Source organism: Chiroxiphia lanceolata, chromosome 15 (genome assembly GCF_009829145.1).
Source record: "Chiroxiphia lanceolata isolate bChiLan1 chromosome 15, bChiLan1.pri, whole genome shotgun sequence".
Lineage (NCBI taxonomy): Eukaryota > Metazoa > Chordata > Aves > Passeriformes > Pipridae > Chiroxiphia > Chiroxiphia lanceolata.
The window spans coordinates 3,441,845-3,663,541 of NC_045651.1; the positions used below are offsets into that span (position 1 = coordinate 3,441,845).

General features: G+C 50.4%; 2 protein-coding genes and 1 long non-coding RNA gene across 7 annotated transcripts; 1 reads left to right on the forward strand and 2 right to left on the reverse strand.

Moving 5' to 3' along the window:
* Window positions 1-19,743: 19,743 nt before the first annotated feature.
* On the reverse strand, window positions 19,744-39,386 carry LOC116794228. Of its 2 annotated transcripts, none has more exons than XR_004359730.1 (5): window positions 39,278-39,386; window positions 22,928-22,993; window positions 22,638-22,839; window positions 21,511-21,802; window positions 19,744-20,306 (listed from the first exon to the last, which is right to left on the reverse strand). It is a non-coding gene; the product is annotated as an uncharacterized LOC116794228 (long non-coding RNA). The 2 variants fall into 2 exon arrangements; XR_004359731.1 differs by lacking the exon at window positions 39,278-39,386 and adding an exon at window positions 23,735-23,904.
* A 115-nt stretch (window positions 39,387-39,501) lies between these two features.
* On the reverse strand, window positions 39,502-40,482 carry PURA (purine rich element binding protein A). The gene has a single exon (XM_032702914.1). It carries the CDS (start codon window positions 40,465-40,467, stop codon window positions 39,517-39,519), a length of 951 nt encoding a protein of 316 aa, XP_032558805.1. The 5' UTR covers window positions 40,468-40,482; the 3' UTR covers window positions 39,502-39,516.
* A 17,375-nt stretch (window positions 40,483-57,857) lies between these two features.
* NRG2 (neuregulin 2) lies at window positions 57,858-218,216 on the forward strand. 4 transcript variants are annotated; one of them, XM_032702849.1, is made up of 12 exons: window positions 57,858-58,296; window positions 158,897-159,068; window positions 171,157-171,275; window positions 174,830-174,895; window positions 185,428-185,548; window positions 195,248-195,306; window positions 204,927-204,950; window positions 209,038-209,140; window positions 210,047-210,170; window positions 211,413-211,540; window positions 214,019-214,243; window positions 215,629-218,216. In XM_032702849.1, the coding sequence occupies exons 1-12, from the start codon at window positions 57,873-57,875 to the stop codon at window positions 216,284-216,286; spliced, it is 2,223 nt and encodes a 740-aa protein (XP_032558740.1). In that variant the 5' UTR covers window positions 57,858-57,872; the 3' UTR covers window positions 216,287-218,216. The 4 variants fall into 4 exon arrangements, with proteins under 4 accessions (XP_032558740.1, XP_032558741.1, XP_032558738.1 ...); XM_032702850.1 differs by lacking the exon at window positions 174,830-174,895; XM_032702847.1 differs by lacking the exons at window positions 195,248-195,306; window positions 204,927-204,950 and adding an exon at window positions 194,918-194,994 and having other exon boundaries at window positions 57,863-58,296.
* The last annotated feature ends 3,481 nt before the right edge of the window (window positions 218,217-221,697 follow it).

The window sequence follows — 221,697 nt, forward strand, 5'->3', positions numbered from 1 at the left end:
CTCAAGCAATCCCAAACTTCACGGGAGACCCACAGGATCTGCCTATGGCTCTTCTGTCAGCACTGCCCCACGAGACCTGCTGAAATTGGACCCTCATGGAATTGTACCTGACTGCTGGCAGGGCCCTTCCCTTGCACTTGCAAATCCCATTTGCATGCTGTATATCCCATGGGACAGCATGTAGGCATCACTCCCCATCAGTCAAGGGCTATGCCAGCCCCTTCTCAGCCAGGCCCCCTATTCCTCCCTATTCCTGTGGACTGACCTCACTTCCAGGTGCCTCAGCAGCAATTTAGCAGCTCGAGGGCACAGGAAAAGCTCATGTCTGTCTTTGTGTGTGTTCAGGATTGCTTCCAGCACTGGCTTTCCACCTCCCAGCAGTGGGACCCAGGTCATTTCAGCCTCTTCTGTGCTGGAGGGACATGGCACAGCAGCTTCTGTGCTCGAATTCCCCTTTTCTGGTGGGAACAGCATCATGGCCATGTTGCCACACAGCTCCAGCAGGGAAAACCTCCTGCTGCTTAAAACTTGGGCACAGAAAGGTGATGGAGGGAGGGAGGTGAAGGCTGAAATCACTCTGGGATGTACTGTGAGTAGCAGCTGAGCCTGGGGAAACTCTCTGTTGTAGGAAAGGCTCCATCTGAACGACCTTCACTGCCAGCTGAGCCTGCTTAGGTGTGGAAGAGCTGGCCTGGGCTCTGGGAGCCTGTTCCAGAGGGATCAGCAGCTTCCTGAGAAAACACTCCACTGAGCCCAGTTGCATGGCCAGGCTGCCTGGCCTCCCCTCTCCAAATAGCAGATTGGGAATGGACCTACAGTGGGAGTTCCTCTCCCTGCTCGTGGCTCCCCCTGGGTGGGACCCCGTGGTTCCCAGGCCTCTCAGGGTGCCCAGTCCCGCAGCTGACACAGGACTGGGAGCTTTCCTGCCTGGGAAAGCTGGCTTATGCAGCTCTGTTCCCTCTTCTTACACCTGTGTTTTTCTCTGCTGGGATGCTTTAGCCCTCCCAGAGCTCTCCTGTTGTATATCCACTTGGATCAATGGGACGACTATTGAGTCCTTGAGCTTGTGCAGGGACAGAGGGTCCATGAACTGGAGTCAAAAACAGCAGCTGAGATCTCTGCTTTATGCTGAAGGATTGTCCCCTCCAGCAAAAGGTCCTGGGGTGGTGATTTGCACTGCAGTCCCTCCAAGGTGCTGCAGTTCAGTTAGTGGAGACAGGGACAAAATTTTCCATTTTGGTGGCCCGCAGGAGGCTTTCCAGGTGTTGGAGTCATGGTCACAGACTTCCATGGACTGGCACAACCAGGCTGGCCCCAGGATCCCCAACCCTGGCCTGAGTGCCCCTCACTACCTCACACAGCACACCAAGCCCTCCAGCTCATCAGAATAAGTTTTGGAGTCCTTGGATTGTTCTTTCAGGGGTTTTAGTGCAGATTTGTGTCTGCTGGGAGCTCTGGAGTCGCCTCCCAATGGCATCCTGATATTAAAGCACCTTCACAAAGAAAGCAAACTCTGGCTCCTCTGTTGTGGGACATGTGTTTGTGATGTCCTGGAGCCCCTAGCACAAGCAGAGCTTGGGTTAAGCCTTTTGGTTGGTTTGTGGGGCTCACCCAGCTGGCAATGCCATGAGAGAGCTTGGGGAGGGCTGCAGGGTTGGGCCAGCTGGTTTTAGCTGCTCTCTGCCCTGCTGGGTGGGACAATGGAGGGTGTCTGAGCATGGATGAGGCTGAGCAACCTCTACAAGAGGCACTGGAGCCACTGCCACAGCTCCACTTGGTGCACAGCCCTGTAGAATCCTTGTGTTGTACTGAGTTCCCCTCACAGACACCCTTTGCATCTGCTGCTCCCCTCCTGTGGCTCCACACCCGGGTGGGCTCTGGCATTTGAACTTCCCAAGAAGGAATTTAGATCTACATCCTGCAGCCCAGGACCCCTCCTGGGGCAGGTGAGGGGACAGGCCTGTTGTGCAGCAATGCACTGGCACCCTCTAATGACACAGTTATGAATATCCGTGGGGGCCTGGGTGGCTCCTGCAGCCCTTCCTGCCGTGCTGCTGCTGCACTCACTGCTCACAGGTATTTTGGAGGCTTGGGTGAGCAGAGCCACAAGCTGGGCTCCCCCTTCTCCACCCTGCTCTGCTCCAAATCCTCACCTCAGCTCCCCTTTGGTGCTGCAGTTTCCCAGGGTGCAAACAGGGGCTGTGTGAGGGAGCAGGGAGGGTTTGTGTCTGTGCACTGCTCAGCCAGGTGAGCTGCCAGCGAGGGCTCTGCTCCCACCCCTCACCCCAGGAGCAAATCCAGCTGCCCCTGCCCCTGCACCACTGCAACAGGAGGGCTGCTGAGCCTGTGGCTGGGTCCTGTAACACCACTTTTGGCCACATTTCCCAGCCTGGCTCAGGAAGCCCCTTTGCTCCCACTAGTCCTGCTCCAGAGATACTGGCACAGTTTGCCAGCTTGGTCCTCCTTTCCAGCATGCTCTGTGACAAAGCCAGGGAATGTGTTGCTGAAATGAGATCATAGAATCGTGGAATGTTTCGGGTTGGAAGGAACCTTAAAGCTCATCTCATTCCAACCCCCTGCCATGGGCAGGGACACCTTCCACTAGCCCAGGTTGCTCCAAGCCCCGTCCAACCTGGCCTTGGACACTTCCAGGGATGGGGCAGCCACAGCTTCTCTGGGCAACCTGTGCCAGGGCCTTCCCACCCTCACAGGGAGGAATTTTTTCCTAGTACCTCATCTAAACCTCTCCTCTTTTAGTTTAAAACCATTCCCCCTTGTCCTGTCACTATGTGTCTGTGTAAAAAGTTACTCTCCCTCTTTTTTATAAGCCCTTTTAAGTACTGGAAGGTGATAGTGAGTCCTCAACTGGCTCAGATTTATCCCAACGAATGCTGAACCTGATGAGAACCTGAGCTGCACTATGTTCATCTTGGTAACATCATGCTGTGTCAACAGTGTGAGTGGCCAGTGTGGGCTTTGGAGATGCACAGCAGCTCCCTGTGTCCCTCACAGCAGCTCAGGGCAGGTTGGGCTCCTCTCCAGCTGCCCATCCCCACCAAGCCCCTGTTGCCTGGCTCTGGAAGCCCATTGGAATTCAGTTTATTGCAGCAGAGGTTGGCCTTGCTCAGCAAGGTTGGTCCAGCCACGCTCAGCCAGGTGCCAGGAGCTGGTGGCAGAGCCTGTCAGCTCTCTAGGCACGGGGTAGACAAACACGGTCAGCTCTTCCCTGGAGGTTGTGTTGGTTGACAAAAGGCTTTGGTGCCCTGGAATTGAGTTTGGACATCTGGAGTAGCAGGGCGTGTCCCAGTGCTGTCCTGCCAGTTCATGGCCAAAGTCAGAATCTTTCCACCTCGACTGGGAGAGAGGGAGAAGAGCTGGGGAATGGTCCTGGCAAAACCAGGATTGTGTATCCTTGTACAAACAGTCCAGCAGGACCTTGAACAGTGAATCAGCAGCATGGGCAGGGACAGGGCTGAGTGCTCCAAGAAGTGCCTTTGGCCCCTGTGACAGACACAGGCATGAAGGGGAGTGAGCTCCAGTCCATGTCCCAGGGCATCCCTCCAACTGCTCCTGCAGGAACTGCCCATCCTGCCAGGAGATGTCCCCAGAAACCTCTCCCTGAGGAGTGGGTGGTTGTGGGGAGGTTGGGGAAGGCTTTGGGGACCTGTACAAACAGGAGGATAGGGGTAGGATGGGGAGGGAATGGAGATGGGTATGGATATGAATATAGGAATGGGTATGGGATGGGGATAGGGATAGGGATAGGGATAGGGATAGGGATAGGGATAGGGATAGGGATAGGGATAGGGATAGGGATAGGGATAGGGATAGAGATGAGGATGTGAATGGGGTGGGGATGACATGGGTGGGATGGGGATAGAGGTGGGGTTTATTAAATGGGATGGGGAAGGGGATGAACTAAGATAGGGAGTGGGATAAAGATGAGGATTAAAGGGGAAGGGAGTGGGATAGAGGTGGGGAGGGGAAGGAATAGGGCGGAGATAGAGCCTATATGGCTTGATAGGGCTGAGGAATGGGGCTGAGATAGAGCTGGAGAGAGGAAGAGGATGGGATAGGGGAGAGGAGGAGTCAGCTCTTGTTCAAAGAGCACATGTTCAGGCAGCAGCTCAGCCACATTGGGCACAGCAGCCTTGGAGAGCACTGAATGCCTTTCTCTTCTGCTGCTGTCCCGAGGGGCTGTGCTGCTCCACCAGCCAACAGTACCAGCAGGTTTTTATTTTACATTTATTTTCCTAATGGCTTGGGTGGCCTTAAAACTTGAGCAGTGAATTGTGACTGCTCAAGATTGGGTAAAAATCCACACAATGGTTGTGCACTGCAGTGTGGCACCAGGGATGAGTCACCGAAATTGCAATTAGGAAAGAAAATAACAGTGGGTTTTCCAGCTCCTTTCCAGGAGCGTTGCGTTTCTCCGGAATTACGGTGGCTCCTTAGGCTGGATTGTGAGACATTGCTCCATGGCAGAAAACACATGGAAATGGAAGAAGTGGCAGCTGATGCAAAAACAGCTTAACAATGAAAGGAGGAAGGAAAAGCAGCATTGATTTTTACGGTGACAGTGTGGGTGCTTTGGGAGGGACACGTGGGGAGAGCAGAGGAAACCACAGGAAAACCTGGGGATGTGGGACAGTGGAGTTGGGCCCTGGCATGGAACCCAAGTGCTGCAGGTAGCCTGGGCAGAAAGGGCACACAGGGAAGGAGGCCCTGGCAGTGACAGGGGTCCCATGAATGTCCCCTCCTCAGCTATCCCACCCTCAGCACCTTGCTGGAGAGAACCTCAGCTGAGCGTAGCAACCAAGGAAGGTGCATCACCCTTGGATTGCTGGAGCCCTGGAAAGCAAAAGTCAATCTTTTGGTTGTCGTCCATTAGCTTTATTTTGTCTTTCCAGAAAGGCACATGCTGTTTTGCAGGAGTGTAAAGCACTGAGCAAAGGAGCTCCGTGGGGAACGAGCACATATATAATGTTTATGGCCTCACAAGAACATCAGGTATCAGCAAGTCTGGTGGGAGACTGATTGCAGCTCTCCAGTCCACATGGTGCCACGGAGATTTCTGACTTCTGTCCCCTCTTTCTGAAGCTGCTCCAGCACCGGGAGGAAAGGCCAGCAGCTCCCAGGGGGCTCGGCAGGGCTCGGGCACGGGGACTCCGAGTGCATCCGTCGAGCTTGGCTTCACTCCCAGCTCAGCAACTGCACAAGAAGCTCTGCAAAACCAGAGCCCTGGAGATTCAAATCCTCTTCTCCACCCCAGTGCAGAGACACAGCTGTGCCACCCACCCCTGGGACCAGGGCAGAGGAAAGCTGCTCCTCACCCTCCCCAGCCAGCAGCAGGTATCAGCCAGCTCTCGCCTGTGGGCTCTGAACAACCCTCTTCTGCTTGGATTTATGTGTTTTTAATTATTTTAATTGAACACAGAGATGTTCCAAGGTGGAGACCAGACAGATGCTGCTGCTGCTGCTGTTGGGAAGCAGAACCCTGTTTGTTGTGACCACTCTCCTGCACTGTCACTGTCCCCAAAGCAACAGGACGCAACACTAGGAGGGAGCCAACAGCACAAGTGTCATTTTCCTGTGCCCTAATGCTCCTGGGCAGCCATCAGGCTTCACTACTGCCAGTCAAAGGTGTTATTAGTCCTTTCTGTCCCAGGACTCCCAGGTGTGCTAGACCTGAGCCCTTGTGGCAGCCTGGCTTGTATCTCCATCATTAAGACCACATGAAGGAGCAGATGCTGATCAGTCCCCTCTGTCACCAGAGACACTGTGCTGGTGGTGGCATCACAGCAGCTTTAACCCCAGTGGAGAAAGTCCCTCAGTACTAGTTAATATGCAGCATGGCTCTTCCCAAATACCTTAACTCATCCCTTGGAAAGGTCACATCACCAGAGAGGCCAGTGACCAGAGCGCTCTGGCTTCTGGGGGATGGTGACAGTCTCCTGTCCCTTAATGCCAGCTGCTGCCTGGTGGGACTGTCCCCAGTCACTGTGTGGTGACAGTCATGCCCCACAGGGACAGCCACCAGTGGTCTGCACCCCTGCAGTGCTGGGGGCAGTGGCTCTGGGCAGGGATGGGAACAGCCACACCAGTCTGAGGCCACAGCTTGACTCAGGGCCCTGGGAACCCGGGAGCTTCCCCAGACGTGGCTGTTGGAGCCTTGGGAATGTCCTTTGAAGGAGGTTGCTGAGCTTTGGTGCTTGCCAGGAATTGTAGGGTCGAAGAGCAATTACACACCTGACACCCTTTACGAGGGGATTGCACCCTCTCAAACAGGGTTTGTGTCCTTGTCCCCAGAGAAGGGCCTGTCCCAGAGCGGCAGAACTGCTGGGAAGGCTGTGAGATGGGCAGTGCACTGCTGCACCCCAGTGTGCAAATTCTGGCTAATCAGACTGATCCCAGTCTGCCTCATGACATCCTGAGATCCCAAGGATGTGCTCCACAAGGGCTCTTCACAGCTTTGGCTGCAGGGCAACACCAACCCGATGCTTTTAGGGGCACCCCCCGTTTGTGAGCAGCTCGGTGGTGTCCACTTTGGATCATGCCCTTCTGCAGAGCCAGAGCCAAGCTGGGCAGTGGCAGACACTGCAGCAGGACACAGTGGAGGGAGAAGCAGGGTGGAGATGCTCAGTCTCTTCTGCTTATTTGACACAAGGGAAGACTCAGTCCTGGTCAGCACGGGGTGAGATATCTGAAAACAGCTGCTGTTTGGCTCCAGGAGGAGAAAACATGGAGGGTCCACAGCTGGTTAGACAGGTTTGGGATAAAAACATCCTGTCTGGCTGCTGAGTACCAGTGGAGACTGGAGCCTCAGGTGCCTCATCCTGAAGGTCGAGATAGGGTGAGGCAGGGACTGTAGGCTTCAGGATCCTGAAGGGGAGGAAGAGGATGAAAAGCAAGAGCACAGCTCTGGACTTCGGGAGAGCAGACTTTGGCCTCTTCATCGGCCTGCTTGGAAGAGTGCCATGGGATAAAACCCTGGAGAGAAGACAGGCACAGGAGAGCTGGTGGATGTTCAAGGATCACCTCCTCCAACCTCCAGAGTGCTCTGTCCTGACAAGCAGGAAATCAGTAGCAAATGCCAGGAGGCCTGTGTGGGTGAACAAGGAGCTCCTGGCCAAACTCAAACACAGAAAGGAAACACACAGAAAGTGAAAACAAGGATGGATAGACCTGGAGGAATACAGGGATACTGTCCAAGTATGGAATGAGGTTAGGCAAGGTAAAGACAACTGGAATTGACTCTGCTATGGGATGTGAAAAGTGGCTGAAAGGGCTTCTGTAGCTGTGTAGGTGACAGAGTGAAGGCCGGGGAAAATACAGGCCCATGGCTGAAGGAAAGGGGGGCCTGGTTATACAGGACATGGTTACAGGGGCTGAATTACTGAATGCATTCATCACCTTCACCTTTACTGGCATGACTGACCTTTAGGAGTGCCAGGTCCCAGAGACCAAGGGGAAAATCTGGAGCAAGGCAGACATAGGCTTGGTGGAAGAGGATCAGTCAGGTCAGGGAATAAACATATGTAAGTCCATGAGCCCTGATGGGATGCACCCATGGGTGCTGAGAGAGCTGGAAAGTGCCTTTTCAAGGCCACTCTTCGTAATCTTTGATCCATTATGGCAACTGGGAGAAGTACCCAAAGTCTGAAAAAAAGCAAATGTCACTCCTATCTTTAAGAAGAGCAAGAAGAAAGATCCAGAGAACTACAGGCTGGTCAGCCTCACTTCCATCCCTGGAACGGGAGCAGCTAATCCTGGAAACCATGTCCAGGCACAGGAAGAGTCAGAAAATCATCAGGAAGAGTCAGTCAGTGTGGCTTCCCCATGTGGAAGGCCACACCTGGAGTTGTGTGTCTGCTGCTGGGCTTCCCAGCACAAAGAGAGACATGGACATACTGGAGAGAGGCCAGTGAAGAGCCACAGAGAGCCTGAAGGGACTGGAGCACCTCTCATAAGGAAAGGCTGAGACCTGGGACTGTCCAGCCTGAAGAAGGGAAGGCTCAGGGGGACCTTATCCATGTGTATAAATACCTGAAGGGAGGGTGGAAAGAGGAAGGATCCAGGCTCTCTCCAGTGGTGCCCAGTGACATGACAAGAGATAATGGGTACAAATGGAAACGTGGGAGGGTCCCTCTGAACACAAGGAAAAATTTTTCCCTGTGGAGGAGAGTGAGAACTGGCACAGGTTGCCCAGGGAGTTGTGGAATCTCCATTCTCGGAGGTTTTCAAGATCACCTGGACAAAATCATGACCAATGGGCTCTGGCTGAGTGGGGTCAGCCCAGGTGACCTGCAGAGGTCCCTGTTAACCCAACCAGCAGGTGTGTGATTCCATGACTTGGCACAGAAATGCCAGGGTGAGCTTTGGGGCTGGCAGGACAAGGTGGGCTGGAGCAGGAGCTGCCAGCTGTGGACAGAGAACCTACAGAGGTCCCCAACTGTCCCTGGAGGTGGGACAGTCACAGAGTTGCTCAGTTTGATGGGTTTAGTGCTAGAACAGGACACACATGTGCATTTCTTCTGTCACACTATGAGCATTCACCATATGGGCACAGGTGTGTCCTGTCTCCTGACACTTGGACAAGAACACAGGGACTGAGCCCACCCAGTGAAGAGCAAGGTAAGTACAGGACAGTTTGCAGGATAAGCAGATTTATTGTATGGGCCAGGAGAAATGATAAGCACTTAAATATCTGCTTTAGCCTATATTTAAACAGCTACACAGCTCCTTTGAATTTTCAGAGCTGCTGTGAGCTGAGCTGCTCCTGTGGGACACAGACTGTTTGTCGAGCTGCCTGAAAGACAAATTAAAGAGGTCAGCTCTGAGCTCTTTATTTCACAGCCCTGGACTGGTGCTTCACACACACACATCTCATGTGAGCATCTCATCTGAGTGCCAGGAGCAGTGCACAGAGAAATAAAGCATTGTCAGCCTTGCCCCTAATTTATGAGGCTTTCAGGTGGCCAAGTCCTCCCTGCAGAATGAAAGCTCCTGGCAGAGCAGAGCCAGATGGGAAGGGTCACTCCTCCTTTTGCTGTCAAACCAACCCACAGCTAAGTGTGACCCAGAGGTGACAGCTCTGTCCCTTCCTGAGCAGTGGCTTAAGTGACCCCTGGTGTGGGGGAACATTTCCTGTAGGGATTGGTGTGAGAGAGCAGGGGTGCACACAAGGGCTTGGATCATGGGGTTCAAATGTGGGCAGCCCACACGTGGTGGTGAGTGCAGGGGCTGGTGGGTTGCTGTATGTGGCTCCCTGGGGCAGTAGGGACCCCCTGGGATGCTACATCCCACCAGCACACCTCCAACATCTGTCCAGGGTCCGTGAGATCCCAGACCTGGGGCGTGTTCCCCCTTAGATTCACATTTACTTTGCAGCTCCTGTTTCTGTCCCTCTTACAGAGAAGAGTAGAAAGGTCCAGTGTAGACATGTCCCTTGACAGGGAAGCTGGCTGGTTAAATATGCCTAAATATTTAATCTTGTCATTAAATATGCCTATTTCATGCTTTAGGAAGTGGCCAGGCTGGATTTTGATCCAGCTGTGGGCATGGCACATGTTTTCTGTCATATCCCACTTGTCCCCCCTTCCCGTGGTCGAAGCTGCTGTGCAGGAATCTCAGATGCTTTTTCTCCTAAAGAAAACATAACTGCACTGTAAGGTATTTTACAGCAATTAAGTAGAGCAGTGAGTTGCAGAAGGAGTTTCAGGAGAAGCAGTGTTATAAAACCTGGTTTCCTGTGGTGTCTCTGAGGGCTCGTACCGTGGCTGAACTGTCACTGCAGCCCTTCCACGCTGGGGGAGCAGCTTGAGGGGTCGTTCTGCTGCCTGGCCCCCACTTTTCATGCAGCACGGGGGGAACCGAATCGTCCTGATACCTCACACATCCCAGTTTCTACTAAAATTGGCTGAAATACAAACGTTGGTGGGGAAGGACGGGGGCTGTGAGAGATCCCACTCGGAGCATCCTCAGCCGAGGCGGCTCTGCTGCTGGATGGGGCCGGGGAGGACGGATGAGCTGACACGTGGGCAGCAAACTAGGCCAAGTGCTCAGCTCCAGGGCTGTCCTGGCCTGCAGCGCGGATGGAATCAGGGACACGCTGAGGGTTCTGCTGCAGAACCTGGCAGTGAAGCGGGATGGGAAGCGCCCGGGAGCGCGGGGGGGAGGGTCTGGCGGAGCGGGGACCGTCCTGCCGCCGGCACAGATGCCCCAGCGAAGATCCCAGGCGGATGTTGGACAGAAGGGAGAAGGGGGAAATCCCAACAACAGCACAGGGAACTACCACCAGAGGGCACTTAAATATTGCTCTTGCCGAACAAATGGTTCCTAGCGAGGCCAGCTCTGGATTGCCTGACAATGCACATCCAAGCCTGAGTCATTGCTGGCACAGAGAGCAAAGGAAAGCACTCAAAAGGCGTTTGAGAAGTCATGCATGAAGGGGAGTTTACGAGCAGGACACAGAGGATTGAACTCCCCAGGCTTCTGAGGGTCTCCACCCTGCCTAGTCCAGCGAGGTGAGCAGAGCATCACCAGACCCTGGCCTGTGTGGTACCCACAGGTCTTGGCACAGGGGACAGGACACTGCTCACACCCCAGCCTGCTCACTGTGGGTATGTCCTGTCTGCTCCTCATCGTGAACGCTGAGACAAGAGTTACAGCCCTGGCAGGGATCCTGGCCCAGCACCTGCTGTGCTGCTCCCCTGGTGCATCCATGCCCTGCTTCATAATCCAGAGCTGGGCAGGGATAGAAATATTATGTCTTCTGGGAGAAATTGCATGGAATGGGTAAGGAAGGAGCTGTGCAGGATCTGAGTGCCAAGTAAAGCCTGTGGATGGAGGCTGCCATGGACTGAGGGCGTGAGGGCAGCCACGGACTGCAGGTGGAGAATCAGGTTACGAGGATGGAAGGGAAGAACTTCCATCCTGGTGTTGAGAGCAAGCTCAGGGTAGGTTGTTGGAGGTAGTGGCTTCTCCAGAGTCACAGTGCAGCTGCAGGTCTTGGTGCCACCCTTGGAGATCTGCTCTGAACACAAAGAGCTTCATGAGCATCCTGGGGCCTAAGCAGGCAAAGGCGGCAGTGCTGCAGGTGTAGGGGATGGAGAACTGAAGGAGGGTGGTCTGTAGAGAGGAAAAGCTGATTGCAGACAATCAGCTTTGTTGGCAATGCTATTGGCTCCTGCAAATATCTAAAGAAAATGGGTTTAACCCCACTGGGAGAAGAGGGGCCCCAAGGCCTCACAGGAGCAGTCTGAGAATCTCACCTGGGTTGGCCCAGGGTGCTGGGAGGACAGGATCAAGGCTTGCTTTGCCATGTGACATCTTCCAGTATGTCCTAGGATCATCTCCCCAGTGATTCTCCAGCCTTCAGGGCAGCCAGTGGCCCATCCCAGGCTTTGCAGCAGAAGATGTGTGACATGAACCCTTCTGTCCTTGGGAATTGCTTCCAGGGGACATGGGAGAGCAGCTTGTGAGGAGTCACATGCCTGCTGCAGCACCTGGGCACTTCTGTCTGGGTGGGATATGGGAAGAGGGGAGGCAATGGGGTCCCCATCCATGGGGTTCTCCCACCATGACCTGCCAAGCACATTCCCACCTCACTCCAGCCAGAGCTATCTGCTGTGCCAGGACTGGGTTCCTTCATGCTCTTAGGTTTGGCTGATTACTTGCAATTACCACTAATTAGTGTCTCTTTTGACAGTGCCTTGTCTCTGCTTCCTCGTGCCTTGCCCTTGCTGAGTGCTGGGCCCATTTCGTCCTGAGGCACCTCCACCAGTCTTGGCAGCAAAGCCAGAGGGTGATTTTGGGAGCCTCTTTGACCACTGCTGGCAGGGTGGGACTATGGGAGCACTGCTGGGCAGCTCTGCCCTTTTCCAGCCCCCTGGAGCCATCCCAAGACTTGCCAGGGGGCTGAAGCCACAGAGGCAGGTTGGTGGGCACAGGGTGGCTGTCACTGCCTGCCCCTGCTTCTGGCTCCCTGGGAGAGCCCCATGCAGGTCCTCAGGACATTAAACATGCTGGAAATTGGTGCAAACAATATTCCATAGAATCACAGAATCACAGAATATCCTGTGTTGGAAGGGACCCATAAGGATCATCGAGTCCAACTCCTGGCCCTAAATAGGACAACCCCAAAATCCCACTGTGTGCCTGAGAGCATTCTCCAAACACTCTCTGAGCTCTGGCAGCCTTGGGGCCATGACCACTGGACTCCCTGGGGAGCCTGTTCCAGTATCCAACCACCCTTTGGGGGAAGAACCTTTCCCTAATATCCAAGGTAAACCTCCCCTGGCACAACTTCATGCCATTCCCCTGGGCCCTGCCACTGGTCCCCAGAGAGCAGAGATCAAATACATAGAACATTGACTATGCTCAAATTTTTGGAGAAGGGGAATATAAGAAGCCCTTGAGTGATGCCCCAGATGGAACTGAACAGGGAAAGCTGATTCACAGAGGAATGTGAATCCTATATTTTCCCAAAAGCTCCTGTATCAGACTGCCAGGAGCAAGAGGGACTGAACCCAGGATTTTTGTGAATGCCAATGCAACCACTAGAGAATTGTCTGCTAAACCCACAGTATTTTATAGCTGATTAATCTAAAAGGCTGCACAGGAAAGTATTATCACCTCCATATCCCCAGGCTTGAAGCCTGATTCCATCGAACATAAATCTTGTGAATGGATTTGTACTTTTCACTGGGATTTATTTAAATAAATGAGACCTTTATTCAATCTCACAACCACTCAATGTGTCAGGGTGAGGTGGGAGATGTGGACAGAAATAAAGTGCATCACATTTGAGCCAGGGCCACGTTGGTGGGGGAGTGAGGGCTGAAGCCTTTGCACCTTGTGTGGTCTTCAAGCACCAGTGAGAAACCTCTGTGCCAGCCAAAAATCTCTTGGGAAGCAAAAGGGAAGCCCCATTCCTGTCAGGAGGTGTTGGGAAACCAGCTGCAGTGAGGAAGTTTCATTTGGATGTTGTTGGGTTTGGACACAACTTGGGTGGATCCTTGCACATGATTTTGTACATCCAGTTGGAAGAAGAGCTCAGGACTGCCCAGGAACTGCTGAAATCCCCAAATCCTTTGTGCTTGGCTGGATTAGAGCCCTGAAAGGCTCTGATATGTATTTTTTTCAATACTCACAACAGTGTGGTTTGGTGCTTAGCAAATAGCTGTTTGACAGCAGAACTCACAGGGGTTGGCTTCGCTCGTCCTTTAGAGATGCTGAAATTGGAGAAAAAGATTTAATAGGCAGAAAAAAGAAAAGGATTTTAAAAAAAGCTGAAAGGAGACAGAGTCAGAAAAGACACAGGCACCTCAGGAGAGCCAAATCCAGCAGGGCAGGGAAGGCTGCAAGTTGTCAGGGGTCAGAGAGCAGGATGTGCTGGTCATGTCTTCCCATCTCCGAAGTCTGGGAGCACCAAAACCCTGGGTCGCCTCCATCTCCTCTTACCAGGCTGAGCACCTTGCAGGTCTCCTTTCCTTTCCTCTCCACATCTGCCTGGGACACCCCATGGCTGGGGTTAGGAATGCTGGCCTTACACATGGCTTGCTCAGGACTAACTACTAAAGCGAGTGGAAAACCAGCTTTTAACCTCATTTTGAAGCTATTTAAGCCAAATGATCCTGTGGGGACACTAGATGAGAATCACTACACTGTTTTGGGTAGGAAATCAGGTTTTCTAGAGTAGAGAGAGAAGCATTTTGTAGCCAAGCTTCTTGGTCAGATGCTGGGAAAATGGGCTGCACCCTGGGAAAATGGGTTTCTTGCAGCTTGGTGGAGGGACAGTCCCTGAGCCCTGGGACAGCCCTGGAGACCTCTCAGGTGAAGGAAAGATGCTGAGCAAAGGTTTGGCATAGCTGTGGCTGGTGAAAGTGGAGGGATAGGGCAGAGGCAGAGCCTGCTGCTCCAGGTTGACACCTTTGGGTGCCCTCTCCCAGCACTGGCTGCCCGTGGAGAGTCTGTAAATAATTACTATTAATATTCTACTCGAGCTCAAAGCCCACGTGCTGGCCATGCACAGGAAGCAATGAGTTATTCCCTTCAAAATAGGCATGTCATTAGAAAAACCCTGCAGTGAACTCTGCTTTTCCCAGAGGAGCAGGTCTGCCGAGGGCTCACGTGTGAAGGATCCGAGCGGTGTCTGCCGTGACGCTGCTCCACAGATGGTTTGCATTTTTCTGAATCACTGATTCCCATTTTGTGTCAGGGATCTGTCTGGGCAGAAAGACCTCAGGGGGAACAACTGAAAGGCAAAAAAAAAAAAAAAAAAAAAAAAGCCCAAAAGCCAGTTCTACTCTGAGTAAAGTGGGAGCCCTGGACCAGCTCTGCACCACTGCACTGCCTTCCTCACCCTCCTCTTCCTCAGGTACCACCCTCCAAAGAGGCTGAGAGGTGCATCCACTCAGTAGTGGTGATCCAGGTCCTCTCACTCACCTCCAGCAATCCCAGATCCTGAGCAGTGCCTGCCTGCCTGTCTGCCCATCACCAGGGCTCAGGCTGCACCTTTTCCAACTCCCTGCAAGGGGGAGTTTGGGATTCACCCCCTCTGCTCCCCCTGAGCTGTGGTACAGCCTGACATTTGCTGCTGGGTGTGGGGTTGATCATTTGGCAAGGACCTGACCCCCACGTGTTCCTGCCATGACTGGGCTGAGGCTTAGAGGTGACCTGGGATGCTGGCCAGGGACACTTGGAACCCCAGGGAGTCCATGAGAAGCCTCACTGGGAACATTTGAAATTTATCCTTCACCTGGTTTCCTGAGCCATCCCTGGGAGACAGATTTCTCCTTCAGTAGGGGCTGAATGACTGGGAGGCTCAGAGGTCACTGGTTCCCCAGTCCAAGGTTCATCTCCTCCTTAGAGGAGTTTGGGCAGCATGTGGGATCTCCCAAGAGGCTCATCAGCATCCCACATCCAAAAACAGGGCAGAAGACCATGTTGTAGGGAGTCAGCCTGCACAAAGGCCAGCAGGGCTCAGGAGACCCTGCCCAGCCCATTCCCAGTCCAAAGGCACTGGAGGCAGGCCATGAGCTGGAGCTGAGAAAGTCTTTCCTGCCTGTTCCTTGTGGCGTCTCCTGCTGGGGCCAAGGGTGGTGCCAGCTTTGTGCCAGCACCAGGTTTGGTGGCCTTAAGACTGACACAAATGTCCTGGGATGGGCAGTGGTGGTGGCCAGATGTTCCCACAAGCAGTCCCACATCTGATGGCCATGTGCCCACAGCTGGTTTGGGGGGTGGACTGGGTAATCCCTCCCGCTTCCCAAAAAGCCATGGCTGGGCTGCTTTTCCAGCCAGGGGCTGCACAGTCTATGCCAGGGATCCTTGTGTCTTAGCACTTGGATAGGGACATCATGGCTCTGGGAGGCTGGGACACCAGCAGGACTCAGGATCCTTCACTCACTGAGAGACTTCCCAGTGCTGCTCCTTCCCAAGTGCTTTGCTATTGCCCAAATCTTGGCGCTCCAGAAGCTCCTTTAGGTTCATGAACGTTTGGCCCTGGGTAAAACCAGGGATTTTTAAAATCTAAAGGTCATTTCTAGGTCACTGAATAATTACTTGCTATTGCTGTACCCACTGTCACTAATTCCATCACAGAAAAGTAGCAGCTTGCTGAGAAATCCTCGAGCTGCAGGCTGAACACCAACTAATGGAAATTCACCACAGAAAATGCAAGATTAGGGGCATTAGTGCCCCTAACTGGGAGGAGAAGCAGGGCCAGAGGACACCAAAGCTGGGCACAGGAATTCTCTACATCCCTGCTGCTCCCCATGCTTGGACTCAGCTCATCCTGCACACGACGTTACTGTCAGTGTGCTCAGACACAGGGTTGGGCTGAACAGGCCCCTGCAGCCCCTTTGTGCTGTATCTCCACCCCAGGTCTGGGTTGTGGGGTTTTGGGTGCACAGGAGGAGATGTGATGGGGACAGCCCTGGGCTGGGAGGTCCCTGGATGCTCCTGGATGTTGGATCTAACACTGTGCAGCCCCAGGCTCAGCCACTCCTGCCGGGCACTGGCAGGACTCAGCCCAAACACAGCCCCTCCCAAAGAGCAGTGGGGGCTCCTCTGTCCCCAGCACTCCCTGCTTCACCCTCCATGAAACCCTCAAGTTCCCTTCCTGCTGGTCGAGGCAATGTTGATCACAAAGTCTTTGGGGACATCTGCTGTGAGTCAGGGCAAACCCTCACGGGGCACGGGGAACCACCAGCCAGAGGGAAAGCTGTTGCTATTAATGGAATCATGGAATGTTTGGGTTGGATGGAACCTTAAAGGTCACCCAGTTCCACCCCCCTGCCACGGGCAGGGACACCTTCCACTAGACCAGGTTTCTCCAAGCCCCCTCCAGGCAGGCCTAGAACACTTCCAGGGATGGGGCAGCCACAGCTTCTCTGTTCCTACTAGAGGGGATTTTTGTCAAAGAGTGACATGATCTTCCAGCTGCACGGGATTATCTCGGGATGGATTCACTGATGGGCAGAGTGGTGGGGGCAGATCTGACCTCCCTCACTCAGAAGAGCTTTGAGGACCCCCTAAGGGCAGGCACTGTCAGTGCTCACTCACGGAGTGCTCCTGAGCTCACGGGAGCCCAGCAGCCACACCAGGCCACCACCTGCCCTCGTGCCTGTCGGGAGGCCATCCCACCCCTCTGCCAGTGCAGCCTGCAGAGCATGGCAAGGTGCTTTTCCATGACCATTCCTGGCAGGGACACTGTGGGTTCGTTCCCATGGCCAAGGTGAACAACCTCAGCTGGGAATCCTTGTGGGCTGTGAGCTGTGGTGGAGGACACAGCCATCATCACTGTCTGTCTCACCCAGCAGGGCAGGGAGAGGCACTTCGGGCACCTCCTGCTTCTGATTTTAGTACAGCTCAGTCCTTCTGGTCAATCCTCTGGCTGTGACAGAAGCAGGCTGGCCCAGGGAGACACTTCTGAGAGGGAGAGCAAAAGGAGGTGCAGGAAAGCCTGTTGTAGGGACAGCAGGACTAAGCTGGGCTTTGCTGTTCAAACCCAGTCCCTTCCTCTTCCTCTCTGTGTTTAATGCTCTCCCGGGGCACCCTTGTCGGGGTCAAGCTCTTGTGGGCATCCCCTGGCACTGAGTGCCCAGTGTAAGTGCTAACAGGGCTTGGCTGCACTGCCCCATGGATACAGATCCCTCAGCAGTCTCTGCCTGACAAGGATCTGCCCCTGAATGCCCCAGCCAAGCTCCAGAGCAGCTGGAGACATCTGTGTCCCAGATTGCCTGGGGGGTGCAGAGCAATGGCTCCCCAAGAGTCACACTGCCATCCTCCTTGCCTGGCAGCAGGAATCACCCTCTGACCTTGCCATGGCTTTTGAGTCCCAGGCCAACTTGAATGCTGCGTAAGTTATAAAATAATTTAAAAAAATACATATAAAATGCAGAAGGAGACCAGCCTCTCCCAGCCTTCCTGTGGGTGGGTACAACCAATGATCAGGCTGGCTTCCCACTCAAACCACTATTTGATGTTACCATCAGTATTTTTGTTCCCTTTTAAGCTCCTCTCTTTCCCCACTTCCCATATTTTAGACTTGGAGAAACGAATCTGGGGTGAAATAAATCAAGTATTGCCTTTACAGCTCCCATGCTCTGCTGAGCTGAAAGGGAAGCTCTTAGGAGATGGATCAAGTTCATGCCTATGCCTCCTCATTGCAATTAAGCATTCCTGCAAATCCAGAGCAGTCTCTACTCCCAGCACCTGCATGGCAGGACTGGGCAGTTACAGTTGGCTTTCGAGTCCCCTCTCCATGTGAGCAGCAGTGGTGGTGGCAGCAAAAGTACCTGCTCTGGTTTCCTAGGTCAGGAATGCCACCCTGGGGCATTTCCTTTTATCTTGAATAACCTACTTTAGCCAGAAAAGCCATCAGGTCCTCTGCAATGCCAAGCAAGCCAGCGTGGAAGGAATTGCTTTGGTTGGGAGCCATCGTGTGAAGCAAGGCCAGCTCAGGATGCTCCATATCTGAGTTACTGGAGCATCCCTTACAAACAAACACGGGCAATTACTAAAAACACAAGCTTGTGACCAGTGTTTTTGCCCCATGTCTCAGTCTGGTTTTTGTTTTAAGCATTAAAATGAGGAGAGGAGACACCAGAGGCAGTGGGATCAAAGCTGTGGGTCACTCCCATGCGCTATAGAGTGGGTGGGAAATTAAGCTAAAGAGAAAGTATTTTCTTCCAGAATAAGGGCCATGCATGGATTGGCAAAGTGCAGAGCAGCTGTTTCCAGCTTCTTCTGAAGCACCAACCATTAGCCAGGGCTGGGGGGTATCAACTTGGAGAAGCATCTGGCCCAGATAGGTTTGCTGATGTTACTCAGACAAATGGAGCCATTTTACCCTTGTGCTCGATTTCCCCCAAACCAGAAAGCAAATTTCTGGGAATGTACTGCTGATGAACATGGGCCAGCTCACACGGGAGAAAGAGACCTGTGTAAATATGCTGTGCAGAGGAATAAGTGAGAGCTGAATGATTTCCAGTGGAACAGTGTGGTGTGATGGGCGAGCTCCTGGGGTGGGAGGCTTGGGGAGACCTGGGGCTGTGCCACAGGGCCCAGGGATGGACATCTCGGACCTGTCCAAACCATCAGGGGTGGGAGGAGTGGGAAAGGGAGGCTGGAGGACTCGCTGTCCATGTGTGTGGAGCAGGGTCTGGGCTCGCCCCTCCCCAGCCGGCGGAGCGAGGGCGGGGCGGGACGGGAATCCTGCCCTGAACATGAAGCGTGAAATCCATGTCCAACAAAAATTTCTGCTAGTGCATAATGCAAGCCTTGGATGCGTCTGTAGCCAGGGCTCTGGCGCTGGGAGCACTGAATTAAGCATGGGGTGACTCAGCGCGTGTGCGAGCCAGGCTGGGAACGGGGAATGCGGGGACAGGTGCATTATTGATAGTTTCGTTTTCCCCATCCCGAACGCCTGACAGGGAAAGCTGCGTGTGCGGCGCTTGGAGGGGGACACGGTGTGGCCAGACTCGGCATTTGCAACGCCTGCCTGCTCTTCCTGCTGCTCCTGGTACAGGGATTTCTGCATCCAGCCTCTCGCTCCCGTCGCTCTCCAGCCGCAGCCCGTCCGCCCCGGGCATTCCCTACCCCAGCCTCCAGCCCCGGAGCACCAGGGAGCTGTGGGGGCTGCACAGCTCTCACCTCAGAGAGCAGCTCTTGGGGCTTGGAAGGGCTGGAAGCCCCCGAATTTGCCTTTGGCCTTGCTGATGATCCAAAGGCCTAATCTGCTTTAGCCTCTCTGGATCTATGGGCCTTGAGCAGGGGAACGGGGACGGGAGCACAGGGTGTTCCTGGAGCCTTGGGACAGCAGAAAGCAGGACCGAGCCCTGCTGGAACTGAGTTCAGGAACTCGTTACCTTGCAGGATGATGTTTTACTTCTATCCCAATGCTTTCTGCTAAAACAATTCCTCTCTCTCCATGCACCAGGACTCAGCCTGGAAAGAACCACAGGTGAGCAGCAGGGCTTGGGGCTCAGAGCATCCTGCTCCACCTCAGCTGTGTGGGATGTGAAGGGGCAGCCTCCTGGAAGGGGTTGGAAAACATGAGCTAGCACTCCTGTCAGGCTCTGCCTCTTCCTCAGAACCTAACTGGAACCACAAGGATGCAGTGAAAAAAAACCAAACAACCAAACCTGCTTTGGAAGATTTTAAAGAACAGCACGAACTAAAAAAGCAGCTGCCAAAATGAATTTCCATTATTAAAAATCAGCACTGATGAGAGCCATCTTAGATCAAATAATTTATTTAGTAATTCCATGTAAACACTTCAGATTTACTAGCAAATACAATGCTTGCTGTTCTTTTAAATAGATCATTCAAAAAATAAGAATCTATTATTAATGGCAGGTTGACTAGAGATCTCCATACTACTGTACAATAAGGAATTGGTTTTCTAATGGATTTAACATCTCGATTTTTCTCGTTCTGCGTTTGCTTTACACAAAGCCCAAAGGACACAGGTTTGAACTGCTCCCTGACGATGCCACTGCGGGCCCGGGGTGTTTTTGGGGAAGGTCCGCTGGCAACTCCTCCCATCCTGGCATTGGTGTGAGCTGATGTGAGGGTGGGATGGCAGAGCTCGCGTGAACACTGTTCACAAACACGCCTTTTCGGTCAGAAAACAGACAGGGAACGGTGGAGAACTTCTCTTTGGGATGTATAAAAGCAACGAACTCCATCGTTGGTTTTTACTTATCAACACAGCAGTACACATACACGTATCCACAGTCTGGAAAAGCATCCTATGAGCTGGAGAAAGCAGTGGTTCTGAGCCTTGGTACACCAGTGCACTAAAACCAAAAGAATGATACCTTCTTACATAGTCAAATGAAAAATAAATATCTTTATTTTCTGCCTACTTTATTTCAGTTTTCAAATAAATTTCTTTTTAAATAAATCTGTACAAAGTATACTGTTACAGTATATATTCGTAAGTGAACTGAAATGCCTAAGTGTAACAACACTACAGGAAAGCAGTATAGATTGGCACATCTCTAATCAAGATTAACTTTTACACTCCAAAAAAATACCAACGCCTGTGAAAACCCTCGAGATGTTTTTTGGTATTTTTAGGCAAGTTGCGTTGCAAACGCACGACAGACCAATTCTCCCCTGCCTTGGAAAGCAAATCACTTCTCATGGTTCTCAGAGAACATCTTTATGATGCTAAAGGGACACCATCAGGAGAAAAGAGAGAGAGAGACTTAAAATTTCAAAAAAAAAAAGGAAAAACTTTGGTCAAAATCTGTCAGGTTTTAGTCTTTGTGCAGTTTTGCCCGAGTTCCGACAGTGGCCGGTGCCGGGAACGGCGGGACTGCGGGAACACCGGGACTGCGGAGACCCCTCGGAGCGGCCGGAGCTCCACCCCTGCCCGGCCGCAGGGATGAAGGATGCGGCATTCCCAGCGGCGGGAATGCTCCGGCCGGGGACCCAAAGCCTCAGGAGAGGAGCTGTTCCCCTTGTGATCCAAAAGGAATTAACACACACACACTGGGGCTGCGTTTTGCTTCCCCCCCCCAAAAAAAAACCCCCACAACAACCCAAGAATCTAAAATTGATCTGACAGTGTCCCTTTGCTCAAAATAAAGACTTCCGTGCCATAGAGAGCAGGTACTGAAGTGAACTTGTTCACAGGGTGGAAGAGCCAAGTACATCTCAAAATTCAAGTTTTCAAATCCAACTGCAGTTTTTAGGTTCATGAGCTCTCAAAACCTCCTAATATTTCATGAAATAATTCCCAACCGGGAACTGGGGATAAATATTACAGATTAAGAGCGAGAGTTTTCTCTGTTAATCTTTCCAATGATATATTCACTCAATGTTTACATGCTGAAAGTTAATCTTACATTAGAATGTAATTGGCTGCAACATAAACCTATAAATAAATCAACTACCATAGATTAAACTCTGTTAAATATTTCTAAGTTAATAAAATATTGACAGTATTATAAAATTACAGTATTTACAATAAGAAAAATCTAGACTAATATATACCTTTAACAGATCTCTTCTCCAATTTGGGATTGCAACGGAATTATGAATATATGAACAATTTATTAGAAAGTTGCATTGCAATTATCATGTTTTCCATTAGAGCTAGAGAGGGTGAGCTATCACTGCCTTTGGAAAAAAACAAAAAGTGACTTCTGATGGTGGGGTGTAGCTTTTGAGTACCAAACTGGTAACAGGAGTCCTCCGCAAGACGTCTGAAGATAAGGTAGGACCAGCCTCAACTGCTCAGATTAAGGTTGTATTACAGAACTGCCAGCAATCAGAACCACCCAGGCTGCAAAAGGGGAGGAAAGGTAGTTTTCAGCTCAAAGTGCACAGCTGGAAGGGCTCCCCTCATTCTGGACTCCAACTAAGGCTGCAGGAGCTTCAGGAACGGCACAACCCTCAGCTTGGGCTTCGTGAGGAGGAAACGAGCCACGGTGCTCCTTAAAGGGACATGGTTGGGCTGCAGCTATGCCAAAAACACCCCTGACAACCACACACTATAAAACCTGGATGTTTGAGACCCTCTTTCACTTGCTTTTTTGGGAGGTTACCTTTTTGTGGGGTCAGGGATGGGTTTGGTTTGTTTTTTTTTTTTCATTTTGTTTGCCTGGGAGAAAAAAAATTGGCTGGGACCATGCAGTCAATTCATTTTCTATCCCTCACCAGCTTCTCTGTTTCTGGTGTATTAGCAAAATGCTGCTGTGTTGGGGTGGCAAACACTTGTGGGGAAAGAGGCTTCAATACTCACTCCCAAGTCTATTTGTCTTGGGATAAACCAAAAGTGATTCCCACCCTTACAAATCACCAGCTGCTTTTGGGGTCCCAGATACCCAGCAATGTCCTTTTAAGGATCAGAACTTTCACCTGCCCTTTCTCCCAGCCTTGGAGGAAGAGTTTCCAATGAGTTTAGGAAGGGCCATGTTCACATCCTTTCCCTCCTCCCCGTGTCACGTTTGCTTTCCAGAAAAAAAAAGGGGGGGGGAAAATAATTTCCAAACTCCTTTCCCGCCCTTCCCTCCCCCAGTCCTGCTCACTGTAAACCAGAAATGGCAGTTTTTAGTGTACATTTTGGGATCAAATTATTTTCTCAGCCCCAAGCCTGAAGATGCTTGTGAGAGACCTACCCGCAGGCTTCGGAGAGGAGGAGCAATTTGGGCATTTGCAGGGGTTTCTACCACTTCCCGTGGTGGGCAGGAGGGAACACCTCTGTCCTTAAAAGCAGGATTTAAAATGGTAAAAGAATAATTTGTAAACTCGGGTCTACGTTACCAACAGAAGGCTCTAGGTCCTGCGGGCTCCAGTTCCCAGAGATGCAGAGCAGGAAAACTAGAAAGAGAACTCGGTACCTTTCAATCACCTGCTGGGTTGTACTGGGGGAGGAGTGGGGAACGAGAGAGACAAAATGCCAACTGACCTTATAAACAAAGGTATGTTTAGGGCTTCTGGTTTCAGGAATAAACCGATATTTACTGGTAAAAGTCTGCCAAAAAACAAAAACAGAAACACAGGATTACTGGTAAATATTGGTTTATATGGAGAAGTTCTTTTTTAAAAAAAAATAAAAAAAATAAAAAAATAAAAAAGATGTCATCGTGCTCCTGATCTCCACGTGCTCCCAGGCAGGAGCCCAGAACCGCCCCATGGCATCCCTGGCACCCGGACACCTCAAACCAGAAGCCTTGTGTTGAGGGGAAAGTCCTGTTTCTTTCCTTACTCCCCTTAAATTACGTGTTTCTGGATTCCCCCCTCCCTCCTCCGCAAGGCTGGTCCTACGGGGGTTTGGCTCAGGAGATGGGAAGTCTTCTTCCAAAAGCACTTGGAAGTGAATTTGTACATAATATGGTATCTCAGCACTAAGGCTGCTGGGGCCTGAGCCTGCGCTGCTCCCTGAGATACCATAAAATATACAAGACTGAGTGTATATTTTAAATAAAGCATTTTCTTGTAAGTGGCATAAACCCATTCATTTTATTTACATGCTTATTTATTTCCAAAAATAGAGTTGGTCCACATTGGACAAGAGAAATCAAGAAGCCATACAGTAGAAGAGTTAAAAGTCCAACATTTAACCAAAGTACAATGAAATTCCAGAAGTCTGTGGCTGACTTGAACCACAGACACATACACATGAGCCACACAGACATTTGTACATAGAGCATTATATTACCAATAATATTTGCAAACATGAGGTCAAGATGGCTAAAAACCCAGCAGGACTGACCCGAGGGTCCTGACTGAACAGAAGCGGGTGCTGAGGGGCCGTCGCTGCTGTGGGGAAACACAACTCTCCAGAGATTTTGTTTCACTTTTGGCTTTTTCTTTAACTGAGAAAGTCCTAATTTTTCTGCCCTGGGGATCCAAATTGAGGACACGGTGAAAGCCAACCCCATGGAGCTCCCTAAATGCCCAGCTTGGTGCCAGGGGCTTGGACCTGTGGAACCCCGGCTGTGCCGGGGCTGAGCCCCGCCGGGAGGGCAAACCCCTGCCCTCTGCTACTTGGCCTGAAAGATCACCTGGAAAAGAAAAAAATTGGGATTTATACCCTTGTGGTGTGCTGAGGGGTGTCTGAAAAAGGCCTGGATAGGGTTTTGCCTTGAAAACAAGGATTTCCCTCCCTTGCCGTGGGCAATTTTTTGGCATTAGTTATTCCAGTCCTGTCTACCTTTTCTGGAAGACCACAAATATCCTAGAGGATGTTGCACTGGACAGATGAGAGAATAACTGTTTTACATTTAAAAAAAAAAAAAAAAGGTTGGAGAATGGACAGCAGAAGAAAAAAAAAAAAAACAAATGGAAAAGATGCCTTATCTCTGCATGATGGCCCAGTTTGTCTGGGTATTTCCATGGACCTCACCATGATAATATCTCAGTGCCTCCAAAGAATGGAAAAATAGATTTAAATCTGTATTTTCTCCTGCAGAGAATCACAGCAAGTAAAAGGGGGAAGACAGTTGTAGCACTGCTGGTATTTCTACAAACCACCTGCTACATGGGGTAGAACCACAAGGAAAGGGTATAAATTAAGTTTTCCTTTTTCAAGTCATCTTTGACACTCACGATATTAAGCCTAGTCCAACGTGAATGCTAGTACAGAGCTAATGTACAGAATACCAACAGATAATTATTGGTGCCTAACAGGATTTAAAGGCGAGTATACTCAGTACATTTAGGAGGAAACACTGTCACCAAAACGCCAGAGCTCTGACAGCAGTTACACAAAGCAGCCGTGCAGGTCTCTACGAGGACGGAGCCTTTAGCACGAGTCACTATGATCATCTGAGCCTGTGACAACTTGATCTTCTGGTTTGTTTTCTAATCTCAGATGTGAAATAACACTTTAAAACAGAGATGGGCCCAACCCTGTGCAGATGGGCACGTACAACACTCCCCACTGAAAACTCAAAGCCCAAATTCCTAAAGAGAGAGCACGAGAAATTGTTTTCTTACATCAAATAACTATCATGCAAGCGATACCACGACAGTTTTATATTGAGTACTTCAAAGTCAGCTGGTATAATTTAACTAGAAGTGAGCAACCTAAGGAATTTCTAGAGAGTAGGGACAAAGGTTGTGCCGGTGACAACCACCCGAGATGACCAGGGAGAACAGCACAGGGACACCGTGGGGGTGTAATGAGATGTGGTACAGGCTCAGCTCAGCAGCCTCACAGACCTGGGATAGGCAGGATTCCTGTGGCAGGCTACACACCTTCACTTCATTTGCTCTGCTAACAGAGTGTGATATTCTTCAATTTTGCAGCTCACTTACAGCCTAGCAATACCGGTGGAACATTAAAAATTGCTTTCCCCCCCCCCCTTGCCTGCTGCCTCACATTTCCCAGGATCAGCCCCACTGCTGTATGCTCACAGCACAGCCAGACATTATCATGCTCTTCTTAATTTTCCAGCCATGGCCAGGCTGGAGTCACTTTTCCAATATAACCCAACCACTCTGCTCCATCAGCTGCTAATTGTTGTCTTTAAACATGAACTCTGACCAAAAGCCTCATGGTACCTGCAGTAAACCTGCTCCTGTTGCAAACTCCAACAACTTATCAAAGCACTCACTCTCTGATCTACTGGAGACAGGGAAGATGGGAGAAGCCAGAGTATTTGTCATAGCTTCTAGACTTTTAAGAAGCCTAAAATTAAGCCAGAGCAGCAAAAGATGGCTCTGGCTGAGACCAGCTACCTGTGGGTCCTCTGGAGTCTCTTGGGAAGGGAGGCAACACAGGTCTGCATGAGAACACACACCAACAACTCACCCGCAAGGAAAAGACCTGGAAGATGCTGTCCAGGCCTCTCTCCCTGCTCCTTCCCTTTCTGCCCATCATCACAACCAAAACCTTTTAGGATTTTTCTTGGTCATAACAGAACTAAACAGAACTTATCCACAACATCAACTGCTGAGGCACGCTCTGGGATCTGGCAGACCTGCAAGTCCAGCTCAGGGCAGGAATTTGAACTGGGGGTGTTGCATTACAGGACAAATCCAGATCCCATGCTACCCGGTATTCTGGGTTTGTTTCTCCCCTTTGCCCAACCAGACATTGCAGCCTGGACCTAGTTGTGTCCACCAGAAAAGTTTAATGAAAATCAACCCTCCACCACTCAGCAACTTTGGGTTTAATGAAACCATGGAAGGAAACTCATTTGCTCAGAGGCTGAAGATGCAGACTTGGAGGCCTTTGATCACCTTCTCCAACCAGACTAGACAACTGATCAACATCAACTGCAACCAAAGAAGGACTCTGTGATATTTCTCTTCTCATTAGAAGCACATTTTTTAATGCCTTCTTGGAAGCACTTGATAAAAACCTTTTAAAATGCTCAAATAAAGATCAGTTCATTCTTCACCTCCTGCTATTTGTCAACGCGTCCAAAGATTCTGGTAGATGGCCCAGAAAACAAGATCGATCACAGAATCAAAGAATGGTTTGGTTGGAAGGGACCCTCAAAGACCACCTGGTCCAACTTTGCAGAAAGTATGTTCCTTTCCACCTCTCACTCACTGAAGAGTTACAGCGTTTCAGCTTCTCCTTCTCAAACCAGAGTTCAGGGGTCCTGATCTGTAATTCCCAGTGCCCCACTAATACTTTAATTAAAAAAAAAATAATAAGCCAACATTAGAATGTTATCTAGTCATGGAGAATACTAAGCTGTTTTTTAACAGCCCTATTTTTGCTAGTACCTTTGGTGTTTCATTCCCAAGCTCTTTTAAAACCTGTTGCTCTTCCACTTGAATTTCCTACTTTGCTCCAGCATCTCTACCTCAAACACCTGAGTTTCAGAGGGAGGCTCCTTATCTTTACTACCCAAAGGGACTGGGTGAGGGCAGGCTCTCAAACTTGCTCCTGAATGACATGGGGAAGTCACTTCAGCAGCACGAACTAGTGCAGGAAATGAACTGTCTTCAGTCCTGCACACCCAGATTTTCTCCCCAGCCCTCTCTCTGATGTCCTTCAGACAGGATTCACTCCTCCAGGTCCCTGGCTCTGCAGAGCCCCTTCAAAACTGCTTTATTTCCAGATCATGGTTACCTGCCCTACTCCATGGCTCTTACAGTCTGTTCCTCAAGACCTGGACTCCTGTCCTTAGTCCCTTTCTTATAAATATTTTTAACAACTGTTTTACTTTGCTCCTTCACTACAGAGTTCTGTCTCACCTGGATGCCTGTGACCTTTGCAGGTATCTACAGGGCTGCCTTGACAAGTCTAAGGATGTTATTTTCTGATTTTCTCCCCTGTGATATTTTGTAACACAAGTAATTTTTTTTAGTCCACTGCCTTCTACTCCTGAGGATACTGAACCTGTGCTGTGGTCCCTGCTACTTAACAACTCAACAGTAATTGTATCTTGAACCAGTTCTTATGTCTTAGTCCTAAAGCAAGGCTTACTCTAGACCAGGCTGTTACAAGACATGATCCTTTAAGTAAATTGAGATGTTTGCTCACCCAAACGTTAGCCAGCTCCTTCCCAAACAATCTGTGACAGCATGGTCATAATGGAATTTACTTTTTCTTACAGGTTTATGAAGATGCATGAGCCTTAGTTTTCTTCCAAGCCCCATGAAATCCACAACTTCCTTCTTGTCTGGAATAGAAAACTTCCTAATACCTCCGTGTCATTAAAATATAGAATTTATATCCAATATACATGTGGCTGTTTGGTCGTCACTACTCCAATTTCCTCTCAGATTTTACAGCAAATTTTAGATCTAGTGTTCCTCCCTTATGGCCCAGCACACCTGCTCAGTACAGTGTGATGGCAGGTAATGCAGTATCTTATTGATTTTCATCACCCCCACCATGTTTCAATCAGACCAGCTGTGCCAAGATCTTTTTTCCCCACCGAGCAGTCTACAACAACTATTCTTGTCTCGTGTTTCCACACAGACGTGCCCATCCCTTAGTCCAGCCCACAGCCTGGCAGCTGGTTGTCCCTCCTGTGCACACAACTCTGCCCTCAACCTCCACGTACCCCACACTGAACAGCCCCGACAGCCTCAGCCTCCCACCAGCGCTGTGTTCAGTCCATCCTCCCAAAACCCTGCCCACTTCCCATGCCACCAGTCAAGGGACACCTTGGCTGAAGTGAAAACCAGCACATGCTGTGAAGTTGTGGCTCTTCACTTCACCTGCTTGTCACATCCTTTTCCCAGGCACGCCCTAAGACTTCAGGAAGAGGTACCGCCGTGTCCAAAATTCTACCTTCTTCCCAGGCTCCCAAATTTAGCTTGGTAACTCAGGTAACTCAGCTTCAGGAATGACAGCCCCAGGCTTGCCCCAAGCACTCTGACACCTTCCAGGACCTACTTGTCCCACTCAAGAGGCAAATGAGCAGATGGATCTCCTCATCATCAGGAGCCTGCATGTCCCACCACCAAATCCTCTGCCATTCAAACCTCCCACAGCTGCTTCCCCAGCTTCTGGAGGCATCTCCAGAACACAAATTAACTTCTCAACCAAGCCTTTAGTTATAAATCGCCCCTTTAATCCTATCCAGTTCCAAGCCTCCACAAATACAGGGCAAGGCAGCCAGTGCCATGGTGGGAATGGACCCTGACCATCTGCAGAGGATTTGATGCCATCTCCTCCCCACCAGCTCAGCCAGCTCAGCAGTTCTGGCCTCAGGATGCTTTCTGGAGCCTGGAGTGTCTCCACTTGTTGCTCTGTGTAGTATTTTATCAGCAGATAATCACTGGTAAAGCATGTCCTCTCTGCACTCTTGTGTGCAGTTCCTAGTGCAATTAAGCCAATGTATTTCAATTCCCATAATTAAGCAAAGAATTTTGCTTTATGACCATATAAAGTCCAACCTTTAAACTAAAAATAGACTGACCGTTAACGGATTCTTTTTTTTTAATTACTTTAAACCACCAATTAGAGACTTTCATTGGACAAGATAAGTTACATACGGCCTTGGAAAAGCCTGCCAGGACTCATTTTCCAGGACTTTTATTGACAGGTGCAGCTCAGAAGCCAATTTTTTTTTTTTTTAAAAGATGGAATGAGCCTCTGAACACAGCAGACCTATCCACAAACCAAACTGTTTGCATGCATGAAAGCAGAGACGACTTTTGCATGAATTTGCAGTGCTTAGTTCAGAGTTATTAATGAGAGAAAATAATTCAAAGCCTCTAGTCCCTACTTTGCTCAGACCTGCCTGGTTGCCCTTCAGCAGCCCCTGGCAACGGTGATCCTACTGTCATTTATTATTTAAATAAAACAATCTTTTTAATAAAAAGAAATTCTGACCCCATTTAAACTCTGTACCTGACCAGACACTGGCTTCTTTCCTTCACCTCTGCTGCTGCTCACACAACATTATTCTTAAGCTGACCTGCCCACACAGCTCCTGATAAGCCAATGTTACGTTGCCAGCTCTCCTCAGCATCACTCGAGTGGGAGGTTTAAATACCAGATTTCACAAAATCCTTTCTCCATGATTCCTAGCCCTGGCATTTCTTGAAATATTGACAGATCAGCTCGCCCAAAAGTGAGACAGGTGGACCTGCTTCTGCTGGACTGACACAGAGAGAGGAGCTGGTCCCTGAAATCCCAGTGCTCACCTCTTGACCCTCACATTAGTTCTGAGGAGCCTGGATGGGCTGATGCTGATGTGCCAGTGCAGACTCACCCCCCAGGAGCTGCTGGTCTCAGCTCCTCTGCCCATAAGGAACCCGAGCAAAGGCAAGCGCAGGCAGGTCCCAAATCTCAGGAGACTGTGGGTAATAAAGCCATCAGCCTGCACTGCACTGCTGTGCAGCTGGGATGGAGCACGGAGAAATAAAACATATTCCCCAGGGAGACACCAGAGCAAGCCCAGCCCAGGGGAGAGAGACACCCTTAAATGGCAGTGCTGCTCCCCAATGTCCTAACAGACAGGTCCTGCCTGATGCACAACCACTGTCCTGCCTTTCTACCCAGAGTGAGAGCAAAACCTGCCAAACCCCTAATATCCCAGCTGGAGGGCACTGCAGACACGATGGACAGCCAGCGGTTTGGGCCCGAGTTGCACATCCAAGACATTCACCAGCAATGGAAAACCCACCCCTGCTCATTTACTGACCCTCAGCTCCCAGCAACAGAAACTACCCAGGCACGTATGATACAGATCCTCCTCTCAGCACTGGCCACATCAGCACAGTGGTGCCACAGAGGAGCTCAAACCATGCCCATGGGGGTCACCCCACAGCAGAGCCCCTGCAGCGCCCTGTGCCACTGCTGGGCCCTGCATCGGTCCAGGGGGATGATGATGATGATGTCTGAGAGCCCAGGCTTGGCTCGGCTCCCAGATCTTCCTGCAAGAATGACAGTGCCACCTCTGCACCCTGAGGTGCATCAGTGACACGTGATCTCTTGCACCAGGATGTTCACTCACTGGGGCAGTCGCACAGTCTCTGCACCATGTCCAGTATCAAATCCAAACCCACTGGGGTCAACATGGTCGTGGGGCTTCAGATGCAACATGCAAGCCACCTTTACAAGCAACTCTCTATAGAAATCAACATCATGCCTGGGATGACTTTTCAACATAAGGAGGTTTTTCCCAGAAAAGCTGTCTAAGTCTCTCCAAGACACGCACTTGCCATCCCAGTGGCACGCAGAGGACAGGTCCCACAACAGCCACCTCCCTCCAAGGTCTTGCTAGTCATCCTTTCTCACTGCAGAAGTAAATCCACACCTCTCACCTCTCAGATCTCTGACAGAAAGAATGAAGCTTTTTTTTTCTTGGCCTCCTGCATATTTCAAGGTAGTGTTTCAAGAAAAAAACGCTTCAGCACCACAGCCCGGGAGGCTCAGCACAAACTCCCACAGCTGGTGTTGCAGCCAGTCCTCTTTGCACTTCAGTCTGCTACGTGGCCTAAGACTCAGAAAGGGCTAAGATGTTTATTTTTGCAAAGCTAACATCAGGATGGACAGCAAACCAACCGATGACCAGCAAAGCCAAGGAATCATCTGAGCTAAGACAGAATTCCCTGCTGGGGAGATCCAGCAGATTCCCACTCAAACCAAGCGCTCTCCCAGCTGATGGCTAATGCAGAAAGGATCATGTCATGAACCTAAAGCTCAAGATAAGGTGCAGAAGTGGCCAGGCCATCCACCAGGCAGTCTCCTGTTTTACCTGGGGCCATGTCTTCAGAGCCATCAGCATAGCCAGAGCCACGCTGGACAACAAAGCAGTCCCTGCTTAGCACTGGACAGTCACATTATCTGTGTTTTGGATGTTTTAATCTCTAGCTTGGTCTGATGAATTTACACCCACTGGTTGGTAGATCTTCTCTTTTGTCTCAGTTAAACCCAAACCAGATCAGGTCCAGTGCTCCATGACAAACCCAAGCTATGTCTCACAGAAACAGAACTTTGCTGCAGAACCCCCTGCCCAACATGGGCTGCAGAGCTACTGCAGACACTGCCATGGCCCTGAGGATGTCCAGCACAGAGTCCTGGTCACCCAAAACGAGACAACACCCACACACAGGCAAAATCTACAGGGCTCCATCTTGGCTGGCCATGGTGCCACCCAGAGCAAAAGGCTCAGGACCAGGTCCCCTCTCCAGGAGAAGGAGCACCAGCAGTATTGATCTGCAGAGGGACAGTGAAACATTGTTTGGGGATATCCAGCCATTCACTCTGTCTTGTTTTAATCAGTCAACATTCAAAAGACAGATAGCGGGGCCAGAAATCCTGTATCTTTATCTTTTCTCACTTAATCTCCAGCTGACGTTTTTCCATGAAAGCATGTCTCATTCCTCGCTATGTGACTTCTACTCTCTCTCTTCTGTAGCCTCAAACGGGCTACAGAGCTGGTTACTACTTTTATAGAGACAGGAGTGGCATGCTCCAACTTTCCCAAAACACACGACTGCTCAGCTGGCTTCAGACACAGAACTGCAGAGGTGGGACCAGCAGAGCTACCCCAGCTACCCTGTGATCCCCTGGCACCAGCTGCCTGACACCCCTCAACTCCCTGTGGCAAAGGCTCTGCCAGAGGCTCTGCCATTGGGATCTTATGGGCTTCTCCAAGTGCCACCCCCACTCCCAGCACTCGTGCAGATGCTGAGACACTCAAACAGCAGCACAGGTGCACCTTGGCCGTCCACCTCTGCCAGCCCCAACCTTCCCGCCTTGCTCCAAAAGCCTTTTCCCGCCCTCCATACAGACAACTCCTCATCTGCTGTGACTGCTGGGAGCTTCCCCCCTCGGACAAAATCTTTTCACCTGTCTTGGTGGCTGCCCTGAGTCTGCTGGCTCAGGAAATGCCTTTGTTAATGACAAAGCAACACACCTGCCCAAAGCAAACCCACTCATCCTTTCCCTTCCAGTGCACTCCTCCAGCAGCAACTTCTACACCATCCAAATTGCAGCAAAATATCCAGAATGCCTTTGGAGATGTAACGCTCTGAACCTCTAAAAATGGATGATTTGGCCTTTACTCCTCTCAGTTACCTGCAGCTGCTCTGCACTAACAACAACCAACACACCACCAGTAAAGCCTTGTGGCCCACTTGTATTTCACAAGGAGCAGGTTGCATTTTGGACTCCTGTGTGAGCTGCCCTTCCCCCAGACTGCAGTGCTGCTAAAACACAGTCTCGTCAGGAACTGAAATGCTTTGGAAAGATAAGAAGTGAAAAAGAAGGATAGGCAGGCTAAGAGGAACTCCCAGAGCGGACCTGGGACCATCTGGCACGAGCGGTGCGGGAGGAGGGAAGCAGCCTATCTGATGGGAGCAGGGCAGGCAGCCCAACTCCAGCAGCAGAGCTTCCAGAGCTGCCGCATGAGAGGAGCATCCTTGAGAGGAGCATCCTTCCTGAACCATCGGCCTGTCACCCTCAGCCATCCCAACACAGAGAGATTCCACTTCACACACAAAAAAAAAAGCCATGAACTTCAGGCCCAACAATTAGGCTCTGGGTAAAACAGGCTTTTAACAAAGGTTATAATTTTGGAAGTCCATTTAAATTAACCTTAACTAGCTTTAAACTCTATATACGTATCTCCTTGCCACGCTCACAACCCACGCACATTTCGCGGTGCCAACGAGCTAAATCATGTGCAAGCGAGCAGAGTAAAAGGAACCACAGGCTTGAAAAAAGCTCTGGGCTGAAACTCTTCTTTCATTGTTGCAAGCAGCACAGGAGATGGCAACAGCAGAAGGAATCAGGAATAAAAATGGAACTTCGCTTGTTTACCTCGTCGGTTTTGTCAAAACATTGTGACAACACTCTGCGTGCAGCCCTCTCTGTTCTGCCACCAAAAATTAAGAGCCCTTCACCTGTCTTCACGCATTACAGGAGAAAACCAAGAAGAGTAAAACTTTTACGGAGAGAAACGAGTGTGCAAAAAGTACAAAACCCAGCACGAGAACTTCAAACTACACTGGGCTCCTCTTCCAGACAGTCCAAACACCACCACGCACAGCGACCCTCCAGCTACACAGGCTGAGTTAACAAGGAGCAGGCGGCCTAACGAAGGAGGGGAGGAAGAAAATAAAAGGAAAGTTTGGGTAAGCCCAGCAAAAAGCAAAGGAAAAAAAAAAGAAAAGTTAAAAAAAAAAAGAAAGGAAACAAAATATGTAAATCGGGATTTCAAAAGTCCTTGACAGTGTGATTTTAACAGAGAAACTCCCAGCGCTCCAGGCAGAGCCCTTCCTCTCCAAAAGCCATTCAATCCAGTAAGAAGCAGCAGGTTTTTGAAGGAGCAAATTGCACAGCTGTGGAAGAATTTGCCTTCCCTGCCTTCTTTCCAACTCACCTAAGAGAAACTCGCTTTCTACCCGTCGGATTAGCAAGACCGAGGAAATTGGTTGGTTCTAGTTACACTTTGAGTTTTCGTGTTTGACGAGAGCCCCCTGAAATGTAAACCTGTTTTAGCATTCTTGTACATTAATGTCATTGTTCTCCCTGCTGGCTCCCACAACTTCTGTCACAGACAAGTCAATCAGATTTGGTATATGCCCGGGGGGATGGGGAAGGGGAGGGCTGGGTTTAAAGCAAACAAGCAACCAAAAAAGTAATTATGTCAGTGCTCTGCAAGGTGTTGGATCCAAACTCGGTGGATCTGCTGAAGTCTTCGATCCAAAACACTTGGCAATTTTACTTAAAAAAAAAAACCAAACAACCAAACAACGAAAAAACACCCAAAAAAGTATGACCTGTTAAACTTAGAGAAAAGCAAGTGGCAGACCTTTGAGGAAGGGAGACAACATGTGCGGGTGCAAAAACGTCACGTGCCGTAGTTCACCGCCTTAGAGGAAATCAGAGTTTTGCTTTGCTTGGTTTTGCTTTTTTTCTGAAGTGCCAGCCAAAGGCACTTCCCAAAGGGGGGGGGGGGGGCTTTACAGAGTTTACGGGTGCCAAGGTGGAAGCATGAAGTGCAGACATGCCAAAAACGTCAGGTTTGCATAAACCCTCGTGGAAAAAGTGCACCGTGGTTTGTTTTTTTTTTTTAAGGAAAAATGCATATCTACCAAATCTCCACTGACCAGGGGCCACTTGCCCACGCAAAGTCGCATCAATTGGCAGCATCAACGCTGACATTTTTTGCCTTCTCCTTCCAACCCCCCTCCCCAATTTTTTTTTTTTCCTTGGGAGACATTCAGCGCCACTGCATTAGAACGTACAAGAAATGAAAACAGTGAGTACGACTGATATAGATCCATTGACTTTTTATTACAAATGTACTTGATCACTTGGCTTCAAAAAAGTTTAAATCAACCCCTATTTTCTGTACGCCAGTACAAAGTAAAATCTATTTTACAAATTAAATACCTAAAAATTTGACAAAAATATTAAAGTTTGATGGAAAAAACAGTTATAAAAATCTTAAATCCCCTTTTAAGAAGAGATAACATTCCCTCCCAACCCCCACAGTCCTGTTATACAATATTAATAGTCATTTTTTTTAGAATAGGTAGGTATGTTATATCTTGCTGTTAGCATACAAGTCACTCTAATAGCTTTATCTGTATATACTCCAGTTAGTGCATGAATGTCATCTGATTGAATATAGTCAACTATCTTTAACTGATCCCTAATTTACATTTCATAGCTTGCATAGTTTGAAGGGACAAAGGTTACACTACAGCTAATCATAAAAAAAGGTGGTTACAGTGCTATTTTTAAAGGCAACAAAGTAATTGCTCCCAAAAAAAACCAAACCCAACCCAAACCAAACCAAAAAAAAAAAAAAGAAGTTATCGGTCGGCTCTGAGCAGGGGTTAAATCCCCGGCAGCAGCTCTGCCTGGCTCTCAGGGTGGGCTCTGCATCCACCCACTGCCCGTCGGGCAGCCCCTCTGCGCTTCCCACATCCCGGGACAGGCTGGGAGCCGCTCTCCCGGCAGCGCTACCCCCAGCACATTTCAACCCCTGCGCGGGATACGCACAAAAAAAGGTGACACTGTCAAGTATTTGTTTCCTTTTTTTTTTGGTTGGTTTGTTTGTTTGTTTTTCAGTTAAATTTTCCAATTTAAAAAAAAAAAAAAAAAAGGCGCTCCGCCGCGCCCGGCGGGAAGCTCGGGGCGCTCCCGACATCCCGCGGCCGGGCTCCTGCATCGGCTCCGCGCATCCCGCCCGGCCCGAGCCTCGGAGGGGACCCCCGGAGGGGTCGGGCCACAGTCCCCCCGGCTCCCGGGACCGCAAAGAAGAGGCAGGAATCAACAGCGACTCGCGCTGTTTCTTTCTTTTCTTTTTTTTTTTTTTGTTTGTTTTAATTTAAATTCTCAAAGGCAGAGCAATTTAACTTTTTTTTTTTTTCTCTTTTAACAAAAAAAATAAATAGAATTTGAATTCGGAGGACGTTTCTCCGTTACCATTAAACCACTTAAAGGGTGGTTGTTTCAATGGTAAATTACTTGACAGTGTCCCTTTAACTTAAAAATAAAATAATGTCAGTATTGCAATGAATTTCAAGTTTTCTTGCACGTAGTCATTATAAAGTAGCTTTTATCATGCTCTTGGACCTATTCTACAAGACATTTAAAAGCATATCATCAAGGAAAATATAAGGCATACTTCTCAGGAATTAGGTATCTTGGCACATTTGAGCATACTGTCTTTTTTTAAAACAACACATATGGTCAAATATACCTTTCTTCTTCTAACATTAAACAGGGTTTTCTGTACTTTGTTTTAAATACTGAGATATTAGAGCCTTGGTAAAGTACCGAGCACCGCCGGGAAAATAAAAATTAAAACAAAAAAAAGCAGAAAAAAAAAAAAGAAAATAAAAAATGAAAACTAAAACAACCAGGAGCAAAATCCCACGAATCTTTACAGTCATTTTAGTCTTTCGTTATCATTCATCAAGTCCTTGAACATACAGAACGTGCGTTAAAAGAAGGAAAAAAACCAAACCAAACCAAAAAAAAAAACCAAAAACAAAAACCCAACGAAACACGCAGAAGAAACTCCAAAAAAAAAAAAACAAAAAAAAAAACAACGAGACAAAAAACTGACCACAAGTTCTCGGACACTGTTCACAGAACCGCCCGCGGGCTGTCCCAGGCTGTACTGGTTTGACTGGAACCGCGCGGCCCGTGCGCTCCTCGGGTCAGCAGCCGGATCCTGGGCAGGATCCGGGCGGCGCGGGCGAGGACGACCACGGGAGCAGCCTGCCTCGCTTAGCGGTGCTCCCGGGAGCCGGGAGGGACGGAAGGACACTCCGCCGGGCTCGCCTCGCCTGCCGCTACTTATTGCCGGGAACGCGCCGTGGAACTACGGGGCGCCGGGGCGCGTCCGTCGGCAGCGCGACAACTTTGGGGAGGGCGGTGAACAGCAGGACCGAGACAATCAAATCAAGTAGCAAAAACCAAAGCAATTAAATTCCTAACTACGTCTAGCAGCATGGAGAGTGCAGTCCCGACACATCACAGTTGAAGTACAATAATCGCTGGAACTGCCCATCCAGAGCCTCCGAATCAGAAGCAGGTTATCAGACACATGTTTACATGCAATTGAGAACCATTTCAAATGTCACATTACGCACTCCGAAAAAAGCTTATTTCACTACTGGGAAATAGGAAAAGTGCACATTAAAGCAATTTTAAACATTTCCAGTGATTGTTTAAAAAGAAACAGAAACACCTCGCTACCAGCGTCTCGTGTTTAACTTTCTGTGAACACTAACAGCAAACTTCTTTCAAGGGCAATAATGCATGGTACAATGGAAACAGCTTGTTTTGACACTTACAGTACATCTCAAAAAAAAAAAAAAAAACCAACAAGAAAAAGGGAATTATAATTTCAGCTGGGAATAAAATGACAGCAGGAAATCAAATTCTTTAAAACAAGCTTTTTTTTTTTTTGTTTTTTGTTTTCTCCCCACCCTTCCAAAACTCCATCCTTGCCCCTCGGTAAAGAAGCGCCGGCAGCTCCTGCTCGCACAGGAGCAGCTCGGCTCTACCTGGCCCCTAACTCTGCCAAGACCATTCAGCAAAATGATTGCATCCCCCAAAAACTTCCGAGTGGAACAAGATCCTAGTTTCTCTGAAATGCTCTCCTACTGAATTCCAGCCAAGAAAAGAAAAGAAAAGAAAAAAACAAACAAACAAAAAAATAATAAAACTTTTGTTTTCACTGTTTAAGGCATCTTCTTTTTTTTTTTTATAACATTTTCTCTTCACTCGCAATGATGATAGTCATGCAGCAGTTTAATGATAAAAATATATTAATATTTTACTATACAGCAGCAAGAAGTTAGTCAATTAAAAGCACACCAACTTTCTTTTTTTTTTTTTTTTAAAGAAAAAAAAACAAAACCAAAACATAACCGGAAAACAACACAGACAACCTGCAAAAGTCTATTATTATTCTCATTATATTATTACAAACAATTTCAATTTGGAGAACACACCTGGACACATTTTAGTGTTCTGACAAATCTGCGTCTCCCTAGCCTAGGCTTGGAGCAGAGCTGGGACGGGGAGGGCAGGGCACGGCCAGGTATGTAGCCAGTAATAACTAGCACCACAGCTACATGGAAATCCGTTACGGACACACACCGGCTTGGCTTTCACTGTCCAACCAAACTCCGACCCCCATGGCTCAGTGGGATCACACTGCTTCCTAACAGGCCTACGGGAGTTTAACAGGGATCAAAGCACCGCTCCGGACCTCTCCCGAGCTCAGGATAGTGCTAGTGCCAGTGGCGACACACGGAAAGACTTGCTACCTGCTGTCCAAAAAAAAACAAAAAAAACCAAAAACAGGTGCACTGGAAACCGCTGCACGTCAGGTTAAAGTACTTTTAAGTACACAGAATAAAAAAAATATATTATGAACAATACAAGTACATCTCATATACACAATAATGACAATACGCCTACTCAGTTGTAAACCAAACAGGTGCAGAAAAAAAATATTACGGGAGGAAATTCATTTACTTTTCGTTTTTTTCTCTTTCTCTCTCTCTCTCTCTTTTTTTTTTTTCTTTTCCTCTTTTCTTTTTTTTTTTTTTTTTACTATTTGAATAACTTTGGTTCAAACGTAAAAATCACAAGTTAGCAAATTTCATTTAAATGCCTTTTTTAATAATTTTTCTTCATGTTCACAGAAGTTTCACTGACCATTTTATATGTTTAAGGTCCAGATGCAATGCATATTGTATAAAAGAGAGCACTTATTGTTTACCTTGCATGAATTAAACCTACGTACCTTTTAACTCTACAAACTTCTGCATAACATTTAGACAAAGCTCAGACACACAGCATGCCTAGCCCTCATATATATATACACATCTCTAATCACAGGTATATAGGGTGTCAAATATACTATAGTAACCTCCATGTAAGGTTCGAAATTTGGTAACAAAATGAGAAGAAAAAACTAAAAATATTATTTTACGTGTTCTAAAATATCTCTTTTCTTTTTTTTTTTTTTTGTGCTAAAGTCAAATGTTAGCTCAACATGAAAAGGACTTTTTTTTTTTATATAATTCAGCAATATTATAATCTTGACCATTTTTGCAAACACTTTTAATAATAATAGCTTAAACGTGTACAAAAGTTCTCGGTTAATTAGGGAAATAAACACTCAGTTCTTTATATTTTTAATCAAGTAGGAAACACAGTTCATATATAATGTTATTACTTTTTTTTTTGACTCTCTTTTTTTTTTTTGTGTTTTGCTTTTTTGGTTTTTTTTTTCGCTTTTTTTTTTTCGTTTGTTTTCGTTTTGTTTGTTTTTTTTTTTTTTGGGTTTTTTTGTTTGTTTGTTTTTTTTTGTTTTGTTTTGTTTTTTTTTTTTTTTTAGCAGCTGCTTACTGTTTGATACGGTGGGTAAAGTGGAGGAACATCCAGCGATGGGTGGCGGGTCTGAGGCGCTGCTGCTGCTGCTGTTGCCGGGCGGCGGGGGGGGCGCCGGGCGGGCGGCGCGGCCGGGGGGGCTCCGGGCCGGGGGTTTGCGGGGAGGGGGCTCCGGGCCGCCGCCCCCGCGCCCCGCCGCCGCCCGCCCGCCCCTCCCGCCGGCGGCGGGGCCAGTCCGCGTCCCGGGGGGCGGGCGGTCAGTCCTCCTCGGGCTCCTCGGCCTGCAGCAGCGCGCCGGGCGGCCCGGCGGCGGCCGCCTCGGCCTCGGGGGGCGGCTCGGCGCCCGCGGCGGGGGCGGAGGCGGCGGCGGCGGCGCGCTTGTCCCGCTGCTTCTCCTGGATCTTCTTCATCTCGTCCGAGTACTTGCAGAAGGTGTGGCCGAACTTGGCCCAGACCTTGTAAGGGACGGTGATGGAGTTGCGGTAGGTGGGCTTCACCTCGCTCACCCGCATGAACACGCCGTACTTGTTGGAGCCCACGTCGAAGAAGAAGCGCTTGTTGTCCACAGTCAAGGAGGTGCCCTCGGGCAGCTCGGCCGGCTCCTCCTCCACGCCGTAGTCGTCGATGAGCTTGGCCAGGGCGTCGCGGAACTCGATGAGGCCCTGCGCGGGCAGCGCGATGGTCTGGCCCTGCGTGGAGCCCAGCCCCGGGCCGCGGTTCACGGTCTGGCGGACGCGCAGGAAGCGCCCGCGCTGGTTCTCCTTCAGATCCATGTAGTACTTGCGGTTCTCCCGCACCAGGAACTCGCTCTTCAGCGCCCGCCGGGGCTCGTCGGCCGCCTGCGCCAGCTCGGGGGGCTGGCTGGGCCCCAGCTGCGCGTAGTGCTCGATGAAGTCGCCCAGGTAGTCGCGGAACTCGACGGCCACCGACATGGAGAGGGTCAGGCGGCTCTTGTTGCCGCCCGCGCCCACCTCGGCGATCTTGAGGAAGCGGCCCTTGGCGTTCTGCTTCACGTCCAGGTAGAAGCGCTTGTTCTGGATGTCCACCCGCTTGGAGGCCAGCTCCTGCGTCTCGTGCTGCAGCCCGCCGCCCGGGCCCCCTCCGCCGCCGCCGCCGCCCGGGCCGCCGCCGCCCGCGCCCGGCCCCCCGGCGCCCGCCGCGCCCCCGCCGCCGCCGCCCTGCTCGCTGCCGCTGTCTCTGTCCGCCATGATGCCGCCGCCGCTCCGCCGCCGCCGCCGCTCGGGCCTCGCCCGCCGCTGCTCGCCCCGGCGCGGCCGCCCCCCGCCGCCGCCGCCGCCTCCTGCCGCCGCCGCCGCCTCGGCCGCCCCCGGCCGCCGCCGCCGCCGCCGCCTCCTCCTCCTCCTCCTCCCGCCGCCGCCGCCGCCGCCGCCGCTGCTGCAACAGCCCCCGCGGCCACCAGCCGGCCGCGCTCTCGCGAGATCTGCCGGAGCGAGGAGAGGGCGCGGGAAGGCGGCAGAGAGCGGCCCCCGCCGCCGGCCGCCCCGGTGAGCGCCGGCAGCGCCCAGCGCCGCCGCGCGGCCGCCGCGGGTACTGCAGCTGCCGCGCCGCTCTGCCCCGATCCCGCGGCAGCGCCGCTTCCCGATCCCACCGCCGCCTTCCCGATCCCACCGCCGCTTCCCGACCCCACCGCCGCTTCCCGACCCCACCGCCGCTTCCCGATCCCACCGCCGCTTCCCGACCCCACCGCCGCCTTCCCGACCCCGATCCCGCGGCACCGCCGCCTTCTCGACCCCGATCCCGAGGCACCGCCGCTTCCCGACCCCACCGGCAGCGGCCCCCGGGTCGTGCTCCTCGGAGGGGACCGTCCAGCCCTCCGCCCCGGTGGGATTACCGGGCTCCGCGGGTGGGATGTGTGTTTGTTCGGGGAGTTGGTGATGGAGTTAATTAATAGGGCTCCGGAGCGCAGCGGGGTAAAGGGAGTCCCCCCGGAGCGCAGCGGGGATGGGGACTGGGGGGGGACGGGCACACACGCCGAGCATTCCCTCCATCCCCGATTCGGAGGTGGGTTTTGGAGGTTTGAAGGTGGGTTTTGGAAGTCTGGTGGTGGGTTTTTGAGGTTTGGAGGTGGACTTTGGAGGTCTGGAAGTAGGTTTTGGAGGTGGGTTTTGGAGGTTTGAGGGTGGGTTTTGGGGGTGGGCTTTGGAGGTTTGAGGGTGGGTTTTGGAGATTTGGAGGTGGGGTTTAGAGGTAGGTTTTGGAGGTGGGTTTTGGGGGTTTGGAGATGGGTTTCCAAACCCCCATCCCAAGACAGCTCTAGCCCAAGTAAGCACATTTTCTCCTGGTGCTGCATGTCAGGAAGCAGTGGCGGGATTGCTTTGGGTAAAAGTCACTTCCCTGCCTGCTGCTTCCAGGACCCCTGCCCTCTGTGGAGGGCATTGATCTGCCTCAAGCATCCTAAACGGCCTCCAAGTGTTACACAACGAATGAGGTGAATTTTGAGGTGGCCCACAGGATGTGTTTGGCACTCCTATGCCTTATTGAGGAGACAGGGATTGAACTGAGGCTTAGAGGATGCTCGGATATCATGGGAGGAACCCCCAGCCCTGTCCCATGGCTGTGATTAAAGCCTTGGTGCCAGCGACTCTTTGGATAATTAAAAAAATAAATAGGGAAGCAGTTTCCTTTTACCAAAGAAAGAATATTTCAGAACTGGCTGAGCTGTTGGCTGCAGGAAAGCCTTGAGTGCTTGGGATGCACAGATGCTGCCTTTGATTTTCAGCCCACCCAAACTCTCTTGAGGTGTCTTTGATGTAGGAACTGCATGTCCAGGCTGGAATCACCTCACTGCATCCATGGCAGGCTGTGGGCTGGAGCTCTGGCAACCCCTTTGTCTTGATGTACTCTTTTTATCCTGAAGGCAAACGGCGTTAAACAGACTTAACTGAGGCCTATCTTGCTAATGCCACCAGGTGTCCTTATGGATAAACCACTGCTTTATCCATGTGGTAGAGTTGGGAAATGCATAACTGCTAAGGAATTGTGTTTGGTGAAAGCCCTGGAAGCACGTGGCTGGTCTGTCTGACTGGGGTGGGGTGGTGCTGACGATGCTGGCCAGCAGCAGAGGTTATTTTTTAATCCCAGCACAGGCCAGTGTTACTGTTTCGAGGGCAGATGTGCTCCAGGTGGACACCAGCAATCCCGGGAAGAAGACATTTGTGCTTTAGTAGGACCATTCTGCGTTGGAAGTCACAGCAACTACCTGATACTCTGGTTTTGAGACTGAGTTTGGCCAGAATACAGCATTTGGCTATTTAAGTAAAGAAAACAAAGCAAAAAAGGTGGGTTTTTCCCCTCAATTTCAATGGGAGCTCTTCCACAGCAGTCCATCCTGGGCATCTGGCCATGGCAGTGCCACAGGGACCCTCGTCAGTCTGCCCAGTGCTCAAAACAAGATCGTGTGGCCGAGGCAAGCCTGGGATGGCTGCTGGGTGAGGTGAGGAGCCAAACAGGACAGACCAAGGCGATGGATAAGTGCGGGAGCCAGGGGAGTCTCTTCATGCCTTGTCCCGGTGCTGATGGCCAAAGGCTGGATGGGATCTTGCAGCGAGCTCCTGTGTCACACACTGCCCTCCCTGCCTGTTGCAGTCATATCAGTGTCTCCCATGTGGTTATCAGGCTGCACCCTGGGCTGCTTCTGTGGCTTCTGCTGAAACCCATCCCAGACCTCTGCTCTGAAAATCAGAAATCTTTTCGTCCCCAGTCACACAACTCTCGGCTTGGGGATTTCACAAGATTTTCTCATGTTTTCTCCCCTTCCACGTGTCTCTCAGTAGCAATTATATCCCCTTCAGCCCTTTCTGACAGCCTAAATTAGATCAACTTTTGGTAGTTTCCTCTCATGAGATAAATCCTCCTTTCTTTGACAGTGGTAGTCGTAGTTTATCGCGCCAGTTTCAGTTCCTCAGAAAGACAAGGGAAAATGTTTTTCAGAGTTGTGGCTGGGATTTCAGGCTTAAGATCAATGGGCCTTTTGTTTTGAAATCCAATTCACTGGGCTTTTAAGAACATATCTGATCATTACAGCGAGCATCTCCAACTTTGGAGCCCAAGCCTGTTATTCAGCTACGAAACAACAACTCTGCTGACTCCAAGAACTTGTACAAACATTTATAATCAACAGGAGGGAAGCTAAGAGCCATTCAAACAACAGATAAGATTAGTAACTGAAGTGGCTGGGCTGCAATTGTTATTGTGCAAGTCAAAGAAAAGGCTGTCACACATGGAGGATGTTGCCAAGAAACATTCATTCGAGTCGCCGAGTCATTCTTCTGTCCGAATTCTCCTGCAGTCTTCCCAGATCTATTCAGGCTGAGTTGGGTGATTTGCTGGGTTAGAAGGTGACTGAGTTTAGCCTTTTTGCTGCATTGTGTCAGATATTTGCCTCGGTCCCGTCCTCGTCCAGCGCTCCCACCATGGAAAAGGGAGCGTATTCTGATCCAGAGAACTTCCTGCACCGTGATGGGACTTGGAGCACGAAAGCACTCAAAGCAAAGTCTCTGTTGCCATCATTCAGAGCCAGAGCAAAGTTACAGCTGTGGGGGGATGTCTGAAGCTGTGCAAAGGCTTAGACCAGCCCCTGAGCCGGAGCGTGTAACAGGATGGTGAAAGCTTCCTTTGCTTTCCATGTGGGTCCCCCTCAGAGCCGTGCCTTTGGAGTGAGGAGTTCAGCACGGCTCACCCACTGTCGTGAGGGGTTGGTTACCCCGTGAACAAGCCCCGTCGTGTGCAGGGAACAAGAAACCAGCACACAACATGTGTAAGTCATTTAGGAAGACGGGAATGATGAGCGGCGCACACAATAGAGCTGCTATTAGGATCTGTCGATCCTAATTAAAAAAATACTTCTCAATGAAAATTATTTATAAAAAGAAATCACAGTGACCCTAAATCAAATTATTTGTGAATGGTTTTTAGTCTCCCAGATCAGTTAAAACTCCTGTGTTAGTCACTGGACGTCATCCAAGCTACATGCTGAATGAATAACATCTCTGCCAAATTTCATTTTTTTTTCACCCTCACCCAGTTTGGCACAGGACAGTTAAAGTCATTTTTCTAAATATCTTTCAGAACATCAAGCAACTGTAAAATAACAATGGGAAAGCTTGGCCACGGATAACTGCAGCCCTCCAGTTGGAACCGCTTCTCTCCAAAAAAACAACTCTGGTTCCTTTGATGGTCTGTTTTGGGTGAGCACCGAGGCAGGGATTCCTCTACAGGGATCCTGGAGGGTCAGTGCCCGAGGGGTCACCCTGCCAGGGAGCCTGGATTCCAGCTGTTCCAGAGTGGGGCACAGCTGGATCCAGACTGACCCTGGGTGCAGGGTTGGTGTCTTTCTGGCCACCTGCTAGAGAGTGACACCCCGAGGACACACCAGCCATTCCTTGTCCACAGCAGCAGTTTCCATGGTGAGCTGTAAAGATGCCTCTTTTGCTCACTCTTAAAAAAAAAAAAAAAAAGAGAAAAAAATGGAATTGGTGACTGCACAATGGCAGAACAAGTTCTTGCTTCTTGTGTCTGCAAAGATAAAGTGGCAATTCTTCTAAGCACTACGTGAAGTCCCATCCAAGGGAATTAAGTTTGGGATTGTTTTCATGATGACTTGTCCCAATTCCAGCGTGCTTTCTCTTCTCCCTTGACTGGCCTGCAAGTCTCCCCATTACTCTTTTCTCAGCAAAATGTCTTTCCCCTCATTCTTTCTCCTTCCGACCATGGAGGACTCTGCAGTGCCATCACCTGCAGAGAGGGAGGATCCTCCCCAGTTCTTGGTTCCCAGTGAAGTTAGAGGGAAGCATGGTTCTCCAGCTCCCTACCTGATCCAGTAAGTGCTGGCTGCTGTTCTGTTGAAAACTAGCAATCAGTGGCCACCCAGTTCTAACCTTGCTGGTTTTCAGTGAGAAGAATTTATAAAACCAGGGCTTTTCACTCTTTGCCTCCTAGGAGTAGAGCCCAGCATTATGTGCAGCAGTTAGCAAAGGCTGTGTCACCCCTGGGTGTGACTGCCTGTCTCCCAGTACCCAGCTGGCTTCTTTGCCTCTGGTCAAAGTGGTGTGATGCCTGGCTGGGCCTCTTGCTTCTTTTCCTTCTTCCCATGCCCCACCCGTGCTCCATCCCCATGGGTGTCCAGGAAGATGGGCACAGCTGGCTCAGTGGGACAGCTGCTCTGGTTCCTGGTGACCAGCTGGCTCGTCCTTTTATGAGGATGGCAGCACTCCTGCCTTTTTGCTGTTTGATTCCTGTTGTTTTCATGCTGCCTTGCTGGAGTCTCCAGAGCTGTGTCCTGATGGTCCTGTGGTGATGTTCTTACAGCCATGACCCCAGATCCTTGACTGGTACAGCAAGGCAGCTCACATCCTTTCTGGTCTTGCTTTTCTTTCTGGGCTTATGGACGTGCTGGGGTTTGTGGGCTGTGAATCCATCCCCCCAAAGCATGTTTTTGGGAAGTGTGCTTTATAAAGCACTGGCAGGCATTGTCTGCAGCCTTCTGGGATTCCCAGCCCTGTCTGATAGAGGTGCGTCCCACTCCTGTGCCAGAATACCTCATTTATCCTGCCATTAATTTGCAAAAGCTGTTGGGTCACACCAGGTGGGGTCACTGACATGTCCAAGAGCAGTCCAGCCAGTGCAGGCTCCCAGAGGAGAATGGGATGGGAGAAGGCAGTGCTCTCCACACCGTGTGGAGAGGAGTCTTGGCACTAGAGACTCCCAGGTATGAGTGTGCCTTGGGACAGACAAACTTCCATACGTCTTCCAGCCAGGGGAGCTTTCTGGCCATTTGTAACTTCTATTTTTGAGGTTAAGACTCCAGTCCCTCCTTGATGCAGCTTCTTGAAGACTGTGATTCTTTCCCAGAATACTTTAAACTCCCCTTCCTTAAAAATCGCGTGAGGATGTTGGCAAGTCTCAGCTCATGGAGTAGATCTTTTATAATCTTTGGAAATGTCCTTCATATGTCCCTGTGTCCAAATAGCCTTCTGCAGCATTCAGACAACCTACTGAGAGCCATGCAAACCCATCCTCTCACCCTCCTTTCTCCCTGTGAACTCAGGATGGTACCCAGGTGTCAGCCCAAAGCACTTTGTGCCTCATGGGTTACCTGTGGCCAAGCTCCACAAGCTCATCCACCAGGTATACTGAGATGGTGACATTTGTCCTGTTGGCTCTCCATGGCTCTCCATCAAATGTTTCAGGCACCATCGCTGCAGTGAGTCTTTCTAGCACTTCCCAGCCCTTCCGCTTTGTTCCAAGTGGTGGGATGTTTCCTGGTCAGGAGTCTCTTCCTGCTGTCTCCACACGCTGCTTCCCATCTCCCTGCTGAGGAACTGCATCTCCCAGCTCCTATCCAGCATGTTCCCAGTGCAATGCCACACTCCAGCTGGTGGAGAAGTAGAGATCAGAGCCCCTGGGGGTCCAAAGCTGAGGCAGGGCAGCCTCCCAACTTCCATCCCTCCTTGCTTTTCAAAGGTGTGCTCATACACACAGCAAGCTGTAGAAGAAACCTGCCAATAAAACCCTTATCTGGGGTCCCAGTGTTGGTGGCATTGTCCAGATCTGCTGCTAGAGACATGCCTTCTCAGCATCCCTCACCTGATGTCTTTCTTCTCCAAGTACCAGCCAAAATACTCCCTTTGGGCAACTGGGATTTTTCAGGGTACTGCAGGAGGCAGAGCTGGGCAGTAACTGTCTGTCCTGGCCTTCTTGAGTCCCTCAATGAACCCAACCCCCTCCACAGGGAGCAAGGTTGCTCACAGAGCTGGGGTGAAATGGGCTGACTGCTCCCACCTTGGGCCAAAAACCCCCCAGACACGTGCGAGGATGAGAAGGGAGATACAGAACAAACTGCAGTTTGGAAATGAGATTTAGAACGAATCACAGTTTTGCATCCAAGAAAAGGATGCCTTGGCTTTTGTTTTTTCCCCCCAAAAGAGAAGTTTCTCCCTCAAGATGCTAACCTGACTGTTGCCACTCTGAGAGGACGTGGTGAGTCCTCAGCTGGGTGGGCTGGCTGGGGCCAGCATGGCACGGTGCTGGTTTAACCCAGAGGGCAGCTCAGCACCACCAGCTGCTCATTCACTCCCCTCTGATGGGATGGGGGAGAAAACTGCAAGGGTAAAAGTGAGAAAAAGCAGGGGCTGAGAGAAAGGCAGTTTAATATGGAAAGCAAAAGCTGCACACACACAAGTAAAGTAAACCAAGGAATCCATTCCCCACTTGCCGTGAGCAGGCAGATGTTCAGCCATCCAGCTGGGCACAGCAGGGCTCCATCGTGTGTTACAGTGACTTGGGAAGACAAATATCATCACCCCAAATGTTCCCCGCTTTATATGCTGAGCACGACACTGGTCTGGGATATCCCTTGGGTTTTTTGGGGTCAGTTGTCCTGGCTGTGTCCCCTTCCAGCTCCTTGTGCACCCCCAACCTGCTCGCTGAAGCAGAGAAGCAGAAAAGGCCTTGGCTCTGTGTGAGCCCTGCTCAGCAATAACAAAAACATCTCTATATTATCACCCATGTTTTCAGCACAAACCTAAAGCACAGCCCCATCCCAGCTACTGTGAAGAAAATTAACTCTATCCCAGCCACAACCAGCACACCCAGTCCTGGCTCCCTATCCCCATCCTCTGTGGGATTAAGCTCTGAAAGGAAAACTCCCCTGAAACTCACACAACAAAGATTCAACTCCAGCTGTGCAGATTGGGCCGTGCAGAACAGACAAGAGCTCAGATCCATTACTGGGTTGTGAGGAGCTGATGTCCCTGTGGTGGAACCTCTTGCTGCATCCAGATGATGGTCCCCCTGCACCCTGCACCCACCCAGTGATGTTACTGGTAAAGGTTTTGAATTCTTTATCCCTGTGATGGTAAACTGCAGCCACAAGGCTAATGGATGTATTCAAGGCTTGTTCTAGCAGTGTAAGCTCACTGCAGAAGCTCAGGACCTGCCTTTTGGATCCTGGGGGCATCTGTGTGTGTGAGTGAATGCAGCCCTGCAGGCACAGCTGATACCCAAAGCAGTAATTTAAAAGGATGCCACATAAACCCAGGAATAGAAAAATACCTACCTGGAGGAGAGCAGAGGCACTGGAGCTTAATTTAAACACTTCCAACTCCCCTCCTTCCCAGTTCTAAAATAAATGGACAAAATCATGCCCTGGAAGCTCCTGTAGAGCCCAGCCAGAGATGAGCCTCTCGTGTCATTTCCTCTGCCCCTTGGTAAGGGTCTGCACGCCTTGGGGTGAGGACCAGGGACCGAGGAGGGCCAGGGGGAACCTTCTGCCTTCCTCAGGTCCCACCCCACACTGGGAACCCAAGTGGTTTTCCCGGGGGCAGGTTGAAGGGCCGAGCTGTTTGAGCACCAAATTGGCTGCAAGGAAAAGGGGGAAGAGCAGTTGTCTATTTTCCTGGAGCTGCAGGGAGCAGCGACTGGAAGCACCCGGATACCTGGTGTGGCAATTTGGGCACTGTCAGAGGGGAGCCAGGGGGCTGTGTGGCAGCTCTGGCTGAGGAGCACAGCCGTGGGTGGCTGCTGGGTGCCTTTGGACCAGTGCAGTGCCGGGCACTTGGGTGCAGAGAGGAGCTGAGAAGCTTGGAGGTGATGCTGGCAGGAGGGAGCTCATCTCTCTTGCCTTGGGGAGTAGGATCTCCTCCTGTCTCCCAGGCTTGTTACCTCAAAACACCGAAGAAAGTTACTCTCTCTCTCCTTTTCCTGGTGTTCCCTTTCCAGAGAGGGGAACCACCAGCTTCCTGCCTTGTCAGATCAGGCAGACAATCCTAGCTTGGAGTGTGGACCAGCCTCTGAGCACCAGTGAGTTCCCCCTTGCAGGGCACATGACAGCTGCTGCCTCTCTCCCTGCTTGCTTTGCCAGAGGCTTCCTCAGGTCACATTTGCCCATATGAACAGTGCCCTGTGGCCAGGCTGTTCCATGGATCCATCAGGGTGCTTTAAGCCTCTCACAGTGTGCCTAGACAGAGAGGCTGGTTTGAGGATATTGCTTACAGGAATATTTCGGGAACTCATTAAACAGAGAATTATAGACTGGCCCTGGTGTGATTGAGATAGCATGGTTTGTAAACGTGCAGGAAACACGAACATCCTCTCAATAATTAAATTCAATTAATTGTTTTACAGCTGCTCAGCGAATACCATGTGGGGAAACACAGTGCTCGGATTCCTCAAGGTCTGGATGGAGCAGGAAAGAGACTGTGGCACGTGGAGCGCCCAGGCTGTGTTAGGGAAAGAAAACTATTTACAAAACAGGACCATTAGGAAACTGGCTTTGCCAGGGAGTTGTGGGACAGTCTTGCAGCCAGAACAGCAGCTACAGACCCCTGTTCTGCTGAAAGCAGTGCTGGGGGCTGGGAAAGGGCTCCGACATGTACGAGGCAATTCTTGTTCCACGCCTGAGAGGGGTGGTGTGAGAGAGGGGGTTTGTTCTGCATCTCAGTAGGAAAGGCCTGATAGCAATGGCATAATAAAACAGCTGCTTTAATAAGATAGAATAAAAGGAAGGATATATAAGAGCTCGAGGGACCAAAAGGGAAGAACTTCTTTCCAGGTAGAGGAATATGTGTGGCACTGGGGGAAAATCCATCCTGGGTCCATCTGATGCTGTAGGAACACAGGGTGTCCTGCATCTGAAGGAGCATAAGACTTACTGCATTTGATATTTCCCTTTTTACTCTGCTTTACTAAAACAGCTATTTCATCAAGCCTTTTGCTGTCAGGCATTTCCCACTGAAACTGGAGAGACCCCCCCACACCACCTCCTCTCTCACCCTGCCCAGGGAGTGTCCCCAAGGAACAGGCTTGGCAGGGCACTTGGAGAGACTGCTCTTCCCCAAGTCAGAGCCACGGCTCCTGCTGGCTCTCTGGCCATCCCCAGCCTGGGGAAGCAGGAGAGGTGTGGAGGATCCCTTCTCTGAAGTGGCTGTGGGACCCTCACTCTCGTCCCCACTGCTTCCTTGCATGAAGAAGTGGTGACTCCTGGAGGGGAAAGGGGTTAAGTGCTCTATGTTGAGTCACAGGAAGCCAGCATTTTCCCCCTAATTGGGGGCTCAGAAACAGCCATGCCAGACTGGTTAGAGCTCATATATCCCAGAGTCTCAGGATTCTAGAAGGGGTAGTGGGATGGGAGCCCTGAGATGGTCCTGGCCAGTACTTGCACCATGACTGTTATCAGCACTAGGTCAGGATGACCACAGCCTCACTGGGCTTAGCCTCACTGAAGCCCAACAATGAAGCCCCTTCTCCCATGGTGTGTGCTCTCCTAGGGATACACCACCTCCCAGGAAAGGTAACATCATCTGGATGCCCACCCTCAGCATCCCAAGCTGCACTACAGCGCTGCTACCCTGTGTTATGCACCACCAAGAAGACTTTGGCTCTGCTGCCTTTGTACCTGCCCTCCAGGTAATTTTTGGCCACCATTAACTCAGACCTAAACTGACCTCAAAGTGACTAAATGAGACCACCTCCCATGATCCCTCCTCTCATTCCCTAAACCAAATGAGCATGTATGTGTGATCCCAGCACTTCAGGAGGGGACAGAGAGGCAGGGACAGCATCCCCTGGGGCAGGTAAGTGGTGGTGATGTCTGTGCCCCACCACTCCCGTAGCAAGCAGAGCCTCCCACTGAAGCCTCTGCCTTGGCAGAGCTGGCCTGGCAGCCTTCCCAGGCCATGAATTCTGGATGAGGAAATACAAATCGTTGTCCCCGGCTCTGCAGGGTTAATCTCAGTGCAGATGCACGTGGTGCCGCCTGTGCCCTCAGCTCCAGCCAGGACGTGCACAGCAAAGGGCTGAGGAGGGAGCTGCAGACCGGGAAAGACGCGGGGCCACCACTCCATGGATACGCTGGGATAGTCTTGGAGTGCCTGCGGAGGGAGGATCCGGCACACGCACGTGCGTGCCCACGGATCACACGAGCGAGATGCAGCAGATGAGCTGCCTTGCTCTATTTGTAACCTCCCACTGCTGTTGCACAGACTTTGCAAGGAGGAGAGGGAACTGAAAATGGAGCTGAAAATTGAAACTTGAGGCTCAGATGCTTGGAGGGGCTCAGAAGCCCGATTGGACCCATCACTCCCCAGGGTAGCAGGAGCTTCTGTGCCTCCTGGGCCCTGCATCTTGCTCTCATGCTCAGCACTGAGTGAGACTTTCATGCTCCACCTTGGAGCAAAAATCATTTCCATTAACTCATTGAGAATAGGAGACATAAAGACACAATTTATTTGCAAAGCACAGGATTACAGTGTGATATGAAGCGAGGAAAGAGAGAGGGAAGAGAAAGAAAAACAATTTGGTCTTTGTTCTTTTAATTTGCATCCCTTTAGCTGGCTGAAGCAGAGCTGGGTGAGGACATGGCAGTGCCACAGTGTGCCCTGGTGGGTAGGATCCAGCCTCCTTTCCTGGACACTGCAGCAGGGATGCTGCATTCAGGACCTTGCTACCTGAAAACTGGTTTGGACAGTCCCAGGTGGCTCCAGCCTGGTTTCCAGCAGGCAGAGAAAGAGGGACTGGTGTGCAGGGAACTGGCACCTGTTCTGTGGATTTCCTGCCAGGATTCAGCACTTGCTGCCCTGGGTGTTGTCTTTGGGATGTTCCTGACAAAGTCCATGCTGATGGGGAGTCATGAGGGGAACAAATAGGGCTCCTCTCCAGCCTGGGATAGCCCACCTCTCTCCTGATCCCAACTCTCCTTGCAAAGGGTAAGGTAACAGTGTGAGGGATGAGGCTCCAGCACCCCTTCAGTCCCTCTGGCTCCTTGCTGAAACTGCTAATTAAAAAGTGCATTTCATCAAGTGATTTTTCTGATGTGAAAACTTTTCCATAAGGAACTGGTCCCGAATCCACCAACTCATTTCAATTTATTTTAAATCTAAGCTTTATATTGTGTAGTTTCCTCCAGGGCTTGATTATCTTCTCAGTAAAAGTTCCATTGTTCTGGTTTGTGAGACCTATATTTAGCCTTGCCCTAAGGTCTCTGCACCTCTCAGTACATGGCTCAGATGCTGCCACATGAGCTCCTGGGCTTTCCTATTTATTTGAGTCCATTAAACAAGTTACCACTTCTGTAATATCAAGGGCATTTCCCAGCCATGGGCTGCCTGCAAGCAGTAGCTTGTTGCTGCAGAAATGGTCTCCTGGATCTCAGAAGTCATTTGGAGAAGGTCCCTTATCTGAACAGTGGCAGATCACATTTAAATAGGGAATCAAGGGCAAAGCCAGACAAGGAGCCCTGTCCCTCTCTGTTGTGGTGCAACCTGAAGTCCTCCTTCCCTGTGTTTCCTACACATGTAATAAGTTACACACCCACTCAGCGTATTTTTACATCAAAATACACAAACCGGGCAAAAATGGGAGGGGACTTTCTCTACGGAGGGAATTCGGAGGTGCACAGACATACCTGCAATAGTTCTTTAATACACAGGGGGGTGTAAGGAGGTTGTGTGGAGAGAAGGGAAGAGAGAGAGAAACATCAGAGTGGCTGGCAGAGAAACCCAGTCCTGGGGAGAGTCTCTGGGATGGAGGGGTCTCGGGGTGCTGAAGTGCTGGAGTGCTCGGGAGCTGAAGGCGCATTGCCCCTGCTGGTGCCATTTTGCACCCATGTGTCACCTTCCTGGTGACACATCACAGTGCCTGGCCAAGACAGTCCTTCTGGGGGACAAGAAGTGCTGCCCTGCTGATCACCAGCTCTCTGCCGGTGTCCACCTCTGCCAGTCTCACCAGAGGAATCTTCCGGCCCCAGGCAGGCTGGGCAGTGGTGCCCTGCAGAACCAGGCTCCCCCTGTCTCCTCCACCCCGAGTGGTGTGAAACCTTCCCAAAGCTGGAGCTGCTGCTGAATGTGTTGGATGCAGCTGCCTGTATCCAAGGAACGGAGCGTGTGAGCGGCACGGCGAGCCAGGGATCCACAGGCACACGACCGGAATGAGCAACGGACAAAATTCGGGTGCTAAGGCATGGACTGAAACGTCTGATTGGAAGGCTGGGAGGGAAAAGGGAAGGCTGAATTGTTTGTGGTTTGTTTTCATTCATCATTCCTGCTTGTGTGGGTGGACAAGGAGTGAATGAGTTTCTCGGGGAGGGCAGCAAATAAAAGAGGCACACATTTCCTTGAAGGATGAGTGGCTTTTTTTCCTTCCTGGAGCCTGGGCGAATATGTCACAAAGGGACTGGAGGGAACCCTAATAGCTTCTCTGCCAGGCCAATGAAACCACATGCTCTCGATTTTTCTTCCCTTTGGTCACCATGTGCCAAGAGATAAAAGAATTTTTGGGATGAGTTTCATCCATCTTGTAAAGTACTGGTTTGTCTCCCAACAGCAAATGTGCCCAACTATTCTTTGGGCTGCTGAGCACCTCCCAGAATGACAGTGGGCCAATGCTCTCCCAGCTCGGGGAAGGAGGGGTAGCTGGATCAGGTCTCCATGCCGTGATGGTTTCTTTCTGGAAAGGCAGCCTATGGCTACATCCCTGAGTTCTGCCTTCCCCTGCTGGCAGAGGTCTGGCAAGGGCCATTGCCAGGCAGGAGATATGGGAACACAGGAGGAAGCTGCAGTCATGCTATGACAGCATTGCTGGTGGAGGACTTCTGAGATGGGTCTTGGTTTCCTTTGGTGCAGTCACTGCTCATTGGAGGCTTGGATGGACCAGTGGAATAGGTGATTTTGGAGGTCACTCTCCATCCCAGTCCTTATCTACCTGGAAGGACTGCCAAGATATGGCTTATTTGACCATGATCCTCTCAATGGTCTGGTGTAGTGCAAGGTGTCCCTGCCCATGGCAGTGGGGCTTGGAATTAGATGACATTTCAGGTATCTTCCAACCCAAACCATTCCATGATTCTGTAGTTAATCAGTGTCCAGGTTGGAGTCTCAAATTGAGTGCTGGGCTTTGATATTTCCATATAATTTCTGTGTTCATCATTTATCATCCGCCTTTCTCATTTCACCTGAGGCTGTGGGGGTGTCCCCCGCAGTGCCAGGAGTCTGGTGTGTCCTGGAGAAGGGCTGGATACTGCCCTGCAGGTACTGATGTTCTCCATGGGCTGCACACCCCCTGTTGCTGCACAGCCCCAAGATGAACAAGCTGAATCCTTGCAGAGAAGACATTGAGGTGGGGGAAAAACGTCTGCAGTGGATTTGCTGGTGTTTGGGATTTTGTAAAACACCTGACTGTCAGAGAGAAGAAATGTCCCATGGGGAAGGAAAACTGTGTTGCCTTGGCTGGGGTATGAGGGGGGGGTCTGCTGAGTCAACCATCTTCACACCAGCAGGGCTTGAGGGTCCCTGCAGGGTACCAGGATAGATCTGGTGCAGGGGAGGCCTGGAGGAGGTGGAGGGACACACTTGGAATGCACACAGGGTTCTGAGGATAGCCCCAGCACAACCCCACGCTGGATAATACCAGAGGATGGAATGAGGCTCTGTCAGAGGGGGGTAGGTTAGATATTAGGAAAAGGTTCTTCCCCCAGAGGGTGGTCGGGCACTAGAACAGGCTCCCCAGAGCAGTGGTCGTGGCCCCAAATCTGTCAGAACTTTTGGACAATACTCTCAGGCACAGGGTGGGATTGTTGGGATGTCCTGCCAGGAGGGCCAGGAGTTGGACTCAGTGATCCTCGTGGGTCCCTTCCAGCTCAGGGTATTCTGTGGTTCTGTGCTGTGTTCCCCGTTATACCAAAAGCCCCACATTGGATCTGCAGGAGCACGTCTTCGACCAGTATGGAGGAGGCTGAGGGTCTGCAACATGTGGAGGATGCTGAAGAAGTGCAGCTCGCCTGCCTGTGCTGTTGGGGGTCAACATCTCTCCTTGCAGAAGAGCTGCAGTGTTCCCTGAGGTGGGGAGGGGCACTGGGACACTGCCCTGTGTGGCATCAATCACCAGGAAGGGCTCTGTGCCAGGAGCTCCCTTGGCAGAGGGAAATAGAGACCTGAGAGGTGCTTTGTTTTGTAGGCATCCCTGGGAAATATCAGGAGGAAAATTAAAGGGGGTAAATGAAAAACCAGCCCTCACAGCATTTGCCTGAGGGATGAAAACCTCTGATGGTGCTGCTGAATGCTTGGGGTCTTCCAGGCAGGGTGGAATCTGGGCTGAGTTCAGATGCCCTTTTCAAGATGGCAAATATGGGTTTTCACAGCTGAAAGGTAGGGGAGATTGGATAAATGAAAGGAGATCATAGACCTCCTGAGTTATCTTGTTAGTCTGTGAACAAGGGTCGAGTCTTTGCAAGGCAATTGAAGTTAGATATTTTTAAAGTGTGTTATTTAGGCTCCATTCTCTCAAAGCCACTGTTCAGGTTGGTCTGGTGACTGCACCCAGGGCTTTGCCTTATTCATTTAGTATGTCAAAATGCCCAAGAACCTACAGAAAAGAATGATTTCACATTTATATGGGAAAAGCAGCATGGAAGGGGGGAAGGGATTTAGTCCTAAACCATTTCCCAAATGATAAGAGAAATGCAAGTATCTCTGGTGATGAAGATCAGCTCACTTCACAAGAGTTAGGCTGAACAGCAGGAAAAATACTGCTAAAAGGAGATGTCACCAGTGCCCTTTTTTGAATATAAGTGTTCTGGACTCCAAAATGCCCCAGAGACAGAGGAAAACCTCACTTTTCAAAGTTGCTCCAGAGGCCTCACGGGTATCTTGCACTGAGTTTCTCTCAGTGGTGGAACCACCGTGTCCCACTGGGATTTCAACCTGCAAAAGAAGATAAGGATTAGCAGCTCAACTGCCTGGGTATGAAACTGTCCTTTCTGGTGAGGGGCAGGGCAGAGCAGCGAGCTCCAGATCAAGTTATGCTATCAGATATCTCCTTCCTTCTCAGGCTGAACCTCTTTTGCTGTCTGAGCAAAATACTGGGGAAAGGGGAATTTCTCAGAGATTTGTGTAAAAACCAGAGAAAAGTCAGGTGGTTTCCCTGCTCCTCTAAGCAGCTTCCTGAATCAAAAATACTGTTCTTCCCTCCTCTGCTGTGGGAAGCACTTCTGGTCCCTTCTGCCTCCACCTGCATTCCTCTGCAGTTTTGCACGGTCACCAGTCAGGGGAAAAGAGAAGGCTTTCTGAAAACACAAAGCCACGGAGAATCACAGTTAGCAAGAGAAAATGTGCACAAGACGAAGTAAACGCTCCCCGAGCCCCGCCGTGATCCCACTGCGGGGCTCCCGCTGCACCGCGGCCCTGAAACAGCAGCGCTGCTCGGAGAGCTGCCGGCATTCCCGGAGAGGGGCAAGAGCAGTGGCCCCGGCTCGCAGCGCGGAGCCACGGCCACCCACGGCTGCAGAGCCCTGGGGGTGTGTGCTGGGGCTGTGCCCTCGTGTGCCAGCGGTGGGACAGCGCTGGCTCCCGCCCTGAGCCAGGGAAACACGAGGAGAGGCTGTGCCCCGCGCCTGTGCCGGGCTGGGCACAGAGGTTCGGCTCCCTTCCCGGTTTTCTTGATGATTCTGGCTGTGCTATGTTAAATGGAGAGTAAATCCTGAACCTGACATCTGTGCCCCTCTGCTCTCGCTGATGGATTCAAAGACCCAGCTCATGCCACCTCTTGGGCTGGAAAGGTCCTTGGGCCAGGGCTGTGTCTCCATTGCAGTCTGTGCCCAAAGCCATCGCCTCGGAGCAGGCTGAGCCCAGCCCTCCTGCCGCCAGGTCACCTCCGTGGGATGGGACTATGGCCGCTCCCCTTCAATGCAGAATCTAGTGCAACAACAACCATGAAATCCCCTGCTGCTAATTGAGCATCTCGGATCCCTTCCGCACTGTCTGGGCAGCGAGGCTTCGGGAGTGCAGATGCTTCAGGATCAGCTTTGAAAATAAACCCAAACAAGCACCTTTTGGAGCTTAAAGCGACTCCTCCTGGAAGCCACTGCAGGGTAAAGCACTTGTTTATTAACAAGAGGCAGCAGGAGCAGGGCATGAAAGGCGGCTTTGTCTCCCCGGCCAGTGCTGTGCACCGTTTGTCTCTATGTTAATGTCTTTCCTTCAAGTGTGCAGGGAATCTCAAGCACAAATATCCCAGCTCCATAAAACCATCGGGCAAAGAGGAATCCCCGGCTCCTGGTCCCTGCGCATCGCGGAACCCCCGTGTCACCTGCAGCCGCCCCCAAATGAACGTATCTTTAGTGGCCTCTGCAGGGGAAGGGGGGGTGGGTGTTTTGCGAACGCCTGGGGGCCCCTCGAGGGGCTGTCTCCATGGCTAGAGGGAGGTAACGCGGTCTGCCTCCATCCCCGGGGACCCCCAGGGATACGGGGATCCCCCTCCGCAGCGGGCATCCCCGGGGACGGGGAGTCCCCGGGCAGGGAATCACCTTTCCGGGGGGCGCGGGGGGTCGGCATCCCTGGGGCAGGGGCTGCTGGGGGAGCATCCCGCCTCCTCCCCGCGCCGCGCCGCGCCGTGCCAGTGCCGGTGCCGTGCCGTGCCGCGCCGGTGGCGTGCCCTGCCGTGCGGCTCCGTGCCGGTGCCGTGCCGTGCCGTGCCGCCCCGTGCCGCCCCGCGTCGCGCCGCTCCGCTCCGCCCCGCCGCGCCCGCCGCGCCGCAGCCCCGCAGCCCGGCCCCGCAGCCCGGCCGCCGCCGCAGGGCCGGCGGGCAGCGAGCGGCAGCCGGCGGCATGAGGCGCGACCCGGCGCCCGGCTTCTCCATGCTGCTCTTCGGCGTCTCCCTCGCCTGCTACTCGCCCAGCCTCAAGTCGGTGCAGGACCAGGCGTACACGGCGGCGGTGGTGCTGGAGGGCAAGGTGCAGTCCGTGGGCCCCCCCGCCGGCGGCAATGACAGCCGCGGCGCCGGGCCCGCCGGGGGGGTCCTGGTCAAGGTGCTCGACCTGTGGCCCCTCAACAGCGGGGGGCTGCAGCGGGAGCAGCTCATCAGCGTGGGCTCCAAGGCGCCCTGCTTCAAAGTGAAGCGCAACCACCGCTACATCTTCTTCCTCGAGCCCACCGAGGAGCCGCTCGTCTACCGCACCGCCTTCGCGCCGCTCGACACCAGCGGCAAGAACCTCAAGCGGGACGTGGCGCGGATCCTCTGCGCTGACTGCGGTACGGGCCGCGCCGCGGCGGCGGGGGGCGGCGGGGGGCGATGGCGGAGCGGCGGCGGGGGGCGATGGCGGAGCGGCGGCGGGGAGCGCTGGCCCCGCGTCCCGGGCGGCCGCGGGGCGACAGGTCCGTACCCGCCCGGAGCTTTTGGAAAGGGGAGCTGGGCCGGCGATCGATCCCCCGCCCCCCCACCTCTCTCCCGGTGGGCCCCGGGAGCCTCGCCTGCACCGGGGGGAGATGCGATGAGATGCGATACGATGCGATGCGATGTGATGCGATGCGCTCCGCTGGGCCCGGCCGCCGCAGCCGCGCTGCCCCCCATCCCCCTGCCCAGGATCTCCCCGCTCGCTCGGCTCAAGGTCCCGCAGCCCCGGCCCTGCCCCGCGCCAGCAGCGCAGCCCCGAGCCCGGTGCGGGGAGCGCCCGCAGCCCGCGGCCGCCCGGCGGTACCGCACGGGAGCCCCCGGTGTCTCGGCGCGGTCCCAGCGCCCCGGTGCCGCTCTCCTCTCCTCCTCGGGGCCCTCGGCCGTGGCAGCCCCGGCCGGGAGAGCCGCCGGCCTGTGGGGCTCCACTAACTCCGGTCGCGACCCCCGCCCCTGATGCGGAGGGGGCCGGGCCCGGGATGCGGGGCTGGGGCAGGGGCAGCGCTCCAGGTGTGCCCTAAGAGCCGGGAAGTTTTGCCTCTTCCCAAATAACGGCCTCGCGAGGGGAAGCTGGGTTTTCTTTTGTTCGTTCCGCGCATTTCGGTGTCTCCGGTCGCGGCTCTCGCGCGGTGGCTTGTGCTGTTCCTCCAGCACCTCTGGAAACGCGGTTATGAAATGACTTCAACGGGAAGCGCCCGCCGGAGCGTCCCTGCTTTTGTGCCTGAATTTTCCTTGCTGTCCTCTGGCAGGTGAACACCTGCGATGGGCTGGGCGGCGGGGACCGGGCGAGCACAATGCCTGCATTTTCTCAGGGTTCGGATCTGAGCTGACAAAAATGCACGCCTGGCCCTCCATCCAGCCTGAATGCTGGATACTGTGTCACAAAATCCGGGGAAGGCCGGCGTTAACCCGGAGAGCTCCGAGTGCCGCGCCATGCCCTCAGCAATGGATTGAATCCCTCGTATTTGATGTGTTACGAGGACATACAAGGTGTATCTCCGGGGAATCCAGGCTCCCCACTCAATGGCAGCAGGACACATCCTCATCAGGCTAATTGGCCTTTTGCCTCATTAAAAGCATGTACTTTGTCAAGTTATACTTAGCTCTGTAATGACCATATGTGTACTGCTTTGTGGTGGTTGTTGTTGTGTCATTAACTGGATGTTTCTGGGGCAAGTGCTCTGCCATTCAGGGCTGATGACCCTGGATTGTCAAAGCCAGACCTGTCTCTTTTTTTAGTTATCCAAAAGATAAATTTAGAAGCTTGCGTTTCCTGGGAGAAAGGTGGAACCATAATATGTTGTTGAGGAAAATGGGCTAGGACTGCATGCGAGAAAACTAATTTGGGAGGCACTAATTTCATGTGCAACTGTATGTGGGCCATCGTGGAAAGAGAGGATTTAGTGAAAGAGCTGTGGCAGAGTTAAGAGGAAGGTAAATGGGGGAATTTCTCGGGACCGTGGTCTCATTGTCAGGGGAAAACACATCAAAAGGTATGTGGTTCTTTTTTTCTTCTTTTTAAATCAAAAAGGATTCCAAACTTGCGCATCTCTGAGCAGCAGGGTTCGACTTTAAGGGGAACGGAGGCTTCTCCGTGGCATCCTGGCTCAGGCCCAAAGCGTTAATGTGTGGGCTGATGTAACAACAAGTTAAGAGTTGTCATTCTGCCGTGACACCTTCTTGGAGCTGATGCTTTTGTTTCTGTGTGGCTCTGATGGGCTGACTCGGCTCCCTGGCTGAGGGATGCTGCAGGTTGGTGGGAGCGTTGTCTCAGCAGAGCTTTATGGCAGATTCCAAAGGAAAAATAAAAGCTGGTGGTTGGGAACTGTCATAGCTGTGGTTTGGGTCTGTGATGAAGATGAAACGGGAGCCTAATCTTGCTGAATTGGTGGTTCCCCGAGCACTTCATGCTCAGGGTTCAGCTGGGAGGTTACTTCTGAAGGTGACTTTCCTGGCGGGATCTTCTGATTTGTAGCACCTGAGCTGCTGGAAAGGTGTGTGAACTGGGAAACAAGGCCGTGGTCTGCCTTCCTGCTCTGTGGTTTGTGCTGGGAGGGCAGATCTGGAGGGGTGCAGCGGTATTTCCCGTTCTTGCTGCAGATGGGAGCTGTGACAGCTCCAGAGCTGGCAGGGGGTGAATGTCCAGGCACAGCATGTGCTCCGAGGGACAGCTGGGCTGCAGCTGAGTGAGGGATGTTACAGAGCTGGGGGACAGATGTTGGGGTCACTTCTGAGCTGGAGGGGGGGACCCTGTGGCTCTGATCACTCCAATCCTCCCGCTCCCAAAGATGGAGGCCTCGCAGGACCATCTTCTCCCTGCTCTGGCTCTGTGCCTGGGTCTGTTTTCCAGTGATTCATCCCCTTCTCACTGGCTAAGATGCTGTGTGTCTCCTGCTCTTGCTGCTTGCCGGGGTCCGGGATGCGATGTAGGATTAGACCTGTCGTTGGAGAATCCGTGTCTCTCTCCAAAGAAGAGTCTTTGCTGTTTGCACAGCTCACTTGGAGGACAGAAAGTGGGTGCTGAGGCTCTGCAAGGGACCCAGGCCCTCGTTGGGCAGAGCCAGGAGGGCTGGAGGTGAGGGAAGGGTGGCATGGGGTGCAGGAGGCAGAACAGGAGTGCTGGTCTGTTCAGCTGGTGTGCGTGGGGGTCTGGCCTGGGCTGTTTTGTGTGTGCCCCTTGAGCAGAGATCCAGGGAGGGGTATCCTTGCTTTGGCCATCCCACTGCTGGGCAGGCTCTGGAGCCTGGAACTTCCCCACCTGCAAACCCCAGAGGTGTGCAGCCTCTGCAGCTCTGGGTTTGCATGGGTTTGCATCTCCCTGGCACACAGGGAGCAGCTGGTCCCTGGGCCTGGCATCCTGTGGGTCTCACCACCCACTTGCCCATCTTAAAACCTCTTCTGCACTGGGAGTATTATTGTTTTTTTCATACTGTTATATAACGATTCCTGTTATTGCCTCTCCTCCTGTCTCTTTTCTTCATATCTTTTAGCTCCTTAATTTTGGATGGTCTCATATCTGCTTTGTGCCTACATGCACAGATCAAGGAGGAGGAAATAGGTGCAAGACACAATGCTGGCTCTCACTGGTGTGGGAACTGGAGGCATTATCCCCTCTGGGACCACTCCTGAATCCAGAGAGGGGATTGAGGTCCTGACCCTCCTTGTCTTTAAGGGTAGCTTGTGTCAGCGCCTGCTTCCTAATCTGGATGAATCCATGCTTTCTGTGCAAAAGGTATATGTGCAGATATTTTGTACATGGGAGAGTGAGGATTTAACCTGTCTGGGCTCTTGATTTCTGCTTTCACTGAGGAACAAACATGTTCCTGCCTCCATATGCAGGGAGTTGCAAAGTAGCTTTAATTAGAGCTTGTATGTCTCCTGAAGCACCTCACCGAAAACGCTGCCGAGCTCCAGGATGAGGTCTGTGACTCGCCTGTAGGATTAGCTAGCTTAGCCTGGGCAGGTAATCTGGTGGTGGCAGATCCCTGGGAGGATTTGCAGGCAGAGGACCTGTTGTTGCAGCAGGTACTTCTGGTGAGATGAGTTATTTTTTTTTTTTCCAGTCCAAAGGTGCATTGGTCCCAATTGGAATCAGGAAAGTGCTGGGGCTGTGGCATCGGCCTCAGTGGCCACATGACACCGGGAGCTGTTTATCTGCTGATCCTGGAGCCAGGTTGGTTGGAGCTGGCCTGCAAAGGGAGGAGGGAGCCCGGGTTTTGAAGTGCCCGCTGGAAAATACAGCCCTCTGGATTACAGTGTAGGTGTTGCTGCCTGAAATAGCACTGGCAACTTTGGGCCAGCAGCTCATGCAAAAATATCCCTCTCTACTGTCCTGCAGATCATCGGGCTCACTCCAAGCCAGGCAGGTGCAGGGGAGGGGTGTGGGTGGGCTCCAGCTGCTGGTGACGGTGCTCTCCCTCCATCCCAGGACAGCTGTGGTGCAGGGAGCAGCAAAGCTGGATCTTCTCACGCACCACCTTGCTAATTAGAGCTGTCTGAAACTATTTCTCACCACCTTCAGAAAATCACACTTCCTTGGGTTCGCAGAAGAGTGAAAACTTGTTTCCTTCTTGCCTTGGGTTTCTGCAGATGGGGAGCGGTCACTGTGCTGCAGAGAGCTTTGACCCCGTGCAAGGACAGCACATTTCTGGGAGCTCTTTCAAATCCTCTCATGCAGGATTTGGTCTGGAGTGGACCTGGGATGGCTGGGTCCTTGTGGCCAGGTCAGCTCCTCGTCTCCCAGATGAGTCAGCCAGGATCTGGCAGCTGGAACTTTGCTTGGCTGGTGCTGCAGCTCCAAGTGATTTTAGTGGTACCTGACACAAGGGAGGTTGTCCCCTCCCATGCACGTGTTGTGTGCAGAGCAAAGCCTGGCTGTTTTCTCAGTCCCCCTTTCAGAAATGTTTGACTAAATAAAGCATCTCCCCGAGGATCTCTGTGAGTAAGAGGAAACTTAAACGGCTCCTGAGTAATCCCAGCAGTGCTGAATTCTCTATGTAGAGTTGCTCCATGCCCAGGCCCTGGTCCCAGCTGCTGCTTGGTGGCCCTTTGTGCTCTGCCAGCTGACAGCCCTTAGATATGGGCCCTGAGGCAGAACGCCCTTTCTAAATCATGGGCGACACCTTGGCTTGGGTTTGGATCTGGATCAGAAACTGGTGCATGCCTGGAAGCACAGAGGCAATAAACTCCATCACTGGGCAAGAAGGAGCCATGCTCTGCTGCATCTGAGCTCCCTGCTTCATTTGGGCTGCGTAAGGCAAAACACACCTTGGTCACCAGGGCCTTGAGCCTTCAAGCACTTGGCACACCCCAAAATCTGCTGCAAAGTGCCGCAAGGGATCAGTTCTGGTGTTGTGCTGCTGGGCTGAGGGTGCCTCTCCCAGCAGACTGGAGGGGTAGCCAGTTCCTGGGCACATGTGACATGGCTCCTACGAGGAGTGGCTGCTCCTTTGCCAGGTTTAGGGTACTGGGTGCTGGTGCTCAAGTTGCCTCATGTCCATTCCCCTCCTGAGTCACTGCGTGACACCACTGAGCATAGAGGAGAGCTGTGTTGCCCTGGCATGGGCTTTGGGCTTCCCCAGGTGAGCTGTGCAGGTGTTCACGAGGACACAGTGGGAAAGGTGGAGCTGAGCAGTGCACTTGGCAGGGAGGAGCTCCAGGAGACGGATCCGTGGTGGGCAGGAGGTTTGCGAGGCTGAGAGCCCCTGGGCGACTCTGGTCGTCTGAGGAATTCTCGCTGCAGAGGAGCAAAGAAAGTGCTGGGAGGTGATGAAGTGCCTCCACTGAGCCGGGAGGTGCCGGGGCTGCCTGGCAGCTCCTGTCAGTGCTCCCCGTGCCTGCTCCGTGCTCGTGGTGCCGGCCCGCTGGGAGCCGGGCTGGGGGTAGCAGAGATGTCAGTACAACCTTCCCTCTCTGCTCACTGGAGGCTTCCAGGGCGTGAGCACACCCCCTCCCCGACTGCTGCTCCTCTCTGTCATGCCCAAGCGGTGCTGTTCGAGGGAGAAGGCTCTGCCCCGCTCCCCGGTGGGCTGTTCTTTGCGCTGCGAGCCGCTCTGTCCGGTGCAGATGGCGGAGGACGCCTGTCCTCGGCGGGGGCTCGGCGGACGCGTGCGGCGAGGGGAGGCTCTGGAGGAAGCTCATCTCCTTGGCAACTTTGGCAGCCAGGCGTCTGCTCGCCTACTGAATGGGGTGTGGAGCAGGAGAACTCCTGAAGGGTGCCAGCACCTCTCAGCACTTACCTTCTCTGGTCTGGGGGGGGAGGTGGAGATGTCTGCCAACCGCCCCAAATTTTGGGGGCAGAGTACTGAGCCTGCAAGGGTAGGCTAAAGATCAAAGGGAAGATGAATCACTGTGCTGCTCTTTCTCTGCTGAATGACCGTGCTCCCAGAGCTTGGCTGCTGCAGCTCAGGGCTGGTCTGTGCTGCAAAGCCTGGGCTGAAGGGCCAGTAAAACTGCTGTCATTGTATCCCCACGGTCCAGCTCCAACCTGGATAAGACGCTGACGGGTCTGGAGGATGGAAAATATGAGGTTGCCCAGAAGATGAGGTGCTAGAGGGGAGCAGGTGATTTGCAGCTTGAATGAAAATAATACGTAGAACTCCAGGTAGAGAAAGCTCAGATGTGGTCAGGCAGGGGGAGGATCACCTCTGTGCTGGAGAAGTTTATATGGAAGTCACAGCAAACAGCACTGAAGCTGTTCGGGGAGGGGAGAGTTAGAATTAGGGAAGAAAAAGCAAATGAGAAAAGAAGAGGAGCAGTGGGTTGGAGGAGGATTGGAGCTGCTGCCTTGGAGACCCAGGGCACTGCTCTTCCAGGATTTGTAGCTGTGCTTGGCATTGCTGGATGATTTCCTGTGTCAGGGAGTCCTCTCTGGTCTTCTTGCTTTTCCTGTCTTGGGGTGTTCCCTCAAGCAATTGCTCCATTAAGGCACCTCTGCAGTCCAAACCATGGCCGAGGGTGACCTTCTAGAAGTGCTCCCTGCTATGAATCAAGGGTTGGAACTGGGCTGGGACTCATAGTGGAGGCATGGGCTGAGCATGGCCTCAGCTGGTATGGTGCTTGAAGGTGGAGCAGGGTGGGCTGATGGGCTGATGTGTGTAGAAAAGAGATCAGAAGATGACAACGGTCCTGAAAAGGCTGTGGGAAGTGCAAACCAGAGGTATCTGCCATCCCCTTGTCCCTGGTGACCTGGTCTGGAGCTGGGTGAGAGCTGCCAGCAGAGAGTTTTGGCAGTAGGTTGGACAGACACCCATCAGGAATGACCCTGGCATGGGTGACCACCTTGCAGGCAGGCAGGAGAGCCTGCTCAGAGGGTCTGAGACCAGGGACTTGGTGGGTCCATTCTGTTGTCTGGTGTTGTAGCTCAGGGACCAGGAGCTTCTGCTCACAGCATCTCTCCCTGGCTTGGGCAGTCCTTTGAGTTCCCTTGGATGGAGTTTACGGCCACAGTGGTTCTCTGTGGTCCTCACACCTGCCCCTTACCCATTGCCTGCAGCAGGACAGTGCCATCCTTTCCTGTATTCCTGCCATTTACTGTTTGCTGGCTAGTGGAGGGCAGCTGAGTTCACCCTTGCAGGCTGGAGCTTGTGCCCTGGTTTTGCAGAAATACCTCATCATTGGTGGCCTCCTGCAGCAGAGCTGGCTGCTGCTGTCTCTGGACACAGCATCTCTCTGGCGTGGGACATATGTGCCTGTTTTGTAGGGACATGCCACTCTTGTGACAGAGCACCCACTTCCCACCCTGCTGACCCCCACTCTCTCCCTGTCCTGGAGTGAGGGGACTGTCCTTTGCCCTCTAAATGAAGGTGAGGACTCTGGGAAAGCCTTCCCAAAGGGTTTGGATGCTGGATATGAGCCTGCGGAATCTGTGGGTGGGAGCAGGGCCTCAGGGCTAATGGAGAGCAGATTTTGGATGTGATGGTTTTCTAGGGCAGGTCTAGATGGGCAGTGCTGTGCCTGATGGCTTTTGGAAAAGCTGAGGAGGATGGGAATGCTTTGCAGAGCCTGTGGAAGGACACACTGTACTATTTATTGAGAGAGCTCGTCAGGTCCTGCCAATTTGGGGTCGGAAGGCAGGTATTTGCATTCATTATAATCAATCACTGCTCGTCTACTTTCCATAATGGGTCGGTAATGATGAAACGCTGTTCAGGATCCTCTCGGTGGTCTCAGGGCAGGCAGATGGCTTGGCAGGAGGGAGGGGACTGCAATTAGGTCTGCTTTCTGGGCTGCCTCAAAGTTGGCAGCAATGCACCAGCCCTGGCTGCTGCCCTGGCCAGAGTCTGTCCCCGCCGGACCTCGGATCCCTGCGGCCACTTCTGCTGCTCGGCGTGGGCTGCCCTGGGACAAACCAAGGGGGGGGGTCAGCATCAGGCATGGCCTCTGCCAGTGTGATGTGGCCTTTCCCATCATGCAGAGGCGTGTGGGTGTGTGGAGGACGATTATCAACACATTCATTAGCCTCGGGGGCATGACAGGGAGCATGAGCTGCCAGGGTGCTTTGCTTGGGGGTTGGATCTTCCACATGGGTCCATGGGATGGTAGTAACAGCAGTGATGGGAGTGGGTGCCTCTGGTCCTTGTCTTGTTCCGCTGTTCTGGGTGTTCCCTCCTTTCCCCTCCACCTCTCTGTTCTTCTTCAACTGCCTTCTGTGTGTCTTGCTGCAGAGGAGAGGAGTTGGGGATGTGAGTGGCTGGGTCTCCCATGGCTCTCTCAGTGAGGCTGACAGGGGCTGCTGGGAGTCCAGCTGAAGTCACCAGCATCCTTGGGATGATCCACTGCCATGTAGGGTCTCAGCCACCTTCTCCCTATATCCTTGTCTTCCCACCCTGGTTGCCAGGTTGGCTCAGCCTGGCATTCCGTGGGAAGCCGCCTTCTGAGGCTGGTGGGATCTAGGAAACATCAGAGCCTCTTCTCATGTGTCCATGGGACACTGCTGCCTGCCCAGGCTGGAATGAAGCAGAGCTTCCTGTCCTGGGGGGGCCTGGCACGGTGGGTTGCCACCTGCCAGCTTTGAGGAGACCTGGAGACCCTTTCTTAAGGGCTGGAGAGCCTGAGTCCTACAGATACCTCCCCAAATCCGCAGAGCTGAGGCAGCAGGAAGGAGCTGAAGGAGTGTCCCTGCCAGGTCCTTCCTGCAGCTCCTGACTTGGCTTGGCACTCTCTGTGCAGGAGGAGGCAGTGCCCATTCCAGCATCCACACACTCAGCCCTGTTGATGGGGCACACATCAAACGCATGTTCCATCACCCGGTGCTGCCATGACCTTGAACACTCCCAGAAAGATGCCTTGGTGTCAGGAAATGGGGCTGCAGCCGGGGTGGAGGTCTGGGATACACCGGGATCGCTCTTCTCTGGCACTTTCTGCCTTGGCTGGTGATTCAAGCTGGACCTCCTGGCACTGGGAACACAAGAGGCTGGGTGGCTGTTGGTCTGTAGGGTGGCTGTTGGTCTGTAGGGTGGCTGTTGTTCCTTCTTGGATGTTCAGGCACAACAGCAACAGCGAGCTCTGGCAAAGGCTGTAGGATCCCCAGACCAGACGATGCCCAAATGGGGTCACAGGCAAGGAGGGGAAAACCTAGAAGGGGCAAGGTATTCTGGTGGATTTGTGAGGCTCAGGTGCAGCTGAGATCCTGGGAAAGGCTCTGAGAGTTTTGGGCACTGGGTAGGACATAGCAATAGATGCAGGATGGTTTGGATGGAAATTAGGAATTATTCTATACCTACAAGAACTGGGGTGGTGGGAGGCAGCAGACATGGGGTCACCCAAAGGAGCTTCTTCCTTACACACTCACTGCAGGGTGCTGCTGGGACAAAGGCAGGAAGGATCAGGGGTGCTCTTCAAGGCCATGTCTGTGTGCACAGCACAACTACTGATTCTGCAGATCCCCAAATACCTCGGTGCCAGAAGGGATGGGATGCAGTGGGAGAGGCACAGCATGGGCTGAGGCAGTGCTGGGCTCTAGCCCCAGGACGGGGGCAGTGACACCCCCCTCCATTTAGTGATCAGTAATTCCTATGTGGAGCCTGATCTCCATCACCCAGACTACGCTCTAGAGAAGAAGCTTTGGGGAATATCCAACCCCTTTCCAGTGTGTGGACATTCTGTGCTGGGCACACTCTGCAGACAGGGGTGTTTGTGTGGCTTTGTGCTCTGGAGGGAACTGATGCAGGCACAGGGGTTGTGCTTGGATACTTGGTTCAGGTCCCATCTGTGCCACTGGTCACAGGAAAGCTTCTTAGCATCCCCACGCTGTGATTCCCTGCCTGGTAAGCAGGAAGGATGCTGCTTTTGCTGCTTTGCCTGCTCTGCTCAGGAAACTGGTCGTGTGCTGGGTTCCCATCAGTGTATCAGCACCAGAAATCTCCAGAAATGGAAATGAAACCCTGCCCTCCCTCCAGTGCCTGTCACTGGTGGGCCTCAGAACAGTCCCTGCCCTGGGCGCAGGGCTGTCCCCCTGCCAGCTGGCCCTCCCTGGGGGTGGCTATAAAGGAGGCAGATCCTGCAGGGCTCTATGCAGCTGGGGGGGATCTGAGTGGCTGTTGGGGAGTGGAGGGCACCTGGCTTGTTCCTGGAAAGGATCTGCAAGGGACTTGCCTGGTATCAGCCAGCAGAGTGTTGTCTCTCCTTGGCCATCTCGCTCCGAGTGTTTCCCCACCAAGCTCAGCTCCCAGCAGTTTCAGATCCACAAGGGCAGGAACTTGTGTTCCCCAAACCTGCCTCTGATCCGCAGCAGCACTCTCCATCTGTGTGGGGGAGCTGTGACGTGTGAGGAGATGATTTCTGTCAGTCCACTGCTGGTGACATGCAGGCTTCTGGCATCCAGGCTGTTTTCCTGGTGCTCAGCACTAGCTGGGAGTACTGGCGGCAAGCACGGATCCCCGAGGGCACTTGATGCTGCATGATGGTGTGCAGAGAGGATTTCCCAAGCTGTTAGAGGGCTGAGCAGCTCTGTGGTGCATCTCTGAAGGATGCTCGGGTGAGGCAGGAGGAGTGGCTGCTCTGCTGATGCTTGCAAACTTCTGTAGCTGCTGCACTGAGCTGAGAGGTGAGGGTTGTGTCCTGTGGCTTGAAATGATCCTTAGAGCCGCAATCAGGACCCGTTCCCCAAGTCCTCTGGGATGCCACCTGCCAGCAAGTGTCACTGGGAGGTGATCCAAGTCCATCCAGGCAGGGGTTTGTGGGCATGTTTACTTCTGCAGGCTCTTCCCAGTGAGAGGACAGACAATTGCACCGTCTGCCTGTGCTGAGCCAGCGAATCCAGGAGCCCTCCTGCCTCAGGTTGCAGACGGCTCCAGGCCTCTCCTTCCTTCCCAAGCACTGCAGGCTGGATCACCTTCTGCTCCGTGTCGTCAGGGCAAAAGCAGGGAGCCCAGAGCTGTCACACCAGGACAGTGCAGGCGCAGGGAAGTGGAGGGAATCCTGCCTGCAGTGTGATACACCTGTCGGGAAAACGGCTGAACTTGCCAAGGATGCACGTGCCATCACTGTGACCAGGCAGGTAACTGGGAATTAAACCATGGCCCTTGCAGAAAGGAGGCTCTGGATGTTTCTTTGAGCGAGGAGCAAAAATACCTTCCTGTGGTGAACCGTGGCTCTGGCTGACAGCTGATGGGACGAGCAAACCTCATATTTAGAGGTTAAAGCATTCAGGAGAGGAGCTGGTAACTCCCAAATCATAAATACTTGGAGAGGGTTCTGGCTTCAGGAGGGCAGATGGGCACATTGGAAAGTGCATTAGGAAGCTGTGACCTTCCTAAACCTTCCTGCTGGGACAATGGCTGTGGTTTTCCTGCACATCAGCCTGATTTTGGCTGATGCCAACAGCTCTGGGCAGCTGCAGGACCACAGCTGCCTTTTGTCCATGTTGGATGTTGTCTGGCTGCATGGGATGAAGGGTTGCTGGTGCCAGCAGGAGCTCCTGGGGCTGGAGGTGGCTCCTCAAGTCATGGTGTCAGACAGCTCTGCAGCAGGATAAAGGGGGCTCTTGCTGCCCTCTGCTCTGGATGCTGGGGAGACTGTGCTGTGTGTGGCCTGGTGTGGGTCAGCACCTCTGAGAGAGGTCACTTAGTCCCTGCCCTAGCACAGATGCCTGCAGGGCTTGTGTCTGGGAAGAGGGATGCTGAGGCCTTATGGATAGGGCTGATCTCCATCTGGGATGTTTCCTTATGTTGCAGAAGATTTACTGAAAGCGTGGTGTGGACCTGCTCTGGGGAGTGCATTGCTGAATGCCCTTTCCCATCATCTCTTTTGTAACTGAGTGCCCTTTCCCATCACTACACCTTCAGGGAATTTCCCACCCCTCAGGCTGTGTCCCAGAGCCAGGAGAGCAGCACTAGCCCTTTCCTTCTCCGGGTGGGCAACAAAGTCCTTGATGCTTCACCTCCTGTGTTTGTGGGGTGTCAAGTTAGACCCAACCTGGAGCACAGCTGAGCTCTGCCAAGGCTCCGATTCTGACCCAAAGAGGCTGCAGAGCTCAAGTTGTCTCATCCCCAGTATTTGTTAAGTTGGTCAGTCCAGGGGCCTTTCCAGAGATCCCAGCAGTGTGGTCAGAGCTGGCAGTGGAGCTGCTGCTGTGCCTCCTTTGGGCTGAGGGTATGAGGAGCAGGGTCAGCGATGCCCCCCTGGGCAGTGGCCCTGCCAGCTCTGCTCCCTGCTGTCACCAGAGGTGAAATCTCGAGCCGTGACACAGATCCCCAGGCATGGCACACCTGCAGCCAGGTGGGAGGAGGGAAGAGTGGTCGTGGTGGTGGGCAGTGCCTGCGTGGGAGGACCACAGGCCGTGCATCTCCTGTTGGGAACTGCTGTACCAGGCACACGATGTTCCCAGGAGAGTTATCGGATCAGTGTGGAGCCTCTGGAAAACACATCCGTGTCCTTGGGGCAGAAACCTGCCCAGCAGTGAGGCTTGGAGGTTTGGAGGTGTTTGTTGCAGCAGTCACACACCGTCCAGCAAGCGAGGCTGGCGACAGGATTTTGTCTGGAGCAGTTTTATGCTGGGCTAAGCTCATCTACTCTTGGAGGGTGGGGGAATGGCAGACAGGGGGGTCATCTCCTGGCTGCAGCACCTGGGGGGAAACCCCTCTCCTGGAAGTCTTACTTTCATGGCTGATGTTCTTCAAAATAATGTGGATTTTTTTTTTTCCTCCCTGTCTTTGTAACGGGTGACATGGGAAACCCTTCTACAAGGAAGTAAATTCTGCCTGTCACAGTGGCTTTCACTTGGCAGTGTTGAATTTCCTTCCATGCTGCTGTTGTCTTTCTCTTTTCCCCCTTCTCTCCCTCCCACACACGCTCTTCTCCATCGCACATCCTCAGCTTTCAGAATGATAATTGCAGCTGAGCGAGGAAAACCTTAACATGTTTTGAAGGGTGGCTTTGCTGCCTTTTTCTGCAGCATTCTCTGAGTCTGCACCCTGTTTGAAAATGTGAAGGTGTTTCCATGACCCTTTTTTTTTTTCCATTTAGACCTATTTTTTTGAGGAAATTTCCTGCAAGTTCCTGGAAAGCTCTTTCTTTTCTGAAAGTAGTTGAGGGAGCTGGGGGGGCTCAGCCCGGAGAAAAGGAGGCTCGAGGGAACCTTCTCACTTTCTAGAGCTCCCTGATGGGAAGGTGCAGCCAGATGGGGGTTGGTTTCTTCTCCCTGGGAACAGGTGGCCTCAAGCTGTTCCAGGGGAAGTTTAAATTGGATATTAGAGAAAATCTCTTCACTGAAAGGGTGATCAAGCATTGAAACAGACTGTCCAGGGCAGTGGAGGAGTCACCATCCCTTGAAGTGTTCAAAAAATGTGTAGAAGTGGCATTTAAGGACATGGTTTCATGGTGAACAGGGCAGTGCTGGGTAAAGGGTTGAACTTAGAGCTCTTTTCCAACCTTAATGATTCTGTGATTCTACTTGTGGTGGGACTGTGAGCACAGTGATGCTTCTGCCAGTGCACTGTGCCCAGTGCAAGCAGGAGAGCCCTGCCTGGGCTTTCTGGTCCAGCCTAAAGCTGCTGCTCAGACCAAGGAGGTTTCTGCAGATGGGCTGTGCCTGCCCCAGCCCTGCTGACCTCTACTGCCAACTTGTGAGCTGCTTTCCCAGATGCTCCTCTGGCCCAAGTGCTGGGCTGTGGGTTATCTGTGCCCCACGCTTTGTCCTGACCAGAGCAGCCCCTTTGCAGCCCAGCATACTGGGTGTGCTTTGGAGAGCTGCCAGACCAGCAAACCCACCCTGGCCACGGCCATCCCACACTCACCAGCTGAGTCTGGCTTGGCAAAAGGAGCAGGGTGGTTTGGAGAGGAGCTGGACAGGGAGCAGTGGGAGGAAAGAAGTCATGCCAAGCAGGTGGCTGTGGTGTCTCAATATATGAGGGCTACCCATCACCTGCCACTGATTCTTCTGTGCCTTGGCTGATGCAATGTGTACTTCTTGGGCCTGCTGGCAGTGGCAGTGCCGTGGCTGCTGCTGTGGCTTCTCATCCCTCCTGGGGGAGGTTGGTCAGAGTCCTTGGAGAAGCCTTCAGAGCCACATCAGTGTCACTGTCCTGGTGGCTGAGAGGGCTCAGTGCTCAAAGGCAAAGATACCCTGGAGGCAACCTGGGAAACAGAACCCACCGTCAGCCAGAGCTGGGTACATGTTGGGTGACCTTTTTTCTCCCTTGAGCAGCCTTTCCCAGAGGGAAGTGGCACACCCTCGATGCTGAGGTGCTGCACTGAGACACTCAGCAGCGTGTTCTGTGTGTCAGAAGCCTCCTGCAGAGCAGGGGTGTTTACATGGCAGGCGAACTGAGGCGGTCCCAAACCACTCCTAGTTCCACCTGGCTGCTTAACCAGCCGGCAGAGCCGAGGGAACCGTGCCTCCTGCCCGTGGATGTGGGGATGTTTCCCTCCCCTCCCCCTGCAATCAGATGCTTGCAGAGCAGAGCTTGCAGCAAGCCAGGCATCGCTCGCACTCCATCAGACGTGGGTGTCTATAAAAAGCCTCCCTGGGGTTGCGATTGGGTGGGTTGGCTGTGCCACGTGGCCTCTCGTAAGGCCCGTGTTGCTGAGCAAGTGGCATTCCACTTATTTTTGGCATTAATAGTCTTTAGTTAATACATAAATTCAGCTTAAATTCTGGATGGAAAATAAATCCCAAGTGGAGGCTCTGCTAATAAGATGACAGACGCTTCGGGGAGCTCGGGACGCCTGTCAGCAGAGCTGAGATGGGAGAGCAGCAACACGCACGGGCACGAGGTCCTGAGGAGTTACCACGAGTTGTCCTGCTGAATTACAGAAGGATTAGGCAGGTGGCCAAGGTGAGCTCTAACTTTAACTGCTGGAGCTGAACTCCTTACAGCAAGTGCCCTGGCGAGATCCCCTGTCCCACCTGGTATGTGGAGAAAAGGGAGTCAAAGCATCAGTTTAGGTTTGACCACTGCAGGACATCCTTGTCTGTGGCTGTCTGCTGACAGGCAAGGCTAGCCAGAGGTCCTCTGCTGAGCTTTGTTCTTGCTGATCCACTACCAGTCCCCTGAGGTTGCTTCCCCACATCCTGGTTCATCCAGGGAGCTTTCATGCCAGACCTGTATGTGTTGAGGACTGCATCCTTCCAGTGTCTGTATCCTTCCAGTGGCACACATCCCTCTGAGAACCTGGCTGCGAAAACCTCGGAGATCTGACCTCAAGCTTTGCTCCATGGCTTGGTGCTGTCACCTGAAGGAGGGTCTGGCTGGGTGAGCCGATCCCAGCAGGCTGTCTGAGGGTTTTGTGGCAGTGTGCTCCCCAGCGCTGTGCCATGGGCTCTGGGAGCCTGGCAGGATGGAAGTTCACCATGCCCATGATGGCTTTGAGGGTTGAGGTTGAAGCTGACTCATGTCCCTGTCCCAGTAAGCCCCAATACCTGGGGGTTTCCTCACCTTAGTGCTGCCCACCCACCTACACAGAGGTCTGCCCATGGCTGTGGAGTCCAGCAATGAGACAAACCCTGACACATGTCCTTCCCATGACCATGCTGGAGCTATTTTGTGCCTGTGTGGCAGACTGACAGGGTGAGAGAGATGTGCTCATTCCCATCTCCAACTGCTTCCTGAGCTCCTCCCTGCTTTAATTGGGCTGCCGTGAGGTAAAGTCCAGAATATGTTGGATGTTTTTTGAGGAATGCCCTGTACTTGTGGAAAAGCAGCTTTCCAGGGACCTTTCCAAGGGGGGTGCTGTGTTGGTGGTCTGCCAGCATGCCCCACTCTGACCCTTCCCTTGGAGCTGGGATGCAGGGTGTGTGCCTTGCAAAAGGGGAGGTGTCCTGGTGACCAGACCACAAACCACGAGGCTAAGGGACTGCTCAGGCCCTGCTCACCACCTCCTGACAGGGTCCTCAGAGTTGAAAAGGGATTGGAGGTTATCCAGGGTTTAGAAGAACAGCAGTTCATCCCAGTCTCTCCTGCCTCACCTTGCACACAGGGCCAGCCCCTGCACACTCAACACGTGAACCCCTTGCCAGCCAGCAGCAGGACTTTGAGGTCACTCAGGCCTCAAATCAATCTTTCTGGCGAGCTTCAGATCTCAGTTGCAGCCAGGACCAATGTTCTAGCACTGGTTATGAACTGAGGAAAGTCTGAGGAAATTCCTTTCCCCACATTCCTTGCTGTGGATTTCCACCCTACCCTGCTTCTTTCCTCTGCACTGAAAGAGTGACAAGGAAAGGCTCAATTGTCCTGTTTTTGTGGACAAGGGTTTGCAGTCGCATTGTTTGCCCACGTTCTCGGTGCAGGGAAGGTGGGGCTCATCCTGGAGCCTGTTGGGGCTGTATGTGCTGCACTTGGGAAAGCCCTGGCTAGTGGGACCAGCGACAACCCCTGATTCACAACATGAGGGGGTGAAGTCCCAGCTACAGCCCCTGGGCAAGGTGTAACGACCTGGAGACTTTGTGCAGGAGCTGTAGGTGGATGCAGCGATTCCTCTCCTCTCTTCCCCCACATCTGTGTTCCCATCTGGGACCTGCCTTGGGGACGCATCACGCTGCAGAGGGAACTGCAGCATGAGATGATGCGGGGGCGGCCCCGGGATGCTCCTCTCCTGGAGCAGGAGCCTCGGGGAAGTAAGTCTGTGTGTGTCCCTGTGCTTGTGCCAGAGGCTTCCTTTGGAGCCAGAAATGCTCAGTGCTGGAGGCTGGGGGGTGGGGAAGAGGAATCCCAGGAATCTTCCTACCCAGTAGCCAGCAAAGAGCCTCTTGGGATTGGCCGTTGCTAAGCAGAGGTCTGGCCAATGAGGGCAGAGTGGTCCAGGCACGGCCGGGACATCCTGGCTGGGACTGGTGCCTGTGTCCCGAGAGGACAAACCATGGCAAGGGACAGCAATGCACAGGAAGGAGCACTTGGCATGTGGGGGGAGTCCTGGCTGCCTGAGCAGAGCTGTGGTTTTGTGTCCTTTGGTTTCTTGCCTCCCAGCCTGTCCCTTCCTTGCTGCCCTTTTAATCCAAGTACCTCCATCCACTGCCCTGTGCACCCTGAGCCCTAGGGAAGCTGAGTGTCCTCCCTGCCCCTCTGTTCTGCCCCAGGCTGTTCTCACCTGGAAAGGCCCAACAACAACTCTCCCAATAAACCAGCACTTTGAACAAGGCAGAACAAGGAGTGTATCTAGTGAGTAAATCTCACATCCCTCCAGATGCAGGGCACCAGCGTTTGTGCAGCATCCCACAGACCCTGGACAGATTTCTCCCATGTCTCATAGCAGATCCCAGCCATGGAGTGAAGCTCTCCCATTTGGTCAGTCATTACATAATTTTCTTCCAAGAAAACAACTCTCAAGGATGTTTTCACAAGGACTTCTTGCTGCACTGTTAGAAAAGGGCAAGGCCATGCAGGTGGCTCAACTGCTGGGCTTGAGTGGGAGCTGCCGTGGGCTGCAGGGAGCTGCTGAGTTTTTCCCATGGCCAAAGGATGTGTGTATGGCACAGCCCAGCCTGGAATGTGCTTGGTATGTCCAGCACAGCCCAGCACAGCCCAGGCATGGGTGTACTCAGGTTATAGGTGCATCACTAACTCTTCAATGCACTGTGGTCTCCTGCTCATGATCAATACACTGCTGCTGCTGAAGCACTCCTGAAATGCAGGATGCATTCCTCCAAATGCTGGAGAGGGACTTTGGACAAGGGCATAGGGTGATAGGACAAGGGGGAAAGGCTTCAAACTAAAAGAGGACAGAGTTCGATTGAATATCAGGGAGAAATTGTTCCCTGTGAGGATGGTGAGGCCCTGGCACAGGTTGCCCTGAGAAGCTGTGGCTGCCTCATCCCTGTAAGTGTTCAAAGCCTGGCTGGCTGGGACTTGGAGCAACCTGGGATAGTGGAAGGTGTCCCTGCCCAAGGCAGGGGTGTGGAACTTGATGGTCTTTAAGGTCCCTTCCAACCCAAACTGTTCTGTGAACTGTCCCTGGTCAGCTGGTTGGTGCAGCTGGGTGCTCCAGGCTCCAAACCTGAGATTCCCCACATAGCTCAGGCTCAGCCTGTGCTCTGCTTCCAAAGCCCTTGAGGTTCCAAACTTTTCCATGCTAGTGAGTGAGAAAGGGAACTAGTCTGGCATCTTACCTGTTCCCAGGTAAGGTTCAGTGACTGCTGTCACTGAAACCTGGGCTGTGTCTGTGAATCTCCACCTCCTGGAGTCTCAGGTCTGCAAGGGACAACTGCAAGTGCCACTCTGCATTTCAGGCTGTTCTCTGCTGCTGTTCCCCTGTGCAGAAGGTGTGCTCTCATGTCCTGCCAGAGACAGCGAGGGGGGAGGCTACAGCTGCAGTCTGCAGGAGGGAGTGATTTGGAGGTGGATGAAGGATTTCTGTGTAAGGAAATGGTTAGAGAAGAGGGGGTTGGAGCTGTCCCTCTTTGCCTCATGGATAAACAATATCAGGTCTCCATGGTGGAGCAGCCTCTCTTGCTGTTTGCTTCCTTTCCCCCTTTGGAAAGCAGGAGCCCCTGGATCTGTGTTCAGGTATGTGGAAGCCCCAAGACCACTGAGTTGCTTTCAGTGTCCTGGGGAAGATGCAGTGGAGGACTGGGAGAATTTGGGTGCTTGGCATGTGGGTCAAGAAGATGCCAAGAGAAGCAATTCTGGCTCTCAAAGTAGGGGAGTGTGGTCAGATGGAGTAGAAGGCAAGCAAAGAGATGGGAAAAGAGCTGATATTGTTGGGAGAGAGCAGAGCAGGCTGATGCCATGGCAGCCTCTGTGGTGGCCCTGCTCCCAGCTTTAATGGGTTTGGATTAGCCCTGAAATCAGGGCAGGGGCACAGCGATGCAGAGAGAGGTCTGTGCATAGGCAGGGCCAGCCAGTCCTGCTCTGCCTGTGCTCTGTCCCTGCTCCGTGGGGCTGCACTAATCCCTGCCAGGAAAAGCAGGGAGGGAGCTGCACTTTGATGGAGACAAGGAACGGTTTAGAGGGAATTAGAAGGGATTTATGTTGGTGGAAGAAAACACAGTAAGCGTGGCTGGCCTGGCCCGGGTCAGGGCACTGGGCTGTGCAGAGGGGCTGAGCAGGTCCCCGAGGAGTTCCCTCAAGGGTTTACCTTAAAACCCCAGCTCTCAGAGCTGTGGGACTGCATGTGAATCTTGCTTTCCCAGTAGAAGTTTTATGGTGACTGGGAGAAGCCTGAGAATACGAACAAACAAGGCTCATCCCACCAGGAAACAAGTGAAAATGTCCCAGCATTTATTAAGTATCTTTTCTATGTGCTTGAAATTCACCTCACAGCTTGAGGTTGTCTAGCTCTCAGTTCTGCACTGTTTTGGGTTAGCAACAAGGAGAACCCAAAAAAACATCTCTGTTTACAGGTCTCACTCAAGGTTTCTCCCAGTTCAAGCTTAGTTCCAGCTGTTAGACTGTGGAATGGTTGCTTTGGGTACCAGCATCTCTCAGAGTCTGTTGTTCCAGGGCTCCGCTGTTCAGTATTGTCCTTCCCGGCTGGCTGAGTGGGATGAGGCAGGATGTGGGATGGACAGGGTGCAATCCACCATTCTGGGAACCTCCAGGGGCTCACAGGCATCATCTGTTCCTCTTGACTTGCCTGGACAGGAGGCCAAGGTTGACAGGCCGAGGTGGTGCTGATCCCGACCACTCTGGTTGCTAATGGATATGGAAAACATCCTGCTGGGCCGGCGGGTCCTGGCTGTCATCGCCAGCTGTGTCTCTGCACCAGCAGCTGGGGGTGAGTTGTTGGAGCAGCTTCGCTTCACAGCTCTGAGAATGCCAGGACGTGGCAGCGTCTGGAAAAACACAGGCAGGCTCCTCCGAAGGATCCAGGGAGCTGTCGGGTGGGCGGGAGGCTGACAGCATCTCCAGCTGCCCTCAGCCTGCTGCACAGACCACTGTCACCTCCCAGGGCAGCAAACTCCCAGCCTGTCAGCGAGACGTGTCTGAGCTCCCCGTGGTGTCTGGCAGGACCGGCTCCCTCAGAAATCACAGGGCTTGGTATTGGCAGGCAGGGATTTGGGATGCGGCCGGACTGTCCTCAGGGCTCACACCCATTATGTGATGCAGGGCCAGGAGCCCCAGGACCACTGGGGATGGGTGTTGCCTCTCCCAGCTCCTGGGCAGGGCTGCACTGCGTGGTTTTCCTGGTGCAGAGGAAGGGATAAAGAGGGGAAGGGCAGAAACCTGCCATCAGGGGGGAGACATGCAGTTCCCAGGGGGGTCTGCAGAGAAAGCTCTGGCGAGGTCCTTAGTGCCTGGAGGTGGTCCTGTGCTCTGAGCACTGGAAATGTCTCTGCTTTGCTTCCTGCTGCTCTTCAGGAAGGGTCTTTGGGAGATGGCAGGACAGGAGGGAAGAGGATAAGGGCAGCACGTGTGAGGAAGCAGCAGAGAGAGAGGGGTGCAGGAAAGCTGGTGGAGATGTGGTGGGAGAAGACATGGGAACCCTATGATTATTTCATTTATGATAATGATTTCCCCTGATTCCACAGAAGAGTCAGCCAGGTAGTCTGAGTCTCAGTGTGGCTCCCCTCAAGGTCATGAAGGCTTCCTTGGAGGAAGGGCTGGAACCAGTGCTCTCCTGGGCATCTTTAGCTGAGGCCGGTGCAGAGGGGCCTTTGCGTCCCTGTGCAGCCTCCTCTGAAGACTCGTGTCCAGCTCTGACAGAGCTCCAAGGTGACAGAGCAATTTGTCAGTGGCTCTGTCAGATGCTGAGGCCTCATTGCACTGAGAAAGGATTTTAGGCTGTGACATGCACTCAGATACCCATTTAGCTGCCAGCTCCAGCCGGCTGCTGTTTTCCTGCTGTTGGAGAACAGGGTGAGGGATGGACTGACCTGTGTTTTATTGGATCTGCCTAATTTTTTTAGTGCTTTATTTGCTGGAGATAAAACAAGCTGGGGCTGGAACTGGGCTGCTCAGATGGGCAGTTCTTGTTTCTCTTGCAAACTGGCCCCCTTGGGGTTCTCAGTACTGCAGGATGATGGGGAAAACTTGGCTCTCCTGTGCCACTGGGTGCTGGGCATCTCTTGGTGTGGCTTATCTCAGAATCCCTCAGCTGCATTGCTGTGGGATTGTTCTCTTGCACAGAGAACACACAGCCTATGCCCATGCTATGGAACAGAACCACTGCAACAGGGTTACCTGCAGAGAAGGGTTCTTACTCCTGTCAGCTCTTGAACTGTGACCAGGAGTTATTTTGTCCCAGATAAAATAGTGTCAAGGAGTCTGCAACACTAGGAGAGTGTAGAGGCTTATTCCCATGCAGCTTAGTTTTGCTGGTTTAGCTGTGTCTTGGTGTCTGGCTTTCAAGAGATCACAGTTAATGGCAGCGGCGGGACTGCCATGGGAAACGGTGGGTGCTGGGAAGGAGCAACAGCCTCTCCCAGAACTATCTTCTGGGCTTCCACAGAATCCTTCTGTGGGAAGGCTGTGGAAACCTCAGACTGGGTCTTCTCTCTGCCCTCATGGCACAGGACTACAGGAGAGCCTGAAGCCGTGGTAGGTGAAGGTGCATGGAAGAGTTTTCATGGGATGGCTTCTCCATGATGAGACCTTCAGAGTCCTTCCCTTCCAGAGGGTGTGGAGGAGGGAAAGCATCCCTGGGAGGGACCAAACTCCGCCAACAGGCTCCACAGAAGGAGTAGTTTGCTGTGGCCAAGACAGAGCAGGAGCCCAGAGCTGAGTTTGGAGGTGCTGTGAGGTGCCCCCAAGGAGGAGCTGGTTCTCCACCGTGTTCAACGTGCTCTGAGGAGCTCACAGCTGGAACACACTGTCCTAGAAAACAGAGCGTGTTAGTCCCAGAGTCTCCAAGGCCCTCACTCCCGTGTAGTGACATCCAGTCACAGTAAACGGGGACAGGAGAGACCTGGTGACAGCTCTGATGTGGTGCCAGCTCGGCTGGGAGGAAATGACGGGGTCTGCCAGCTCCTGTGTGCTGCTGGTCTGAGCCTGACGTGGCTTTTCCCCAGGGACCCGGGAAACCAAGGTAGAGAGGATGAAGGCCAGGATCTCAAGCTGGGCCAAATGGTTTATTTTTCTATGCTTAAAAATTTTTCAGGTTCTAATTGAGGGCCAATTAAGTGATTAGTGTCACTGTGTCTTAATTAAGGTTAAGTAGGCAGCACCTATAACTAATGGTGGGCCGTGATGGTCTTCTAAAGTGGTCTGTATCAGTTCTAACTTGCTTGGGGTGGAGCCACAGTGTTGTGGAGAAACAGTCTGCCTGAGAAGGGATGTTCATCTGCCACACAACTGCCACTTGCTCTGGGAAGGGACTCTTGGATTAAAACCATACCTGGCAATAATGACATGTTCCTTTGCATTTGGTTTGAATAGCTCAGCTGATGTGGTGAAATCAGGGGACATGGAGAAATCAAGTGACTTGTCCTTGTTCTTATCCCATCATGTGGTAGTCCCTCATCTTCCCTGTCTGGTCTTGGGTGCAGGAGCACCCTGGGAACAGGTCTCCCAGGCTTGTTTTCTTCTTCTATGTCCTGCTCTTATTCTACAAGCTGAAACCACGAGGATGTATTTCAGTTGGGGTAAAAATTTACATCCCTAACACTTGATTATTAAAGGGCTGTTTGAGTTTTATGGATATGTGGGAAATGGAAGGAGCCCTTCTGTGATTTGGATGGGTGTTTGTGCCTAGAACTGTTCATTCCAACACTTTTAGCCCAACTCTCCACCAAGAATCCAATGCTGGTTTTTGGTTTGCCACAGGAAATGGCTGGACATGGGACACACAGCTGCTCTGTGGTCATCCTGTGCAGACCCCATAAGTGTATATATATATTAATTATCATAAGCAATGCCTTCAGGGAACCCTGCTGACACTTTCCCTTCTAAAACAACATTTTCTGCCATTTGTGTGAAAGGATTTTCCATGGGATTTTTTTCCAGGGGAGAGAAAGACAACGATGGGCAGAGCTTGTTGCAATGCCCAGCTGATTTCCTGTGCCCGTGCTGTACAAAGGAGCCTTTGCTTCTCTTGATCTCCAGAGGTATCCCATGCAGGGATGCTGAGGAGTGCCTCAATGAAAGACAGTGCTCAAATACATTGTCTGGAGGCTCAAATACACTGTCTGGAGGCTTGGAAGGGCCCTGCCGTGGCAGAGCAGTGCTGCAGCCCTCCTGATCCCCACTTTCACCCAGATACATGGAGGCTCCTTAGGCTTTAAGCTGCTACAAGATGAGGAACCCTGTTCAAAGCCAGCTGTATCCTCTTACACGAACACCAGTGCAGGGGAATTGCAAGAGATCATGAAGGATTCAGAGTGGGCAGCTGAGGGAAATGACGAACTGGGACAGGGACTTGCAGGGACAAGGTGCTGAAGGGACCTGGAAAGGCAGTGTCTGTCACAAGGGACTGCCCCATACCTCCCTGGAAGCAGGTGCTGGGAGAGTTTGGATGGAATTCAAGAACACCATGCCTGGAAGTGTTCAAAAGGCATGTGGATGTGGCACTTGGAGACATGGTTTAGTGGTGAACACAATGGTGTTGGGATAACAGTTAGATTCCATGGTCTTAGAGGTCTTTTCCGACCTTAATGACTCTATGATTCCATATCCTAGCAGGCAAGAGGCTGCTCCTTAACTCATGTTCAGTGGGGAAACAATCTGCAAAATAGGTGTGGAAGGGATCTGGAGGGCTCCAACCTCCCCCCACAGGTGCCTGGTGCAAGGAGCAGCATCAGCTGTAACTCAGGAGACATTCAGGTGAGGAGATTGGCATTGGCAGGCACAGCTGTATGTTTGTGCAAAGCCACCTGTACGACCTGAGGATTTGGCCTGATAAGTCAGGGGAGACTTGGGCATGGAGTACCAGCAAGTTCTGATCTGAGTGAAGCTCTTTCCAGATGCAAGCTGAGCTCTGGGATCAGAACCCAAAGGTGGGGAAGCTGCCAGGGACGCTGGAAGTGTCTTGAGGTGTGGGGTGGTGATGGTGCTAGTGAGGCTGTTGCCTGGGATACCCTTTATCCCTTACTATAACGGAAGAGGGTTTGGGGATATGTGTGGCTGGGGGCCTGCAAGCCTAATTTCTGCATGTCAGCAGCATCTCTAACACCCAAGCTGGAATAAGTTTGCAGAACCCCTGAAAGGTCAATGGGAAGACAACACTGCTTAGCTCCAGCATCCTGACAGGATGTAAATCCAGGGCCTTACCAGACTTTCCCACTTTGGAGGCACAATCCCTCACCAGTGCCTCCTGTAAGGCATCTGCTGAGCCTTTCACAGAGGTCTTGAAGGAGCTGGATCGAAAGGTCTCTAACTGTTTTGATCCAGATGCCCTGTTCCAGCCCTGTCCTGGTGAACTGGCTCCATCCACCCTCCTTTCCCTTCCCTGCTGGCAGTGCCTCCCGGTCAGCGTCCCCCTGCTCTGGCTGCTCAGGAATTGCCTGGACGTGGCAGCCATCCCTGTCCTTTGCCTGCCTGCAGTTGCCAGACACGGAGCAGATGGTTTCATCCACACCCAGACAAGGCTCCCTCTACGGGGCTGTCATGGGAGACAGGAGGGATGTGTGAACAGCTACACACTCCCTCTGTTGCTGCCTGCTTTCCCACTACTGTGCTGCGGCCAGGTGGGACCTCTGAGGGATAAAGTGAGGGGGCAATCTGTGGGGTGGCTGAGCACACGGACCACCCTGGTCCCAGCCCAGGTCTGTGGAGGCCAGTTACTGGCAGGGGCAGAGGAGGACTCAGTGGTTGTGTATAACAGGGAGTGTTTTTGCAGGGGTTGCCGGTCACACACTGACCGTGGTGTTCTCCAGCTCCCCAGGGAGGGAGCAATCTGTGTCATCTCGCAGCGGGCTCCCTTAAATCTCGGCCTGATTAAGCGATGGCAATATGGGCCTGATATGAAAGAGCCTCCCCTGAAAAGGGCCGATTGTGAGTGCAGGAATAGCCTGTTAATTGTTCACAGGGCCCTGCAGTTGGAGGCACATGAAACCACCGGATCCTGACTTCAGTTGAGTAGGAATCTGGAGATGAATAGTGTCCATCAGCCGCCGGCGCTGCTTTGGGTACAGACCGACCCTGTTGGCCACTCACCTGGGGAAGCTGCATTTGAACACTCTGGGTTTTGTTTTCAACCTCAGGATGTCTGAGGGATTTGGGGAATATCCACTCAGCTTTTGACCTCTTGTCTGTCCTTGAAAAAGCAGTGTGTGGCTTTCCATGGTGAGCTATGGGCTGAAACACCTGTGGGGGCACAGGGAGGTGCTGGGGCCTGTGGGGTGACACTGCTGGAGGAAGAGGAGGTGATGTGGTGGGTCTTTGGAGCGGTTCCTCCTGCATTCCTGTGCTAGATTCTAGACCTATTTGTGAACGTGGCCGGTGGTTTTCCATCGGCACATTTGCTGAGAGCTGAGTCAGTGCAGGTCTGGAAAGGGTTTGATACTGAGACATCTGATGAAAAATTGCTGTGTGTAGTTACGTCAGAGTTATTTATTCATTGCATAGAGATAAAAGCTTTTTTGATGGAGTGCAGTCATCTTAGCTTGTGGCTGTTGTTTTTCTTAGTTTCTTGTGTATTTTAGGGATCTAATTAATTATAGGGAGTGATTGATGCTCAGAAAAAAATACAGTTCAAGCTGAGCTGCAGTTTTATTCGTGATTTCTTTGACTTCATATCCAGAAAGCAGTGAGCCAGGGCCTACCTTGGCAGCAGGTCTCCAGTATTCAGCAGGCAAGAATAAAATACTGTCAACTGCATGTTCTCTGAGGTGGTGGGTTTGTGCTGAATTACAGAGGTGTTGAGACAGTGTAAAGGCCAGCATTCATCCTCCTTACCTGGTGGTCACTTTGTAGAAGACAAATTAAGAGTAATCTGCTGTGATCCCCTGGGGATGTGACAAGTTTGTGGCACGTGGACATCAGGAAGGGGGCTGAGGAGCAGTAGTTGGCAGGCAGGTGGGAAGGTCCTGTCAGTGGTGGGACCACCCTGTACTCACCTGGTTCATTACCCAGGCCTGTCACTGCTGGGGAAGAGCACTGGCCTTGGCAGGCTGCTGCTCTGACCCGGTGCAACTCGTACCGTGGGCCAGCTGCAGGTGCCTGAGGTTCCTCCAGGGCTGGGAGCAGAGCTCCAGCATCCACTGCCCAGGGAGTTTGTTCCACGAGCAGCCCCTGACTCCCATGCCACATGATGAAGGCTGGTTTGAGTCCATGTGCTTGGGGGTGACCCACACTGTGTGATCTTTGGCCCAGGGCTCTTCTGGGCCCCTCATAGAGCTCATGGGCTCTGACCCTCAGGAATTTCTGGGGTTTCAGCAGTTCCCAATGTCTATGATCTCAAAGAGGTCTGTCAGCCCAAGCATGATCCATCATGTGCAGTGACCTGTCACCTTGGAGAGGCCGAGCTGATCCCCCCAAAACACAGCCCATGTGCAAAGAGCTGTACCCACAGTACAGTCAGGGACAGACCTGGGAGCAAGAGAGGGAGCAAAGCTGTTGGGTAGTGCAGGCATACCCAGAGAAAGCCCAGCAATGCCTCAGGACCCTCCAGAGGTGGTTGTTTGAGCCCTTCTTAGCTATTCCTCTGGTGACCATTGCCCTGGGCTGCTTGGGCATGTAGGTCTGAGGAGACCTCAGTCCCCATGGAGGGGTCTGGTTTGAGACCCCAAACCTATTTTGATGTAGGGTCTAGGATCTAGAGCCACTGTCTGGCAGGGGGGAAACTCCTTCTCCTCTCATGTTTGGGTCACCTGTTTCCTTCCCCAAGACATTTAGAGCCTCTCTAGAGCCAGATGGCAGATGTTAATACCTTTCTTGGGATTTAGATGTGTCGTGCTGAGGGATGCTTTCCCATGCAGGTGCCACCTGTCACATTCAGGCATGATGGGACCAGCCCTTTGGGCTTTTACTGAGGAAGCAGGGCTTGCCTGTGTGCAGCACTGGAGGCCAGCTGGTCTGTGTGCCCTGGAGGGGCTGTAAAGCCACTCTGGCCTCACGTGTTTCTCATCATTCTCTCTGTCCTGGAAACAGGCTGTGCACCAGCAGGGCTTGATTGTTGTGATCATTTGGACTGCTCAGAATCTGCTGGATGTCACTATCCCTGAACTCTTTTAGGAGTTTATAATCCCACCCCAAACACACCTTTCTTAGCCCTGTGATGTTCATGTCTTCCCAGTCTCCCACCTCCTCTCTTCCCCACATGTACTGAGCCCAGCTGCCCTCACTGCCTGCCCAAATCTCTCTGCAGCTCATCACCACCAGCATCTCCTGACAAGTTGGCAAAATCTGCAAAAGGAAAATGTCTTCTAGAACATTTTTCAGTTTTGCCACCAAATTTTGACAGAGCCAAGAGCCCCGAGCTGCTCCTGCTGCCCTGTGTGTGCTCGGTGACCTGGAGGGGACTTAGCCAAGTCTCTCCTTAGCAGTTCCCAAGAGATTCTTTCTCTCATGTAAGTGCTTTTAAAATAATGACCTGGTCCTGAGCAGCTGAAGGAGTTCAGCTTTGAGACTGATGTTTACCACCATCCCTCTCCTTTCTTTCAGACTGTGCTGCTCTGGGAGGAGAGGGCAGCTCTTGGAGGACACCAGTCCTGAGGAAGCCTGTTGGATAACAGCAGCTCACTTGACAATCCCCATCCCAAATTCTGCTGCTATTAAAATAGGCAGCAGGCTGGCAGCTGGGATGTGTGAGGGAGGAGATGAGTTCTTGGGAGAAGGACAGACAGCACTTCAAGGACCTGGGGACCAGCTGATGTTTCTTGGGGACCCTGTGGGGTTTTGCTGTAGGTGAGAAGGAGGTTCCCCAGGGAGCAGGGGCTCAGGAGGGTGTGACCCTTGAGGATGTCATTTGCCTTTCTGGACACACCTGAGTTGCTCATCTGATGTCTCAGCTTTGCATTGGGTTCATGTTTAGAGAGATGTGCCCAACCTGTGAGCTTGGACTTATAGCCTTAATGACAGGAGATTTTGGCAGCCCCTCCCCTCTTGGTGCCCTAAACTCAATGCCCATCACTTTTTGAATTTATTTCCTCTCTCTCCATTTCTAGACTTGTCTCAGTGTAACTGCAGGAGTGTTTGGGATTCAGCCTAGTTGAGATTGTCACCATGATGGCCCTTTGCCTTGATTTCAGGATGGATAACAGAGCATCCAGAATCTCATTTAATTTTTGCAGGGATTTGAGTTCCCTGGAAAAACTCCCTGGAGTGATGCTCAGCTTAATCATGATTAAGGCCAACAAAAATCTGGTGGCTGATCCTCTGAGCAAAGAGGGGCTGTGTTTGATCAGTAGGTGAACCTGGGACGTCTACTGGAAAGTGATAGTTTTTGGGGGCCTTACTTGGTCTGCTTTCACCATCTGGGCTGTCCTACACTGGGAGACCTGCTGGGTGACACACCACTGTTCATGAGGCTGCTTTGATCTGGAGAAGGCTCCATCTGTTCCACAAGGTGTCATGGTTTTCTCTTTAATATCCTAGGGATTGTTTTCAGGCTGAGGATGTGCGAGGAAGGAAGAGCCTGAGGATGCAGATGGAATGGAAGAAAATCTAAGTGATTAAACGGCTGTAGATGAGTGGAGATATGGCTTAAGAGATTGACAGTCGCCCGCTGGGTGGAGAGATGGAAGCAAAAGATTGGATTCACGTGCACCAGGATTGCAAATCTACCCCCCTCCCCGTCATGTTAAATCAAGTAACATCATTTGTTACTTGTTTTTAGCCTTCCCCTGTGTAGACTTCTACACAGCTCTGCACTGCACCTTTATGGCCCCATCTGTTATGTCCACCTCCCAGACCCTCTGGTCTGTTTTTGGGGGAAAAACCTATAAAACAAACCCTGTGCAGCCACACGAGCTGTTTGCTGTGCCGGTGTTTGCTTTGGCTGACGTGGACGTGACGTGTCCTGGTATGTGCATGACTTCGTGTGTCAGTTAATGTGCACAGGGGAGGGAGAATTGGCAGGTAAAAAAATGCATCAAGGACCAGTGTTTGCCCCAGGAGATGTAATACTTTTGGGGGTCTTTCTTGGCTTTTTTCCAAGAGTGGCTCTAATGCTTTGTGGAGGCTGCAGCTCACGGCAGAGCTGTGGGTCTCTGACCAGGTCTCTCTGTGCTCACCCTGCGTGGGATGAACACCCAGTGACTCGACAGGATTGGACTTGATGTGATTAAGGAGCTGTACCTGGAGTAAATTCCTCTGTCCCTGCCTTGGTGGTGCTTTACACAATCTCTGGGGATGAGTGAGCGTGGGAGGGGAGCTGGCAGGACATACCAGGCTGCTGCAGAGACAGTGTGGGATGGGGGCTGTGGAAGCAGGGGAGTGCTGGGAGACCCTGGCCAGGCTGGGGAGCTCTGTGCCCCAGCAGCACCCAGGTCTGGGGACAAGTGGCCCTCGAGCACTTGCTGTCCCCCACTAGATGGCACTGGGAGCCCTGCTATGGTGTCCCTGTCCCCCAGAACAGCCTGGCTTCCCCTGCCCCCCTCCACTGCCAGGGCAGTGCCCATGGCTCTCCTGGACAGGAGCAGGACACAGGGGCACCTGTGCATTGCACTCCATCCTGTTCCCTCTGGGGGCCGAGTGTCATCTGGGAGGTGGGGTGGCACAGTGCCAGTCACCCTAGGAATGAGTGCTTCACACATGTCCTATGCCTCACACACTGACCTGGCCACTCCAGGAGTCTTTGCAGTGCGTGTTTCTCCCCAGAAACTGGTGCCCTGGTGGACCTGGTGGGAGTCAGAGCATGGTATGTGTCCTGCCAAGAGCCAGGACATCACTGGTAGCTGGTGTGTCATGTAAGCCACTATGGGAACCACTGCACTGCTCATCTGCTGCTGGGAGTCACTGCATCCCCAGTGTCCAGCTGGGATCTGGAATGTCATGTGTACTGCACTGGGAATCACTGCATCCCCAGTGTCCTGCTGGAAGCTGGAGTGTCACTGGCAGGTCTGGTCCTGCTGGGATCTGGTGCATTATCTGTGTCCTGATGGGACACCACACACCCTCTGCTTGGTCTGTGTGTCCCACCCTGGCTCTGCCTTGCTGGGGTCAGTGTGTTTTGCACATGTTCTGCTGGCAGCTGGCACCTTGCCCACCGGTTCTGCCCTGCCAGGAGTTGTTGTGTTGCCTGTGTCCCACTGAGAGTGTTGGCACTGCATGGATCCTGCTGGGAATCAGCCTCGTGTCTTACTGGGAGCTGGTGCATCTTATGGGGCTCAGCCCAAGGGGAGCTGGTGCATCACCAGGGTCCTGCTGGTGGTCAGTTCATCACATCATCCCGCTGGCAGTCAGGGCATCAGCTGGGAGCTGGTTCCTGACACATTGGCCCTGTCTAGCTGGGAGTCAGCATTTCACATGCTGGCCCTGTCACTACAGCAGCCAGTGACAGTGGCAACGTCACTACAGTGCATGCAGTGTCCCCTCCATTCTGCACCAGGGTGTCATGCAGGAGCCCATGTCCCCAGTTTGTCCTCCTCCTACCCAGCCAGCAGATCCCCTGCTCCCATGATGAGGACCAGGAACACCTGGCCACAGCCTGCTCTGCTGAAGGCTTCCTGTCTGCAGTGGGCACTGTGATTATTTTAATTAATTTATTTTAAATATCTGTAGTGCTGGAGAATGAAATGGCATTAAATAAGCACACCCCCCATCCCCCCCATCCTCTGCTGCCGTTCCCAGGAGCAGCATCAGGTGACAGATGTCTCTCCATGCCTGTCTCAGTGCCAGTGCCTGCCTGTGTCTCTCCCACCCACTGTGTCCTGTCTTTGGGACCTTCCCTGACAGCTTTGCTGGCTCGGCACTGCCTCCACATCCTGGAGCTTCCCCAGCCTTCAGGGATCCTCTTTTTTTCCAGGGAACTGAGGGTGAGTGTGTTTTCCATGCAGGGAAAAGTTAGTTTCATGCTCCAGGTTGGTGTTTGCAAGGATGGGACCTCGTGCTGGTGAAAGGGGCTGGCAAGATGTGCAGGCAGTTCAGTGGTACATGTGTGTGCTCTAGACAGCCCTGGAAGGGGCTGCCAGGCTTTACTGCTCCACATGTGGCTGAGCTCCTGGGCCAGGGGAGCTTGGTGCCTTGGCAGGTTATTTGTTTGCAATGGGACAGACAGGGAACTGGGTGCTGTGGTCTCACCCTGGTGGGCAGCTCAACACTGCCAGATGCTGCATGACCCCCCCAGTGGGATGGGAGAGAGAATTGAAGGTAAAAGTGTGATAACTTGAGGGCTGAGCTAAAGAAAGTGCAATAGGCAAAGCATAAGCTATGCATGCAAGCAAAGCAAAATAAGGAATTCATTCCCTGCTTCCCACTGCTGGCAGGTGTTCAGCCATCCCCAGGAGAGCAGGGCTCCATCACGACTAACAGTGGCTTGAGAAGACAAATGTTCTAAGAGTGAACATCACCCTCTTCCTTCTTCTTCCCCCTGCTTGCCACACTGAGCGTGAGGCTGCACGGTCTGGGATATCCCTTGTGTCATTTGGGATCAGCTGTCCCCTCCCATCTTCCTGTGCACCCCCAACCTGCTCATTGGTGGGGTGGGATGAGAAACAGAAAATGCCTCGACACTGTGCCAGTGCTGCTCAGCAGAAACTAAACCAGCCCTGTGAGGTCAACTCTGCTTCCAGCACAAATCCAAAGCACAGCCCCATACCAGCTACTGTGAAGAAAATTACCTCTACCCCAGCCAAAACCAGCACAGTGGGGAATATCAAGAAGTAAATGACCCCCCTTCTCCTCATAGATCTATTTATATTTCTTCTTGAGTGGAAAACAAGCATGAAGGCCTGTGCAGAGCTGTTATCCACCAAGGTCTGTAGGTGCAAGGTGGTTGCAGTCTCTCAGTTCAGCTGGAGCCCTGGGTTACCTGATGGCCTAGGATGACTGGAAAGGTGATGGTTATATCAGCTTCAACCTTCCTTTTGTTGTTTTCTTTGCCCAGCTCAGTTTGCTTTTTTTCCCGTGAAGCTGTACTACCCATTTTTGTTTCTAACTTATGGTGACTAGACCTGAGTGTAACAATCTTCTGCTGTCCCTGGAATGAATGTGGGAGCTGGAATGCTGGTTTGAGCTCAGTTTTCTGTTGCGTAGCTGTTTTCAGTTCTCCAATGTGCTTTTATTTGATCAACGAGTGCCAGCTGCAGAGTGCACACATGATGACCCTGCTCAGGTGACCGTGGTGCTTTTACCTTGAGGTCACTCTCAGCTCAGACTAGATTTTCAGTGGAGACTGGGGAAGCTCTGCAGATCCTATTAGCAGCCTCTTGAGCTCGGTGAGACCTGTGCGTGCAGAGCAGCAGCCTCTGAGAGAGCAACTCAGGTAGGTTCAGATATGCCAAAGGCATGAGAGGAAGACCAAGATGCCAGAGAGCGGATCCTGTGTAAAAATATTGCCTTTTGTGCCTAAAAACGGCTCTTGCAGGGATGCTGTGAGTCATGGCCAGATTGCTTGAACGTGCTCAGGTTGTCACTAGAGGGAGCAGCATGGGATTTTTCCTAAATCTTGAAGAAATGACAGGATGCAGAGACCCAGCTGGTGGAGCGGTTTGGCAGGAGGGATGTAGGAGAGATGCTGCAGTGTCTTTGGCTTGGCAAACATGTGTTTCTCTGCTGCAAGGGGATCTCTTGTCCTGCTCAGCCAGCAAAGTCTGGGGGGAGAGGCAGGAGCAAAGCACCTCCAAAAGGTCGGTTTGCTAAGCGGGAATCACTTCTGGACTCTCCTTTTGGCTCTTGGAAGTGCCAAGTTTTGAAGGTGGACAGGGCCCTGGCAAGTAAGTGCAGGCTCTGCAGGGGAGAGGGCTGGGGTGGCAGGGGTGTGGGATTCGGTTGGCTTTGCTGCTCTTGCGAGTTAAATGGGTTTACTGTGTCTGTGAGGGGTCTGGTTTGACGCAAAGAGCTGCTGGAGGTCTCCTTCCCAAGCTCTATTCCCCAGATCCTGATAGCGCTGCCACTGCACGGCTGTTCTGAGCAGGGCTGAGCTGTGTCTCTGTGCTGTGCTGTGGTGCCACTCAGAGGTACCCCCCAGGCCTAGGATCTAAATACAAGATGAGGAGCAAGGGATTAAGAGACAATGCAAGGAAACAAAGAGCCCATAATGGTATCCTGCCTTGCCTTGAATTGGACAATTCCCCTAAGACTAGTTGGTGGGCAGTGGATTACTCAGTGGGAGGAAAGGGGTCTGGAGTCAGTCCTGTGGCCTTCGTTCCCTCATTTGTAAAATGATGTTGCTAACATCTGGCTCACACATGGAGCGTGACACTTGGCTCACAGAGGCATATAAATGCTTTCAGATCCTTGAGTGGCTGTTGCTGAAATGCGAAGGATCATCGTTAATGAAGTCTGCAATAACACTGACGGAGCGTTTGTGTTTGCTGCAATTTGTAACCATGTTCTAACACTTGTTAACGAATCCTATTGTGGGTTGCAATGAGACCAAGGAACACTTGAGGATAAACATGACTGAGTGGTTGTTCCTGGTTTGTGCTACCATTTATCACTGCAGGTGTTGAAACATGTCATGTTGTGCAGCAAGGCTTTAAATGGGTGAGTAGGATGAGAGGGGAGACTCGGCTACTGCGACTGCCTTTGTGGTTTTTCCAGCTACTCCACTTACAGAGCTCACAGAGCCAAATACCACCATTGCCTGATATAAGAAGAGTGGTGGGGAGCTGAATATCCGTATGACATCAGGAAAATCCAGCTGGTGGCTGGAAGTTGGTTTTAGACTATATGGCTTGGAGTAGCCACATGCTTAGGCACGTGGTGGAATTGTTGCAGTTGTCCTGTGCAGGGCCAGGAGTTGGACTTGATGATCCTTGTGAGTCCCTTTCAGCTCAGGATATGCTCTGATTTTACATAGCTACTCTCCAGGTGACTTAGGTGAGGACCTGAAGAAGCAGCAAATGTTGAAGGGATAGAACTGAGATTAATCAAACAAATGCCTGCATGGTTGAGCTCAGACATTTAAAGGAGGCATGCAAGAGGTGCAAGCAGAGTCAGGGGGTCTAGGGGACTATAGAGCTGCCGTGTGATCTTGCAGGGATAGACAGCAAGAGTTGAATCTGGTGAGGAGTGTGGAGGGTGACAGAAATAATTCTGCACGTATGTAAACAGCAAAGGGGAGACTGGAGGTCACGTGGACCTGCTGCTGAACAGTGCCAGGGACCTGGTGACAGCAAACATGGAAAAAGCTGAGGTACTTGTTGCCTTTTGTGCTTTAACCTTTACTGGTAAGACCAGACTTCAGCAATCCCAAACCCCTGAGACCAGGGGAAAAGTCTGGAGCAAAGGAGGCCTATCCCCAGCTGGGGACCACTTAAAAAAACCGGACTTGTAAGTGCTCAAGAGACTGGAGCATCTCTCATGTAAGGAAAGGCTGAGAAGCTGGGGCTGTTCAGCCTGGAGGAGAAGGCTCAGGGACACCTTGTCTGTGTCTATAAATGGGAAAGAATGAAGAAGAGGGGGTTGGACTCTTCTCAGCAGTGTCCAGTGACAGGACCAAAGGCAATGGACACACAGGAGGTTCCATCTGAACTGAAAGAAACCCTTTTCTACTGCGAGAGTGATCAAACACCAACACAGCTTCCCCAGAGAGGATGTGGAGTCTCTGTCTCCGGGGGTATTCAAAACCCATGGGACTCACAGCCCTTCCCTTCCATGTCCATCTGTGGGCACAGACTTTTGTGAAGGCTGTGACCCTCAACACCTTCTAGATCCTTCTCTGCCCCTTCTCTGCCTGTGGGGCTGACTGCCCTGCTGAGGGCTGGCATTCTGTATTCACACTGACTTAGTTGTTCCTTATTTCTTCTCCCAAATCCTTCAGATTTGTTTGAATGAACCCAGTGCCTGTCCTGGGATACACTGGCAGTTTCTTCTCTGCTGGTATCATCTGTGTGGTGAAACAACCTGCTTCCTTTTCTGCTATCTGGATGTAAGGAAGAAGCCTAATTAGGATTGACCCAAACCCCACTCTGTGAACCCTCACTTGATGCATCTTCCATCAGACAGCAATCCACTTATGGCTACTCTTTGAACATGTCTTTTCTAGATGTTTTCCCATCATATGGCCACTGAAGCTTCCCTTAGCTTAGGAAGTGATAAATGCTGGTTGTCTTCATCTGCAAAGTCTTTTACCTGTCCAGGGAAACTGGGTTGTTTGAGGAGGCTGTGTTTGTTCTTTGCTTGCCTCTAGTTCTTTTGGTAATGAAAGCTGATCTAACGGGTCTGTAATTGCATAGATTCTCTCCTCTTCCACTTCATTTGCCCTCTCTGCAACCTTCTAAGGCTACTTAGTTTTCTACGGAGCCCAAACCCCAGAAACCTTCATCAGTGCCTGGAGATAGGTTGGTCAGGCACATCTCACTGGAAACCCTTCACACAGCAGAGCACTCCTTACTCTGCTCTTGCCGTATCTGGAGGTTAAATCTTGTTTTCCTGTAGAGGACAGTGGCTGTGCTGCACCAGCTGCTGCTGTGCTCCCCCAGTGGTCTTTGTCACCTTCATGGTGTATCCAAGGCAGCTGATCTGAGATTTCCAGCTTGGAGGGGTGGATGTACCATGTCTCCCTCTCTCAGCTGATGGACTCAGAACAGTTTTCCACCCTCACTGTTCCTCCAGAGTTAAGTGTCCTGCAGTTTCAGCTTCGTCCTTTTGTGCTTGTGAGCAATGCTTTGAGCTCAAAGCAATGCTTTGAGCCATTGCCTGTTGTAATCTAACCTGGTGTTGGTTCCTCCTTCTGCACTCCACAAGGATCTCATGATTCATCTTTATTGGTCCCTTCCTTTTTCTCCTACTTTGCCCTGGCAGCCACAGAACTTGTTCAAAGCCCTTTTCTTTGACAAACTAGCAGATTTGTCACTGCTCTTTGTTTCTGTTTTTCAGCCTTCCAAGACATTCATACCAAAGCTCAGAGTTTATGGTGGTTTGCTTTTTGTGAAATCAGCATTTTAGCTTTCTTGATACCATTCTGAAGGTTCCCCAATCCTTTTGTCTCAATCACCCTCACCCATGTTGCCTTCCATGTCCTCCACACTGAGTCACTCTGAGAGCCTGTCACTCACCTGCACTGTTCCTGTCCCACCAGATCCTCCTCAGGGTGTTCCAGTTTGTCCCTTTGTCCCCAGAGCTGCTTCTCTGCACTCCTGGGACTCCCTGTAGGAGTGAGTTTTCTGCTGTCCCTGCAGCCTGTGCCTCTGTCCTCACAAACAGCATCCCCTGTCCTTCTGGAACAGGCTGATACTTTCCTGGGTTCAGTTTGAGTTCTCCCAGACAATCTGTTCCCCTTAGTAAACAATAATTCTGATCACTTACAAAACCTTCCTGTTTATTTTAAGTTGGCATCTCCAGGGCATTTGGCAAACTGATGTAAAGTTCCTTGTGCTCCTCCTATGGCAACTGGGGTTCCTCTATCAGCCTTTTCCTGTTGTCTGGACCTGTTGTTCTTCTGCTACACTCACCTCTGCAAAGTTCCCAGGCTGTTTTTCAGAAAAAAACCTCTTCAACTCCTTTTTTTTTTTTTAATTATTGATTTTTTTTTGTTTTCTATTATCATTTGAATGTGGAATGCCTGAAAGTTCTCCCCTTCCTGGTTTTTTACCCTGTGGTATTTGGTGGTTGCTCTGCAGCTGACACACATCACAGAGCAAAGATGACCTTGCAACTGTTGTTCCATATTGCAGAAGCAACCAAACCATGGTCCTACCACTGTGCTGACCAGACAACCTGAAGGGTAATTAGGTTCTTCATATGTATCTTCTTCCTGCCCAAGAGGATGTTGACATCTGGCTTGTGGCACTGAAGGCTGCTCAAGGTCCCTCTAATGAGCTGGGGGATTGCTGGACACTGGACATGGAGCTGTCTGGATCATGTAGCACAAGTAACTCTGGCCCCTGGCTGGCGTGGGAGGGCTGTGGTGAAACCCTTTAGCCAAAAAACCCATTCAAAGCCAACTAGAAGGTTTTTTTTTCTTGCATCAGTGCTCTTGTTTTTCATTCAGTGCAATGGATATCAGGCTGGAACGAGGTGGTGTTCAGCTGTATGGGATTAGCAAAGACATGAGATACTCTGCTGGTGTCAGTGGATCAGAAAGACTGCTTTATTGTATGTGGAGTGAGTGGAGATCATCAAAACCCTTCTCTTTTTTCTGTCTTTATCATTTTCTTTGAAAACCTGCTGGGCCAGGCCAGGATACCCTGTGAGAGGATATCCAGGCCAGCATCCTAGACAGTGATGATTATTGGGCATCCAGTAATTTGCATCTTGGATACAGTAGAGACTGAAATATTGGTGGGGACCCTTGTGCTACCAGGACCCTGCCAGGTGCTGTTCTTGTGTGCCAGCAGCTGGGTTTGCAGTCCAAGAGCAAAAGACCCACAAGAGATGGAGCTGTCTGTCCCAAGGATGTCCACCTTCCCACCACTACCTTGCTTTTGCCAGAAGGCTTTCCTTCCCTTGAAGTCATTCACAGACCTTGTCTGCTTGCTCTGAGTTTCCTCTTATTTCGTGATCACTCCATACATTCTCCTTTCCGGTATGCCAAGCAAATTTAAAGTGTGCCCAATTAAGCTTGCTGGGATGACTCAATCCAATAGATTGTCTCTTATTCCATTAGACCATTTCTCCCTCTGCCATTTTCCTTGATTGAAAGGTTCTGAACTGTTCTTGCAGTTTTCAGTCCATCACTTGCTTCATCTCTTGTGACATCCTGTTCTCTGTGAAGGTGCTAAGCATCCCCAGGAGAGCACTAGGAATGCCATACTTCAGGTCCATATGCTATGGGTTGGTGAATCTGACCTTGACCTAACTCCAGCATAAGGAGAATTCCTGCCCTTTTATTGCTTGCTCTTCCTCTAAGGGACTCAGTTACTTTCAGTTCCACTTTGGCTGCATGCACCACTGAGTTCCTGGGTCTGAGATCACTTAATGGTGACAATAAATGTGTGAAACAGGGCTGGTATTTTAGTGTAGGTGTAAGCAGTGAGCATTAGTTTGGCTCTCAAGGCTGTTAGGTAGGAGATGTGGCTTGTGTTCTACCACAGGTCAGAGAAGTCTAGAGAAACCACTGCCCAGGGCCAGAGAGAAGGATGGAGCTGCACAGGAGACTCTGGGATGAAAAGAGACCACAGGGCTCTGTCACAACCAGGTTGGAATAGGGATAGAACAGGCACTTCCCAACGTGCCCACAGCTCCTCACTGTGCACTTCAGGGCTGATGCTCTTTGCAGCTTGAGCTGGGGGGGTTAACACGATAACGTGAGCTACCCTAGAGCACTGTGAGTGATAATACAGTTCTCCTGACACCCATAACCACAGACCTGAGATCGGGGCACCTTCCCTTCAGTCAGACCCAGGGATTGCTGGTACCAGCCACAGGTTATAAACCAATTCTGGCAGTTGGCCATAAAACTCCTCCTTCCAGTGAGACACGGAGGCGTCTGGTGTCAGCCTGACACAAACCATTTGACCAGGGAAAGGCCCCTCTCCTGGTGGGATTGCAGAAGGGCCGATGCTGTTAGTGAAGGTAGAAGTGTAGAGAAAGGGGCTCATAACCCTGCACTAATAAATATTAAATGCCTGTTATCAGGCCTGGCGTTTGCTTTGTGGCTCCAGCTTTTTCTCCTGCTTTGGTGGTTATCCACTGAAGGCAACAGGTTTATCAGCAAGTTCAAGCATGTTTGGACTGCAAGGTCTCTCCTGGTGTCTGGCACGTGAAATTATCCTAATCTGCTTTTAATATCCCAGCCTGTACTCTGGGTGCTGTGACACACAATCTCTGCCCTGCACCTCTGGTTTGGGTTACTGGCTGCTCACAAAGGGCTTTAATCCCCTCTCCATCTCTGTAAAAAGGGCAGTGTGCTTATTTCCCCACATCAGTGCAGGACTGTGGCAGGATACCAGAGCCTGTGGGCTCACATGGCAGCAGAGACTGAGGGGCTGCTCTGGGGAGCAGGGTGGGCTGTGCTTTTAGGATGCATGACAGCCCAGAAGGCAGCACAGTGGTTGTTCATCCCTACACTGCCTCAGCGCTGGTGGCAGAGACAGGAGGATCTGTGTCCTTCCAGCCTGAAGGCTCCTTCCCCAGGAGGGTGGGATGTGCATCAGCAGGGTCCCCAGGGAGGTGGGGGATCTCCATCATTGCAGGAGGTGCAACAAAGCTGCTGCAATGGGGAGGAATCTGAAATTCAATGTACAGTTGTTGTAGTAATCCTCTCTGGAATGGCCTCTCCTGGTCCCTGAATCACCTCGAGCTTGTGGACAGCCATGGCAGTTTTGCAAGGGTAGAAAATGAAGGACCAACCTCCTTCTGAGCTCTTGGCTGTCAGAAGATGAGCAGCACTCTGCTCAGACAGTTCATTTACCTGTGTGCTCCCAGCTTCACTTCCCATATCCAAACCAGGGACTGAGACCAGGGTGGTGGTTGCTGTTGGTCCACCTTGTTTTAGCAGCTCTAAAAAGGTAAATCAGGGGAGGAAAGATCATATTTTTGATAAGGTTTTGTTGCTGGTTTTTGTTTTTGTGGTTTTTTTTTTCCCCTGGTACAAGGAAGCCAAAACAAACCAGTTTGGAGAGAGGTGAGGTGACTTATTACAACCCAAAACAAGTTGCAGAACCCCACCAAAGCTAACAGGTCGCTGAGGCAGCTTCCTGTCTGAACGTGACTGTGCTTGTCTGTGGTAGGGCACCTGGAAAGTATTTTCATAGTTTTCCCTTCTTCATGCTGTCAAGGAAGATGGTATTCTTGTTTCTCTCCATGTCAGGGTGTGAAGCTCTAGGAATGCTTGGGAGAGCTGTGGTTCTGAGTGGTTGTTTCCATCTCAGCCCAGAGCTGCTGAACGTGGTCTGTTGAGAGGATCACTGGCTCCTAGGGCAGCCCACCAGGAGAAAATACTCCCAGGTAGGGTCAACAGCCCACTGGGAACAGACAGAGCCAGTTCAGAAATGGTTCTGTGCTCTGCCAGAAGAGTTCAGTTGGGATAATTGCAGCAGGTCGTTAGAGAACAATAGGAGTGGAAAGCACTGATTAAGCCACTGCTATTTCTACTGTGTATGTGTCATGCAAGGAAGGGAGATAACAGTGTTAGGAGGGACTCTGGCAGAAAACACTTTTCAAATTGGCTGTGGGCAGCAGAAGGTTTGGACAGAACTTCTCAGAGGTCCAAACTGGTTTGAGCCCAATAAAGGGCTGCTTGGGGCTGGTGAGGTGGGTGAGGGCTTCAGCCTTTTCTCCCAAGGCTGACACTTTACCATTGCTCTTTATCCCAGAAGGCAAACTTGAGTTGTTTGAAGCATTAGAGATCTGGTTTCTTGGTTGTTTACTAGACATCCCCTCCCTGCCTGATAGAACTGTGTGAGATGTATCCAGCTGGTTGTCCCTGTGCTCTATTTGCTTTTGCCCCTTTCCATGAACTTCTCCACCACGAGATGCTCTGGGATCTACACTGTGTTTGTGAGGAAGGGTTTTGGGTTCTGTGTCTCTCTCTAGGGAAGAACCTTGACAGTGTGGAACAAAGAAGGATGTGGTTGTCTTGAATGGAAAATGGCAGGACCAGCTTTAAGCACTCTGTAGTCCTCCAGCAAGGAAACTTAGATTTATCTCAAGCTAAAGCATAGCTCAGCCATTGAATTATATACAAGACACATAGCCAAGGGCCTGAGGAATATGTTCATATGTGTTTTGATTTGAGGGACAGTGTATTGGTGCTCAAATATGTAGGCTGATGTCCATGTTTCAACCCTACCAGCTCATCCTTCTGCAAGACACATGCCCCTGCAACTGGTGGGAAATACTTGGATTGTTCTTAGTCCCCATTTCCAGGCCTGTCGTTTATTCCTGGCTTTTCCCCCTGTCCCAGATGTAGCAGCTTGGAGCAGAATACATATCCGCTTGCTTTGTGTGCTGTCTCCAGGAGAGATTGGGCTCCTGCCTCCTTGTTAGGCCTCCTGCAACATTGACATGCCCAGTCATCATCTTTTTGTATTGCCTGTTTAGCTCTGTCTGCTGCCCAGGACTTCCTGAGCCCGTGGTGGCATCTCCCGGGGCTGTTGCTGCCAATCCACAGTGTTGCCTCTTCCCATCAGATCTCCCAGGCAGCCTCAGAGACCCGTGCAGAGGATGAGTCTCAGTTCATTCTCAGAGATACAGAGGGAAAGAAAACCACGTGCATGTCATGCTGAGCTGGGAGATGTCTCAGGGGTCTGTCTGTTGCCTCAGATGCTGTGAGATGTGTCTGCTCGTTGGGTACCACATGAGCACACAGTGTGAAGGAGGACAGGGATGAGCAAAGCTGCAAGATGTCTCTTCATTTCACTCCAAAGGGTATGGTGATTTCCAGAAGCTCACAGGGTGTTACAGTGGGGGGGAAACTCTACTCCTGAGGGCTGGATAAATGATTTCTGAATTAGCTCAGCTGAGGAGTCTGTTGCTCAGATTAAAAGAAGATGTTGCTTTTCTGTACAACCAGACCTTGGCCAGTCTCTTGTTTCAAGGCAAATCCAAGAGGCAGCTTTGCAGAGGGAATATCTGTTGATGTGGAATCCACTACAGCACAGAGCACTGAGGCTTGGTTGGCCAGGAAGACGCAGCACAGGGAAAAGCAGGCCCAGCTTTCCAGGGCCAAATTCAATAGGAGAAAGGACACAAACTCATCCCTGTTAACTCCTCAGTCCACATGGCCCTGAGATTTTTAGCTGCTTTCAGCTGGCCTATGAGCACAAAAGTGATATCATAGTAAAGGAATTGCTAAACCAGAACTGCCACCTCATGTGAAGTTATTTAAGCGTATCTTATGATATATTTTTGTGCACTGGTAATTATCATCCATACCCAGATTGCCCTACTTATGCTTTCCTCTGGAGCTGTTACTTGTTCGTGCAAGATTGTTTCCCCCAGAGGGGTGTCATCAAATACACTATAAAAGTAGAAAACACTGAATTGTGTTATATAGAACATTTTGCATTTTTTTTTATAGGTGGCTCGTGTGCAATTAGCGTAAAATCCTTTACAATCAGAAGTTTCCTGGTGGAAGAAATCAAGTGGATTTGAACAGCCCCACTGTCCCAGGTAGAAATTTCACCAGGGGAGATCACACCAAACAGCCCCCTTCTGCACAAACCTGTCTAGGATGGGCGTGGCACAGGTGCCTGGCTCTGAAAAGTGCTCCCTGAGCTGGGTAGAAGATGCAGGTGACAAAAGAGATGCTCCCATTGAGACTAGAACCAGAAAGAAGCAGAAGACACCAGGGGGGAGAAGAATGTCTGCTCTGGGGACTGCAGGTCCTGTAGGATTAAGGAGATGCTGTTACCTGTCCAGCAGGTCCCATGAAGGCTCTCAGGAGGCAGATGTGGTTTGTGGAGAGGTGCTGTGATTCTGTAGGTTTCTGCTCTGTCAGAGGCAGGTCTGGACACCCATTCCCTGGGCCACCAGCTTGGCTGTGGGGAGTCATGAAGTGTGTGTGGACTCTGCAGGGGCCAGTATTGAGGCAAGACACAGCTGTGAGATGCCCTGAGGAGTGGTGGGGTGGGCATTCTCATTTTTTTGCCGTTCTGGACTGACAGGGTTGCACTCACCACCCTGTCATCCCAGCTGTGAGCCCAATCCCACATATCAATGGCATTCTTTGTTCCTGGCCCCAGGTCTGTCTCACGGGAGAGAGACTTTTCAAAAGGGCATGAAGTGACAGGACAAGGGGGGATGGCTTCACACTGTCAGAGGGGAGGGTTAGGTGGGATACTGGGAAGGAATTCCTCCCTGTGAGGGTGGGGAGGCCCTGGCACAGGTTGCCCAGAGAAGCTGTGGCTGCCCCATCCCTGGAAGTGTCCAAGGCCAGGTTGGATGGGGACTGGAGCAATGTGGGGTAGTGGAAGGTGTCTCTGTCTGTAGAGGGGTTTGGAACTTGATGGTCTTCAAGGTCCCTTCCCACCCAAACCCTTCCATGACTCCACAATCTCCCAGATGGCTGCATGGGGCTGCAGTGGTTACACCAACAGCTGGGAGACTGAAAAATTGTTCCACAGGGTTGGGCACAACAGGTTCCTCCTTCAGTGGCTCTGTTGACTTTGGTGTGTTGTGTGGGTGGTGGGTGTGGGAAGAAAGTCACCTAGAAATTTACCCTAGAAGAGACTCTCAGTGAGCGTTGGGGCCAGTGGACCCTGGCTTGCTTCAGGAAGATCTGATCTGGGACAACCATTGCAATTGGTTTCAAGAAAGTTTTCCCTTCCGGTAGACAGTTGCTGTTATGAACTTTCCTGGGCAACAGTGTCACAGGTAACAGCTGCAGCAGCTCCCATCCCTCTACTTTCTCTTGGTCCTCTCCGGGATGCTCCCAGGCTTCTATGTGCTCTCTCTTGCTCTTCCCCCATCTGCTCTCTCCTGACTTGAGCTTGTTCTTCTCTCTCTAACCCTTTTCATGGGAATTAGGCAACTGCTTTTTGGAGGAAAATCAAGGCCTATGGGAATTTCTGCAGAGAGTTTGCATCCTTTGGAGCTCTGTGAAGGCAGCATTCCTTTCTCTTCTGGAACACCCTGGCGCATCCTCCAGGCAGCCACACATTCTCCAGCGAGTAGCAGAGTTGGAGGCTCCCTGGGCACAGGGGAGCCTTTGGGCCTGGCTCTCCACCTCCACAGCCTCTCACCTTGCTGACTTTCTGACTGCCAAAATCGCTGCCCATCTGCTGAAAAGGAGTTGAAATCAGACAGAAGAGTCAGAGGTTTCTGGGAGAAGAAATGCAGACTCATGCAGAGCCCAGGCAGTGTAATTAGACTGGTTCCTTAGGTGAAAGGGGTTAAATGTTTTTTTCTGGTTTGTAGAAGTGGAAAGATCTTCCTTGCTGGATTGTGGGTGCAACCACCAAAGCTGCTGTTCACCAGCATGGGGCAGTTGTGCCAGGCTTGAATGGAACTGAAGGAAGGGTTGGGAGGGATTGGAAAAGACCTACAAAAGTGCCCTGATGAAGGCACTGCTCTGTTGTTGGTCTGTGTGGTGTAAGTGTGCCAACCTGGCTACCGTGGGCAGCGCCTCTTGGATCCTGGCCCACGTGGGGCTGCACGTGTTGGTTTTGTTTCCACACTCAGAGTCTTGCAGCTTCCCCAACCTGTGATTTGGGAGCTTCACATCCAATTGTCTGTGGCAACAAACCTGAGTAAGGGTTTAATTTCCCGGCCGCTTCCCTTCGAGGACGTGCTTTGGGTAGAGTTTGGCCCCAGAAAGTGTTGGTGGATCCTTGCTCACCCTGTTGGTAACTGGAGTCACATCAACCCTTTCCCACTGCAGGGGTGACATTGAAACCCTGTCAGGGCAGGTTTAGGTTGGATCTCAGGAAAAGGTTCTTCCCCCAGAAGGTGGTTGGGCACTGAACAGGCTCCCCAGGGTTTGGTCACATCCCCAAGGCTGCCAGAGCTCCAGGAGCTCGTTTGGACAATGCCCTCAGGGACAGGGTGGGATTGTTGGGATGTCCTGTGCAGGGCCACGGGTTGGACTCGATGATCCTTGTGGGTGCCTTCCAGCTCAGCATATTCTGTGATTCCAGGATTCCAGGGGTCTGTGGTAGAGTCATGTGGGTTTAATCTGGATCAGCCTTGCTCCAGCCACTGCCACCAGTGTCCTGTGGGTTCTGCAGGTGAGGGACATCTCTATAAGCTCCTTCTGCATTAGTGAATTCCATGGACTGGATGCAGGGTGTGGGCTCATTTGGGGATGAGAATGGATGTGGGTGTGCCACCTCCAGGGAAAGCCCATCACTAACAGCAGACCCCTGGTTTGACACACACCCTTTGCCTTCAGACCCTCCAGTAAATACCCTGCCACTGGGTGAGCTGGAAAACCTCCTCTGATTGTTTTTTCTTAGTCCTCTTCTCGTGTTAATTACCATAATAATGAGCCTGTTCAAACTCCCAGAAAGGGGAGGAGTATGTTCACCCCTGGCTCTCCTGTAATGGCTTTCTGCTTGCGAGGGGTGTCTGATCTATGTTGGGAGCTCTCACCCATGGGAGGTACAGAGGGAAGAAAACAACACCTTTAGGTTTCCAACACCAGCTTAGGAGGTAAAAGGTGGCAGGAAGGCACTTGCCCAAGCTTCTGAGCAGGTGGGAGGACTGGAGTGGTCCTAGCCCACGCGGGATGGTGACATGCCAGCTCCCCACCCCACAGCACAGGGACCACGTGGGGAGCACATGAAGAGCTGCAGAGGGTGGTGGGACCACAGGCTGGTCCTCTGAGTTGGACTGGCTTGTTAGACACCCCTGTGAGCGACCTCTGGGGGCCCTTAGGAGGGGAAGGTACAAGTGGGAAAAGACAGGGAAGGTGCCAGAATGGGTTCTGGAGTAAATTGGCTGGCACTAAGGGAAGCTCGGGCAGTGGAGAAAGGGATGTGACTGCACTTTTCTCTGGTTTCTGCACAGTAAATGGAGTGAACTGAAGGGGGCAAGCTTAGAGCTTGACTGCACAGTGTGAAGAAATCAAAGTCCTGGTTGTAAAAAAAAGCCTGGGAAAGAGCCTTCTAGGATGAGGGGAAGAAAATTGCCACTGTGAGTTGTGCTGTGGGTGAGAGCCAAAATTTTGAGGAGATTTATCACTCATTTCCCATTTGATAATTCCTTTTTTTTTCTTTTTTTTTCCGAATTTAAATTTTAGATTGTCCACATTTAAGTATCCAGGCCTTGGATACTCTCTTTTCTTAGTTCTTGCAAGCACCAATGATTGTGCTGTTCTCATCAGATCTCCCTTTCACACCACCACTGAAAACTCTGTTTCCCAAATCTCTTGCTGGAGATTCCCAGTTGAGTCTAGAAGGTTTTTGTGCTCTGTCCTAGTGACCAGGAACCTGACCTATGATTTCTATTCATACCTAGTGCCAGCATTCCAAGAAGTCTAACTGTGTAACCATGGCTCTCCTCAGAGCAGATCCACAGCTTGAGGCTCCGGGACCTCAACAGAGATGCTGAGGGTGGATTTTTATCTTTTAAAAGAGCCCACTAAAAAAAGTGAAAAACTACAAACAAGTATTTAATGCTGATGAGCAGATCTTGTAAAACAGGGAAAGGTCTAAGCCAAAGGGTGCGTTCTCCCCTTGACAGAGCAGAATTTTGTACCATCAACCTCTGAAAGTCTAGTACAAGATTCCTAAACCTCCACAAGAGCATCTTGATGGGTAGGTACAGCTGTTCATCCTCTGCACACAATTGCATTGAGATACTTTCACTGGATGATTGGGAAAATCCAGTCCTAAGCCATTTGAGGGTTAGGAAGGGATCATGTTTCTGTGCTCTGTGTGCAGGTAACTGGAGTAAAAAGCAGAGGGACAAAATCCAGTGGGAACCTGGCAGAGGAAAGAGAGGTCTCAGCGTGTGAATGACCAATGAATGTGTCACAGTGCTAAGGATGGATGGTTGTGTCTCATGTCCTTGCACACCTGGAACATGCTTGGAGAGCAGAAAATGTGTCTTGGCAACTTGCTTTTTTTAGCTACAGCGTTCAAAGGTGAGGCTGCTCCTGCCTTTCACTCCTTGTATGTCAGTGTGACTTTGAAGTGACAGATCTCTCCAAGATATGAGAGTGTCAGCATGCCATGAGCAGCAGCCCAAAGTTCAGGTGAAGCTGGGGGTGGTGGTTTTTCTCGGCATGTATTTGTCTGACTGCAGAGAAAGCTCACCCTGCTCAACACATGCTTTTGAAACAAGAGGCTGATCGTGATGCTTTGGGAAACCCCCTCCTCAGACAGACCTCTCCTATGCAGGTAACAGTCTCTGCTCCTTTGTTTTCAAATCTCCTGTGCCAAAGGTCTCCTGTCTTCTACTGTCTCCTAAGAGTGCTGCTTGCAGTTAGGAACCATCAGCTTTGCTATTGCGAGGTTACAAATTCTGTGCTTGGGGGGGGGGGGGGGGTGTCCCGGCAAATGAAGGTGAAGAGGTTTTTAGCCTCCTTGCTTTGGCTGGAGGGGGGAAAGAGCCAGATCTCCCCCAGGTGTGGCTTTTAGGAGGCTTCACCACCCAGGGGCAGGAGCTGATGTTCACCCAGAGCTGTGTTGCAGCGTGGGAGCACAAGGCACACGAGCCGCGCTCCGCCGGCAAGGCAGGCTGGACGGGACATGTGCTTCCAGGCACAAGCTCCTGCTTGCTTCAAGGCACGGGAATGCTGCTCTCCGCGTGGAAATGGCCCTTCTTTGATTTCCCAGCCCTCCCCCTGCCGCTGCCACGCCGGCTGCCAGCTCCTCCCGGCGGGGCTGCTCCGCGGAGCCCGATGGAGGAGGCGGCCCGGGCATCCTGGCACCGCGGCAGCGGGGCTGGCACTGGCTGTGCCAAGTGCTTTTGTCTCCACGGCTTGGGGAGGAGATGTGATTTGCGCTCTCGGTCACTGACAGGTCTCAGCTGACAGCTCCCTCCTCCTTTTTTTTTTGTAAAAATTACTTGCAGAACAGAGCAGCTAGTTTGGACACGACGGAGTTTTGAAAGAGGGAATTTCGTTTCCCACACGGTTTCATGAGAAAGGTCACGGTCCCACCCCCGGTGCCACTCTGGGTGAACTAAACACACACAGCTGTGCTGGATGCACAGAGAGAGCCTGGCAGGGGGTGCAGGGCAGGGGACTCAGGGCAGGGATGGGGTCGGGCTGGCACAAGGGGCCGGGGAGGGTGACTGGGCTGGTGCTGCTGCATGACAGGGTGAGCCTTGCATGGCAGTTCTGGGCAGGACTGTGGCAGCACATCAGCCCTGTGCCCACTGTGCTCCTCTGGAAAGGCTTTGGACTAAATGGCACTAGATTTGCGTGGTGACCTGGCTGTGTGCAGTGAAGACTTCACCTGTATGAGATCTGAGTATCAACAAAGAACCCTGAAGCTTCTCTCACGTGGCTGATTCGACATCATCACCTCCATAAAAGCATACCTGTTTTGAATGGTTGTAAACAGAGAGGGAAGATGGTCTCTGATGGCACTTGGCCCCTGTACCTGGCTCGTTTTCTAATTCTGTACCTGAGCAGATGTCTGTCAGTGCATATCACAAAGTCCCTTCAACTTGCACTTGCAAACAACTCTACTAATGGGGCTACTTGTGGTGCCCCCCATGACTCACAGTGAGCAGATGCTTGTCTTCCATGGCTGAACTGGCACCCAGAGAACGATTTGACATCAATAGTTGCTACTCAGAATGACTCAGTCTGGCATGGAGTGAGTGATGGCCACAGCCCAGGGCTCAGTGGCCGGGGGGAGGATTCCCCTTCACCAGCAGAGGTGATCCCAGCAGCAGGTATCCAAGACTTCTCCCTGGATGCAACAAGGGCATCCACCCAAGTCAGCAGAAAGGCTTTGAACTGAGGTGGTAGCCATTGCTACAGAGATCCTGCCTGAGCAGGGAGGTTGGACCAGGTGACCCACTGTTGTCCACTCCAACCTTCCCCATTCTGTGATTCTGTGATAGTTGTGAAGTCTGTCACCCTCAGGTCTGATAAAGACCTGCTTGCTTTGCTACCCTGCTTAGGGGAGGAGGGGTTTTTGTAGCGAGCCTCTACCTCCATTGTGAACCTGCAGTGGTCACAGTGCTCTGTGCTGGTTTTGAACTTGCTGCTTTTTCTGGTGGTGGCACCAAGAACAACCCCATGAACTCCAAAATAGTTGTAATGTGCCTGTCTGCCAAGCCTCATCCTCTACAAGTCTCTGGGATGGTGTGGGTTTGGGCCCGTGGTGCCTTTGTGTTCATTGTACTCAGAAACATTTATATTCTGTTTGGCTGGAACATGAGGGTAACATCACAGACTCTGCTTGAAAATTTGGTTCAAATGGTGGTTCTTGGATGTTCCTCTGCTCACTGCTGCTGACTCCCTCTTGCTTCCAGTTGCTTTGGTTGCCTTAAAAGGCAGCAGAAAGCTCTCCCTGCTTTCCCAATGGCACATTTTCCAGGTAAGGTGTGCCCAGAGGGCTATTAGCCTTCTGTGAATGAAAGCAAAGGGATCTGCTCCAATAGGAAGCAGATGTTCTGGGAAGTCCCATTGATTCAAGAGAGGCTGATGTGAGACCCAGTCCCTGGGGTGTGTGTGCATGTGTGTGGGTGTGTACATGTGCCCTTTGCATGGTTTACTTTGTTGTTGAGGAGCAGGAGATGAGATAAGATGATGAGATGAGTGGGAAGGCTTCATCACATTGAGCATCAATCATGTTCCACAGCTGGATACTTGGGTGCTGTGGTGAGAAATCTACATCTTGTGTGCCTTGATGATCCCCAGTCAAGTGTATTGATTTGTGTCTTGGTGGTTGATCCCAGCTGAGGTTACCCAAGGTGATCCTGCCTCCTGCCTTTTGGTGCATGCAGTGGCTCAGCTTCCCTTCTGGGGGAATTCTTGTAATGAGGTGAAATGGGAGCAAAGTGTAGTTTGGCTCCTTTGGCAGGACTGGAGTAAAGGGATCTCAGTGCTTGGAGTGTTGGTGAGTGCAAAGGGGATGTGGGTGAATCAGAGAGCTCTGCCCCGGATGTCAGGATTAGAAGTGAGTTTTATGCAAAGGAGAGGATGACTCAGGTATATTTGAATGATCAGTTAAAAATTGTTTTTTCTTCCTTATCGAGCACTATAGTTAAAACATAGCGGGACTTTAATGCTGTCACCCATTTGGGAGCTGTCCAAGCATGCAACCCATACTACTTTTTGTATCCTTCTCGCTGGAAAAAGCTCTCAGTTCGTGTGTTCTTAGGAGCCAAGGTTGTTAAAACTCAAATGAAGTCTGAGACCAACATCAATTTCCTTCAGGAGGAAAAGGCTTTGTTAAGGCTTCTGACCAGGCAGACACCTCCCAGCATGAAGAGCCTGCCCAGAAGCTCTTCTGGGCATCCCACACTTGTGAAGCTGCCCTTGTCATTGTCAAATGAGTTCAAAACCTGTGCAACTAACTCCATGCATCCCCTTTTCTCACTGAAACTCAGATGTTGAGGAAAGCAAAGAGCCTTAGAAAGGGTGTCTGCTTTGGATGGTGGAAAAGAGATAAAACCATAGAACCATGGAGTCATAAAATCACAGACTGGTTTGGGTTGGAAGAGACCTTAAAGATCATCTCATTGCAACCATGGGCAGGAACACCTTCCACTGTCCCAGGCTGCTCCAAGACCTGTCCAACCTGGCCTTGGACACTTCCAGGGATGGGGCAGCCACAGCTTCTCTGGGCAACCTGTGCCAGGGTTTCACCACTCTCACAGTCAGGAATTTCTTCTTAAAATCTAACCTTTGTTAGATTTGTCTTTGTTCAGCTGGCTGTGCTGAAGGATCCAGCTGAGCTCTGCAGGGCTGTGCCAGGAGGAGCTGAAGGAGTGATGGCCACTGGAAAGGAGCAGGGCTTGGCACTGGGAGCTGCCTGTCCTACTGGGCACCCCTTCCAGCACCAACCTGGGCACAGAGGCAACAGCCTGTTGGCCACTGCCAGCCAAGCAGGAGCAGGATGGGAGGTGGCTGTGCAGAGCTGTGGGCATTGTCACTCAGGTGTAACATTACAAGAATTGTGTGGGCATCCTCACATCCCGCTGGGCATGTTTAGGCAGATGGAAAATTCAACCAAAGACAAATGAAATTCCATAAGAACATGTAAATCTCAGCATGATCCTCATAAAATGAGCTCAGCAGCACCAGTCAGGACTGCCCTGAACCCGGCTGTGGCACCGCTGGTTATGTCTGGAGTTTGTGTTGGGAGCCTTGCAGAAGATATTGTCTTGGAGGAGTCAGTGATCTTGAACACGCCATGTATGCTCTGCTGCACCTCGTAGTTAGGGCTCGGGAAACCTGTATGTTATTAACATAATCTGTAACTTATCATTCCCTTGGACAGGAAAGCCGTATGTGGCACAAGGGGTGAACGCAGTGATCCTGAGCGGGAGCCACTGTGCGTGGGGGAGCCAGTGATCCACGTCAGAGTGACCCTGAGCACTGTGGGCCTGTGCTGGGCTCTGTGGGGTGGCCAGCGTGGCCTTGGGCTGGGCTGGGCTCAGCACAGACCCTGTGGCTGCAGGACAGACCCAGCCAGTCCATGGTAACAGAGGAGCCCGTGGGCAGCTCCCACTGGGAACCTGTGATAACACCACCAGGGAGGCCCTTTCTGAGCAGAGAGAAGTTCTCACGTGAACATCCCTTCTGTTTGATAGCACACATGGTGAACAGTTTTCTTGTAAGAAAACAGCAGCTCAGATGACTGAAAAGGAGACTCTCTCCAGGGGCAGGATCTTGTAGGAACATTCACCTGCGCTCTGTCCAGTGCTGCAGGAATTCAGGGCTCCCAGCATCTGAAGGGATGTTAGATTTACTCACTATCAATATTTATCTTTAATTCTACCTTATTAAAGCAACTGTTTAATTAAGGGGTTTGCTATTGGGCTTTTCTCATTGAGCTCAAGACAACACCCTGCTTCAGTTCTCTGTCTCTCACCTCACCTGGTGCAGAACAGGTTTTATAAAGCCCTAAAAAGAAACCTATTTCTCTATTTTTCACTGTGATTTTCTATCAAGCCTAGAGGGTCAGCAGGCACAGAGAGCTTGGGGGTGGTTCAGCCCTGGCTCTGCAAAGTATGTGATAAGGGCCCTGGCTTTTCAGGGGATCTGGCCCTGCAAATAGTGGAAAGGAAAATGAGGTGAGTTTGAGTGAATCTGGGCCTGGCATTGCACTTTGCACGGGTTGAATATCATCTGGATGGAGGAGACACCAGGGAGCCTGTTAGGACCTGGTCTTGGGCCTCTTGCTGTGGTATCCAGCATTTCCACTGCCACTTCAGCTGTGCCCTGCTTTGGTGGGCTGGGCTGGGATTTCCCTCTCAGTCATTGGAACAGCTGAGAGCTCCAGGTGAGGGTTCTGGGAGAGGTCTGGTCACCAAACTGTCTCCAGCTGCTCTTTGCTCTATGTCACTCACACATTGCCTCCCCTCTGTGTGTCTGGGGAAATAAGGCCACAAATGACTCATGCCCAGAGAAGACATTTAAAAAAATCACCAGGCATGTGACAGCCACACATCCAACTCATGACATGAATAAGAGAGCTTCAAACTGGCATCCTCTAGAGAAATCAGCCTATAGGACCACTCAAGCCAGCATTGCCAACTCAGCTCGTACTTAGCTGGAGAACTATGAACTTTTCCTTGTTGAAAAAGGCCTTGGTCATGCCCCAGCTGCCTGGGTAATGTGCTTTTGGCAGTGTAGAGCTGAGGCTGAAAACATCCTGGGGCTGCTGGTGTGAGCATCCATCCAGTGCTGCTGTTGCTCGTTAACTGCAGTTTGACTGGCTGGCTGCTCTCAGAGCGACTCTCCTGTTCTTTGGTGATTCCAACTCTGTGGTGGTTGGGCTTCTGCTTGGTGTTTGTAGGCTGCCCTGCAGGGAGAAGCTGCTGGCAGCACTGTAAGTCAAGCTTGATTTGATTTACACAATGTTCTGTGTTGGATCTGTAGATGATGGGGACTGAAAATGGGTTGTGTTTCCCTCATGTACTAAAGACAATCCCTCTCAGCCAGACTTTCTAACTCCTCCTGCCCTTGGACACCCTCTGCCTTCACTGTGTGCTCTGAGTCTGGGATGTGGATGCTTGACTCCCAGAAGATCTAGGGAGCACTTGCACTGTCAGGCCAGCATGACCTGCTTCCATTCCTCCCCTCCAGCACATAGAATCCCAGGATGGTCTGGACTGGAAGGGAACTAGAGCTCATCTTCTTCTAACCCCTGCCATGGGCAGGGACACCATCCACTATCCCAGGTTGCTCCAAGCCCTGTCCAACCTGGCCTTGGACACTTCCAGAGATGGGGCAGTCACAGCTTCTCTGGGCAACATGTGCCAGGGCCTCCCCACCCTCACAGTCAGGAATTTCTTCCTAATATCCAGTTTAAAAGTCCTTCTTTTACCTGCCTTGTCTGTTTGTGGTGTAAGCACGTTGGATCTACACAACCCCACCTGAATTCAGAGCTGTCCTTGGAGCTGCGAGATGTTCTCAGAATAAACTAGTCCTCTAGAAACAGCACAGCTCTCCCCAGAAACTACTGCTGTTTCTCCAAGCTCTTTCCAGCAGGTGTATCTCCAATCCCAGTGATCAGCTGACAGGAATCTTTCTTAAGGGCAGTTATCTGAGTTGTCTTGTGCTGTAGTAAAATGGAAGTCCAGGAGAGATACTCTGGTACCTACACAGGTGATCAACCACTATGTCAACAGAGACCTAGGGCAGATAAAAGGGTTTTTTGACTGTCGTGCTCTCAGTGGATGCAGCCCTGAAAATCTGACCCCCTGTGCCTCTTCCAGAATAAATTATTAAAATTACCCTGGCAATTGGTTTACCCACTGTCATAAAAGAGGGTTTGATGAGGGGGAGCTTTGCAATGGCTTGTAGGATCTGAGATTTATTAGAAGGCTTCACTTTTTTTGGGTTATGAAATGACCTTGATAGCAAGGTGCTCCAGAAGAGGCAAAATCCTTAAAACTTAGGAGCATTGTTGTTTCGGGGTTTTCCCAGGGTTTTCAGAGAGCTGAAAACCCTTCAGGATTAAGGAATTGACTGTCAAATTCCCAGTGCCACTCAAAAATTGAGCCATTCAAACATTCTTTCCACCCTTTGCCTGGCAGTGCCAAGTGCTCCAGGGGCTCTGCAACCCTGGGCTTTGTGGAGGGTGGTGAAAGGGTGGCAGAAAGGCTCTCCCTTTTTAGTTGGGGCTTAACTAATAAATTCCAGCGTGTTTCCCACCCTTTGCCCAAGTAAATTCATGCTCAGAGAACAAGTGCAGAAGTGCATAACCTCTAGGAAGATGCTTTGGAAGATGCTGCTGTTCAGGGTTGGCCTGCACTGGGGAACAGTTAGACACGCTCTTTATTGGTCCTTATTTCACAACCTTCCCTGGATGACTAGTTTTTCAGTCTGGTTCTTTTTGCATCCTGCAGCTGGTGTTGCAGCAAAGGATTGTGGTGTGACTGGCAAGTATCACTTTTTCTCATGGTTTTTCCCTGCTCCTGGGGCTGATGAGTTTGTGGAAAGATGGAGCTTAAGATCCCCATCCCCAGTGAATCTCAGTGATTCCCAAAGTGCTGCTTGAAAGGTGAAACCAAGTTGCATGAATTTTCCTGGCAGAAACCTGGGTAGGGTTTGTTCTCAACCTTGGCCAGAGCTGATCTTTGCCTTTGTAGGCTCAAAGCAGGAACTCAGCTTTCCAAAAGTGTTTATAAAGTACAAAATGAGTCCCACTGGGCTTTGCTTTGCACCAGCCTCCCAGAATTACCCCTGCCTCCTCGTGGGGATTAATGGAGATGACTCAATGATGCTGTCAGTAGTGGTTCCAGCAGGACAATCTGGCTTAGCACCATCTGTGAAGAGACAAAGATGTAAGTTTCTGAACGCTTTTGCTAAAAGACAAATAAATCAGCCTCTTGAAGCCAGCATATGCACTTGCTGCTCTTGCTTTCATAATGCTCTGTGCTTCTTTCTGTCCTCTGTTCCCTGTCAGCAAGAGTCTAACTCAGCCTTTCAGCTTGGAAAACTGTCTTGTTCTCCTTCCCTGTGACTAAACACAGAATGTTTGTTGTCGATATTTTAAAATATTTATCTACATGAGTTGGAGTGGCCTGGCTGCTGAAGGCTGGAAGTGCTGGTTACAGCTACTGCAGCTCAACACCTCTGGAAACTGGGTTGTGTTGATATAAGTTAAAGTAAAATTGGCTTTAGGTGCTTGGTCTGATGGAGACCAAGATGCTTGACCGCTGCAAAGTTGTTTGGGAAGGTCTGGGAGGTGAGTGCAGGCACCAGGTCCCTCCTCTGTCTGTGACACTGCTGTGCATTGCAGCACTGGGGAAAGGAGACAATGTTTACCTATGTTTATATCTGCAGAACCTGTACAATTTTACGTAAGAATAAAATAAATATTGTTTGTTTGAACAACGCAGAATGTCTGTTATTCTGGGAATTTGGGGGGGTGGTGGGCAGTGAAAAGTGCTGTGGTCAGTTTAAGTGGCTGGAGCTGTGCCTGCTCTGTTTGTCATTGGATTGAATCACCCTGTGCATATCTGGACACGTTTGGGGATTGTTTGTTTACCTGAGTGAATTCCTGTAATTTGATTGTACTTTCTGATAGGGGCAGATTTGCAGATCTTCATCCTATCAGATCCCTTCAAGTGTTTTAGTGCTGGGCTGCTCATCTTAGCCTTATCTCAGCCTCTACCTGGATGAAAGCCTTGAGAAAGCAGCTGATCAATTCATGATTTGAGATCCATTTGTCATTGCTTCCCTTTGTTTTGTGTGAGGGGGGAATTTCCAGTACATTTTCCCCGTAAAAGCAGGTGAGGGAGATATTCACCTGCAATGATCAAAACCTTCCCCATATAGTGAAGCGACAAGGAAAGCCAAATTGGCTGGGAGAAAATAAGAACTAGCTGGGCTGTGCAGGAGTCAAGAGACAATGAGCAATTTTCACAATACTGGTTCATATGGCATTTTCTCTAGTCCAGGTTTTCTGGCTGGGACTCTGTGGAGATCCACACAGTTCATTGGGAATGGATCTGGGTTTCTTGGCATTACTGATTCTGCAAAGGTTTTTAAGATTATATACAACAGCAAAGGAATTGAAAAGTGACCAGTGGGCTATGGGTTGTCTTTCCTCTGCTTTAAGGGGAATCCAACTTCCATGAGTTGGTGGGGCTGGAGCAGATCTCTTCCCAGAGCATTTCTTTGGGAAGCCCAGCTCCAACACATGAGGTAGCCAAGGATGTCATTTGGACAAACACCTCTGCTCCTCATCCTGGCAGTGGCAGGAGCGCTCGGGACGGTGACAAAACATCCCTCACCCATCTGCTGAGTGATCTCTGCCAACACATCATCTGCAGAGGATCTCAGCCCGTGGAAAGAACAGCTGCTTAGCAAGGGGTTGAAGGATGAACTGTGTGGAAAGGACAGACAAGATGACACCTTCTCACCCCCAGTGCAGCAGCGCTCTGGGCACGTCTGTGGGTACAGAGGCAAAGATGAAGTGTGGGCAGAGAGGCAGAGAAGGGTGATTGCTCTGGTTTTGCTCTGAGCTTACTGCAGGGGAAGGGAACCAGCAGTGCTTGGATAGGGGAGTGAGTCTGCTCTCCGTGGAACCATCTGTGGAGCCCAGAAGTTCCAGGAGGCCAGAGACAAGTTGGTTGCACAGCACATAGACCTGAGGAGTTCCTGTTGTACGGGTAGCCCTGAGGAGCAATCAGAAGACAGTATTCAGTCATCAGCACTGGTGTTTGGTCTCTGTGGGTTCCCCCTTTGCTGATCACAGTTTAGTGCCCCACAGGGTGGATGTGACATCTGGGCAAACACATCATTTCATGCTGCTAAAAGTCTTTATACTGCCACGAGTGACTCTCCAGCCCAAACTCTTCTCCTTGTGCTTCTGCTGATGTAGCAGCATGGAAATGATAGCTATTTTCAGGGTTACAGGGATGAAGGCAGTGCCCAAGGCTGCACATGGAGTACCTGTGCATCCCAGCATTCCTTGCTTCCCAAGGCAGTGCAGTCATCCCCTGTCACAGTTGCAAACAAGGGCAGAGAAGGGCCAGCTGCATCCACAGGGGAGTGGGGCAAGAATTAGGACTACTTCAGTCAAGAGACTAGATCAAAAGGAAGAGCTTTAGTTGACAGCCCTACTGAAAAGAGATGTGAGCCCAGGCTTTCAAGTCAGGCATGTGTGCATTGGGAATTCTGGTATATGTAAGAGTAAAAGAGGTCTAAACCCACGAGATCAGAGCCATTGCAGAGATGCCAACAAAGATCCAGACCTTGTCTTGGTGTAAACTTGAGCGAATGCTAATTGAGTTAGGGAGTAAATTTGATTTAGAGGCTGGGAGAACAGGATGGAAAGAGGCCCACTTGTCTCAGGAATGAGAGTTTTATGAAGAAGGTTTTATGACAGCACCAGCTTTTTACTTCATTGCCCTCCCACATGTTTGAGGACTGGGTGTCCTACAGAGCTCGGTGCAGCAGTGGGGTGGGAGGGTGCTGGGCTGGGAGGGCACTGGGGCATAGGAAATGCCCATTCTGCCTTGGGGACGGGGCTGTTTACAAGCTGCCGGTGTTGGTGGATTGTTTCTTTAGGTCATGGCGTGCCAAGTATTGTTTAGTTTAATAGCCCTGTTAATAGGATTATATTTGCCTGGACTATTACGTGAAGGAAAATGATTCCTACTTTGAAAGGAAAAGACACTTCAGTGGCGATGTTGCAAGACACACATCTGTCGTCAAATGCTGCTGCTAAGCTCAGATGTCTCTGGGCCAGTGCCAGGGTTCCTTCTCATGCTTTACCACTTGGGCCGGGGTGGAACACACACGCACAGCACCCGGACGTGCCGGGCCAGCCGGTCGGTATCTCCGCACGCAGAGCGGGCGCGAGGAGCGCCGGAGGTCTGTGCTCCCCGTGGAGATGTCCTGGGGCAGGGCACATCAAACTGGCACAGCCGGTACCACAGCTGGGGTCCTTCCAAATGGCACCAGTTGCCCAGGTGAAGGTGAGCTGCCTCGTACTGCTGGGCTTTGTGGTTCATGGTGTCTGCCAGAGTTCCTCCGGGGCACCAATTCACTGGTCCTTCTGGGGAGGTCCAAGGAGCACAGCTGGGACCTTGGTGCAGTGCACAGCTCTCTAGCCTGAAGGCTGCCAGTCTTGTGTTCTTTCCCCGTCTCTGCCAACAACATCTCTGTTCGTTTCAATGCCTGTCTCCATGTTTCCTCTACTTTTCTCCTGCCACCACCCAAGCAGGGTCAGGCAGCTGCTGGCAAGTGTGAACTCTGACAACTTGACATACGGGGCAGAAAGTGCAGGGAGCAGAACGGGAGCCCGGGAGAGGTGGTTTTCATTTGTGGAGCTCTACGACTCTTTTCCCAGTAGGACTGTACACTCCCGAGCAGCTCAGCCATGAATTCTGGCTCTCTGGGCTATGTGGAACAGGAGTCAAACACAGGCAATTCCCCAGCAAGCAGCCGGAGGAATAACATGCCCAGGGACTTGGTCATTGATTTATGTCTGACCTTTGGAGCCGGGGCATGTGCGGAAGTCATTACCAGGTCTTCAGCAGAGGTGAGCCATTGAGAAACGTGGCTTCTCAGCATGAGGTCAACCTGTTCCTGTCCAGGCAGCCAAGAATGCCAGCGAGGGGAGGAAAAAAAAATCCCCCTGTAGGTTGCACTGTCCAGCCTTATTCCATAAAAAAGGACTAACATGCAGCACCCTGAGGGCTGGCAAGCAGCTGGTGTTTCTAGATGGGTGAAGGTCTGCCAGTTCCCTGAGCAGCACAGGGCATACAATTAAGGAATGAAAAAAGATACTCATGCCCCTTTTTTCAAAGGGCTTTTCCTCCTGGGAGGTGGAGAAGGGCAAGGGGCAGAGAGGCTTTTGAACCCGATCCCCTTCATCCTTCACAATTACCCTAAATGGTCTCAGGTGTGATCTGAGTGGTCAAACAGTGGTGGAAGGGGACCAGGTGCCTGGGTGTGGGCACCCAGAGCTGGCTGTCACTTTTGAAAATACTGAAACTGGGCTGTGGGCACAATCAGAAACATCTGTGCCATGCATAAATCCTCCATCTAGGCTAATGTGTGTGATTTTAATCCCTTCCCCACTGTCCTTCATGTGGCATCCAAGTTTTCCCCAGCCCAAAGTCCCTGGTGCTCCTTCTGACCCTTCCAGTCATTCTGTTTGAGCCAGGAATCATAAGTGATAAGTGGCTTGTGCTCCTTGTGCCTTCCAAGGAGTTCTCTTGGCCCTCCTGGCCCTTCACCTGTTGAACTTTGTGTGGGACAATGCCACCTTTGTGATTTTTCTCTTGGTGTCACCTCTTCCCCTGGACTGTGAATTGGAGTACTTTGGTAAAAACTGGGCAGGCACTGCCTCCAAAATGTCATGAGCAGAGAACTCTGCCTCTAACTCTCCTTCTGTCACCAACACCATGGTTGAGCATTTCATTTCACCACATAATCTAAGAAGATTGTGTCCTAAGCCCTTCCTGCAGAAACAGAGACAAGTCAGGAGGGTGACATGAGTGTGAAGTGGGTTGACGTGTCCTTTGGAGTGGCCAACATGGAGTTTGCATCATCTTGGCCACCTGGGATGACTCCGAGCTCATGAAACCTGAGGACACCCATCATCCTTTGACTTCCCTTTGGTTTCCATCTCAGGTGTTTGTGAATTTGGGTGCGCTGGGAGTCAATGCCAAAGGGCTGGGGTGCAGGGGAGCAGGGGATGGTCCGTCTCTCTCCATCTCTCTACCCTGTTCCATGTGACTTTAAGATCCAAGAGGGACAAAGACTGCTCTGAGCTGTCTCCTGTCTCCCCGTGCCTCTGAACCATGGGAATCTCGCTCATGGATTGGGACACTGAGGGAACACATGGGAATATGTGTTTCTCTATGTGATGTGTGAGGTCTCAGAGCAGGACGGGGCCTTGGGTTATTTACATTAACAACTTTGTCATCTGCACTGAATTTGCATTTAAAATTCCCAGTGCACCTCTAGGGAACCCCAAGGACAGGACTGAGTGGTGGGGTCACTCCAAGTTTGATGCCTCAGCCGAGAAGAGAAGCAAAATGTTTTGTCCATGGTCTAAACAAGGGCAGATGGGACTGGCATGTCCATTGCTCATGGATCAAATTGGTCAAATGATTGCCAAAGAAGGTCGTTACAGTTTTGTTATGGCATCAAACCCAATTTACTGTGTTAGACCAAAGAATTACAGAGTCCTGAAGCAAAGACTCTGATTGGGAATGGTGGGAAGGGAAAGGAAAAGAATTTTCTCCCCACAAGTGGAGGGATATACAGGATCAAAATCCGTTGTTTTGCTAGAAATTCTGCCATTTCTGATTGTGTGCTTTTTAGAGGAAAATGCTAATTTCTGTGTACACTTACTTGAGTTAACGGCAGACCGAGACAAAGAAGAGACTCTTTCACCAGGATAGTGGATATTTAACACCACAGAAAGGTGCAAACACTACCCTGTACCTTCTGAATCCCTAGTGTGCCAGTCTAAGGTTTCACTAGTCCTCATGCACCGCTTTTCCACTGCTTGAGCACTTGGATTGTGCCCGTGGTGCATCATAGGCTTTCACCTGAGACCCTGGCCTTTTCCCTGGGGTTCCCTCCTGCTTCCTTCAGCTTTAGTTGTGCTCAAGGAGTTGCATTGCAAAGGGTTTCCACCATGAAACTTCCCTTGGGGCTGAATGAGGCCACTGGAGATCAGACAGACTTCTCAAGCACATTATTTTTCTGCAGTGCCATCAAAGGCTTGGGCTAAGAGCTTGTCAGCAGGGGCTGAGCAAGGTTGGCCAGGAGCTGGGGTGCCTCCTGCAACTCCTTGGGTTGTGTTGCCAGAGTTGTAGGTCATCATTAACGGGGCTGTGCTTGGTGGTTTGAGGGAACTGCTGGGACTTGCGACCTTGCCTTGCCCAGCACACGGGCATCTCGAGCAGGAGGGGTGCCAAGGTGCTGCATTATATAATGCAAGTTTATATCTATATAAAAATGATCGCTGCAGGGAGCCAGTGCCAGTCTCCTGCTGGGAGTGCCAAAGCAGGCACGTTAAGCGTGGCCAGGTTTCTGGCTTGCCCTGAGCTCTCTCTTCACTGGGGCTCTTACCTGTGTTGGTCAGATCAAAGCCCCCAGCCATGGGTTTGTGAGTGTGACCACTACATCTGTGACCGCTGGGTGGACAGCGTGGGGACCATAACGCGTGACCTGCGTCAGAGCCTGACATTTCCTCCTGTAAACTGTGCAGCAGATGTTTATAAACATATTTGTAATCTTTAGCTGGTAAGATCAGCTAAGAAACATTTACAAACAGGAAGGAATATCTGGTTCTTCAGTGGATTTATTTGCACTGTGTAATTCGTCCAGGTGTATCTGTGAATGGTCTCCTGGCCTGAGAACCCCAAGATACAACAGCCTTCAGATGAGTTCTGAGGAGTTCATCCTGTTAATTGACATGGCATTCCAGAAAAAAACTCTTCTTTTTGTGGTTTGGTATGAGAAGGATTTTTCTCAGCTTTAATATCTGCAGGGGGTGGTTACAAAAGCAGCTGGTCTGTCATTAAAGGAGGATAGAGGAGTCCTGTCTGACTGAGCAGCATGTTCACTCTCCTCCATTAACTCTCTGTTGAGATCTACAACTGAGCTGACCAAATGGTGTCAAAGTGGGCTTTTTTTCCAGTGTATTCTCCTCTCCTCTTTTTGTTTAATCTTATCAACTCTTGGCTTTCAATGAGGAAACCAGAATACTAAAAGGAGAGACTGCTTTATGAAATGTCTAGACTTAATGAAAGCAGAGAGCACCAGGCCTCTCGTGGGAGAACCCCTTTCAGAAATATCTAGAGAAAGATGGTTAGAATTAAATTTTATGGGGACATTTAAATTCTCTTGTGGAATACTATGCCAGAGATAAACCCATGTGAAGCTTAATAACACACTCGGTCTATTATCATGATCAACAGTTGTAACAGTTCTTTTCTTATTGCACTGTCTGTGGCCCAAGTCAAACCAGCCAAAAGCTGCACTGGAAATTCAAAATGAAAATTAAGCCTGACATGAGTTTACTCTGGATATCACCATTAGTCAGGCTGCCCAGGACATCCAGCTTTGCAGTAAACTCCGATTTGTTCTTGTAGAAAGGTCTCTGGTTTCTTCTGAGCCTCTTCCCAGAGACCCCCAAGGCAGGGAGGTTGTGGTGGAGTCAGCTGAGACATGATGGGTGAGGAACATGAAAGGGAGGGGCAGAGCAGAGCAACTGCAGGGCTTTGAGTGTAATTACATCTCAACGTGTCTGGGTGTCACTTGGCTTCTGCTGGATGTGGCTTGTCAAGGAGCTGCCGTGGGACCTCAAGTGCCCAGAGGTAATTTAGGCATTGCTGAGCCAACTGTTGCAGGGTGAGTCCTTCTGGGAGACAAGGTGCACCGTGGGGATGTGATCCTGGCAGGTGAGTCAGTCACCTGAGCTGCTGTGTGCCCTCAGCCTTGGTGCTCACCAGGACATGGGTGTCACAGGGCCAAGGCGGCCGCCTGCAGCTGGGAAGGGAAACATGAGGGAGAAGCACCAGCAAGGTGAAGAGAAACTGAGAATGCAACACTGAGAAAGGGCAGAGAGGATAGTCAGGGGCAGGGATAGGCCGGGAAATGAAGCTGAACCAATGGACCAAAGCTGAAGACCAACCCAACCATTACCACCAGGCTTAAGCGTCCTCTGGCCCGTCCTAAATGCTCCCTTAACTTGACTCTGAGGATTTGCTTTTGCTACATTGAGAGAAAAGTAGGTCCTTCAGGCAGCATTTGCTGTTGGGAAGGTCCTTTTGCTGGTGTCCCTGCCCAGAGGGACCCAGGTGCTGCTGTGTGAGTGAAGCCTCCCACTGCCCCTCACTCCTGGTCCTTTGGTGATCTCGCTCATGGTTTCGTTTGAGGGATGTGGGATTTGAGGGATATGCTGGCACAAAGTGCTGCTGCTCAACAGTGCTCTGTCTTGTCTCATCCACAAAATAGCTGCTGGGTTTGGGGCTGCCACTCCTGCCCGTGGGGGTACTGACACAAGGCAAGGCTCTGAATTCTTAAGAAGTCATGTGGTGTCTGCCCTGGTGTCACTCTGATTACTCTTGTCTGCAAGGAGGGAAATTCCCTGAAATGCTGCTTCTCAGGGCCTGGAGGTCTCCTGACGTGTTGAGCCTTGGCCAAAGCTCCCTCTGGCCCCGTTGCTGACTCACACCAGCCTGGCTTGGCCTCCCACAGCCATGTCCCACCTCCAGCACTGCCCTCAAGGAACCACAGTCCCAGTGACCTTGGGACTGTGGACTTGGGTCCAGAACTTCCCCAGCCTGCCCCACATGCCCTGTCCCCACTCAGCAGTGGCTCACAACTGCTGTGCCACCTTGAAGCATATCAAGGATGTCCAGCCAGATTCGTGACCATTGGCATTCCTCTGGCTCAGAAAGTCCAAGCTGGAGAGGTCTGATGCTGATCTTGCCCTGGAATGTCACTAGGCAGAGCAGGCAGGGGGTGGTGCAGGTTCCTTTTCTCTGAAGGGGACTGTTCCATGCCCAGACCCAGGGCATGCCTGTGGCAGGAAGCTGAGTCTGAAGCATGAGGTTTAGCTGGTGTGTGACTGCGCAGACAGATGAGCCTGGCACCAGGCAGAGATCCAGTGTGAGCACAGAGCCTGCCTGTCTCCTTGTGGGACGGGCTGAGCAGCACAGAGCGTGACCCCAGCGTGGAGGGTGAGGTGTGTGACCTTGCAGACACCCAGTGGAAGGATGGCACAATGCCCTGTGCTCTGCACGTGGGGGTCCCACATGGCCCAGCCCCCTGAGCCTGGGGATGAGCACAGGGAGAGGCTCCAGAGCAAAGGCACCTTCCCTGACCTGAGCCAGCCTGGAGTCAGCGCTCGATCTGCTCCTGGCCAGAAAGGAGGGAGCAGTTGAGAAAATGAATACAGTGTTTGCAAGGACTTCAGGAATTGTTCCCTTGTTAATAGAACTGCAATTTGTGGAAATATGATGGAGGGTGAAGGTCTGCAAATACTTAGAGGAATAATGAGCATTGTAAGCAACAAGCACCACAGGGGAGTATGAGAAATAGATTGTACCAGACAGGCCATTTCTGCATAATTACACAATTAGTGGACTGGGGAAGACAGCGGATAACCCTTCGCAGTGTGCTGTGGTGCGGCGTAGACCATGCTGGAGACTGGAGCACCAATTAGCTGGAATAGCTTGCAATATGTGGAAAGGCTGGATGGAGGGAGGAGCGGCCGGGCTGGGCACTGTCTGGCAGGGGAGAAAGGCGAGATGCTGCCCAGGAGAATGGTCACTCCCTGCACTGTGTGTTGTCCTGCTGGTAACACGGGGGGACGGGCGTGGAAAACCCCCTCGTTGTGCTCTCGAGAGGCGTCAGGCAAATGAGAGAAGAGAGAGGGGGGATAAAGGTTGAGAGGGAGGGTTTTGACAGTGAGCAGAAAAGGATAATCTTGGTAATAGTCTGCGAGAAACACAGCTCATACCTTTGGGCAAGAACAATTATAGGCAGAATTATGTAATGAGAAGGCGCTGTTTGGGAAGCAGCAATTTGGAGAGAACCCTGGCTGCATGAGCAGATCACAAGAGCTCAGCACTGCTGAGTTCTCTGCTCCAGGCACCCGAGGGGGAGAGGCAGCAGTCGGTGGCATCTCCCTGGGCCAGCTGTGGCCTCAGCTCTGCAATAGTGAACAAGACAGAGGTGAATTGGCAGAGCCCCAAAAAGAGGATAAAAAAGGGTGGGAGGCCTTGCTTTGGCCTGGAGGAGCCAAATATGTGGAGTGGCTGTGAGAAGAGGGAGTGAATCAAAGTCTGGAGACGGCTCCTCTGGTGCTTTGTGCTGTCTCACCTGCACAAGAGGCAGCATGTTGGGGAGGACAAAAATAATAACGTGGATTTGCTGCTGCTTCTTCCCTGCTGCAAAGGCAAAATCGTTCCCCCAGGCTCCTCTGTCTCTGGATTAGAGAAGTTATGCAAAGAAAGTGCTCTCTGTATTGCCCTGATCCTGAGGCAGCCTGTAGCAAGGCACAGATGAGCTCCTCCACACCTCAGTGGGACAGAGGGCTGCCTGGTGTCCATGAGGGCTGATCACACCTGGCTGAGTACCCAGCGCTGTCAATTCAGGCGTTTTCATGAGGAATTATTTCTGGGAATCACCAGGGACTCCCCTCTCTGACTGCTTCCCCACAGATCCTGGAGGAATCCCCTCAGCAGCTTGTTTTCTGTGCTGACATCACTTGGCTTCCCTGCCCAGGGAGAGCTTGTCACTGCTCTCACGGCTGTCTGAGCTCCCCCTTTCCCTTCTCCCATGGGCAGAGGCAACAGAAGATGCTTCCTCTGCCCACAGCTCTCCCTGGAGCATGAGGAGCAGGGCTGAAAGCTGTGGCCCTGCTCTTTTGCTGTCCCCTGACCACCTGAAGCACATAGGTGTCAGTAGGTGCCAGCAGACCCTGCCCGGGGGGAACACTGTCCACAGCACTGCACAGGCATGGAGAGGGGATGTGAACACCAGTATCCTCCCTGAACAAGGTCTTGGATGCTCTCCTGGGCTGGGCCTGGCAAGGATAGTGTTAATTGTCTTCACAGTAGCTCATGTGTTGCTGTGTTACAGCTTTTTGACCAAAACAGTATTGATAACACAGTAATGTTCTAACTCTTGCTCAACAGTGTTTGCAGGGCATCAGAGCTGCCTGTTTCTCACTCTGCCCCTCCAGTGAGCAGATTGAAGGACATGCAATAGGCTGGGAGGGGACACAGCCAGGCAGATGACCTGAGCGCAAAGATACTCCCTGAACACAGAAATATTCCACACTGCTCAGTGTCATGCTTGGCAATAAATGGGTTAATCATCCGTTTGGGAACTGTCTGGGCATCATCTACTCATGGAAAGGGATGAGTGATTGCCTTTGCATCACTTTTTTGTTTTGTTTTCTTCTCTCATCTTCTATTCATTCTTCACTTATAAAAAAACTATTATTATCTTTATTTTTATCCTGTTCCCCGTTTTTTCTTGCTTTTATTCTTCCTTTCCTCTTCCCTCATCCCACTGGGAGTGGAAAGGAGTGAGCCAGCAGCTGTGTGGTGCTTAGCTGCCCACCGGGGTTAACCCACAGCATCTCCTCCATGGAATCAAATGCAGAACTTCCAATTACTCTGTTGCTTCAGGCACATTTTCACCAGGCAAATACAACATAGAACAGCATGTGCCCTGAGTAATGTGCTGGTCCATCTGACCGTGCTCTCCACCCACAACGTTGCAGTGAGCGATGCTGTATCTGCCTTTCTTGGCCTTTTAAGATCCTGGGAAAGGTTTCTGGGGGAGAACCCTTTGCTTTTTTAAACAGTTCTGTAAGGCAGAGCTCAGGTGTTTCAGTCAATGTCCTTGCAGAGGTTTTCCAAGCAGCAAGATGTGGTGGGTGTGTCACTGGTAGAACTCTGTGCTCGCACAGAACCAGAGGTGAGCTGGACCCCTGGTGAGATGGGCCTGGCTTTGTGGACCCTCGTGAGCTCTTACACATCTGGGATGTCCTACAGGCGGCCTCTTGGCCAAGATCAGATCTCTGGAAACTACAAGAGCAGCTTCTGATTAATTTTGCTCCAAGTGATCTCAGTTTCTCCTGCCCAGCCTTTATCCTGTCCAAGTTTTCTTTTGACTGGGGGAACCAACACGTCAAATGTGCATTTTGAGTCCTTGGCCACGTGGCTGTGGCTTTGGATGAATTTTATCTTTGCAGATTTCCACTGGGTCTGGGCAGCAGTCTTGTGGCTGTAGGTCTGAGGAACTGATGGATGTATGGCACAGGGAGGGGTAATGATGGATCAGGGGATGCACAAGTTGGAGTGGTGGCAGGGAAGCAGTACCCCCTACAGACCTCTCTAGGCTGGGCATGAGTCTGGCACAACGTTTAGCAGAGGATCACTCCTTGATCCACTCAGATAAGCAGCTGAGGTGTCAGAGTGCCCCTCACACGGGCTCTGCCTCTGCTCCCACTCCTCCAGCTCCAGACTGACCCTGCGAGCCGGCAAAGGGCCGAGGTGGAGAGGCTTCGTGCTATCACTCAAATATAAACATTCCTAAAAGCAACTTTCCCATTTCATTGTGGGAGGCTATAACCTACTGAGGCCTTCAGCACTTTAGGAGAGTTGCTTCTAGAGAAAAAGAGATCATAGGCATTCATGGAATTTTGCACAAAATTTCCTGGCCTTTTCTGACCAGACCTAGTTGAAAGGCTTAGGGTGGAGGTGTGAGTGGAGGACGCCCTGTTCATTGAATTCATGTGAAAATTCCTGTGTTTTGCAGGGACAGTAGGAGGAAATGGAAATAAAGAGGAAGTTTTGAAGGAAAGGGCTGATGTACCTAGCTGGGATGAAAAGCATCCAGGAGGATTTCTGAGGTGCTGAGGTCTGGGGGCTCAGCAAGGAGCTGAATTCTGCTTTTAGGGTGTCAGGGCTGGCTCATGGGCCTGGACAAGGTAACTTGAATGGAGCTGTCCTGGAGTGGTGAGTTTGTGCCAGTTCACAGCAGGGCTGCTCTGAGAAGCCTTTAAGGCTCAGTTTGCAAGACCGAAAGGGCAAATCTGTGATTTATTTAAAGGCCATTGGCTGAGTCTGGTCACATACAAGCCCTTGGTGTTGCCACTTCCAAAGCAGGGATGGAGCCTGTGTCCAAGCTCAGCATGGACTGTCTGTCATGGCTGTGGTGGGCCAGGAGCACCCGTGGTCATGAGGAGTGACCAACCTGCCTGCTGTGGGAGGGCACCCAGACACCAAAGGGCACGTGTGGGGCACCCAGAGACACCCCACAGAGACCCCCCCCATAGTGCCCACCTTCTCCAGCAGTGGAGCCTGGTCTAGCCCTGCTTCACACCCACATGGAGCAGCTGCAAGAAGGGGTGGGAATTGTTTAAGTTGGCAGTGACTCCACTGTCATGGGTGTCCAAGAGATGGGCTTGCTGAATGTGTCAGCAGCCTGTTGAGGACACCTTCAGGAGGTGCTTCCCTTTCTTCCTGCCTGCTTTCTGAATTAAATTCAGCTGGACTTCAATAAGATTTAATAATACATGCTCACCTTTGTGAGCAAAAACATGTATGGTTATAAGGTATAACTGCTATGTGATAAATCCTGCCAGGATGAGGATTTGGTTCTTTAAGGATGAAAAGGAAAAGAAGATGCAATGTGAAATATCCCACCTGGGCTGCCTGTGTCAGTCTTTATCAATCACTCACAGGACCTGTCCCATTTTGGAGCTGCATTTGCATGTTCAGGGGGGGTAAAGGCTGGATTTAGGAACACGCAGATGGGAACCTGAGAATGGCTAAATGCCATTTGTGCAACAGAGGGACATCAGGTGATGCTCAAATGGAGCTTAGTTGTCCTTATCGAACAGATAAATAGCTGTACTTTCTTTTCCTTCATGACAACAAAAGACAAAGCAGCAAGAGGTGCAAAAAGAAGGATGGTATATTTTTAGCTTAAAATCACCTTTCCTAGCCTGTCAGTGCCAGTAGACAAACCTACAGCACAGCTTTTGTTGAGCTGGTGGTCCAGTAAGTACCAGCATCTTATCCTGCTGGCATGAGACGCTTGTTGTGAGAAGATAACCCTCATGGTCTGATTCTTACCCTGGTCCTGGAGGATCAGTCTGAGCAACAATGGCAGGAGGACTGTGCTGCTTTTCAGTGATTTTGCCTCAGAAAACCTGTTGTGGGATTCTGGGTGTCTCCAGCTCAAGCAGGGTCAGCAGCCTCAGCGTTGCTGCTTTCAGGACGCCGTAGCCTTTCTGCCAAGCCTGCTGTGTTCTGTAGGAACAGGGTCACGGGGAAACGGTGTCCAGCAGATTTCACTGACAGGCCAAAGGGACGCTGACAGGTACAGTCCTACTGTGCCTTCTTTTATTCCGCCTCTCCTGAAATAACTGTGCAAATATTTCTGGCTGCCACCAATTTTGCGTGGACTCCACCGTTAAGCAGCAGCTGGCAGCTCCAGGACGGTCCGTGTACCATGACACAGAGGTTCCCCAGAAGCTGATGGCCACCTCCTGGTGATGCCAGTGAGGGCAGAGTTAAGCCAACACTGAAAGCTTTTGAGAACGCCACGGTTTAAACTGGGTCATTGTGCTCCCAAGATTGCTGCCGTAAATACAGCCCCAGCCGTGTGTGGAGCGTGCGCGCCTGACTTTGCTCCTGAAATTTGGAGGCTGGAGGAGCTGGGACGGGCTTTCCGTCTGGGTTTCAGCTCATATCGAGGCGCAGGGATGGCTCTGAGCCTTTTTTATTAATCTCCATCAGGCCGGGAGGTGTTGTATTAATTTTTTTCCAGATGCAAACCTCGCTGCTTTTCCCTGGAGAGCACAACTGCTGTTCCGAGTGGGAGCAGTGCCTTATACCCTCCCACAAGAGAAGCCAGAGTGCAGTGCAGCGTCTCTCTAAGCCACGGATTCCGTTCTGCACCGAACCCATCTGGGATTTTTGTTGGAAGAACTAACTTTACAGCCTCTGACTGCAGTGGATACCATGTGGGGGAAGAGGTAGGGAGGTTCTCTTCCACCTCATCTCCGTTCTGATCTCTGGGGGGATTATTATGGAGCCCTACTGGTTGGGTTTGCATTTAGGCAAATTCTAACAAGGGTAAGGACGCTCTGCCTGGTGAACTCTCTCTGCTGCTCAATATACTGGATTTCGTGCAAGAATTAGCTGTGCTAAAGGTATGGCTCAGTCTCTTATATAATTGCATACCTCCTCTTTTTTTTTTTTTTTTTTATTTTTTGAGCTTAAAGCTGTACAGGAATTGCAAAGACTGAAAAACCCGCGTGGTGATAGTGGCTTAGGTTATGACTCCCCACGAGACTGTTTAAAGCAATAAGCATTAAAAGCTGTTTTAGAATGAAATATTAAGTGACTCGTGAGAGTTCAGCCGTTAAAATACACGCTGACCACCAGATGAGGCGCCTGGGATGCCAAACTGGAATACCCTTGGCATTGGCAGGTTTTCCTGTGTCAGTGTAGCCACACGAGGACTGGGGTGGCGTGCTGAATTTAGCTCCTGTGTGTGCATGTCGGGATTGTTCAGGACAGAGTATATTCCATACGTCTGTGGTGGCAAAGCTGGATGCAGAGGGGTGGATCCCTACCCTGGGACAGGGGCCAGCCCGTTGGATAAGGTGTCAAGAGGTACCAGACATACACCTACCAAGGCAAAATTAATCTGCATGTAATATTCTCACCTGTCACAGGTGAGACTGTGACTGTGCCAAGGTACAAAAATACCTGTATTGGGTGTTGCTGGTGCTGTTTCTTCCCATCACGTTTCCCAGGCTGTTCAGGACAGCAGGGCCAAGCCCCTCACTGCCCCTTCTTCCTCTTAGACTTTGCAATTTTCATTTTCTTATGCTGAGCTGTGTATAGCTTCACCCTCTGATCACTATCCAGCAGTAGGGAATCTTTGATTATTCATTGATTTGGAAAAAGGGGGGGGGGAAGGTAAGTTATCATCTTAGCTGAATTTGTCACCTTTAACAAGGTAACCTCTGCTAAACACAAGCACTTTTGAAAGATAATCCCAAGAACACACAGGCATTGTGCCTTTAACAGGAACTGATTTGCTGGAGTGGAGGAAGAATTATAGTTTATCTTCAGGAATGATGGGGAGGAGCTTAAAAACACAGTCTTCATATGAAAGAACTTGTGGGATAAGGTATTTAAAGATGAAAATAAAATTGCAAAAAAAAAAAAAAGAAAAGAGGGAGGGAAATGTGTTTTTTATGAGACACCTCCATTCAGGAGACACGTGCTGGCAAGGCACCTATCCCTAGGAATAAAACATCAAAGTCTCTCCAAACTCTGTAGGTCTAACACCAACTTAATCCACTAAAGCAAGAGAACAGGGTTAGGGCCTCATTGTGCCTGGGAAGTGCTGGCTTATTGATTTGATGGTTGTGTCAGTCCCTGGTGGTTGGCACGGGGGTCAGTGCCCGTGAAGGGTTTCCATTCTTACAAGCTGGCAGATGAGAGCACAGGTGTAAGATGCTCCTGAGGATTCAAAGGAACTGATTTCCCAAGGATGAGGAAAACTGAGTAAGGTTGACTGGGTATTAAAACACAAACAGAAAAATGAGCGAGAACTGGGAGCTCTTTGAGCAGAGGCCAAGAAAGTTGAGATTTCAGAGTCAAGAAAGCAGACAAGGTTTAGCCCGTAGACATTCTGGCTTGGTAGCACTGAAAGTAGCAACTGGAAGAAATAAGAAGATCAATGAATTTAGGAAAGAGAAACAGAGGTAGCAACCCATGGGCATCTGGAGTTATGGTGTGTAGATCACCAGCTAAAGACATCTGGAGGGAAATTACCTATTAAGTGGGGTTCAAGTACAGAATTAAGGGACGTTACAAACATATTAGCCAAGAGAAATACGGTGATGAGCCAAACAACAAAATAGCCAATGGGAATCATCCTTCATAATGACCTAAAAGGCACTACTGGTCAGCAACCATTATTACCTTACTTTTGGAAAAGAAATAGTGTGATGGGCTACTACTGTTCTGTGACCAAGAAACCTTGGAGGAGTCTAGAGAAGAGAAGTCTTTGGGGGAGACTTTATAGCAGCCTTCCAATATCTAAGGGGGCTTTCAAGAGAGCTTTCACAGGGGCTAATAGCGAGAGGACAAGGGAGAATGGCCTTAAGCTGAAGGAGGGTAGGTTTAGATTAGGTGAAGAAATTGTTCCCTGTGAGGGTGAGGAGGCCCTGGCACATGTTGCCCAGAGGAGCTGTGGCTGCCCCTGGATCCCTGGAAGTGTCCAAGGCCAGGTTGAACGGGGCTTGAATCAAACAGGTCTAGTGGAAGGTGTCCCTGCCCTGGAATGAAATGAGCTTTAAGGTTTGTTCCAACCCAAATCGTTCTATGATTCCACATTAAAACAATGTATATTAGGTTCAAGCTCCATCAGCAAACTTGGGAGCTTTCATCTGGTAGTTCAAAGCAAATTTGCTCAGGTGCTGTCTGGTGTACACCTCCCAGCTTCTCATCAGGCTGTACCCAATTTTTCAGTGTGGTGATGTCCTCTGCTCTAACTGGAAGGGAAGTGTTGTATAAGGTCCCTCATGTACCTCACACAGAGGCGAAGAACTGATCAACTAACACTTATCAAAAAGCCATTGCTGTCAGGAAGTCACTGCTCCTTGAGGTGTTTCTGGTGAGACTGTCGTTACCAGCAACCTGGAGGTGAATATGCTCATGAAATCAGCAAGATGACACAGACACTCATGTGGTTTCAAGCATCAGTGGGAATAAAGAAGCCAGAGAGGGCAATCAACGTGTTTTGGCACACTGGCTTCTTGGAAACAAAATGAAGCTTCACCACAGAGACTGGGGCTGTGAAGGAGCAAGAAATTCCTCCTGGTGACTTTGTCTGGCAGAGCAGGGACTCGGTAGGACCCGCAGTAGAAGCACAGTGGGACAGATTTTTCTTGTGAAGTCCAGAGCCTGATGTGGCACTTGGGGGTTAAAAGGCTGGGAATGGGTGGCAGTAGGGATTTTGCCTCTGTAGTTGCCTCTGTCCACAAGAGACAATGGAATAGCGCCTGGTTTTTGTGTTCTTAGCTTAAGTAGGATATTGCAAAATGGGATAGCCACAGATATGATCCCTGAGCTGGAGAAAATGTCATACAGCAAGCAATGGAAAAAAAGCTTGATCTGTTTAGCTTATCAAAAAAAAGAAGATTGAGGGATAACTTGATTACAGAGTGTAAGTACTTCCATGGGAGAAAATACCAGTTGCTGAAGGGCTTTTTAATCTAGAGGAGAAAACAAGAGTAAGAAACAATGGCTGGACAGTGAAGCCAGATATTTCACTTCAGAGCAGGCAGACATTGCTAACAATGAGGGTGATTAACCACTGGGAGAGGATCCCAAGGGGGCTGATACCTCGTCGGTCTCTGGATGTCCACGCACCAGGCGGGAGCGTGTCTCTGGAGGACACACTCTGCTTATGGACGTGGAACTGGATTTGATTCATGGATAACCAAATCAAATGTGCTGCCCAGTGCCCTATGGCTCATGGCCCCTTTGGGCCTTTGAAGCCCTTGGCTGCATCTGGGAATAATTTAACAGCACTCTGGGGCTTTCCAGCTGGGGATCCTGATGGATTTTTGAGGCGATGTCAGCATGGGCTGCCCCACAGAAGGGGACCGGGCTGAGCCACTCATCACATGCTGGACCTGTGGAAAGGGCCTGGTTAACCCCCAGGCAGATGAGATGTGGGCTTAACCAACCACCTAGAGCTCGAAGAGATGGAGGACAGAGACGAGAAGCACAGGTAAGGGCTCTCCAGCTATTCCTAGCTTTTGGAAAGACCTCCTGGGACAGCAAAGAACTGGGTGTAAGGGCAGGTGAAGTCACTCTGATTTGTGGTGGGACCAACAATACAAAGAGGAAGGCCAACTTAACCCTTCTGTAGGGTCAGAGCAAATCTAGAATGGAAGGCAAACCCCTGCCCTTTTCTTTAGACTCCACTACCTCTCACATATCCCTGTCTGAGCCTCAGCAGCTCCTCAAAACACTTATTTCTGTGATGCTCCAGAAGCTGTTCAGAACTTACTTTCAGCCAGAGACAGAATCAGCAAGTGGAAAACCACCTCTGGACTTCATGTATCCAAGACACTCCTGAGTGAGCTACTCCTGTCCTGTAGCACTTCTCTCCTTACCCTCCCACCACAACCCAGGGCATCTCTTCAGCCAACTGGGAGCAGTGAGCAAACAGTTAAAGTTTTGCTTCTCCACCCAGTGGTGGGTGTTGTCTGTGTCAGAAACAATATAAGAACAGTCGGAAGTTGCAGCTGGCAAGTAACATTTGGAGTAGCAGTCGTGGGGCATATAGATCTGGTGTGGACTGTCTTTTCCTGAGACTGTAAACACTTGTGCAGAATGACCGAGAACAAGAAAAAAGGGAAAGGAAAGAGCAAAAAGAACAAAGAAGGGAAAAAAGGGGAAAGAGAACCTGACCCAGGAAAAGGTACTTCCCATTTTTAACAAATTTTACTTGAAGGAAGAAGAGAGAAGTCAGCAGGAAAGTACTTGTGGGTTGCATGTGGGTCCAAATGCCAGGGACTGTTTGCCAGGCGAGTGTGCAAATCTCTGCATCTCATTCATATTTCGTGCTGTTATAGGTCTGCTTTTGTTATAGGTCTGCTTTCTTCTTCATCTTCTCTCTTTCTTTTTCCTTTTTTTCTTTTTGTTTTTCTTTGTTTAAATGCTCAAAGCCCCAAGAATTCAGGGCAATAAACAGCAGTACTCGGCTCCTGTCACGGTGATGTGGGAATTGAAGGGGTTTGTGCTAAATCTCTGGGGGTTCTGGTGTGTTGTGATTTGCTGGTTGGTTGGTTGGGTGCTTGCTTCATCCTGAGGTAAATATCAAAAGCCATTATTTTGGGGGATCTCAGGGACTGTTCCTTGAGACAGACCAACTCTCAGAGATCAGATTTAAGTAGTAGCCTCACTTTCTGAGGTAACTGCATTGACTTGTAGTGAAAGACACGTGGACTCTTTGCTGATATTCTCGTTCGTGAAATCAGACTGTTCTTTAGAGGGGATCTGACTGTTCCTTGCTGACTGAGCAGGGCAATATTGATGATATTGCCAGGATTAAATGTTTTAACTGATATAGTTTGATTCCTGAGTACATGGGTAGTGCAAGAACTGTCTTGAAAAGACAGAAAGATTTGGTGGTAATGCAGCCCAGTGTAATTCCTCTCTCTGTCATGGTATCAGGGAGGGATTATCCCAGGCTGTGTCTTATCTGTGGTTTATCTGGAAATGCATTCAGAGAGAGCGGCCACTCTGTCAGACTGTGTGTTTTATCAGTGTTAAAAGAGGCTACAAGCTGGACCAGGTCCTGCTCTGAGTCTGTCAGTTTAGCTCTTGCTGGACGCAGTTCTGCTCTTGGTGCTGCTGCCGTGACGCGAGTGACTGCTCTTGACCTGAACAGGTTTGTCTTGGCTTCCCCCCCTCCCAGCATCACTGGTGGCAGGATTTGCCCTTTCCTTTGTCATCCCCTTGTTCTGATCATGGGGACCACCACCCTGCTGTGCCCAGGCCAGGGGCACCTCCACCAGCTCTGCCCCGAGCTGCCAGGGTGGCAGTGGGTGCTGATGGCACGGCAGGCTGACCTCACATGTGCTCTCCTGCTTATGACATCAGAACAGAGCTGCTGCTGTGGGGTCTGGGAGGAGGCTTTTGGGATACCTTCAGGACTGGGAGCTTGAAACCACCAAGCAGAGGCAACAGCTGCTTGAAGATGACCGGTTCTGCCTAAGGGGCTCAGGAGGGTGCAGGGCTTGTGGGCTCTCTCAGGCCATCATCAGGGTCACCTTGCCCCTGCCTCTGAAGTGCACAGAGGGGACAGGGCAGTGCCTGCATCTTCTGTGCTGGGAACAGGATGGAGGGGTTGGTGGGACTGGGAGGCAGAGCAGGGATGTGGGGCAGACTGGCACTGCCGAGGGAGCAGTCACCTGCCTTGAGAAAAGGACCAGGAGTGAGCTGAGGCATCAGACCATACTCTGTTTTCTAGTGCCACATCAAACCCCTGCAGTAGCTCACTGCCCTACAGAGAATGTGGAAAGACCCTTTACTTGTAGCTACTCATGCTGAGAACCTGGTCCTCTGCTGAGATGCATTGTCAGAATGTTTTATCACATATAAATCCTACAACTGGACACCTTGGCCAGAGTGCAAACCCCCTTTCTCTCTACTAATTGATCCAGAGCAGAATTGGGGATGCTTGTATTGATCATTAGGGATGATTGCATTGATCAGCTGGTGGAGTCACCATCCCTGGAGGTGTTCAAGAAATGACTGGATGTGGCACTTGGTACTGGTCTAGTTGACAAGGTGTTGATTGGTTAAAGGTTGGACTCAATGCTCTTAGAAGTCTTTTTTGACCTAAGTGAATCTATGATTCCATCATCCTGTCTATACCTCAGCCAAAGAAATGAAAGGTTCTGTGTTTGGCTTGGACAGCATGAACACCATCCTTTTATTGCATTCCCTGGTAACTGGATTTCTCAGATCCAGGTTGCTTGTTTGCCCTGTATTGCTGCAGAGGTTGCCCACTGTTTGCTCTGTGGGTCCGTTAGAGGAAGACACTTTACCCCTGAATCAAATCCCCCTTTGGATTGGGTTGGTTGGGCTTGGTGGAACCTGTGAGCACATTCTCCAGCCATGAGTCACCCTTGCCATGTGGTCTAAGGGGCACCACAGCAATGATTCCCTGACAGAACCTTTGGAAGTGAGGAGTTCCTCCTCCAATCAGTTCTGAACTGATGTCTCAGTACTGGTACACAGACCCTCACTCTGGGAAGTAGATTATCCTGTGGACTGTTTCTTCAGCTTGTGGCTGGACCTCAGACTGCCTCTCCAGCATACTCAGGCTGATGTAAAAACCCAGCCCTGGCACACATCAGGCAACTGGCAGGGCATTGCCTGGGGAATTCGTGTTCTCTGTTTTCCCAGGCTGTGGAATTTCCGAGCAAACGGGGTGTGCTGACCTTTCTGAAACCAGGAGGCAGAAGAAGGACCTACAAAAGTCTTGCTCAGGTTCTGAGGAGATCTGGACAGGAATACTTGTTTGATTCTCCATGCAGGGGAGACTGAAGGAATGATAACAGTGTGCAAAGTCTTCCTCCTTCATACTGCATCCCTGAGCAGTCTCTGGCTGCTTGAGTTCCAAACTTGGGTACCTGTGACAGTCTGACAGTCCTGATCTACCCTTGTGCTCATAGGTGTCTGCTTGGGAAATCACCCTCAGACACCTTTTTGGGGTGTGCTCTGTAGAGAGCCTCAGGACAGCTCTGGCACTGAAAAAGACTCCAGAGGTGATCTCCCAGCCCTGCCAGCTGCTCTGGGGGTAAAGCCCTTCACTGCCAGTGAATCAGAGCAGCAGAAAAACCTCTGGGAGGAAGAGAGAGCTGAAACAGTAGTTTCAGGAAAGAGCATCCATGTGCCACAGGGCGTGCTAGATTTCCCCTGAGGTCTCTCCAGCTCAGGGGAGGAGAGGATTCTTCTTCCAGTGCGGCTTTTAACACAATTGTTTTGGCTTCTGTGAATGTGTAAAAGAGGATTGCTGATCTCATGCGAAGTGCTAGCTTTGTTCTGAGGACAAGGGCTATCTTTACCCCAAACTCACAATTTTATGCCTCTAGTGATGCAGCTGTCCTAAAGTGAGTGCCTTGGCTACAGCTCTAGCCAGTGGAAAAGCCTGGGAAGGCCTCCAGAGGGAGATGGTGTCCACCTATGAAGACGAACTGTCAGGATCCCTCATTTAGATGTTTGTGACATGCACTGAAAAGTAGGCAGCCCGTGTCCCACCCAGCACACGTGGAAGGCACACCCTGTAGGGACTACGTGAGCTGTGGGATGTAGGAACAGACCCACAAATCAGTGTAAAGTGCTCCCACAATGCTGGCAAAGTTCAGGTCTGGGAGAGAACTTCCTCACTGCAGGAGAAGATGTGCTCTATCAGACAGTGGATGGCATGGGGCAGTCTAAGTCACGACACTGAGGCAAGACCAGGAGTGTGAGAGAAGCTGCCCTGGCACATTCTGAAAGATTTGGGGTGGACTTTGGGGAAGCAGGACAAATGGACCAGAGGCAACCCCAAAGTTCAGAGCAGGGCTGAACAGAGCTGTGGCAGGGGATTAGGAGGCCAGTGCACCAGCATCACTGCGTGACAGGCAGAGGAGAGGAAAAAGGGTGGGAGGAAGCCTTCACAGTGGGGTAGGTGAGGAGCAAGTTAAAAAGGGTCTGTGTTTCATCTCTAATTCCATGAGGTCGCTTGGGGAGAAATACTAGAGAAATGTAAAGCATTTGGTTGGTTAAATTCTCCAGCAATTCCAGGCATTCTCTCTTATTTTTATTTGGTGTTGAGGAAAACATTGCGTGTGCTTAAGGTTTCTGTTGTTCGTGCTAACAAGCTGGCAGCACAGGGATTGTGCTTTCTCTTGGACTGCCCATGGCAATTGCTGATGCTGGAAAACTACTCAGAGAGCAGGTGAAGAGTCTCTGCAGAGAGTATCTCATGTTTCAGTAGGAACCCACTTGACCTCAGTTCCCAGATGAGTCAGTACTTGGTAAAAGGTTGTGCAGAGGGGTATTGCAGTTGAAGGAGGAAGGTGTCCCTGGGCGGGAGCCAGAGGTGGGATTGCAGCAAAAGCAGGGGCACACTGGCTGGGTCTACCAGCCTGGGATGCTTTAGAGTGCTGCCATATTCACACAGAGTCTGGGGAGGGATGTGGAAGTCCCCTGTAGATGCTGCAGGCTGTGTGGTGGAAGCTCATTCTGTTGGAGATACTCAACAGCAGTGCGACCAAAACAGCTCCTTCACTGCTGGCCAAGGCACCTCTGTGTGAGCTGTGTCCACGTTGCAGGGTGAACATGATTTGTTCTTAGTCTTCTGCCCACAGGAAAGATTCCACTTCTAAGGAACTCATAGAAATATTGGCCAAAAGGTCTGTTTACAAGAGGGATAACCCACAGCGGATATCCTACAGTAGCACTTCTGTTTTCTATAAACACCCGGGCACACAAGGTACCAGATGTCAGCTGTGCTCCAGGATCTGTCCACATCCATGTTTTCACTAGACCGTTTCCACTGGCTAAATCCATGGACTGGTGTTCCATGTGGCTCAGCACACGCATGTGGCCAGTTACCACGCACTGGAGAACGTGCAGGAACTTGCTCAGCTTTGGGAACAGAGGGGGTCTGACTCACAAGCTCCAGTGATTCACGCTGGGTTAAAGGAAGAGTTTGTATGTCCCAGCTGCTTTCTGGTCCTTCCCAGAGCTCTGCTGAAGGAGGGATTGAACAGGGCATGCAGCTCTGTTCCTCCACTGTCCAGGGCTCACAGTGTCAGTTGTTAATACAGGGAGGACAGTTATGGGACAGAGACCCAGAAGGGTTGAGGAGTGTCCCATCTCTCCATTCAGGCAGACTACAGGGATAGAAATGCCTGGCAGAGAGGCAGGATGGAGCAGAACTCTACATTAGTAAGTAATCCCACTGTGAATCCAAAAGCTGGTGAGTCAGCGCCCTGGGCATCCCGTTTTCAATCACTTTTTGGAGGTGAGTGTAAGTAACCTGGGAAAGGCAGTCCCTGGCAAGAGGAGGAACATCTGGAGAGGGGCTGAGCACAGCCTGGCTGCCGACCTTGGAGGTCACGCGCTCGGCTCATTCTCCTGCCTTGTTAATGTGATGGGCTCCAGCTGCAATGCAGCTAAAGGAAAGCTGTGCTGCCATGAGCAGCCTGGATCTGTCATCCTTCCTCCTGCATCTGGCCTGCCAGCCTCCTGCCCTGAGTGCTGCCCTGATCCCCAGTCTTGGCTCAGTGCTGAGCTCTAATGGGACTGCAGCTGAAAACTGGCTGGAGAAGGTGGGACGAGACCAGGGCAGGGATAGTGTGTGGACCTGCATCCCACTTCTTCTGAGGCAGTGAAAGGTGGGGAGATGAGTCTCCTGTTCCTCTAAGCCCTTCTCATTTTCCCTTGGACTCCAATGAATGCTTTCAGGTGCATGAGGGGATGTTCAGCATGGGGGTTGTATGATCCCACACCTTTTCCAGTGCCTGGGAGCTCTGTTACTCCAGGGCCATGCTCTTGCAATATGCAATGAGTGGAGCTTTGGATAACACATGGCTCCTGTTGGAGTGTACTTGTTTTCTTCTGGGAGAAAAGCTCCATGAAAACTCCAGTGTCTCTTGAGAACTTGAAGAAATTAAGCTCAAGAGCAGCTAAAATGAAGCAAATGAGCAGGGCCCTAACCAGGCTGTTTCCTTTGCCTGAGAAGTCATAGGACTGTGAAGTCCCAGTAAAGGTTGGATGTCTGTGCTGGGGACAGTGTTCAGGGCAGAGGCCGCGAGGCAACCTGGAGTTTTCCTTTGGGAAAGGTGCACCTGTGTCACTGAGGATGAGGCTGGAGGCAGTGGAAAGCTGGGTGGGAGCCCTGCACCGCTCCTGGTTCACCCAGAGCTCCCTCAGTGCTGTGTCAGGCTCCTTGCCCCGGTTGCTGTCAGCTCGTGCTGTCCTGGGGGCTGGTCACAGCTGGTCACCCGCAGCTGATCCGGCGGCACCGCTGAGCTGCAGGGATGAGGTGGCAGAGGAGGTGCTTGGGGAGGGCGAAGGCCTCTCCAGCTGGGCTGGAGCTCGGACATGCATCACCTGCCGCACTGACCTCCTGTCTGGGGCAGGATAACAGAACTCACATGACTGGAGAATGGGACTCTGCCCAAGAGGGAAGCTCTCGCTGGACCCACGAGGGGCTGGTTGGAGCAAAACTGTCAGTTCCCTAAACGTCCAGAGCAGGGCGAGATGTGTGTGGCCTCCTGGTCGAGTCACAGTCCTGGTTCTGGTGCTGTGCCCCAGGCAGCAAACGGTGTTTGAACCAATGTGACCTGGGGTGGTCTCCTCTCTGACAAAGGCAACTCAGCGTTGTTGCATTTTTGAGATGTTTTAAATCGTAACAATAAATACAAGAGATAATGGTAAAATTTAAACATTTTAGGTAATTAATAACTCTGGTATTTAGGCTTGGCAGACTCAGTCATCAGTCCTTTTAAAGGATTTTAGTTCAGGCACGTCTGGAAGGCAAGAGCTTCTCAATATGAGGGAGAGGTGCTTTGCAGAGGAGATCAATAAGCCCCACGAGGCTGTCTCCATGCAGTAATGGTGTGATCAAACTTCTGAGGAGTCTGTTGTTCTGGAACTCTTCTACAGCTTGTCTCATCCTTAAATTTTTGACTACACATGGAAGTCAAAGCCCAGTTTTCCTTGCTAAATTTTTATCTGTGGTGAGGGTGGGGAGGAAAAGGGAAACACATTTACTCTCCAAGTCTGACAACCGGGGGCTGGCAGCTCAGAAAAAGAAAGACAGCTACAAATGTGTGAGATGGATAGAAAAAGTATTCTTTAGGGAAGCAGTGAAACTTTATTTTACCTTAAAACAACATTACAGTCAGGTGCTTTAGTGTTTTGTTTTGTTTTTTTAAAAGAATAGAACACCCCAAAAATTTGAAACAGATTTCGTACATCATTGGCCAATGTTTGGAAGCCCTTCAGAGAAACTTCTTTTTGGTGTCAGAGTTTGCACACTTGCTTAATTTGAGGGTAAAATCAGGTTGAAATCCATCAGCCAGGTTCTCAGCAGATGTTCCTCTGACCCATCTCCTCCGGCTTTGTTGGTGTGATATGTACCAGGTGAGCATCCAACCCTCTGGCTTTCAACAGCTTTTTGATTTGAAGGCTGGGACTTTATTCTGCTCCAAACCTGTGTGTGTGTACATGTGTACATATGTTTGTGCTCACATGACTTTTTTTATTCCACTTTGAAGTCCATGGCACTTCTCAAGAATTCCCTGGTCCCTGATGTGCTCCAGCCCTCTGGGGGTGTGGAGATGTAATTTTGGCTATAACACTACTCTGGCAGAGCTTTTTCTGACCCTAATGCTCCTTGTATGGTTCTTGTACATCTCTTCCTCGAGTCAGACCATCGACAAAACTTCCATGCTCAGTGTATACATCTCTGGATGAAAGCAAACCAAAAGAGCTCTTTGTGTTCCTGCTGTTTCCCACCCCTCAGCTTGACTCAAGTACTCCCAGAGAGAACTCTCCTTGCTCTGGGGGCAAACTGGTCTCACTCCAGGAGTAGTGCAATTGTGGCTTTGTGGAGTCTACTCAGAGCACCTGGTGTTGGCCAAATTCATGATGTGAGAAGGCAGATCAAACGAGCTCAGGCCCCAGCAAGGAACTGGCTGTTTTTGCTCTTGGGAGACAGCGGGCCAGGGAACTGAGGCAAAGGTGCTCCCCTGAACCTGCCCATGTGCCCCCTGCCTGCACTGCATGTGTGTTCAGGTGCCTGTCTCCTGTGCCCATTTCCAGCTCAGGTGAGTGGGGCAGGGCTGGCAGAGAGGAATGTGGAGTTTGGGCCAGGCAGAGGGAGGGAGGATCTTCCAGCTGCAAGCACAGTCCTTCTTCACACAAGGTAACCAGCTTCAGCTGTGCCCGTGCTAACTTGCTGCTCTCTGCAGGAGGGAAACCTCAGCTGCACTACAAAGCAGAAAAAAACAACCCACCTGTCTGACTTCCATTGCAGAGCTTGGAAGAAAAAGGAATACTGGTGGGGGAAAAGGCTTGGAGACATCCCAATGGCTGCTGCTGCGGGTTAGTTGCTCACTTTTGGGTAGAGCTGGCAGTGCAAGGAGGGGTTTCCTCAGCCAGCAGGTTTGCAGAGCCAGCCTGTCCTGCTCCTGTGCCTGCTCTGTGGTGCCATCACCGATGGAAATGGCAGCACCAGCTCTGCATCTCAGCAGATCCCAGCACTGGGCTCTGTGGCTTCTGCCACGAGCAGAACGAGCTGCAGATCTCGTGCTATGAATCTTGGTTGCCTGAAAAGGACCGAGGTGTTAAAGTGGTTCAGATCCAGAAAGCCTTGCTAACGGGTCCCAGGTCCATGGTGGAGGTGCTGGAGCAGGGCAGGATGTCTTTCCCAGGCCAGGAGTCTCCCTGGTTGCTGCTGCCCGGGGTGCAGTTCGTTTCCCTTGCGGAGATCACACGTGTTTCATCTGCTCGTTCAGGCTTTTGCCTGAAGGGCAAGGACAAGGAATGCAATGAACCTCTCCTTGGCATGGAAGTGTATTTTGCTTCACGTTTGTCAATAAATGAGATTAGCTTTCTGTGCTTGTGCTGAGAGGCTGCGTGAGAGGCACGTTTAATGAATTCTAAAATAAACTCTCTCGCTCGCTGTGGGGCAACAAACACAGCTAAAACTTGCATCTCAGAAGAGATCCTGACATTGCAGAGATGCCAGTTATATGATTGAGCAAAAGAGAGTCAGCCCAAACCAGAAATTACCCTGGATCTCACATGAAATAATGACTCAGTACCAAAAGTATTGTGTGTATAATAATGTCCATGCTGCTTCTCTGCTTGGAAGAATATTTCCCACTCAGTCCTGGGCTTCGTCTCCCAGTCCTTCCAGGATTGAGTAGTCTTTGTTCAGAATCTGAACCTTTTCCCCTAAAAAGATCATCTTAGGATGATGGAGGCAGCATGAATTGCCTATTTCTGGGTATCCTTCCCACTGCTCCTGATGAGCCCTGGACACTTCCCTTCAATCCAGCAGGGCTAGTGAGCCCATTTAGGAATAAGGAAACCTCTCTGCTATCTGAAGTGGACACATCTGGATCAAGGGAGAGACCTGGTAAACTCCTGGGTATCAGAAGAAGAAACGTGAATGGATTTCAGGAGGGATATCTTGAATCATAGAATTGCAGGATGGTTTGGATTGGAAGGGACAGTAAAGCTCTTGTTCCACCCCCTGCCATGGGCAGGGACACCTTCCACTAGCCCAGGTTGCCCCAAGCCCTGTCCAACCTGGCCTTGGACACTTCCAGGGATGGGGCAGCCACAGCTTCTCTGGGCAACCTGTGCCAGGGCCTCGCCACCCTCACAGGGAAGAATTTCTTCCTAATATTGACTCTAAACCCACTCTGAGTTTAAAGACATTCCCCCTTGTCCTATCAAATGTCTTGGTAAATATGTTGGTAGTTGGGGGAGAAAACGGTAACAATCTGGAGGAATGGTTGCAGATCCTGGTTAAATGAACACAGGGCTGGAGGTGAAGGACACCATCCCATGCTGTGGTGACACCCATCCTGCACTGCCCCTTCCAGACCAACGAGGATGAGGATCTGACTCAGCTTTCCTGATTCATGATTGTGCACTTTGAGGTATGAGAGTGAAGGGATTTGTTGATAACCAGAGAAAATCTGTCAAGTGAAAAAGGTTGTTATGGGCAAGTGGTCCTTGCTCTCTGGCTTGATGTCTGCCCTGTGCTCAGGGAAGAGCACTGGTACTCAGACACATCCTGAGCCAGCTTTGCTCTTGGATACCGGTGTTGGTAAAGCAGCAGCAAAAGCAGGGTGTAATTCTGGGCTCTCAGCTCGTTTGTCAAGGAGGGTTCAGGGGTGCTGATCTGCCCTGCTGATGATAATGTAGGTGCTGCAGACCCTGCCCATGGCAAAAGACCTTGGTTTCCACAGGCCTCCCAAGCTTTAATTGTTTTCAATAATATTTCTAACTCTTCTCCTGGCACTGTCCCAGACGTAAGAGTGCCCTCCCAAGTCTGCAGACAAACAGATGCAATGCTGCTTTTGTTGCTTAGGGCTTTCCTAAGCTGCAGTTCATGGAATTGGTTCTTTTTGTCGTAAAGCTTATCCATTTTACCTGCTGCTAATGGGCAGAAGAGAAAGCAGGAGTGGCATAAAAATGCTGTGCAGTGGAAATGTGCTGATTACAGCTTTCAAAACCACCTCTGTCCACGTAGCATGTCTTTGGTTGGTTGTTTGGATTATTAGCGCTTCTGGAGAGGTTTCCTTGTCTCTCCTATATTTAGAAAATGTGGGCAGGCCATGCAATTTTAAGAAGCAGCCTTGTGTTGGCAGGGCCACTGCTCATTTCATGTGTTGTAACATCTTGTGTTGGTAATGTTTTGAGTCGGTGCTTGAGGGAGATGGTGTGAGTCACAGCTCTGGTTTTCTTAGGGGGTTAGGTAGGTGTCTTGTTCATTTGGGGGGCTTAGAAGGGAAGAAAGAAGAAGTTCATAATCTGACACACTGCCAGCAGTTTTGGTTTAATTGCCAGAACTGTGATAATCTGGTATTTCCCGTAAAGCCCCAGGTGTGGTACTTGCTTTATTTTCTGGGACTCTCCAACTTCTCTTATCCTTTGTCACTGCAGGACAGAGCCAGGGAGTGTGTTCTTTCTGGGCCCCAAACATTCACAATATCAAAGATAATAGCAAGCCTCAAACACACCTCTGGGTGGAAATCTCCTTCTGTTTAAGTCAAGATCACCATTCTGGAGAAGGAAAAGACTCATGATTGCCAAGCGGAGCTGTGTGTGTGTCATCTGTCTGTCCTCCATTCCGCTTCTTCTCTTCCTGGTCTTTTTTGCGGGTCAGAAGAGACACTGAGTGACTGCTGTACATATTTGCTGTCTTCTCTGGGGATGGAGAGCCCCATGTCTCTGACCCTGCCCCCTCTCTTCTGCCACATGCAGCTGCAGCACTGGGGCTCTGCTCTCAGAGTGGTTTGGGTGCTTCCCCCAGCAGCGGCGTTTTTCTGCGCTGGAGCCTCGGGGCTTGTCTGCACAGGGAGGCTCTTGCAAAACATGCTTGGCCTAGGGTGTGAATTTAAAGGGAAAGAACTACTCTGCACCAGGGTCCTGCCTTCAAGCCTCTGATTCTGCAGAAAAACGCTGGTGTTTTTAACTGTCTGGACTTGGTGGAACAGCTGCACTTGAGCCGAGCAGCCAAGGGCTGTTGTGGCAGCTCTGAGCCGGCCTTGGGTTAGCACAGTGTGGGAGGTGAGGGGCTGGGAGGTGGAGGCTGGTTCCCTCAAGGCTCCCTGTGTGCCCAGAAAAGGGGGACCACTTCAGAACAGAGCCTGCCTTAGGGGTTCTTGGTACCCTCTGGAGAAGCCACACTGAACAGAGAGGCTGCACAGACCAGCCTGAGCTGACAGTCCCCCTTCCTGAGGATTGGGTCTGGATTAGCTGCTTGAATCCAAACCTGTCAGAGCAGCCTGGGACTCAACTCAATGAGTTGCCCTGAGTCAGCAGGCCTTCCATGGTCCATAGGAGCCATTGGAGTGCTGTGGTGGGGGCTGTGGGAGGTGTCTCAAGCTGTGGTGTTTTGCTATGGTCCTCACTGAGCTATAGGACTGGCCAGCCCAGCTGTCATCTGTGTCCCTGCCATGCCAGAGCATGAAGTTTCCTGAAGCCTTCTCCTCCAATCTGCCCCTCCAGCACTGTCTCAGCCAAACCTGAGATACTGGGAAATGGTCCTGTGGGGGCCAACTGAAGGTGGTCCATGGGTGGATTGTGCCTGTTGAGCTGTGATCAGAGGCATGGGGGTGATCCCCATCCCAAATCCTGGTGGTGAATGGAAGTCTTTTGCATTTGGGAGGGGAAAAGCGACCCTGAAACAACTTGTACCCCACAGCATTGAAATCTGAGGTCTCTGAAAGGACAAGGGGCACTGTGACACTGCAGAAAGTCACGTAAATGAAGCATTCTGTCTCTGCTGAGTCCAAAGGTGGAAGCCCAAACATCCCAGGCTGCTCCCAGCCGGTTTCATTCAGTCCATCAGCAGCCCCTGGAAGTTGCTGTCACCGCAGTCACTGAAGGCAAGAGCATAGCAGGGCTGGCAGAAAGGCAGACACTTACATGAGGCATGGGCATGCTGTCAGCTGGGTAAACTCGGCAAAAATGCACACGGGGGTTTCTGTGCCTCTGAGCACCAGGGCAGGAAACCAACTCTGTCCATGAGAGAATGCAGAAGACTTCCCCACTGGGAAGTATTCAAAAGGAGTAAGTGATACTTGCTCCCATGAACTGGAGGGCCCTGTCTAGCAAGAAGCATGGTCAGACCCGACGTGGCAGCCTCTCCATGGCCTGGTGGTCTTCCCTGGCTGCTTTCTGTGCCTGTCACGAGTCCCCATGTGTCACCGAAACCTTCCCCTGTTCGTCGCTGCTGGAGTTGCCCTGTTAACAGAGCTGGCTGCTTGAGGACTCATCAGGGCTGAAATGATTTATTCCTCAACCATTTATTGCAAATGAACCATTGGAAGGCTTTCAAAAGCCATCTTCTCTTGACCTAAGTTCAGCTGAATGTTTTAGCAGCATCAGCTTTACATAACAAGCCAGTAGAGGGGAATTCTGGGAGAATAAAGTTTATGTTGATAAACAGTCCTTGCTGACCAGGATCTCCCTCTCAAAGTTGGTTATTCACTGAGGGAATTGGGAATTACAAGCCAACTGCCCCAGAAAAATTTTATGCCTTGTCTGTTCACTCTGAGTGTCTGATAAAATCCCCAGATATCATATGACGGCATTTAGATTTTAGTGAAATCTCTTGATAGAGCCCTAGAACCCCAAATTAATTCCAGTTGGTAGGGACAGGAGACCATCACATGGGCTGGGAACTGGGTGGGGAGGACCATGAACAATGGATCAGGATAAACAGCAGTGTGTTGAACTGTCAGGGGAGTGAAGGAGAGCCCAGCCTTGGGAGATAAAGTCGTGGCAGTTGCTGCCCTCCATGGTGAGCCCCACAGAGTAACCTCTGCTGCATCTCCTTGGGCTCCTGCAGCAATCCCAGGGAGTCTCTGAGGGCACTTGGGAAGTGGGATCTGTTCATTGTTGGTTACCTAGGAAGGTTTTTTCAGAATATCCTTCTTGGACCAGGGCTGTCCTGTGATCCTGAGGTGTCCACTCAGCCTTTATTCGTGTTCACAAAGACGCTCCCAGTTAATCTGCTGATATTTTGTCCAGATATTTATTTACTGCCAAGTTGCAAAGGGAGGATTGCAAGCTGAAAAATGAGATGAGAAGCATAATAGGGTAGTCTGTGCTTGACTGTGATATTCCATCTTCATGGTCCCCTGGCTTAGGGTGAGAGCCAGGTAACCATTAGAAAAGCAGATTTGGGATGGATCCTTCATCTGTACATGTGTGGGAGTCCTGTAACTACAAAATCTGGGATGAATCCTTCCTCTCCATGTGTACAGGGGTCCTGTAACCACAAAATCTGGTGATTGACCTTCCTCTGTACCTATACAAGGCTTCTGTAACTACAAAATCTGGGGTGAATCCTTCCTTTGTATGTGTGTGGGGTTCCTGTAATTACAAAATCTGGGATGGATCTTTCCTCTGTATGTGTGCAGGGCTCCTGTGACTACAAGCAGCATCATTTAGATGAGGAGAAAGGCTTTCTTCTTTGCAGGGACAGGCAGGGCAGGAGGGTGATGAGCAGCCGCCTTTCATGGTGTGGATACCAGTGGAAGCTCAGCTTTACATCCTGAAGCCAGGGGGAAAACCTGACCATACAGCCAGAGAGCCTCAAAGCAGCACTGAAGTGTCTCTGAGCTGTGTGTGTGATAGTGGAGATCCTGATTCTCTGTCCCAAACTGGCAGAAAACCAGCAAAGCAGCACCAATATTCAGGTGTCTGCCTGAGGGGGTGACTCAGGCTCCCTTGGTTTCACTACTGGGAGCTCTTCAGTGAGATGTGGGAGGCAGTCAGTACCTCCAGAAATGAAAGGAGGGGGAGGCTGGGACTTAAGAGCGATGTTCAAGGTTTTCAAGATCATTGATTTTGCAAAGGAAAGAAAAAAAATCATCTACCTTGCAGCCAAGGTGAATTGAGACAGGAAGGACAAAGATGAGCAATTTTGGTTACCTGTGATTGGTGGCATGGCTGGCATGGGCAAGGAGAAGAAAACAGAAAGGAGGGGCATCATGAAGCACTGGAAACCAAAAGGAGAATCCTTGGAATGATGGAACATCACTTTTGCATTTGGGGACCAGAGGAGCCTCACAGGTCTCAATAGCTGAGGGTGTGACTGGGTTCCCCATCTCAGCTAACTATGCCCTGTACTGCCAGCCTTTCTGGCAGGGACCCCGGGCCTTTTTCCAGGAGGAATCAGCTGTCGCCTATTGGTGAGGCAGTGAGTTTGGGATCAGGTATATCCTCAAAGTCACCCAGGCCCTGGGGTTCTCTGTGTAATGTGTAGTATGAGGTTGGTTATGTGTCCTGATGTTGGTGGGTTGGATGGATGCTGCAGACCCCCCTCAGGGCAGGGATGTGGTCTGCTCAACTTCTGAAGGGTTTTTCCAAGCTTATTCCTATAATCCTGTGATTTGTTGTCCCCTGAACATCGTGTTTGGGCCTTTCCGGGTTGGTTCTGTAGACACAGAGATCCAGCCAGGCCTTTCAAAGGCACTTCCTCAGCACCACTGCACTTTCTACACATTTATCAGAAAGGATGTCATGTACATAGGACATTTACACTGAGAGTTTCCTGCAAAAATGTTTCCCAGCAGAGAAGACATCACTCTTACCATCAGGTTTTCACAGTGTGCCTGAGTCCCCTGTACACCCCTTTTTGGGTTCTGGGTGGTTGTGTTTCCCTGCATGGAGCTGTTCAAGGATGGCCTGGGGAGATGGTGAGGGGAGGGCAGTGGCAGTGCAGAAGTGAAGGAGCAACTCTGGAGGAATTTTGCTCCAGTTGGAGTGTCTGGGCAGAAACCCTTCTTAGTTGTCCAGCTCCACTGCTTCCTTGCTTTTCCTTGTCACTCCCATGTGGAGATGAGAACCCTCCATGCTTATAATCACAAGATGAAACCCACATTGTACCCTGCCTTTTCTCAGGTCTTCCTTGGATCACAAGCTCCTTCCGCTTGTTGTCACTGCTGCTTAAAATTGGCATTTGTGGTGGCATCCAGAGGTCCTGGCTGCAGCATTGTTCCCCTTGTGCTATTCACAGCACAGAGTCATAACAAGAGCCAGTCCCTGCCCCAAATATATTAAGTGGGATCTTTGAGAGAGGAAATGGAAGCGCAGAGAAGGGATGTGAATTGTCCCGCTTTGCGCAACATTTCTGGGATAAAACCCAGCACTATTAATAGACTTTTGCTCAACAACCGTCTTTTGTTCAGAACTCTGCTTTTCACCTTAAGTTGTTTGTGTTGTGCAGGATCTGCTGCCCAGTTTGGTGAGATTTCCCGCTTCGTGACCTACAGCTAAATGTGAAAAAGGTCCAGTAAACCCCTGTCCAGTTTGAACTGGGAATAGTCTTCCTGCTTGGGCCACCACCACGTTGCCTCTTGTCTCTTCTTCACCCACATTTTGCTGCTGTGTCGCTGGTCTTTGTTTTTGGTTGTTCATGTTCTGCAATAGGTTCTAGAAAATTACTTGTGTCACACCTTTCTGTGCTGCTCTTCCCTAAATTCTTCCGTGGAGTATCTGGAGAGTCAGCAAGGGTTGACTCACATCACAAAGTCAAATTTGCCTTACCTTCCTTCTCACTCGAATGAATATTCTATAAAGTGATCTTTCTGTTTGTGGAAGCAGAGACTGTTGATTAAATTTTAACGAAGAGTCACAGGAAGCAAATTTTAGAATTGCAACTGTATGTTTGTGATAATAAGAGCTCTGTTGCTGCTGTCAGGGGCTAGAATTGATGCAGGCCACAAAATCTCTTTATCCAACCCAAATGAGCCAGAGTTGCTTGATTTCTTTCTTTTTTTTTCAAACAACAAGCCACAAACTGCTCATGAGCAATTTACAAGCCAAAAATTAGCCAGGATGGCTTTCCAGAGAATAGTTCTGAAGGAGACTGCAATAAAGCAATATTCAAATATAAAACGAGGGAAAATAAGGATAAAAAAATTAATCAGGAAGAGCTGACATCCTTGAGACTCCTGGCAGCTGTAAATCAGCCTGGTTGGGGGACATTTCAGTGGAAGCCACCCATCGCTGTGCTCCAGTGGGGGTCCGGAGCTAGTGAGAACAATGCTGGGAAGCCGCGCTCTGGACAAGGCAGGAGACACGCTGTGTTAGTGTCTCCACTGGGCAGTGCCCAGAGTCCCAAACGGAATTTACGGCTCGAGCTGCTTCCCTGCAGCCCACGCAGGAGGAGGGTGGCCCTTCTCCGCCGGGCTCGGGCCAGGGGGTCTCCCTGTGTCGTGTTCTCCTCTGCGAAGGGTCCACGGAGAGGTGGGAAGGGGGCAGAGGATGCTCCCACTGCTCCAGCACACACCGGGGCACTGGGACAGTGTTATAGTACAGGGTGGTAATTCCATCCACACTTGGTGGGGTTTGGGCCTGTGTGTATCTGGCTGCCGTGGAAAAGCTGTCTCAGGGATGATCTTTAGTTTCTTTCCTGTGTTTGGATGAAAAACAGACCTGCGGTCACTTCTGGTACCAGTGCTTTGAAGGCTTTCTTCAACTAACAGCAGAACTTTTAATCTTTCTAATATAACATTACAGAGAACAAACAAGTCTCTAATGCAAGCCCTGGGGTCTCTTGTGGGGAGATCCCGATAAAAACACGGCTTTCTGTTTTGGAAATACCCTCTGGTGGATTTGTCTCTCAGCAGAGACAATGGTGAACTTTCAAAGTAAGCAGAGACATGGAAAAAAAAATATTTTAATTAAGACTGCAAGTGGTTGGCTTTTGTCACGGAATGCTAGAGAATATTATTTTTATAGGTTAAAAAATTAAACATTCCCTCACCTCACTGTTAGAGGCTGCTAATCAAATTTATTTGTCCAGACTCTAAAGTGCTTTCTGCTGTGAATCCCTGCTTTGTGTGGTGTTTCACCTGGCTGTGTGTGAAACACTGGGATGTCCTCTGGCCCAGGACTTCATGGGAAGTTGAAATATTAAAACAATTTTACCAGCTGGGCTGGCACATCTGACCTTCCCTTGACCTCTGGCTGCCCTGAATTAACATCTTTGTAACCGATTCCAAGTTTTTCTCATTTTCCCCTACTTGCTGATGTCAAGAATGTTTAAAAACACTTGTTAAAGCTGCCTCTCACTGTTAAGTCTGCTGGGTTAGGGAAGGAGGAGTATTCTGTGCTGGGATTGTGCTGGTGAGGGCAGGGATGACCAGTCCCTCCTCAGTGAGGAGCTGCAGACAGGGCTCTGTGGTTATGCTCTTCCTGACCTCAGACCTCACACCTCAGTAATTCGTCCCCTCTGGGGCCCTCATCCTATTTGAATACAGTATATTGAGAGAGGAGGAAAGAGATGTCCAGAAGTGCTGTGCTGAAACTGGGAGTGTATCCCTGGCCCTTTGTGTTCCACCTGACTGTGATGGGCATGAGCCAGGGCTGGGCAGGGAGAGAAAGGTTTTTGAGGTGAATCTGGCACCTCGCTGAGACTTTGCCTCCTTTACCCATTTGCAGAATTCCATGTGCTAATTTAACTGAAGGACTTCATGAGAGTGTTTGGGGTTGTGCTGTACCCACACACTGCAGTGGATCCTATTTTTGCAGGTTTATCTGAGTCACAGGATCATCATAAAAGCATAGGATGGTTTGGGTTGGAAGGAACCTTCAATATAATCTCATTCCATCCCTCTGCCATGGGCAGGGACACCTTCCACTAGCCCAGGTTGCTCCAAGCCCCATCCAACTTGGCCTTGGACACTTCCAGGTATGGGACATCCACAGCTTCTCTGGGCAGCCTGTGCCAGGGCCTCCCCACCCTCACAGGGAAGAATTTCTTCCTGCAATGCTCCATGATGTCCTCCTGTCCTTGGGACAGCCCAGGCAGGGCAGGCTGTCTCTGATAAAAGAATTTCAGCTCCCCTTTGACTGAGCTTTCCTCCCCCTTGTGTTTTAAAGCAACCCTCCTGTGATCCATAAAGCTGTAAAACACCAAGTAGGTTTTCTTCATCCCTTTCTAGAACCAATGATATTCCACTAATGGCCATTTACATCTGCAAATCCTTCCCTGTAACTTGAAACACAGCCCTCAGCATTGCCATGACGTAAGGGGTCTATATATGGTTTCATGTACAGATTTCACAACAAACATTTAACGAAACAAGGGGTTTTTTTGCTAACTTAGATTGTTTTGTCTACTGGGGTGAGGTTTTCAATCACTTTCCTTTAGTGATTGAAAGATGATGGATGCCACCCAGGTCTTTACCAGGGTACAAGGGCAAGTAATTTGTGCTTAGTGCTCAGTGACTGAAACAAAGGATTAATGTATTTTAAAGTTTTGGATGCTGCGGGTAATTCGTTTGTTGGCTGGCTCTGGACTGGCACTCCACAGCATGTATGGGAGGGCAATTTTTCTAGCTGATTGTGAAGATAGAGATAAAGCTATATTTTATGAATTGCTGTTTCCAAGGTCATCTGGAAATTGAGCAGTTTATAAAACGTATCTTTGTTCAAAGATATATTTGATTATATAAAATATGATCCCAGAATCAATTGGGTACAAACAAGATGTTGCCTTTAGGGTTGAAAACACATTGTTAGAGGCATGAAGAGCAGAAATTGTCGCTGCTGTCTTTGTGTGGCTATTGTTTTTGGTCTTAATAGGAACAGAATGAATGACATTTTTCCACCAGACCACTTATGCTCAACTATACCTCCAGGACAACTTCCTGGTCAAAAATATTCAAAACAAACAAACACAATAGCAATTCTACTCCAATTACATTGTTTGCAAACCAGCTAGTGTTCATAGAGTACTAGGTTTGGCAAATCCAAGCACTTCGGCCCCTGGATTTTAATGTTGGATGTTTGTATGTGAATTATTTGTGGCTGTCGTGCCATTCAGGTGAGTGCTTGAGTGTCAGTGTGTATGGGTACCTCCAGCATTGCTGCCTAGTCTGTGATAAAAGCATTTCCTAGCTGTCTTAACAATTTGGGTGAGAAGTCTGGGCATTGGGAAGACATCCCCTCGCCCAGTGGCCAGATGCTCATTGATTTCAATGGAGCTGAGATTTCAGCCTCGAGCTCTGCACCAAATCATGCACCAATTTCAAAACTTTCGCTGGAAAGAATAACTCAATTTTTAACTGTGGGAAAGAGAAAGGCAGAGGAGGAGGAATATATCAGTTGCTCTTATACATGTGGAGCCAGAATTTGTAAGAGGAGGGTGAACTTTCTGGCACCTTTTCATAGAATCAGAATCATTAAGGTTGGAAACACCCTCTAAAATCCCGTGGTTTATGCTGCCAGAGGGATCCTATAGAGAGCAAACCTAAACCAGCAACTATTGTAACTTTCCAGTCAACTTTCTTTGATGATGGGAATGGTCATGGAAGTACTGATTGTTGTAACTTGTCATACTTGTGTCTGTGGCTGTCGAAGTGGCACCTCTCCCAGGAGCACAACGTTGAGCCTGTGACTCCTGCCAGTGTCCCTCTGTGGGAAGGGCACAGCACAAGGTGCCTGCCAGGCATGGATTGCATCTCCCATGTCCTTGGAGAGCTTTGGGTTATCAACCCTTGCTGAAGTCTGTTCTTTGCAGTTACTGCACAGTGGAGGTGAGATACAAATGCCAAACATGAATCACATCATCTAGTGCTGCTCTCACAGAGCAGTTCCTGCCATCTGAGGGTAGTGGGGCCCTGGCACAGGTTGTCCAGAGAAACTGTGGCTGCCCCATCCCTGGAAGTGTCCAAAGCCAGGTTGGACAGGGCTTGGAGCAACCTGGGCTAGTTGAAGGTGTCCCTGCCCATGGCAGGGGATTGGAATGAGATGAACTTTAATGTCCCTTGTAACCCAAGCCATTCTATGATTTCATGATTCTGTGATCACTGATCACAGAGAAACATGTCTATTTGTTAATTATAAGGCCTAATAGTGTCTACAGCAAAATGCTGCCCTTTGGAAATTTAAATTTGTTTACCTGCCATGTGCCCCTGCCCAGCACCCTGAGATCTGAGGGAGCTGCTGCAAATGCTGCCGTGAGAATATCTGACTGTCCTTTTGGCATAAACTGAAACATAAGTTGCCTGAAGCATAAAGCACATTACAGATATTACATTATATTTAATATTCTGGGTTTGGAGCCTGTAGTTACGCACTGGGGGGCTGTGGCAGAGGCTGGTATGGGGCGATGTGTCAGTGTGACACCAAGGTTCTCTCCCGCAGGCTCTGGGCTGTGTGTGGGCTGGGGACGTTGTGTCCATCCTTGCAATAATGCCAGGGTTGTTCCACAGCTTCACTTAAATCCAGCCCTGTTACTTCCAGGGGCATTGGAGGGTCACAGACTCCAAGGACTTCTTCTGACCCTGCCACCAAGGAGTTGAGCTCTGTTTGGAGTTCCAGCTGCAGATGCTTTGGGGCACAGAAGGGGCTGCCTTTTGCCCTCTCTATGAAAACCTAGAAACAAGGAGGACAAACACTGAATGTGTTGAGTGAGGCTTTTTTTCAAGTGGATCCCATGTTTCCATTCTTTGTGGCATAGGGGAGCTTTCTTCAGAGCAGGTCCCTTCTTTGAGGGGTTGGCATTTGCAGCCAGTACTGAAATGGTCGAAGAGTCCAGGAGGTCAGGAGCTGCTGCTACTGCTGCTGAGGTTCAGGTTTGTCTCTTTGTCAAATAAAGATCAAGTAAAACCCCAGCCAAAGGAGCATCACCTCTGATTAAATAAGTGGACAGCAAGCATACCAGAAGCAGTGGGACTGCATCAGTCAAGAAGTGAGATGTATCAGCCCAATGGAGAGCATGCTGACCCCAAAATATGTTTGGTGTCCCAGCTTCATGGTGATGCCTTGTGCCAGGATCATGTATCCTCACCTTGTAGTAGAGATGATGGAAATGGGAAAAATTCCTTTTGGTTAGGAGTCACTGCTTTTGCAAATGTTTCTGTTTGAATTTGGAGCAAGTCAAGGCTGCAAAATATTTCCCATGCAAAGTTGAATTCTGGAGTTTTCCATGCGAGAGAACATCAAAAGTCTCCCATCTGAGGTGCCCTGCGTAAAAGGGAAGGCCTGTGCAAGTAGTGAGACTTCAAACAGCAAAGCTGTGGGGATTCTCCAGGAGGATCTTAGGGAATAGCAGCCTTTGAGACCTGGCTGGGGCAGGTGTTGTGCCTCCAGATCCTGTCCTTCAGTGACAAGGATCCTGGAAGCCTCAAACACTGTGCCTGTAGCATCCTTTGAGCGCCAGGATTTCTCTGCAGGAGCTGCAGCTTCTCCAGCCCAGTGCAGGAGCCCAGAGGCTGGATGGCCCAGCACTGGTGTGGAAGGGCTGTCCTGGGACCAATGGCTTGGGTAGCCTGAGGAACACAAAAGCTCATTTCCAGGAGAGCCCCTGTGCACCTTCACTCCCCTTCTGGCAGAGGAGGGGTGTCCTGACCAGAGGATTGCAGCTGGGTGGGGGGAGTGTGCAGAGAGCCACCACTGATATAGGGGTGTCAAGGCATCACCTGTGAGTTTGTAGGTCTTAACTCTCCTTGCATCTCCCTCATTCCTGTGAGAAAGCATTCTTTCAGCCTCCCTTTTCCATGTCCAAGGGAATTCAAGCTAAGTTGCCTTTTCCCTCAGCTGCTCAGAGAGACACAGAAGGATCCTGTCCACCCAGTTCTCCAGGTCCCCCTAGCTAAACACTTTGCCACCCTCCATCTACCAGGCAGTGTGAGGGAGCCTCCAGTGGTTCACCCTGCACCCTTTGGAGGAGGCCAGGAGGATAAGTCACATCTCCTCATGTCATCAGTTGTGTGGAGATCCCAGCTGTGCCTGTGGATTGTCTGCTCCAGAGGATTCCCAATGGCTCGGGAAGCAGCATCTGTGTCTGACTGTTACAGAGTTCACAGAGCACCTTTCCCAGGATGACTGCTCCTGCTTTTTGCTGCTGATGGGTTGTTTATGTGGGATGCTCTGTGGGTGGGATGTGGTTTTGTCACCGCTCCATTGTTGGACTCTGTTTGGGCACTCTGCCCGCCCGTGATTAATGATGTTTTGAGCTGAGGCTCCGAGGTGCTTGCAGGCATATTGCAGGTACCAGAAGTGAAAGAGGTGGTGTTGTCATCAAGGTACTTCAGTGTTATATCAAATGTAATCAGAAGTGAATTAATTAAAGCAGTGTGTACATGGAGTCCTTTTATGGCGGAGGTTCAAACAACCCGTGTTGCGTAGTTTAGAGCTCACTGGTTTAGGCTTTTGTAACCCTCTTCTCCCCGTGAGAAGGTGGTGACTTGGCAGCAGTTGCTATCAGAGGACAAACCTCTCCTGAAAAGGTGTCTTGATCAAACATGGCTCCTAAAACAGGTTAGGAAATCGTGTGCATTTGTCGATCCTGGTCCTGGCATGTTTTAGGGTTAATTCTACACAGTTAGTGTAGGCTGGGATCTAACAGTTGCTGGGGTTTCATCTGACCTTGGAGTGAGCAAAAACCTGTAGAAAATCTGCATTTATTGCTGGTCTCAGCTCTACCAAGATGCAACCCTCCTTTCTGCAGCACAACCTACCCTCAGCGTGGTTGTCTATTAGAAAAATTGCCTGGAATGCAGCTGGTCCCTTTGTTCAACACCTCAGGCATTGTGAGGCTGGTGGCTCTTCACCCCATGGAGAGGAGGGTCAAATTTGGATAGAGGAGGGGTTGACAGGACTGCAGGGTGACCAGAGACAGATCCTAAGCTGTACCTTCAGTCTGACAAGCACAGCCAAAACCCTCCTCCCGTTTTGGTGAACCTGGAGGCAGGGGGAGCCCAGCTTGGAGGAGACTATGAGCTGGCAGAGCAGTTCTGTGAGATCCAGAGGATGGAAAGCTGGAACAGCAGCTTCAGCTCAGCCTGTGCCAGGGGGATGAGGTGACTTGGGTGACCCTGGGTCAGTGCTTCATTTCTGATCCCATCTGAGCAGCAGTAACCTGTGAGGAAGAGGCTGAGGAGCTGGGAATTGATGGAAACGTGGGGAAATTGGACCTGGACCCTGCCTGGTATGCACCTGAGGCTGTTTGCCTGGGATAGTGTGTTATTTTCGTATGGATGAAGCTGGGGACTTTGTTTTCCTACAGTGTTTGAAAAGGTACCAAGCAAGGGGGAGATTAAAATGACCCAAAATGTTCAGAGCACTAAATAAAGGGAGCACTTTTAAGATCCTCACATCTGTTTGAATGACACTCATGGCTTTCTGAGCTGCAACTCTGTCATTTGGACAGGGCAGAGATGAGAAATGAGGCAAAAGCTGAAAATGAACCAAAATGTAAAACTTTGACATACTCCAGTGTTAGCACTCCATGTGCTGCTTTGGCCTCTCATGCTACTTTAGTTTACTGCTGGAAAAGGTTGAAAGGTGATTCAGTCATAGTTTACAAGTACCTAAAAAGGAAAGGGGTTTCTGGTTGCTAGATGGGGTTCAAATTTACCAGAGAAAGGCAGAGATCTCTTGGCTGGAAGCCAAAGTTAGAGAAATTCATACTATGAATAAGGGCTGCAGTTTAAACAATGCAAGTAAAAACCAGAGGAAAGTCTTTGGCTGGAATTAAGCAGAGTCATCAGCAGTTAATGGCTCTAAATGAGGGTTTCTGTGTTTTTCTGAAAGATGCAGGAATTATGAAGTGAGGCTTTCCAGCCCAGAGAAGCCCTTCCCAGAGACCAAGGCCAGGCTTCCCTTTTGACCAGAGCATGGCTCTGGGTGCTGTGTCCCAGGCTTGGGGCTCTGCCTGCTCTTCCCACGCTGCTGTCCAAGCACAAGCCACACTGCAGAGCAGCAGTGAGGGCACAGATGTGTTGTGTGTCAGGGAGCACAGCTCTGCTTCTCTGTGCACAGAGCTTTTCCCAGGCACAGTCCAGAACATTTCTGGGCTGGATTCCCCTTTCACTGCCCTGTCTGATTCAGCTGGGGAATTACAGTCCATGACATGTGGCTTGGAGCTGAATGCACTGCCCCTGTAGTGAGACACCAGATACATGCAGACTGGGGAGAAAAGATGTTCTCCTCCCTTTATCTGGGCAGGACTCTCTGCTGCAGGGATGGGATGCAACGTGTGAGTGTCGGATCCACCTCTGCCACCCTTGGCATGTGACTCTTTGGACCTGCTTGTTTAGGAATATCCTGGAATTTATAACCAGTGACCAAGACCAAAAGGTGCAAGAGGTGCAGAGATTTGGGTGAGGTGTGCTTCAAGTTGGTGTGGAGGAGCAGGGGAATGGAGATCTTGGAAGATTTCTTGCCTGTCCTTGGCAGTCTCCTTACACAACCTTCAGGTTCCTGGGATTTGCCCTGCTCTTGCCAGCATTTTGGGGGAGAGGGGCAGGGTTGCACACTTTTTTCTCAGGAGAAAGGTGCTTCATAATTCTGCAGACCACAAGGCTGGAAATAATATGAAGCAGATACACCCTTGCCAAGGTCAGAACCTTCCCAGTATTTAAGGCATATGGATACTGTTGGCATGGGACAGGGTGACCTCGGGGTGCAATAGGAGCAAACTGACACACACAATCAGACAGAATAAATATTTGATAGAGTCTATTTCTCTGTGCCCCAAAATGACCCCTATAAAAGCAAGGTCCTGTTTACCTTCCTGGCTCTCTGTGCACAGTGTTCTGAGAAGAGACAGGTTCTCCTCTCCATTCCCTGCCTTTCCCGTTCTTCTGGGCAACCCTGGAAATGGCAAGGATCAGGGAGGGATATGGGCTTCACAAAACCCATGGCACCTTGGGTTTTCACATAATTCCTGAAACTTGGGGAAATCTTGAGATCATTTTTGGTCAGAAGCCTCTCTGTGGCAAGGCACGGTGACCTGGGAAGCAGTGCCAGATGTCAGTGTGCAGCCTGCAGTGATTGCCTGCAGCTGACCAGGTGCTTTTTGTACTGTCCCTGTCCCATCAGAATCATGGAATGGTTTGGGTTGGATCAACCTTAAAAAACCTTAAAGCTTATCTCGTTCCACCCCCTGTCATGGGCAGGGACACCTTCCACTATCCCAGGTTGCTCCAAGCCCCGTCCAACCTGGCCTTCCAGGGATGGGGCAACCTGTGCCAGGACCTCCCCACCCTCACAGGGAAGAATTTATTCTTAAAATCTAATCTAAGTCTACCCTCCTGCAGCTTTAAGTCATTCCCCTTTATCCTAATAAGCTCACACACCACCTTCCCCATCCTGCTGCCTGTGGCATGGGTTTCTGGGGAGCCTGTAGAGGGGCTTGGGCATGCAAAAATAAGAGTTGGGAAGAATATTTGGTGGGGTTTATTGTTCTGTTTATTTACTGTTTTTTCCCTTGGTGTGCTAAACACTTTGCACTCCTGGATCTTCAGTTTGCTCCTTTCCTGTGGCACCGCTGGGGCTGCAGTGGAAGGTCTGATGTGCTTGGGACTGGACCTGCTGTATTACCCATCCAGGGCTCTGGGTTTGCCTTTCAGTCACTGTGAGCTTTGCTCAGCTAATTCCTGTTACCCCAAATTGTTCCATTTCTGTCTGTGTTTGTATCTTTCTGATTAAGGACAATTCAGCTTCTCCTTCCTGTGAGGAATATGAGGGTCCTCAGAACTTCCTACCACAGGAGCCTGATGATCACTGTGCTTTTTATCTTTTATAAGATCCATTTTGGTGAGAACAGTCTTTAAATAATACCAACCTATGACAACTTAGCTTGACTTGAAGAACAAGACATACAAAGATCTGTAAAATAGTGATTACTCTAATAAACCCATCCAGTTCCTCCACCTTTGAGTGCTCTGCCATATCAAAAGATCAGAATGCACGAGGCAATTAGAAGGTGGTTTGTGCATGTTAGGCAGAGGAAATGCTCCATTTGTAACTCATCTTAGACAAGAAAACCATCAGTACCAATACTCTCAAGGCAAAACCAGCAAGCTGCTGGTTTTTTTTTTTTGAGGTTAATGCTGAGAATGAAAAAGGGAGCTAGAAGGGTGCAGAGCTATCAGTTGAAAGAAAAATTGCGAGCCTGCTAATCCTTTCTTGTCAGGTTTGATATAAAACCTGGCAGAGATTGATAAGAAGTGTGTCCCTCTCTGTCTGATGTTCCAGGTGCATGGCAAAAATCATCTCTCTGAAACACCCACATACAGAGCCAGGCTCCAGACTGGAAAGGCTGCTGGCCAGCCTGACACTGCTGGCCTAAGACAATTTTATACGCCTATATTCTTTCACTTTTCTGCTTGCAGCCTGAAGAATGGTTTTCCTTCCCCTTCTCATCCTTTATACATGCAGGTTTTTATTGCAGCCCCTCTCAGTGCTGCTGGCCCTGCCCTGCTCAATGACCATAGGTCTTCTCAGCAGGCACAGAGCATCCCTGACACATTGCTGGGGAACAGGGGACCTCTCCCTGTGACCTGCCTCTGCTCCTTCTGCAGCAAAACATTCTGGCTGGGACTGGTGAGGCTGTGGGATTGGCAGCATACCCATGGAAGCCGCAGGGGTCATGTAGGTGTTGGCAATCAGCAGCAGCAATGGCAGGGAACAGGGGAAAACGGTCTCTGAAGAGCTTGGTGGGAGAGCTTGGAGAGCCCAGCAGACCCCTGTGCTGGCAGGAGACACGGGGGTCCTGCCTGTGTGGGTAGGGGCAGCTGTGGAGCCATCAGGGCTGGTCATGTGGAGCCCACAGAGCCAGGGGCTCCCTCTGTTCCCCACATGGACATTTCTACCTCCCTGCTCCTTCCCTGACCGTGCTGGTTCCCCCTGGGCAGCCCCTCTCCCTCATCATGCAGCAGTGGGGGTAGAAGGTGCTTTGCCCAGGGGAGGGGGCTGCTCCCACTGTGTGTGTGCAGTCTCTGGAAGAGGCAGGTCTTACAGTGCCTCGTTTCTCTTCTTGCAGCTGTTCCCCCCAAACTGAAGAAACTGAAAAGTCCGAACGTTCACGTGGGTGAGAAGATTTCCCTGAAATGTGAGGCGACTGCTGGCAACCCTCAGCCATCCTACAAATGGTTTAAAGATGGCAAAGAGCTGAAGAAGAGCAAAGACATCCGGATCAAGTATGGGAATGGGAAGTAAGTATGACATGGGGCTGCTCTGCCTCTGCTCACTGTGTGTCTGGGTCCAGGGACTGTCTGGCTGGAGGTGCTGCTGCTCTCCCCAGGTCGCTGCTGAGCAGCACTGAGGGGCTTCCTCAGAGCCACAGGCCCGTGCTCAGTACATTTGCCATGCCTGGGAGGGTGAGCAAGACTCCCAGTGTCCCCAGAGAGTAGTGGAGAGAGGAGCAGGGTAAGAGTGTCACCTGAGGCAGGTGCCCAGTGACCTGGGGAGACAAGGCTTTCCCTGCCAGCTGTAGGCTGGTTGTAGGCAGCTCAGCTTACCTGGGGGGACTCCTGCCCTGGGATTAAGGGGTTGGATGCAGAAGTTATCCAAACTCAGCTGTCGCCTCACCACCCACCCACAGGCCTGTGGGAGGAATTGGTTTGTTCTCTTCTGAATTTAGGTGGACACAGGAACATCTAAGGCAACCACAAGGATCACAGAATCACAGAATTGTCAGGGTTGGAAAGGACCCTAACCCAATCCAAACCCCCTGCCAAGGCAGGGTCACCTGAAGCAGGTTACACAGGAATGTGTCCAGGTGGGTTTGGAATGTATCCAGAAAGGGAGACTCCATGACCTCCCTGGGCAGCTGTTCCAATGCTCTGCCACCCTCAGCGTGAAGAAGTTCTTCCTCATGTTGAGATGGAACTTCTTGTGTTTTAACTAATGGCCATTCCTCCTTGTCCTGTTGCTGGGCACCACTAAAAAGAGTCTGGCACCATCCCCTTGACACCCCCTGGAGATACTTGTATGGATTGATGAGATCCCCTCTCAGTCTTCTCTTCTCTGGACTAACCAGGGCTGAGATGCAAGAGTATATCACGATACTGTCTGACCAGGGACCACAGTCACCAGTGGAGACCTTGTTGCATGCAAATCCCTGGATTGCTGCATCCAGGGAAAGCTCCATCAAGGCTGCTCCAAACTCCCCATGCAACAAAGCTCTTGGGTGACTGCTCTCAGTAAGTGTCACTCTCAGGACCACCTCATTCAAGCACCTGGAGAAAGGGGCCCCAGTGACTAAGCTGAGGGGTTCTCACTGGGAATTGATATAAATGGATCCATGTTGATATTTTTCAAGGGCAAATATTTACACATGATGTATCTTAAATTAATCCCATGATCATCACTATGGTCACATTCATATATCCTGACCTAGGTAGCAGCAGTCAGCTTGCAACTGCCTGACCCCTTGGAAAACCTGAAACTAATTCTTTGCTAACATATGTTATATCTGAGTGTGCAAAGAGTAGCTCACTATGGACTTGATAGAGTAGCAATTTTTAAAATTAAAAGCCACTAAAAAATCAGTTAGAAAAATCAGTCAGTGCTCGAATGGGACCTCGTCAGTTATTCTAATTTAATTTCAGTCCTGTTGGGTTTGATTTCAGAGTCACACCCAAGATGGTTGAGCTCCTTCATAATAACTCCAGGATTTGTTTTGGGATGAGGCAGAGGTGATCAGTGCTGGAAGCACCACCAGATCCAGGATGACTGGATGCTGTCTGCTCAGGAAGGGATGTCTGGGCTTGCAGGCGGCAGAGCTGTGCCTGCCTCTCTCCTCTGCTGCCTTCAGTGTTTTTGTGACCCTTGTCAGCCTCATGGCCTTGCTTGTTTACTGATGGATTCTGGAGCTGGGATGCCCTGGAGAAATGTCTGCACCACCCTCTGTAGCCTGGCGTGGGAAGCCCGTCCATCCCATGGACACTGCACCCCTGCAGGCAGGCAGGGGTCTTGGGGAGCTATTCCCTCAGAGCTAGAGAGCAACCAGCCCCTCACCAAACACCCAACAAAACTCCCTGGGGTGGGATCCTCCCACAGCACCTCCCTACTGTGTTCCCACATATCACAGTCCTTCCTTGCCTCCTGGCACCCCGTGTCTGGCACAAAGCAGGGACAGGAGGGCATCCCACCCACAGTGGTGCCAGGGGAACACCCACTCCCTGGGCCAGGGACAGAAACATATGGAAGAAGGTTGATCCTCTTTCCTCAGGACACTGCTGTCAAGTCATAATTTTGCATTTACCGGTTTCCATGGCAACACGTTGGCTCTCAGCCTTCCTGTGACAGGCCAAAGATGTGTGTGTGTGCTGGAAGGGCTTCCTGCTGGCAAAACAAGCCAAGGATAAACATTTTAAGGAAAGCCTCCTGCAGTGCCCAAGACTCCATCAGCAGCAAAGGTGTGAGCCCAAAGCATCCCTAGAATCACTTCCCATTCCAGCTTCTGCTCCCTGCTGCCATTAAAATGTGCTACTGAGTGGAGAGTTCACCTGTCTTGTGCTGGGACCAGGCTATGGAGACTGGGCTCAAGCAGCTGTTGGGCAGGGACAAGAGGAAATGGCCTCAAGTTGTGCCAAGGGAGGGGAAGGCTAGGCTGGATATTAAGGAAAATTTCTTCACCGAAATGGTGACCAGGAATTGGAACAGGCTGCCCAGGGAAGTTGTGGAATCACCATCCCTGGAAATGTTCAAAAGATGCGTAGATGTGGCACTTGGGGACATGGGTTAGTGGTGGCCTTGGCAGTGCTGGGTTAATGGTTGGACTCAATGATCTCAGGGGTCTTTTCCAACTTTAATGATTCTGTGATTCTGTGGGACAGCTCTGAGATGACAACCCCCTGTTAAGCATTTGGCCCTTGTCAAGCAGTCAGCAGGGCAGGAATACTTCTCCAAGCAGGTCTGTGCCCATCTGGGCTGGCATTCCCACCTTTCTCCCCTCCACTGGGTTTGCTGGGTCTCAGTGCTGCAAACCCCTCGAGGCAGAGTGTCCACTGGCATTGGACCTGCCTCATTCCAGTCTTGTGTGCATGGAACAAACATTAAAAATTGCTCAGTGCAGGCTGAGGGTCCAGGAGCCCTTGTGACTTTGATGTCTTCATTATGTAGCTGGTGGGACCGAGTTTAACAGAGGGACATGGGATATGGGTGTAAATCATTACTTCCAGCATGTTAGGAGAGGACTCTAGGGAAGGATAAGCATCCTAAACTGTAAAGCTCTGAAAGGAAATCTTACTCTCTGATGATTGATTCAAGAATGATGGGGTTTATACATCTGGCTCCACTTAAGAGATAACATTGGTCTCCAGATAATCCTCTGTGCTTCCTTTCAGTTCAGAGTAGAGTGGGGGTCTCAGAGGGTCAGAAATGGAGCACTGGGGAGGGACCTTCACAGAGAAGGGACACAAGGCAAAAAGCTTCTCAGACTATGCAGGACCTAGTCAGGTGCACAGGAACAATTCTTTAAAAGTGTGATCCAAAGACTTGATAGAGTTTTCTGCTGGAGCCCTCCAGGGAAAAGGAGCCCTCCAGGATGTGGAGGTGTTGTCCATGGTGTTGTCCATGGTGTTTCCCTTGGCCCTGTGAGTCCCTGGCAGAGCTGAGCACAGCTCTGCATTGGAATCTGTCTGCAACTCTGTGACCCTTAGCATGCAGAGGCATGGGATGGGAGATATGAAGAGCATGGTTGCCCTCTGTGACTCATTCCTGGCTTTCCTCCCCCTGTGTCTTTAAAGAGCCTGGAGGTCTCTGGAAGGCGTAATTGAAGCCCTTTTATTTTATGATCAGGTTTTCATTTGATCCCTAGAATAGGAGATCTCTTTAAAAATTAGGGATGTATGTGTTGTAAGGAGGAGAAGAGCATTTGACTGCATGTCAGCTCTTCACCTTTTCCATCAATCATCTTCCCTCTTGTTTTTAAACTTACCAGCAAAGCTTCTGGTGCCATCAGGCAAAGGAGTCAGGTTTTTTTTTTCAATGGGTATTTGCTGGAGGGAGGGGAACAATTCTGATTCCTCCTTTCTGAACTACATGTTCCATCTGTAATTAGTGTGACAGGCTGGGGCAAGCCTGGCTTGCACGAAGGGGAAACTTCTCTTTAAGGTGGAAGAAATTATTGGCTGGAATTTTATCTCCATCTCAATTTGAATAAAACACGGTTGATGGGGAACCTAGAGCAATTACCCAGAAAGAATTGCCTGTGGCAGTGGAAGCACAGCCTAGTGAGTGGCTCTCTCTCTGAGCTGCCAAAGTGATGCCATTTTCAGCTGAGTGTGGCTGTGATCTGACTGATGCCTCTGGCTCCCGTGAAGTTCAGTTGGATTTTGACTCCCTGACTATCCTGGCAAACAGTCAAACACCAGCTGTGGAGAAAGCCAAGGGAGTTTCTGTTTGTGGAGGTGTGGAGAACCTTCCCCACTTGAAGTCATGCTGAGGGCTCAGCCTGGGATATGTAGATCCTCAGCTGGAGTCCAGGAGCCTGATAGTCCCCGAGCTGTGGCTGTCCTTACAGCCCCTTCTCTTTGTGTGCTCTTTCACCAAGGGAGATGAAGCAGGCATATCATTAGGTTGGAGAGGGTTGGCAGTTCAGTTTGGGACAGGCTGACCATATGACATCCCTTGGGAGTAGTGTCCTACTTTCAGTATCACCAGGAATCCCTATTGTTAGCCTGTAAGTGGAGCCAAGGGATACCCTCCTCTCCTGTTTCTGTACAGTAGTCCCTCAGGCGATACCAGTTGGAGCAGATTCATTGCTGGGGTCTTCCTTGCAGGGCTCCCAGTTGTAGATTATTCCCCACCCACAATGAATGGGGCTGTGGTCTTCCCTGTACAGCTCATTGCACTGGAATGAAGGCAAAAAAAAATAATAATGCCAAAGCAGCAGGGGAAAGAGAGTGCCAATAAAGATAAATGATTTCCTAATTAAGCCTGGAGACAAGGAGGGGCAAAGAGGACTGTTGAAGCCTTGTGGGAGCCAGAGTGAACCCAAGCAGGCTATACCACCACTCTGGCAGGGGTCTTTGGGCTGACATTTTTAAACAAAGGAAAAGGCTCATTTGACAATGGATCTTGCAAGAGCAATTCCAGATGCCTTGAAGCAAAGACTCTTCTCAAGCACCGGTGTTGTTACGATCACCAGGGGAGCTGCTGCCTTGCTAACTCTCACGATGTCATTATGAGTCTCCGATATTTGGGATTTGGTTTTAGCTGCTGAAGGCACTTTACTGGAGGGGGGTGTGAAGGAGAGAATCTCCTTTGTTTGTCTGTTTGTTGTTTTAGAGGAGATGATGGACATCATCTTGGCCAATGCACCTTGGACCGAACCAGGGAATTTGAGAACTGAAAGGAGAAGCAGTTGGGTCTTGAGCTTGAACAACCCACAAATTCTGCAAGTTGGGGCTACTGAGAGAGTCAGAGAATGGATTGACTGAGTTACAGTTGTTAACAAGTTATGGTCAGAGGCTGGGCTGCTTCAGCTGATGGTGTGTGCAAACACAGAGGTGGAAGGAGCTCTATTTGCCTGAAATTTTGTGTGGTTTTCACAGTGATGTTGGTTGCTTTAAAAAAAAAAAACACAACCTCTCCCTGTGGACCTTCGCCCACTGTGGTTGCAAAATGTCACAGATTAGGCTGAGGGCCTCATTGAGACAGGAGCTGAAAACCCCATTCACTCCTTTAAGTTAAAATGGTTTGCCTTAGGGATGAGGGCTGAGGCTGCTGGCAGTTCATCTGGGACAGCACATCATGTACCTGCAGCCATGAATTATCCAGGTTCCCCTTGCACTTTGTGGATCAGACACTGGTGAGGGTCTGTCACACGTACCAGCTGCAGAAAAATGACTTGGGGAGAAAAGAATGACGTGCATCCAATAGGCTCCAAACTCAGAAAGGAGATTCAAAACTGTAACTAAATCTCTTGCACACCCCGTGTACCACCATAGTGATGGTTCACAGAGGTTTTGGAGGGGTAGTTTCCTGACCATGTGAAGGTGCCACCCCTTTCCCATGGTCTGTGTTTCACAAAATACTCTTTCCTTGTCTGTTTGCAGCCTGCTCATCTCCATTGCTGGGCTCTGCCCAGGGCTATCCCCATGGCAGCTGCTTTTAGTAGGGCACCTCCCTCTCCTCCTCCCTTGATTCTTTATAATTAATATGCTTTGCTTTAAAGGTCCTCTCAGGCCTTTCTCCCCCTGTTTTGGCAATCCCCGAAGTTTTGGTGCTGCCTCTGATCTGCCCAGCATATCAGCCTCTGTCTGTGATATGCTTCCAAAGCAGGACCTCTGTGCCTTCTCCTCAGCAGCACTGACCCTCTCTTCCCTCCCCACCACAGAACCAGCTCATGGATTGGTTCCTGAGATAGTGAGACCTGGGCACCCTGTGGGGGTCTTGTCTCTGTATTGAGACTCTATCCCACTCTTTGGGATAGCAAGGCATTTGTTCCACATTTGATGCTGGGAAGTCCCTGGTTCTTGGGAAGCTGTTAGAGCCTTCCTGTGTGAGATCACAGGAAGCAGGGAAAGAACCTGCTCTGAGGTGGCCTCAGAGTACTGCTCCAGGATCTACATTTTCTCTAAGGAATTGAAATCCTGGCATTGGGCTTGGAGGAAACATTTGTGGGATGGATCAATTACCTTGAATTCCAGGAGAAAGTAATACATGTGACCTCAGCCTGAACCCAAACCTCCACTTTTATGCATTTTATTGATGTCATTCCCTAGCAGGTGCCACAGCCTGGCCTGGCACAGAGAGCAGCAGCACACAGGGGTTTGCCTCTCCACGGAACAGCCACCAAGTCCACTCCAGGGACTGGTGTGGTTGTGTGTCACTGCCTCTGCTGCCCTACACCTCTTCCTGCTGCTGGAACACCTGAGGCTGCATTTGAGGCTGGAGGGGGGTTGCACAAGTGACCCTGCTCTTTGGAGTGTACTTATTGATCTTTTCCCCTTGTGTTGACACTGCCCAACCCAGAAGTGACTCCAGCTCTGAGACCAGTGTCAGTGTCAGCTCTGCAGAGTGAGGACTGGTCGAGTCTTCCTCTTAAAATCAGCCTGTCCCAAGCCTGGGCACAGAGAGACCACAGCACTGCTGAGCAGAGAAGGGGCAAATCTGCTTTTCAGGTTAGAACAGCACTTTAATGTTGGGGGACAGGGGTAGGAGAGAGCAGGCAGAGGGGGTCAGGGGATGGTTGGTCCCTTCCTGGGCACCACAAGGACATGCACTGTTCCCCACTGTCCCAGCAGGTCAAACACGGAGCGGGGCAGACGATGGTGTGAGGGGAGGAGGAAGGAGGCCTTTGCCCACTGCAGAAGGGATGATGGCCGAGCTGAAAAGTCCAAACCTTCCCGCCCTTACCCCTTTTATTTGATTGCTTTGCTTGAGGGCATTTTTGTCCCCTTTGCCATCTTTCTGTGGCTAACACTGAGCTGGCCAGATCATGCTCTGGAGCACACAGTAGCCAGCGTAGAACATTAGTTTTTCTCAAGCACTGCAAGCACAGCCATCTTGCCCAGCTCTGCTGTGCTCTGCTGAGAACAGCTGAAAAGCAAGGAAGAGGTCGGGGTGGCTTCCACATGGATGGTTATTCAAGGGAGAGGATGCTCCTGGCTGCTCCTGCCCTGCTGGACAGAGGGGCTTTGCCATGGTCATCCCCGTGTTGTCCGTGCATTGCAGTGATCCCTTCTGCCTTATTTTATCCCACTGAGTGCTGTGGAAAATAAATGTGTTCCCTGAGAGCCTCTGCTCCAGCTGGTGGGGCTGCCCAGTGTTTGATGGCTGCTGGACAGCACTTGTGGGTTGTAACCTGGATATTCTGAATCTTCTTGCCAACCATTAACCTGCTCTCCCAGGGCAAAAGCAGTGCGGTGCAGAGTGCCAGGACAGCACGTAGGCACCAATTAAATCTCTGGCAGGATGTAATCAGTGCATGTTACAGCCACTGCTGGCCTTCCTGCTCTAGGCAATTCCACTGTGCCTCCTGCCACTGGCTCTCCGAGCAAACAGGGGGGAATGGAGTTAATGGGTAACCACAGCAGTGCAGCCAGTGTGTCCTTTGCAAGGGTCATGTTTGGGAATTTCCTTTTCCTAGGGTTTCAGGTGTGTTTACTATGTGCAGTGCTCTTCATTGACAATTTTGGGGCCCCATATGGTGTAGCATCAAAATTCTCTTCATCAGCTGATTCCTTGACTTCTTCATTACTCATGTGGTAGCTACCCTATTTTTAGAAGGCTAATAAAACACTACAGCAGTAGTAATCCTAGAGCTATTCTTGTCCAGAACGATGCAGAAGTGGCTGAACTCTCACAGGGAACATGGAGTCCTCAGTGTAGGTGTCTTGGAGGCAGCTCATGGCAGCTGCTCTCCTGCTCCCACGCTCTGACATGAATGGCTTTGCAAGGAGATGACCTGGGAAAATGGCCCCATTTCCACTTGGCAGTAGGTAAGAGGAGAAAAATGATTCAAGCTTGACCAAAGTGCTGGTGGGAACATGACTGCTGTCATGAGAAGTTCCTCCTTGGCTGAGATGCAAGGCCTGTTTCTTCTCTGATTGCACTGGAGGCCTCAGGGTCCAAGCTCACATTTAGATGTCTAACTCTGAGATGTCTAAATTACAGCCAGTGAAGCCACCCTTCTCGGCCAGAATTTGCCAGGATCTTTGTGTAGGTCCTGGCCAAGGGCTGATCTCCCTGTTTCCCATTGTAGTCTGGAGATTGGCACTGCAGAGGGTGATTTACTCATCCCTCCAAACTGCCCTCTGGGGGACTCTTTTCTCTTGGCCAGAAAGGTATTTTGGGGGATCTTCTTTTGGCCAGGCTGAAGGTCTCCTTGTGAATCCTATCCCTCAGTGCTTGCAGACAGCATATTCCCCATGGCTTATCCCTCCACTGGCACTACAGGAGATAATTAGTGAGTGGCTAAGTCATATGTGCTGAGGGTCAGGAAAGACAATGAGGCAGATTTTCCCCCGGAGTAAAGAGATGTCAACAGAGTTGCACTGCAGTGAAATGATGGGATCTGTCAGTGACCCTGGCCCTTTCACTGAGCAAACAGCCCGGGGCAGTGACTTCCTCCAGAAGAATGGCATCCTCTGGCAGCCAGGCACCCTTGTGAATGCACACGTAGGGCTCTCCCAGGGACTGCTGTCCCCAGGAGACACGCTGCCCATGAGGCTTCATCCAAAACTCCAGGGCACAGCAGAATTCCTCGGACACTGCTACTTGGTGTTTCTGTAAAATCATCCCTCAACCCGCACGAGGACAAAGTACCTGCCCTTGGGGGCAGCAGGAGGAAGAACATGACCTTGAAAAACTGATTTCCAAAGGCGTTTTGAGATGCTTCAGTAGCACTTGGAGGTGGTAAAATAGAACAGAGACAGACTGGTCACCTTTGGCACGCACAGATCGAGGAAGGACTAGTCTCTTTGACATCCTTCAGCTCAGTTCTTCTTCAGGCCTTATCCATGTTAATTAAAAGGCCCTTGGCTAATGCTGTGAAGCAAGATGTCCCTCTGGCTGTTTCAGTGCTTCCCAGAAGAGGGAAATTCTCTTTACAGTGGCTAGGCTCCACATTAAAGCTGATCCATATCCCTACCCTTCATCTTTTCCCCCAAGTCTGTTCCCTGACATTTATACAGCACAGTGTGAAGACCAAGAGTGGCCACGTCACTGGCCTGGGTTATGAACAGCAAGAAAAAACTCTTGATTTTTCAAGGGGATCTTACAATCCAGGAGAATTTCAACAAACTGTGTTGGCAAGTAAAAATAAGCTCTTTTGACAGTACAAGTCTTGTGCATTAAAACAAAATAATCCCCTTTGGTTTCACCTTGATGCTGCTATGCTCTAAATGCCAACATCACTCTTTATTCTGCTCACATTCTTCTCCAGGTAAAAGACCAAATGTCTCTCATCCTATTCTTGGTGATGAATCTGTCAAGTGTGTCCCCTTTCATTACCCTTTTGTGTCACCAATAACACCCTAATTCGTATCTTTGGGACTAAAACTCCTTTATCTGTAAGAGATCACATTCCTAAGTGTTATTCTAATGCTGCAGTGGACTTCTTCAGTTGCTACACCTGGTGAAACGTGCTATGGATTGTGATGCAGCCAATTATGAGTAGAACATCTGTCCTCCAGCAGCTGAAGGCAGTGTGGCCATCGATGCTTTCAGCTCTGGCAGAGCCTCAGTGCGCTGGTCTGCCAGGGGGGTATTTTCTATGGGCTCTGAGTTAGAGCCTTGCTCTTCCAAGCTGCTTTCAGCATGTGCTGCCTGCATCTCTTCCATGTGTAGCTGCAGCCTGTCCTACGTGGGGGGCTGTAAAACAAATGGTGTGTTCTGGCAAAAGAGGGTTGAGACAGATGGAAGAAAGTAATGGCTGGGCTGGGGGCAGTCTTGGGGTTGCATGTTGTAGTACCAGGAGCCATCTCGCCCCTTTGATGAGCATTTCCACACCTGCTTCCGTGGAGGGAGTTGGGAATGTGGCCCTGAACAGCTCAACAGAGCCCACAGCCATCATATGCCCCAGGAAGGTGCAGGAACCAACTGCAGCAGCAGACACTGGACACCCTTAAGTGCTTTGCTGTCCCTTGGGTGCTGCTGACTCCTAAGGCAGCACAGCAGGGAGGGCCACAGTGCCCAGGGCTGTCACAGGTTGCTCTGAGAGAACATTCAGAGAAGGGAATGGTGCTGGGAGTCCAGGCAGCTTTGCAGCACTCTGAGTCACCTGGCTTCTTTAGGCACCCGCGTTGGAATGTGGTGGCCCAAGTAACGGCACGAGTGGATGGGGGAGACCTGCAGTCAGAGGGATTCGAGAGGTCTTTGCATGCTGTCAGCATTCATTTAGAAACTGCTCCACATGTGGCCCCAGCTCGTGCAGTCGAGCACTTGACCGCATCCTGTAAAACAGGGCAGCGCCTGAGCCCTGGGAGCTCTACCAAGTTGTCTCCAAGTGCTTTTAATTTACTAATATAACTAGTGAGATGTTCCTGCTGTGTCCTTGCGCCGTGCCTCCCAGGAGAACAGTTTGTTGGGGTGTTAAAAAGACGCCAGTGTGCTTCTGTGAAGGGCTTCCTATGGACGATGATGATTTGCACAGCCCAAAGAAAAGTCCTTCTCGGATGACACGTGTAGCATTGCAAGTATGTCCAAGGCTAATGATTATTTTCCACATAAAATGGAATGTTATTTGCCTTCAGCAACATAGACCACTGGGACCTCTTTCTAAAGCTGGCAGTGCTTCCGAGCCTCTAAATGCAGCGACTGTATGACACAGACCTGAAGTAAAAGCTTGGGGTAGAAGGCAGAGAGAGATGTTGTCATGAGAAGAGCAGGCAGGGTGGGTTTTGGTAAGATGGCTAAAATGGAAGGAAATGTAGTAAAACAGAGAGACTCGTGGGAGTCCCACTGCGGTCTCGTAAGTGGCATTCAGTGTGTGTTGAAGGCTCCTATAGATCTCTGCTAAACTAGGCAACAAAAGGTTTTGCCTGTTAGTCAGAGACATCCCAGGAATGAGTCATAGCCAGTGGGAAAGGCCTTCCCGCAGCGCCGCAGAGCTCTGCCGCAGAGCCGCTCCCTCTGCCACGGAGCAGCAGCAGCACAGGCTCTTAGGTGACACCTAAAATCCTCACACACACCCTCTCCTGCTCTTTCGAGGCACTTCTGGCTGGTAAGATGAGTGTGTGCAGCTCAGCCCCACATGTCTGTAGTCCACTGGAGTGGGTGTATTTGGGGCAGACAAAGCGCTTGCCCTATTTGTGGGTGTAGATGAAGCTACCAGGGAGAATCCTGGGGGTTGGGTTTGCAGCCTGGAGAGGGATGAGCCCCCCTGGACCTCGTGGGTGTTTGTGTTGAGTGCATGGCACTGCTGGATGAGGCTGGTGAAGCACCGAAGTGCTCGGCATCCCTGCTGAGGAAGGTGCAGAACACGCATGTCCTCTCCACATCTCCATCCAGCAGACAGATCCTGCTGTCCATCAGGAAAGTGGCTTCTCTCCAGTGTGGAAAGCTGGGCTGGGCTGTTGGGACTCTTGGGTTCAATCCCTCACAAGTCTTTCTGCGTGAGTGAGGGCAGGTGTCAGACCAAACCATGCAACACGCCGAGAGCGCTGGGTTCAGAGGGAGATGTTCACTCAGGAAATCCTGGGAAGGGGTTTTGTCCAAATCCTGTCCAGGCTTGTGAGGTCAGGCAGGGGTGACCCTCCAGGCAGCATCCCAGGGCCAGGAATGGTTGTCAGTTCATGGAGGATGGTCGGCAACCGAGTAAGAAATGTCTGCTGTACTTTTCAACAGAAAGATTTCCAGACTGCAGTTCAACAAGGTGAAGCTGGAGGATGCTGGGGAGTACAGCTGCGAAGCCGAGAACATTTTAGGGAAAGACACCGCAAAAGGCAGCCTGAATGTGAAAAGTGGTAAGTGAAGAAGCCAGCAAATGTCTCGAGCTGTCTGCCATTCCACAGAGAGCGGGAGGTTCTGCACATGGTCTGTCTTGTATTTTGTTTCATGCTTTCAGGATATCGAGTAAAACAATCTTTCGGGAGATAAGAAAAATGCAGCTTAGCATAAATGTTTATCTTTGTTATCTGTCACTGGCAATGTGGTTAATTTACATTTTAAATAAACTTGCAGTCTATGTATTTTTTTTTTAAAAGGGGTAAGGAGGAAAGGAAGCTGGTGGGCTTGATGTTTTCATTTTTTAAAGAATTTCTGAGAAGCAAAACTCACCAGAAGACAAGTAATTAGACCATAGCTTTGTGATGAGTGAAGTTGCTTCTGGTTTTCATCCTAGAATGTGTACTCCATCTCTTAGAGCTCAGCGGATGGAGTCTGAGGTTAGGTGGTTTTATTATTATCTTGGTCATAATAATTATATTGCTTAACACTATGGTTTGGATGCTCCCTCCGGCTCAGAAAGTCCCTACAGTGGCTGCCAGAAGCTGTGAGGGCACAGCTAGGGAGGGGATGACTCTCTTTCCTAAGCTCTTCCTCCTGCCATTCACAACTGGCCACTGTGGCAGCCTTTGCTCTGAGCTCTGGGCTCTGCAGCCTTTGCTGGGACTCAGTTTTTTGTGCTCTCACCAGCATTAGACCAGTGTGAGGGAAGGTAGCTTTCTTCTGCTGCTTTCTGGTGGTATTTTCTCCATTAACCTCTGCCTCAGCGGTGTTTGCCATCCTGAACCTTTTGTTCTGTGAAGCTGCAGTATCACGAAGCCTCCCCTCGGTTTTTCTGCCTGTACCATCCCAGTGCCTGCAGGGTCTGGGGGAAGGCCATCCATGCTCAGCCCTCCCTGCCTGAATGTCCCATGTCTGTGAAGTCAGCCCTGCTGCTCTGCTGGGTTTATTTCTGATCGTGACAGGGAATGTGTCCCGAGAAAGGAGCTGGGGCAGGGCTCTCCTCGTGCCTGGGTTGTCTCATCATCACTTTAACAGGCAGCAACTCTCAGGGTTCCCCAGGGATTCCCTCAACAGGAAGACACGCTGTGTGGCAAGGACCACTCACAGCAGGGATGGGAACACACTTGAGTTGCCCAGAAGTGTGTTGAGACCTGAAAAACAGCAGAAGACGCACAAAGTTCTGGCCTCTACCTTTTCCTGGTGGGAGCTGCAGGCTGCAAGTTGCTGCAGATCCAGTGGATTCCGTGCCTGGATTAATCCATTGTCTCAGCTGCTGTGCCAATCTGCCCTTGGCTTGTTGCTCAGCTGCAGATCCAGTGGGTTTCTTGCCTGGATTGATCCATTTTCTCATCTGCCTTGCCAATCTGCCCTTGGCTGGCTGCTCAGCTGCATGAACACCTTGCTGCTGTCTGCAACCCCCTGCCAGCACAGCAGGGCCACTTGTAGCCCCCTGCAAAGGTAGCTAAGATGACACTGGAGTATTTTGCAGCCCTGCCACCCCACTCTGCACTTTTTTTTTCTCTTTCCTCTGGAGCTACCCAGAGTTGATCAGCCTTCATCCGTGCACAGGCATGTACTGTGCTGGAGTTTTCCTCTTCCCTTAGTGCTGGGCTTTCTTGGGATCTCCACAGCTTTCCTCTCTTCTGCAAGCTCCCTTCTTCTGTGACACCTTTCAGTAGAAAACTCCTCAGGGCACCTGAATCCACACATGTGTTTTCTCCTGTCCCTTCTTCCCCAGGCTCCTTAGCACTGATCCTGTTGTGGCTGAGCCTCAGCACAGCGTTCTCTGTGCTAGAACTGTGAAGTTCTAGCAGTTTATAGCAATTAATCAGAGCTGGCCTCCCCTCGAGCCTTCCCCTTCTCCCCAGAAGGTCACTCCAGCTATTGCTGTCTCCATGTGTCCTGCTGCTTTATATCCTGCTCCTTTACAGCTGTTCTGTCCCTGGTGCATCAGCCTGTCCCGGGCAGGCTGGCTGGGACTGGTGCTCCGGGACCAGCTGCTGGAAGCACAATCTCTGACCTGACAGCAGTGGTTTGGGAGGTCCTGTGATGTTACTGTGATACAGGAGGGTGAATCCAGGACTGGGAAAAAGTGCTGAGATAACACCACATCTTGTGATACAGACACACAAGATCTGAGGACATCTCTGGGTGCCCCTGTAGAGAGGTGGCATTGCAAGAGGTGGCCTGAGCTGTCGAGGCTTGAGATGAGTATCATGAGGTGTCCTCAGCCCCACGTGCTGTTGCCTTCCAGGGATGCAGAGGCCAGAGATGGGATCTTCCGATCCCACTGGTGTCCTGGCTGGCAGAGAAGGAGCTCAGACAGGGAACCCTCAGGCCATGGAAGGGAAGGTCTGAGGTTCAGCCTCTGCTGGTGGAAGTCTCTCAGCCTGACCAGGCAGGGTTGCCATTGCAAAGTGCTCTTTGCTCTGTTCCAGTACCACTTTTCAGTTGATACCAGTTTCAGGAAAGCAGCTTTTCAGCCATGCAGATCTGTTGCAGATCACCAAGCCCACCACATCTTTAGAGAGACAGTGGTGCAGTACAGTGACTCCTTGGCACTTAGGAACTGTCCATCAGCCAAGCCCTCACCTCACCTCTCCTCTGCAATTCCAGTATTTCCACAGAACACCCAGATCAGAAATAAATGCTTTTGCATTGAGAAGCTTTGGGACGGTGTTAATTTCTGAGGAAATGCTTCTGGGCTCAAACAAAATATACTGTGCTTTAGTGCTATTTGCAGATTTTTATGACTTTGAGGTTGATTAGATGCTTTCTTAGAAAAATGTCCCCTTTCCCAGTCCTCTTTATTGAACAGTCTAATGCTTATATCACATGACCATGATGGCACAGGTGAGATGTGACTGTTTCAGACTCTTTTCTTCCACAGAAAATTTTTAGGCACCTCCTTAACTGCCCTCCCCCCACTCCCCTTTGCTCGAACACTGCAGGAAAAATCAAACTTGTACCAAAAAGTCCTCTGTGCTTTTTAGCTGTTCGTAGTGGTCTCACCCCTGTTTTTGACAGGGTTCTGCACCCCCAGCCCAGGCTCCTGCCCATGGCCTTCATCTGCTTCATGTTCCTCATCCTCTTGTTCCAGTATTAGTTTGTGCTGCAGAGCTGCACTTACCTGTGGGATGGAGGCTCTTCAGAGGATCCCACCTTTTCTTAAACTCCTCACTTTTCCCACTACCCATCCCGTGATCCCATCTTTGCACTCTCACGGCCATCAGGGCTGAGAAAACCTCCCACACTTTCACTTGTCCCCTGGCAGGTGAACACTGAGACATTTCTGCCTCTTTATCGTGACAGAGACCCTCAACCACACGAGTGGTGAGGGGACAACATGTCCTGTGCCCATCTCCCCCTCAGGGACACTCCTTGTCCTGCCTCTGTCACCCTGATCCCCACCTGGGTGTGCACTAAACCAGCACTAACACCTTGGCAGCCCCCCCAGCCTGTGACCCCCAGCAGCACCTGCCCCTCTCCTCCTCCCCACAGTATTTAAGCCCACTCTGCCCTGCTCAAAAGAGATATTTTGTTCACTACTTTCTTACCTTAATTTCCCCAGGAACAACGAAAGCACCACAAGTCTTACCAGCCTCAGAAACTAAAATAGTTGTTATGGAAGAAGAGTGTAAGTACCTCTCCCCCCGCTCCCCCCATACAGCTGCTTTCCCCTGATTTGTTTGTTATTATGAGACATTTTGCATAAATGCTTTATTGCCTCCTGGAACCTTCTCTAATCACTCCTTCTCTCTGATTTTTCCTGAAGCCACTGATCTTTCCCTAGATCTTTCAAAAAATCTGATTTATGTTGCTGGTGTCTATCTCAGAGAGGGAGAGGTTGATAACTATTGCAGTGGCAGCTTGAAGAACGTGCTACTTCAAATTGCAGTTGAATTTTAAGCATTCCCAGCTCTTTCAGTGCATGGAATTATTGATACTTGCAAGATGTGCTTGTTGCAGCCTTTGATTTAGCAGGGTTTTTTTAATTATTATTTATTTATTACTTTGATTTTGGGTTTGGGTTTGGGGGTTTTTTTTGAGGATAGGTGATAAAACTAAAGTAGGCTCTAGGAAGCACAAGAAAAGATATGTGAGTCTTCTAAACATAAGTCATAAGAAAATTGCAGAAAATCCATCTGTGCCCTGCCCTCCCATTTTTCCTTGAGTTTCCAGAAAGCAAGAAGAGATTGCCCCAAACTTTTGATTCAGTTTGGCTGAAATGCTTTTCACCATTCTCTCCTATTTAGTTGTACCAAATGCAGTAGGAAATGGGCCCACAGCAATAAAAATCAAAGCATGGACAAGGTGTGGATCTGGGATCCCGGTGCCTGGATGTTGGCTCAGGTCTTTCTGGTGGAGGGTGTTATGTCTGTGTCAGAGGGTCTCTCCCCAGTGGGGATCCCACCAGGATCCCATCTAAAGCCCCTGGGAAGTCAGGACCAGGAGGGTATTCTGAGATCTGTGCTGTATTTCCATCCCAGCTCCTGATGCCCAGAGCTGGCTGTGCCTCACTGTTGGCAATTCTGCTTTACAGATTTTATGGGGATGTTCCCTACTTGGAAAGCTCAGCCTTTTATGATTTTAAAGGAAATCTGATTGCAGCCACAGCAGGCACTGGCCAGGTATCCTTTAAAAGCTTTTCTGATTAGAAAACTGCACTTAAAATGTGCTCTTGTGTAGTGCTCAGCCTTGCACTGCACTGGAGACACCAAGCTGAGACACAGCATCATTAATGCCCTGATCCTTCTCCAGGATTTTTCCTTTGTTTTCACCAGGAGAGATCCATGCTACTTCTTTGCATCATATAAGATAAATGCTATTTTCTTAAAAGTCAAATCTCAGAAAGGAAACACAGAAATTTCTCCTTTTGGAAAACTTCTTTCCTCTGTGGGTGCATCATCCCTGCCTGTTTGGCTTTTCCTAATGATGGGAAGAGATGGCAAAGTCTCCAGAGTTAAGGTTGTAATTGACTTTTTCCTTCACGTTCCTTTTTTGTGATCTCTCTCAATTGTCATCTAAAAAGCTCAGAGTCTCTCTGATTTTTATGGTGACTGATGATCTGTCATAGAACTGCATGTGTGTACAGCCTATGGGGAGATAATGGGGAAAGCAGTGGGATATTATGTATTTTCCCCTTGGACCACTGTCAACGCCTTTCTTACCACCTCAAAGTGTATCTACTAGAAAATCCTGACACATTCTGAGTGAGGCCAGACTTCCTCCTCCTGTTCTCCAGTGGCCACAGACCTCTGGGCACTGCTGCATCCTTGGCACAAGGCAGACAGCTCTCAAAGTGCAGCCCGGGTCTCCAAGGTGCTCTGTCTCCATTCTTGGGTAACTTTTTTCCCTGGAAGTGTATTTTTTGTCCTGCTGCTCTCCATCTCTGCTCCTTCCCATGACAGGAGGCTGCAGAGTGCAAGAAGGTAGATTGGTACCACTGGTCCTTGGAAACATCTGCATGGTCACGATGAAGTGCAGGGGATCTCTTCCCTGGCTGTTGCTCCCCTTGCCTACACACTGGAGCAGGAGCTCTGGTTCCCTTTGGCAGGGACACTGTTTGGTGTGGGCCTCACAGGTCTCATGACAGTTTGGAGAAACCCAAGGATCTCGTGGTGTTTCTGGTGTAGTGACAACCCTGATACCAGTCTGGATTTGGGACCACAGACAGCACACTTGGGAGACCTGGGATCCGACAGCACTGCATTTGAGAGCTGTCTGGGATCCACTCTGCCTTGCTTCCTTGTCCAGCCCATGTGGATGTGACCCTATACCCAGGGTGAGTACTGGGACCTGCCAGACAGAGAGCTGGGTTTCCTGAAGCCCCCACTACCTGGTATGAACATGGCATGAGGCATCACTCGGCTTCCTTCAGTGGTGTGTGGATCCCTTCAGATGAAGCAGAGCCATTTAGAAGCTGTAGGAAGGTGGGCCATGGAGTGTGATGAGTCCTGGCCTGGTCATAGGGGTGTAGTGTCCAGCTTTGATCCACGTGGCCAGGCTGCCCTCTGAGGGCCAGATTCAGAAAGGAAGCCTGCTGTCTGGGAAAGTCTTTCCATGATGCTACACATCATGGTGACACAGTGACACTGTGACACACTCTGACACCTTCCCCGGAGTATTTTTGGTGGAGCATTGTCAGACTAGAGCAGCCCTAGAGATACTTGAGCACTGAGGTTCAAGGAGCAGTATCTGCTACTCTTACCAAGAAGTCTCCCCATGGATCCCAGCAAGCAAAGGTAGTGGCAGCAGCCCCATCCGTGGTGGAAAAGCGTTAAGGAGGACACGTTGTCTTGTGTGTGTCATGGGCTAAGGTTGTGCAGTTGGATGGTCACAGAGTCAGCTCACACGCAAGAACTTGCAGGGATGTGGTAACTTGATCATGTGCCCTGATGCAGAGAGAAAGATCCTTTATGCTCATTTCAACATCCAGGGGACTCAAAAGGGTAACGTGATCCTGTCACTGTGCAGCTTGAAGCAGCTAAACGAGGTTCAGGAGTCTGTGGTGATAGACAAGTTTGGTAAACAGAATAGGAATCAGAGCCCACATCTAGAAGCATTCTGATGGAGGCAAAAATGGAAGAAGGTTCAGAGCAACCTGTAGAGCATTCTGAGATGTAAGGTTTATGCAGGACAAAGATAGTAAAATGCTATCAGAGTTTCATTTTAAAAATTTAGGATAACTTTTGAAATCTCTGAAAAGATCAGGTAATCCCCTCTGCTTGTTTTCTGCTGTTGAGTTCTCTAGTTTATTCCCTTGAATTCAACAAAGAGGTGAAGTCTTGAGGGTAGGAATAGAAGACAGGCTGGGTGGAGGAAGCATGGTTTGGATACTGCCAGGACACCAGAGGATCTGCCAGTGGTTGGCAGATGCTCTAAACCAACATGTGGATCATTGCAGCTGCTCACCTGGACTCTGCTCACGCCCTAAGTTCACTGTCCAGCTGACCTGGGTGAGTGGCCTCACTCTACCCTTGGCTGTGGGTGCTCAGCAGCAAAGAGAGGTTTGGGATCACAGGAGGAGGTGGAAGAGGGAGAAAGAGCAGAAGAGGCAGTGCTGAGTTTTGCTGGGAACATGAGGATTGGGAGATATTGTGATTTATCTAAATGAGAGTTGGGCGCTCTGACCTGAATTTTGGGGCCTTTATTTCAGCTGCTGAGGATCACAAGCCCTCCCTGAACTCCCCATAGAGATCCCTGTGGGAGGGGTAGATGAAACATTTCTCCTTTTCCAGTTAAGTCTAACTCTCCACACACCAATTTGGGTCCACAGATTTCATAGCTGTCATCTTGGCAATGTCTTCAGTTTGTAGACTGATTAATTTAGATTCATTCAAGCTATCCCTCTGCAGTGTAATACCTCCCCCAATGCTTAGATGGGTGGGTGTCGGAAAGGTTTGCCTCACTTTGTCTCTCCCAGGTGAGACAGGTCTGCTGGACTTGCGTGGTTGCAATGGCTCAGTGATGTCTCTGCTGTGATGTGCTGTGTGAGTCACATCTAGTCCAATCAAACCTTCAGCACACACACCACGGTAACACGTGCCACATATGGGTCAGCCAACTCCCCAAAACCTTGTCTCAAGTCCAGTCTGTCATGGCCTTTACTGAGTGACCATGTTAGTTGGCTGGTCAGTCTCTGGCCCCTCCAGTCTAAAGGCACTGTGCTCTCCAGAGCCAGCAGCGCTGCAAACGTGATGCAAATGGTGCTCTTGGTTTGGAGTTGAAGGGTGTCCAGCCAGCCCAGAGCACCGGCAGAACAGGCAGAAGTCCAGCCATGTGGACAGACCAGTTTTCAATATTAGACTAAAAATAAGTCTTGGCGTGGTCTTTGTGCAGACAATTTAAATCCCAGGGCCGGAGGTGTGGTTGTAATTGAGCAGAACCTGCACACACACAGACGTGGGACCTTGAGGTGACTGTGGTGGAGATCTTGCTGTCAGTCTGCAGAGAGCTGTGAGGTGGCTGCTGCCAGATCCTGGTTGTTGCTTATTTTGCTCACTGTGTATTTTTTAAGTAGCCACACAGCTACTGCTCAAGATGTGGCGTAAAATCAAACTGTGACTCTGAAGGCAAAGAAGGGCAGGGTGAAGGCTGGGATGGGATCCGATGTCCCTGGAAGCACTGGGGCTGTGAACCCGTGTTCAGAGCAGCAGGCTGTGTACCAGGCTCTGTCTGGCTCCATCGTGTGATCCTGGCATGTTGCTTCACTTCTTGGGCTTCAGCTGCCCCGACTGCGAAGGATTCATGCTGGCATTGGCTCTGCAGAAGGATTTTTAGGTTGCTGAACAAACCCCCTCATTGAAGTATCATGTTGCTGCTATTACAATTGATGATGGGCATTTGGGAAAAGAAGATGCATTCTGGGACCCCTGTGGCAGAGAAAAGCATAGGAAGGGCTCCTTCATAAAGCTGATGAGATCATTCTGGAGGAGCAACTAGAAGCTTTATAATAAAACAGGACTTTGTCCCTGCAACAGCTACCTGGCCTGTGGGAACAGACAGTCCCTGGGCACTCAGAAACTTTTCAACTTGCTCCTCAGTGAAACCTCTGAACAGTGCAGACGGGAGAGGTGGGAAATGCTACCAGTGCTGTTTTGATCAGCAGCATCTGATGCTCCAAGATGAGCGTCCTGAAGCTGTTTGTATTTTGGGATGAACTCCTGACCTGCAGCTATTGGTCTTAATGATCCCCTCAGAAACTGGAAACATGATTCCAGCAAGAGCTATTTCAGTAAAACGTGGGGGTAAATATTTGGTCATTTCCAAATGAATAAAAGCGCAGGAGCAGAATTTTTATGAGCTCCAGAGTCTCCAGTCTGCACAGACCCTTCTGATTTTTGGTACAGAAAGCAGCAGGTAACCTCCAGGTTCTGCTCAGGTTTATTAAGAGATGAAGTGTCGTTTCAGACATACAGAAATTTAGCACAGAGAGAATGGTCAGGATCAACAGCCCCTCCATGTACTAATCAGTGTAAATCATGGGTTTAGTGTGGCTCACACCAGGATTACAGTGCTACAACTAAGGAATAACTTGGCCAGACACCTTCTCATCCATGTTCTTCTGACAAGCAGTTGGGTGAACTCTGTTGAGGGGAACCTCAGCAATTCTGTGTTTTATCAGTAAGTACATGAGGCATATACAGAGCAGGCAATCTGTATACACTCCCCAACCAGCTGAGTTCATCTGTCTAACTGAATGTCTAAATATTGAGAGAATAAAGTGTCTGTACTCTATGAATCCACCAGCCAAAGTTATTTATAAAGAAGAAAAGGAGCAGCGAAATTACCGCTGTCTCCCTGCTCTGCTCGACAGTAGCTGTAGTTCGTGAAAAATTAACTATAATTTATAGTCCAAACTGCATTAATTAACTCTTTGCAGGGGGACTATTTCACCAGACTTCTGAGAACAGGCTGGTGAGCTGCCTGTAAAGGTTAAATGACGTGGGTGGCAGGAATTGTGTAAGAATCCCTGCACAATCATTAATGGCCTTTCTGCGTAGATGGGTTGTGTGAAGGGAAGTCCACCTGGCACAGTCCCTGCCCCTGGCTCTCCTCTCTGCTGCCCTGCCATTGATGTTAGTCCTGAATAACTGGGGCGTGTGGTGGAAAACAGACACTCTGAATGACTCCAGTGCTCTGAATCTCTCATGTGTTTATGCTGCACTGTCCTCACTGACTGGGGCAGCAACAATAAAATGTGGCTGCAGATTGTTTGCAAACACATCCATCTAGAGGCCGCCCTCTTTCCCCTGTCCTCACCTCCTTACTCCCCTCTTTCCACTGTCCTCACCTCCTTATTCCCCTCTTTTTGTTGTCCTCACCACCACACTCCCTTCTGCTTTGTTCCCAGTCCCGGGACTGATTCCAGCTGGAGATCTGACCTGATGATGGGTGAGCTGCTCCAGCCCTTCTTTCACCCTGCAGAAGCTTTCTGGGCAGTTTGTGTGTCTCAGGGGCACCTTGCTTATTCCCACTGGTCAAAAAGAAATGTCACCACTTCCTTTCCATAGCTTTCCTCATGCACAGCTTCCTCTTTCCTGCTTTTAATTTGTTTAAGAACCAAGGGAAGCCATTGGTGCATGATTCATGTTACTGCACAACCCCCTCATCATGTCCCACCTCCTTCATGAGTCCCATTCCATCCAGTTTGCAGCTACCACTCTAAACTGTTCCCTTGCTTATTCAGATCTCCATTTCTCCCAGCAATTTTACAACTTTCAAGTCTTTTGGGATAGATGGAGTTGTTGAATGAAGGACTTATTCTGCCACACCAGGCAAAAGGGTGCAGCAACATCCCAGAGCAATCAGGCATTTTGGAAGGCTCCAGACTCTGTGTTACCACACAACAGTGAGATTCAAGGGTTATAACACATAGAGATCTGTATTCAGTACATCAAACCTCAAAATAAACGTCAGGAATTCCTATGAGTGGAATAAATATCCCATAAATATCATGTATGCAGTAGGGTGTCACCATTTCCAAGGGGAAAAACTGAATCAGAGATGAACCAAAAAAGATCTTTAGCTGGATCAACCTCTGTCTAAGAAGCTACTAAAGAAATCATTGCTTTCCAGCTAGGAAAGGAGATGCTGCCTGTGCCTGCAAGGCACCTGTAAGGCCACAGGTAGCACAGGGGAAACAAGAGGGGATGATGACTATATTTTTCTGATACAAGAGCCAGAAAAGGGCAGGTTAAAAGGATTAAGTGGAGCTGTGCCTTTGCACACTGTCCGTAACACTGGAGCTCTTGTCACAAAACATTGTGGGTGCTGCAAGATTAGGTTTGTTCAAACAGCAACTAGAGAAATCCAGCAAAGGCCACTGAATGTAATGACACTGTGGATGATTTAGGTTGTCTCTGAGCTGCTCATCTTAGATGGCCAGAAGAAAATTATCATTGCATGCTCATGCTGATCTTCTTCCTCAGACATCATCCCCTGGCCACTGTCAGGAACTAGGCAGGGCTTTGGTTTGACCAGTACTGCTCAACTCACAGTCTAAAATGGACTCATTTCATGATGCTTCTCAGCAGGGAACTGGGCTTGCTGCCTCTCTTTGTGGCCTTTGCTACATCTCTGCTGCTGACAAATGCACCACAGTAATATGAGTCTGTGATTCAGTTCAAAACACTTCGTGCTTCTTTGGGATAAAAGGCAGAACAGGGTTTTTTTGCAGAAAACAGAGATTAAAGGATAATGACATTAGCAAGATGCTTCTAAGAGAGGTGATCAACCATGTATTTTCCAGACAGGCACAGCTCTACTGAGAGCTCTCCTCCTGGAAGAGGAAAAGGAGCCTCATTCGTGACAGGCTCCTTTTAATTTGTTTAAAAGGAGCAAAATTTAGAAGGGACAAAACTGTTTCTATGGCACAAAGATCCCATGCAATCTCTAGCTGGTATCACAAAATCACACAGCATCTTCCCATTCACCTCTCTTGGGGGATTGGGTACCTTGTTACCTGATGTGTTTTCTACGGGGAGATTTCTGGGCTCTGTTTTCAGCTCTCCCTCTCTGCTCCTCCCTTGCTGTGGGAAGCCTTGCTCCAGGGTCCTTTCCTGCAGGATTTATGATGCAAGACTTTGCCAGACGGATCATTTTGCTTGCTACCAAGTGGTGTATTTGATGGTTGCAGGGGTGATGGCTCCCTGCAGGCTGTGCTTGTTCTTCATCCATGTGCCTTTCAATTTGCACCAGTGCTTTGGTTCATGGAGTTTCAGTGCTCCCTGATCTGATGGCACACTTGCAGTTTATCAGAGACCCACAGCTCTGCTTTCCCCAGTAGAAATGTGCTAGTATCTCATAAATGTATGAATTATACACCCTTGTCTGTATAATGAATCTGCATTCCCCAAATAAATTATACAGACTCATGATGGCTTTGGCTTCTAGTTACCATTAATCTTAACTGGAAGGGAGAGCTGAATTTCTTACAGAAGTTTGGGAGTTTTCATATTTGAGGGTTTTTTGCAAGCCCTTCACTGGAGGCTGGTCATGTCACCCTCTGCAGACACTGCAGTGTGTGCACACTGCCCACATTTGGCTCCCAGCTGGCTGGCAGGACGTGCCCTCGGAGGGAGCAGCTCTCTGCTGTCCCAGGGCTCTGAGCACTTTGGGTCTTTGCTGAAGCATTTGCCATGTCTGCTGTGCAGAGCACTTTGGGACAGCTCGCTGTGCCCTGGGTGACTGTGAAAATACAGAGCCAGAGGCGATGGTTATTCAAGGCCAGGCGTGGAAACAGCTCTGCTCCCTGCACAGCCCTGCTGCTGCCAGGCAGTGGGAGGCGTTGGCTTCCCTGTGGGAATGGAAGACAATGGAGTGGGACAATGCAGTGAGCTTGGCTCTGCCTTGAGCTGAGCACAGGTAACAGCGTGGGCTGCTCCAGCTGGGCACAGCCCAGGGAGAAACTCCCCGTTTGGAGAAGCACAGACCCCGTGCAGGCAGAGAGTCCTAAAAGCAGGAGAACCAGAACCAGCTTGTCTGGTTTGCTCAGGTGCCAAGCATGACCCACATGTGAGTGGCTTCACAGGGTGCTGGGAGCCCTCCTTTACCTGGGAGAGCCTGGATATGCCCAGCAGGTGCTGGGCTGGAGCCAGAGCATGAAAATGCTCCCCTTGGCTCTGGTGGTGTGGGATGCAGCCTCTGCAAAGGAGGGATGAGCACAGGGGCTGCCTGAGGAGTGGGGAGCAGCCCCAGCTCCCTCCAGGGCAGGCTGTGTCTTGCCCTGCTGCTCCTCCCGTGGTTCTGAGTAGCTCCTTCCCGGGGCTCTAGTTCAAGCCTTCTTCCTCAAATCCTGTGTCAATGAGGAGTTCTGTCTCAGGAACAGGTCTGAAGTCACTGACCTCTCCATAAGGTTCATTTATGCTTTGGAAAACAGGATGGAAGAGAGTATCTCCTCAGAAACCTTGACTGCAGCATAAAAGGTGCTGGAAAGTAGGTAGTAGCCACACTGCTGGAGGTGTAACTGTGTTAGGGTCTGGGCAAGGTGGGTAACCCAGGTGTGGTAGTTTGGTCTAGGCCTTCCTTGGTGATTTTTGGGGCTCTCAAACCATGACACCATGACACCATCTTTAATGGTGTTAAGTATTCAGTTGTGAAAAACCAATGCTTTTGAGTGCCCAGCCCTTCTCTGAGTTATGTGAAGATGGGTCTGCATTTCCCAAAGCTGCTCAGCTTTTGTGACCTGTATCAGTTGCTCTAACAAAAGGTTTTTCCCTTCTTAGAAGCCTCTGTGGAGAATCTGTTTTGGGCTGTAAGTTTGTCTGAGTCATTCAGAGACAGGAATTACAGAGAAATTCTGCAGACTACCTTCAGGGTTTTGGTTGGGTTTTGTTGTTTTTTTTGGTTTGTTTTGTTTTTTTTGTACCTCACATGTCTGGAAAGCTTTTCTCCAGAAAGAAATTTTAGATTTAGAAAAGCACCTGTGTCCCAGGAACCTTGAGTCACACTGGCTGCCTCTCTCTTAGCGTGAACTGGGGCTGACTGACTGCTCCTACTGAACTTCTGCTGGGTTGTTCCCAGCAGGACTTCTCCTGCTGGACTTCTGTCATTGAGGCAGGACAGGGAAACACTCAGAAAATGGGAGGGAGAGATGGAGCTGATCTTACCTGTGTTAGACCTGCTCCTGGGACAAGGATGGCACTTGCTTCTGGCTCTGAAAACTTACTCCCTCCCAATGATATGAAGCAGTGCAATGTCCTCTTCACTGTCTCAGTATCTTCAGTATCATGATGTGCTCAGGCCTCAGCAGCAGGTCACCACGAGTCTGTGACTCTCCAGAACATCTTTCTCTTGACCTGCTGCCTGCCTGATGTCCCAGGGTTCTGAGCACAAGAGGAGGGCAAGCAGAGGTGGGAAAGGGGCACTCTTCCCTGCAGCTTGCCAATAAGATGATCTTGCCCTGACATGCTGGCTGCTCAGAGGAAGATGTGCCTTCAACCCCTCACTCACTTGGCCACTTTTTCTGGAAAAGGAAAGGTCAGGTTGCAGCCCCAGGACCCGGAGAGGTGAAGGTGGGTCTGAAGGCACAGGCCAAGGTTTGTCGCTCTGGGGTTTTTACTTTGGCAAACAAACTAGTTGAAAACCATCTGAGGAAGCAGAATTGCCCAACAAAGGAAATAACAATATATCCTTTTTTGTGTGTGTTTTTGTTTTCCCCTGCAGTAACCACAACTCTCTCCTCCTGGTCCGGGCACGCCAGAAAATGCAACGAAACAGCCAAGTCCTATTGTGTCAATGGTGGGGTGTGCTACTACATCGAGGGGATTAATCAGCTGTCGTGCAAGTAAGTGAGTGGAGTTCTTGTGTCAATATGGAAACTACTTGGCTGGGGGAGAGGAGACCTTTGTGTGACTGCCAGAGGAGCGGGAGCTCTGAAATTCTCCTGGCAATTGCAGTTTGAGCTGTGCAGGTTCAGAAGGGGACACAAGAGGGGCAGGGGTGGGGGGTGAGGATTTGTATTTTCCTCTTTTTGTGTGTGTCTCACTGTTGACTTTTCCTGGATTTTCTTCCTCTAAGGATATGTTTGTCCTGGCTGTTTCTTTTCCCCTCTTTTCCCTTTCTCCTCTGCAGCTTCAGGGAAAGCTGGGTCCCCTCTCCTCCGTGACTGGAGGTGGTCCCTTGCTGGGACCTGCCCTTTACCTCTCCTATCTGTATCTCCTGGGCCCAGGTTTAGCACACAGCTCTTCACCCCTCTGTGCTGCTTTGTGGCCACTGCAGGTTGTTTATTTCTCCCCTTTAAACCTGCAATAAAAAAACAGAGACACAAGTTATCCTTAAAATGAAATTTCTTGAGGAGGTTGAAGTGGGGCTGCATAGTCTGAGGGATGTGGAATGGGATGTGAGACTTTTTCCCCTCTGGTTCACAGCCAGAAAGCTCAAAAGCATCTCACCCCTCACCCCCCTGAAGCCTAATAGTGACTGAATAACTAGTGCAGTCTGGTTGCCAGTGCTGGACATGTAGGTACCCAGAGCACACCTGTACCTGCCCCTGGGCTCCTGCAGAGTGAGCACGAGGTGGTGCCCTGGGTGTACATTCACTGAGCAGATGGAGCCAGCTTCTGAGCTCTCCTGGTGACCCAGGCATCCCTGTGCCCAGCTTGGAGAATCCCAGAGCCAACAGTTTTCTCCCCGTGTGGCCCAGAGGCCTCTGCAAGGAGACACACAGCCAAAGGTGTGTGACATCTGTGGATGTCAGCCCAGCACCACTGCCACTGAGTGATGTGATGCTCACCACACACCTCAGCTCCTCAGGACATAGCTGAACAGAACCATCATCCTGGAAGGCTCGTGGGCTGGATCACAATGAACTGCTCCCTCCTCATTCTCCTCCAGTGCAGGGCCAGCTGTGGTGGAAGGACAGAGGATGAACAGCATCTTCCAGTTCTCCCAGACTTGCCCCTTTAGGCATTTAAAAAGCTGAGTAGGGCAGAAACCAGAAGCTGTGGTCCTCCACATCTCCTACGTGTGTGGGGAGAAAGCAGCCCTTGGACACCACAGACCTGAACTTCAGGGGAGTTGTCTCTGCCATTAACTTCTTGTGCCACTGTAGGTTCATCTTGCCCGTGTTCCCCACAGGAAATGTGGGGGAAGCCCCATATGATGAAATAAAGTCACAGCCACTATTCTGGTGTAACTGTAGCCCCAGGAAGCCCCAGTAATTCCAGTCATTCCATTCTGGGAAGGGCTTGAAGCCTGGAGGAGTCTGTGAATCAATAGCTCTATCTGTAAGCAATGTAGTCATGCCAAAAGCATGGATTTCAAGGCTATTTCTTTTGAGAAGAACTTGAATCCAGATCAAGACTTTTCTGATAGGATCAATTTCTAACTGCAATAAGTTACCCGAATTCCTGCCATATGTAAAAATCAGTTTTTCCTAACAAAGGATAGATGTGGGAGTCACCAAGTGTCTTCAGCAGGCAACTCCAGCCTCATGAACAACAGCCTGCCTTCCAACCAGGCTGCTCTGACAGCTGATGAACAGAGGGAAAGCTCAGTGATGGATTCCATTAAGATTTTATGTGCCGCACAAAACAGACCTAATTATTTCATATCATTTGAAAGCCTGGATTCCTTGGTTTGGTAAAATGATTTCCTTTTCTGATGAGCTCCAGGATACCACTTGCTAAAAGCAGATGGCCATTGAAGAGTTGTGTATGGAAGGGCAGGAAAGAGTTACCCAGATGGAGGTGCTGTGAAGATCTGCACTGTCACTGCTCATCTGCCAGAAAAGATGACTCCGTGTTCACAGGAACCCAGGGGACCCAAGTGCCTTCTACATGGCACAGTCATTCCTCGTCTTACTGCTTGAGAATGTTCATTCTCCTTGGGTGTTTTTATCATTGAATCACAGACTGAAGATAAGAAATCCTGGCTTTTGAAGTGGTGTAACTTTAGAGTTTCTGGATTCCAGAGGGTGACAGTTATCGGGGAATGCAGAAGCCTTTGAACTGAACATAGTGCTTCCCATAAAATGGCTCTCCCAATGACATGGATGATTCTTGGGGAAGGCTGCTGATGGATAAAGACTTCACCTCTGTCTGCCTGCAACCTGGCAGAGTGCTGACATATTCCACGGCTTCCTTGTCGCACCAAGAGAGAAGACCTGCTGCTGTGGTTTGTGAAGGATGCCATGATGCAGCCTCGGAGGAGAAAGGAGAGGAGGCAAAGATGCAGGTTTGACCTGCATTTCTGATCTCTGTAACGCTGACTTTGGTCCTCCAGCCTCCCTGTGCCTCTGAGACAAGAGCATGGAGGAGGTTGGTAGGTCCCTCTGCTCACAACCTCTTCAAAGGCCTTAGAGATAAAACAAGAGCAGCTTCAGCCAGGAACAACCTGTGTGTCCATGTGCTGTTTCCACTTTGCTCTTCTGATTAGAGTCAGCAGGGACTTGGGGGGGTCTTCTGTCCCCCCTGTGCCAGCTTGCAGCCCTCCTTCACTGGGTGCTAAGGGGATTCTAACTCCCCAGCACCAGCCTTTCCAATGCCACCCATCAGAAGTTTAGTGTCCTTTTTTTATTACCTGCCACTGTCCTTCCTGGAGTGGATTCCACTGTTTGCAGCTGTCCAGAAGCACAGAAGATGCTTCCTGTAGATGTCCCCTCTGGCAGTCTGGAGCAAAAAGAGCAGCTGAGTTCTCAAATAATTTCTTCTCCTGAAGCGGTTCATGCTTGATTTGTTGCAGATATCGACTAAATTGGCAGCTGGCCTTTTATTATTATTTTATAACAGGCTTCCCAGAAACGTGTTCCTCCTGGTCTTTTAAATTCTCAGGAAAAAAGTATTTGCTTGTAATCCCACCTCCTCCCTCCCTTTTCAATGCACTTCAGCTAGACCTTGGACAATGGTCTTCCTTTTTTTCACCAAGGAAGAGCCCAGAAAGGATTTGGAGCTGCTCCAGAAATTGTGTCCTTTTTGGATTGTGTTCTTGCATAATTTTGTCCTTGATTTGAAGTAAGTTCTGCACATGGTGGTGTCAAAGGAAACCTGAACATAAAACAATCTGTGCTGTTATCCTGACTCTGCAAACAGACCACTTGGAAGTTGGATGGGAGAAGTGGGATCTGCCTCAGATATTCTACAAATTTTCGGCATAAACCCGGGAAATGACTGAATCACACACACACAGAACTGACTCCTCAGCCCCTGTAAATTAACAAGCTCCAGGCTCTCAACAGGAAGAATTTCTTGACCCTTTTCCAGACCATTTTGCTCAGAGAGGCCTTATGAGTTGGACTGGTTTCTCACCAGAACTGTAGGGAAGAGGAGAGTCTGAGTAGAGCAAATTCCAGTGCCTGCAGAAGGGATGCACACAAGCAAGTCTCAGTGCCTTGAGCTGGTCTGGGACACAGGGCAGTGGTGACTGGCTCTAATCTTTTGTTGCTGGTTCCATGGCCACAGGGCTGTGCTAGTGTGTGTATCACAACAGAAATGCTCTTCTTCCCAGTTAGGAATTGGCACACTTTAGGTACAGTTGGGATCTTCCCAGCCAAACAAAGCCAAGTCTCATCATTCCACTTAAATGTTCTTTGTGACTCTTGTGTGTGATCAGAGGTGACTGGAACCCTGAGCCAGGATCTTGCATGGGATCAGCAGACTTAAACAATGCTACAGAGCAACACCCCCTTATCATTTTGGACCAGGAGTCAAGTTGAAGGATTTACAAATGCTGACAGATAAACAGACTTTCTGGGTTTGAGGTGACAGCACTGTATTACGTGAGGGAGTGAGGTCAGAGCACCTCAGGCAAAAAGTGTAAGTCAAGGAGAGAACAAAACCCAAAACAAAGCAAAAGAGAAAAGATCAGTTCATTTCTAAGCTAGTTGATGCATCCCAGCCACCAGTTTTCAAAATCACACGTTCACCTCCTCCATGTATACTGTTGCCTGCAGATTTTCCCAGGAAAGGGAAAGGTCATTCAGGAGGGTTAGCCATGCTGGCAGCTTTGACATGTTCTTCCCAGAGCTCCATCCAAAGGGGTGAACATCAGGCAGATCTCCCATGACCATGGCTTGCTCAGCTCTCCTGCAGTGCCCGGAGCTGTGCCACCCCTCCCCGTGGCATTTGGTGCTCATTGCACAACCACAGGGATGTCACTTTGCCATGGATATACGAGCACTTCTGTGGGGAGGTGTTGCAACGCCCTTGGAAATGCAGAGCCCACAGTGTTGAGCTAGGGGTGAAAATCTCCACATCCTGTTCCAAATCCCCTGAACCAGCCAGGACTCGTTCCTTGCGTTTTTCGTGCTGTTTATCTTGGGTGATGACATCAGGTGCCTTTTCAGGTTCAAGTGGCCCGTCTGTGCATCCTGTTCACTGTGTCCTGTTTAATGCACATGTAGCTGTATCAGACCCTTGAGCCCCATCAGAGTGTGGAAGCTGATCCTGCAATTCCAGGGCTTGATGAAGACAACAGTGCAGAGCCCACGGCGCTGTTGCCCTCACCGAGCCCAGCAGTGGATGTCCCTGAGGTTTGGACTCCACTGCACAGCAAACATGCCTTGATTAGCTGCTCTGGATAAGGCCTCTGCCTTTATTCTGGTTGCTTTCTTTTCTTCCCATCAGTGGTTTTGTGGAGTCCAGCCTTTTGGGGCTCTCCAGAGCCTGATCATCTGGGACTGGTCAGGGGACAATGACAGAACTGTCTTCTTTTTCAGCCCTTTGCACAAAAAAGCAACACGCTTGAAACATTTTTTTTTCCCATTTGCTTACATCAGTGCATTGTGTCCTTCTGCTACAGCTTCTCCTTATCCCATTATTTTGAAGCACCTGCTCATTCACATTCTTCTGTAACATGGATTGCTTTACGAGACCTGCCAAATTTGGCATATTATTATTAAGATCTAGGGAAGCAAAGGAAATGTGCTGACCCTTGCAATATTTAGATCAACAGCTGGGCAGTAAAAGTTTTACTTCCAGCAGGAACATTATGATAATGATGTTATCAATTAATAGTAGCAAATAATAATTAACAATCATTATTGCTCTGCCCTGATAGAGGGCAAAATGTCAAAGTTTCTCAATTTTCTGAAATAAGTGCTCTGCAAACAACATAGAAATGGGTCCTTCAAACCATTTTGGTTTGTACTTTTTGAGATGCTTTATTTGGCTAATCATCTTACTGCATTTTTGTTACCATGGAAATATTTCACTGCAATTCACCCTGAACCCAAGAGCAAAACTTTGTGGATGTTTTTGAGGTCTCAAGGTCAAAGTTGAAAGAATAGGACATTTTCCAGCAACAACAGAAAACAGAACCTGGACAGAAAAATCGCTCTGACCGGTTTTACAAATGGCATTTGCAAGTAAGTTTGAGATGTGGCAGTCAGGAGCAGAGGGATGGCGTTAAGCCAGGGCAATTTTGGGGTTCTCCACTCTGGCTGGAGAAGGGACAAGGTGCTGTCTGCAAGAAGTTGGTGCAGCCTTTTCCTTCCCCAGGACTGTTCCTGCAGACACACCTTTGTCCTTTTCCCTTGGCCTTTGAGGAGAGACCCATTGGGCCTCTCTGACAGCAATGAGGGGACAAGAAACTCCAAAGGTTATATTTGCAGGAATAGTCCACCATGTGTGTAGTCCCAGCAAGAGCTTTCCAAAGAAGGAGGGACTCTCTTTTTCTGAGACAGCCAGACAGAATCTCTTGGCCTGGGGTCAAATGTGTAGGAAGAAGGATGCCGTGATCAAAGACTATCTCATGGCTCTCAGCTTTGGTGAGCCTTGACTTTAGTATATCCCTCACTGAAGGAGAGCTGCCCAGAAGCCCTTACCACTGGCAGCAGATTCTGCATGCAGAATTCGTTGCTCTTCCTGTCTGGACTGGGAGACTCGTGTGCCATGCACGCTGGAAATTTCTTTCCTAGAAGTCACACCTGGAGCTACAGTGATAAATAACAAATCATCTTCACCAGCCTAGAAGTACGAGACAGCTAAAAAGAAAGTAACCAAAAACACTGCATGGTCTCAAAGGTCTCCTGGTCACTGTTTCTGCCTGCAGCCTTCCTTATGAGGAGCCAGAACCCAGGTCCACCAGAGTGGCACTTGTGTCTCAACACTTTGCACACTAGTTTGGAAGGTGCCAGAAGGTGCTTCTGTCCATGAGGGCTTTTTTTCTGTCGCTTTTCCCAGTGCTGATTCACTAGTAACTAAAGATGAAAAGCCTGAGCTGTCCTAGACACAGAGAAGACAGTTATCTACTGCCTTCTGTCTAGAAAGCTCTTCTCCCCACCCACGCTCTGCTGCCTGCGGAGATCTGAAGATGGGCTGTATGGTAGCTGTCATGGCATCAAAGCTTCTTTGACACCTTTCTGTTTTGCTTTTTCATGTGTCACCAATTTCTTTCTCCGGGTTTTTATTTCCTTCCGCCCGCTTTCACTGTTATTTTCAGTCTTTCCTTAAGGGCACGCAGCCTCGGTCACACTGGAGCTCCAGCCTTGGCTCACCTCTTGCAGACGAGCAAGTTTTTAGCACCTGAGACAGTTTTAGCTTGTTTCAGACAAAGCGCCCCTTTTTGGGCTGGGTGGGAGGTTTGCTTCATTCAGCAGCACCCCTGAGGACCTTCAGTGTGCTCACAACACACACGAAATCTCAGATCCCAGAGAAAGAGGAAGCACATTGCAAGATAAACTGGGTTCCTTTGAAGACTGTGAATAAGTTCCTGACTGTCAGTGGTGATGAGTAAACTTCAAAAAGGATTGGGAAGACACCTTCTATTTTGGATGCCTTCATCAAACCCCAGTGCAGTCTCTTGAAGGTTTCTCCAAAGTCCTGCTTCCCTAGGGCTGTCCTTGTGAGTATGTGCCACCCAACCTGCCTCAGGTTTGTGCTCTTTGATTGCCAACGTGGCACCTTCTTCACTTCCCAGCACCAGCTTCCTCTGCTTCATCAAGGGAAAGTCAAGAGGCCTCATGTCTGATGGTCACCCCTTGGGCTGGGCATTCCTTGGCAACTGAAATGGCATTGCTGGTTGTGTCCCTCTTTCCTGTGCTCCAAGATGAATGTCCAAGAATGAGGAAAGAGAGGGAATTTTTCAAAGATATTTGCCTGACCAAGTAGTCAAATTTCCAGTTTTGGAAGTGACTTGGGTACTGAGAAGCTGAAGTGTCTGGCTGGGGAGCTCAGTGCTGTCAATGCAGAGCCATGCCCTCGGGGTCACCCAGCACACTCCCACATGGACGTGTCCCAAAAAAAAAAATGCTGTCTAACACAAAAACCAGATTTAGCCATGGGCAGTGAAGGTGCACTGGAGTTTTTTTGCACAGTGCAGGTCCCCAAAAACTGCAGTGAAATCCAGCAAGAAATCAAGTGCCAAAGCCGGGTCGGCCATTCAGGGCTTTCCAAAGCTTGCTTCTGTGAGAGGGATAGCAGGTGGAATATTCCGTGGACCTGGAAAACCCTGCCTTGAAGAACTGGGAAATCGCTCTTTAGGAAAGGACGGGTTTGGAGCTGTGGAGATGTTGAAGTCCAGAAGGACAATAGATGATATGGAGAGATTATGCAGCCTTTAACTGGCTATATCTTCTCCTTGGATCATGCAGAATTCAGAGGTGCATCTTGACACCTTGCCCTGCCTCATGCTCAGATATCTGGTGCCTCCTCAAGCCCATTCCAGACCACAGTTGAGTCTCACATCTCCCATTTGGGAGCCTGTACCCCTGCAGGTCTGACTGGTAGGTTGTTGTACCCCTGGTCTGTACAGCCGAGACCCCCCAGTGCTACCTCCCATCTCCTGACCCAGATCAATAAGTGTCCATCATGAGGTACAACTGCTAAAAATCAAGGTGTTCTGCACACAGCCTGAACCTGAACCTGGGCTTAGGCCTGGATCTGCCCTGCTCCATCCCACCACATGGACACTGTGCCAAGGCTGCCCTGGCCTCTTGCTGTGCTTCACAGTGGACTGTCCAGGGGCTGAGCCACTGACATTGGACTTGGCCTCTGCTCCATGTGCTCTTTGCTGAGGTGTCTTTCAGCCCCTTCCTTGTTGACCAGTTGCAGAGCACTGAGGGACAGTAAGACCTTGTGGGTGACAGCTGAGACTGAGGAAGGTCTGAAGTGTACAAGGTGCAGAGTCTGCAGCTCCACTTACCCTGGGAAGCTGGAAAATAGATGTTAGGATGCTATAAAGATAAAATTCTCTTAAGCTCAGAGGAGGGAGAGGCTGGGTGAGAAGGGAGTGAGTTGTGGGACCGGCAAGTGAGAGCTGGTACTTGAAGAAGGCTGGGGATACTTTGTGGGACTATCCAAGGAATCCAGAAGAAAAGATGTGAAGTGAAGGAGAGAGACAAGTGCCTGGGGGAGAAATGCTTGACCACCTAAGGCTGGGCTCCCCCTGCATCCCAGGTTCACCTGCAGCTGTGGTGGGACACGACACAGAGGGTGCTGGTGCTGCTGCACCTTCATGGCCCCTGCCCATGTCCCTGGGCTCCCAAAACGTGGCTCAGCTGGGGGGATACTCATGGACTGGTGCCTGTGCCTGGTGTCTTTCATCTGCAGGGCACCTTCCCTGCCACTGCAGCATCATTCCAGTGTGGAACTGGTGGCCACGAGCTGGCACATCCCGGCCCATCAAGTGACACTGGCTGGGATACCCTGAGAGAGCCTCGCAGCTGGACAGCATGTGACACCTCTTTGGCTCAGCTTTCTTCTCTGTCCCTTTCTCTCTGTTAACACAGAGACTCTGCACACACTTTCCCTCTAACTGCCACATAACCCTTTTTCCCTGGAACACCCCTGGGTACTTCTGGGGTGATAACAGGGACACACCTTCCATACCCAACGCTTGCTGTCACCTGGGCAGCCACTCACTGCTCTGTGGTGCCTCTTGCCAGTCTTGTCTAGAGAGCAGCTCCTCGGAGTCTCTGAAAGCAGCATCCAGCCCATCTCAGTCTTCCTGCCAGCTGGTGCTTCTAGCAGGTGAGAAGGAAGGAGGCAGGCAGAGTAGGACAGGGCAGAAGGGTTTGGTGCCTGCTTGAAGGCCCAGGTCAAAACCAAAGCTGGAATACTGATGTTTGCAGGTGCCTGGTTAAAGCAAAGCAAAGAGTAAATACACCTGTAAAGCCTTTATTTATTTTTTCCATTCATCACAATGCACTTTTTTTTTATTTCTGACCTCAAGAACTGTGCCAGACATGTTCTGTGATTTCTCCCCTTTTCCCCTCCAGATGTCCAAACGGATTCTTCGGACAGAGATGTTTGGAGAAACTGCCTTTGCGATTGTACATGCCAGATCCTAAGCAAAGTATGTTTGAAGACAAAAAAATGCACCACACTCCTTAAAACCTCCCGGGCACAGCGGTGGATGTAGAATGGTCTAGTCAGGGATGGCTGTTGGTGTCAGCTTTGGGCTAGGGCTTAGGGCTGCAGGTAAGGGTGAAGGCTGAGAGCAGATGGATAGAAGCCGTGCAAGGGACCTGAAGGGGCCTCAGTTCAGCCTGTTTGGGTGTCATTTTGCTATCTTGTTTCTCTCTTTCTGGTTTTCTCTCTTCCGGTAGGTGTCCGATCGAATTCACAGGAGACCGGTGTCAGCATTTCGCAATGGTCAGCTTCTCCAGTATGTCTCTTTCTACTTCTCTCTCTCCCTCGTTGTTGTAGCTCTGTGTCATGTCCTTAAAGCAGGTTCTTCTGTTCTCCAAGAGCCCTCTCCCTGTCTTGTGCGCTCCCAGCTCTGCTTGGCCCCAAGAGGAGCTGTGACCGTGGCCAAGAGGAGAACTGGGGGCTCTTGTTGTCTCCCCGTTTGTTGGAATGGGCTCTGCTTTCATTTCTGATTGAACTGAACGCTGCTTGCTCTTCTCAGGCAAAAGGCAAAGGAGGCCCAGGGTTATGTGGTGGCTGTGCTGTGTGAGACAAGCTGTGTGTGGAGCTGTGCCTGCCAGCACTGCTGTCCCGAGACACTGTGCTGGGCAGGGCAGGAGATGTGTATTTTCCTGTCACACTCTGGGGATGGCAAGTGAGTCTCCCTGTACCAACAGAAATCACAGCGAGGGTGTGACTGTAATGAAATCGCTTCACAGTCCATGACCCAGAGGTTACGCTGGTGGCTGCCACTGCCTCAGGGCTTCCCACGCCTCATTGTCACGAAGGATACAGGCTAAACCTGCCAGCTGGGCATGTCAGGGAGCTCTCCATCCCTCCTGGACATGGAGATGTTCCTGTCTCTCCCAGGGGTTTGCTCAGCCTTGCATGCTGGGTTGTGTCTCACTGCAGTGACCAATGCCTTAACATGTTCAACAGGTGTAAAGAGCCTTTGCACTTAATGCTCCCCAGTTTCTAGTTTCCCGTTCCTACAGGTCTCATAGGCATCATCAGCTCATTTTGGTCAAGGTGGATAGTTTTTCCGGGTCCCTATTCAGACGGTGCCCCAGCATCAGTGGGATCCTGGTCTGGGTAAGGACTGACCCGAAAGGAGGCACAGTTATAGTGCAGGAAATCAGCCACGGTGATCCTGGCTGTGCCCCATCCTGTGACCCTCCCTGTGACCCTCACTGTGACCCATCCTGTCTCCATGCTGGCCACTTGGACCACCACAAGTGGTGGGTTTAAAAAGAGGTTTTTCAAAAAGAGCCACGAAAGAGGCTTTAATTAGTGGGAAGCAGAGGAGAAATGGCTCTTCAGGATAACTCCTTGATTGCCAGTACCCCTCTCCCACCGCTCTGTGAGGAATCCTGCAGTTCCCATCCTGAACTGGCAGTAGCAGGAGTCTCATTAGCACGTGCTAATAGCTGGCAAGTGCTCAAATTAAACTCCCTTCCGTGGAGCATACAGACAAATGCAAATTGACTTCATGAGGCCCTTGGGACAGCTCGATGTTTTTACGTTTCCTTTTGTTCCAAATTGGCCTCCGAAGCTGAAACCTCCATTGATTTATCCTCCCAGGCTCCAACATCCAAGTAAGCTCTCTCTAAAACGACAAAACAAAATGTTCTGGTTTGATCTTTCAGTTGATGCAGAAAGGTTTCCTTCCCATGTGGAAGTCCTTGGTGTCAGGGCCCCTGGCTGCAAACACCATTGGGATGCTCACCTGGTGAACTGATTTGTGTCATAAGGTGGTGTCCAACAGGCTTAAACATTATTGCTACCATTCTGCAAAACCAAAACAGGGGGGGAAATGAGTTTCATGTCAGGAAAATGCCTTTTTCAGAGCATTTATTGCAGGAGCAAACTGTGTGGTTTGGTTTTTTTTTTTTTTCTCAGCCTGCAGAATCCAGCTTTTTATGGGGCTGAGATTTGTTTTAATTTTATTCACGTGTTAAAGGAACAGTGCCAGCTTTAAAACTGACACGTGTACATTTCCTACCTCAACTCTGCTTTAACCACAGCATAGTAAGGAAAAACAGCTTAACAATCCAGGCTACCTGTCTGAACTTGGATAAAATTCATGTAAGAAGATGATTCATATGTGTTTATAGCTGTTTTCACTTTCAGGTCACAGTTGGGTAATGTAAGTGGAGGCAGCACAGCAGAAAATCTTGCACTGAACTTGCTGATTGTCCGAATAAGAAAGGCATTTCACTCGAGTGTGGACCCTGCAAATGCTTACCTTCTACTTTAATCAATAATTTGGGCACAGTACAAGTTGCTGTTGTTCTGTAATTCACTCAGTGCTTCATCCCACATGGGTTCTGACAGGTCAAAAACCAAAACAGATTAAATGAGGTTCAGGTATTTCCACTGGAAATAAAATAGCTCTGTCCTGATTCATGATTTGATAACACTGCCAGCATTTGACAGATACTTAAATAGTAAATAAGGACACCTACATTGCTGGTGTTTTAAATGTATTTGGGGTATTTTAGGTTTTCAGGCCTAGATTGGAACCTTCTGATTCGTTAATATAAATAATAAATATTACAATGACTTTTAGTAGGTATATCCCAGGACTGAGGAAGAGTTTGCAGTGAGCTAAATTGCAGATACTGTTCTGAAAAGGTGTGGCAGATACTTTGCTGAATTTGGGCCACAGATGGAGATGGTGCAGCATCCCAGCATCATGCCAGATGTTGTGTACTTTCCTTTTGGGAGCAGCTTCCTATCTCTCCAATTTAAACCCTTATTCAGATTTTGCTCATGTAAAACTCCCCATGTTCTTCATGACTTCAGGTTGTCTTTGTCTGTTTGACAGGTAGCTCTGGAGGTTTGTTTTGATTTGATTGCCCAAAACACCTGCTAGACCACTGCAGTCATTAAGATGAAAATTGGGTGTATTTAGATAGGTTTTCTTGCATGTGATATTTCTCTATGCCACTGTTATAACCCTATGAGCAGGTACCCACTGCCAGCCCTTCTGGGTATATACCCCACTGCTTGAAAATGAAGAGGAAATGTTAAACTTGGAGATTTTTTTTCCATGTCACGCTCACACTGTTGCTGTTTTCTGACAGATTGGTACAGAGGAACTCATTAGCAGTTGTATTATTGGGCTCGGAGACCCCCCAGCCAGTCCCGACTCAGCCCTGGTTTGGATGAATAGAGTTTGCTTTTGGAAGGAATTTGCAACAGCAGGATTCAAGCAAATGATTCAAGTCAGCAGGTGGTTCCTGTTCAGCTTACGACTTCACATTTTAGCTTGGGAATGTGTTGAGATATCGCAGGAAAAAAGTGAAGCTTTCTAAAACAGCCACTTACCTGGGAAAATGGATGCAAAGTGCAAACAGACACCACAGCTCTGACCCAGCCAGGTGTCACTTCTGAGCAGAGCTGTGGTACCTGGCTGTGTCAGCTCTCTGAGCCTGCCTTTAGGCTGAGCCTGAGTTAGTCTGAGCCACCCTGATGGTCTGTTTTTGAGCAAGGCTCACACTGCAAGGAGGTCTGAGGCAGTGTGGCTTTTCTGTGCTGCAGTGGCGAGGGTTGAGCTGTCACCAGTGATGGACAATAACCCAAAGCAGATGAGGGCCCTGAGACACTGAGGCATAGCAACTCCACATCCAGGGAAACTTGAAGCTGTGTCCTGTTTATCATAGGTCAGCTGTAGGGCAGTGGGGACAAATGGCTTTCCCAGAGTCATTGAAACAGAAAACCTTCAGCAGAAGGAAGGGGAGATGTCAGAGCAAACAACTGCTCACTCTGATTAAAATAGTTGAAAGGTACATATCTGAGAAGAAAAAGATGTCCTGACTTAGGATGTGCTGACTTTAGCCTGTCTAGATGCCTTTTGTCAGTATGAAATGTCACTGATCTCAGCGAGTCTCTGTGCACACTCCTCCACCCACACATAAGGAATTGGCTGATGGATCAGGGTTAGGAGATCGTGTTGTTTAGGTTTTAACTAACCTGTGAGAAGAGAGCCTTATAGAGGCTGCACAATATAACTGAGGGACATTAAATCAACATTTAATTGCAGTAGCAATTGTCGTTTAAACTGAGGGAGAATTAATGGCATTGAACTGAGAGGACAGTGATTGTCTGCAGTTCCTACACAAAAGAGAGGAATGACCTGGTAGATGAGAAAAGAGAGAATTATTTCCATGGTGATGAGTCATTAAATCCTCTTGCTAATATGTTTTTCACATCAAGGTCTTCAAATTTCTATGTCTCCACAGACAAACTCATGGGTGTAGCTGTTAGGTGACTCCTGGTACTGTGGTACAGGTACCTGCAGGGTCACAGGTGTCTCTGTCTGGCTGTCCATGCATTAGTGAGAACAGAACACAGCAAATTCTTGATCCACAGCCAGAATGAATCCATAGCACAGGTACCCATGGACCATTAAGCCTCTGCAGCCAGATTTTTCTCTCTGCTGGCACACCTGGGTGAAAACTTTAGCAATATCCAAAAGAATCAGAAATTTCTTCTGTGAGCTTCTAGTGGGTGCTGGAGACTCACCCAGTGGACAGCTGTCTCCTTCAGAGGCACAGTCATGGCTTGCAGCTCTTCCCCGAAGACACAGGCCTATCCAAATTCATCTTTCCTTCTAAGAAACTTTATTTTTAAAGCTTGTACTGGCACCTTGTATTCCATAGCTGCCTGTTTTACATCAGATCGAGATCTAGCTCTATATTCTCTCTTCTATAAGCAGCTTTTCAGGTCTCTGTAAAACCCTCCTGGAATTTTACTAATAAATTGCCAGGGCTGGCTGGTTGTAAAGGTTTCATGAAACACATTGGCAGCTATTTCACTCCTGGTGGGGCTGAGATACTGAAAGTTAAACGTGCTCAGCAGGAACATTTATACATTTCCTAAGTCTGCACATTTGGATTCTTTCCATTTGTGATTTATGGAACAAGTTAGAAATTTGGGGTAAAGTTTTCTATTTATGCTTGCCTCTTGTCTGTGGAAACCCAAACTTCATCTTAACTTTGCTGTTTATTCATGTCCCCAAATAATCATCACCAATCTGGAGAATAAATGTCACAGCATTCATCATCTTGGTTAGTGAAACATTTTCATTTTCTACTTTGTGACCCAATTAAAGTTGCAGTATGTAGCCACGCTAGAATAGAGCTGACAGTCATATACAATGTCATCCAGCATATTCTTCGTTTTTCCCCCATATTTAATAGTGGTTTCTTTATAAATTGATTTTCAATTCATAGTTGGAGTTTTCCTACTGGTCTGCTTGCAAACACAGAGTAGGATTTCCAGGTATCCATTGGGAGAGCAGCTTTCTTTCCAACCTGTTCCCACAACTGGCTCCATTGCTTCTGGCTAAACTAGCATGGAAGTGGAGCAGTGCAGGTTTATTGGGTGAGAAGGATGGTCCCTTGCACTCAGAAGTCACTGGCTGCAGCCAGAGGAGTGTTGGTCATCACCCTGACATGGAGAAGTGACCCTTCTGGTGGATGGGGTTGGGAAACCTTGCTCCTGATGCTGAGGTAAAGTGTCCTCATGAGCAGAGGGATAAATGAACCACTTCAAGCTCTTCTGGGAAGATCTTGATCCGAATTTTACCTTCTCTGTTCACTTCCTTTTTTCAATAGTAGTTTTCTACCTGCTGTGATTGCAATAAGCAAAAGAATACTTTATTTTATCTACCTTTCTGCTTCCTTCTCCACCTCTTACTCATCTGACCCCCAAACCAATATTTAGCATTTTAAATTCCACAGACATTCTGCAGCTTCCTTTCAGTGACATGATAACTGCTGACCACTGAATTACAGGGTGATGGCTATGCTTGGTGTGGCTGGGTAATTACAGAGTGTTTGTGGTTTTTCATAGCAGGGTGATTCCTCTCCCCTGGAAGCAGTACAGGTTGCCCTTTGGGATCTCCTAAAGTTAATTGCATACTCATCCACAGAAGATTTCGAATAGCCTGTTGTTGTGTATCTGGATTTTTGAGGCCAACCAAATGATTTTGATTGTTACAGTACTGGACAAGCTAAATGTCTGTGGAGTTTAGGGAAAATTTACAGATTTTCTGTACTTGAAGATTCCATGTATTGCCCAGTTATTAGCACAGGCACAGTGTCCTCTGTCCCCATCTTGTCCCACTGTCCTGCATTGCTCCCTGTACCCACTGGGAGAAACTTGGATCAGGATCCTGCAAATGCTACTCTTGTCAGTACAACTGATTGTCAATAAAATTATTATCAATTTATTTTCTTGCTGGCCCTCAGAAATCAATTCTCCACTTTGTTTCGTGCCTTGGAGCATGCTCTGTGTTCCAGAGAGTGTGTTTGGGGGGAATAATGCATAGTAACTAAACATCTTAACATTCTTGGACAACCTGAAGTCCAAGTGAGCACGGGCCCACTTTTCAGAGCTGTTTGCTGAGGATTTTATCCTTTCTAATCATCCTACAAATCTACAGATCAGTGAGAATCATCTCGCTTGCGGCGTTACTCCTACAAGAATATTTTAGATTAAATGTTTTTTGCCTCTCCGTCTTTTAAAATAAGTAAAATACGTCATAGACAAAACCTTAGTCACAAAGGCACTGCAGGTGAGGTGAATGTAGGACTTTGCCTTTTGTCTGATGGTGAGAGACAGCATTGTCAGTTTGTCTCTGCTGCTGGGATTCATCCATTTCATTTTAGCCATCCCAAAGGCTCCCTCTGCCACGAGCCTGGGGTGCAATAACACCTCCCCACTGTGTGGGGGGAATCCCTGTCTGGAGGAGCTGGAGGACCTGCCTGGACCTCCTGCTTCCTGCTGTGGGGTTAAGGGCTGCAGAGGGGACTCTTGTCCAAAGGTTTCTGGGCACCCCTGAATAGATCTGTTGGAGCAAGTCCAGAGGAGGCCACCGAGATGATCAGAGGGATGGACCAGCTCTGCTATGGGGAAAGGCTGAGAGAACTGGGGTTGTTCAGTCTGGAGAAGAGAAGCTTTGGGGTGGCCTTCCAGGACCTGAAAGGAGCCTGCAAGAAAGATGGAGAGAGACAATTTACAAGGGCCTGGAGTGACAGGACAAGGGGGCTTCAAACTGACAAAGGGCAGGATTAGATGGGATACTGGGAAGAAATTTTTCCCTGTGAGGGTGGTGAGACCCTGGTTGAGAGTGAGACAGGTTGCCCAGAGAAGCTGTGGCTGCCCCATCCCTTGAAGTGCCCAAGGCCAGGCTGGATGGGGCTTGGAGCAACCTGGGGTAGTGGAAGGTGTCCCTGCCCATGGCAGGGGGTTGGAACGAGTTGATTTTTTAAGGCCCCTTCCAACCCAGGTGATTTCATGACTATATGATCATGTTGAGCATCTTCTCCACCTAGGAGAAAATATTACCCAAAGCTTTTAAGGACATATTGCTCTTCCCGATAAACATCTTAGAACAGTAGAAGAGACTTCTTCCAACCATGGTGCACAGTCAAGAATATCTTTTGCTCCAATCCAAAATGAATTGTTGTCTCCAGGAGAAATTTTGATTTCTCAAAAGTATTTGGTACCAGTTGGAATGCTGTTGATATGAAATCAGCACACACTGTGTGGTAAACCACATTTGTGAAGATGATGCCCCTCTGCTGAATGCAGAGCTGGGTCCACCTCATTAGCCTCTGTCTGGATTGCAAAGTGCTGAATTATTTTGAACAGTCTCTCCTTTGGAGAACATAAACCCTCCAAATCCCAGCCTGCTCTTGAGGTGTCTCCTCCTTCACCATCCCAGCAGGGAAGGCAATACCTGCCCATGCTGGGAGGAACTCTGAGGGGTGGGAAGGGGAGAGTGACTCCCTGTTTGATGTGTTCAGTTATGGGTGATAGAGAAGGAATGTCTGTATCCTGAAGTGATGCTGGAGAAGGGCTGAGTAGCCATGAAATCAGATACAGGAGCACAGGCTGGGGAAAGGCTTCCTCCACCTGCAGAGCTGCTGGTGGGTTTGTAGGCACAGGGAGGCAGGTACACTCCAGCTGCTGTGTGGTTGCATGGTTTCTCTCCTGCTTAGGGAGCCTGTAGCTGAGACCCAGGGATCTCAGCTGTGTCTGAGCTTGGGGAGCCAAAAGAAAGACAGTTGTGGTGTGAGAGGGACAATGGGAAGGCTCAAGCTCCTCAGGCAAAAAATTCATGAAAATGTTTTGAATTGCATCCATTTGTATCTGCAGATGTTGCAGCAAATCCTGGGACAGGGAGGAAATGTGGCAAGATAGGCAGTATGCAGCTATCAGATGGACCATCAGCTTAGATTTATGGCTGAAATTTGATGTATCTCTATGGACATTTGTCAGTGTCAGGGGAAACAGTGTGTGCAATGATAGAATTACTCAGGAATAGGTCAGGGTTGGATGTGATAACCAAGAGGTTTAGAATGAATATTCTGTCCAGTTCTCTGCTGCCCACCAGATTATGTCCACGCCACTGCAACTTGTACAAAATGCCTGTGAAATGCACTCTAGAGGGTTGTTTTTAGAGTTTTTAGAGTTTTTTCCACATGTGAGATGTGAAACAGAGAGCAACCAGGTTTTGTGGCCTTTAAATTATACAAAATTTTAAAAAGCCACCCAACTCCCACCCCCCCCCAAAAAAAAAAAACCCAAACATCAGCATTGATTTGAAGAGAAGAACCTGCTTTAGAACACGTGTTTACATGTCCATAATGATTAGTGCTAATTCCCCCCTCCCCGCCTAAATTTTGAACAGCATTGCAAAAGAAAGCCAATATTTCTGTGCAGCACAAAGCAGTTCCTATGGAAAACATAGTAAATAAATCTGGACATCTCCAAGCTGCAAATAATCTTGTGTGTTTGGTGCTTGGGAGCAGCAGAGCTCACTTTTGTGTACAGCGGTAAGTACGGAGAACTTTAATGTTTGTGTAAGAAAAACTGTCTTTAGGAGAGGTCTGTAGCAGGAAAATGACTAAAATCCAGGATAGCTGTTTTTGGATAACTGTGTTGTTGATTTTTTTGGGTAAACTCCTGTGCTTGGCACTGCCCCTGCAAGATGCACTGCAATCTCGCACTTGTTACGAATATTAATCCGAAAGCAGATGCTGCAATCTGGGCTTTTTTGCAGCGTGCTTGTGTTTCTAAAACAATGCAGAACCACAGCAGAAGTGAAATTGGGAAGACCACAGGCTTCAGGGAAACTTGCAGTGCAATTTGCACTTTCAGACCTGCGAGGGACTCGCTGCCTTGCCCGGGCAGCTCATCCCTGGCAGCGCCGGCGGTTCGAGGCAGCCCCGAGCTGCCCAGAGCGGTGCTGGCACCACTGACACACCACCAGGAGATGGGCAGGCCCTGTGCTGGTGACACTGTGCACCCCAGACCAGATTGGGCAGCAGAATGGGGCTGGCAAAGCCTCGGGGCCCGGGGCACACACCCACACATCTGTGTCCCTTTGGTGCTCAGCCCCCGGGCACAGAGGGGCGTGGGAACCCGGGCAGGGCAGATCTGGCCTGTAGAGAGGGAAGGAATGGGTTTTTCCCAGGTTCCTGCAGTCTCTATGTGTTTTGACCTGTCAGGAGTTGTTTCAGAACAAGTGTACCTTTCCTTCTTTTTTTTTTTTTTCCTTCCCCCTGCCTAAACTGTGAATTCCATATCAGGTACTAACAAACATGGCTCATCTCAAAAGAATTCATAATTAACTGAAAGAATTCATAATGAACTTCCACTGCAATTTGTTTGGGTCTTTCTTTGCATAACATGGTGGGGATTTGAAATGCTCTGAAGCATACAGTGTCTGTGTGACTGCTGCTGAGCCTACCAAAAGCTAACCTGCTGTAACTGCACGGTGTGTGTGTTTGTATTTTAGAGTTCTCTGACAGACCTGTTTTTCTTTTTCTCTTTCTCTTCCTTGTCTTCTTTCTGCATTGGCAGAGCATCTTGGATTTGAATTAAAGGGTATGGAACAACCATTCATTTATTAATCAGAAGCCATTAAGAGCTTCCCACATTATATTTATGGCTTTAATGGGATGATTAAAAAATCAGCTGTTCTGTTCACTTCCCTGGCACCAACATAGATGTTTGGATTGGGAAAAAAAAAAACCAACAAAAAAAACCAAAAAAAGCAAAACAAAACCAAAACCAAAGCAAATCACAAATTCTAAATGTAAACCTATAAAAAAGCAGGTGTATTTATTTTTAGCAGCACTTTTTTCTTTGTTCCAAGCAGCAGCCTGGTGTGTGTGGCGTGACTGGGATGTTACAATTGCCATACATCTCCATTCAACAGCTTTTTGTGTATTTAACTGAAAAGCAGGAGTTTACATCCATCCAAAAAGTTGCCAGCAGGGGCAGGCATTCCTGGAACAGGAAGGCAAATTTTAGGAAGCTCAAGGCTCCTATAGAAATTGTCATTCCACAAGCAATAACCTCCACTGGATCCTATGAAGGACCAGGATGAGCTTTGCCATTCCTCCACCCAAATTTTAGTGGCTCATTTTTGGTTCTTGACTGGGAGGAAATTGTTCCAAAAAAAGATGGCATGAGATGAGTTAGTCTAGAAAACTAGATCCCAGGGAAGTCATTAGCTCCCCATGAGAGTGGAGGGTGTAATGCTGAGCACCAAGGTGGCAAGCTTGGAAAAACACTGCAGAAACTTAAATGATTTAAAAATATCCCCTCTGGGCATTTACCCACTCCTGCTCAGCTGCTCATAATCATATTATTTTCCTTCCATTCTCCTCAGTCTTTTTTTAGAAATAAATCAAGTTATCTTTTGAGTAAGCAGTTGGGAAATCAAATCCTTGAGGTGAGGTTTCCCTGGGGTGTACAAGCTATGAGCAGGGAGGGCTGGTCAGATGAGAGTAGAGAGATGGGGCAACCTGGTCTGGTGGAAGGTGCCTCAGGGGGTTGGAATGAGATGAGCTTTAAGGTCCCTTCCAACCCAACCCATTCTATGATTCTGTGATGATTCTATGATTTATCACTTAACTTAAAATCATTGATCCAACAGTGTCAGCCAGAGCAGATCTTCATATGAAGATGCTTCCATTCCATTTGCTGGAGACATGGGGACACTCCTTTCACTTCTGGATCCTAAATTGCCCTCTCAGGACCCTGAGGTGGAGGGACATGCACTAGCTGAAGCTGGAGAAGCTTATCTCCTCTAGTTTTTGCATGCCTGATCCCCCAGGACTGGCGACAGTTCCCCCCCCACTGCAGAAAATGCGTGAACTTTATGGTCAGGTGTCTCAGAGAAAGCGGTGCTGCTAACGCTAATACACTTAAATCAACTTTGAAAATCGAGGATTTTTGACATCCCTTTTTTGTTGACCTCTTGTCCTTTTCCTCACCCATTCTCGATGTCATCACAGAACCGCACACATCCTGTTCCCAGTCTGCAGTCGTCTCTTCTCTGTCATTCGTCTGTCACTGTCATGCCTTGCTGTGACCCCATGGCTGGACTGTGATTCTGTCGGCATTGTGTGGCACCACATGGTTTGTTCATAGTGTTTGCTGCTGTAGAGTGACGATGCTGCTGATGAAGACGTGGTGTTTGTAGAGCATAGAGACACAAATGGACAAGTCCTGCTCCAGGATCTTACCTGCTCAAATACAGAACTGTAGTGTGCACTCTCTTATTTTCTGTCTGTCGCTGTCGAGACGGTTTTGGGCAACATGAAGGTGCTGTTATAGAGCATCAGCTTTAATGAGATGTTGGGAGCCAAGCTGAATTACTATCAGCAGGCCACTCAATTTTTAGTTTTGCAGCAGTGATGCACAACCTCACACTTCACTGCTTCACGCAGCAGAGCTGTCAGCTCAAGGCAGAGAGGCTAAATCTGCATTTCTGATGAACTGAAACATTCCCTGTGCAATTCAGGTGAAGGTTCAGCACAGTCAGACATGTCAGAGTCAGGGTCCCATATTGACATGATCACCAGAACAGAGACTGGGATTTGAGCCTCGGGTGAAGAATTTTGTCATGTAATAGGCAAAAAACCCCCAACAAAACCACAAGAAACCATAGCTTTGATGACTTTGCTCTTTATTTCTCCTCCATGATTCAAAGGTAATGATTTGTGCTTAGGAAAAAAAGTCATTGTAGCAAAATATATTTCTGGTGAAGAATCTTTGGAAGAATTGGCTTGATGGATGAGTCCATGGTCAAAACAGACCTCCTGTCCAGCCTCTTTTTTTTTGTTAAAGCAGTTTTTGCTGAGTAGTAGCAAAATTCTTGCCCAGTGCCATCCGTAACCAGGACGTGATCCTACCTGGTTTTCCTAATTCATACAAAATCTCTGAAATTCCTGCCAGAAGGAAAGAGCTGTACTGGTAGAATCCCACTCCCAGAGGTGTGCAAGAGCAAGAAAACTTGTCTGCCATGGTTGCTGATGCCTGGAATAGGGCACCCATACAAGGGAAGCACGTCACTGAAGGAGATGTTTCACCCCAGAGTGGATCCTTTCCCCATTCCAGTTCCACGTGGTTCGTTATAGGGAAAATAACCACAAGCAAGCTCTGTTTTTCATTTTCATACCAGGGCTGTAATTCTCAGCCCTTGTTCACCAAACCTTTCTCCACTCTCATTTTGAGGCTTACAAAGACATGAACATTTTTCGTAATGCTTTTTTTTTTACCTTCCAAAAATGCTTTTTCCTTCCTAACATGGCAGGTTGAAATTGTTCTAAATATTCAGTCACCTGGGAGGTTTAATTGCTTCCCCCTCAATTTTTTTGCTAAAATCTGGTCCCAGACCTAGACCTGTTTCTCTTCTGGTTTTGTATTTGAGTGTTTGGTGGCACTGGGGGTTTCATAAAATCTGTGCAAGGTATTTTGAGTGGTGTGGTGAAGCACAGCAACCATGGCATGACTCTTGCTGACTAATCTGTATGAAATAAATATTTCAATGAATATTAAAGAAGGCACAAACCCCAATAACTTGAACATTGACACATAGTGTGGGGGCATAAGGACATCCTTCATAGATGCTGAACTGAAACACCCATGGCAGCTGTGCACTGAATCCTTCTCCAGTCATCCAACTGGAGAATCAAATTGCTGGATGCCACCGAGAAGAGCATCTGCTCTGGTGTAGCCACGGAGGAAGAGGTGTCCTTTCCATGGGATTACTGCCTAGGTGTAGCTCAGTTATGTGCTCCAAGTGATACCCAAGCATTTCCCGGGAGCTTTGATTGATGGGGATGAATTACCTCACTTCCAGCTTGGTCTGGCTTTTGACACAAGTGACTTTTGTGGTTTGAAAGGTGGCCCATGACACAGGGTGACATCTGAGAGAAGCAGCAGCAAGCTGCTTGTATTTTGTGTGTGCCTCTGAGCTACCTGGTGCAATGGAATGAATCGCTTCCTAGGGTTCCATTAAAATTCCATTACTGGTTACTGTATTTTAATTAGTCCACTCCCTTTTCTTTGTCGAACGCGCTGTCACTTTTCCATCCTCATGCTGCTTTTTGACCGTTCTAGGATGTCCCTTTCAGCACCTACATGCTTTGGGGCCTGTTGCTCAGTGGTTCTAGGGCACCACCGAGCTCCAGGGCATGCAGCAGCTGCAAGGCAAAGGCATTCTGAGCCCGTCAGAGCAGAGGCTGTGATCAGGGCATCACAGGGCACGTGTGCTCGTGGTGAGTGGGGGGTGCTCGGGGGCTTCCTTGGTAGGTGACTAAGGCACCACAAAGGGGGGAACTGCTGGAAGGGAGAGGAGAGTCGTGGGGCTTCTTGAGATTAGTCACTGTGGGAGAAGAAGGGCAAGTGAGAAGTGTGAGTGCAGAAGGGGTGAACTACTGAGTGAGAGAGGGCCAAGGTGCAGGGAGACAAAAGGAGTGAAGGTCTTGTGAGGGGTGAGTAAGGTTGGGCCAGCTGGGCTCAGGTTTGGGGCAGCTCTTAGACGGGCAGTGGATTGGTAGGAGGTGTGCCCGAGCCCTGTCCTCTGTCTTACCCACACGCAGTGCTGGTTCCTGTGCAGCCAGAGGCACCCCTGGTGCTGGAGCCCATTTGTAACTGGATCCTTTCTCTCCATTTGCAGAAGCAGAAGAGCTCTACCAGAAGAGAGTTTTAACCATCACGGGAATCTGTGTTGCCTTGCTTGTGGTGGGCATCGTCTGTGTGGTAGCTTACTGTAAAACCAAGTGAGTATGGGTGGCTGGCAGACAAGAACTGGCCAGAGGTTAGTGAGTGGCAGCGTTCATGCTTCACACTCTCCTGCTTTTCACCCAAATGCTGTTTTAAGGAGATGCTCTGCTGTGGTGTTCTCAGGAAGGTCTCATGCAGGAGGCCAGTGAAGCCATTTCCCAGGCTGTGCCTGAGCAGAATGCTTTCCTGGCACCATCTACTTATCCCCTGAAACAGCACCACTTTGCCCAACCAGGTGATGCTGTGTCACTGGGAAAAGCTGGCCCCAAGCCAGCACTTCACCTTTTGACAGCAGAAGCACACTGGGCTGTTGTGCAGGAGTTGTGGGCTCAGCCGTGTACATTCCAGGGACTTTTGGAGCAATCTTGATTTAACAAGAGGTTTGGTAACTTGTTTTATGGCCAGCCTTTCCTGCCTGGACAGCACCTTTCTCCCTACTTAGCCTGCACCTCATCTCAGTTCAGGGCCTCCCTGGGACATGGTGTCCTTCCAGGGGCATGAGTAGGCTTTACCACTTTGTCCTTCATGCAGGACAGGTCAAGTGCCTTTCCACCAAGGCCAAGCCAGGACTTGTTCCCCCTTTTCTCCTCACCTTTCTCCTTCTCCCCAGCACCATAGTGTCCCTGCCTCTGCTGCATTGGGATGGACCTTGTCTTGAAAAAGGGACCCTGGACCCAGCTTCCCAAATTGCCCATGATAACAAAAGTTCACCTTTTGTTTGGAAAAGCAGCAGAACGTGTCAGGTGTTGAATGCCTTGTTCCTTCTTGGTTGCAACTTCCCACAAACACCACGGGAACATCCATGTGTCCAAGACTTGCCTCCTCTACTGTCTGTGGGGGCAGAGAGCCCCACGAGAGAAGTCTTCCTAATAGATTTCTTTTTTTCCTCTTCTGTTTTAAAGGAAACAAAGGAAACAAATGCATAATCACTTGCGGCAGAACATGTGCCCTGCCCATCAGAACCGGAGCCTTGCGAACGGGCCGAGCCATCCACGTTTGGATCCCGAGGAAATCCAGATGGCCGACGTAAGACCCTCTGTCTCCATCTCCCTGCAGGCTGTTTTCCACCAGGGGTTTGGCGTGGGGGTGTGTGTGCTTACACATCTGTGTGCAAGCCCATGAGGAGCAAAACACTAACAAACTTGAGCAAAGAGATGAGATTCCGCATAAAAACACTTCCAAAACCAACATCTGAAGGGAAATGTGATTTTACTTTGAAGTACGGGATGAGATTCGGGCACTCGGGACAGGCTTGTTTTGATGAATCAAGTGTGACCCTGATTTCCACTAAGAGAGATGTTCCCAAAGTTTCCTGTTTATTAAGCTATCCTGTCCAGTCCCACTTTGTGGGATGACAAATGGGATCAGCGGGGCAGTGACCAGAGCTGACGTGGTGACCACGTTGTGCTGAAGCAGGTCATGGTCATCTGGTCAGCACTCCATCAGCCCTCCTGCCCTTGCCAGGAGTTGTGTCCTGGGCAAGGTGGAATGCCCTGATGGGGTGCCTGTGCCAGACCAATGAGAATGATTTAAGTCTTTAGCACTGGATCCAGAAGGGCAGTTCAGCCACTCTTGTGACTTCAGTCAAACCCCATAAACTCTATGGGTTTAAGTGCCTTGCTGGACCAAGGCCTTGGAAGGGGTCAGAAAAAGGGAAGGGGGAGGCAGAGCCAAACAAGAAGTACTGAGGAAAATGAGTCCATTGAATCAACTATGAGCTCTGCTGGGTCACCCTTTGGATGGTAAAATCTGGCTAGGGTGAATCCCAGCCACGAAGGAAGAGGGAAAGGGAATTCTAAGAACCACAGTTCCCTAGCCCCAAATTACTGCCTCCTGCAGAGAGCTTAGTGTGGCTGTGAGAAGCAGTGCTAGTTGATAGATGAAGGAATATCTCAGCACAAATATTTGGATCACACCGGGTGTTTCTGAAATCTCTGACAGATTTCACGTCCTTCTCTTTTTGCTGCTGTAACCTCCTGTGGGCAGACACAGTAGCTCAGTAGCTACACATGGTACCACTGTCCCCTGGGGAGCCCCTTGTCTCTCCATACCCTTATGCAGTCCCCATGCCATGGCCCCTTTCCAGTGTTCAAAGTGAAGGGACAGAGAAGAGCCTTCACCCTCCTTATCTTTTCCCGTAGGTTGTGGAGCTTCTGGGCTCACCCAGTCCTCACCTGATTTCACCAGAAATACTCAAACCAGCTGAATTTCTCTGTGGCAGCATTCACAAACTGATGGCTGATCTGTGTGGTTCTTCATGTTTTACAGTATATTTCTAAGAATGTTTCTGCCACTGAGCACGTGATCCGAAGGGAAACAGAGACAACCTTTTCGGGCAGTCACTCCTGCTCCCCATCTCATCACTGCTCCACGGCCACTCCAACGTCCAGCCAGAGGTGATGTGTACCATTTTCCCCTGAACCTTCTCCTGCTGTTTGCCTTAGGATGCTGTGAGATTCAAAAGGTTTTCCTTTCACCTCTCCTTCTGCTTTCATTTGATGTTTGGCTCTGCACTGGCATGTGGGCCGTGTCTCCACTGCAGGTCTTTGCAGGCACAGCTAGATAGTGAGAGGTGTGGAAAAGTGGGATCCTTGACCTGCAGGGAGGTGCCAGCAGGAACCTGCAGCCCTGACATTGCTGGGAAACAGGAGGAAACCAAGCTGTACTTCCATGCTTTTTGCACAGACCCAAATGGGAGGATTCATGTAGCAAAGGCTTTGCAGCACATTGGATATCTGAAATAATTCATGAAGCACACACAGGCTATCTCTTTCATACTCAGAATGTATTTGCTGTGTAGAAGACAAAGCACACAAAATATCACAAGATGTTTTGGTCAGTTCCTCAGAGTCAGGGGCTGCCTTGGAACTCACAGGTTTTCACCAAAAAAACCCCTACTCCTGCACGATTTATCACAGCCCAGAGAGTTGTGTTAGAATCTCAGCCTCTGAGGTGGTGGCACCTCTCTCACTGGAAGTCTTTCTGAGGCTTTCAGGAAAACTGGGTCTAGCAGGAAAGTGCCAATATTTCTTGTGACACAGGATGAGACGTATTTTTTGTTTTGATTTCAAAATAACTGTCGGGGGAAGAGCTGCATGGCTTGGAAGCTGAACTTCTCATGGTTTTCGAGAGCATTTAAATTGCAAATAGACTCCCCTATTTTTATGATGTTAAGAAAAGTTTTTCAAATGCCCTAAAGCAAGTCCTATGCTGTTTTGAGTTTGGATGCTCCACTTCTTCCTCTTACTCAGCTCTTGTGCTTCTTCCAGTAAGTGACGGTGTTTTCCGTGGAGATCCCTTGCCTTTGGTACGTGACTGGCTCATGTACTTCATTAGCCTGATGGGTTTGTCTCCATTCATCCAGGAATCCTAGAATTCTTTCAGCTAAAGCTCATAGGTGGCTCCCAGCAGGTTTCCTCAGGGTTCAGGCATTCCTCAGGGTTGAACAAGTACTCAAGATCAACTTCCGACACTGAACTTGGGTTTTCAGGTGAATCCCTTCCAGATTCCTTTGGCTAGACCTCCAGCAAGCAGAGAGGGAGCCAAGAATGACTTGATGGGCTGGAAATGACAGATTTTTCCAGGGAAATCCCACCCCTCGTGAGCTAGACGGTGTGTTTTCCAGGTTTTTTGAATTTGTACTCTGCAGCCCAGCCCAGCCCTGGATAGGTGTGTGCAAGCTTGAGCACAGGAGAGGCTCCTGTGCCGGCAGAGCTGCACTTTGCTGGCCTTCCATGCTCGCTCCAAAGTCCTGGGCCATCCCTGGGCAGCTCCTGAAGAGCAAAGGTGTGCCTGGAGGGCAGCATTAGCACATGGCAGCTGTGGAGAGGAACCTACCTTGCGTAGCCTCTGGCCCTGGCTACCTGCCACCTAATTTTCCTGAGTCAAGTGCAGCAAGCAGGTGCTTCTTGAAGTCATGCCAGAGGCAAACTACTGGCATAATCAGGCTCCATTTTACTCCATCACTGCCTCTAATGAGGACACTGTTTGAAGTTATAAATGAGCATGTGCCTGGAGCCATCAATAATTAACAAGTTCTTGGGAAGTCTTAATGAGGCCTGCTCTCCTCTGCAAACCCCCACCCAAAATCCTCCACTGGCACAGCTCCATCTGGTGCAGTTTGGGAGTTCAGAGGTGTTGTATTTCTGCCATGGAGGGTGCCAGTGTGGTGGCCGTGGTGTGGGTGGGATCCCGGTGTGCAGGTGGAGCAGTGTTACCCCGGTGAGTCCTTGTGGCATGTCCTGTTTCCCCCCAGACTAGGACAGGTGAGGCTCTGAGTGCTCAGCAAGGTCTAGTCAGCATATCATAGCTTTTGTCTAGCACCTTGAAAGTGTTTTGCTGCCAAAATCTTTTATAAACCAACTCCACATCCAGATCTCAACATCCAGATCTCTCTTTGGTATACTTCGCTCTGCTAATTTTGAGTGGCTTCTCCTGGCTCCTCTCTGGTAGCAATTCCAAAGGGGCTGTCACTTGGCAATGCTGGTGGCACATTTGAAGAAACTTGGCTGACTTGTCTTGGCATGGCCAATGTGTTGCTCCACACCCAGAATGGTTTGCAAGCACAAATCAGGATTGCACTGGCCTCCCTCCAGAGGCTGTCCCATCACGGCCATTTATTCAGTGGTGGGATAAATATCTTCTATGCACTGGTTTGCTTTCTTTGTCCTCTAATGATATATCCAAGAAGTAGCAAAGAAAGGCAAATCAAAGGTAGGGTTGGGAAGCTGGGCATCCCTGACCAGACATATCCTAGTAAGAGAGAGAAAGGGGACACCAGTGCAGAGGTGCAGAGCCGAGTGTGAGTGGTGCTCTTTGGAGAAGAGCTCGAAGGGGATTCCTTGCTCACTGTCCACTCGGGGTTTGGTCCACAGACACGAAAGCCACACCTGGAGCTTGGAGAGAACGGAGAGTCTGACTTCAGATTCCCAGTCTGGGATAATGCTGTCCTCAGTGGGAACCAGCAAGTGCAACAGCCCCGCGTGCGTGGAGGCGCGGGCTCGCCGCGGGGCCACCTTCTGCATCGAGGACTCGCGGAGGCCCACGACACAGTACCGGGACTCGGTGGATTCCCTGCGGGACTCACCCCACAGCGAGAGGTCAGACCCCAGTGCTCGGTGCCACAGTGGCACAGCGGGGTGGAGCTGTGCCCTCTGTGCACAACACAAACGTGTTTGCCTTTCCCAGCCCTAGAGCAGCAGTCCCATGGCGGCACTGGAGAAACTCCAGCTCTGTCCTACCACAGGAGGCCACTCTGGTAGGGGCAGCAGCCAGTGCTGCATCCTGCTCACCTGGTGGCAACGTAGATTTGGAGCACAGAGGTGACAGGGGTGTAAAATACCTGACTGCAGTCAGCAACTGGTGAAGAAAAACTGTCTCGAGAGTGCACCCCAGGCAGCTTGGTAGGCTGGCAGCTCGAGCAGGGTCTGGCCCTCAGGTACATGGGGAAAAGGTATGTTTCCTCAGCACAGTCCTGGATGCCCTGGTGAGCAGGATGCTGTATGTGGGCACAGCAGTGGGATAGGGCTTGGTATGACCCAGCCTTCCAAGGAGCACAACTGCAGAGCTGAGATACCATCAACAGCAGCAACAGTTGTCGTTCCCCTGGTTTGGTTCCTCATGGTGCAGAAGCACATCTCCACCCTTGCTCCAGCCCTTTGCAGGTAGCCATTCGTGGTGCTGGGTGGACACATGGTCAGTTACCCTTCAAGGCAGTGGGACTTGTCCATGGGGAAGAGGAGAAAGGCAGCGTCTCCTGCCCTCTCATTCCTGTCCCTGGGCCATTCAGGTTGACTCAGATCGTACAGAGATCTCATACTTCACAAAACGTATGGGTAAAAAGATGCTGGACTAGCCAGAGAGCCTGGGCAGATGGAATTGGGCAGAGACAACACTGGGACTATTGACAGGAAATAAGATCTGCTCCTTAGAAAGAGGTGATGCCAAAGGAAGGGCTGGTTGGAGGGTAGCTAGACTAGACATGCATGGCCACACTGATGCTGTCATTAAAGTAGAGGACAGTGGTAGATGCATTTTTGAGACACAAGATTTTTGCTAAGTCAGAGTAAGCAATGCCTAGGCTTTCCCCATCTGTGGCCTGAGCAGGGGGAGGGAATTTGGGGATCTTGCTTGGAAAGAAGCCTGGCAGCTCCAGAGGGAACAGAAGGCAAGCAGATGAGAGGCAGTGAAGCCTTGCCTCAACGATGCCGGGCGGGAATTGCACACCGAGTCCCTCTGGAGGGTCAGCCTGGGGATGCACAGTGCACGGTGCCCTAGTGTCCCACTAAAAGCAACAGCTCACCCTCCCTTGGCCCGGCAGTGCCAGCTCCCTCTGCCTGGTTCCCCAGGAGCTGTGGGAGCTCCAGGAGCGGGTGCACCAGAGGCCTCATGAGTCCCCAGGCTGGGTATTTGGCAAAGCGCGGGCGCAGCTGATGGTTTTTGGGGTTTTTTTCGGTGTGTCCAACCAGAAGTGTTCTTTTTTCAGGTACGTGTCGGCCTTGACCACCCCAGCACGCCTGTCTCCTGTTGACTTCCACTACTCGATGACCACGCAGGTGCCCACCTTCGAGATCACCTCCCCCAACTCGGCGCACGCCGTGTCCCTGCCGCCGGCGGCTCCCATCAGCTTCCGCGTGGAGGAACAGCAGCCCCTCCTGCGGCGCTACCAGCTCCCCTTCCAGGACACGCAGAGGTACGACAGCTACTACCAAAGGAAGACCTACCTAAACGACAGCATGGGGAGCCTTCCTTCCAGCCCCTTCCGCATCACAGAGGACGACGAGTACGAGACGACGCAGGAGTACGTCACAGCGCTAGAGCAGCCAAAGAAAACAGCCAGCAGCAACAGGCGGTGGAAAAAATCCAAACTGAACGGGCACATCCCTCACAGAGCCAGAGCCGTCCGGGACTCCTTCTCCTTGAGCAGCGCCTCTTACAGCGAGTCTGACGAGGAGCTGGTGGCCGAGAGCACCCCGTTCCTAAGCACTCAGAACAATGAGGCGGCGCACACAGAGTCGCCGCCGCTGCACCGGCCGGGCGACAGCCGGACTCACTATTCCTGCAGCAGACACAGCGCCCACGGGGAGAGCGGGCGCAGCAGCCTGGCACACGTGGCGCCCAAACCGGACCCCGACCCTCTCTAGGCACCTCCCAGACTTCGTCGCACCCGCAGACACAACCGCGTGGAGGAGGCCGGAGGAGGGAGCCGAGACAAAACAAAAAACAAAAAAAAAAAAAACAAACAAAAAACAAACAAACCATGGAACAAAAAAACCCAAACAAACAGAAAAAAAAAAAAACAAACACAAAAACAAACAAAAAAATAAATATTTTTATTTTATATAAAAGAAGGGGAAAAAATATAACAAATAAAATGTTTTATTTTCATTTTAGCAAAGTTGTCTTATAATAGCTAACGACAATGACTTTTTTATAGGGAATCTCTATTTATATGTAATGTCTTGATTTACAGCTTCCGAGAAAAAAAAAAAAAAAAGATTAAAAAAAAAAAAGAAGAAGAAAAGAAAACAAACAATAAAGTAAAAAAGAAAAGTGGGCCAATTTTTGACTACTTAAAAATAGAAAACAAAACTATCGTGGTGCCTTTTGCTGTATGCTAGTGCTGGGATTCATGCCGAGGATTCTGTTTCAGTAGCATTTTTAAGATCATAAATTTTTGTTTGGGAGACAACCTGTCACAAGGGCACTCTTCTGTCAGAAGAAAACAGCCTTGCCACTTTGCCCCTCCCCGTACCCTGCTATTAATGATCTTATTCTTTAAAGTATTGTTTAAACACACATTAAGGACATGAGTGGGAGCATTTCCATTATCATGTCTAACGGGGATCTGTCTTGCCCTGTAAAATACTTGTATTTTCGCTTAAATCAGGAGAAAAAGAAACCCAAAAGCACCGTGCTGAAATGCAAGAAATACCGTTTCTTTTGCCACACAGGTAGGAAGACAAAATGAAATCGCGCAGCAGCAGCAGCCCTCACAATGTATCTCCCAACCTTTGGCCATCTCACCTGTGGGTCCGGAGTTGGGTTGGCACAGGTTTGTGGTCAGGCAAGGCAGACACTCGTGTGATCACACCCGTGGGGGGATCACACCCTATCAGGTACCGCTGAATCCGGGTCGCTGAATCCATCCTGGGCAGGCTCTGTGTGTTGTTCCCAGCGGGGTGGGCTCTGTCCAGCCCTGGTGCCCGTGGCTGCGTTGCCATGCCAGTGCCGTGCTGGCCACGGCACCCCTTTGGCTGAGCGGTGCAGCCACGGCGCGGCGTTGGCCGGGGCACCGTGTGCCGTGGTGCTGTAGGGCTGGGGGGCTGTGGTGTCCTGTGTGACATCGTGCATGACATCCTTGCCAGGAGGACACCCAGAGGATGGTCCCAAGGCGCGGCACGGCCGTGTCTCCCCCCGGCCGCGGTGCCGGGCGGTCACCAGCTGTGCTGCCCCAGGGTTCAGCAGGACCCCGAGCACTTTTGGCCCCGCTTGTCGCCCCTGCCTTGGCTGGGAAGGGCCCTGTGTGGGGCAGCCCAGCGAGTGGATCCTCCCCTACCGCTGTGCCATGTATTGTAAAGAAAGTTGTTACCGTCACGTCCCGCCGTCGGCGACGGACGTCGCGTTTCCAAACTCGGAGCAGCTCTGGCCATCGGCTCTGTGGCGCAAAGAGACAGTCCTGCGTGTCCAGGCGGCAGAGCACCCCCCGTGGAAGTGCCCCTCTCTCCTCAGTTCTCTGCAGCAAACCTGTTTACATTGTAGCCTGACTTTTTTCTTTTTATATTTTTACTTCTGCATGTCCTTTGCATTTCAGATACTGTAGATTGGATGCATGGTGAAGCTGTGACTGAGAAGATAATACAACAATTGACAGTGTATTATTTCATTTAACTTTTAGCAATAAAGTAACTAAACCCTCTATTCCTCACCCATGATGGGGTCAGATAGAAAACTCTGCTAATTTGTCATAAGATGATTGTCAAAGTTTGCTCTGGATTGTCTGAATGTCAGAACTCTCGACTGTTTAACACTTGAACATTTTTTATATTATAAATAAAACAAGAAATAACAAACTGTGGGCTGCATTAATATCAAGCCCTTTTGGGGGCAAGTGGGGAGCTGTAACAGGTACCATCCACAGAATCACAGACTGGTTGAGGCTGGAAAAGATTTCTTCCAAATTCCCTGCTACAACAGCTCACCCAGATCCAGTTACCCAGGCCTGTGCCCAGTCAGGGTTTGAATGTCTCCAGGGATGGCAACACCACAGCTTCTTTGGGTAACCTCTGTCAGTGCTTGGCTCCTCTCAAAGCAAAAAAGTGTCTTCTTGCATTTAGACTGTATTTACTATTTTTTTATTTTCTGCCCATTGCCTCCCATCCTGTCACTGAACGCTGCTGAGAAGAGTCCAGCTTCCTCTTCTTCACTGCCTCCCATCAGGTATTTATACATATGGATAATGTCCCCCTGAGCCCTCTCCAGGCTGAACAGCCCCAGCTCCCTCATCCTTTCCTCATATGAATGATGCTCTGGTTTAGTAAAGATCTTTATGCCCATAGAGACCCATAGGTAGGTGTTTTTCTACCTGGCATGGATATTTGACCGTCACTGCAGGGCTTAGGAGGTGAGTGAATGCCACCCTCACATCCCCTGGGTGGATCCCATTCCTTCTCCAACTGCAGCCCAGGAGGTCCTCCTTCACTCCAAATGTGGCAGCTTTTAGCTGTTCCAAGAGAGGACAAGATCTGTGGCATGTGCTACATGCTAGCATCCATTTCAGTGACTTTTTCAGCAGAGTGGAGATGTGTTGGGTCCAACCCTGCCAGTGCTGTGCTGTCGTGCAGCACCTGCCCACCCACAAAACAGGTCCCTTCTTCAGCTCTCCCATGGCAAATCCATGTCTCTGGATAGCCTCCCTGTAGGGGACTCACTGACAACACAGTGTATCCACAGGCAGCACAGGCCCTGAGGGGGAACTCATGGCTCAGCCCAGCTCAGATCTCACTTCCTTGTTCCTGCTCAGTGAGATGAGGAGGTGCCCAAAAGTCCCAGATGAATTCCCCCTAGGAGGAGAGGGATCTGCTACACACTGGTCTGAGACAACCCTATGGAAATGGATAGGTTGGAACTCAGTGATCTTGGTTAGAACTAGATGATCTGGTTGGAACAAGATGATCTTCAAGGTCCCTTCCAACCCAAACCATTCTATGACTCTATGAATGCACAGAGCCATGAGAGAAGCCCCCAGCCCTCACCATGCTGCCCATGCTCAAGGCCCAGATAATCACACCCACAGCCTGGGCTTCTTCTGCTCCAACCCCCCCCCGGATGCCCATTGCCTCGGAGATAACCCTGCTGGGTCACAGGCCACCCCTAACACCCATCACATGTGCTGAGGGGACTCCAGACAGACCAGAGGGCTCAGCACTTCACCCTCAGTAAGGCATCTCAACACTGATTTCCCAGAAGGTTAAAGGTTGAAGGATCCTGCCCTCCTGCCATGGGGCTCATGTCACCCAAGGAGATCTTAGATGTCTAGGACTGGAGATAAAGGACTGAGGATAAAAGGTGAGGATAAAGGATAAAGGATGAAGGTCAAGTCCTGATTTGGGAGATATTTGCCACATAACCCTTGGACACATCATGCCCCACTTCTGTGCAGCCCCCAGCTTTGCTGGATGAAGGCAGCTCTCCACTCTCCCATTACTCTTGGGACATGCTCCAACTTCCCATTGCCTTTGATCTCCCATCTTATCTCCTCCAGTGGCTCCTGGAGAATAGTGAGATAGACAGGAACAGACAGAGAGTGCCTGACCCCTTGGAAGGGACTCATGTGGGAGATCACCAAGGCTTATCCCTGGGGAAAACAGAGAAATAGAAAAGAGAGGTAGGGAACCATCGGGTTCCCAAAGCAGCCCTGGCTCTCCTCAGAATCTGTGAGCTTGTGAGCTCCATTCATGGAGAAGTCTCCCCAAGGCTGGCACAGCAGCATCTGCATTACAAGAAAGTGAAGCTCTTGAGTCTCCTGCTGGGGTGCAGAGCAACCATGTGGCCAAACCTCAGGGTGTGCTCAATGCAACTCATCCCCACCAGGTATCCCTGCCGCTCTCTGCTCTCTGGGTCCCTCAGAAAGGAGCTGTGGGTTTGCCCTGCACAGGGGGATCCTTCCCTGCTCCACGGTTTGCGGGGATCTGTGATGCTGTGCATCTGCTAAGGCATCACTAGCTCAGAGCCATGGCAGCCTCAGGATTTTTTTTCGTGGTGATTTCTTGTTAAACGTGCCCCTTGATTCCCATAATTGTGTGCTATATTTAGAGGCAGCTACGCTACTTCAATTTTCTCTCCGATTGCCTCCGAAGGAAGCCTGTGTATCTCTCTCCTTTTTCCCCTGGCTGGTTTATTTTTAGACTCCTCATTTCCAGCCACGTGTATTCCCAGGGTTTGGCTGTAAATATTTTATGGCAATTTTCACAGGTGGGGGGAGCCACCAAAGCCTCCTGCCAGCTCTGCTCTGCGTGTACGATGCCTTTGCTGCCCTTCCCAGAGGGGAAAGGAGCTGCTCTGCTGACACAGATCGGGTGACACAAGCAGGAGAGGAGCACCAGATCCTGGCTTTGGGACCACAAAGCCTCCCCCACAAAGAAGTCCCTCTGAAATGAATTTGGTGTTGTGCCCGGGAAAAGTGGTCAGGCTGAACCACCACTGTCAGGTGAGGTTGTGTGAGACCCAGAGCAGCCGTGGTGCCTGCTAGAGGGGCTGGCACAGGCTGGGGATGTGCCAGAAAGCACATCTGGATACCTCCAGGAAGAGAAAAGGATGTGGCTGCCTAACTCCTCTGAGATGCTGCTCTTCTCTCTTAGAGGTGGGGGGCTGAGTCCTTGACCTCCAGAGGGGGAAAGAGGGGGGAAAGAACTGATTTCTTCCAGGTGACAAGTTGAGGATGTGGATTGGTCAAACCAGGAATTTTGGCTGTTCTCAGTGCCCTTGTGCAGATGAGAGGTTCTCACCACACCTGCACGTGTGTGTGAACCTGGATCAGGACTTGTGCACTTGGTAAACTGCTGGTAGTTTTACCCTCAGAGTAAAGTGCAAGTTTTTACCCTCAGTGCAAGTTTTACCCTCAGATTTGTCTTGCCTCTGTCTGACATCAGCTGCCACCTCTTCCCACATCCATGGGCTGGTGAGTCTCAAGGCTTTGAGGCCTTTTCCTGGTGCCCAGAGGAGACTTGCAAGATCCTGCTTTTCTCTTCAAGCTGAGGATGGCAGACTGGCACCTTCAACCAGGGGGCTGAGCTGCTCCTGGTGGCAGCTCAAACACACTGGAGACATCACTGCTCGCTGGAAGGGATGCTCAGAAAGGGCAGACTGAAGTACAAAATATAGCTGGGATTTTGGAGAGAAGGAGTTAGGCCCAGATTTCCTCCAAGCTTCCACTGTGGAGTCTGGGCACCAGTCACTTCATGTGAGCAGGAGCATCTTGGAGCTCTGCAGAGCAAGGGATGTCTGTACAGTACCTGACACAAAAGCAACGATACCTTGGAGAAACAGCCACTCA

Coding starts and splice junctions, on each gene's coding strand:
- PURA (XM_032702914.1), bottom strand. CDS start 40,467: ATGGCGGACAGAGACAGCGGCAGCGAGCAGGGCGGCGGCGGCGGGGGC.
- NRG2 (XM_032702849.1), top strand. CDS start 57,873: ATGAGGCGCGACCCGGCGCCCGGCTTCTCCATGCTGCTCTTCGGCGTC. Junction 174,896..185,427: donor AGTTGTTATGGAAGAAGAGT/GTAAGTACCTCT, acceptor TTTCCCCTGCAG/TAACCACAACTCTCTCCTCC. Junction 185,549..195,247: donor ATTAATCAGCTGTCGTGCAA/GTAAGTGAGTGG, acceptor CTCTTCCGGTAG/GTGTCCGATCGAATTCACAG.